At 42.3% G+C, this 242,796-nt stretch overlaps 6 protein-coding genes, 1 long non-coding RNA gene and 52 other non-coding genes across 61 annotated transcripts; 6 read left to right on the plus strand and 53 right to left on the minus strand.

The window, feature by feature from the left end:
* Window positions 1–32,530: 32,530 nt before the first annotated feature.
* Window positions 32,531–56,445, minus strand: vax2 (ventral anterior homeobox 2). The gene is made up of 3 exons (XM_084923947.1): window positions 55,374–56,445; window positions 51,004–51,191; window positions 32,531–36,831 (listed from the first exon to the last, which is right to left on the minus strand). Exons 1-3 carry the CDS (start codon window positions 55,606–55,608, stop codon window positions 36,331–36,333), a joined length of 924 nt encoding a protein of 307 aa, XP_084780073.1. The 5' UTR covers window positions 55,609–56,445; the 3' UTR covers window positions 32,531–36,330.
* Window positions 56,446–62,150: 5,705 nt separating this feature from the next.
* adisspb (adipose secreted signaling protein b) lies at window positions 62,151–103,498 on the minus strand. 2 transcript variants are annotated; one of them, XM_084923949.1, is made up of 6 exons: window positions 103,296–103,498; window positions 97,669–97,772; window positions 85,979–86,112; window positions 72,392–72,530; window positions 69,294–69,419; window positions 62,151–64,382 (listed from the first exon to the last, which is right to left on the minus strand). In XM_084923949.1, exons 2-6 carry the CDS (start codon window positions 97,685–97,687, stop codon window positions 64,282–64,284), a joined length of 519 nt encoding a protein of 172 aa, XP_084780075.1. In that variant the 5' UTR covers window positions 97,688–97,772; window positions 103,296–103,498; the 3' UTR covers window positions 62,151–64,281. The 2 variants fall into 2 exon arrangements, with proteins under 2 accessions (XP_084780075.1, XP_084780074.1); XM_084923948.1 differs by having other exon boundaries at window positions 103,165–103,497.
* Window positions 66,769–66,839, plus strand: trnag-gcc (transfer RNA glycine (anticodon GCC)). The gene has a single exon. It is a non-coding gene; the product is annotated as a tRNA-Gly (tRNA).
* A 1,965-nt stretch (window positions 103,499–105,463) lies between the features above and the next one.
* trnak-cuu (transfer RNA lysine (anticodon CUU)) lies at window positions 105,464–105,536 on the plus strand. The gene has a single exon. It is a non-coding gene; the product is annotated as a tRNA-Lys (tRNA).
* Window positions 105,537–105,691: 155 nt separating this feature from the next.
* trnan-guu (transfer RNA asparagine (anticodon GUU)) lies at window positions 105,692–105,765 on the plus strand. The gene has a single exon. It is a non-coding gene; the product is annotated as a tRNA-Asn (tRNA).
* Window positions 105,766–106,284: 519 nt separating this feature from the next.
* On the plus strand, window positions 106,285–106,358 carry trnan-guu (transfer RNA asparagine (anticodon GUU)). Its single transcript has one exon. It is a non-coding gene; the product is annotated as a tRNA-Asn (tRNA).
* A 1,369-nt stretch (window positions 106,359–107,727) lies between these two features.
* Window positions 107,728–107,801, minus strand: trnan-guu (transfer RNA asparagine (anticodon GUU)). The gene has a single exon. It is a non-coding gene; the product is annotated as a tRNA-Asn (tRNA).
* Window positions 107,802–109,016: 1,215 nt separating this feature from the next.
* Window positions 109,017–109,090, minus strand: trnan-guu (transfer RNA asparagine (anticodon GUU)). Its single transcript has one exon. It is a non-coding gene; the product is annotated as a tRNA-Asn (tRNA).
* Window positions 109,091–110,027: 937 nt separating this feature from the next.
* trnan-guu (transfer RNA asparagine (anticodon GUU)) lies at window positions 110,028–110,101 on the minus strand. The gene has a single exon. It is a non-coding gene; the product is annotated as a tRNA-Asn (tRNA).
* Window positions 110,102–111,316: 1,215 nt separating this feature from the next.
* On the minus strand, window positions 111,317–111,390 carry trnan-guu (transfer RNA asparagine (anticodon GUU)). Its single transcript has one exon. It is a non-coding gene; the product is annotated as a tRNA-Asn (tRNA).
* A 5,869-nt stretch (window positions 111,391–117,259) lies between these two features.
* On the minus strand, window positions 117,260–117,333 carry trnan-guu (transfer RNA asparagine (anticodon GUU)). Its single transcript has one exon. It is a non-coding gene; the product is annotated as a tRNA-Asn (tRNA).
* A 1,846-nt stretch (window positions 117,334–119,179) lies between these two features.
* trnan-guu (transfer RNA asparagine (anticodon GUU)) lies at window positions 119,180–119,253 on the minus strand. Its single transcript has one exon. It is a non-coding gene; the product is annotated as a tRNA-Asn (tRNA).
* A 1,362-nt stretch (window positions 119,254–120,615) lies between these two features.
* trnan-guu (transfer RNA asparagine (anticodon GUU)) lies at window positions 120,616–120,689 on the minus strand. The gene has a single exon. It is a non-coding gene; the product is annotated as a tRNA-Asn (tRNA).
* A 1,362-nt stretch (window positions 120,690–122,051) lies between these two features.
* trnan-guu (transfer RNA asparagine (anticodon GUU)) lies at window positions 122,052–122,125 on the minus strand. The gene has a single exon. It is a non-coding gene; the product is annotated as a tRNA-Asn (tRNA).
* A 1,362-nt stretch (window positions 122,126–123,487) lies between these two features.
* On the minus strand, window positions 123,488–123,561 carry trnan-guu (transfer RNA asparagine (anticodon GUU)). The gene has a single exon. It is a non-coding gene; the product is annotated as a tRNA-Asn (tRNA).
* A 1,362-nt stretch (window positions 123,562–124,923) lies between these two features.
* Window positions 124,924–124,997, minus strand: trnan-guu (transfer RNA asparagine (anticodon GUU)). Its single transcript has one exon. It is a non-coding gene; the product is annotated as a tRNA-Asn (tRNA).
* A 1,362-nt stretch (window positions 124,998–126,359) lies between these two features.
* trnan-guu (transfer RNA asparagine (anticodon GUU)) lies at window positions 126,360–126,433 on the minus strand. Its single transcript has one exon. It is a non-coding gene; the product is annotated as a tRNA-Asn (tRNA).
* A 1,362-nt stretch (window positions 126,434–127,795) lies between these two features.
* Window positions 127,796–127,869, minus strand: trnan-guu (transfer RNA asparagine (anticodon GUU)). Its single transcript has one exon. It is a non-coding gene; the product is annotated as a tRNA-Asn (tRNA).
* Window positions 127,870–129,231: 1,362 nt separating this feature from the next.
* trnan-guu (transfer RNA asparagine (anticodon GUU)) lies at window positions 129,232–129,305 on the minus strand. Its single transcript has one exon. It is a non-coding gene; the product is annotated as a tRNA-Asn (tRNA).
* A 1,362-nt stretch (window positions 129,306–130,667) lies between these two features.
* Window positions 130,668–130,741, minus strand: trnan-guu (transfer RNA asparagine (anticodon GUU)). Its single transcript has one exon. It is a non-coding gene; the product is annotated as a tRNA-Asn (tRNA).
* Window positions 130,742–132,103: 1,362 nt separating this feature from the next.
* trnan-guu (transfer RNA asparagine (anticodon GUU)) lies at window positions 132,104–132,177 on the minus strand. The gene has a single exon. It is a non-coding gene; the product is annotated as a tRNA-Asn (tRNA).
* A 1,251-nt stretch (window positions 132,178–133,428) lies between these two features.
* On the minus strand, window positions 133,429–133,502 carry trnan-guu (transfer RNA asparagine (anticodon GUU)). Its single transcript has one exon. It is a non-coding gene; the product is annotated as a tRNA-Asn (tRNA).
* Window positions 133,503–134,864: 1,362 nt separating this feature from the next.
* On the minus strand, window positions 134,865–134,938 carry trnan-guu (transfer RNA asparagine (anticodon GUU)). The gene has a single exon. It is a non-coding gene; the product is annotated as a tRNA-Asn (tRNA).
* A 1,362-nt stretch (window positions 134,939–136,300) lies between these two features.
* On the minus strand, window positions 136,301–136,374 carry trnan-guu (transfer RNA asparagine (anticodon GUU)). Its single transcript has one exon. It is a non-coding gene; the product is annotated as a tRNA-Asn (tRNA).
* Window positions 136,375–137,625: 1,251 nt separating this feature from the next.
* Window positions 137,626–137,699, minus strand: trnan-guu (transfer RNA asparagine (anticodon GUU)). Its single transcript has one exon. It is a non-coding gene; the product is annotated as a tRNA-Asn (tRNA).
* A 1,362-nt stretch (window positions 137,700–139,061) lies between these two features.
* Window positions 139,062–139,135, minus strand: trnan-guu (transfer RNA asparagine (anticodon GUU)). Its single transcript has one exon. It is a non-coding gene; the product is annotated as a tRNA-Asn (tRNA).
* A 1,362-nt stretch (window positions 139,136–140,497) lies between these two features.
* trnan-guu (transfer RNA asparagine (anticodon GUU)) lies at window positions 140,498–140,571 on the minus strand. The gene has a single exon. It is a non-coding gene; the product is annotated as a tRNA-Asn (tRNA).
* Window positions 140,572–141,933: 1,362 nt separating this feature from the next.
* On the minus strand, window positions 141,934–142,007 carry trnan-guu (transfer RNA asparagine (anticodon GUU)). Its single transcript has one exon. It is a non-coding gene; the product is annotated as a tRNA-Asn (tRNA).
* A 1,362-nt stretch (window positions 142,008–143,369) lies between these two features.
* Window positions 143,370–143,443, minus strand: trnan-guu (transfer RNA asparagine (anticodon GUU)). Its single transcript has one exon. It is a non-coding gene; the product is annotated as a tRNA-Asn (tRNA).
* A 3,640-nt stretch (window positions 143,444–147,083) lies between these two features.
* On the minus strand, window positions 147,084–148,660 carry LOC146391083 (uncharacterized). The gene is made up of 2 exons (XR_014799878.1): window positions 147,601–148,660; window positions 147,084–147,520 (listed from the first exon to the last, which is right to left on the minus strand). It is a non-coding gene; the product is annotated as an uncharacterized LOC146391083 (long non-coding RNA).
* Window positions 148,661–149,054: 394 nt separating this feature from the next.
* trnan-guu (transfer RNA asparagine (anticodon GUU)) lies at window positions 149,055–149,128 on the minus strand. The gene has a single exon. It is a non-coding gene; the product is annotated as a tRNA-Asn (tRNA).
* A 4,705-nt stretch (window positions 149,129–153,833) lies between these two features.
* On the minus strand, window positions 153,834–153,907 carry trnan-guu (transfer RNA asparagine (anticodon GUU)). The gene has a single exon. It is a non-coding gene; the product is annotated as a tRNA-Asn (tRNA).
* Window positions 153,908–155,703: 1,796 nt separating this feature from the next.
* On the minus strand, window positions 155,704–155,777 carry trnan-guu (transfer RNA asparagine (anticodon GUU)). The gene has a single exon. It is a non-coding gene; the product is annotated as a tRNA-Asn (tRNA).
* Window positions 155,778–159,723: 3,946 nt separating this feature from the next.
* trnan-guu (transfer RNA asparagine (anticodon GUU)) lies at window positions 159,724–159,797 on the minus strand. Its single transcript has one exon. It is a non-coding gene; the product is annotated as a tRNA-Asn (tRNA).
* A 416-nt stretch (window positions 159,798–160,213) lies between these two features.
* Window positions 160,214–160,287, minus strand: trnan-guu (transfer RNA asparagine (anticodon GUU)). Its single transcript has one exon. It is a non-coding gene; the product is annotated as a tRNA-Asn (tRNA).
* Window positions 160,288–161,901: 1,614 nt separating this feature from the next.
* On the minus strand, window positions 161,902–161,975 carry trnan-guu (transfer RNA asparagine (anticodon GUU)). Its single transcript has one exon. It is a non-coding gene; the product is annotated as a tRNA-Asn (tRNA).
* A 539-nt stretch (window positions 161,976–162,514) lies between these two features.
* Window positions 162,515–162,588, minus strand: trnan-guu (transfer RNA asparagine (anticodon GUU)). The gene has a single exon. It is a non-coding gene; the product is annotated as a tRNA-Asn (tRNA).
* Window positions 162,589–166,525: 3,937 nt separating this feature from the next.
* On the minus strand, window positions 166,526–166,599 carry trnan-guu (transfer RNA asparagine (anticodon GUU)). Its single transcript has one exon. It is a non-coding gene; the product is annotated as a tRNA-Asn (tRNA).
* Window positions 166,600–167,126: 527 nt separating this feature from the next.
* On the minus strand, window positions 167,127–167,200 carry trnan-guu (transfer RNA asparagine (anticodon GUU)). The gene has a single exon. It is a non-coding gene; the product is annotated as a tRNA-Asn (tRNA).
* A 967-nt stretch (window positions 167,201–168,167) lies between these two features.
* Window positions 168,168–168,241, minus strand: trnan-guu (transfer RNA asparagine (anticodon GUU)). Its single transcript has one exon. It is a non-coding gene; the product is annotated as a tRNA-Asn (tRNA).
* Window positions 168,242–168,724: 483 nt separating this feature from the next.
* On the minus strand, window positions 168,725–168,798 carry trnan-guu (transfer RNA asparagine (anticodon GUU)). Its single transcript has one exon. It is a non-coding gene; the product is annotated as a tRNA-Asn (tRNA).
* A 3,947-nt stretch (window positions 168,799–172,745) lies between these two features.
* trnan-guu (transfer RNA asparagine (anticodon GUU)) lies at window positions 172,746–172,819 on the minus strand. Its single transcript has one exon. It is a non-coding gene; the product is annotated as a tRNA-Asn (tRNA).
* Window positions 172,820–173,346: 527 nt separating this feature from the next.
* trnan-guu (transfer RNA asparagine (anticodon GUU)) lies at window positions 173,347–173,420 on the minus strand. Its single transcript has one exon. It is a non-coding gene; the product is annotated as a tRNA-Asn (tRNA).
* A 967-nt stretch (window positions 173,421–174,387) lies between these two features.
* On the minus strand, window positions 174,388–174,461 carry trnan-guu (transfer RNA asparagine (anticodon GUU)). Its single transcript has one exon. It is a non-coding gene; the product is annotated as a tRNA-Asn (tRNA).
* Window positions 174,462–174,970: 509 nt separating this feature from the next.
* trnan-guu (transfer RNA asparagine (anticodon GUU)) lies at window positions 174,971–175,044 on the minus strand. Its single transcript has one exon. It is a non-coding gene; the product is annotated as a tRNA-Asn (tRNA).
* Window positions 175,045–178,991: 3,947 nt separating this feature from the next.
* trnan-guu (transfer RNA asparagine (anticodon GUU)) lies at window positions 178,992–179,065 on the minus strand. Its single transcript has one exon. It is a non-coding gene; the product is annotated as a tRNA-Asn (tRNA).
* Window positions 179,066–179,592: 527 nt separating this feature from the next.
* On the minus strand, window positions 179,593–179,666 carry trnan-guu (transfer RNA asparagine (anticodon GUU)). Its single transcript has one exon. It is a non-coding gene; the product is annotated as a tRNA-Asn (tRNA).
* Window positions 179,667–180,633: 967 nt separating this feature from the next.
* Window positions 180,634–180,707, minus strand: trnan-guu (transfer RNA asparagine (anticodon GUU)). The gene has a single exon. It is a non-coding gene; the product is annotated as a tRNA-Asn (tRNA).
* Window positions 180,708–181,216: 509 nt separating this feature from the next.
* trnan-guu (transfer RNA asparagine (anticodon GUU)) lies at window positions 181,217–181,290 on the minus strand. The gene has a single exon. It is a non-coding gene; the product is annotated as a tRNA-Asn (tRNA).
* A 3,947-nt stretch (window positions 181,291–185,237) lies between these two features.
* On the minus strand, window positions 185,238–185,311 carry trnan-guu (transfer RNA asparagine (anticodon GUU)). The gene has a single exon. It is a non-coding gene; the product is annotated as a tRNA-Asn (tRNA).
* A 527-nt stretch (window positions 185,312–185,838) lies between these two features.
* On the minus strand, window positions 185,839–185,912 carry trnan-guu (transfer RNA asparagine (anticodon GUU)). Its single transcript has one exon. It is a non-coding gene; the product is annotated as a tRNA-Asn (tRNA).
* Window positions 185,913–186,894: 982 nt separating this feature from the next.
* On the minus strand, window positions 186,895–186,968 carry trnan-guu (transfer RNA asparagine (anticodon GUU)). Its single transcript has one exon. It is a non-coding gene; the product is annotated as a tRNA-Asn (tRNA).
* Window positions 186,969–187,477: 509 nt separating this feature from the next.
* Window positions 187,478–187,551, minus strand: trnan-guu (transfer RNA asparagine (anticodon GUU)). The gene has a single exon. It is a non-coding gene; the product is annotated as a tRNA-Asn (tRNA).
* Window positions 187,552–191,507: 3,956 nt separating this feature from the next.
* trnan-guu (transfer RNA asparagine (anticodon GUU)) lies at window positions 191,508–191,581 on the minus strand. Its single transcript has one exon. It is a non-coding gene; the product is annotated as a tRNA-Asn (tRNA).
* A 527-nt stretch (window positions 191,582–192,108) lies between these two features.
* trnan-guu (transfer RNA asparagine (anticodon GUU)) lies at window positions 192,109–192,182 on the minus strand. The gene has a single exon. It is a non-coding gene; the product is annotated as a tRNA-Asn (tRNA).
* Window positions 192,183–193,062: 880 nt separating this feature from the next.
* gba2 (glucosidase, beta (bile acid) 2) lies at window positions 193,063–211,706 on the minus strand. The gene is made up of 18 exons (XM_084923950.1): window positions 211,438–211,706; window positions 210,538–211,205; window positions 207,877–207,968; window positions 207,495–207,610; window positions 206,562–206,780; window positions 204,060–204,299; window positions 203,764–203,866; window positions 202,235–202,388; window positions 200,728–200,853; window positions 200,205–200,389; window positions 199,815–199,919; window positions 199,610–199,717; window positions 199,075–199,226; window positions 198,861–198,967; window positions 196,626–196,768; window positions 196,277–196,392; window positions 195,188–195,379; window positions 193,063–193,962 (listed from the first exon to the last, which is right to left on the minus strand). The coding sequence occupies exons 2-18, from the start codon at window positions 210,729–210,731 to the stop codon at window positions 193,762–193,764; spliced, it is 2,553 nt and encodes an 850-aa protein (XP_084780076.1). The 5' UTR covers window positions 210,732–211,205; window positions 211,438–211,706; the 3' UTR covers window positions 193,063–193,761.
* A 491-nt stretch (window positions 211,707–212,197) lies between these two features.
* On the plus strand, window positions 212,198–217,796 carry rgp1 (GP1 homolog, RAB6A GEF complex partner 1). The gene is made up of 9 exons (XM_084923951.1): window positions 212,198–212,385; window positions 212,578–212,693; window positions 213,598–213,731; window positions 214,293–214,376; window positions 214,554–214,703; window positions 215,047–215,193; window positions 215,468–215,595; window positions 215,798–215,975; window positions 217,284–217,796. The coding sequence occupies exons 2-9, from the start codon at window positions 212,578–212,580 to the stop codon at window positions 217,505–217,507; spliced, it is 1,161 nt and encodes a 386-aa protein (XP_084780077.1). The 5' UTR covers window positions 212,198–212,385; the 3' UTR covers window positions 217,508–217,796.
* Window positions 217,797–218,302: 506 nt separating this feature from the next.
* On the minus strand, window positions 218,303–219,616 carry msmp1 (microseminoprotein, prostate associated 1). The gene is made up of 3 exons (XM_084922674.1): window positions 219,514–219,616; window positions 219,276–219,384; window positions 218,303–218,495 (listed from the first exon to the last, which is right to left on the minus strand). The coding sequence occupies exons 1-3, from the start codon at window positions 219,614–219,616 to the stop codon at window positions 218,303–218,305; spliced, it is 405 nt and encodes a 134-aa protein (XP_084778800.1).
* Window positions 219,617–224,090: 4,474 nt separating this feature from the next.
* On the plus strand, window positions 224,091–238,537 carry pik3c3 (phosphatidylinositol 3-kinase, catalytic subunit type 3). 2 transcript variants are annotated; one of them, XM_084923952.1, is made up of 26 exons: window positions 224,091–224,488; window positions 225,924–226,112; window positions 226,287–226,430; window positions 227,481–227,610; window positions 227,789–227,815; window positions 229,298–229,384; window positions 229,592–229,687; window positions 229,785–229,856; window positions 229,973–230,077; window positions 230,679–230,771; window positions 230,905–231,090; window positions 231,412–231,542; window positions 231,976–232,057; window positions 232,165–232,232; window positions 232,325–232,430; window positions 232,907–233,023; window positions 233,321–233,452; window positions 234,822–234,950; window positions 235,121–235,190; window positions 235,292–235,356; window positions 235,436–235,520; window positions 235,609–235,683; window positions 236,156–236,324; window positions 236,798–236,888; window positions 237,969–238,094; window positions 238,245–238,537. In XM_084923952.1, the coding sequence occupies exons 1-26, from the start codon at window positions 224,424–224,426 to the stop codon at window positions 238,257–238,259; spliced, it is 2,655 nt and encodes an 884-aa protein (XP_084780078.1). In that variant the 5' UTR covers window positions 224,091–224,423; the 3' UTR covers window positions 238,260–238,537. The 2 variants fall into 2 exon arrangements, with proteins under 2 accessions (XP_084780078.1, XP_084780079.1); XM_084923953.1 differs by lacking the exon at window positions 227,789–227,815.
* The last annotated feature ends 4,259 nt before the right edge of the window (window positions 238,538–242,796 follow it).

A 242,796-nucleotide genomic window follows, 5' to 3' on the forward strand; every position in this document is an offset into this window, starting at 1 on the left:
GACCTTGGATGGTAATTCACATAGAATACCACTTGCAGTGGGCTGGTCAGGTCTTTTAGAAGCAAGGCAATAAAGTATTATATCTTGCATGAGACACTAAAAGGATTGAAAAAAAGACTGCATAAAGAGTATCTAAAGAACAAAGCAAGGAGTTGAACAGAGTGTCTACACAGTAAAAATAGTATGCCCAATTTTAATGTAATTAAAGTGCTCGGTTTAATTAAAGAATGTGTCATATGCAGGTTGCACTCGGGTTAAAGAGGGCTATGCTCATTATTGCTTTATTCATAATTAATCAGGTAGGTTCCACTGAGCTCGAAAGGGAGACACTGCCATGGTGAAAGGCATGAAACAATAATAGAGATCCAATTAAAAAAGCAGCGTCTTACTAAAAATTTTAATTGCTCTTTACAGCCGTTACGAGTCACCGGCTCTCTCTCTCACTCAGGGGATTAAAGTTTTTCTTCACGGAGGCAGAGATCATGGTGATTTTGCGAGTCTTTGTGAGCATCCTCTCCGTGATTGGCTGGGGCGCCACACATGCCTGCCATCCTGAAAATCTCAGGCCTGGCAACACCGCCCTCATCTGCATCCGCTCCCATCGACTGTGCTGTTTGAAAAAGCAGTGGGTCCACGACGTTCACGTGGGTTAGGATACAACACCACACTGAGGTGATCACTGGGGGTTTAAACACCACTGATCTGATATAGGTGGGGGTGTGGAGGCTGTGATTATCTGCTGGTTTACATACATCATGTTTGTGCTTGAAAATGAGCTGAATCTGAGCAAAAGGGAAAGATTAAAAAAAAAGGAAAGGGACACACACATTTACACAAATGCTCCCACTCACCTGCTCCGGCTCCAGGGCCCGCTCAGTACTAATGACAGCGTGATTGGATTATCCTGGCTTTTAGCAGTACCACGGCTGGAGCTAAGAGGGAGAGATGCTAACCCACAAAAGGTCAGGCTGGGGTCAGCAAGAGGCCAGCTGGGTTGTGACCTGTTGCGTTAGGACAAGGCTTTCGGCAGGAAAGCAGCAGAGGGAGGGAATGAAACATTTTAAGAGACACATAGTGAGAAGGAAATGGTTTTTTGGGTTGCTTTTTTTTTTAGCAGAACGATGACAGATTAGATTTCTGGGAATTCAGAGAGGAGGATGCTCCGACCGGCGAAAGGGGAGAGGGAGCAAAGATGGAGTGTGTTTGCAGATGGGAGACGGGATGCGTTGTGACAGAATAGCCTCACAGACACTGCTGGCCTCCTGGTGACTCCACTGTACTTGGAAAACACAAACAAACAGGGAAGCAGCCACCAGCTCCACCGACTCTTTCTGATGTGAGACTTCCCTTTTTTTCTTCTTCTTCTTCATCCTCGCTCACATTTTCGCCCATCCCTTTCATAAAAATCCGCGTGCGAACCATTACATGTGTGTCCAAACACACACACACACCATCAGCTTCAGCAGAAGAACATAATTTTCTATGACCCTAAACTACCCTTTGACCATCTGGTAGGAGCCAGAAGGGATTAATGGGATATTAGGATTTGGGCCACGTGTACCACTTGATGTTATCATGGATTTGTGTGCATTCATGGAACTGTGCTTTATAATCCGCTACTACACTACTGTTGTTGGACACAAATGTTTGCAGCTGCAGGTGTGAGTGAATGAGTCCAGTTGGCTCTGACTAAGAATAGCTGCCTGTGAGTCAGCTCCCAGCGGGGCGATTCGTTTCTGCATTAGTTCAGACCAGAGGATGTCGACCGAGTCTATTAGAGTGAGTAAATGACAACATTCTCCTGTGATTAGGCCCCTGCACGCATTACACACAAACACAGACACATACTGAGAGAAAATACTCAAAATGTGAGTGCAATATATATGCGTGAACTATATTGCTCATGCTGACCACTTTAAAGACGATGCGGGTTCAAAAGTTCAAAAACGGGCAAATCCAGCTCTCAAAAGGGAGCCGACTATTACACTAATGTCGGTTTCCTGGCTCTCGTTTTCTATTCCATTTTATCATCTGTTATATTAGTTATCCCTATTTTGTGTTTTTCATCTTTTCATGTTCGCAGACACACAGATTGCTTCTTAAGATGTCTGTAATGTATTTTAGATTCAGTTCAATTAGACAGTTTTAAAATATATTTTATTTTGGAAAATGTGATTACGAGTTGCATTTTTTTTGTTTTGTCAGAAATATATAATAGTAGCATTTTTGAAAATAGGAAAAAAATCCTTTTCACAATACAAAAAAATAATTTTTTTAACAAAAAAAAAAAAAATTTTGTAAAATATTTCATCACTACTGAAACTTACATATAATTTCATACATGATACCAAAGTTGTTCCGCCTTACTAGATAACATATGATGTTAAAAAAGGGACAATGAAATTTAAAAAGTGATTAAAAATTTGTTTCCCACAGTGTAAATCACTTTTAGTTGAATTAAACTACGTTATATGTTTGTCCAGCCTTGGGACAAAGAAATATAGTCTTAGTATATAATTAAGAAATGCATTTACATGATACCTTCCTTCAAAATATAACATCAAAAAATATTTAGATTTTTTTTAAGTAGATAATTTGTGTGTTTTTCTCCAAAATGAATTTGTAACAAGTGTGTATATATATATATATATATATATATATATATATATATACGTGCATGTGTGTATGTGTGTCTTTTAGCTGCGTCTTGAGGTTTTTCCCCCTGTGCTCTGTAGGTGTCGCTCTAACTCTGTGATCTGCCACCTGTTGCTCTGCTTTTTCTTCCTCAACAGGTTCCCCTCTGCTGATTCTCTGCTGAGCCCCAAATCTCAAAAAAAAAAAAATTAAAACATGAAAGTCACAGATTTAATCTTCAAAATACAAACGCGTTTGGAATCTAACATTTTGACTCTGCTTCCACAGTCGCTTTTGCTTCGCTGTGAGGCCACAGTGTGTGAATTCTTCCTTGATATTAAGTTGAAGACTGAGGAAGAAACAACGCGTCAGTCACTGTACGCCCAACAACCTTCCAGACACGGTGTCAGAGTCCTCCATTGTTGGCTTTTACCCTGTCTCCTGTAACAGCAGCTACATCACCGTCTTACAGTGATGATGTCAGAGGGGAAGCGGCCTGCTGAACCCGGCACAAAGTGGCACAGACGGCCGATCAGCGTCCCCGGGTCATGTCAGCAGAGGAAGCAGGCTGTCTGGTCATGATGGGCACACAGTGGCACTGTCTGCAGCTGAACACACACTTATACTGTGTGGGGGAGAATTATTTTTGAATGTGGTGCACAGCATAAATTAGCATAGATTTAATAGACTTAAATTTTTTTATAAAAAGCTTTTAAAACGTCTTCATCATGATCTCATCTTCTGCTTATTTTCTTGATTTCTCAAAATCCCTGAGCTGATTTGTTCGCACCTTTGCTGATGATCATTTCATGACAATTAGCAGAAATAACACTCATTTTTCTGTAAAAAATTGCTTCCTGCTGACTCATCAGGGTCAAGGGTCAAGGCTGGACATAATTAGCCTTATTTAGTGTTATTTACATGCACATGGGGATCCTGGCTTTTAGACTGAAGGGCTCCAGGATTTCTGCATTTCAGCTGACACACGGATGCAGTGATGAAGCAAAATATTTTTAATCAACGTATCTTTCTTTTGCTCAGTGTGTAGCTGTTAAACCTCTAATTCAAATTAATTAGAGATCCAAAGCACGTTTTTTGTTTTTCCCACCTAATTTTAGTTGATTAGGATTTTTTGTTCAGTGTGCAGTATTTTCCAAACATCCCACCTGGCCATTTTTTTTGACATCACCTATGCTGTATAAAAATCATACAGAGTGACAGATTTGAAGCTGATAAGACTTTGAATTTTAGTGTTAAGGGGAGGACTCAAGGCAGGAAAAAAATCTGTGTTCACCAACGAGACCACACCCTTTATCTCCTAGAGCGTCCATCATACCATCACTCATCCAGTTTGTTCCTTATTAGCCAGACATTTCTTTACACACCTGATTTTTCTCCCTCCTCTTATTTCTTTTGTCAGCTGAGCAAATTTTAACCTTACCTTGCATTCCCCATTTCTCATTTCCTTTCTTTTCTTCTTCATGTCCACGTGTCAGGTATTCCTTTTTCTTCTTCTCTCTCTATCCAACTTTTCTCTTCCATAAGATAAAAGTATTTAAAGTTCTTCCTCAAACTTCCCCAGTGCTTCCGTCCTCCGCCTCCCACCCGTTCCAGCCCCCTCCTCAGATTTCTTCTCCTCTCCATTCTCTTCCCACCGTCTCTCTCCAACTCCCAAATCTTCCCGTCCTCTCCCCCATTTCCCTCCTCCAACACAGTGTTGTTTATTCACTTTTCATCTTTTTTCTCAACTCTCCCCGTTTTCCTCTCGCTCCTCTCCCTTCATCCCCCTCCTCCTCCTCCTCCTCCTCTTCCTCCACTTCTCTGTGCAGCTGGTGAGGCCCTTCCATTAGTCCTGACATGCAGAGGCACTGATTCTGTAAAGGTTGTGACCCCTCGCAGCGGGCTTCACCAGGGCTTAGTCCTACACGCTCACACATCTGCGAGCCCCGGGACGTCCACAGCGTGCACAGCTCTCCCTTTACACTACACACTCGTGCACACGGAGCCGCACAGGTAGACACCCGCATCCAGAGAGGATGTGGTATGTGCATAGTGATGCAAGGGGAAAAAATGCACAAATATGGAAGTGCACACTCTCACACACACACAAAACTCTGCTTTCATTGTACTGCCCCTCCCTCAGCAGCACCAACTGACTGCACAGCTGCTGTGTGTGTGTGTGTGTGTGTGTGTGTGTGTGTGTGTGTGTGTGTGTGTGTGTGTGTGTGTGTGAGAGAGAGAGAGAGAATCAGATGTGCAATGAGAGAAATCCTGCTTAATTGGACTGCTGCAGGCTTGGGAAAGACCCACGGCCACTCTCTGCTTCTCTCTCTCTTTCTCACGCCTCTCTCTCCCTCCTTCTCTCTCTCTCTCTCTCTCTTTGTGTCAGCAGCTGTAGTCCAATTGTCCTTCTATTATCTTCCTTTTCTATGATCAACATCAGGTGTTTATGTTCAGCCTTCAGGTTTGCCTTGGAGTTTTGTGTCCTTTCACAAACACAGAATCCGATGAAAATAATCAGAGAAGCTCTGGTATGCTGCTTCAGTGCTGTTACACTGCTGCATGGAGTGAAACCAACTTTGGAAAATGGAATAAATACAAGAAACTTTTATGTACAAGCTCGATAGTGGTGGTGGCGATCCACCATGCTGCATTGTTTCCCAAGTGAAGAAAAGAGACAGTGTTTGTAGACTTACATTAGGCCTACAGAGAAGCACATCATAGTAATTATAGCTCTTTAGTCACACTTTTGATTTCACAGCTGCTTTAATTCTTCATGGTACAGACTCAACAAGGTGCTGGAAACACTTCACAGATATTTTGGTCCATATTGACATGAGAGCATCACACAGTTGCTGCTGATGTGAACCTGCTCTTCCACCACATCCCAAAGCTGTTCTGTTATATTGAGATCTGGTGACTGTGGAGGCCATTTGAGAACAGTGAATTCAATGTCATGTTTAAGAAACCGGTTTGTGACATGGTGTGTTGTCCTGCTAAAACACAGTGCACAGTGGTCATTAAGGGATGGACATGGTCAGCAACAATACTCAGGTAGGCCAGTGTGTGCCAAGAAAATATCCCTCACATCATCACACCACCACCAGTCTGAACCAGCTGATATGAGGCAGGATGGATCCATATTCTCACCCTGCCATCTAAATCTTCCAAAAGGAATTGAGACTAATCAGACCAGGTGACGTCTTTCCAATCTTTCAAAACAACCCTAGAGATGCTGGTCTGGGAAAATTCCAGTAGAAGTTTGAACTTCTGCAGGTGGTCTTTGCTGTGTTTAAATGCATTTTTGGCCAATGAGATGTTTGCAGTAATCCTCTGAACAGGTGCACCTAACATGCTTGAGATAGATAGATTGTTGACAAAACTCATATATTAATAATCTCATAACATAAAAGGAGTATTCCTGCAATTTAAGTGTGTGGAAACATATGAAAATGGTTCTGCAAAGGAGATTATTCTAGAAATACAGAGGTGATGTGATATGGCTCTAGGTCAGTTTACTCCAATTCAGTTTTATTTATCCACCGATTTACAACAAACAGTCACCCCAGGACAAAGAAAACCGTACATAAACAATCAATTGGCAAATGTGGGAAAGAAAAACTCCTATTTAACAGGAAGAAACCAGTTCCAAGGGTGCAGGCAAAGAGACAGAAAAATGAGCGCACTGAGAGACAAGGACGAGGACTTGCTACATCACTGTTTGTGTGATATGGACAGACATTAGTTTTCCTGGAAACAAGTCTCACTGCTCCTCAGTTTTCTTGATAACTCCTTTGGTAGTTAATTCATCCTATGGAGGCATTAAGAAAGATACAACTAAAACTCACTCTCATATATTTACTGTCACATCAAAAAGATATGCTGAAAACACAGCTCAGACTGCATTGCTCTTACTGAATAGATTAGATCAATATAATAGATTTATAGATTGGAGTTCCAGGTTCATGGAGTGTATGTCTCCCTCTTACAAACCCTCAGTCTGTGCTGGCTGTGCACCCTGACATCCCATCACCTTTGCTCACCATCATTGTTAATGTGCATGTTGTTACAAATGACAGTATTTAAAGAAATGTGCTTTTTTAAAACAATTTCATATAACTAGTAAGGGATATTAAGGAAAACTTAAAATAAAATACTAAGGAACCTCATTAAGGAAAACTGCTTCCATTAAAAAATCTGAAAATATATCAGTGGTTAGCTTGAAAGCAGTCGCTGTTCATGTCTATATGAAGAGTAAATTAAAGTGATGCAACTGTAGCTCAGGAGGTAAAGCGTGCTCTCTGCTAATTGGACGGTTGGTGGTTTGATTCTTGGCTGCTCCAATCTGCCTGCAGAAGATAAGATGCGCAACACCAAGTTGCTGTCAATGCATTCATCGGAGTATCAGTGTTAGATAGAAAAAATGAATAGGAATGCAATATAAGAATCAGCCTTTCAACCATAAATAAAGTTTTTAACAGCAGTTTAATTAATTTAAAAGTTGTTCTTTCATCAAGTTAAAGTTTCTGTTTATGTGTTCTTAATCTTAAAAACACAGTAAGAAAAAAAGATACCAGAGTCAGAAGAGCAGATAAAAATCAAATGCATGTTCCAATGTTGACATTTAATATAAAAATAAATGGATAGAAATAGTCACTTGACAATTTCCTGTAGCCGAAACCTTTGCTGATGTTTTGTGTTTTTTACTGATGTTGTAAATTGCTTGTAAGTTCCATCAGTATAAAGACAGCAGAAATTACTTTTGAATTTTGTTGCCCACAACCATCACAAATTTAATTTTGTTTTTATCCTTAATAATTACACAGAAAATGACTTTTGGGGTCCATTTTAGCAAAGTCTTTATGTTATTTGTTGCTTTTTCTGAATGAAACCTGCTGATTTTGCCAGGAAACATCTCATTTCCCTTCAGTCTTACCGCCGACCTCCTACCTTGTTTTTCTCTACCAGGTTCTTTCTCCATTCCACCATTTTCTCTCCTCCTCCTCCCTCCTCTGTTCCTCCCTCCTGTTCCGAGCCTGTTGCTGCTCACTGTAACTGGCAACTTTGCTTCTCTCCCCTTTTGTGGCGATGACAAAGGGGGCCAGTGCCCTCTCGCAGGCTATGTTACAGACTGTCACATGAGGCGGACACTCTGGGACGGCCCGGCGTTATCTACTGTGACAACTCCGATTACTTCCACAGCCTCCCATCTGATCAGCACATCCAATTCAATTAGTGGCAATTAGTCCTGGTCCTCCCTCCTCTTCCTTCTCCTCCCTCCACTGCCACCTACCTCCTCACTCACCCGCTGTGACTCTTCAAAAAAGCTGCCAGGCTTTGAACAACTCGCTGAACCGGACTGGCTGGTGAACAGCTTTGGATTTTGGATTTCAACTTGTAGCCCCCCGATCCTCTCAAGCACCTCCCGCCACCCTCGTCCTCATCCTCCAATTATCCAACACACACACACAATGACTCATTCACACATTCATACTCGTACGCACCACCAGAGCACATATTCAAAGTGACACATCACCTAGAAACCGCAGTTTTCCGAACATGAACTCCCACAGATCCGATTCAGCAGCACTGAGGAATGTGCATGAATGAAAGGGATAATTTACACGTACATAACCAGGCAAACGTGAAAGCTCCAGCAAAACTCAAATCACAACTTTTCAAATGATGCGGTGCAGATATTTTTACACTTTTTGAATAGTTCACGGCTTTTTTTGCTATTTTGGAATTTATATAAAACCACATTTCCAAAAAAGTCTATTTAAAAGTTAAATAGAAACAGAATGCATGATTTACAAATCTCATAAACCCATACTGTATTCACATTACAACACAGAAAACAATCAAATGTTTTAAACTGAGAAAATGTACTCTTATAATAAAAATATGAGCTCATTTTGAATTTCATGGATCTTAAACCTGTATATACCTTTCAGCATTGATGGCGCCTTTCCAGATGTGCAAGCTGCTGATTCTATGGGCACTGATGCACCCCCATACCATCAGGGATACAGGCAGAACTGAGCACTGAGGGGATATGGTGTCCATTTTTTCCAAAAATAATTTCATGTCTTGATTCATCTGACTACAGAACAGTGGACAGTGTTTCTGGATCATGTTCACGTAAGGCTTCTTCTTTGCTTTAACCTACATTTGTGGATTGCACAGTGATCTGTGTTCGCGGACAGTGATTTCTGGAAGTGGCAGTGATTTCCATGACAAAGTGTGTTCTTTTAACACAGCATAGCCTGAGAGCCTGGAGATCACAAACATCTGATACCGATTTTCAGCCTGGTTGATCATGCAGAGAGATTTCTTCATTTTCTGACTCTGTTAATGACATTAGGTACAGAACTGTAGATGATGAAATATTCAGTGTTTGTTTGTTTTTTAGTATCATTTACTTTTCCAGCCGTCTGTTGCCCCAACGTCTTTGGGATGTTTTGTCATGAAATAGTCAAATCTTCCAGTTTAAACAAATTGACAAGTTTTATGTTTTATTTTGAATGAAACTGACAGCATCCCAACAATTTTACAATAGGGGTTATACTTGCAACACTGCGAACAGATGAGCACCTTTAGCAGCTTTATTACCATATGGAGATGGTGGAGACCAAAAAAAACACAAAACTGCTTGGTTCACAGAAAATAACTGAGTTAAATGTTAAACATAAAAAGTTATCGGATTTACAGTTTAGTGCAGTGTTGTGCTATATTTTCAGTTGTCAGAGAACATATTTCTATCTGTGCAATATAATATTTCTGTATTATCTTTATTATTAACCTCAGGTTTGTCTTGTGATCTCTTGTGGAGGCCCCAGCCCCTGGTTTACACCTGCTAAACTAAGTTATGAATTAACACATTAACAGTGTAATTATGTACAAACAGTGCTTCAGAGAATGTACCGGAAAATAGTCTGCACCAGTGCTCCCTCATTCCCACCCTCCCACCCCCTCTTTACTGTGGGGTTGCACACACCTGGCCTTCACAAATTAGGGCCCTGGAAAACCAGCGAGTGGAGAGAAAAGCGGGATGCGTGGGGGAGCGAGGGGTGGGGAGAGGGGGCGTTCGGTCGTCGGGGTCTTTCAGCATTCCGATGGAGCAAAAAGTTAATGACGGGCCTATTGTGTTGTGAGAAAGCTGGCCGGAGGAGAAGTGTTACTGGGAATCACCGCTTGTGCCAGTGAGCAGCGACAAAAGGGGGCTGGCCATAGGCTGCACTGAGTTTTTGCCTTATTTGTATCACTTACATGTTTGCACTGTGTCAAAAACAAAAAATGCACTCAGTCATCCTCGCTTCTGCATGCAAACATACATCTTTGGAGTAGAATGCCATCAAATAATGAGCAGACTTATTTGCAAGAAATAAAAAACCTGGATAATTAAGAAGGGCCTGAATGGGTTTGGTTTTGGCTCAAAAATAAATGTAAATGTTTGAATTTTTAAATCATATCCTATCCCCTTCTCACTCCTTAATCCCTCCCTTTCCTCCCTCTTCATAAAAGCCGCCCTAACACGCCCGCCTTCCCTGCAGGCCTTAATGCATGCTGACAGTTTCCCTCCGTAATTGGTGATCACACCCAGATGGATGGTTCCTTAATTTGCTGTTCCCAATAAAGCCAGGCAGCTCAAGGGGAAAGGGGCAGCAGGGGGAGTTGAGCTGTGAGGTTGTAGCGATGGTGGTGGTGGGGCGATGCTTGATTTTGTTGGTTATAGATACAAGAGCAGTAAACACCCTAGGCTGTGGGCCCGACAGTTTGACCAGGCCTTTGTTCACACATCCGCTGAATAGCAGAAAAGAACCCACCTCCTCTTCCTCAGCCCACTCCTCCTCCTCTTCCTTTATTTTTTCCTCTTTCCCATTAATCCCAGTCTGCTCCCTCTCTCTTTGGGTTCTTCTGTTTTCAGTCCGACCCGGAAGAGAGCACTGCGTGAGCGCTGGAGGATGTGTGCATGTGTGTCCTGAGTTTGAGCCAAGGGTGTTATACGCAAATGATCTCTTGTGTCTGTGTCTCCATTCCCTTTTCAGCGACTAAACGGATTGCTGAAGTCAGAGTGAATGAAGTATGAATGGAGGCAAAGAACTAAATGAAGTTTCCAGGGTTATAGGTTATTGTCTGGGCAGGAACCTCAGATCATGTGTGGTCGTTTTTGGCTCTACTAGGGAAGACACAAATAGAGTGACGGACGGAGGCGAAGCAGAAACCCCCACTACTAATGAGGGCAACCTGCAGTGACCCCAGCGACGCAGAGTGTCACATCCAAACTGTCGGGATGATCTATGTGAACTACAATAATACAAACGCGAGACATTTGGCCAGTCAGAGATGATATAAGGGAGACACAAACCACTGGAAGAAAGCTGAAAAGAAATCAAAGGTTAGTTCTGTAAAACTAAAGAATCCTGTTACATGACACAGCATGACAAACTGCTGTAATTCATATTTATGCAAAACATTTTTTTATATTCATTAGCAGCAACTTTAAGCTTCTCTGCTGAATTTTTTGAAGACTCCAGTTTGTTCGTGTGAACAGGAAGTGTACTTCATACGCTAAGGTTAACAATTGTACTTTGACTAATTACATTTTCAAATCAAACTCATTACTTTTAGTTGCATAGTCAGTGCAAGCCTACAAATATCAAAGTTTGAGCCTGAACTGTAGTTTTGTTTTTTAGCACAACATGGACAGGAGTGCAGATGTCCCTGAGTTGTGCTCTCGGTACTTCAGCATCTACCTCGCGCTACAGAAGAGGAGCGAGGATAACGGGAGTAACGTTTTTTTAAGTAGCAGGTAATTTGAAATGTGACGTTTCTATAAGCTCAACAAACATCAGCAAACACAGAAACTGTTCGTGTGCAATTTGTTGTACAGTGTGTTGCTAGCTAAAGGTCCAGCTGCGGTATTTGACAGGGAGAGAAAAGAAAGGAGCTAACTTCAATCAGAGATGGAGAAAGATAAAACCAGGACAGGAGGAGAGGCTATATTTAAAGGTGAGGACTGCTCAGTGACACTGATAAACTTAAATCGGATTTTTTTTTTTTTTTTTTTTTTTTTGTGAAGTCCTGAAATTATAACTGAGGTATGGACCTCAGTTATTATTTTGTGTTATTTCAATGATGAATGGAAATACTCTGCGTTTAGTGGAGGATAAAACTTGTCACACTGTGATGGATTTAAGCACTGTGGTGGACTGATGCACAGAGGCTGTGGTTTCAAGGTCAGAGTTAGATTAGATCAAGTGCTGCACTGAACTCCACCTTCATACCAACTTTATACAGTCTAGTATGAAGACAGTGTAAACTGTGTACTGTCAGTGTAGATGATGGAAATCAACCAAGATAGCTGCAAAACATCTGTTGACATCCTGAATTCAGTTGTGTAAATCCACAGAGCAGTAAGCCTCAGACCAGCAGCAGCAGGTAAACTGATCACAGCCTGCACACAAAGAAAACCTACTGGAGCTCCTCGATATAAATTATTGTGAGTTGTGATTATTTTCCCCATGCTGAGCCACTACAACCAATTTTAGGTTTACACACCAGCTGAATCCCATTTTTATTCCCTGACTGCACTCATTTTCCTGTTTAGGTGTGGAAGCAGAGTCACCTACAATGCAGGCAACACAGAATAGAGCTATTTTTAATTACATAGAAACATCTGCTTTGAAGCAGCACTTAATAAAGACATGATACATTAACATGCCTTGGATACAGAAAAAACACATAATTAAAAGAACCTCATTAGACAAAGAACAATGAAACAAACATGACATTCCTGATAATCATGAAATAAGCCGGAAACACAATCAATATCTGATCAAGAGACAGTGAAGACAGTGAAAGCTGTTATCTTCACAAAACTTCATTTATATGAGGCGAATGTGCTTAAGTGCTGAATGAGATACTCAAGATTCCAGCGTAGATACACAAGCGAGGACATACAGACACTCTATTAAGATGGTCTTATACAAATTCTTAAGTACTTTTTCACCACTAACTGCATTCTGCTCATCATCACCTCACCTGTTATTTCCAAAAGCACTCTTCAGTCACGTTGAATTGTAAATAACATATTCCTCCTCAGTGTTGCTGAATCTGTAACAAGTTATTGTCGATTCCCCTTGAATGCCAGCCTGATGACCCTGAATGTATGTAAAGTAAAAGAAGCTTTCTGCACAAAACCTTGTATTTATTGGATGAGGAAAGGTCTCTGCCATGCATTAGCACCATGCATTACTCTCGTTGGGCACAAAGTGAAGTCGGAGAAGGAAAGTGAACAATACAGTGGATTTAAAAGCAGCGTTGATCGAGTTTCCTCCAAGGTTTTAAGACTGCTGGCCACAGCTAATGGGAAAAAGATTGCTTCAGAGGACAGATGTGATGTGCTGTGGGAGACAAACGAAGGTGCTACTTTGTGTCCTTGAGGTGTGATCACTTTCTGAAAAATCCACTGACCTAATCAAGCAAGATAAGCACAGGAATGGCTTCTCCACAAAAGCACCTTTACACACAGCCAAAGCAATCAAGTCAATCTAGAGCTCTGTCCATTGATTCTCAGCATGATCGTCACAACACTGGAATATTCTCAATGCACTCGCTGCTTGTTTCCCATGAAATCACAGCCAGGTTATCTGTCTGCAAGTTAAATGGTCAGAAATGTAAAAGAGGAGATGAGGAGATGATACAAATATGTGGCCTGCTCTGGCAAAACAAAACAAAACTGTGAGGGAGGTCGTCCTTGAATCCTGTGAAAGTGTAAACCAGTGGCCTCTGCTCCTCTTACACCAACTGTCCAATTTGTTGTGCAGAAGGGTAACTTCTGCACAATAAATTGTGTTCTCAACTTTTTAAGTCTTCAGCTGTGCTTCTTTGTATGCAGCGGGCAGATTCATTCAGCTCTGTGAAAGGCTGAGAAATTGAAATGTTACAGAGCAATCATAGAGGGTGCGTGCAACCACAATGCCACAAAATTACAACTATTACAGGTCACCAACAAATCTTTGGCTTAAATGCCTGTGTGTCCACATTGTGACCTGCATTAGGCCTTGATGCTAGTGTTTGCAGATGGGACCGAAAATGAAATACTTTTATCCTGTGAAAATGCAGGCATGTTTGCTGTTTGCACCACAATGCATCGGCAAACCTTCAAAAGGTAACCATGAGAAAATGTGGTAAAATTAAAATGTTTTTAGCGACACGGTTTTGTATCCTGCTCGAGGATGTACTCATTTGATTTGATTTTCTAATATCTAAATTTGACACATTTTTTTGGGCACTGTAGTTGTTCGGATTCATCATGCAATACCATCAGGGAGGCATCTGATAGATCCCAAATTCATTCTGTGTACCACAGAGGCAAAAAAATAAAATAAAATAAAATAAAAATCCAGTATTCAAATTTGTAATTCAAGGCTAGGTTCATACACGAGAAGGAAGTTAGCGTGGTGAACAAAAGTGGCAAGGTGCAGACACAAAACCAAGGTCCAAAAACAGGCTGAGTCTTTACATGAGAAACAAAAAACAGGCCGGAACAGGACAGAAAAACTTTGAACGGGAGGTTTTACAGATCTTACAGAAAGAACTCTCAAGGAGAATATTACAGAAAGCCTGTAAATAGTTTTCTGGGAGCTGAAAAACTTTCTGGGAACAAACAAAGGAAGACATGGGGTTATGGTAGAAAAAAAAGTACATTTTCTACAAAATTCTAAGGTTTTACATATCAGGATATAAATATATTAATCTGGTCTTTAACTACAATCTATGATGAACACCAATGCATGACGTGTTACACTGTGTCTTTTAACAAAAACTAAACCAAAATGCAGAAGCAGTGTGTGAAAACTGAAAACACGCCGTGACTCAGTAGCTTGTAGAAACACCTTTAGGGGCAATAAATTGAAGAAATAATTTCCTGTCTCACATCATCCTCCGCATTAATGTGGAGGAGTTTTGGTCCACTCTTCTTTACAATGTTGCATCAGTATACCTCTGTATCCCTCTGGTGTACAGAGGTGTTCATGGTCAACTCTGTGGCTGCAGAACATGTTAATATCACGAAACTTCACCAAATGCGGTGCTGTGCATTATGACCAGACATCTCCACCTTGGTATCACCTCTTCAAAGGACATTGTTCCAGAAGTCTTGTGATTTTCAGATCCAACTTTGCAAATCTAATCTGTACTGCCATGTCCTTTTTAGAGAGAGGAGACTTGCTCCTGAAAACTCTTCCAAACAAGCCATACTAGTTCCATCTTTTTTTCTAATTGTAGGTCTGACTGTGGCGTGATTTTGTTGGGATGTCCAGTCCTGGGAAGATTGTGACATCATATTAGCACATACCTGAATGCTCCAGACAAGCAGACTGCTAAAACTTAATCACTCACGTGCAAGTGATTAGTAGCACCTGGCTGCTACTTAGAGTCCTGGAGAAAAGAGAATCTTCTTGGTGTAGAGGTTTGCATGTGAGCAAATGGTCCAGCTGAAGGCAAAAAACAGGAAAGGCAGGAGTTCACAACCACAGCATTATGGGCCATTTCTTTTAGCAAAAAGAAGAACAACTATTCCTGCAACAGCAGGTTAGGTTCTATTACCTTTGTGAATGGGGATGAACACAGAATGCATCCTCAACACCCAGTCACTGGTTTTTTTTTTTGGTTTTTTTGTTTTTTTTTTTCTTTGTTTTTTTTTTCTTTTTTGTGTCCCGTTTGGATCTTTAGCCATCAGAATTGTTGTCTTAAGGCCAAGAAAGATGCCAAGCGGATTTATTTTACCAAGTGGATCATCATGGCCTTGCCATATTGGTCCATTTGATTGACCTTTATTATAATTATGTATTTATTTTATTTTCGGTTGCTACAAACGGGACAGACGTGACTGGGGGATAGGACAGGGAGAAAGAATGAAAGAAAGAGAGGGAGAGAAAGAAAACCAAAGGGGAGAAGAGACGGTGAGAAGGGGGGGAAGAAAGGAAAAAACAAACAAACAAAACGCCTGGATCACCTGTATGGAGAAAAAAAACAGAAGAGAAAGCAAACAACAAAGAGCAACATAATAAAAACAGCACCATCACAATAAACTAGCTAGCAGTAGATAACAGTAGATACTAAATAATAAATGATATTGTGCAGCACGCAAGATAGACAGCGCACAATGTGCTTTGAGGCAGCAGCCAAGAAAGGTGTAGTCCGCGTCTGTGAACACCCGTGTGTACACCTGTGTGCATACCTGTGTGGATCAGCATGCTTGTATTCCAAAGGTTTCTCCATGTAACGATCTGCTAGGGAGTGTGGGGAGCCATAGCCCCGTCCACCAGGGTATGAAGCAGGTATGGAGGAGATCCAGGCCCCAGATATCCAGAGGCCCCAGAGTACAAGGACCCGAGGAGGACCACCAAAGGGGGGGAGAACCGTGCCACCCTCCTGGGAAGAGCTGAATAGAGCCCCAAACGAGGGGTCACCCCGCAGCTACGGAGCAGAGGCCAGAGGGGGTTGCAGTGGCGTGCCCGCGGGCTCCGCCGGCAGCCAGCTGTGCCAGAGAGGACCGAGCTTCAGGCCCAGAGGCCAGAGGCCTGAGGGCATCCCACCCCCCGGAAGGAGCCCAGCCGGGCCACAGGCGCCCGGCCCCGCCAATCGGCCACCAGGAGTGAGCCGGTACATGCATGAGCGCCCAGCCCCAGATGACAAGGACCACCAACACACCAACGTCTAAGGGCAACAGCCACCGGCAGGGAGTGTGGTGAGGGGAGATAGGCCTCCGTACTTTAGAGGGCCTGAGATGTACCCAGAGAGGTTGAGTCTAAGACCCAACCTGACATATAGACACAGACAAACAGGCACACGCGGACACAGACGTGCATTCCCACCCCCATATGCACAACCAAATATTCGGCACTCACCCAATGTGTAGACAGACACAAATAGACACTGCACAGACAGTCGCACTCCCCAAACATACTCTATATCCCAGGTCCAGGTACCCCCGCCCCCAGAGGGGCAAGCCGCACCTAGACCCAGGAGATGTAACCCTTCTCTCTGGGGTGGAGGCAAGCGGACCACCTCCTTATCTGCAGTAGCAGGGAGGCCCCGCATCCCAGACCCCAGTCTGACGGCCAGCACCTCCTCCCAGCCCCCCAGCCCTGACGGCTAACAGAACCGGGGTGAGTGAAGACCTCAAACCTCCCTACGCCCGCTCATATGTAATGTTGTTGTGTGCTGTTCTAAAGTGCATTTAAAACTCAGGAGAGCATGGTACTAGCTTCCTCTCAGAGAGCAGCACGGCTCCTCCCGAAAACCCTCAGTGTCTAAATGCATTTAAAATTGAGGGTAGGGCACCAGCGCCAGAGGTGGGTTGGAGTACAACGACCATCCTCTGGATGCTGTAAAACGTGCCCACCCCCAAGGCCCTATATGTATGTGTTATGTGAGAGTGTGAGTAATGTGGATGTCTAGGTTGCAGAATAAAATTGAGGCACAGGCGGCCAGAAGGGGACAGAGGGGGAGTGCCTCCCCTGCACCCTGGTGACATACCTGCACCCCAAGCCCTGCGTGTGTGGGTGGGTGTGGTAGAGCGGGAATAGGGAGGCAGCTGAGGATGGGGAGGGAAGAAAGGGAGGGGCAAGCGGCCCCTCCCTGGGGCCAGCTCCCCCGCTGACCCCAGTAGGCACCCCCACGCTCTGGAACCCACCAGGGCAAGGAGGCCCAGGCCCAGCCGGACCGGGGCCCGCAGCAGCAGCACTGCCCAGCCCCACAGAGTCCGGGGCAGCCCACCCGACTCCACCCCAGAGAAAACTGCACCCACCCCATCATCCAATCATCTCCCAAACTACACAAGACAATAGACACCCAGGTTGAGTTCATTCTCCCCCTCTCCTATATCTCTCCCCCCACCTGCAGAGTGAGCTCCTGTAGTGAGGAGACCACCTGCAAAGATGTAACAACCTCCCCACCAGTTAGAGAGCCCCCTAGTTGGGCCGATGCACCAGAGGTCCCCTGCACTGGGGCTGAGCCCCCCCGCACCCACCCGCCCACTGCTCCGGCGACACAACAGCCAGGACCCAAGCCCCCAAGGCCCGGCCAGCACCCCAGACCGGGGGGCGGAGCACCCCCAGACCCCCAAGCCTCCACGCCCGTCCCGGACCCTCCCAGGGGCAGCCAGGCTACCAGGCCAGTAACCAACGTCCGCCAGCACAGACCCTCCCCCATCTCCGCTGTACGCAGCCACAAGGAAAACACCATCCAAGAGCCCCAGAGCTTCTAACCAGGTCATGGCCACAGCTCCCAGGTTAGGCCCTCCAGGGAAACGTCCCTAGGGATTCCCCAGACGCCCTAAGGCCGTCCCTACCCCCACATAAACCACAATAGCGAAGGCAGGACCAAACCATGACCCCCCACTCCCACTAGGTGATGAAGCCGATCAAAGGAGCCCAAAGGGATTGATCAAATGTGATGGCAGAGGTTGTATCAAGACTAATGTGATCTATTAGATGGTTTTTATATTGGTTAGAATTAAGATTATTTTTATTTTTCCAGTTAATGAGGACCATTTTCTTGGCAATGCATAGGGCCGTAAAAACAACGTGGGCTGTGTTTATTTCTGCAGTGACCTCATCCAAGTTGCCCAGCAAGCATACTAAAGGGGAGGCTGGAATGTTACATTTCAGACACTTTGATAAGTCTTCACATATCTCACGCCAAAATTTCTGAACTGGTGGACAGAACCAAAGAGCGTGGATGTAATTGTCCGGTGTATTTGCTGTGCAGTGTGAGCAGTTGTTGGAAGGCGTATAGCCCATCTTGAACATCCTATGACCAGTATAGTGCACTCTGTGTAATATTTTGTATTGTATTAATTGCAAACTGGGATTTCTGATCCATTGAAAGGTTTTTAAGCATATCTGAGACCAAAGGTTTGGGTCTAAGTTGATTGATAAATCTGCTTCCCATTTTGCAATAGGAAGGGATATTGATTCATCTATTTTAGAAAGTGTTCTGTATATTTTAGACAATAATTTGGGGGGTTTTAGACTAAGAAATTGTACCACACTTGGTGGTGTTTGTAATTCAGCTTCACTGGGATTACATTTCTTTTTTACTATGGATTTAATTTGTTGATATTCCAAAAATCGTTTCTTGTTGATCCCATATTGTATAACTAGTCTGTCAAACGAAATAAAGTCTGTTCCTTCCAATATATGTTCCAAGTATTTAATTCCTTTGCAACTCCAATCTGAAAAGTTTATCATATTATTGTTTTGTAATATGTCCGGGTTGTTCCAGATAGGTGTACGTTTGCATGGAATTAATGAAGACTCTGTCATTTTTAGAAACTCCCACCATGCTGTCAGAGAAGAGCTAATATTGATGCTTTTAAAGCATTCATGTCGTTTGATGTTTGAGCTGATAAATGGTAGGTCTGAAATTTCTAGGTTATTACATAGTGCCTGTTCTACATCTATCCAAGGTTCATCTAAGAAGGTGTGTTTAAACCATCTAGAGATGAACTGAAGCCTGTTGGCTAAAAAATAGTGATTAAAGTTAGGCAGATCTAATCCTCCTTTATCCTTGGTCCTTTGTAGTGTTTTTAAGCTGATACGTGGGGGTTTATCTTTCCAAAGGAATTTAGAAATGTACGAGTCTAGCGATCTGAACCAATCTTGTGATGGCTTATTTGGGATCATTGAAAATAAATAGTTTATTTTTGGCAAGATCATCATTTTTATAGCGGCGACCCTTCCCATGAGTGATATGGGTAAAGATTTCCATCTAGCCAGGTCGCCTTCTACTGTCTTTAAAAGTGGGGTGTGGTTTAATTTAGTTAATTCTGAAAGTTTAGGAGAGACATTAATACCTAAATATTTTATATTTCCACATTGCAGTGGGGAAGGAGAAGAATTATGGAAGGAGCAATTAATCGGAAGAACTGTTGATTTCGACCAGTTAATTGAATAATCTGAGACACTTGAGAAGGAATTTATCAATGCAATTACCCCAGAGATATTGGTTTGTGAGTTTTGGAGAAAAAGTAACACATCATCTGCATAAAGGCTGATTTTATGTTCTATATTCTTACATTTTATGCCCTTAATTTTTGTAGCCTGTCTAATTGCTGCTGCTAATGGCTCAATAAAAATTGCAAACAGTGAAGGGGAGAGTGGGCATCCCTGTCTGGTGCCCCTCAGAAGAGAGAAGTGGGAGGATGTTTGGTCATTTGTTCTGACACAAGCTGTTGGGGAGTTATATAATATTTTTAACCAGTTTATGAAACAGGGTCCAAAACCAAATTTATGTAAAGTTGCAAATAGAAATTTCCAGTTAACTCTGTCAAATGCTTTTTCTGCATCTAAAGAAAATATTATGGTTTCAGTGTTTTTACTGCATGAGTAGTCTATTAAATTAAGTAATCTACGTGTATTTGTTGATGAGTGCCTACCTTTTATAAAACCAGTTTGGTCAGGATGAATTAAAAGGGGGGTTATTTTCTCTAATCTCTTTGAGAGAGCTTTGCAGATTATTTTAAGGTCTACATTAATAAGGGATATTGGACGATAGCTTGAGGGATATACAGGGTCTTTGCCTGGTTTTTGTAAGAGACTGATATTTGCAGAGTTCATATTTGGTGGTAGTCTACCATTTTCTTTGATTTCCTGCAACATCCTGTGAAAAACTGGTGCCAGAATTGTCCAGAATTCTTTGTAAAAATCTGTTGGAAAACCATCTGGACCTGGAGCCTTATTATTGGGCATACTTATCAGAGCTTCCTGGAGTTCACCTGGCGTCAGTGGCGAATCCAGTGCCATTGCTTGGGTGTCTAATAATTTTGGAAGAGTTATGTTGTCGAGAAATTGATCAATTTCGTTTTTAGATGGGTTTATTTGTGGTGTATATAAAGTTTCATAGAAATCCCTAAAAATGTTATTTATTTTTTTAGGATCATATATTGTATTCCCAGATAAATCTTTAACAGCACATATAGTTGTTTTTTCTTTATTGATTTTTAACTGGTTAGCAAGAAATTGTCCGGATTTGTTACCGTGTTCATAATTTTGCAGGCGAAGTCTTTGTACTAAGAATTTAGTCTTTTTATTAATAATTTCATTTAATTCTAGTTTTGTCTTGCGTATTTTGTTTAATATTTCTTGATCTTGGTGTGACACATAGGCTTTTTCTAAGGATTTGATGTTTTTCTCTAGTTCCTGAATTTTTTTGTTTTCTTCTTTCTTCTTATGTGATGAGAAAGAGATTATTTTACCTCTCATCACGGCTTTCCCTGCTTCCCAGAGGACAGATGCTGATGTTCCAGGAATGTCATTAAACCTAAATATAGAGTCCATTCTTTTTTAAAGTATTTGATAAACTCTTCGTCTTTGAGCAGTGATGTATTAAATCTCCAGTTTTTTCTTGGTGTAGTATTATTCATCTGTATTAGTGTTAAAGATACAGGAGCATGATCGCTGACAGCTATAGGATGAATCTCAGTGTCTGTAATGTTACTCAGCAGTGAGCTGCTGACCAGAAAATAATCCAGACGAGAGTAGGAGTGATGGACATGTGAGAAGAAAGTATATTCCTTACTATTGGGGTGAAGGGAGCGCCATGCATCGCAAAGACCAAAGTCGCTCATATACTGTTTGATTATATTTGTGGACTGCCAGTTACGCTGAGTTCCTGCTGTATTGAGCCTATCCATTTCTTCATTTAGTCCCAGGTTGAGGTCTCCCCCCAGAACAATTGTGCAGTCTAGGTGTTCAGAGAGTGTACTAAAAAAACCGTGGAAGAATGAGGGGTCATCAACATTTGGACCATATATACTTACAATACCTAGCTTTTGGTTAAGTATAGATAGTTTGACGATTAGGAATCTGCCCTCTGGATCTATAACTGTATCGAGTACTGTGAAATTAATATTTTTATGTATTAGAATTGCTACTCCTCTTTGTCTAGAATTATAACAGGCTGAGAACACATTAGGAAACTCAGGTGTTTTAAGTTTATTCAAACCTGTGACAGGCATGTGGGTTTCTTGTAATAAAACAACGTCTGCCTGTAATTTTTTAAGTTGGTTAAGTATTTTTAACCTTTTTTCCCTAGAGCCAGCTCCATGCACATTCCATGTGACAAATCTTAGCATGCCCATAGTTGTGTGTTTGTGGCTAATGATGTACGCTGTGTGTCTCGCTTAGACGGGTGAGGAAAATGGAAACACATCATTTTTTTTTTTTTTTTTTTGGTAAGTAAAGAGAAGAAAATGCGCGGCAAGAAGCTCCAACACCCAGTCACTGTTTAATGGGACCCAGCAGGTCTTGTTGGACATCTTCAGTTTCATCTCACCATAATGATTTGGCCCCTGTCAGAGTAGCTCAGGTCTTTTCAACTGCCCTTTTTATCCCTTCTGACATGATGGAAAGGAGAACTATGTACTTGTAGTAAACAAAAATAAAAATACAAAACTTTCTTTCTTTTGAAGTCAGAAGTCTCACTGTTTTGATTTTTTGGGGGGGGGGGTTGTTTAAGTTACATTTGTTTTAGTTACATTTCCTGGATTGACCCCTTACATTTCTAATTGCTTACTCAGTTCTCATCTGTGGCCCCCAAAAAGCTTGTTGCTTTTAGTGGCTCAGCATTTGGAGTGCACCCGTATGTTGTCCTCAGTCAAGATACTGAACCACATGTAAACTGTCCAAAGACCTGCTCGTCAGGTTAACTGGTGATACTAAAGTGTCTGTTGGTGTAATGGTAAATACTCTGTGTTGGTCTGTTAAAAAACAAAGTGGTTAAAAAAAACGATCATAGGGTGTACAAGCATGAAGGAATCTTTATACAGTGAATACATTAAATTCATTCAATTGCACAGAAAAAAAATTGCAACTCAGTGTTAGTAGTAATACAAGTTGTATGTGTTCTAGTGCTAACAAAGAGGTGAATGGGTAATCCCTTGGCCTGGGCAGTGCTGTGCAACTGCAATTGTTGTTGGCCCATTGAAGTGGCATGCTAAAATTTGTTTTAATTGTTTTAATTGTAACACTTCTTAATGTGTTCATGTTATAAATTTGACTTACTTACAGTCAAAATGTTACCAATCAAGAATAAAACCTCTGAAATGTATCCAGAAGTGGACATTCTATAGTAAAACTCCTGCCTCCTGAAATGGAAATGATGCCCAGGTTGTACTTTTTTTTTTTATTCTAAAATTTAAAAAAAACAGCCAACAGGGATTTTTTTTTTAAATCAATAGCACCACACATGCAAATTTTGGTGCTTGAATCCACTTTTGAAAGATTGTTTGAGGAGCTTCGCAGTTAAGATATTTCAATTTGTTGGAGACACAAATCTGTTGTAGGGTTGCACTATGAAGGGCAGCTGGTGGCCCCTTATAATGAGGGAGGAGGTGAAAGTGGCCTACTTTAATTTAAAATTGAAACCAGTACTGTGTTCTTTTAAGTGACCAGCAGGAGGCGACTCTTCTGGTTACAAAACCGGCAACCATAGTCAATTGTCTTCCAGGAGCCAGAGCAGGCGACATTGAAGGAAATTTAAAACTGCTGGCTAAGGGTAAACGTAAATTCAGTAAAATCATAATTCACGTCGGCAGTAATGACACCCGGTTACGCCAATCGGAGGTCACTAAAATCAATATTGAATCGATGTGCAACTTTGCTAAAACAATGTCGGACTCTGTAGTTTTCTCTGGTCCCCTCCCCAATCAGACCAGGAGTGACATGTTTAGCCGCATGTTCTCCTTAAATTGCTGGCTGTCTGAGTGGTGTCTCAGAAACGATGTGGGCTTCATAGATAATTGGCAAACATTCTGGAGGAAACCTGGTCTTGTTAGGAGAGACGGCATCCATCCCACTTTGGATGGAGCAGCTCTCATTTCTAGAAATATGGACAAATTTATTAAACCCCCCCAAAATATGACTATCCAGAGTTGGGACCAGGAAGCAGAGTTGCAGTCTTACACGCCTCTCTGCAGCTTCTCTCCTCCTGCTACCCCCCCAAAAACCCATCTCCATAGAGACTGTGTCAGCTTCCAAAAAGACAAAAAACAAACTAAAAACCAGCAACAAACAACTTAAACATAAACAATTACAAAGAAAGAACAGTACAGTATCCACATCTGAACCAAAGAGTAAAACAGTGAAATGTGGATTATTAAATATTAGGTCTCTCTCCTCCAAGTCTCTGTTAGTACATGACTTAATAATTGATCAACAAATTGATTTACTCTGCCTTACAGAAACCTGGTTGCAGCAGGATGATTATGTTAGTTTAAATGAATCAACACCCCCGAGTCATTCTAACTACCAGAAACCTCGAAGCACAGGCCGAGGGGGCGGTGTGGCAGCAATTTTTCACACCAGCCTATTAATTAATGAAAGACCAAGACAGACTTTTAATTCATTTGAAAGCCTGATGCTTAACATTGTCCACCCCAGCTGTGAAACTCAGAAAACAGTCTTACTTGTTATCATCTATCGTCCACCTGGGCCTTACACAGAGTTTCTGTCTGATTTCTCAGACTTTATATCTAATTTAGTTCTGAGCTCAAATAAAATAATTATTGTGGGTGATTTTAACATCCATGTAGATGCTAAAAATGACAGCCTCAACATGGCATTTAGTCTGTTATTAGACTCAATTGGCTTCTCTCAAAATGTAAAAGAACCCACCCACCACTTTAATCACACTCTAGATCTTGTTTTAACATATGGCATAGAAACTGAACATTTAACAGTGTTTCCTGAAAACCCTCTCCTGTCTGATCATTTCCTGATAACATTTACATTTACAATAATTGATTACACAGCGGTGGAGAGTAGATTTTATCAAAGTAGATGTCTTTCTGAAAGCGCTGTAACTAAGTTTAAGAATATAATCCACCCACTGTTATCATCTTCAATGCTCTGTACCAACACAGCGCAGAGCAGCTATCTGAACGCTACCCCAACAGAGGTCGATTATCTTGTTAATAATTTCACCTCCTCACTACGTACGACTCTGGATACTGTAGCTCCAGTGAAAACTAAGGTCTCTAATCAGAAGTACCTGACTCCGTGGTATAATTCTCAAACACGTACCCTAAAGCAGATGACTCGTAATCTGGAGAGGAAATGGCGTGTCACAAATTTAGAGGATCATCATTTAGCCTGGAGAAATAGTTTGCTGCTTTATAAGAAAGCCCTCCGCAAAGCCAGAACATCTTACTATTCATCACTGATTGAAGAAAATAAGAACAACCCCAGGTTTCTCTTCAGCACTGTAGCCAGGCTGACAACCAGTCAGAGCTCTGTTGAGCCAACCATCCCTTTAACGTTAACTAGTAATGACTTCATGAACTTCTTCACAAATAAAATTTTTATCATTAGAGAAAAAATTACCAGTAATCATCCCACAGATGTAATATTATCTACAGCTACTCTTAGTACCATTGATGTTAAGTTAGACTCTTTTTCTCCAATTGAGCTTTCTGAGTTAACTTCAATAATTACTTCCTCCAAACCATCAACGTGTCTTTTAGACCCCATTCCTACAAAACTGCTCAAAGAAGTCCTGCCATTAATTAATTCTTCGATCTTAAATATGATCAACCTATCTCTAATAATCGGCTATGTACCACAGGCCTTCAAGCTGGCTGTAGTTAAACCTTTACTCAAAAAGCCATCTCTAGACCCAGCAGTCTTAGCTAATTATAGGCCAATCTCCAACCTTCCTTTCATATCAAAAATCCTTGAAAGAGTAGTTGTCAAACAGCTAACAGATCATCTGCAGAGGAATGGTTTATTTGAAGAGTTTCAGTCAGGTTTCAGAGCTCATCACAGCACAGAAACAGCTTTAGTGAAGGTTACAAATGATCTTCTTATGGCCTCTGACAGTGGACTCATCTCTGTGCTTGTCCTGCTAGACCTCAGTGCAGCGTTCGATACTGTTGACCATAATATCCTATTAGAGCGATTAGAACATGCTGTAGGTATTACAGGTACTGCACTGCAGTGGTTTGTATCATATCTATCTAATAGACTCCAATTTGTGCATGTAAATGGAGAGTCCTCTTCACACACTGAGGTTAATTATGGAGTTCCACAGGGTTCAGTGCTAGGACCAATTCTGTTTACATTATACATGCTTCCCTTAGGCAGCATCATTAGAAGACATAGCATACATTTTCACTGCTATGCCGATGACACCCAGCTCTATCTGTCCATGAAGCCAGATAACACACACCAATTAGTTAAACTGCAGGAATGTCTTAAAGACATAAAGACCTGGGTGGCCGCTAACTTTCTGCTTCTTAATTCAGATAAAACTCAGGTTATTGTACTCGGCCCTGAAAATCTTAGAAATATGGTATCTAACCAGATTCATACTCTGGATGGCATTACCTTGGCCTCCAGTAACGCTGTGAGGAACCTTGGAGTCATTTTTGACCAGGACATGTCCTTCAACGCACATATTAAACAAATATGTAAGACTGCTTTCTTCCATTTGCGCAACATCTCTAAAATTAGAAATATCCTGTCTCAGAGTGACGCTGAAAAACTAGTTCATGCATTTATTACTTCCAGGCTGGACTACTGTAATTCATTATTATCAGGATGTCCAAAAAACTCACTGAAAAGCCTTCAGCTAATCCAAAATGCTGCAGCAAGAGTACTGACAGGGACTAGAAAGAGAGAGCATATTTCTCCTGTTTTGGCTTCCCTTCATTGGCTTCCTGTTAAGTCCAGAATTGAATTCAAAATCCTGCTCCTCACATACAAGGTCTTAAATAATCAGGCCCCATCTTATCTTAATGACCTTGTAGTACCATATCACCCTATTAGAGCACTTCGCTCTCGCTCTGCAGGCCTACTTGTTGTTCCTAGAGTATTTAAAAGTAGAATGGGAGGGAGAGCCTTCAGTTTTCAGGCCCCTCTTCTGTGGAACCAGCTTCCAGTTTGGATTCGGGAGACAGACACTATCTCTACTTTTAAGATTAGGCTTAAAACTTTCCTTTTTGCTAAAGCATATAGTTAGGGCTGGACCAGGTGACCCTGAATCCTCCCTTAGTTATGCTGCAATAGACGTAGGCTGCCGGGGGATTCCCATGATGCATTGAGTTTTTCCTTTCCAGTCACCTTTCTCACTCACTATGTATTAATAGACCTCTCTGCATTGAATCATATCTGTTATTAACCTCTGTCTCTCTTCCACAGCATGTCTTTTATCCTGTCTTCCTTCTCTCACCCCAACCAGTCGCAGCAGATGGCCGCCCCTCCCTGAGCCTGGTTCTGCCGGAGGTTTCTTCCTGTTAAAAGGGAGTTTTTCCTTCCCACTGTCGCCAAAGTGCTTGCTCATAGGGGGTCATATGATTGTTGGGTTTTTCTCTGTATCTATGAAGCGTCTTGAGGCGACTTTTGTTGTGATTTGGCGCTATATAAATAAAATTGAATTGAATTGAATTGAAAAATGCCTCCACCTATGGAAAATACCTACACTTCCTCCTTCTGTGAACTCAGTGAACTTTTGTCCTGATGATTTTGTGGCCTCGACAACTAGTTTCAGCTCATTCTGAATAAAACATGAAGTTCATTTTGTAAAGCTACTTTATAGCTACAGCGGGTAGCTCTGCATATTTGATTAGGCAGATTTTTACACTGGATGCCTTTACTGACACAAAACCCCCAGGGATTTGTGCCTCTTACTGGGATCGAACCAGCGATTTTTTTTTTTTGAAATACGTAAACAACATTTTTTAAATTATGGTAATTATTACAGTGAGAAAGGAGGATTATCCGGAGCACACTTATTGGCTCACAGCTTGTCAATCACAGTTTGTTAACCAATAAGTATTCAATCACACAGACAGATCAAACACCTCACCGTCACTTCTGGTTTAAAATACTAAGATGATAACAGTGAAAATGCTCGACTGGACGCTTAAAATCAATATATATTTTTATATTGCACTTTCTCTGGTCATAAGATTCTCAGGAACTAAATCCCATTAGATTTAGATTAGTTTAAAAACAGTTCAAAGCACTAATTTCTAATAAACAGTCATTTCTTCTTCATCTTAGCAATCCCATCAGACATTATGACTTCACCTAGCAGGAATCACACAGGTGCTACTAATTACATCAATATGGCAGCTCAGTTCTGGTCACTTATATCTACACCAGCATGAAAGTGAGACATTGAATCTAAAGCAGCTAAATGAAATTCAGCTGGGAAATAAATCTATAACATCTATGACCCAACAGTGTTGCATCTCATCCCCTTTTCTTTGCGTGATTTTAAAAAATTCCCTCGTGTCCTGTTGTTTCCCCTCTCTCCCTCTGGTCAGTGGGCTTCTTAGGAATGCAGCTCTGAATATTTTGGACGAGCTTAAGCACGACACTTGTGTGAATCTTGTCAAAACAAGGAGACATCACTTAGTCCATGAGAGCTTTGAGAGCCAGGTGGGCTTGGGGCCTCCACTGAGGTCTCTGCCCTGAAGATTACCTACCAATTAACCTCTGACCAGACAATGATGTCCCAACACTTATTTCTTAACCTGTTTTCCTCTGCATTAATTTAATGCACGGATCAGTTTAATTTTGGTAATTTTGCTGTAACAGCTTTGGCGACTGTTCTGAGAGGATCTCATAACCAAGTGAGACACATCTGTTTGGAAGGCTATATTTTTGTTTTGAGGGTGGATTACCACGGGTCTTCAGCAGTTGGAGCTAGCTGAGGAGATTGATACATAAAGTCCTTCTGCGAGGCTGTTTTCTATCTATGTGTTGCTATCACCCCGCTCTTCATCTGCTCAGTCAAATTAATCCAACCACAACCCCAACTGCACAACCCCTGACCCTGCGCACCTCTTTGAAAGTCACATGACCATGCAGGTGTGGAGGGGTCCCTGGCCTGGCCGACCCCCAATTAGTGACCCTAATTAGTGGAGAGGCCCCCTGATGGGCTGCTGAGCTGCTTTATCAGAGGAGGAAGGAAGAGGGAGAAAGGATGGAGGGATGGAGAAAGGCGAGCGGGGGCAAAAAGGCGGGGGTGGCAGGACAGTGAAGCATTCCTGAAGATCTGTGGACCAAACGCACACCCTCTCACACTCTCACATTCTCACACACACACAAACACAAACACACACTGTGCATATTAAAAGAAAAACAGAGCCAATGTGGAGCTGATGGTTCATTTGTTGATGCACAACAAACAGCTTCTGAGTGGTGATGTGGAATTGATCTGATGCTCACTTACATGAGCGTGACTGCAGACTTTGTAGCCGTTTTTCCTTCTTATTCATTTAATCTCTCGCTCAGACGTCTTTGTAAGACAGGCTGCTATAGAATCAAATCAAGTAAAAGAAATTCATCAAGATCACACAGTTTAGATTTAGAGGGTTTTTGTTGTTGAAGGTTTTCATTTGTCTGCTGAACTGTTGTTCCTCCGTCACTGGTGGAGACGATGGTATCATCTGTATGTAAACACACATTCTGGTGTTTGAAAAAAAAGGTCATCACTCCACCAAACTCTAGTTTTCATTAGAAACTTACCTCAGTGTTTGTTTGTCTATGAACTCCTCCTACATCACCAGGAGCTGAGAAACTAAAATTATTACACAGCTACAACTCACACTCCTAGAAGTACTTATGTTTGTCATATATAATGAAGTTGGGCTAAAATAAACTATTTATAACCTTTATGCCTCTTTAGTTTATTATTATAAAAGCTATGTATGACAAATTTAATGACAGCAACATCAACAAAACTTTCATTATGTCTTTTATATTCAGATGTCATCAGTGGGCCATAGTCAGACAGAGTGTCTAGATTATAGAATCAATAGATTCTATAATCTAGAATGGGCATGCACAAGAAGTCTAAATATACAACTATATTTCCTACACATAGATAAACCAGTGTAGTTGATAACAGATATTGCTTTAAGCCTATAAGAGTACTTAGGCTGTATAATGCAGCACATTAAATATTGATTTGAATTGATATGTTATGTTTTGTTTGTGTTTGTGATGCTAAGGTTATTCATTTAACTGAAAAATGTGAAATTACTCTGTGAAGCACTTTTTTAAACATCAATCTGTGCTGAAAGATAGAAAAGCAGAGCTTCAGTATCACAGCCAAGGTTTGACTGCAGCTAAATTAAAAAGTAAAACAAGATGTGGAGGAAAAAAAAACATTTTAGTTGACAGAAAAAAAAAAAAAAGAATAAACTTAAAAAGTAAGAAAGAAAAGAAAACCAACTGAACTTTGTGAACTTACAAAACAAAACAAACCAAAAAAAGCAAAATTACAAATGAAATCTTCTCAGTTTTAATTATCTTTATTGGTTTGGTAAAATTTGTCGGTGTAACCAGCCTTTACTGAGGCCGGCATGTTTACATAACTATGAGCCAGCTGCCTTTGTAAAGAGCTGTGTTTGTATTGTAACATCCATTCTGCTTTGCCTAAATATTTCCACTGATAAAGTCTCTCCATATAATCATAATTAGACAGACTAAACTGTAAGCTAACAAAAATAAATCTGAAACAAGCAAATTCACTCTGAAAACTGAGTGAAAATCAACTGCACTGAAAACAAAAACTCACAAAACAAATAAAATAAAAACTTATTAAAAAATGAAAATAAAACTACAAAACACAGAACTAAAACCAAAATAAACACACTCATCGTGTTAAGTGACTTTATGAAGTGTTTGAAGTGAAAATTCAGTGAAACAATAAGCGCACTCCTCAAACACCACGGTGAATTAAAGTTTAAAAGTAACCAAATAAAACATTATCTGGTTTTTAAAAATGTAAAAATTCACTACTGTTTAAAAACATGTAATTTACACACCTCATCTACCTTACAAAGCTTTTGTACTACTTTGCCTTTGATGTTTAAATATTTTTTTAATGTTATTTTCTTAAAATTTTCACATTTTTTAAATGTATTATTTAAAAATAAAGTATGAAAAGTATGAAAAAAATTACAATGTTTGTTCACTGATTCTTTTTACTATAATTCTGTCACTGTTTAGTGATTATTCGTTTGAACTAGTGCATTTTAATTACTAATTATTGATTACTATTACGGGCATTATTGGCTCAGTTAAGTTGCCACTGCACAAACTAAAATAAGCCGCTTATTAATTGTTATGAGTCAAACTGACAGTTTGATAATAGTTTTTGTTCTATTTATTTTTAGTAAAATACTGATTTTTATTTTTCCAACCATGTGGGGGTTTTTTTTCAGGCAAATAAAGTTAAATGCAGCAATAATTATCCTTTAAATAGTTGTTGATAAAATTGCACCAATTAAAAACCATTAAAAACCAACAAGTTCAGCCTTGTTGCTCCTCCCTGGAAGCTGTTTACCACCAAAGTTTCTTCCCCCGCAGTTACTCTCCATCCCAGCCCAGCTCTGCCCTCCCCTCCTCCCAGCCCCTCTCTAAAACAGCCCACCCATCTGGTCTTCTTTCTGCTGGCCCTCTCGCTTCTTCCTCGGTCAAATAAAGGTGCCAATCACTATAATTGGCACCCTGCAGATCGATTGTCCCTGTTTGGAAAGGTGCCCCTCACCAAAGTCTGGGCTTACAGGGGGATATATGTGGTATTTTACCTTCACGGCTTTGAAAGAGTTACAACTTGTTCTTTCTTTGCACATAATTCTTCACACTGACATGTAATTTGGGGGACTTTTGGTAAGAAATAATAAAAATGTGATTCATGTGACATGTCTGCGTCCACGTGACCCAGCGGTAGGTGCTGCATCACAAAGGGTTCATAACAATCTTGGTGAATCTCAGACTGCCCTCTGTGAGGACCAAACATGTTCAGTGTCTTTAAACTGGAAAAGCTAATCACAGCTATTTGTCATGATTAAAAGATCTTCTTTTTTCATTAGGGAATAAAAACGGGTTACAGGTGGGTGAAAAAGTAGCTGTAAGTCCAGTTTTTGTGGGTAGAAAAGGGGATAAAATAACCCTTACACATTTATTGAATTATTCTATGATTAGATAGTTTTCCTATTTATTTCTTGCCTTTTCCTTTATTAATATATGCTGGTTGTTAGGGCTTACCATTAGAACATGTTTACACTGGCTTTAATAACAAGAGCAATAATAATAATGCCAAAATTGACCCTCACTGTACAGAATCTTTTAAAGCGCTCCTCTTTGCATTTAAATCCGAGGTTTGTTTAGGGAAAACAGACCAATGAGTTTATAAGGTGTCAGCAGCGCTCTTCCAATTCTTCCTCTAATTTGACCTTCTCCACTATAATAAATATTTTTGCAATTAAAAACATCAGATTATTATTTCATACAGGCAGAATCACATGAGTCATTTCACATTTCGTGAAGTATATTCTCATCCAATTAATGTCCCAAGGACGTGCCAATTCAGGCTTTGTGCGCCACCATGCAAACCAAAACATAATTAAAGTGTGAGGAATTTAAAAGGCAGCACCTCCACAGAAAGGCCTGGAAAAAAAAGAAGAAGAAATGAGCCGTCCACTGCTTTGATTTGCAAAGCGGATAGGGAGAGGCCAAGGTTTTTAATAAAGCTGTAAGCAAGCTAAGGCACTTTCGAAATGCTCGGAGTGGATGGAGGAAGCTCAAGCACGCAGATGTTGGTCATGTTTGTTGACTGACAAAGACAAACAAAATAAGCCTCTGCAAGGACTGTGGATTACAAATATTATCACTCACAACAAACTGTAAAATAACTTATTTTTGGGGGGTGGGGGGGCATTTATTAATTATTATTTTCTTTATATTCAATCTTTAAAGTTGCATTTTTGGCCCTGAGGCAGGCCAGAGAATGAGAAATAAAACAGAACACAGGAGGCAAATTACATAGACATATATTTATATGCATATGAATAAAAATACATATACATATTGTACAATATCTTGGCAGAGCGTGAAAACTGCTCTGTCAGCCCAGAAACAGAAAGTAAGCCTCTTTAAATAAGTGCAAAATGTTAATGAGACAAAGAATTGTAAAGCATATATAAAGTCTTTTTTTTCCGAACTTTCTTTCACATTTTGTTTTTCCTGTTAAAATCACACGGAGCAGACATGGAGATAACTTGTGCAAAGACCCATTTATATATATTTATATATAAATTTATATCTATGTACATACAGTTTGTTCATCATAAGAAGTAGCTGGTGCCATTAGCTTGACATTAAAGTACTGCTCAAAGAAAAGAAGTTAGGGCCTCTGCAGGACCTAGGCTGTGCATAAACCAAAGAGTAAACCAAGCAGAATCAGTTTGTTGTCTTCAAAATAAACGGAACATTTTTCTCACAATCTCAAAGGACGAGAGCCGCGAGGAGGCCCGCAATGTTCCTGAAATGGTGGTCTCGCTTAAACAAGTGCAAGATGTCACACACGCAACAAAAGCAACACTTCCACGCTTCAGCTGGAACGAGAAAAAGAAACTAAGACGAAGGCTTTGTTGAACTGATGTAAAGCTTTACCCCATTTCCTTCTGTCAGGGAGAAGAAGGCCCGTCTCACTTCTCCGGCTGTCCCCCCTCAACCTGAAGCCTGCATCTAATGAGCTGAGGACGTATTACAGTAAGTCCAGAAAGCATTCAGTGGCTGAAAGTTGAGGGAAAATATGGAGTTTGAGATTTCTTTTGCAACCACTGAACATTTTCTGTCATCTCACATTGGATGGGAAATGAGCTAAGAAGTTCAGTGTCTTCTGTCTTGTGCAGCTTAATGCAAAACAGTAGAAACACTTTTTTTAATATCCAGCAAAAAAAAAAAAAACAAACAAGAGAGAGAGAGAGACAGCAGAGGAATGAAACAACCTGGCTGTCAGAAAAAGACAAATAAACGAAAAGACTACATTGGCCCTACACGAGAAGCAAGCCTCCTGACCTCTCAGCTCCATCTCTCTGCTCAATATTTGATGCCAGAGCATGTGAATTATGGATGGTGCTTATAGAAAATAATACAGTGTTCAACAACATCACAGGTGCACTGCTACAGAGACCTACAAGTAGATAACAGGGATTTTTTTCTTTTTTTTTTATTGCATCGCTGCTGGGCTCTAAACACAGCAGCAACAACAAATCACCAGCTACTGGCTGCTGGTACACGGGTGCAAAAAGGCCCGGTGAGCTGAAGGTCAGAATCTTTCCTGCACTCTGCAAGAAATGTATGTGCAGCCAGAAACATGCCCGGCTGTTTTAAACGTAGCCCCGGCCTTTACTTACAGGCACTCTTTTTTTCTTTTTTTTTTAAATTGATGTCATGGCAGTGTCCTTTTTCTTTTTTTTAGCACATGTCAGGCCATCTTCAGTGAGTGTAAGAGAAAGAGAGCAGGAAATAAAACTCACAGTGAGGTGAAATTTAGAAATGAATAGATACATGGGAAAACAGACGAGAGACGGGAGTGAAAAGGGGGCAATAACTCATCTGACACGCACAAATTGAGGGCAAACTGTTTCGAATAGCAGGCTCTCGCGGTTGATTCTGATTTGCTTTGGACAACAAGGAAACCTGGACAAATGGCATCTCATTGGGAAGAGAAAAATGAAAAATACAGGTCATTCAGCCACTTCCTTCCTTCTCATTCAGCCCTGAATGAATCAGACAAATGCTCTGTCAGTTCTAACACACAGAGGTCAATTTAGCTTCAAATCAATCAATTAAAGAATGCAGCTGAAAGAAAGCTGCAGATTATTTCAGGAGGGGAAATAACTTAGGATGTATTTTTCCTGGCTTTAATTCTGAAAATCACCTTCCTAAGAAAATAAACTTCTCAGGAAGGGTGAGGGGGTGAAAGTGGAGGACATACAGGATGATGTAGAAACGCCATAAAAACATAAAGTGCTTTCAATGAGGGGTGAACGCAGACAGGCTGAGGTAAAGTAACAGGAGGGCAAAGCAGGGCGGCTAAAGGAAAATCAACAGCCTGAGATTTTCTCATGTAACGCTGCGGCTTACTGTATCCTGAAAATGTTCAAAGAAATTAAGATTAGGGTGATGACCCGGTAAAAAAGTACTTAGGTAGCTTTCGTGTTGTTGTAACATTTCAAAAATAATAATTAAATAAACAAACCTGAAAAAATAGAAAAATTACACTATGGGTTATGAAACAGCAAATCCTACAGCTGTCAGGAAATCCAGCTGTAGGAACCTCTCAGAGCAACGGCCAGGTGTTTGGGGTGTTTCGAGCGGATATCCGGGTTAAGACTTCCTCTTTCATCCATTCATCATAGCAGATAAATTAAAAGAAGCTAATAAAAGCTAAGGAATCATCACTACATAGCCAATGGTTCTGCAAACAAAGACCTTCTTTTATCCTCTAAATGGACCGTTTACCTCGGTGCGACCAAAGCAGACCTTGAGCAAAAACCAGAAAGTTTCCGGTAAGAAAAATCTGCATATTCATCAGTTTTTTAATCCAAACTGCAGCTGCAGCTAACTTTTTTCATCATCAGTTAATCTGACAAATGTTTTCTCAGTTCTTCTTTTAGTATATGAAAGGTTAGCGCTGTGGTCGCTGTACCATCATAAATCATCTCGTTTGAAAAGCTGAAACCAGAAAAAGTTACAGGTTTGTTTTTTGTTTGTTTTCTTTTCTTTTGCTTGAAAAGCGATGATGAACAAGTTATTATCAAAACTGTTGATTCATTTTAATATGTGATGACTTAACGATGGAGATGCAGCTTACGCACAGAGATCTCTGCACTGAGAGTCGGTGCTTATTCTTTATGCCTCTGAAAACTTTCTCGGTCTCAGCGTCTTGAAGAAGGTCAAACTGAGACCGCTGGCCCAGGTTCAAAGGTCATCTCTCTCAGCCCGACCTCCACTTACTTCACTGACCAGAGAACGCACGTGAGACGCTTCTCGAGGCTTTATCTGTAAACACTTTGGCAGACACTAACCAGCCTTCTTTTCAGCTTTCTTTTCATGTTAAACTGTTAGATCTAGATATGTGATTTTTGCACCATTTGTCCAGATCCTACCACATTATGTTTCATACACAAACACAACCAAAGAAACTTTTACAAAAACTACAGCTGGACACCAAACAGACTGATATTAAAATGCTACAGTTCTTTTTTTTTTTCTTATTCTTATTAATATCGTGAAAACACATCAACTAAAATCAAACATGGCCACGTGTACAGGAATAGAAATGTGTACATAAAGCTCTCTTTGAAATACCGCTCTTCTCATTTTTTGTTTTGTTTTTCTTTTTTTAATCCTGAACAGTAAATGAAGGCCTGTATAGAGAGAAAAATCACACACACACACACACACTGGACAAAAAGTGAAGAGTCGCTTAAAACCACTGCAAAGAGAGTGGTGATAAAAACATCTGCCTGTCGGAGATCACGCAACATACATACATGGCATTTTTTTTTTCAAAAATCCACAAGTTTGTTTTTTTTATGTGGGAGGGTGAAATCATCACTTCCTACCACATCAAGTCCTTTTCACCATTTTGTGTCAGTGTGCCAAACAGTGCAGTGGCACAAAATGGTGCTGTAAGAAAGCGGCTTCCTCTCTTTTCTTTTCTTTTTTTCGCACTTCTATGAACCGGGCTGCTTTCTTTGCCTCACTGCAGCCACTCAAGAGTCAAACAGGTGGCGGGGAGAGAGACTGAGGAGAAAAACTCTTCCAAAGACGAGCCCTGCTCCCCCAGTCGCCCCCTGAAAGAGGGACATTACACTTAAGAAACTGTCTTCTTCCCACCCAGGTCTGCCTCCTTCCTGTCCAGCCGCATGTACGGCTCAAATGCTGAAGAGCCGCAGCCGTAGGAGGACGACAGTTCGTGGTGAGCGCTCCCCAGGAGCGGCATGGAGAAGCAGAGGGGGTGAGGTGGCGGGACACCCAGCCGCGGGGAGGGCGGGGTGCCCCCCAGCGAGGGCAGAGAAAGCCCGAACGTCCCTCCTGGTAGGGAGCTGGGAGGAGTGCTGCTGCTGATCCCTGGAGAGGTGGAAGAGCCTCCACCCGGGCTGCTCAGCAGGGAGCCATTTGCTGGATGAGACGGAGGCCCCAGGAGAGAGTTAGGTGGTGGGGGGGCAGGGCCCGACAGGAGGCGCCCCTGCTCTAGGAGGCGCAGGATGTTGCAGGTGGCCAAAGACTCAGACGTGGAGGAGGAGCGCTTGTCTGAATCCTTGGTGGTGTCCTTCTTCTGTTTGGTTCTGCGGTTTTGGAACCACACCTTCACCTGCGAAGGCAAACACACTCTGTCAGCGGTGGAGTCGGCAAAAATGTTACGAGAAGAACTGAGAGATGATTTTGCCAAGACTCAAAGAATAGGACCAAATAAATTTTCAATCACAGTCGTGAAAACCCTGATTTTATTGCACCTTTTCTTCATTTCAGCACTGGAACGTCTCCAGAATCATCACACTGATTCACTTCATGCCAAAAGCTATACAGCTCCCAAAGACTGAGGACACTTTGTGACCTCAAGTGCGCTGCAACAATAAACCAGTCATAGAATCAGAACTCCATGAAGAACGAACAGAGACAGTTTAAAATCAAGGCAACAGCAAATGGATCAAATCTGTTGTCTCTGTCTGCAGCTTTGACCACGATTTTGCCCACTTTGTGGCCCTAAGAGGTTTGAAACGCAGAGTCTCAACTGAAACACTGGAAACTAGAATGCAAAGGGAAAAATAAAGTGAACATTTGAAGCTTAAAGAACAAAAACGCTCTCGAAATCGTTCAGTTTCATCGTTCACAAGACATCGTGTTAACTGCAGCCAAACAGCAAAAGCTTGGTGAACTCGGTTTGTCCTTGTCTGCCATATTTAATTAATGAAGTGCAGCTTTAATGTACAGTATGCTTAAAACTTAGGAATGGCTACGGGGAGGCTGATTGAAGGGAACATAGGGGTCACGGGGTCACAGCTCATAGAGAGACACCTCTGTAAGGAGTCACCCATGAAAAATGTATAACATCCTGACCGAGATACAGCTAACTCCGTGTTTCGCTGCAGGTTCACTGTATCGCAGAGTGGGGCGCTAAAACGAGCAGCGTAATAATTCAGCATTTCCAACAAGCTCTCGGCTTGGTCTAATCAAAAATGAATCAAAATCATCAGCAAAAGGAGTCTGAAACAAGTTCAGGAAATTAGGAAAGCTTCTGTGGAACGAGACGTTGTTACTTACAAGTATTCTCGTTTGATCTTTACTTAAGAACTACAATTCAAATTAAGATTATTTCACTTTAAATAAAAAATAATCAAAATGTTATTTTATTTTTAAAAATTTTAGCAATTAAATTTATTCTAGTTCATTAAAAATAAAAGTTAGGAAGCTGTATGAAAATAATTTTAAAAAGAAGAACTGGAGCAAAAAACAACTGAAATAAAATAAAAGAGACTCGGAGTATGTGGTTAAAAAAACTGTTTGACTGATTTTCACCCCTGAGACATGTCACTCTCATTATACGTAAAAAGAAAACTTTAAAAAAGTTAACTAAAACTAAATAGAAACTAGGAAATCCCTCCTGGAAACTGAATCAAAAACAAAATAAGTAAATACATTAAAAGCAAAAATAACTCTGTGGTGTCAGATGTGATTTAGCTTAACAGCCTAAATACTAAAGCTGCTACGCAATGCTCCGTTTGTGCTATAAAAAGCAGTAACTAGAAGCAACTGTTTTTAATTCTCGCTTCAGACTTTAAAGCTGTTTTGAAAGATTTCAAAGTACATCGACATATAATGTTCATTTACATGTTTTCAGTTTCAATTCGTCAGCAATTTATAGAATAATTAATCTGCAGATTTATTTCTGAACTAAATGATAATCAGGAAGAAAAAGATGCAAATGCAAATCTGAGCAGTTTTTCTTTCAGCTAACTTCTTACAAGCAGCTTATTTTCTACAGGTGGTGTTTCCTTACATGTCATCCTACCTTCTGATTACTTCATTTTGTTGCTGAGGTTGGAAACCAAGCAAAACTAAACCAAAGAGATCTCCCGGGGGATTTACAGTATTAAATAATATTTGTTAATCATGCCTCGTTTATCGCCCCACTTCTTCTCCACTCACATCTATACGGTGTATATTTATCCAACATTACGCAACAGACTTTCCTAGAAATCCAGTAATCTAATCCCTGGTAAGAGGGGATTCCTGTTACAGGAGGAACACATAAACCTGTGAAGGATCTGCAGCTCATGGTAAAAATTAAAAGAAAAAAATACTTTCATATGACTGTGTTGATTGCACAACAGCCAAATGACACATACGAAGGAACACGGTAAAGCTACGTGAGCGTACATCCACAGAGAAGTTATGTGTAAACTGGACCCACACAGAAAGCGGTCACATGACCCATCGCTCTGACAGAGGGTCTCATAGGAACCTACAGGCTTAAAACACCATTTCAACTTCATTTCATCAGGCTCACTGAACATGTTTGGCCTGATCTTAAAGCACAAGTGTTTGGATTTTTAACAGGAATGACAAACCTGTGATGCTGATAGTGCCATAGAAGTTTTTGGGGGTTTTTTATAGCTCAAAGATGTCTCATACACATAAATATCATCCTGATTATGGGCTTTATTTTGCTCACAGATGACTTATTTTGTGATTGAAGCACACAGCTGTTTATACACTTTTTATTTTGTGCACTTCTAATAGCTTTGTACAATTATTAAATATAAATGTGCAGATATTTGCAGCTTAAAACCACTAAAAGGGAAACTGTCATTAAATTTTACTTGAATTAAATTTCCTTGTGACTCGGGTTTCCCACGTTTGAACCTGGAGGGGGGTGTTTGGCCTCCTTGTTGTGGCCTCCTAGCTCTCTATTGCATTTCGCCCAGTAAGGGCAACAATGACTTAAACATAATGTTTCCAGGTCAGTGAGTGGTTGGCCTCATTGCTGCTGAAAATCACTGCAGTCCACTGGTAGATTTCCAGCTGCAAGTAAGAAAAAAAGGGAGTCGTCGTGACCTGGGGTTTGTGTTGTGTTTGAGCAGAAACAAATTAAGAAAAGAAAAGAAAGCACAGCAGCTGTGTGCTGAGATGGACTCGATCTGGATGTCTTCTGATGCCTCAGGGGCAACTGACAATGTTTCTGTGGTTGCTAGAAAAGCTATTAATGACTAAGCCTGTGACTGTAAATGCAGAGAAGTTTTTAAAAAGATCACATAAAAAATTAAACTGACTCCACGCGATGGCCGCTGGTGCAGACATGACTGGTATTGGCCTGTTGCTTTAGTACTAAGAAGGTAAATAGTCATTGTGGAGAGCAAAAGAGGAAATGTGTTTGCTATAAAGCGTTGGATAACCCTCCTGTGACTTAGCTATTAATTTGGCCTTTTAAATCAATCTGCATTTTTTACTTGTTAATTAACCTTCGAGGACCTGGCGATCATATATGTGGACATCACATTTTGGGTTATTTAGACTAAAATACTCAATTTTGCTCTACTGATATCCACTTACGAGGACATTATACTGCCACTGTTCTATAAAACTTTTAAACGAATATCCTCATATGTGGCTCGTATTTTTCTTAGAAACAAAAATAAGGTTAAAAAAAATCTGGTAATTCTTTGTTTTTACATTCATTGGGCCCCAATGACCCCAAATATCAAAGAGAAATTAAAAATGCGTGCCATGGAAGAGTTCGGGTCTTAGGAGGTTAAGAATAACCAGACATTTTTGGCAAGTGTTGCACTTCCATGACAAGCAGATATCCCGGGTAAGATTTCAGTTTCCATCTGCTGATCATAAAAAATGCAGATCTGACCAAATCAAATCCCCAGAAATGTGTCCCATGCCACTGGAGGCTTCCATACATGCTCATCTAATCCCGACTTCTGTGAGATTATGGGACATTTAGGGGTCTAAGTAAGAACTCGAGGGCACTTTGATGGATCCTATGTACACATTTCGATCCTTCCCAAGGACCCTGCGGTCCTTCTAGACTCTTGCTGAGAGCCGCTTTTGTTCAACTGGTATCAGCTAACTCTTATCTTCCAAAACATCTGAGCAATCCAGTAAGGCAATAATCTAAAGCTGTTCATTTTTATTCAGATAGTCAGTCTGGCTGGTGTTAACTACAATGTCACTGTAACAGCTACTAGTTCAAGTGAGATCATAGTTCCAGCTACTGACCGTGACACAAATAATGAGATCAGAGAGGATCCAAAGAATCCCACAGCTCAGAGAGAAATACTGATGCAAGCACATCTTACTGCAAAGACCCAAACGAGGCACGGAGATAAGAGGGGAGAGGAGGGGAGGGACAACAGGAGGGTGGGAAAAGCATCAGAAATGATGTGTGCAGCATCGTGTCCTTCCTTATAGTCCAGATTTTGTCCTCGTTAGCTCACACACGACCCTCTAAGACCTCTCTCTGTATCTTCACGTGCCTGCCAAATATCCAGTTAAAGGCTTTCACTATGGAGCAAAATCCTTACCAATCCCTTTCCTCTACCCTCATTGACGTGGGCGTGGCTTCCTCTCCTGCTCACATCAGTATCCTCCTATCCACTACTCCAAACTAAAAAATATATATAAGGGGGAGGGAGGGGTGGAAAAAAAGCTTTCCGATGTTTTACAGAGGGAAAATGATGAGAGGAGAAGAAAGCAAAGCTGCTTTTGGTACATCTACACTATTGGATGTAAATCCTTTTTTAATGGGATCCAGGGTTCAGCGTGGAAGCAGAGATTACCGAGGGAGATCTGGATTGGGTGTGACCTGCATTTGCCCTAGGCAGGCAGGCAGGCTCACCCTCTGCACCACGCCCTGATGCACTACAGGGGGCATGGTCAGGGCGAGGGTGAAGAGGTTAGGACTGAGTCCTCCATGAGGTTATATTTAAAATAATCCAGCTTACTAACCAATATTCATCTCATTGTGTTTTCAGCTCAGACGTCCTTATCACTACATCATGGAATAACAAGAGCTTCATAAATAACTCCTCCTCAAATGCCATTAATGATGACGAAGAGCTGCTATTAAAGGATCAAATGTTTCTTACATTGGTTGAGCACTCGCACTGAAGCCTTTGCATTAAAACCTCACAAACACATGCTTTCATGCTTTGAAGAGACAGTAATTTACTATATATTATTGCTTTTATAATTATTATTAATAATTACAACTCTGTGGAGCTGTGGTACGCTCTAAAACAGTCTTTTATTAAACATTAAGAAGTTGGTTTATCTATTAAATGATATTTACAGGTGCAGGCAGGCTTTTTGTGAATGTTCTTGTGTGGAAACATGTCATTATGTTTATGGCTATGTTGAAAAAAAATCACATATGCATGTCTGTCTTGACCAGTGGATCTCTAGCTTAGTTTCCAGCGTGCATGTCACTTCTTCTCCCTGAAACCAGCCAATGCTGAGCAACAAAACACAATGTAAACAGTGATGGGGTAAATTCAGCCAGGTTGGGGTACGTTCAACAAAATGGAGAGATGATGAGGCCGCCGGGCACAGGTCAGAGGCCTTCACCGTGGTTACAGCCAGCTGCAAACAGCAAGGCGGGCAAACTGGGTTAGAGGTAGAAAGGTTAAGCCAGATCAAGACCCAATGTACAGATCAAGTGGGCATATGTGCGTGCACCTAAGCTTTGCTGTATCTTATTTGTGTTTAGATGCATTTATAATTCTCAATTTTTTTATGTATTTTTTTTTTTTTGCACTTTGACCCTTTTGTTGTATGCACTTGACCCCCCCGTGTCACCACAGTAGGCTGAACTGTCTGAGCCAGCACGATTGAAATCATTAACTACAACATCGCAGCAGCACTCTCTGACTGTATAATGGTTGTGTAATGCAAAGTGAAATGCGGCGCACTTTCTACGACTCCTCCATCCGCTTGTTGCTCCCACTGTGACCCTGTTGAGATCCCCTGATCTCAGGCATGTGACGAACACACAATGAAAACACTTTTCCATGGAGATTGTACCAGGCGCACCAGGGGCCACTGAACCATATATAATGCAATGATGGATGCTCAACTGTATGTAGCGCAATGGGCCACTGGCGACTCAGCTGTACTGTATGCGATGGGTTGGTAGCGGCTAGCTAATAGGCCGGACCAACTATCTATTATAAACTAACTGTCCTTTTAGTTTGGGGAAACTTACACTAATGTCTATAAAACTGTTTCACAAAGATGATCAGTCGTATTTATGTCTCTGCACCTAAACTTAAAACTCACCTGTCCGTTTCAAAATAACCATCGTTATATTTGCTCACTTCTTAACCACTACCCTGACATTTGAATCATTTACATGCTTTTATTGTGAAGCCCCGTGGAGCGTTTGTTCTCAAATGCCCGCGTAACCATGTTGTTTTAGCAGATGGCATCACGTCACACCTGGCCTCTCTCCATTGGCTCCCTGCATGTTTTACTTTAACGCACAGCAGAAATGCTCCTCCATCAGGGCCCCTCAGCTCTGCACAACCTGCCTGAGGAGAGGCGCTTTAAACTGTTGAGGACTTCCTTAAATCACTTCTGAAAGCGTATTGTGATAAACTCATTAACGCAGTGCTGTTGTTTATTTTCCACTGTCTTGTTTGTTGTCTCCACTGTTGCTGTAGCTTTTATAGCTTTCATTCCTTAAATGGTATTTATTAATATTATTGACATTTTGCTTTATGCCCCTTTTTTCCCCCGTTAATGTTTGGCTTTCTGTTTTAATTGACCTTCTGTGTCCTGATTTTGCTCGTTTTTCAAAGCACTTAATAATAAGTCTTTTTTAAATGTGCTCTATAAATGAAGTCATTATAATAAAATGAAGTTTTTCTGTACACACAGCAGAGGATGTGACCTCCTTATTGTTTCTGGGTATTTCAATATCACTTCTGTCGAGTATCAAAATGTGTCGGTGCAAAGAATCCCAGAATCTGCCCGTTTGAGGTTAAATGTACCAGATTTGATCATTTAAACACGTTCGTGCATGAAAAAAATAGTAGTAATATTGTATTAAAAGTAAAATAACCTCAGTTTAGGACTAGAAATCATTTTCACCTGCCTGATATTCACACCTCCCCTCCAACTGTTGTCAGCAACACATTTCACCTGACCTCTAAACCTCCGAGCAGCTCCAGGTTCACTCAGAGGTTAACCTCATTTTATAGAATCGCTGGTAGACATGGCTGCCTAATCCTCCTTAGCACAAAAGCACTCGGGACTGTTATGAGGCCCACCTCTCTCTCTCTCTCTCTGCCCCTCCTTCCTGTCCTCTGTCCAATGACTGCTCTCCGTTTAAGCCATTACCTCCTCCCCGCGCACACTGCAACGTTAGCGATACACCGCACGCATTCAGCAAAAAAAAAACTCAGCAGGTGTTTGGATGTGGTCCATGACTTTTTGTGCATGTCACCCCGCAGTCACTTGAATTTCCCACCGCCTTCGGCACATGGTCTCGTCTTGGCCGCGCAGCCTCGTGATGCCCAAATCTGTGACAGTTGTTATTTTTTTTCCACCTTTCTGGGGAATCACAGCTGGTAAAAGCAAGCTACAATAAAGCGCGACTCTACCTTATTCTTAGATTTCATGTCTGTGCATGCATCACCTATAGCACAGGGGGTCCGAGTTCTGCTCAGCGGCTTTCCTGTTAAAGACTTTAGAGTGTTTTAAATGAGCCAAAATGAAAGCATGTAAAGCCATCTATGCTACTAAAACACTGTCGTTAAGGTCACATTTTAGATACTTGTACTCATCAGTATTTGACTGGATTCATTACCTTCTAATTTATTTAATTTGCTCCTCCTCCGCATTTGCTGCGTTTATCTGACTGCTTCCCAGCATTCCCATTTTCAACCACAGGAGTCATTGCAATTGTGAAACTGGAAATCTTACCCAAAGAATAAGGGCCACATGGGAGACCTTTGACCCCTCTAATTGTCTGGCAACTTGGGGTCAGCTTTGTGTGTGTCTGTGTTTGTGTGAGTGTTTGTGCACATGAAGTGAAAACCTCTTGTATCCAGTTCTGCTGATTTCCTATTTCCCCATAAGCTGAAGGATTACAGGTTGCTCCATATGTTTGTAAAATTACCCTCTGCTTAGCTTCACACACTCTTCACTCTGCCAGAAACTGATGAAGCAAGTCAAATCAATCTATGAGAGTGATTAGGGACAAAGGCGGCGAAGAATTAATTGCTGTTATGTTCTGATTACCTAATCAGTTGATTAGATAATCAGAACTTCACAGGTTTCTTCCTGACCATCGCTAAGTTGGACAAAGTTCCCATTTTGAAGACGACGCTCGAGTTTTAGGTCACTGCGGAGCGAAGAGGAAAGAGTTTGTTTCTTTTCAGCACCAAGTCCAAACATTTAATCTGAAAGCACAAAGGCAGCAAGTGTCCGTCTTTCTGTCTGTCTGTCTGTCTGACAGCCTCCCTTCCTATCTCTTTCTCCATTCTGAGTGTTTGGACAATCGCCGTACTGTGCGGCCGCCTCTCTGCTACATCTGCAAAACTATACGTAATGGCCAGGCCCTCTACGCTCCAGACGATCGGCCAGACAACGTCTGTCTGGGCCGTCATGGAGAACAATGCGCACAACGAGCACATTCACTGTAAGCAGACACCCGCAGGAGCACAGCTCGTCGTCTTGTCTCAGAGGAACATAGCTGTCTTTCAGGGATCCATCGGCATGTACGTAAAATCACTTTCTGCTTGTGTTATCAAAAAAGGAATCTTGTATGTCTAAAGGAGGAAAATCGGATTTCCCTTCAGACCATAGGGCTTAATCAGGTCCATAATACACCTCTCTTGCTATTTTCCACTAAAACATTGACCGTTAAATAATATTATGCAAAAGATTTTGCACAGTTGCACAAGCAAACGGTAACTTCAGTTTCATAAGAGGTCAGAAAGGTTCATCGAGAGCCACGTTTCTCTCCTTTTACCCTCACATAGTGCTCAACATAACAATTATTAATTCATTAATACATTTTATTTATGAACCACTTTGCAAGCTGCTAAGAGAAGCCTTACACAACCGGTTACAAAGCCAAAATTACAGGTATAGGGATCCACATTAGATCATCTGTGACCTCTGACCCCTCTGCAGTACAGTAGGCCACAAGACAAAAAGCAACAAAAAGCATTTGAAGTTTTTACAGCTATTAAACTGCTCTCCGGGCTGTTTCGCATCAAGAGACAGTCCATCTGAGAGAAAAGACATCAGACAGGGCAACAAACAAAGCATGACACTCATTTTGGGTGACTTATACACCTGCAGCTACATCTGAGAGGTTCACTCTAACACTGGCTGTACACTTCCTTCCATCTATCCAACCATCCACCCATCTTCTACCACTTATCCAGGGCTTCAGGTCACTGGGACAACATGATCCAGTCCCTGGCTACCGCCTCCAGCTCTGCCAGGGGAATACAGAGGCATTCCCAAACCAGGTGGATTGCAGGTTGGACATACCCAAAACACATACACACTAAAATGTGCTTCTTTTACAGAGTGTTTGGAGGCCAGCAGGGACAGAAAACACATGCAAATCATTCGTGTGCACACTCACCTGAGAGCTCAGTGAGGAAAACAAACTAAAGCAGACTGAATGATTTGTTTGGGATAAAAACAAGAGAAATTTAAGAGCCGATCTGCATTTTAAAGCTCTGTGAACGAGCTCCACCTGCTATGATCCAACACTTTTTACATGAAGCCAACTTTGTTTCCCACATACTAAACAATTTAACGGACAGCACACTGCACTGCACAAAACATAACTTTTTTAAAATATATTATCACAATATTCTTTTTTAATTCTCTTGACACTGAAATACCTTAATTTACACAAAAAATCTTCTCATACTCCCTTCTTCAAATTTTAAAATAAGTAGGCAGTGGAGGCTGATAAAGAGAAGATATAGGAGACACTTTAGACTTAGATTTTACTTTCTGTACATGGAGAAAAAAAAATCTAATGGTTTGTAGTCACAGTCCTAGATCCCGGAAGAGATTTAATTTGGAGATTTTTTACGTTTCTAACAGCTGAATGTTAAAAGATGTCTAACAGAAATCTAAAATCAGTGTTTATTTGCGGTGCATTCAAACAAATATGATAAAAAAAAAAAAGGTGTGCATTTGTGCTAGCATATGCCCAAATGTGCTCTGTTCAGTCAGCTATAAATTATCTATAAAACACGATCTCATCCCTGAACTCTCTTCCATTTGAGGCAGGATTACACCACAGCACAGAAACCATTAAATCCACAGCTTTCTGTGGAAGGGCTGCAGACAACAAAAGGCTGATACAAAGGCAACCTGTACTTCATCTGGAGGGCAAACACACCACTCGAGCTAGTGGAGAGATTTAAAGAACACACAAGTTTGTTTTTCTTTGTTTTTTTGTTTTTTCCTGGCTGAAAATGTTGTACATGCTTTTATATTTTTTTTTATATTTTTCTAATGCTGACAGGCCATGTGTTTAGTCTGGAAGTGTGAGGTAGAATACACACGATAACACACACACATAATGTGTCCTAAAATACAGACGGTTATATAGACTTTCACTGAATCAACTGATTTCTCTGACTGCCATCCTAAAGCAACTCCACATGCAGGAACACACCTCCATAAACATCCATCAGTCCTCTGTTATCCAACCAAAACTGACCATGAAGGTAACTGAAATGGAGGCTTCATGTACAGTTCAGGCTTTGTGTGTGTGTGTGTGTGTGTGTGTGTGTGTGTGTGTGTGTGTGTGTGTGTGTGTGTGTGTGTGTGTGTGTGTGCTCCAGCCCTTCCTGCTGTGTTGTCCAGTAGCGGGGAGCCACCTGCCGGGATGAAGGGGGAGCTCTGAGCTGGTAACAGATTACAGAGTAACGCGTTACAACAGAGTGAGGGCCACAAGTGACCCTCTTTACACCTGCTTTGTTCATACGTGGACTCAAATGTTTCGATGAGGCTGAAGTCTTCGGTTTCTCTGAATTGTTTCAGTCAGAATAACTTAAAAAAAATAACTGTAACTGTAACTCTCATAAATAATACCTGTTCTCTCTCCCCCTGCTCTTTGTACTCTTTCAGCTCAATGCAGAAAAAGAATATATATATATATATATATATATATATATACGAATAAACTCATTTAAAATTAACTTCTTCCACACTAACAGAGCTCCACCCATTTTTATGGATAAATGATTGCATATGAGAAGAAAATTTATGCAGCTGTATGCTTTCAAACTCGGGCCAAAATCACCAGAATCAGATTTGAAAGAAAGTGCAAAGAGCTTGGAACACGTGAGAATAATAGTTTTGATAATCAGATGCTGATCAACTGCTGGAAATGACTTTTACTTCTTATTTATGTGTTTTCTATATTTTTATATTATGTGAATCAATTATGGAAATTTGTGTGTTTGTGAGCTGCTTCAGGGTCAGCTTGAATACAAGCAATACCTGGAGTTAGGGATTTTTTTTTTGATTTTTTTTTTTTTTTTAATTTAATTTACTGTATTTATGAATTGATTATAATTTTTTTTATTTAGTCTTTTTCATTTCAGTGATCACTTGATACAAAAGAGTTTGGCATAAAAAATAACTATGAAAGATTTACAGAAAAATACGCACATTTTCACCATATTTTAATTGGAATTACTGAAGTTAATCATCATCTAAAAGTCGATCATATTCCCACCGAGTAAACAAAATCGAAACTACCCCAAAACATGGACTGAACTTGTTCACGATAGATAGATAGATAGATAGATAGATAGATAGATAGATAGATAGATAGATAGATAGATAGATGTAATTGAGTTCCTTTTAAACGTAACGCTCTTTAATTGTAGCATGAAAATCAGATTACTGCTCGAAAATCTTTAGAAGCGAACTCAAAACATCAACAAACACCATAAGTCACCAGAAAGCCAGAAAAACATCTCCAAACATCTTCCTTAAAGGGGGTCTGAAACTTTTAAGAGCTCCTATCTTTCCTTTTCCTTTGTGATTGGTCGCGATTAGCCTTGAATGGCGCATTTGCCTAAAAACATGGAACCGCCACCGATAGAAAGAGGATAATAATGAGGAAGAAAACGCCTCTAATGCCAACTAAAAGCCTTTCGATCACGCTTAAAAGCTGCTCCCATAGCATTAAGAAATTTCGACTCCGTGGGTTTAATATTTTACATCAAAGAGATTTTTTTTTGTCATTTTTGTCATCATTTGAAGGCCAGACAGTTTTTCATTCAGCCAATCCTCAGCAGCAGGAAGCTGAGGCCCTCCCATTAACACCCCTATATGCAGCGCTAATGAGGGAGACAGTGGCTGCTCTGTGTTTCACACACGTCCATCAGACCACCTTTATTTGTGAGGGCATGCTTTGAGGTACTTCACAATTGGTTTGCTTCGCGCAGTGACGAAGATGCGCAAAAGTGCTGCGTGTTTTTTCTTGCAACTAGTGCTTTCACGCAGGCGACGCGTCTCGGTACACAGCAAAATCTCCAGTGTTAAATCGACACTAGAGAGTGTCTATTTGGGTCCACTCCTCTGAGTGTTAACACTGTTGAGTGTTAAATGAACACTTTTGACAGTGTTATATTTTTAAAAGTAACCTAGTCAGTTTTGAAGATTAACAATGACTAACACTGAGCAGTGCTGATTTTCTAACACTGGAAAATAACTCATAGAGTTATATATATATATATATATATACACATATATATATATACATATATATATATACATATACATATATATATATATATATATATATATATGTATATATATACACATATATATATATACATATATATATATACATATACATATATATATATACATATATATATATATATGTATATATATATATATATATATATATATATATATATATATATATACACATATACATATATATATATATATATATACATATATATATATATATATATATATATATACATATACATATATATATATATATATATATATATATATATATATATATATATATATATATACACACATACATACATACATGTATATATATATATATATATGTATATATATATATATATATATATATATATATATACACATATATATATGAAAAAACATGAATATTGAAAAGCACACATTTGGACAGCAGAAGTCCAACTCACCTGTTTTAATCTTTAACATAAAGTGCATAAAGTGAAGTTACAGAGGATACAAGTTAATGCTGATTTACATCTGCGCCAAGCTTTTTATTGTTCTACATATGTCAGCTTGTCCTTCAGCCAACAGTTTAGACAGTTGTAATTTGTCATTTAGGGACAATTCTCTGAAACCAGCTCATTTTTAGAAGAAAAGAAAGAAACATAAAGCCTGCTGTGCTGCCGCTGCTGCTAATGCATAACTCCATACAGCTATGACCTCTGTGGTTGGGCAGGAATGAATGACGGGAGGTGGGTTCAGGAATGAGTGCCATGAAATGTCACGATCTATTTTTTTGTGTTACAAAAACACCAACCCCCACCACCGCCACCAATCATTTTTTGTAGTTTTTTGTTCACTGTGTGCTCAGCCTTGATTCTGTGTGGTTTCTTATCAACGTACAACCAAATAAACTGAATTAATAACTATGTATTTACATTTTAATTATATTTCTCTGCGTTTGCTGACAATTAAAACTTTTGAAAAGACATAAGTGCACTTTGATCGTAACACACAAGCAGATAATGTGCGTCCACATGTGTCACGGAGATGTTGACTCACCAAATGTGAGGCTGTGGTTTGAAATTCATCAAAAAAATGCATATATACCTAAATGTAGGCAGATGTATTTTAAAAGCTCCAAAAATGGACTTGTGGTAGATACTTATTGATCCTATCACTGTGAAAACATGTGTTCAGACTTGGCCTTGTTAGGCCTGCGGGCTTTAGGCTCATTCCAGGCCTGTATCAGGTTCAGTCAAACCCATGGGGTCTATTTGTGGATCATTCTGCTTCATTTTATGCACAGGACGTTTAAACAAATGAATGAATGAACATCCCTGTGCTATAAACTTGATTTATTATCTTGAAAATGGACATAAATAAACCATTTTCTGTGGAAAATTATTCTGTGCTTGGCGACTCCTCGTTTCCGATTGGTTGAGGAGCCAATTAAAGATTCTGCGCACACCTGTGCCCACAATTAAGAAAACATCTGTCTGTCGCTAATCGAACCCCCGCTTTAGCTAGCCAAGTGTAGCAGAGGGCTGTGATATTATTAAAGTAGCCTTGTTATGAGATAAATGTATTGACTAGGAACCGGCTACCTAACTTAGTAGCTAAGTGCATAGTTGGAGAAAATTTCGTCACGGCTAATTATTTTTAAATATTTAGAAATCGTTTTGTTTTGTGTTGTTTTGCATCATTTTTTAAAAGTATTTTTGGTCCAGAGCAGCTAGCTCCGTTTTGGCCTTACCTGAGTTTCCGACAGATTCAGCTGTCTCGCGAGCTCCGTGCGCTCGCGCCCCACTACGTACTGGCACCGCTGGAACTCGAGCTCGAGCCGGTACAGCTGTTCGGCCGTGAAGGAGGTCCGCGTGCGTTTGGGCCGGTCCAAGTCGAGGCCCTTGGGCAGGACGATCTCTCGGATGGTGCCTTTGGCGTCTGTCCAGAAAACGAAACGTGGATTCGGTTAAAGTAAGTGTTAACGTGAGGCTGTGGTGGTTATAACATAGCAACAGATAGCTGCTGAAAACGAAACAGAGAAAAACAACTAAAAACTAGATTAATCGACTTTACAGCAGGTGCAGACTTCAGAAACAGAACTTTAAAGATACTAAACCGGCCAATATGCGACTTCAGGGAGAAAACACGGAGGCAAACAGACTCTGTTATCAGTAATGAGCCTGGGTGTTAAGTGTTGTAAATGATGGCACATACTTTTAATGGTATGTTAGTTGGCTCTTCATAACAAGTAACCGAGCCACTGCCTTTAATCCACTCCCTGACGTTTCTTTATTGAACCAACGTGCCACGTTATCATTAAAACTGAATTAGTTGGGTTTAAACTTGCCCTGCGCCCAAAACGCAGCGACATACATGAAGCTTGTAGAGCTGAGGGCCATGTTGGGTTAACGTGCGTAAAAGATAAATAAATAAATAAAATTAAAAAAAAAAAAAAAAATTGTGTGACGCATTGTCAAATTTTTGGTACTGCGAGTATTTGGCTGTTGGTCAGTTCCTTTAAAAAAATTAAGTGTTGTAGCACTTAATTTCTGCCCTGGGTCTTAAACAGAGCTACTAATGTGTTTTGTAACACTGCGACTCAGCTGCACAGAAGCTCGTTGGAGATCTGAGCCGCTCTCTGAGCATCGCTTCGACTCCAAGCACCAGGACTGCGCGCCGTCATCTGCCCCGAACATTAGTTAGCGCGCACGGTTTCTATGGGTGGCAGCTTTCCTGCTTTTTCCTTGTGTTGACTTTTAAGTATTATTGTTTCATGTTTGCCATGACTTTTTTCCCTCCCAGAATAATGAAAATACCGGGAAAAAAAAAAATTTCATACATTGAATCAGACCTAGTGGAGAGCCGAAAATTAAGAAGTCCTGGATAAAAACCGCCCGTATTTCTTAAAAAAATAAAAATTAAAAAGTTTGTTTCTTAAAAAAGAAAAAATTAAAAAGTTTGTTTGTTTTGTTTGTTTGTTTTTAAACCACGTGTTCAGCCCGTGTATTTGTGGTCTCACTGTAGCTACGAATATTTGTTCGTATTTATCACAACGAATGGACGCACCGGCCAGACATGATCCACTCGTTGTCCACGGTTTTTTCAGGTCATAAAATATGTACTCCCAATAAAATATGAAGAGCTTTGAATTAAATATGAAACAAAACCGATTGAACTGGAGGCACATGGTGTTTTCTCCGGGCAGGACATTGCTAACGGTAAGAGAAACGCATAGTGTGCGTAAAAACAAAACTCGGTTTTTTTTTGTTTTTTGGGGGGTTTTTTTGTTGTTGTTAAGCTGTGCAGTTACATGGACTTGTTCGGCTCCTATAAATGTCAAACACCCTCTTTTTTGTAACGTGGAGTTGAAAATGTAAATAAAACATTGTGGCTCGTAAAACACAGCAGGTAAGTTAAAATGAGGATTGTTGCGTAAAAGACAAAAGGCGGGTTGTTTTTGCGTTTTGGTGACAATTAGAAGCGTCTGTGAAACGCCGTGAATTCATCAGTTATGGTCCCTGCACGCCATGAGCTGTACTGAAAACGCATTTCAATCCCAGCCCAACCAACAGCTCAAACACAAGTGTTTGGTTACCCCCAGGTCCCTGATGCATAATGAGCTCTCCGTCTTTACGCACACATAGTTTATTTGCCTAAAGTGTACCCAGGCAAGAGAAAGGAAGGGGGAAAATCTTCTCTTCAGAGAGGCTAAATCTGCTTAAATACAATCATACAGTACATACAGTTTAGATATGTCCTTGCTCGAGCAGCTCGAACTGAGCAAATATTTGCAAGCAGAGGAGGAAGCCAGCGGCTGCTTGCAGACCTGCTGACCTCTCGATGACCTCGGTGGCTCCGCGGAAAAGCCGGCCTCAGCTCGAAAAACAAATCCTACCGACGTTTAACCGCACACTATCCCCACCTAAATGGCCTCACAGATCTGTCCTCCAGGCCTCTTTTTCTTCTCAGATGATCAAACTGAGGCAGCACAATAAGGACCGTATGTTCCAGCACTGGGGAGTGACGAGTGCTGATGATTCACAATGAACACCTGACTGCCAGATCTCTTAATACAGAACTACGTTTGATTCAGTATGTCCAGAAATAATCACAAACAGTATTTTACATACAGATAAAACGCTCGAATAGAATCACCCAACAATGTTTAATTATCTGCAACAAAGAGTCAGAAATAAAGAATGACTCTGTTATTAATAAGCCGTGTAGGTGCATTTCTACAGGAGCACAGACGGTTTTTAGACCTCTTACATGGACATTTCTCTCCCTCTTCCTGCGATAGCCCTCCTACTGAACTGTAGTAATTTTAATATTCTCTAAAGCTAAATATGCTTTTTTTCCCGCTTAGTGTGAGCCATGACAGCGCACGACTAAACGTTCGATGAAAGCTAAAACTAAACCAGCCAGCAGCCATAACATCCTCAGCTTTCTACAACCTGAAAACTGATAGGCCGACATACCGAGTCTGCCCGCAGCGGTTACACACTCCTGCGAAATAGATCCCCATCGAAATAACACTCAGATTTGATTTGATTTTTATTGTCCTCTCTCAATGCAGAGAAGCTGACGTTTATGTTTTTGTTTTTGTTTTTTCATAAATGAAATGCATTCTGGGGAAAAAAATCCATGCAGGAAACTCTTACAATGGCTCACAGTTTTCAAATATTCTAAGTATAAATCAATATTTTAAACGAGGTTAAGACAGTTATTTCATAATTCAAATTATATAATTTTTATTTAATTTGCAGCTGGCCTAAAATATGTCTAACTGCTGTTTTACGTATGTTTGTGTATTTTACATACATTTAAAAAAGTACATCATGTACTTTAATATTTTTTTAGCTGTCATCGGAACACATGATTTAAGTTCTCTTTTTATGTTTTCCATGACTCTGAAAGAACTACCAGCAATCATTTACGAACTTTAAGGATTAGAAACGGATGTATTTTATTTTATTATAATTTTTATTTTCTTCTTGGCTTCATATTTTATCGGAACTTATTTTCTCACGGTCTTACCCAGATTTCTGACCACCTGCAGGAGAGTGTGGACTTTAACACTTAATGAAATATTATGTATTAATATTTGTAATAATATAATGTTACTGACAGAAAAAGCAATAAACACACAAAATCTGTTTTTTGGAGGGTTTTAGTGGCGCACCAGTAAAAACAGAGAGGGCAAAACATTGGAGACAACGAGGAAGAAGAAGGTGTGTGTGTGTGTGTGTGTGTGTGTGTGTGTGTGTGTGTGTGTGTGTGTGTGTGTGTGTGTGTGTGTGTGTGTGTTTTAAAATATATATCAGTTCTTTTGCACAAACAACGCGACTTCTCCCTGATTTTAAGTTTACCTCCAGCCTTTCTTTTGCTTCCTGCACCTTTCAGCTGTGATTTGAAGCATCTGCACTCACTAACGTTTAAAGACAAAATATCCCTGCTGTTGGGAAATATAAGGCATCATCTCACTGAAGCAAAATGTCCCTGTTTTCATTATTGATTGGACTAATTAAATTTTTATGTTTTCACACGAACAAAGGTGCGGCCACAATTGATGCAGCCAGTGTTAGTCGATGATTTGTCTCAGAGGTTTAAGTTTAACTAAAAAATGACTTAGAAAGCGAAGGTGTGTTTACTCCCCTACTGTTGCTGTTTAAAACTGTTATAGTTAAAGTGCACGCCGCCTGTTGTTACTACAATAGATACTTTCTTTTCTTTTCTTTTTTTTCTTTTTTTCTGGGTCTCTCTTCACCAGATGTGTCATGCTCACATCATACGCTTTGTTTAGAAGTTCAAGTGTGCGTTTGATAAACTTTCACAGTTTTGACTCCATATAAACACATATGTTTCTTCTTTTTATTTAATAGTTTGATATGATATTTAAAAATTTTCCAGGAAAATTCCTACCACTGTCTAAAGTGTGTATATTTTATTTTAAATACATTGCCTGGCTGCACTGTGTATCTGAAGTTAGTCTATAATCTAAACTGTTTTTGTTGTACATCCACTTAATTTATTTATGATACTCGTGCGTAAAATTTGACAGATCTCTGTCTGATCAGCAGTTTTAAGCACAGGACTAATCTCTTCGTTTGGTCCACTCACCTCTTACTAAAATTCTCCGGCAGTAGTCAGGGTCCACTCCCAAAAGTTTGTCATGCCCGTCTTCGCTGGAGGAAGTCGGCGTGGATGCTGATGTTCCCGGGGTGTCGGTGGAGCTCTGAACCGGAGACCGGTTCCCTATCTCGGAGCGACACTTTGTTTCCATCCTGTCCGGACACAGTGGGTTGGGACCACAGCGGTGGTTCCCATCGCCCATAGTCGTGGCCTGGTCAAACATCTACAAGTAAGTTACAATCTATAAGATTAGCTTTATCTCTCCCTCCTTACGTCGCTGCCACTCAGTCCTCTCTTTCTACTTTCTTCACCTCTTTGAAAATGTTCTCCAGAGACGAGGAGAGCATGCCCCCCCTCTCCCTCCAAAATAAAGTAGATCCAGTTACAAAGGAACCATGTGGTCCTGCAAAGGGACCGTGGTGAGCTTCAGGTGCTGCTGCATGACGCACGGTCCGGAGTCCAAAACCGAAGCAAGAGTTAGCCGGGCCTAGGGGGGGTGAGTGCGAGAAAGAGACCTCGGGATCTTTTCTCTAACTATACGAGGTGCAGGAGGAATGCATGGTGCGGGCTGCAAGGGGGGCAACAAGATCTACGGAGGAGCGGGGAGGTGCCACTCACACACTGCTCACCCACATAGAAATAAAGTGAAAGGAGGCGCTGAAAAAAAACCCACAGCGGCCACAGTTCACCGTGCAGAAGTCAGGAAGGAAAGTTTCTCCTGGTTTGTCCAGCGCAGCAGCCTGTTACTTCATTCCCGGTCAGATCGGCTGCCTTTGCAGATCCGTGACTGCATGTTGATGATGATGGTGAGATGGTCACATAAGGGGGTCGTCCTTCTCCTGCTTTTGAAAGGCGCACAAACAAAAAAAATGTCTGTGTTGAGACCCTTCTAGAGGGGAGTGTCGGGTAATGGGGTCACATTTGCTCGCAGAGTCTCGAGCACTCTTGTTGGTTTGTTGACAATTTGCTTTACAGCTGAAACATCACGTCTGAGCGGGACGGCTCGAGCACCCTGCCTACACCAGAGCAGGAGAGACGGTGCTGTGTGGATAGCATTTGTGGTGACACGGTGCACTTTACAGAGGCAGGAACCAGACGTCATTTCCTGCCCGCACAGAGTCGCTCTCCCATTGGTCCACCGGCAGGGCACGTTTTCACTAGAGGATAAGCGGCGCAGTGGACAGCGATCAGGCACAGAGACATGAGACGATTATTTTTTTCCTGCAGTATTTCTCTGGAAACAGCCCGAAGAAGCAATGCACGGGTTTCCCCACAGCATCAGCACCAGCTCTGACTTTTTATGTGTGTTTTTGTGTTGTTGTACGGCTGAACTCTGAGCTCCTCACTGCGGTCCAGAAAAACAATGAGTGCAGATGCACAATGAACAGTTATGACCCAGTAAGGTAAAGCCTGAATTATTCTCAATATGTCTCAGTTTAGCTCGATTTTTTCCCTCACTCGATCAGAGGCACTTGCAATTCTCAATGGAAGCCTCTTAACACCAGGAAGAAAAAAAATATATATATTTGAGCTGTGCAGTAAAATATATGCTTAATTTCCTGCTTATTAAATCCTGGATGTTCTTATCGGTCTTTGCCACATATTGGGGGTAAACAGAAAGCCCCCTGCCCTGCTCGCATGCTGTGAGCGTTTCTAAATCTATTCTTCATTCACATGAACCTTCGAGTTCCCCTTTTCTTATTGAAATCAAAATATTACGATACTAGTCGTTTTTTAAAACCGAAATCATGATTTGGGGCCATTAAATAAATTTCTATATTACTAGACTGTGCTGTGCGTTAAGGACAGAGTCGCTTCAATACGCAGAACCTCAAAAACTGAGTTGGATTTTTTTCTGAGAAAGTTGTTGTGCCCCTGAATGTTGTTGTGATGAGGCCATAATTTTGTAAAAAAAAAAAAAAAAAAAAAAAAAGCTCATAGCTAAATAAATAAATAAAATACATGTATTTTTTAAATGTGTGGTATCTACAAAATATTTTATCTGCATAGCTTTAGTTCAGAGATTTTTAGCTTCCAGCCAAAAGCAGCTGTATCCTGAGGATGGATGCAACAGCAGCAAAACACGTGTTTTGAAAATTTAATCCGGTGCCATAGTGTCACAATCTCCACTCTGAAAATGACCAAAGAGTTAAACCGACTGTCTGAATAGGCGTTCCGGTTATTTTGTCCACCCCCTCAGCCTGCACAGAATTGTCTGGTCTTTTGTTTATGATATGGATGGTAAGCACACTGCACGCTGATAACACACAAATCTGTCACAAGCACTGAGATGAAGCAGCACAAAGTGAGGTTACAATTTGTTTTCCATTGGCGATAAAGCGGCTCATTGCCAGCGCCCACTGTATATGCGCGGAGCCATCTTTTCACCGGTCTATTTTCTTCTGCCAGCTTGATGTTGATGGTGCAGCCTGTAGTTTGTTGTGATTGTGAGATAATTTCAGTCGCGGGCGCAACTGAAACACTGGATGGAATTTCCTCTTTACAGGTGAAACGTGTCTGAAAACAGCGCGGAAAAAGGGGGGCATTTTGAATGGGATTATATAATTATAGTTTTGCCGTGTGTGTTTTTTCTTATTTTTCTTATCCGAAGCCGTAATTACTGCGCACAGCCATGGGTCGTTACTCCTTTCAGCTGGCCTAATCTCACACAGTATGAATAGAAACTGTCAATCAGACGCTGCACTCAGCGGAGAGACAAGAGGGGACTGATTGCTGCTGCTGCACAGCAACACACACACACACACACATACACACACACACACACACACACACACACACACACACACACACCTTCTTCTTCCTCGTTGTCTCCAATGTTTTGCCCTCTCTGTTTTTACTGGTGCGCCACTAAAACCCTCCAAAAAACAGATTTTTCCCTCCATATTCAATTTTCTGAAGACTCCTCATAGCTTGATTTCTTTGGGTGTTTTTACGAAACATTTTCATGTTTCTAATATGTTAACAAGTACAGATTATTTATTTATTTATTGGCTGCTACATTTGATGCCTAATTGTACCCCAGTACTTCCATTCAGGCCTGGCTGCCGACTGACACACCTGCTTGTTTAGACTTTTTAGAGAGCGTTAGATGGATGGACACATGCATGATAGAGAGATCAAGACGGGGACAACCCTGTGTTGTTAATAAACAGTGAATGTGCACAAACAGTGGTTGCATGAAATTAAAAGACACGGCTGAATTTGTGCAATAGTAAACAGACCGGTCCTCTTCAAAAGATGCCCCAAAACAAACAGGAGATACAGTGTTTTGTTTCACCTTAAATGCTTCATATCAGAAACATTTACTGTGGAGATATAGGGAAGCACTTAAATGCTCCTGTACATTTAAGAACCATTTGGATGCTTTTTATATGTTGATACAGCATCAATTTACACGCGTTTAATACTGAAGTGGTTCTGTGTAATGTTTTTATTCTAAGTGCCCTCATTCGTAATTTCAGTTAAGATGGATTTTTTTTTTTTTTTGCAATGTACTGACTTTCTTAAACTTTCCTTTTGCGCTTCATTTTATAGTCTGCACTCGTCACTATTCATTAAATGTCGCTATCGCATTGGAAGTATAAACTAATGCATTATAAAAACAATAATCTTTTTTTAGAAAGTTTTTTTCCTTACGCAGTGCTGATCTGAGTTCAGGTTTATCCTGAAAAAACAACAACAACAACAACAACAAAATTCCCCGACTTTTGTTTTTTTAGTATCATCATAGTGAGATCCAGATTTAATCTCCTGAAATCTCACTTACATTAAATCAAAGCGCATATTCTGCGTCACATGATACCGGTGTTTACAGCCACCCAGACCTGCGCACTGTTTGGAAAAGCTCGTGCCCAAAGGCCAAAAGAAAAAAACGCTTTATTTGCACTATTCACCCACTGCCTCATCTGCGTCCCCACCACCACCACCGCCACCCCGTGTGCGGATTGCGGCCTCGTGGAGATGAATCTGATCAATCAGATCAATCAACAGAGATTACTGTAATCCCGGAGGTCAGTGGGAGGGCACACATCTCACACAAGCTCTGCGTAAACATGTCCACGTGTAAGAATCCATGTAACGATTTTTATTAGAATTGTTAGAGTTTTCACTTTAACTTCATTTAATGAGCAAACCTGAGTGTTGCCTCTGTGGAGCCATGCCAAATACAGCTATGTGAATATAAAAAACGAGTGAAGCTTTTATCACAGTTTAAAGGGGAAAAATCTCCCACTGGAGGATTTCAAACGAGGACATAAAAGGCTGCACGAGCCTCTTAGAAACTCTTTTAAAACAAACAAAAAAAAAAAACAAAGTGCGTTAGATGTCACAGACGAGCCTCCACGGAGTTCCCGTTTGTTCGGTAAATGTGCGCGTGCAGTGTGTGTGAACGCTGCTGCTCGTTAAAAACGGAGGCAGAGGAGCTCTGGCCCGTCGAAGGTTTCTCTACAAAGTTTTTACGTACAAAGTGGAGGAAACTAACTTTAACAAGTGGCCCACAGTGTAGTGGTTTACACAAAAAAATCCCTGGTTCAGTCCCGGGAGGAAAAGACCCGCCAAATAAAACCTGTGGAGTGACGCTCTGTAGACAAAGTAGCCTTCTGCGTGGCTCTAAGGTCAAACTGTTTGAACGAAATGTACCTTTTTATAAATATGAGTTCGTGTCGGTATTGAAATGCGAGCTTACTGCTCTAAAATCTTCTTATTTTATTTATTTTTTTGCCCGTGGACTACTGAATATAATAATAAGCATGAGAAATACACAAAGTTTAATTTTAGATCCAGTTTCCCCCGTTTAAAATCTGCAACAACAAAAAGAAAAGAAAGAAAAAAAAATCAATATTTTTTTAAACGGACGGAAAACTTTTGAATATAACGCCACACTTCAAAGTTACACAAACTACACTATCGTTGTGGTAATGTTTTAAATTAGAATTTCACTTGAAATTAAATGAGTTTAACTAATAATGAAATTAAATTATTATTATTAGAGTTTTACAGCATTTATTAGAAACACACAGAAGATTATCAATGTGATCATTCAGAGCGCTTGTCTGGTGTCCTCATAGTTTCTACATGTTGCCTTTTGGTTTCCTCCACGGGATCCAAACACCGCTGCTGCTTACACTGGTCCAAACGTGACCACATATGAAAACAACTAAAGTTATGTTAGTTGTGCTTCTGTCTCATCACCGAGTATTTAAAGAACTACTGACTCCTGCTTTTGTGCACGTCATTATTCAAAGACATGAGTTCACTTTAACAACAGGAGTCTCAAATGACAAAGAAAACAAGAAAGTAGAAAATCACAAGGTTATTAGTTTAAATGCAGATCCGTGCAGCTCTGCATTTTTTTCCCCAGACTACTTTTTTTTTTTTCAGAGAAAGAAAAAGTTAAAAGCGAGCTGTGATCTCAGTCTTAGGTCTAAAGGCTGTTAGTCCTTCTTTTTTTTTTCTTTTTTTTTAATGATTTTTAGTTTGATGCGGCAGCATCGGGGCTGGCGAATCCGGGTTTAGTTCACGACTACAGAGGGTCCCAGGAGCGCAGGGACCTCTGTGATCTGAACACTGCGGACTTTCTTCAAACTTTTTTTTCTTTGTTTTTGTCCCCAAAGCAGCCCATCAACTGATGAGAAGAAAAAAACTATGAAGGTCAAACGTAAACAAATTAGAAATGCGTCAGTTTGGTGTTGTGTGGACGTTTGTGGGAGGGTTGCGACCTTTGAAACTGCGACTTTACGCAGTTGCAAGAGCGGCGGTTATTTAAGATTGGTTATATAATGTTTGGAAACGAGCCGGAGAGGAATAAAGGAGAGAATCCACAAAATCCTCTCCTGCTTTCTCACGGTGCTGCGTCCGCGTTTATTTATGGATTTATTTATAGGAGAAATTCCAGTGTGGAAGTTTTAAAGCGGAGCGTAAACTCAAGAATCGGGAGTAATGGCACATCGTCCCGGTTATAATTTTGACGCAGGCCTGCAGGTTGTTAAACAACTAAACCTGAACACGATGAGAACTTTTGTTGTTGTTGTGTGTGCACAGCCTGCCTGTAGATGTTGAGATAAAGTCTCTCTCTAAAAATATATATATTTATATTATTTATATTTCTACTTCTACACTTCATTTAATAGGATTGCTGTGTTGTCTGTTGTGTGGATGCATGCTGCTCTGGGATTAATAAAGTTTCTCTGAGTCTGAGTCCTGACAGACATATATGGAAATATGAGGTGGATGAGACTTTTTCTTCAACCTTTGTAATCCCATGTATTCAATTAAAATTATAACTGAACACAGACAAAAGTATTATTATAATTCTAGATCATGATCCAAGAAAAAGAAAAGGAGTGTAGTCTGTACTATTTGGGACATTTACAGTAAAGCACTAAATCTGACTAAGAGGAGGATGTCATGAGGTTTGTGTTGGACAGAAACATGAACTGAAAGCTTCCATGAACCGGTTACAAGTACATTTTGTGTTCAGTCTCATGCGAAACTTCTCCACAAAGATCCTGTAATGTCGAGAACATAAAGTAACCCTAAATCATGAGAAGATTTCAAAAATCATCTAAATTTTTTTTAGAAGGTAAAAAACTTTTTTTTTCCTACCCACTGAAGTCAAATAAAGAAATACTTTGTGTAAAAGACTGAATAGACTTTCTGTAGGATATCTGTTTGTGCAGTGACAGTGGACACTGCCACCAAGCATTCTTGAAATGCACTGACAGCGGACACAAAGAGCAGCCAGACTCAAACATGTACATTTTTTTTTTATTCATTTTCAACATTAAAAATACAAATCAAACATACCGGGAGCAACAAATAAACTGCTACATTCCTGAAACCTATCGAGCACTTCAGCTTTACACTAAGATGGATCTCTGACCTATCGTGCACAAACAAACATCAAAATAATCTATCCAATCTTTACTATACCCACAGCGCGTGGTCTAATAATAAGAAAAAAAATTACACGCTAAATTGAATTCTTTAAGGCTGAATGCAACCAACAACAGAACAAGTAACAACAAAAACATGAACATTAACCAGCAGGAAGGAGATGTTAGGACTTCTTTCAGAGGAGATTATAAAGAGACGGCAGTGCAGCCAGATCATGGCACTTGATCTTTTAAGCACAAATGTAAGTTAGCAGAGCTCCCTCTGATCTGCAGCTGCACTGTGAAGATGGCGCTGGGACAGAGAGGTGGTGGAAGTAGTGGTTTGAAACCTGCAAACTTCCAAAGTTTACGTGCTTCCAGTTTATGACCCCAGATGTTTGAGTCCTGGGTGGCTCGGACTAACACTGGCTAAACCTGAAAACTGCTCGGGTGACAGGATGCAGACGGATGAACAACGGGGAGTTAAGAGACAAACGGGATGTGGCGATGAAAGGCACTTTTCTGAAGGCTTCATGAATTAAAGCAAGAGATTGGAGCTTGAATAGCTGAAAGGAAAAAGCCCCTCAGAGACTTAAATACCAAAGGATGGTGGTCAGTGTGTGTTAAAGCACTGCTTTAAGGGTTGATAAATGGGTAAACTGTTAAGTCTACACATGGGCAGGAGATGGTCCATGTGTAGGGAAAAGTTTGGGATAAAATAATGAAAATGTTTTTAAAATGATTATTCGATAATAATATAACAACAATATTTAAACAAATTCATCAGCCAATTCTTTCACCCCAGTTTAACGCCCTTAAAACAACTACAGGCTATGCACACGTACACCGAATATTTGATTCGATCTTGTTTTGGTTACACATTTGTTTTTAATTTGGGGAAAACTGGCGAGTCAACAACATCTGTAGCTCAGCAACAACAACAAAAAGAAGAAGAAGAAGAAAGAAAGACGAGACTTAAAACACGAGAGGTAAACGTCAGATTTTGATGTCAGCTCCTCTTAAAGAACGAGAAGGAGCTTTTAAAGTACACACACCTATCACACAGAGTGAAAACCAGCTTAGAAAATCCTGACATATGTCAGCAGATCAGTGCCAGATAGCAGGAGAGCAGGTACTAAAGCATCACTTTCCCCTCCCTCCAGTGTGGCGGCTGTACATTCATTCCTCACCTCCTGAAACAAGCCTATGTTTTATTTTGAAAGGCAGACTGGGGAAAGTGAAATGTTGGGGCAGGTTGATTCAAATACAACCGAAATATTAGGTATACCTGCTGAGATGGGTTTAACATGAACACTGAAGATGCAGACACATTTTATATTTAGGTCTTCCTTTAAATAGAGAACACTGCAGCACAACTGGTAAAAGATGGCCTTCAGATTGGAGCAGTAACGCATGCAGAGCTCTTTAGCACCCCCGATAGTCACACAGAGATATTGCATGTTAAACAATGTTCCTAATTTGCTCTTGTCCTCCCTGAATTGCGCAGATTAGAGCCTTAATTTAGGGTCAAGCTTTTGAAGTCGTAAATGAGCCCTTGTTTACTCCTAACTCTATGAATCCAGGTGGGCTTCGCACATCAGAAAAAGACTAAAACTGAACCACAAGTAGTTGTGAGGCTGTGCTGATTTACAGGCAGACGCTGCCCTCTAACGGATGAACAAGGAAAGCACAACAGTTGAAGACAGAAATGCAAGAGGACTTAATTACATGTTCCTTCAGAGTGAAGGTCAGAGCTGAGGAATGTTTTTCACGTCTCAGGATGAAAACCATTTCTGAGGTCCAGTGAACAGTGAATCACACCACAGGTGGAAAAGCTGCACAGCCCGTGGCACTAATAGTGTGTGTGTGTGTGTGCGTGTGTGTGTATTGACGGGCAGCTCAGGAGGTTTCTGTTTCTTTCTCTATCTGTGAAAATGGCAGGTGTGTGAACTTCTGTAGGCGTTTGTGGATGTGTGAAACAACTGGGAACAGAAGGCTGACATTTAGTCAAATCCCTGCCAGTCACTCTGCTCAGAGTCGTACTCGAGCTCCGGACCGATGCAGCGAACGCCTTCTAGCAGCATGGGGGTACCATGGTGACGATCTGGACAAGAGGCAGAGAGACAAAAAGAAATCGTTACTCTAATCAGAGCGATTCTTACATTACAATATGAACTGTAATGAGAGATTAATCAAGGCTGTCGACCGCTAAGGGCATGCTGGGAAATGACCTGCTTCACTAGCCTGAATTTACTGTAAGAGGCATTGAATGAAAATAAATAATCTATATGTTAATTTAAAACAAAATAAATACAGATTCTGATCCTGCACATATTCAAGACTCTTGTAGCTTTATTTACAAACCTAAATGTGATAAGTCAATAGTTATGAGGGAAATTTACACTTGAAAAAAGTAAAAAGACCTTTGATCATGTAGTATGGCCCAGTGTTCAGGCTAGGGCTGCCACGATTAGTCGACTAGTCACGATTACGTCGACTATCAAAATCGTCGACGACTGATTTAATAGTCGATGCGTCGTTTGAAGCTTTGTAAGATCCCAAAAGACGCAAGAATTAGTAGGATTTAAGAGTGTAATAACGGACTGAAACAGAAGATGGCAGCACTGCATGTACAAGGATGCCAGCTGCCGTTAAACCCCGAAGAAGAAGTATCTCTGTCCCAGAATTCATAGCACAGCCCAGCTCAGTTTCCAACAATGGCGGCAGCTAGTTAGTTTTAATATTACTCTTTCTGGGTCACAAAATAAACGTTTAACATATTTTCAGGCAAGAATGTAGCTGTGTAAACCTCAAATATCTGCTCAGCTTATCAAGACACCACATATTTTCAAAAGCACTCCGACGTTTTCGGAGCTCGATAGCTAGCCAGGGACAAGGCTCACTAGAGCGGTGAGAACACCGGACTCCTGGCAAATCGTTTTCAAACCCACCACCGTCTTTCGCTACTCAGGTTAAACATATATAAGTCACTGAGATAACTTAAAAATGTTATTGTTTGGCTTTTTTTTTAGTATTTTATTTGTTCCTGAGTAAATCGGTTTGGCTGAGATTAAAGTTATAGTTTTTACACAGCTGAATAAACGTCAAGCAGACAGCTGATCATCAGAAGTGTGAGATGCTCCAGAATTTACTCCAGTGTCCTGTTATATTTTAGATAGCAAGGAGTTTATTAAACTTCACCGAGACAATCTGCAAATTTCATTAAAATTTAATAAACTATCATCTTGTCTTTATTTTTAGTTAGCACATACCTTAAACACTTAAAGCTGTAAGCTAATGATAGTTATATAAGAGCAGATGCTGCTGGTGCAAAAAGCTGTACGTTTTAAGTCCAATGGATGATGATCTGATTAGTCGACTAATCACAAAAATAATCGGTGACTAGTTGACTATCAAAATAATCGTTTGTGGCAGCCCTAGTTCAGGCATGAAACTGGTCTGCACATAAAAACTACAAATTTTAAATATTAACTTTAAGGCTTTTAGACGTGGAGGCGGCTCTTTGTGATTGAGCATAAGAGTCGATATCCGGCCACTAGATGGCTGCAGAGTGTAAAATCTGCAGAGAAACAGGTCCGAATTTCTGGACGTTCTAGTACCAGGAAGCCTTGTGCTGTTAGTTTAGAGTGGATGGCGTTATGAGAGTGGCTGTCCCAGCACGAAGCCTGAATGACCTAAAAGTAACAAATTTTATTTCTCGCTCAAATTAAAGAAACATTGGATATCTATAACTTTTTCTTTCTGATATCTCTTCCTGTTTAAAGGGAGTTCTCCCTTCCCACTACTGCCAAGTGCTCCCTCATACAGGACTGTGTGATTGCTGGGGTTTCCTCTCTAATACTGTAGTGTCTGTACCTTAAAATATAAAGTGCCTTGAGGTGATTGTCACTGTGAATTGGTGCTGTTTGAATAAAACAGAACTGAATCGAATGTGGTCCATGAACTAAATCAATTTGAAACCCTTCAGCCACTGAAAGTCAGGCACTGGAAATGTCTGACAGGAGTCAGTTATTTGGAGCTACATTACAATCTGACAATAACCTTTGATGGCATGCTCTGGTGCAATAACAATAAAACATCGTCAGCCTATTCCAGCCACACCTTTGCACATTATGAACAGTGTTTCACAACATCAAAGTATTTGAGCAAACAGAGGTAAAAAAGAGAGTGACATATTTTCCTTCCTTTAACTCTTGTTGTAGAGCATTTAGAAGTGGAAACATGACCTGTGAGCACTTGGCTTTAAAAAGCTCAGGCATTGGTCTCAAACTCGTGTATATAATCCACGATGTGCACACGGTGTGAGAGAAACAGACTGAGCGGCTCCTTTAAGGGAGGCAGCCCCCTCCTTCACCCCCCTCCTCCTTCTCCCCTGAGGCATCTACTCTACTTCTCCACAGTCCCTCCCCCCACCCTGCAGCAGCAGGCGCATGCTTTTTTTTGTGACTGCAGGATACACATGCAGCAACGCATTGGTGGTTCAGTGGTAGAATTCTCGCCTGCCACGCGGGAGGCCCGGGTTCGATTCCCGGCCAATGCAATTCCTTTAATTTTTTTTCCCCAGCCCTAATACTGCCAAAATTACTGCCAGAAGTCTGTCGTAAACTTTAAAATACACAGCTGAATGTACAGTTACAAAGCTTAAAATTTTCACAAGTAACACATGCCCCTCCACTCTGGACACACGATATATGTCCATGAAATAACTAAACTACTCATCCAGGTCATCATAGTCTAAGGAGCTTGGAAAGAAAAGCGACTGGACTTCTTTAAGTTGCTTGAAGACGTTTCTCATTCGAGAAGCTTCTTCAGTTCAAAGGGTCAAATGGTGGAGAGTCCCAGATCAAACTACTCCCACACGTTTGCGAGCTTTTCTGCAGCCACTCCTATTGTTATCTTACCTACTTGCAACATGTGAAACTCACTAATCTGCTTTCTAACAGTACATGTTTTGATCGTCACCGGTGAGTGGCTAAAGACTTAAAGCACTTTGACATCAGGTGATTCTTTTTACCATACTGTTTTGGATACACCGTTTTTTTAAGGTATTAAGAAATAACTTATATGGGCTCCAACAAACGACCACCTTAAGAATAGATGAACATAAAAATAACTAGCAGTTCAAGCTTTCATCATATTAGAGTAAAATATTGGGAATGTCTATTACAGTTTCCCTACAAGATAAAATCACTTTTTACATTTTAATAACTAACTAAAAACTACCATTAGGATGCTTCCTATCAGCCTCACTGGATATATAATAATTAACTATACATCAGATAACAACCATGTGTATTTATACAAGACTAAAGGCTCAGCCTGCAGCTGAGTTGTATTATACTCCGTCACTGATCTGATGTGAGCGGTACAGCTGACGTAGCGTTTAATCCATTGATCTGGTTTTCATCCAGGACTCAGTTACACACAAACATCTGAACAGATGTTCAGGCCACATTATGAGGATAAAAATAAACACTAAACAACACAGCCATCATTCATCCTCAACTACGCAAGTACCACACACACACACACATGCGCACACACACACCACGTTCTGCTATATTTACACAGACACTGATGGAAAAAACACACTGCGCACCCCCTTTAACTAATTCTCCATCTGCTGAGAGAAACGCCACAGACTAATTCAGTCTCACTGACATGGATTGAAGAGGAGGATGCAAATTTATTATTACAGCCTCCGCGCAGCAGGACAGAGCAGAACAAAAGATTTATGGATTACAAGAGCCATATTGTTTCTGTCGTATCCCTCACCACAGAAAAGGGGACTTTTTAAAATGATTTTGAAAGTTTTTGTTTTTATTATTTTAAAAAATTTGTCCACAAAAAAATTTAGCCTTTCTTTTTTAGTGGTTCATTGTGACTTACTTTGGTTGTTGTTTTTAAAAGTTATTCAGACCCAAAAATTCAAAGTAACCAGCAGGTGGCAGCAGCACACCAGAAACAAGCGACCTTTGGGCTTATCTGTTAGTTCTCCCTTTAAAACCAAAGAAGAAATGACTGATCATTTATAAATTAAAAAGTAAAATATAATGAAAATACACTCACAGGACACTTTATTAGGTACACCTTACTAGAACCGCGTTGGCCCTCTTTTTACCTTCAACATTGCTTTAATTCTTCATGATTCAACAAAGTGCCGGAAACATTCCTCCGAGATTTTGGTCCACGTTGACATGACAGCGTCACACAGCTGCCGCACATCCATGATGTGAATCTCCTGTTCCACCACATCCCAAAGGTCATGTCTACATGGATAAAAGCATCGAGCTGCTACAATGTGACTCGCTGAGTAGGCGCTTTCATTAATGCGTCCTTGAACAGGTGTACCCAATGAAGCGGTCAGTGAGGGCAAATTCTGATATTATGTAGTTTGATCATTTAACTTTACAGGTCATTTAACAGTCTGGGAGAACTACCAATTATATATTAATTATCAAATAAATCATTTATCAATAAGTTAATCAGGTATTTATGTATTTTACCTCATGTAAGAAGACATGGAAGAACAAACAAAAAAAAAAAAACACTTTTAAGAACCACTTCAGATTTTAGAAAACCTGTGGAAAATGTATGATTTGTTTCCGCAGGTTTATGAAATTTTATTAATCAAATTAAGTGATAAAACTAAACCAAATGGCTCCTGGTCAGTTTGTCCTCTACACTTAATGAGGTAAATCGTCTTTGGCCTTCCTTCAAGGTTTTATGAGCCTTAGCAACTAATCTATGGAAGCCTTCCAGTCATTTCAGTTTAATAAGTTCCCAAATGATTAATGGTTTTATAATAGAAAGTCTCACGGGCATAGGTAGTCGTATGGTAATGTCTGAAAAATTAATCAACTACACAATGCCTCAGCTATAAAAAAAGAAAAAGGTCTTTTATAGGATACAATGTGGTGTATTTGTAACTATTTATACAGAAGAAGCAGACAAGATTATATTATCACATATATGTTGTTAAACACAACCTTACCCATGACTCTGGCGTGAACTTTAACTCTGACGCAGACGTCATCGTTGGTCTCGCTCAGCAGCATCACCTCCTCACACAGAACTCCCTCGTGCTGGGTTATGTACTCGCACGTTATCTTCAGACCTCCTGGAGAGACATGCAGGACAAAAAATAGCAACAAAGACAGAAAAGAGAGTAAGTGTCCTCTTTATTGGCACGTTTTACTAACGCACGCACATCTCTACTTTATCTTCTCTGCGTGAGATGTTTTTCATAAGGATAATTCGAGTGTCAGACAATCCAGAACAAAATGTCAACGGGATGGAAAAAAAACAAACACAGCTGACTGATAAGCACATGAATACACACACACACACACACACACACACACACACACACACACACACACACACACACGCATACACACGCACACACACACACACGAGACAAACATAGTAGCACACCTGTTAACATAATCAGAGAGGCTGAGAGTAATATAAAGGGTGTGACGATTAACTGAAAGTAAAGGTCAGTAACCTGCTTCAATTACAGGCATGCAGTCGGCATGACTCCCAGAAACCTCTGACCCATTTCAGCTGTTTTATTGGCCAGGAGAAGCTCACGTTCATGCTAGCAGTTAAAAACTGTCTTTTTTTAGCCCACACAGGTGGCAGATGTTTAGGGTTTACCGACTATTGCGGCATGACGGGCGGCAGGAACACAGAGAAACACAGGAAAGCGTCTGAAAGTCAGATCTGTTCCTATGATTTTTTTTTTTTCAAAGAAGGATCTCTGTGCTGACATGAGCTGAACTGTCTGCTGCTGTAATCCTCAGCCATCTGGAACTCTGCAGCCTGTGACTGTGCTGCCGAGTTACTTACTTTTTAGCTTAGCTATGCTTTCGAAAAATATGACTGCCACTATCCTTCAACACAGTCTGAACTCTCTGAGGCAGTTTTCTTGTAATGTCTTCAAGTTGGAATAGTTCTTGAGGGTTCTTGAAGGACAGTCAAAACCCTTTTTTGGATGTTTCTGCCTTTTATTATGTTCTCTGTCAACACACTGCGTCAATAATGTTGAGTTACGATGAATTATAATCTGTTTTTTAATGCTGTTGCCAATCAGTCCATTTCCAGTTGGAACTGCACAGTGGATCATTTTGCAGATCAAAATTAGCCGAGGTGGAGGTGGCAGAAAGCAGATGTAAGAATTTCACTGGGAGTGACAAGAATGGACAAGATTAGAAATGAGTGCATCAGAGGGATGGCTCAGGCAGTTTGGTGGCAAAGTTAGAGAGACAAGACTGAGATGTTTGCACATGTGCAGAGCAGAGACAGAGGATATATCGGACAAAGGGTGTTGAAGATGGAGCAGGCAGGCAGGAAGAAAGGAAGACAACAGTTGAGGTTCCTGGATGTAGTGAAGGACATGCAGAGGGTTGGTGTTGACAAGGTGAGGTGGAGGAAGATGATCCACTGTGGCAATTCCCTAAAAGGAATCGGCCGAAGAAGAAGAAGCATGGTGTTAATAGCAATTTAATGTCTATGACAACAAAGAGTATAAAACCTCAGCATTGGTGCCCTGGATGGTTTACCTGTCTTGTGATCATTCACTGGAGATAGGTGAGATAGTTGGTCAGTGAAAACGTGTTACAGAATATGAAATGTCTCATTTTTCCCTACATTTTGATATCAGGTCATCTTCTAGCCATGATTCCTTCTGGGTCAAAGCAGTTTTCTAATATGATCATAGTCTGAGGTGTTCAGTTGGGAACTTTTTTTTTTATGAGATTTTGATATAAAATGACTCAAATGTATTGTAAACACAGTACCAATGACCTTTATACCACAAAAGGTCTGCCTGACTCACAGTTTAAACAGGAAACTAATGACTGTAAACTGTGCAAATGCAGCTTGTTTTACATATACTGACTGGGAAAGAACAGGGCTTCGTGTCACTGAAAGTGAGGGCTGAAGGATGGCAGCTGATTAGTTTAACAAAATAACTATCAAAATGTACCAGCTTATCTCACAGCTTTAGATAAGCATTTAATTGAGTTTTTACCCTGTATTTCACCTCTCAGGCAACATACATGTGAGCTGTTAGTGGAAGACATTTCCTCCATTTAATTGAGATTATTGTAACTGTAGTAACTGCTCTGCTCCCAAATTACAGAACGTATGATAAATCATCTAATCTACAAACATTTCTTCTGTAGCCAAGCCTCTGCTTTTGGTGCAACACATTTTGTAGTTAGAATAATGATAAAGGTACAACTAACGTCAATAGCAGCCTGCATGCAGATCATTCTAGTAACGCTACTCTGTGTTGTTATTATGGTTTTTTCTTCTTAGCATCAGCTTGTTAAACGCCGGTAAGTCTGACAATATTACAGAGTCTGGTCACTGACTAAAGCCGGATTTATGCTCCTGCTTTTGTCTCTGTTAGCTCTCAGAGAGAGGGATCATGGGAGTTCAACCAATGCAGAGGCTACAGAGGTACACTCGACTGCAGTCCTCCAAAACCAGACAACACAATGTAAACCTTGTGCGATGTACTCTGGAGAGGCTACAAAGCTTTGTATAGCAGCGCACAGGCTAACAGGGCAGCACCATGGTGAGACCTTAACAAAGTAATATAGTACAATATAGTCATACGACTCCTAAAGGGATCAGCCAAACAAAGAAAAAGAAGATGATATTATGGTTTTAAAACCAATAGGAGTATAAACCCACAGCATTGGTACTAACATATTAGACTTTAGGCCAGCCTGTTGTGCAGTCCTTATGCTATATTCACTAATCTGTTACTACTGATTTGGTTTTATTACCTAAAGCGAATCTAAAATAAACACATCTGACATAAAGACTGCACTACATGAAAAATGATTTTCCCATTTTTGACTTTTTCAGTAATCATTAAGCTAATGTGTTACATAACACTGATCATGATGGACAAATCCCAAACCAGTGACCTAGTTTAGCTCAAAGTCATCAGTCAAAAGATGCAACACAGACAGGCATTGATCATTTGAACGTAATTACAAATTTACATTATTATTACTTTTCACAATTTTAATGGAAAACTGTTTTTTGTTTTTCCATCGCTCGTGACCTCACCCTCTTGTGCCGGTGTGATATCAGTGATCCGGAGGTGTGGACCGGGTAGCGGCGCTGGACACACATTTTTACCCAGAGCTGGGATCTCAGGCAGGGTGAACACTATTTCATACCGGTGCTGTGTCTTCAAGAAGCCGACCTGTAGAGAGGGAGAAGAGGTTTTAAACAAGAGTCCAGCACAGATTTAGAGATGAAGGCAAATCATTTTGTTTTCTTTCTCCTTCCTTTATTCAGCCGCATCAAAGGGAAAGAAAGGTTAGCTGAGCAGAGATGGTCTATATAGAGAAGAAAGTGGTTGAGCCGTGCTCTCACATTTCATAGTGTAAGCCTATTACGGGTACATAAAAATGATTTATTTTATGGATACATATAAGCGCTCCACTACCGGGCTGAGTTTTCCTTGAGAGAGTCCTCTAATTGAAATGATTATCTATGGCTTCAGTGATTGTAATCCCATCACCTCTGCCAGATTTTCATTGTAGCCTGATGGGGAAAGAAAACCAAATTACCCTCTGAATTTCACTCAACTCCAAAATCATTTTAGTGATGCTAATCGCGCGTGTGTGAAGCCTTCAGCACTTATTCTTCTACTCAAGTATGAAAGCCATCAGCTCCAGCACCCAAACAACTTTAGCACCCAATGATGGTGGACATTTAGTATAGCCAGGATCAAGTGCAAGAATTGCAACAAAAGAAAATTAACACATTTGTTTGATTTCAGTACTTTTGAAACAAAAACAGGCAAACAGAGAATAATTTTATGTTTTCAAATGTGAGAAATTTAGGCTTTTCCAAGTTCTAATACAAACAAGTTCCACATATAAACAACGTACATAGCATCCAGCAACGTGTAACTGCCTGAAACTTGCATTCCTTCCAGTGGCCAGGGGAGACTTTTCTAACTAAAGTCTATGGGAAAATTATTCTCTTCTAAAGTGATTTATGATCTTAGTAAAAACACTTCAATGACGACTTTATGCTCTTTCAAAGTTGAGCTAATTTCAAATCTTAGGTAAAACAGTATAATACTCATTTTTGCAAATGAAGGTCCCATTCAGTGTAAAATAGACAATAATCCTACCATCAGTATACATATAGCATTAGTTCACAACAATAGTCATCTCAAGGTGCTTTATACTGCAGCATAAAGAGGTTAAAATATTACACAACATTATTTTTTACGCAAGTCACTACAGCATGAGCATACAGTATCAACTGGTTTCTAAGTCAGATCCAATAGTGACTCATTACGTATAATTTAACCCTATAAACCAGATGCTACATCCATCTTCTTCATATATTTATTCTTAGGTTTTATTATATTAAAATAAGAATGTATTTATGATTTAGACAGCTGCTCAGGTACGTACGTAGCATTTTCAGTGAGCAAAACGTTTCGGCACTCATCCAAGTGGCCTCTTCAGACTGTAGTGACTTACTTAAAAAAAGGATGTTGTGTAATATTTTAACCTCTTTCAGACTGAAGAAGTTGCTGAAGAAATTATTAGCTCTGGCTTTGGTGATTGTAATCCCATCACCTCTGCCAGATTTTCATTGTAGCCTGATGGGGAAAGAAAACCAAACTACCCTTTGAATTACCTCATCCAAGTGACTTCTTCAGATGGAAGAAGTCACTTGGATGACAAAATGTGTCTCCCACTAAAAACGCTACGTCCAGATCAACAGACTCCACTTTTGGGGATTTATTTAACTGGATGATTGACCATGCATCAAGAAGCTGCTCAGATAGTTTAGGAAGTTTAAGAAATTTGAAATTTTGTCAAACGTTTTCATTCTCTGACAGTTTGTGCACTTAGCATGAGGCCACAATCACCATCATCAAATGCACTGATGGGAGTGGAAAGTTCTGCAAAAAATCTACTAACCACTGTGACCAGATTTCTACAAAGAGCAGCACAAATCAGCAGGTCAAAAACAAGCGGAACCAATGTGGGAGTGAGTACTGTACTCGCCAAATTGTTACAGGGTAAGCACAGGTTTTACACCTTAGGCCTAGATTATACTTTGCAGGATATGAATACAGTTAGCTGGAGACCCGACGGTGGAGTAGTCTTTTCTGTTATACATGTTTGATTTCTGCTATGTTGGGACTCTCTTCCTCCCACCACACTCCACATTAGGTTCAGTTCAGTCTGCCATTCTGATAACCCTCTGCAATAAACTAACACCCAGTTACAACTATCACAACCACAAAAGCTGTAAAATAAGACATGCATTTTTTCAGTGATAAATTCAGTGTTATTTGCAATAACTAGCCTACCGCTATCCTCATGTTTGTGTGATTCATTTGAATACCCTCCTCCCAAAATTGTTGTGCACTGAAAGGGAAACCTCCACCCAGTTTAGTTTGAAAAATATTCATTGTGCCTCTTTATAAAATCTGAGCAGCAGATCTTCAACACCAAAAGAACATTTTGCACTGATGCTGCCCCCAAATCTGGTCCATAGCGACCAACTGAAAACATAAAACTTGGTAAAAGATCTGTGCATATGACAGTGTAGAGTCAGTCAATTATCCTGCATTTTATGCTCAAACCTGAGATAAAGAGTATTATAGTTGGCATAGTAAGTGCAAGACAAAGCTGCAAAAAGTTAGTGTGGGATGATATAGTAGTAGAGATATAGAAATAGCAGTCTCATATTAAGCAAAGAGAAAAATTCATGAGGGGGAGTCATCACAGCAAGTGGTGAAGAAAGCCATGCAGAGGAGACGAGACATACAGAGATACATCGAGAGTGAGCGAGAGAATGAGACAGCAGGGCCATGCAGGCACGGAGAGATAAGCGTAAAGACCCTCCAGCTAAAGCTGCAAACGACATTTCCAGCCCCACGCGACCCCTGGTTAAAGCAACGGGCAGAGCAGAGGCTCCAAACAGCGCTACAGAGACAAGAGGGAATGCTGAAGGAGCGCTGCATAGAAGAACAATCGTTCTGTGAGCGTAGTCCCACGCACGTCCACACACTGTGAAATTCAAATTTCAGGCTCCACATTAAAACAACAAAATACAGAGTTTAGGCAGGAAAAAGCCCAACCAAACAGTTGGAAGTGAAAAACTCAGCGTGAACCATTTCAGTTCATAAGAAAAAGAAAGCATTCCTGTTTTTGGTATTACAATATATCATGTGTAACACTGGGAGCGTTCACCCAAAAACAATGGTGCGATTCAGCTGGCTGACAAATACCACACATTTCAAGAACTCGTCACCCCACTTCACCAAGACAGTTCAGTCAGTACTTATGAACACACAACACTGACTGCTGACTACATGTAGAAGCAGGAAACGCTTACTTGGAAGACATCACTTATGAGAAGAAAAAAAAATTCTCCGTAGACTGAGTGAGCCACTGACTTGCAAAGATTGAGCTGTAAGCTATTTGTCTGGTTTACATTTGCTTTATAGCTGCTGGCAATACTTACATAACACATAAGAAATACATTTTTGCTGGACTTCAAAGGGCAACTCCATAGAGTCAGCTTCATTTATTCAGAGTGCCGACATGCAGCTTAAGCAGATTATACTAGGCGCACTCAATAACTCAATCAGTTACCAGAGTAACCAAGGTTACTGAACAACATATAAATTTACACTGCTATGTAACCATTTCAGTCAGTGCTCTGACTATATAGAGCTTAATATAACTGGAAGTAAAAGTGTTATATACACAAATCTCCTATGTTTCTGTGGATTTGTTTGCACTTGGATGCACAGGGGTTCTGGTTGTAAGCAAGAATTGCTCATTTACATGTCCAAAACTACTAGAGCAACCTTTGCAATCACTTCAGTTGTATCTTGGTTCAGAAAGGGCCTTTTAAGGAGTAAAATGGGTGAGTATGATCAGCCCATGCAGTAAAGTTAAATGGGTTCCTTTAAGCTATGAAAACAGCTGGCAAAAAGTTGAAAATACATTAATGTAACTTACTGTAGGAAAGGGGTATTTTTTAGCTCCCGTTTTAAACCACCTCTTGTGATTTAGTCCAATATCAAAGATCAGGTCATTTTATGTTGCAGAAAAATGCTGTTAGGTACTATAATCGTTCTGAACCTTTGCAATCTACATTACAAACGTTGTCGCTTAGAAGTTGAGGGTGTAGCACACTTCTGATTACAAGGTGTTTGCACAGGTCGCCTAGTGCAACTCAGATTGGTGCAATCATTCAGTTTGGCAAAGGGCTGCAATCAATCTGAATCAGTCTGCGCCAATGAGCCAATCTCCTCTGTGACACTTATTTACATTAGGAAACTCGAGTTGGTTGTTGAGCACCGATTTCAATTTGCAGTTAAATCACCATCCTGCAGCAACTACGTCATTATTGGTTGATTCTGGTTGGACTGTAAATGTAGTTAATGTAAATTTCTCTTCATGTAGTTGAAAAGGGATTTGTAATTCACCCGATTATGACAAATAGATTGCACATATTTGCCAACTTGACTCCATTCAATCTCAAAGTGATAGCAGACTGACCATTAACTCACCAAAGTCAATGTGAAGCTGGCAACTTTTTGCGTGTGGTCACAAACCAGATCCCTGGCTTCAAAGCAAACATTTAAAAGGCAAGGAGACGGCAATTTGCACAAAGTCATGAAAATCAAAATACTATTTTCCATGCTGGGAATGTACCATTACAGTGTACAAAGAATAAATATGTCAATTGCACCAAAACTGGTTAAATAATGTCCATTTACACTCCAGTACTCTCCCATAATTTGTGTTCTGCCCTCTTTATTCCCTACCTCATCCTCTTCTTTTCATCCTCCAACACATCAGAGTCAATGGTGTTCCCTCTCTAATGGTTAAAAAGTTGAAAAGGAGTTTGTCCTTCCCATCTTGTTCATGCTCATCTTGTCCTAATATTGTAGGGCCTTTATGTGGTCAGCTGTGTGGTTTGGTGGTGGTGATTAAAACTGTGCAAAAGATCCCCAGATGGAGACAAGGAGAGACAAACGCAAGGGTCGCAAGTTAGTCTAAATAAATGGGAGGAAGGTCATCCGGTGCAGAAAGGGCAGATAAAGCTGCTGTGGAAAATGAAGCCTTCATTATACTCTGCTGTGGACACAGACAACTGCAGACCCAACCGCTGAGTAGTCTTTCCTGTTAGATTTCTTTGAAGTTTGCCACCTGGGGCGCTTGCACAGTTGGTGCATTGTAATGTAAATTCTAACGAGTCCGTGCGGTCACACAAAACAGGAAGGCGCACGTTCTCTCCCACTCACCGTCTGATGGGGAAAATGACGTTTGGTTAAAGCTGAAAGTATAAACAAGGCTTAAGAGAGGAGCTAACACTACCGCTTTCATTGTTCATTCATTGTTCATTTCATTGTTTCATTTTCCTTACACAAAAAAGTCTGTATGTAGGCAAAATCCTTGTGTTCACCTAATTACTGGAAGGCCCATCTCTTTTAACTCTATTTTGGTCTCCATCAGCTCCTGAGTGGAATAAATGGCTCTTTTGTAGGTAAATTCCCCCTGTGTATTAAACAACTGCCACTGCTGCAGTGTTTATCTTGAAGAAGAAATCTTTAAGCGTCAAGAGTCAGCTTTTGTTTGCAGATGTGTTACTACAAGAACAACCTCTAACAACAAATCACTTTTTAATATACTAAATGTATTAGTTCCACTTGAAGCTAAAAACAGCTTTTCCTATTTTCATCTTCTTATTTTGTGTTAATCTTTCCAGCAGACAACCACACACTCTTCACTAATTAGCCTTTAATCTGGTTACTTAGTAATGAGATTACTGGTAATCTGCATGTAGAACCACTAATGTTATGCAGAACAACACCTCACCTTATGCACTACAGAAACTAAACTTCATAAACACTTTAAATTTAAAAACGTGTGGCTTCTTCAGCCGGTCTTTGCAGCACTGACAGCTGCTCATTTGCATCACCGCGGCTAAAATTTCTGTGCAGAAACACTGAATAGAAAATCTGCCCGACCCGCACCTGACACATGGACATACACAATTTGTGAAATGTAAATTACCTTCATCAGGGCTGCATTCATACAGCTGTTGGATGCAAAGCACTTCCATCCCACGCACGCCCACTTCTTCAGTGGTCTGTCTGCAGGGATTGGCACCTTCCTTCTCACCCCCTAACCAGTTCATTAGCGATGCCCCCTCCACGAAGAGCCACGAAACCAAGCTCACAATATTCTGGGCCTGCACTTACAGAGCTTTTAGAAACACAAGTGCACAAACGGGCCGATCTGTGACTGAGAACTAAGTGTCTGCAGTCCATCCACCCGCTCACACACAACTTTTAATCACAATGATCTGGCTGTGAGTGAGAGTTAACACTTCAAGAGCCTTAGTAACATGAACTGAACTTTAAGAAAGACATTTCAACTTGGTTTCTGGTAGGGCAGTTATCATCTGAGGAAAGCATAGCATAGTCACACGCACATTAACAAACACACTTTTGTTACTGCAAAATTAAACGTATGCGCAAGTTAAAAAAGAGATCTGTAATCACTCATCTTCCTGCTTTCCTGGGTGCTCGGCTGTTAGTCTGTTCTTTACATTGCTTCCTCTTTCCCACGTTGTCAAACTCGATGCTGACATCATTACTCTAGTCCAATCATCTTCTTACCAGCCTTCTTTTAGCCAATCAGCCTCCACTCTCTGCTCTGTCATTCTCCCCTTCAGACTTCAGACAACCCAAGCCTCCATCCTTACCACAATCAGTGTCTAGACTACGGGGGTCCTGTCTAATAGCCAAATACATTAATTTTTCCATCTCAATAAATTTATAACTTTTTTTTAAATTATTATTTTTTTAAACACACCTAGAGGAGGAGTTGGAGTTGGAGTCCTGCAGGTACTGACTCATCAAAGCGTCAGTGACTTTTACACACCAGGAATCAGCAACCTCGCTCTGTAAATGGTCTTCCACTTTGTGCCCCAGTTGTTGTGGTTTTTAAACACTTCAACTTTGCAATAATACCAGGAAGGAAATCTCATAAACTGACTTGTTGCAATGGTCACATCCTATTACAGTACCATGGGCTTTAGAATGGCCCATTCTTTCACAAATGTTTGTAAAGGCAGACTGCATAGCTAGCTGATGGGTTTTATACACCAGTTACACTTGTACGGTGGCCCTGAGAGGTCAAATGCACTGCAGCTAAAGTAAACAACAGTCAAAAGAAGAACACTGAATAAGGCAGACAAAACAGTGCTACTCCCAGCCTACCAACAGCTGCATCTATGAGGTGGCTGTACCTCAGGTGGTAGAGGTCACCTATTAATGGGAACGTTGGTGCTTCGATTCCCATCTACTCCAGTCTGCACACTACTTCAAGATACTAACCCCAAGTTGCTTGCTGATACATCAGAGCAAGAATGCATGTGAATGTTAGATAGAAAGCACATACAGAGAAGCTTTGAGTGCTAAGATGGAGTAGAAAAGAGCTATATAAGAACCATTCCATTTACCATCTATGGAATCAATTCAGAAATCCTAGGTGACTTTGCTTTCTTAAAGTCACAAGTTTTTCAGAAAACTTGACCTCTGGCCCCTGAGGTCAGATTCTCGTAGATGCACATGTGGTATCAATTGAAATTCCTACGTTGCTTTGATCTTGAGTTACCGATTTCACGACTTGGTTGTTGTGTTGCCCACCTGCTCGCCCATCCATCAGGGTTACAACCCCATCTGACTTTTACGGCTGAGGGGTAACACGTAAAACCACAAAAAAGTGCAAAGTTTCAGATAGTAATTAAGAGAATTACCAAAATTATTACAATTCATCTGTAAGGGAAACATGATGGCTCTAAATTTCATCTACATGAACTGCTCATGGTTAACTAGTGAAGGCTGAAACCTGAGATGCAGGCTCTTTTTACCAGAAAAGTTTTTCCCTTTAATAAACCTTGTTGGTAACCTCTGTGTTTTATAGCTCTAATGTTGTGGGAACTAAGTAATTATTTCTCTGTTGTCACCATCACGTTGCTGCAGCCGCTGTATGTTGACAGGGGTGGTTAGGTTACTATAAGAAGCCAGAAAGTGTCTAAATAAGCCCAAGTTTAAGTGTAAAAGGCAAGGACAAACTTGCCTATTCAATATAACCCAATGTACTCCTTACTACACATTCAATATTTTATATATACATTAAGATAATAGCTGCTGGCTAGCTGGCTAGTAAGTTGTTACCCAGGTGGCTCACAGTTAAGCTAACACAACGAGAGCAGGAAATAAGACTTTAATTTAATTATTTGAGTCATGAGTGGTAGGCACACAACAGTAGCATACATGCTGTTTTTACTCCTCCTGTTTTCATCCTGTATGTGCTTGCTGTTGGTTGAGCTTGAAGTTCCTGCTGTGCCTTTGAGAAGATACAGCGGATGGTCAGCTTCACACATGGATAAGGGTGTGGGGGGAAAAAAGTCCATCTTTGCTTGCCAATTACACTGAATTGAGAAAGTCGACCACTTTATCGTGTTTTATAACACACAACAGTTTTCATTCAACATCATAATATGACTTTGTGACTTTGGGTTTGATTATTTTGGGACACATTTTATGAACCTGCCCTAACACCAAGAAAATAAGAATCAAATTTATGCAGCGCTTTCTCACTGCATCCACCTCTTTGTTTCAGAGTTGACCACAGACACTTAGCCCAAAACAAGAATCTTCATACTGAAGTTTGCAGTTATGAATCTGGAAAGTTACACTCTGAAGACTTTAAAGGCACCGTTAAAAAAAACAACAACAACATGAGAAAAAAAGATAAACAACAACAAATCTGTGACACTACTTCAAAGTGAGATGTTATTTCAAGTTGCTGTTTATGTTATTTTAAACTTATTTACCAAAGAAAAAAGAATGTTGTAATAACAAAGATACATTGATTAGTGAACAAACTGAGGCATTCTCATAGACTTAAAAATTAATCCATTAAAATTACATTGGGGAGGGCACTTGTTTGTGGAAGCCGCCAAATTGCCCTACAATCTTGATTACAGTGTCCCAGATGGACATCACTCTTCTGCCTAATCACGTTTCATTTATGTGACTAAAGACCGGCTACATACATAGTACGCCTTATAAGTCACTTTGAATTTAAAGATCACCCCTGACCTTAGGTCAAAGGTGATCTTTAAATACTCGTCCACAAGTTTGAGGTGCTTGTTACACTGAAACTTGGGCTTTCTGGCTTATTATAGTAACTTAACCCCACACTCCCCCATCAACAGTGACTGCAGCAACATGCTGGAGACAACAGAGAATGAATTACTCACTTTCCACCATAATAGAACTACAACACACAGAGGTTACCAGCAAGGTTATCGATGAGAAAATCTTTTCTAGTAAAAAGAGTATCACTGCATCTCATATTTCAGCCTTCACCAGTTAACCATGAGCACATTTATGTAAATGAAACAACGCTTGACTCAAACACGAGTTTCTGGAGCCAACTTCAATGATCAATTTTGCTTTAGTGGCATGATGAACCTGATGTTTACGATGAATGAACATCGGATGGATTGCCATTGAAAGCTCTACAATATTTTTAGTAGATCAATTTGAATATCCTATCTCCCATCGTTCTCAAGTTATACTGTTCACGACGATAACACCCCACTCGACTTTTTACAGCTGAGCAGTGAAAAGCTGTGGGAAGACTTGTAATCTTCAAAGATTCATGGCAATCCATCAGACAGTTATAAACACATTCCTCAAATTCATGACGTTGGCAGAGGAAAAACAAAAAATTTTCTGGCAAGTATTTTTAAAAGATGTTACTGCTATTCAAAAATAAGTTGTTGAGACACTTCAGTTTGGGTCTAAAACGGTGCAATATGTCGAAACAACTGAACATTGTAACAACATTATGAATTCGAATCTAGCAATGCATCTCTACTGACAGATATCCCACACATTACATTCACAGATAATAATGTTGAAAAGAAAAATAAAGAAAAAAAAACAATGAAATGAATAAAAGTTGATGAACAACCACCTCTATAACAAAGCAGCTGTAAAGAACTGTAAAAAGAAAGTAAAAAATAAATTAATTGTGCAGTTAGCAACATGGTTCATTATCATTATTATCATCTAAAGATCAAGCCTGTATGACAAGTTAAGTCACAGGGTGATTTATCATTAATATTACAACAATGTTGGGCCTTAGGCACCTTCCTTTGTTGTTGGTTCCTCCAGGGTTTAAGAGCCGAGAGCAGAAAGATGCGCCGTCCGATATCATTGTTCTCTAAACTTTAAAGCTGACAGAGAAGATTAGCAGGAATGAAAGGACTTTAATCTTGGACTCGATGTTTCACAGATACAACCTATCAATTCTGACAGAAAGCGAGGGGACGGGTACACCAGATCAAAGACCTACCTCTCTCTGTTATATCTGCCACTTGAAAACATGCCATCCAAAGAAATTAAGCCCTTATGTACTATTTCTGAATTTTTAAGCTGATACGCCACAAGAGATACAATCTGTGAAAAGTAGGTTTGTTTTTTGAAAAAGAAAACAAAACTTAAAAATATTTTTAATCACTACTTTTATAAATGTAGCCAGTTGGAGGCTTCTTGCTAGAAAGACATGTGCCAGAGAAGTAAGATCTTGTGTTGGCAAACCTTTAATCAACCTTTTTACAGCCTTTGTTGACATCCACTCTGAAACTACACCTGCACCCCATGACAATAAAACTGGAATTGAATTTGGTTCTCTGGTGTACGTGACACGCATGATGCAAACTGAATAACAGGCTGGAAGCAAACTGGTGCAGAGTGTTTCTTATCCAAGAGAGCGTGTGATGCTGCCAGACAGCTGAGCTTAGGGTGATCATTTTAAGTAAGTGCCTCCGAACATTTCCAACGCGTCATCAGCGAAGCACCTCATCACTACATTAATTCATAACAGACAGACATATAAACAAAACACACATAATCACCAGACTAAAAATAGTCTTCAGTCTTCCTATCCTTCACAGATGGACGTTTAGCATCTTTATTGCTCTTGATAATTTCCCCTTGTCAAATAATTGCACAGTATAAAAGAAAGAAGTAACACGTGTGCTTTTAGTGTCCCTCAAACCATCAGTACTCTTAAAAGGGAAAATGAAAACCTAGGAGCAAAATGGAAAAATATGATCAAAAAGAAACTGCCTGTGAGTGCAATCGCTGATGAAACTTGGTTCAGTATTTTGTTTGTATATCATCAAATTATCAAGATCAAAAATTTCTGTTGAAATACGGCGATATCTTTTTGAGACTCTAGCCTACCCCTATTACTTACATATATAAACTTTTACAAATGCTAAAATTTGAGAATTACATCAGGAAAAAAAACTACAAAATAAAATAAGTACTGACTTTTCATAGCATGATGATGTAATTTTTGACTCTACTTGTTACAAAAGCTTTATTTTATTTATTTTTTAATGCCACCTAATCTAACACTTCCTCTTATTAGCTCTCCATATCCACTTCTAGTAACATCCTCTAACTAAAATATTCACACAACTTAGACATTGTTTTGTGTCTACACTAATCACACTGCCTTTTATTTTGTAGACTGAGAAGATAGATTGATCGATCTAATGTGTCATGTGAAAACTGAAAACAGTCTCAATCATCCCGAAGACTGAAGAAATCACTTAGATGAGTGATGAAATGTTTCTCCCTCTCAACGTCCAGATGAACAGAAGGGGTTTTATTCATTATTTTAGCGCTCAGTACTGTCATCTATAGCACCAAACAACAACAGCATGGCACTTACATTGAAGGTGAGACAACGTAAGACATTTTTTCTTCCATTTATATAATACATGTAGCAGCCAGAGGTCAGTCAATAATTGTCCTGCCTGAAGATTTTGATAATTACTGACTTTTATTGTGAATCCCTAGAGAATTTTATTCATATTAATCCTCCTTCAACACTAACAACAATCTGAAGCAATTAAGTGGAAGTGGTGGTCAACCACAGATACCTCTTCCAGTCCAAGTAAGGCGGTATGCAGTAAAGGACAAAGGTGAATTTATTTTCTACAGAGGCTAAGGTCACTGAACATCTGCCATCCCTTGGTGTGCAGTGTGTCTACAATATGGTGGTGGCCAGTTCTTTTTGTTGGGGCCTGCTGAGGAGAAGCTGTCCGCACAGCAGAAAGGAACAGTAGACAAACCTATAGACTCTATAGGTTTGTCTACTGTTCCTCTCTGCTGCTATAGTATAGAGGAACAGCCCAGCAGTCGGGTCTGAACTTGAAAAAGCCCAGCAGGCAGTCGAGAGAAGAATGCACTTAAAGCTGAAATCAGCTATAATCAACCCTGCACACCCTCTCTGTGGCCTCAAGGTTATCAACAGCAGCACCTTCAGTCAAAGACTGACTGCACCAAAGTGCACGTCTGATCACCTCAGGAGGTCCTTTATATCAGCTGCCATAAGACTGTTCAGTGCACAGTGATATGATTTTATCCACATGTTTGCACATTTGCATGTTAATCACTGACTGTTTTATATATATTGAAGTACTATTAACTTTTTTGAAAGAATTATTATAAATGAGTAAAGGCTATCTTTCTTACCACCATTCGTGGGTTCAATGATATAGAACTGATGAGAAACACAGAGTAAAGTGAATTACCTCAACTGCCGTCTGACAGTCAGAAATAGCATCTTATATTAGACTTCCTGTAAGGCGAGACTGTGGTCTGACTGCAACTAATACAGACAATACAAGAGAGGAGAGTGGTCTTCAGACTCTTTAGCAGGACACAGGAAGTGAGATAAAACTGTTCTACAACTGCACCGATAAAAACGCTAAAGAAAAACTTTACTTGATTTAAATTCAGCCGTCATTGCCTTCAAAGCTCCTTGTGCAACTCTGACCTTCTTTTCTACATCTGGATATACTCTAGAGTCCATTCCCATGTTCACGTATCTTCTCCTCTGTGTCTAATCAGCAACTTGAAATTCATCTTAGGAAAAATAAGGTTGCAGAGAGCCAAATTTGGCAATAGGGCACAGTGATGAGCTAAGATCATGGCCATATTTCAAGTCATTTGGATCAAATGTGACATGTCAGGATGTTAGAGCAGAAACCTGAACTTCTGCAGGAGGAAATTTCGGTGCACAACCCAGGAATGTTTAAAAATAAACAACAACCATACTTCTCTGACTCCTGACCTGATGTAGGCTCTTCCACTAAAACCTGCACCACAGTCGGACAGGGACTCTGCTCTCATCATTAGCGATCGTCCTTGGTATAAAAGTCAAGTTGGTTTGAAGAATAAGTTCACGTTTGTGCTCAGCTGGTGGTCTGAACAAGACGTCAAGGAAACAATCTGTCAAGTCCTTAAAGCCTCACAGTGCTTCACAAGCAGAAGACATTGAAGAGGAATTTAGCTGTGGTGGGTTTTGTTTGGGTTGTTTTTTTTTTCAAGGAACAAGTTGTGAAACTTTTTGACTGCACTTGTTATAACAACAGTTAAGGTAAAAAAAAAAAAAGGTTAAAAAAATTAAAATCAAACTGAGCTGCATTAAAAGACATCTCTTTAATCTTCAGTAACTATTAAGTGTCAAACTATTACAAGGTTAAACTAACCTTGACCGAGAAGTTGCCATCATCTTCTGGAGTCACCATGACAACGGAGTCATGTAGCTTTTCATCGAAATGAACGTGTGAAGATGCAGCGTGGGGTTCCTCTGAGAAGCGAACGCCTCCCGCCTTAGCACAACCTGAGGAAGAGGAAAGACGGAAGAGCAGCTGAAGGGCTGCTATGTACAAATATTCACACTGCATCCCTTTAAAGGGAGAAAACACACATTAAGCAGCCGGTTGTTTCCTTTAAGTGATGTAATGGAGAGTTGCTGGAGAGCACTTCACAATCACTAATGCGCATGCTTTGCTAGTATGCACCCTCTGGGTGCTTTAAAGCCTTGAAAATGCACACACAAACACACATCAGGCACAAAGATTTTATCCCCTTCAGATATTTACTTTTTTTTTCTATTTATTTTTATTTTTTTTAAGTGACCATCTGACTGGGCCAACGCTCATTTCGCAGCATGAGACAAAGACACCAAACACATACCCAGAGTCTTAAAGCTATCTTTACCCACAGGATAAACAGGGTGATATCACATTACAGACACCTATATGTGAATCTCACTGTTACCTCAGTGTCAAAATAAAAGAGTTAAAGGTTTGCAATCTAAACTTCTGATTTGGCCTTAGATTTTAGTGTTATCATAGGATACACTGACACATTTTTATTTATTTTTCCTCTGCCCAGGCATTCATTCCCAGTGTGAGAGAATGGAAAATCCTTCTCCAAATAAACCGCCCTCCACAAAAAATAATAATTCCCTGAAAAAACAAACAATTTGTTCAAAGGTCTCCTCCATAAATTTGAGCCCCTTTCAAAGCATCTCCTTCCCAGAGCCTTTCAACACCGGCTAAACAGCAAGACAGGGAGAAATAGTACAAAGAATATACCTAAGCAACTTTTTAAAATATTTATGAAATACTCCATTAATAGGACGATATCCTTTAAGCCACCGTGAATGCTACTGCCCATAAAAACACTTTAAGTAAGTGATGCTGCAGTGTGTGAGTGCACGTCTGAACCCTCAGTTGTTATCACACATGAGCTTCCAGAGAGTGAGTCACAATGTCAGAGATATCAAGTCAAGAAATTGTCCTAAGATGCCCTATTTTAACATGTAGACAAAAATCAGGAGATAGTCCCCTCAAGAAGCTGGAAATACTCAGTTTGGTTTCGGGTGCTGCCTTAATAGAGTATGAGAGAGTCAGCATACATCACGCCCACTCCATCAATTCACTAGATAATCACCAGTATTTATCTCACATGGGCACAGTTCAGCATCACTGGGGAGCTTGCAGGTTAAAGACCGTTAACTGTTGTTTGTCCTTGTAGCTATGCTGTGATCCTCTAACACTGTGCAAGGCCATGCGAGTTTGGTTAATAGAGAACTCTGAGGTGGTCATAAACAGACGAAACGATGCAGTAAAGAAAGAGGGTGGAGTTTGCTTTTTTTTGTTTCTTTTCGATATAGTACGATTATAAGAATGTCTGTATGTTTTGTAACGTTCACACGAGATCTGCAGCATTAAGACGAATCATAGCGGTGGAGCAGCAGTGCTATGATTGGTGCTAGCAGACTGGAGGCGCCCTCTGACATCTCCTGTGGAGTTAAACGATAGTTAATTACGGTTTACATCTTTAAATATTCCTAATGTATGTTGGGCTCTAATGAGCGTAAGATCCCCAGCTCGGTCCCAGGAGGAGACACAATTCCCTTCAAGGTCGAATCAGGAAGGAGACCTGGCATGAAAAAATAAAAATCTGCAACTCAAACATGTGGAGCTACCTGCTGTGAATAAGGAAGCAGCCCAAACTAGCTTTATATGCAGTGAAGACGATCTGCTGCTTCCTGTCAGTGCTTTGCAAGGATAACGGTCCTTTGTGTTAATATTCAAGATGTTAGTTTCTAAAGATAACAAGGAGGCGCACTCACAGCCGGTCACTTATAGCCACTAAATCTGAAGAGTTTGAGGAGTTGAACTTGAACTACTTGATCGATAGCTTTTCTCCAAAGAATTCCAGGAGGTGGTCAGTGCTTTAGCTGAAGTAGGACATTTTTTAACCACTTTTATTTCGATTAAACAGTTTCTGACACCCTAAGATGGATATACTGTGCTTCAGATGGCATGTAAAGAGCTTTACTTTCTCTATTTATCATTCAACATGTCATAATATTAAATACAACTTCAAAGTAATACAATCTGCAATAGTGTCATTGTTTAACCAACCTCTGTCTGCACAGTTGTATGGTAATGGTAAATGAACTGGTTCTTGTTAAGCACTTTTTTAGCTGTACTTGAGCACTCAAAGCCGTCTATACAATCTCATTCACAAATTCATACAAGCTCTTCTACTTCTGCTGCAGCATTTACACATATTCTCAAGGAAGTTGTTGTTGTTGTTTTTAAAACTGTGTTTTATCTCTGTTTAATCTCTAACAAAGACTGTTTGACAACAAGGCCCACATGTCTAACTTGGATTTCATAAAGCATTACTTCACCATGGAACAAACTTTGCTGGGTTACTTCTTTGGATTAGGTGTGTTTATGTTCGGAGTCACAGTGTAACAGGCCCATGCACCACCACACTGAAAAGCTATCTGGAATCAGCATTATTAATTCAGTGAGCTAAATGTCACCAAAGTCACACTCACTCCAATCAAGGCTCATTGACAGCAGTCAGAATATTAATGTCTTTTTTAATACATTTTCTCATTCGTGGTGTGCAAGAGAGTAATTTAAACCACATTTTGTTTCTTGCCAAACTGACAGTTGGGGAGATTTATTTCTTTTTCTGAAGTCAAGTCTGAAGTTAAACTATCCTCACATTTACTGGCAGAGGGTTTTCCTGCCCTTCAGCTCTGGACCAGAAATGTTACTTTAATTCAAGCACAGGGTTTTTGTCAAACATCCTCTGCCAAATTATAATAAGCCAACAGTTGGTGAAGCTGATACCATCTGAATTAATTACCAATCTAAGACAGTGAAGCTAGGCAATATCCTAGCATTTATCTTGAAGAGCAGATTAAATCAAAATAATGAATCTCTTATCTCACAGAAACAGGAAACCAATAGTAATCTGAAAATAAAGACATATCAGCTTAATATAAGCTAAATTTATATAAAGGCCAGTTTCCTGACAAGTGAGCATATTAATATGCACAGGTTCAATTTGTGTAAGGTATAACTGATCCAGCTCATTTAATTATGTAGCACAACCTAAACCTACTTTTTTTTTTTTGTTAAAGTAATCAAATAGAATTTTTGTTTAAGGCTAGCTCCTGTAAAAATAACCAAAGCCCAGCATGTGCAGCAGAGCCAGTAAAAAGAAATGAAATAAAGTAAAAACTTGGATATTCTACATCCATTAGGTAATATCAAAGAAAACATCACGTGCAATGAACTTGCAATCGTGTTGCGTTTGAAAGGTACAGGAACTAGAACTGCAACAATTTGGATGGTTGGATGGCAAAATGAAATGGCAATAACAAGGAGACAGTCTACAGTTTGTGACTGTATGGGGTCAAATTGGTAATTTCATGTTTGCAATAATCTGTCAATTAACTCTAACAACAGGGCAAAAATATCAAAGTTGTTGCTGTGTACAATGAAATCATTCATATTCAATTCATATTAAATCCTTTAGATATATTCAGATACTCGGTAAAACCTCATAGATCTGAAACTAAAATTCCTCTATAAATAGTGATGTAGTCACTGCAGGATGGCAAATTAACTACAGGAGTTTAAGCACTTAAAGAAACACATAAAGAAATATAACCATAATACAGCCACTCGAGAACCAATTTAGTCAAGTGCCCTATTGTAAGACATCGCAGACCAGTCGCACTCATCAGCACAGACTCACTCCAGTTAATCGCACTGTGTTGTGATCTGTTTGTGAGTGACTGCACTAAGTTAGGTCTCCATTGTTTGGAAGCAGCCTGGCTCCCAACAGGCAACCGGTGCAATCACCTTGTTATTGAACGCGATCATCCAGAGTTTGAGGGTGTTGCACACCAGCTGGTTGCCACAACAACTTGTTAACTAATTTGCCTCAGACAGCAAAAGAGTTCAATGCAATCACCGAGCAAACATAAATTTTTCCTTGGGGCAAGGAGGTTAATGTCAATAAAGGTTGCAGGCAGCTGCTACTTCCCTTTCAGTGGCAACGGTGAATTCATTTTAAAACGTCTTGCCTTAACAAGTAAAGAAGTCAAAAGATATGAAAATGTTCTTTCATCTTTTTCCAGTAGTTCTTCAACTGATTGGCCTCTACTAATGCTAACCAAAACTGGTATTGATAACTTATCTTTACACCAAAGTGTTGCACTTTCTCAGAAAGTGACTAATGTTCATTTTCTAAACAGAAGCCATCTAGTGTTTCAGGAGACCAAATCCACAATGTTCAACATGGGAGTGTTGGCCTTCTCTTTAATAAATAAACAGGTTTTGGCATGATTGGTGCATAACGTGTTCGTAGAGTCAGCCTAACATTTTACTGCTGGGAAAGTTAGCTGATTTATGTGGAACTAGTCTCTAGTAGAGTAGTTTTGCATGATTTACAGTTTAAAATAATCCACATTTATCTATTAGTGGGACTTGGTGGAGCCCCTCAATTCATCTTGTGTCTGACACAAGTTCTTTTAGCTCCTCTCCGTTTGAGCAAACCTTCCTCTAATTGGCTGTCTTTAACAAACAGCAGGTTTTAAGAAGGTGGGTGGAACTTCTGTGGTCATATTAAGCGCTATACGACTGACATAGCCATGTAAGGATACCCCCTCTCTATGACATCATTCAAAGCCAACAACAGAAAAAAACTGTCTGCAGACAAGCATTTTCAGACATTTTAGGCCTAAACTTTGGTCTCACAGGGAATACATATACACACAGACATCATTATGCAAAATGCTGGCTATGTTGGCCCTAACAGCAGAGATCACTGTAACATCCATCCATCCATTCTCTTCCACTTATCCTTGTCAGGGTCATGGGGGGCCTGAAGTCTATCCCAGCTGTAGCAGTATAACTGAAAATATTAATAAAGCAATAAGTTATTTTTATAGATACAAACGTCTGCTGTAAGAACGATGAGTACAAATTTTTAGAAACAAGCCCCGACGTGACCGTGCATACCGTAAGTGGCTCTCCCGTGCAATCCAGTATTCAAACTCATAGCACAAGACTGATGCATTTACCTTTAGTACTCACACAAGCAGCTACATTACACGAAGCACAGGCATTACTGTCGCTCTAGTTCCATTTAACTTTTATTCAGACTCATATTAGAGATTAGAAGTGCTTGCTATCAGCAATCTGGGTCACAGTAATGAGTTCGTGGAGTTACATCATGTTCCATATGTGCAGGATCACTGTGTAGAAATAGAACTGGAAACTGAGGAATGATGTTTCATGTCCAAAGCTCTTTATATCAAAGAAAACAACAAGAAGGCTTTTAATATTAACAATATCCCATACTCGAAGTTCTAAAACAAGATAAGCAAAACGTAAACTAACTTTAAACTGAATTTATTAGCCTTGTTATCCTAGACAACGCTACCTTATAAGCCTCCAGATAAAGGATGAGAAGAGTCAGGGTATGTCAATATTATCCGTAAAATGAGTTTTCTTATCTGATCTGTGCCTTTTTATGAATTCAACACATACCACAGTATTAATAATGAGTCTTTCCCAAGTCACGATATTCACCCTGATACTTCCATATTTGATTTTAGGAGCACAGTGTTTGGCATCGGGTATTTGACTTTCAAACGTAAATGTGCTCATTCAGTTCTCAATGTTACTATAAAAATACACTAATGATAAAAGGAATACTACTTGTTTCATGTTTAGGGTAATTAGTTTAGGCAAAGAAAAAAAATAGACTAAATCTGTGACAAAAAATCCTCAATTTTAAATCCTGTTCAAATAAAAGAAATTATTGATGTATGCTACATTTTAAATACGTCAACACTTCAAAGTCACATTATAACATCACAATTAAAAGGTGTATCTTTACATTTGGAGCAGTTCATATAGGACTGGGGAGTGTGCAGCTACTGGGATTGTCTCAATTGACAATGAAGATCAAATTGAGATAAACCATCATTTATAACCAATAACAATACACACATGAAACCTATACCTACAAAAAAGAAATAAATAAACAAAAAAATGCTGTAGCAGGTCCAAATGCAAGAAACTGAATAACCTCTGAGTGATGGACCTGAAGTTTTTGGATTCAGGTGAGTCACCATTATTAAACCTGTTTTTTTGAACTTATGTGATGTTTTTGTTTGTTTTTTACAAAAACCTTTTAATAATTTAATTAGTTCATAATTTATCTGCACATTTTCTTTTTACCTTTATTGAAGACACCCAGAAGTCAGAGAGGTTTTATCTGATATCATCATTTGTTTTATAGAACCATTACAAATGCATTTCTGAATCAGCTATAAGCTTAAATTCATCAGCTCCTGTAGGAGTAATGCTTTATACTGATCAAGAGCAAATCTTTTAACATCTACTAGACATTTCTTGTATCTTATTTTGGAGTATAGAGTATCAATACACATGGGAAACTCAATAACATTTGAAAAATAGAGCCTAGGGCTCTCTTTTTCCTTTTTTATTCAAATAGAAGGTGAGTGGATACAATGATATAATGATCACCACACATAAATTAAACTTCAGCAATAATATGTATGCATTTTTTCTTTCTTTCTGAGAAGACGTAGCTCTCTATCAAATATTAAGCTTTACTATAATCATCTAAATCACATGAGAGCACTTAAAGTTTTTCACCCTGCTATAAGGCTTTTTGAGTGAAGCCTTGAAGTTCATACAATAGGGCTTCATGGGAGAGTAATTATTCATGTAAAGGCAGACTTTTTGCAGTAAAGCAGCCTTTCACAGTCAAAACGATATGCTATAGCTTGAAAAGTCCGATTAAGAAATGTGCTTTTATCTACAGCGAGTCTACCTGAACTTTGACTCCATGTGAAAAAATTAGCAGTTTAAGAAAAAAAAATAATGGCATGAGTTGTAAATCTAAGAGCTGTAATGTTTTGCTCAGAAACTAACAAATGACTATGACGCTACATGTGTATTTACAGATCCACTCGCTGGCCACTTTATAAGGTACATTTGTTCAACTGCTCAGTATTGTAAATATGTAATCAGCCAATTATCTTGCAGCAACTCAATGCATTTAGGCATACATACTAATAATGACTTGTTGAAGTTCAAATTGAGCTTCACAATAAGGAATAAAAGTGACTTTAAACATGCTGCTAGTGTTTGCTGTTTTTATAGCCTGGTTTCACTCAGCGGTGTGGTAAAATAAGTGTGCTGCTTCCATATTTGGTGGGGTTGGTTTTCTCATCTATTTTGAAGGACTCTGCTTTGTTGGAGGTTTCTAGAGTACCTTCATTTTTAGATACTAAATGTTTGGAGCCTGGCACAGTGTTTTCAGACACGCCCGGGCTTGTATAGCATCGCTATAGCAATGATATGACATTTTTTATATTATATTTATAATATTATTATCACTGACCATATGATATGGCCCAGCCCTGGTTGTTACTACAGTTAAGATTTACCACTGATATTTTTATGTCCCTACTAATATTTTGGGGGTGTGAAACATGGTCTCACAAATGCAAAATGTAAAGAACAATAATTAGAAATACAATTCAATGAAAGAGCAGATCGGCTGAGTTCAAAGGACACAAGGGGATGATTGAAGAAGACTTTTAAAGGGCAATGACTGCTCAGCAAATTAAGCATAATCATCTTAAAGAAACTGAAAGCTGCAATAAATAGAATTAGTAATAAATAAGTCATAGGTCATTTTATTTTTTTTATTTGTTAAAGGAGGATGGATAAAGATGAGTGTTTGCCAGTTCAAAGAAAGAACGAGAGGTTTTTATACAAACAAATCACAGATGATACTGTTCTCACAGATGGAAAAAAAATGAGTCATTGAAATTTGACTAGCTGTTAGTACACTTGGACACCGCACCTAAGTACAGGCTATGTGGGGTAAACATTATACATGAAGCCTGTTAAAGTTTTTTTTTTTATTTGCAGTAGTAACCATGCTCACTGTTTGGTTAGGTCAGGGTTTTCACTCATTCGTTTGAATTTAAGCTGATGTTCTTCACTATCTGTTGCCAAATTCCAATTTCATACTACAGCTAGGCAGATATCACTCAAGCTAGTGTCCCAGCCTGAGTAATATCTGCTGATATATTATACAATGCAGCTGCCTAAATCCACAAAGATCCATAAACCTCAGAGCCACAGCAGCAAAAAAAAAGGTCAGCAGATCACACAGCCTCTACACAAACAAAACAAAGCTAACAAAGCCACTAAGACAAACAAATATATATCTATGGTTGTTATCTGAGCTGCTGTTAGAGCTGTCCAAATCCCGCTTTAACCCCTGGATCGTACCAAAAATGCATCTGTAGCTCACAGCTAACGTGTTTACTTGCGTTTTTATGTAAACAGGCTTCTAGATTTTTATCAAAAAAGATTTTATAACCCTCTAAAATGCTAATCTTCTTCAAAAGGGTGATCCACTCATGCCAAAAGAAATGCTGCAGCCATCCATCACCTCCATTGCTGATTTAAAACTGTAACTTCCAGAGGCCTGTACATCTAAAATAGCTCATTCATAAACACTTTTCAGTTTTATCATTCATCTGGTGTCATGTTCCTATGAATGCTAAAGATCTACTCATCCAGACAGACTTGGCGGTAATTTCTTTCACTAATGAATCCACTCACAAAGACCAACAAAGGCAATTCTTTCTTAAAGACACTCAAAAAAATATATTTGCCCAGATTGCCGACTTTAAGTTATTCCCCATATAATTTTTGTTACATAAGTACAATGTACTTACATTTAATTTAATCTGGTCAAATGAAATTTACTAGACCAAGCACATTTTTCTTAATGATGAATTATTTTAATAAATTAACCTTTGATTTTATATATTTAAGTTGCATTAGACTGAAAACCTATTTACGGATAACCTCTTTAACACAAGCATTTCGTGTGTATTTGAGGTACTTTCACATACAAGAACTGCATCAAAAGCCTAACCCTATCATTATCACAATACTGAGAGCTGGCACTGTTTAGACTGGTCTCATATCCCCGAGTTAGCACAAAAAAAGAATGTGTACACACAAATTAACACACAGCCCTGCTCAACTGGCTTATTTCAGATTAATATACATCTACTTATGTCCTTCCACTAATCTGCCTGTCAGCATGTCCCTTTCTGCTTTGCTGAATATTACTGTAGTCTGTTAGCCTATCAGTCTAATCCTGGTGGGTTTAGGAATCAAGTGCAGTGTTTGCAGACTGGACATAAAATATCATTACCTCCAAAAATTGCAAAAAACAAAAAAAAACCAAAAAAAACCCAATCAGCTGTTATTAATGAAAAAAAAACTGCAGTTAATAAAAAGATAAAAAATATTACCAGTGTCTACTGTTAACATCACACCAACAAACTGCAAGCTTCAATATTTGGTAACAACTCTGAAAAGACCCACCTGAGACTCTCACATTTGGTTATATTACCACATTTAGTAGCACTCTTTGTGGGGAGAAGAGAAAAAAAAACCTTCAATTTTGCTTTCAGCACACTGCTGGGCATGGTTAAAGTGAGATCACACACGCTCATCTATGTCTTCCTGTCTTCTTTTAGCCTCTTTTCTGTCGCCTTTACATCCACTGACCTTGGCCCTAAGTAACACAGACGTGTCCAAGCCCATAAAGTGGTCCAAGCTACAACAAATATAAAATTTCATAAGAAGACAACTGAGGGAGACTGATCCCGTTGATATGCAGCAGATGAAAGCGCACAGTAATTTACAAAATCCTCCTGGGAAAAGACTTTTAAAAACAAACAACAACAATAACATTTTGTGTGTTACAGATTACCACAGATACTCGCACACGGCAATGTTCAAAGGACAAAAGAAAATGATTGAAATCTCCACAGTAAAATTTTTACTGCTTATTATAAAATACTTCTATTGTACTGAAGGTAACAACTTCTAAGAGACACTCTTCCTGTGATATCTGAGCCAATCCAAACCCCGTAAAACCAGCCATCAGTGAACCTAACAAAGGTCTGCAAAGTGGTCTGTGAAGGCAACAAGTATCCATAACTACTGGGAAGGAGATTAAGTTTTCATAGAGATAAACACATAGTCATTGTTCCCTGGCATGCCTCACTGTACCATTTCTGCTTTTCAATCAAAAAAATAATTTAAGTCAGGCTGTGTCATGGCTGAAATGGTTAATCTGTGGTTATGCGTCATCATGAATTCTAACAGGGAATTAGTTACTCTATTTTTTCCTTTCGTTTACCTTCTAATAAACAATGAATGCAGAAGAAGTGCTACGTCAGTTAGCCAAATATGAAGCATCTAAAACTGTAGCTCATGTCCCAGATGAGTAAAACTGTTTTTTTTTGTTTGTTTGTTTTTTTTACGCATCTATATATAGTAATGTGAAAATGAAAGTTTCACACGACTACTCATCATTTCCTTTCCTATCCTTTCCTGTGAAAAACAAACCCTTGCTTACCCCTTACTTACTTAAGAGGGCAAGTAGCAGTTTAGATATTCCTAATCAAATCTGTTTGATTAACTGATCATCAGCAACTGTGAGCACCTCTATAAAAGCAGAAGTTTTGGCAGTCTGCTGGTCTGGAGCACTCAGGTGTATGTTAACACAAAGCCACAATGTAAGCAAATTAGCCTCATGGTCAGACCATGTAACGCTCAGAGAACCTGCTCAGAAAAAACAACAAGTGCGACATCTCAAACATTACAGGCCTCAGTGGCATGTTAAATGTTAAAGTGCATGAAAAAGTTAAAGTTCATCATATTAGACAAAGACTTAACAAGTATGGCTTGGTTGGAGGGGTTAGCAAGAAAAAGCATCTTCTCTCTAAAAAGAATAAGCCAACTCGGCTGTAGCATCTGAACAGGAATTACAGAAAAATGTGTTTTGGACAGATATGACAAAGTGGAAGTGTTTGGCCATAATACACAGCACCACGTTAGGAGAAAACCAAACATACACAACACAAACACCGCATACCAAATGTCAGCATGGTGGTGGAGGCATGATGATTTGGGCTTGATTTTCAGTCACAGGACCTGGACACCTTGCAATCACCGAGTCGACCATGCACTTCTCTATATACCAGCGTATTCTAGAACAAAATGTGAGGCCGTCTGTGTGACAGCTAACGCTTAGCCCAAAGTGAGTCACACAACACGTACAGCAGCAAATCTACAACTTACAACTTGTGTGTACTCAGTTTTTCACATGACTGTGCGTGATTTCCTGTACCAAATGTATCAGCAAACTGGTTTCCTCTTTCAGTACCTCCCCCCTTCCCAAATAACTTTATGCAAATTATTTTTGCAGTCTGTTGCCACACGACTGAGTTATTCAGTAGAACTTAAAAAAACAAAAACATTCGAATCTCGGGTTAGTGTGGGCTGCCTATATGTTGAATATTACAGCCGTTGCTGTTTGTCTGTCTGTCTCACCAGTTTAAAGTGGGCATTTCCTGTTTCTAAAAATTGCACATTACTACAGAATGACTTAGAAGTACTTTTAAAGAATGCATACAACAGTATACACTCACTTTTCTTTGCAGTAGCCATCTCACAGGAATGAGTCCAATACAGACACACTTAGTCACACACGGTCACAGCCTTGTCATCTCAGCAGTCCGACCTCAAAACAACTCTGCAAAAAAAAAAAAGGGAAAAAAAGAAAAGTTAAGAAGTTAGGAGGCAATCACACAAGGGGGTGACAACAGAAAACAAGAGGACGATTTACAAAGATTTACATGAGCGAAAAGTAATAACAGTGAAATAATGGCTGGACTCCCTGTGCTTGTTCCTAAATCCTCAACCCCCTGTTAGCGTATATTTCAGCTGAGAGCACAGCTGTCCTGTACTAGTCAAGCCAGGAGAACCAGAGACTCCCGACAGAGACTTCAATTAAAGGAAAACAACAAAACAGTCTAAGAGGATTAGCTAGGGGCTGAGGCTGCTGCTGTCAGTGGGCTTTGCACAGATGGAAAATCTTCATCACTACTCTTCTTATAAGCACGGAGAAACTTTAACTATATTTATGCAAAGTACAGTGCAGCACAAGGTAGTCATAGCCAGTACATGAAAGACATAGCATGCAGGTCTATTTAATATACTACTACGATAACACTCAAAGATAGCAGTCTTATTTTCAGGCAGTACTGCTGTTATACAACAATAACCAGCAGGCCTGACAGAGTTCAACAAGCAGCAGCTTTAAATAATTTTAACCAACAGGTGCAAGAACTTGTGACATTACTATAGAAAGTTTTTAGAAGTGGCATTTGTAGTGCATCCAATTATTTGATCTGGTGACAAAATTTTTAAGTTAAGTCAGGTCTTAAGATTTGGAGCAGCAAATGCTATTATTAGTACAAAAGGATGTTTTATGAAAAGTATGGAAGCACGTGAGTGCCACTTTAAAAAAAAAAAATAACAATGCTAAAAAAAGTTCCCTCATTGCTTTAACACTTTGTCTTTTTAGGCCTACGTTACAGAAAAAAATTGAATTGAAATTGAATTGAAAGCCTTTATTCTCATTATACAATAATATTCTCTCTCACACCCACGCACATCTTCATACATCATTTTGAAACTTTTTTCTCTTTATATTTCAAGAGAGGACGTGGAAGAGGTTTTTTCCCCCTGTGAGCACAAAACTTGATGAGTTTTCTCACTGAGGAAACACTAAATGGTGACAGTGAACATGTTTTATTTTTACTGTAGTAAGTTCAGAGCAGGGTAGGGCAACACTGACTTTGGTACAGTAAACAGTAAAACAACCAAAAAGAAAGAAATGTTGAAATCCATAAATTGGAGTAGATAGGACCGATTACTTTAAAATAAGCCTGATCCGTTGATCTAAAAAACAAAAACTCTGGTAGAAAATGTTGCTTTTTCTGTGTCAGTCTGACAATAATAAACCTAAATGCTTGATACAGTACATTCATATATTATAGCACATGAATGGATTGAAAACAAGCAGTCACAGATACAAACCATCAATATGAAACCATTTTCCTCTTACCAGATAGCACTGGCTCTTCCTGTCTCTCGACAAGAAGCCTCATCGGAAAAGTGTTCCAAGGCTCACCCCACAGCTCGAAAATATATCCAATTTTGTGCAGCTGGTGATAGTAGGTGTACTGACTCGTGTTGGTGTTGTTCCTGGATCATCATAATTAATGTTGGTCCAGGCTAACACAGCCAGAAATCAATCACATTGTTGTGATTTCACAGTATTGTGACATGGAAAGAAACCTGCCAATGTCTACTCAGGAAAAACCAAACACCAACAGGGTCAAGGTTAGTGTTTGCTGTGATGGTGTTTCCACATTCAACAACTATGACATCACAGCAATGCGACTGGTCACTTGCAATGTTGAACCTGGAGCAGATTAATTATGATAATCGAAACACCAAGATATCAGATTGTGCAGTGAATTGTACTTGCCAATCTGCTCTGAAAACCTTCTGTGAGCTGGAGGGTCACTCGAGCCCGAAGCTGGTTGAAAACTGGATCTTGTGCTGCTACACTGTTAACTTCTTAAAGCTCCAGAACAGAATTAGTGCAGTAACGGGTGACATTTAGCATGATTTGTTTACAGATTTAAGAAAAAACGTGTGTGTCTCCTTTCGCATCACAAGCGCCCTGCTGAAGCTACAGCTTTTATTCATTTTTTAAAAGTTTTACTTCTAAGACATCAGGGGTCAGTTGAGATGGTCCACAGGTTTGTTCCACCAGGCTGCAAGAAAATTTAAGCTCATTAATTTGAGACTCTTTATGTCATGATAATAACTAATCTCAGCTCAGACAGAAAAATGACTCACGTGCATGCAGCTCACATGCAAGTTAAATGCTTTTTTTTGCCCATTTTTAACAGAAAAAAAATCGTATTCCAGTTTGGAATTGTCAAAAAACAAATGCTGCTGACATTTAATCAGCCCTAGTAAAGGTTCCTGTCCAAAATAAAAGATTTGCCAAGTCTGACCTTGTTCTTAGAAGTCGCTAAGTCCCTTTAAATAATTTCTAAAGGAACTGATGAGGTCTGTGAGACGAATGACCCCAAGAATCCCACTTGCTTTGCACTTCCTGCTTTTTTAGCCAAAGGGAGAAATAAAAGTGGACCAAGTGAGGACCAATGCCAGACTCGACACTTTTCTTGCTGCAAATGGTGAGGTAAGGGTGTAACAGCCTGGAACAGAAATTTTACAGTGTCACATCCACTGAGAGTGCTGCAGAAATCAGACAATGATCCACTTTTAGTGGGGCAAAATACCAGTCCTGTTTCAAGCACCTAAATGGGTCGCTAAGATTAGAAAGCCACTGATGGGATTCATATGTGCACACTTTGAGCTGTAGAATCAAGGTGGTGACACATTAGGTATATATGATTGGATAGATACACAAAATTTTACAAGGTTAAAAAGTGTTTACATGGATGTGTCGGGTGATCTGTGTCACGTAAACATATAGCTTATTCTAGGTTTATACTTGTGTTTTTGTCGTGGTGGAACACAACTGGGAAGGTTTTAAACAAAGCACAGGGAAAAAAATGTGAATGGTCAGATTATTCTTTAACCTGCTGTAAGACTGTTGTTAATATCTGTAAGCGTTCAGAGCATCTTCTTTACTCCAGTTTGACCTACTGTACTCAAACCGTGCATAGTTTTCCTGCCTAATGACTAATTATTAAGGACATCCTGCTGTGACAAGTTTCAGATATGTGACTAAACTGTTGGCTTGGTCGCAACCTGTCAGACCATATGACTAACACTGCATTCCTTGCACTGTTTCACTTCACTGTTATGCAATCACAAAGTTCACAAGTTTTAATTTGGCTAGTATATAATTTTGTTATGCTCACAGTCATTTTGTTAAAACCTGCAAAAACAGATGCCAGGTTGCAATAAATTACATGATCTTTTTCTTCTGCAATACGCTGGGATTTCAAAGAGAGCTACTAAAGAGTTACTGCTATTCGCTTAAAACTTGGGGGTACTGGATTCTTTATAAATGTGTTTCTAAGCAAGGCAAGTAGGACAATGCAATGCTATACAATGTCACGCATTCATGGCAGGTGGGGCTAAGAAAACAAATGTCACTGTTAATTGCACAAAGTTACTAAATACTGACAATATTCGCAGCAGTAAACATGTGGGTGGTCTACAGCAATGTTTAGGTAGGTGTTAGGGCTGTTCGATATAACAATATATATCGGATGACGATATAGAAACGTCTATCGTTTCATTTTACGCTATCGTTTGTTTCGTGGTGTCGCAAAATAAACTGTTTACGGCAATATTTTTTCATTATTTTGATGGTCACTGTAGTGGCTATATTAATTTCTTAAAGTTCCCTCTTTCTCTTACATTTAATATAACCACACTACAGACAGACAAGCGTTTGTTTTTATGCGTTGTCATTAGCAACAACGACGGTAAAACCACCGCGTGTCCGCTTGTTCCACATAAACCTTTCACAATAAAGCTCAAGATCCTGTTGAGACTTTTCAAAATAAACTGAATCATGTGAAAGATGCAGTGTTTACGGATGAGAAGCAAAAAAGATCCGTCAGGTGCTAAAAAATAAACCTTAGACTCAAACGTTAGAACAGGCTTTTCCCCGCAGCACGCCGTGTAATAAATACTCACAAAGAAAACGGCAGCCATTATTACTTATGTCTAAAAATGTATAGTTTCATGCATCAGTTAAAACAATCGACTCCAGGTACGCGACGCGCAGCTGGAAACACTTCACGCAAGTCCAGCTGCCCGAGATTCACAGAATTTACAGAAAATGTTACATTTTTGTGATTTATATCGTTATCGGACCATATATGTCTTAATATCGGGATATGAGATTTTGGTCATATCGCACAGCCCTAGTAGGTGTTAAGTAACATCCATATGAACCCCAGACCCCAGGCTTTCCCTGCAAAAGACTGTCTTGCAAAAACATAAATCAATGCCATTTGCTTCAGCAGTTTTAATTTTGTGGCTCATCACCTGTTGCTGTATTTCCACACTGACTCAACCTGTGAAATTGCAAGGCCTTGTTTCTTCAAAGGGCAAACCTCATTTATATGCATGACCCCTCATTTAAACCACTAAGCCCAGCCAGGCTTTGTCACCGTCAATGCTGTCACAGCTCTGCACCACGGCCCATAAATTAAAACTGCAGATGCCACAGAGAGCAGCAACAGGTACTTGTTATTTTAAGGAGGTGATTTGCTCCCTGTAAAACAGGCACAAACTGGCAGCAACGGGAACCATAACATATTTATAGTTAGCATGTCCTGACTACACTATTACGTGACCGAAGTTGTGGACCTCGCTCACACTTTTTGCTGCACGTGGAAGCCACCACAGCACAAAATCACACTGATGCATGAATTATGAAGTGAATGTACACTTGATTTAGGGAACATCTAGGTACTGGTTTTGGTTTTGTTTTTGCCAAATCCACATTGGTATTTGAAATATGAGACAGCTTAGCTGGCAGTGAGTGATATTTTCTTAAGCTTTTATGTGTTTGTACGAGTTATTCAAAGGACTACTCTTTTTTTTAAACCACTCAGAAGCTTTCAAAGACTCTGTCAAGTCTCATTTAATCGCTTTTAAAGGCACCATTTGCATCTAAATTTGTGCTGATGGATTTTATGTTGCTTTATGAATACAGCTTTAAATGCAGACCATTAAAACTCTTACACCCAAACTCAGCCACAGCCATGCTGGTTTTTCCCCGAGCTTTACCTGCAGAGCAACAAAGAAAGTACAAGTGGAAGAAGAAGCAAGAATGACTTTTACACAAAACATGAAGCATTAGGAGCTAAATGTGCAGGGGTGAGGTCACAAATAAAGGGCTCTGTTCTTTTCTCTGGTCTACTTCTTTGTAGTTACTATAACTGCACGTCTGTCTACACAAAGACTCCCTCCTCATCCAGCCAACCAGCCAGGTGGTTTGTTGCTTTCCTCTTAAAAAGTTACCGCGTTTCACAAACGGTCGGGGCTTTCTTTTGTTTTGCTTCCTTGTTGCTTACCTTTACTCACACCATACGGAAATCGTACATTTAACCGTGGGGTTAAGTGGAAACCTTCTCCGAAACACGTAGCAGCAGCAGCAGCAGCAGCAACAGCCTCTCTGAAAATCAGGCGGGCACCAAACCCTCACCTCTCGCCTCCGGTTCTACTTTCCTCAGTCGGATGATTTCCGCATTTGGTCACGTGGTGCGGCTGCGGGTGTTGCGCTCCAAGTCTATATTTTACAAAAGCGAAAAAGGCGGTGGTGCAAAAGCAGAAACGGTCCTCTCTACTCTATGTGCTGCAAAAGAGTGACAGTCAAAGCTGGCTGTAAAACACTCCCAGTCTCCTCTTTCACCCTCGGGGTTTACTGTAGCGGATAGCGCCATCTGGCAGTGCTTTCTGCGCATGGGCAAACTCTAAATGAAGTTCTGTCCCTGACTCTGAAGATAATGTGTTTTTATTGCAGATACACATTACATCGCTTGATTTATATTAGTTTTATTAAAAGATATGTCTTCAAACATCACAGCTGCCGGATAAACTTAAACCAAACAAACAAATGTTAGTTAGTAGTACTGACCCACTGTCCTAAAACCCCAGTTTATTAGCACTACTACTTCATTTCACTGCATTGCATTGGTCCTGTATGCTTCATGTGGAGCATCAGAGACGGTCATCTTCCCAATACCATTTAGTCACTGGACTGATGTTAAAAGGTGCAGACAGGATTACAGATAATTAAAATGCACACCATAAAGAAAACATGCTTAGCTGATGCACAGAGGAATCGTGACATGTTGCACGCTTTCTGTGGTAAACAAGTTAAACCTTGGTGCGCACGTGCAGTCATTTGCTTTGTCATTCAATAACATTATGCTGCTTTTATTTATGACATGGCCGGGCGGATCCAAAGTGGCCCTCTGGCCGGTGGTGGTCCCCGGACAATATTTCGCAAAAGACGTGGTTTAGGACTCTTTACCATGCTGCACCCTTGCATTAATCCTCCTCCGCGAACAGAGGAAAACGTGCTTGACGAGAAGGTGTCAGCCTGTTCTTAAGTGTCGGTAAACCTTGTTAAACGACGTTAAATTATTAATCAAGGTGAAGTTGTTCCCCCTACCTTTCTTTTATTATTATTTTTGTATTTGTTGTTTATTTCCTGTATGGCAAATAAACACCCGCACCGAGCGCGTGAAAGTCGGTAAGCTCAAGTTTGAGTTTTCAGCCAGCTAGCGGAGTTAACTTGTAACATCAAGCCAAACCTTAAGGTAAGATTATGGAGAACATAGAAGAATTTAGTGATGTGTTTCAGTTGAACTGTTTAGAGTTTGTTGGAAAACAATGCTAATGTTAATGTCAGGTTAATAACTGGTGACTGAAGGCTGCCACGTAGATGCGACACCGTAAACTTGCAGTTTTAGCTAGCTTTTACAGTCACGTTAAATTGGCGTGATACACTAAAATTTGACCTTTCACACGTGTAAATTTTAAAATTGAGAACAGATTAGTGTAAAACGTCAAAAACTAATAACAAAGGCATTTGAACGCATTTATCATATTCTTTAATAAACAATCATGGCTTAAGGCACTTTGCATCTTACATAACATTACACGTTATATCAAAACAGACAAGGAAGAAGAAAAACACTGATAACAACAATGATAAATATGATTTGAAAACATGTCAATTCAATTAAATTTTATTTATATAGCGTTAAATCACAACAACAGTCACCTCAAGGAGCTTTATATTGTACAGTAGATCCTACAATAATAGATACAGAGAAAAACCCAGCAATAATTTCACCCCCTATGAGCAGGCACTTTGGCGACAGTGGGAAGGAAAAACTCCCTTTTAACGGGAAGAAACCTCCGGCAGAAGCAGGCTCAGGGAGGGGCAGCCGGTCCTGCACATGGCAGAAGGCAAACAGGATAAAGACACGCTGTGGAAGAGAGACAGAGATTAATAGCAGGTACAATTCAATGCAGAGAGGTCTATTAACACATAGTGAGTGAGAAAGGTAACTGGAAAGGAAAAACTCAATGCATCATGGGAATCCTCCGGCAGCCTACGTCTATTGCAGCATAACTAAGGGAGGATTCAGGATCACCTGATCCAGCCCTAACTATATGCTTTAGCAAAAAAGGAAAGTTTTAAGCCTAATCTTAAAAGCAGAGATGCCACTGCAAAAGATGTTAACGGATCACAGTGGTCCCTTTTTTTTAACAGCGCATTTCAAAAGTGGACAAGAGGGTCACTTACCATGTGTTAATTAATAATACTTAGTCTGCTTATTACTCTGTAACTAGCCATCAGCCCGGCTAGCTCAGTCGGTAGAGCATGAGACTCTTAATCTCAGGGTCGTGGGTTCGAGCCCCACGTTGGGCGCAACATTTTTAATCCCAGGTGTCATAATGTGAAATTTTTTTTTCAGTGACCACATGATCTGCCTTCCATGTTTGAAAAAAAAAAACTATTAATAAAAGCTATATACTACCCCTTGTAACTTTCAAAATTAGTACCTCCCTCTTCTCTTCCATCTGGTCTCTGTGGCGCAATCGGTTAGCGCGTTCGGCTGTTAACCGAAAGGTTGGTGGTTCGAGCCCACCCAGGGACGTCGATTTTTTGTTGTTGTTTTTTCTTTCTTTTTCTTAATGTCTTTGGGTTAATGCAACTTTAAAAAGCTTTGTAGTAATTTCTGGACCCCCACCCTTTCCCCCCCTTGTAAAACATTATTCACAATATGGAAAATTACTCTACAAATACAAAAATACTGTATTTCTGCTTTTACTATCCAGTGTGAGTTGCCAGTTTTAAATTTGAAAGGTAAGTACAGAGAAACTGCAGTCTCCTGCGTTCCCTTTCTGCTGCTGCCCATCCCCCTCACTTGAGCGCTTGTGGCGTTCCTCCATTTTTATTGTCCCTTGTTTGCTTGTCTTGTCACAAAAACATCAAATAAAAGGAGCAGCCATGGTCTCTGAGTGGGCTCGAACCACCAACCTTTCGTTTAGCAGCCAAACGCATAAAGCGATTGCGCCATAGAGACAATAGGTCACCCTTCACTGGCTTTGCCACAGTATTGCTGTGTGTGCACTCAACAACGGGGGAAGGGAAACAATCAAGAATGTGCCATGTCGTCTCTGTGGCGCAATCGGTTAGCGCGTTCGGCTGTTAACCGAAAGGTTGGTGGTTCGAGCCCACCCAGGGACGTCTCTTTTTATTCCAGCCTCACTGTAAAAGATTATAGATGTTTGTAATGCAACGGGGGAGAGCTGGAATCAGAAACACTGAGACAAGGAAAGGTATCCTGCATGTAACTGCTTGAGATGTATTTTGAATTCAAACGTCTTGATCCATACTCAATCGTTCAGGTAAATAAATCACAAAAGATTCATGTTGTTCATCTGCATATAGCGTTTTCAGTGGGAGAAACAGATGAACAGAATCAACCTTTGGAATCCATATCTAAACCACGTGTGAAGAACAGCTTAAAGACATAGTAAGAATTTACTTTTACTATACCACTACACGGTTTGGTATTTCACAAACACATATTGAAATGTTTCTGTTTTAATAAATTCAAACTAATGGATTTATTTCTTTTAAATTAAGTAACACTTATGAACTACTTCTCCGAATATGGTAGGAAAAGAAAAAAGAAAATTTCTAAGCGCCCATCGTGGGGCTCGAACCCACGACCCTGAAATTAAGAGTCTCATGCTCTACGGACTGAGCTAGCCGGGCTACAGAGACAGATAACGCGCAACCCACAGGTGTCGAGACTGGACGGGTGACTGGGGGAGGGTGTTCCGGTCTTTTTGGTTGTGGGGTAAACGATTGTGCAACAGAGACTGAGTAAAGCAAAGCAGGGGCGTCGAGAGAGGACCGGGTGGCTGGATGGAGGTGCTCTGGTACTTCCTCTCCATACCGCCTTGATTGTTTAAAATATGTGACTGGTGGGTAATGAACTTGGCAGTAAGTATGCAGTTGCGGACGAACAACACCACCCCAAAGATGCATATCACCCTCGATAAAACGGTCGACTGCGTTCATCAAAAGACCGTCCTGGTTATAACATGATTGGTTATAACATGATTGGTTATAACATGGTTGGTTATAACATGGTTATAACATGATTGGTTAAAACATGGTTATAACATGATTGGTTAAAACATGGTTATAACATGATTGGTTAAAACATGGTTGGTTAAAATATGCTTGGTTAAAACATGGTTATAACATGGTTGTTTAAAACATGGTTATAACATGCTTGGTTAAAACATCGTTGGTTATAACATGGTATAGCCAACATAACAGTTGCACTGCAAGTTTGTGCAGCGTTCTGCATTACCTGGCAGTGATAGTTATATGGTCCTTTGGTGGCAGTCAGTATGCAGTTGCGGATGGACAACACCACCCCAAAGAAGCATATCACCATTGATAAAATGGTTGACTGGATTCATCAAACGACCAAGTATAGCATGGACAATATTGTGAAAAAACACAATTGCTTTCTGAGGTAGCAATTTGACTGCATGCTTGTGCAGCGTTTTGCATTACATGGCAATAACATTGATATCGTCCCTGGGTGGGCTTGAACTACCAACCTTTCGGTTAACAGCCGAACGCGCTAACCGATTGCGCCACAGAGACTGACAACGCGCAACCCACAGGTGTCGAGACTGGACGGGGGACTGCGGGAGGGTGTTCTGGCCTTTTTGGTTGTGGGGTAAACGATTGTGCAACAGAGACTGAGTAAAGCCAAGCAGGGGCGTCTAGAGAGGACGGGGTGGCTGGATGGAGGTGCTCTGGTACTTCCTCTCCATACCGCCTTGATTGTTTAAAATATGTGACTGGTAGGTAATGAACTTGGCAGTAAGTATGCAGTTGCTGAAGAAAAACACCACCCCAAAGATGCATATCACCCTTGATAAAACGGTTGACTGCGTTCATCAAACAACCGAGTCTAGCATGGACGCTATTGTGAAGCAAAACCAGTGCTTTCTGAGGAAGCAGGTGCACTGCACATTTGGACAGCGTTTTGCATTACCTGGGAACAACAGTGATATTGTCCCTTGGTGGGCTTGAACCACCAACCTTTCGGTTAACAGCCGAACGCGCTAACCTATTGCTCCACAGAGTGTGACAACGCACAACCCACAGGTGTCGAGACTGGACGGGGGACTGGGGGAGGGTGTTCCGGTCTTTTTGGTTGTTAACAGTCGAACGCGCTAACCGATTGCGCCACAGAGACAGACAACGCGCAACCCACAGGTGTCGAGACAGGACGGCGGATGCGGAAGGGTGTTTTTGGTTGTGTGGGAATGATTGTGCCACAGACACTGAGCAAAGCCAAGCAGGGGGGTCGAGAGAGGACCGGGTGGCTGTCTGGAGGTGCTCTGGTACTTCCTCTCCATACGGTAGCCCTTATTGTTTAAAATATGTGACTGGTAGGTTATGAACTTGGAAATCAGTATTAAGTTGCGGACGAACAACCACCACCCCAAAGAAGCATATTACCCTCGATAAAACGGTTGACTGGGTTCGTCAAATGACCAAATCTAGAATTCAGACTATTGTGAAACCATCGCATTCTGAGGCAGCAGTTGCACTGCACGTTTGTTCAGCGTTCTGCATTACCTGGCAGTAATAGTTATATGGTCCTTTGGTGGCAGTCAGTATGCAGTTGCGGATGGACAACACCACCCCAAAGAAGCATATCACCATTGATAAAATGGTTGACTGGATTCATCAAACGACCAAGTATAGCATGGACAATATTGTGAAAAAACACAATTGCCTTCTGAGGTAGCAGTTTGACTGCACGCTTGTGCAGCATTCTGCATTACCTGGCAATAACAGTGAGATCATCCCTTGGTGGGCTTGAACCACCAACCTTTCGGTTAACAGCCGAACGCGCTAACCGATTGCGCCACAGAGACTGACAACGTGCAACCCACAGGTGTCGAGACTGGACGGGGGACTGGGGGAGGGTGTTCCGGTCTTTTTGGTTGTTAACAGCCGAACGCGCTAACCGATTGCGCCACAGAGACTGACAACGCGCAACCCACAGGTGTCGAGACTGGACGGGGGACTGCGGGAGGGTGTTCCGGCCTTTTTGGTTGTGGGGTAAACGATTGTGCAACAGAGACTGAGTAAAGCCAAGCAGGGGCGTCGAGAGAGGACCGGGTGGCTGGATGGAGGTGCTCTGGTACTTCCTCTCCATACCGCCTTGATTGTTTAAAATATGTGACTGGTGGGTAATGAACTTGGCAGTAAGTATGCAGTTGCGGACGAACAACACCACCCCAAAGATGCATATCACCCTCGATAAAACGGTCGACTGCGTTCATCAAAAGACCGTCCTGGTTATAACATGATTGGTTATAACATGATTGGTTATAACATGGTTGGTTATAACATGGTTATAACATGATTGGTTAAAACATGGTTATAACATGATTGGTTAAAACATGGTTATAACATGATTGGTTAAAACATGGTTGGTTAAAATATGCTTGGTTAAAACATGGTTATAACATGGTTGTTTAAAACATGGTTATAACATGCTTGGTTAAAACATCGTTGGTTATAACATGGTATAGCCAACATAACAGTTGCACTGCAAGTTTGTGCAGCGTTCTGCATTACCTGGCAGTGATAGTTATATGGTCCTTTGGTGGCAGTCAGTATGCAGTTGCGGATGGACAACACCACCCCAAAGAAGCATATCACCATTGATAAAATGGTTGACTGGATTCATCAAACGACCAAGTATAGCATGGACAATATTGTGAAAAAACACAATTGCTTTCTGAGGTAGCAATTTGACTGCATGCTTGTGCAGCGTTTTGCATTACATGGCAATAACATTGATATCGTCCCTGGGTGGGCTTGAACCACCAACCTTTCGGTTAACAGCCGAACGCGCTAACCGATTGCGCCACAGAGACTGACAACGCGCAACCCACAGGTGTCGAGACTGGACGGGGGACTGCGGGAGGGTGTTCTGGCCTTTTTGGTTGTGGGGTAAACGATTGTGCAACAGAGACTGAGTAAAGCCAAGCAGGGGCGTCTAGAGAGGACGGGGTGGCTGGATGGAGGTGCTCTGGTACTTCCTCTCCATACCGCCTTGATTGTTTAAAATATGTGACTGGTAGGTAATGAACTTGGCAGTAAGTATGCAGTTGCTGAAGAAAAACACCACCCCAAAGATGCATATCACCCTTGATAAAACGGTTGACTGCGTTCATCAAACAACCGAGTCTAGCATGGACGCTATTGTGAAGCAAAACCAGTGCTTTCTGAGGAAGCAGGTGCACTGCACATTTGGGCAGCGTTTTGCATTACCTGGGAACAACAGTGATATTGTCCCTTGGTGGGCTTGAACCACCAACCTTTCGGTTAACAGCCGAACGCGCTAACCTATTGCTCCACAGAGTCTGACAACGCACAACCCACAGGTGTCGAGACTGGACGGGGGACTGGGGGAGGGTGTTCCGGTCTTTTTGGTTGTTAACAGTCGAACGCGCTAACCGATTGCGCCACAGAGACAGACAACGCGCAACCCACAGGTGTCGAGACAGGACGGCGGATGCGGAAGGGTGTTTTTGGTTGTGTGGGAATGATTGTGCCACAGACACTGAGCAAAGCCAAGCAGGGGGGTCGAGAGAGGACCGGGTGGCTGTCTGGAGGTGCTCTGGTACTTCCTCTCCATACGGTAGCCCTTATTGTTTAAAATATGTGACTGGTAGGTTATGAACTTGGAAATCAGTATTAAGTTGCGGACGAACAACCACCACCCCAAAGAAGCATATTACCCTCGATAAAACGGTTGACTGGGTTCGTCAAATGACCAAATCTAGAATTCAGACTATTGTGAAACCATCGCATTCTGAGGCAGCAGTTGCACTGCACGTTTGTTCAGCGTTCTGCATTACCTGGCAGTAATAGTTATATGGTCCTTTGGTGGCAGTCAGTATGCAGTTGCGGATGGACAACACCACCCCAAAGAAGCATATCACCATTGATAAAATGGTTGACTGGATTCATCAAACGACCAAGTATAGCATGGACAATATTGTGAAAAAAAACAATTGCTTTCTGAGGTAGCAGTTTGACTGCACGCTTGTGCAGCGTTTTGCATTACCTGGCAATAACATTGATATCGTCCCTGGGTGGGCTTGAACCCCCAACCTTTCAGTTAACAGCCGAATGCGCTAACCGATTGCGCCACAGAGACTGACAACGCGCAATCCACAGGTGTCAAGACTGGACGGGGGACTGGGGGAGGGTGTTCCGGTCTTTTTGGTTGTTAACAGCCGAACGCGCTAACCGATTGCGCCACAGAGACTGACAACGCGCAACCCACAGGTGTCGAGACTGGACGGGGGACTGCGGGAGGGTGTTCCGGCCTTTTTGGTTGTGGGGTAAACGATTGTGCAACAGAGACTGAGTAAAGCCAAGCAGGGGCGTCGAGAGAGGACGGGGTGGCTGGATGGAGGTGCTCTGGTACTTCCTCTCCATACCGCCTTACTTGGCAGTAAGTATGCAGTTGCGGACGAACAACACCACCCCAAAGATGCATATCACCCTCGATAAAACGGTCGACTGCGTTCATCAAACGACCGTCCTGGTTATAACATGGTTGGTTATAACATGATTGGTTATAACATGGTTGGTTATAACATGGTTATAACATGATTGGTTATGACATGGTTATAACATGATTGGTTATACGATGGTTGGTTATAAGATGGTTGGTTATAACATGGTTGGTTATAACATGGATCGTTATAACATGGTTATAACATGATTGGTTAAAACATGGTTGGTTAAAACATGCTTGGTTAAAACATGGTTGATTATAACATGGTTATAACATTGTTGGTTATAACATGGTTATAACATGATTGGTTTTAACATGGTTATAACATAATTGGTTATACGATGTTTGGTTATAAGATGGTTGGTTATAACATGGTTGGTTATAACATGGATATAACATGGATCGTTATAACATGGTTATAACATGATTGGTTAAAACATGGTTGGTTAAAACATGCTTGGTTAAAACATGGTTGATTATAACAAGGTTATAACATGGCTGGTTAAAACATGGTTATAACATGCTTGGTTAATAATGGTTGGTTATAACATGGTATAACTAACATCACAGTTGCACTGCACGTTTGTGCAGCGTTCTGCATTCCCTGGCAACAACAGTGATATCGGCCCTGGGTGGGCTTGAATCACCAACCTTTGGGTTAACAGCCGAACGCGCTAACCGATTGCGCCACAGAGACTGACAACGCGCCACCCACAGGTGTCAAGACTGGACGGGGGACTGGAGGAGGGTGTTCCGGTCTTTTTGGTTGTTAACAGCCGAACGCGCTAACCGATTGCGCCACAGAGACTGACAACGCGCAACCCACAGGTGTCGAGACTGGACGGGGGACTGCGGGAGGGTGTTCCGGCCTTTTTGGTTGTGGGGTAAACGATTGTGCAACAGAGACTGAGTAAAGCCAAGCAGGGGCGTCGAGAGAGGACGGGATGCCTGGATGGAGGTGCTCTGGTACTTCCTCTCCATACCGCCTTACTTGGCAGTAAGTATGCAGTTGCGGACGAACAACACCACCCCAAAGATGCATATCACCCTCGATAAAACGGTCGACTGCGTTCATCAAACGACCGTCCTGGTTATAACATGGTTGGTTATAACATGATTGGTTATAACATGGTTGGTTATAACATGGTTATAACATGATTGGTTATAACATGGTTATAACATGATTGGTTATACGATGGTTGGTTATAACATGGTTATAACATGATTGGTTAAAACATGGTTGGTTAAAACATGCTTGGTTAAAAAATGGTTGATTATAACATGGTTATAACATTGTTGGTTATAACATGGTTATAACATGATTGGTTTTAACATGGTTATAACATAATTGGTTATACGATGTTTGGTTATAAGATGTTTGGTTATAAGATGGTTGGTTATAACATGGATATAACATGGATCATTATAACATGGTTATAACATGATTGGTTAAAACATGCTTGGTTAAAACATGGTTGGTTATAACATGGTATAACTAACATCACAGTTGCACCTTCACGTTTGTGCAGCGTTCTGCATTCCCTGGCAACAACAGTGATATCGGCCCTGGGTGGGCTTGAATCACCAACCTTTGGGTTAACAGCCGAACGCGCTAACCGATTGCGCCACAGAGACTGACAACGGGCAACCCACAGGTGTCAAGACTGGACGGGGGACTGGGGGAGGGTGTTCCGGTCTTTTTGGTTGTTAACAGCCGAACGCGCTAACCGATTGCGCCACAGAGACTGACAACGCGCAACCCACAGGTGTCGAGACTGGACGGGGGACTGCGGGAGGGTGTTCCGGCCTTTTTGGTTGTGGGGTAAACGATTGTGCAACAGAGACTGAGTAAAGCCAAGCAGGGGCGTCGAGAGAGGACGGGGTGGCTGGCTGGATGGAGGTGCTCTGGTACTTCCTCTCCATACCGCCTTGATTGTTTAAAATATGTGACTGGTAGGTAATGAACTTGGCAGTAAGTATGCAGTTGCTGAAGAAAAACACCACCCCAAAGATGCATATCACCCTTGATAAAACGGTTGACTGCGTTCATCAAACAACCGAGTCTAGCATGGACGCTATTGTGAAGCAAAACCAGTGCTTTCTGAGGAAGCAGGTGGACTGCACGTTTGTGCAGCGTTTTGCATTACCTGGGAACAACAGTGATATTGTCCCTGGGTCGGCTTGAACCACCAACCTTTCAGTTAACAGGCGAACGCGCTAACCTATTGCGCCACAGAGTCTGACAACGCGCAAGCCACAGGTGTCGAGACTGGACGGGGGACTGGGGGAGGGTGTTCCGGTCTTTTTGGTTGTTAACAGCAAAACGCGCTAACCGATTGCGCCACAGAGACTGACAACGGGCAACCCACAGGTGTCAAGACTGGACGGGGGACTGGGGGAGGGTGTTCCGGTCTTTTTGGTTGTTAACAGCCGAACGCGCTAACCGATTGCGCCACAGAGACTGACAACGCGCAACCCACAGGTGTCGAGACTGGACGGGGGACTGCGGGAGGGTGTTCCGGCCTTTTTGGTTGTGGGGTAAACGATTGTGCAACAGAGACTGAGTAAAGCCAAGCAGGGGCGTCGAGAGAGGACCGGGTGCCTGGATGGAGGTGCTCTGGTACTTCCTCTCCATACCGCCTTGATTGTTTAAAATATGTGACTGGTAGGTAATGAACTTGGCAGTAAGTATGCAGTTGCGGACGAACAACACCACCCCAAAGATGCATATCACCCTCGATAAAACGGTGGACTGCGTTCATCAAACGACCGTCCTGGTTATAACATGGTTGGTTATAACATGATTGGTTATAACATAATTGGTTATAACATGGTTGGTTATAACATGGTTATAACATGATTGGTTATAACATTGTTATAACATGATTGGTTATACGATGGTTGGTTATAAGATGGTTGGTTATAACATGATTGGTTAAAACATGCTTGGTTAAAACATGCTTGGTTAAACCATGGTTGATTATAACATGGTTATAACATTGTTGGTTATAACATGGTTATAACATGATTGGTTATAACATGGTTATAACATGATTGGTTATAACATGGTTATAACATGATTGGTTATACGATGGTTGGTTATAAGATGGTTGGTTATAACATGGTTGGTTATAACATGGATCGTTATAACATGGTTATAACATGATTGGTTAAAACATGCTTGGTTAAAACATGCTTGGTTAAACCATGGTTGATTATAACATGGTTATAACATTGTTGGTTATAACATGGTTATAACATGATTGGTTTTAACATGGTTATAACATAATTGGTTATACGATGTTTGGTTATAAGATTATTGGTTATAACATGGTTGGTTATAATATGGATATAACATGGATCGTTATAACATGGTTATAACATGATTGGTTAAAACATGGTTGGTTAAAACATGCTTGGTTAAAACATGGTTGATTATAACAAGGTTATAACATGGCTGGTTAAAACATGGTTATAACATGCTTGGTTAAAACATGGTTGGTTATAACATGGTATAACTAACATCACAGTTGCACTGCACGTTTGTGCAGCGTTCTGCATTCCCTGGCAACAACAGTGATATCGGCCCTGGGTGGGCTTGAATCACCAACCTTTGGGTTAACAGCCGTACGCGCTAACCGATTGCGCCACAGAGACTGACAACGCGCAACCCACAGGTGTCAAGACTGGACGGGGGACTGGGGGAGGGTGTTCCGGTCTTTTTGGTTGTTAACAGCCGAACGCGCTAACCGATTGCGCCACAGAGACTGACAACGCGCAACCCACAGGTGTCGAGACTGGACGGGGGACTGCGGGAGGGTGTTCCGGCCTTTTTGGTTGTGGGGTAAACGATTGTGCAACAGAGACTGAGTAAAGCCAAGCAGGGGCGTCGAGAGAGGACGGGGTGGCTGGCTGGATGGAGGTGCTCTGGTACTTCCTCTCCATACCGCCTTGATTGTTTAAAATATGTGACTGGTAGGTAATGAACTTGGCAGTAAGTATGCAGTTGCTGAAGAAAAACACCACCCCAAAGATGCATATCACCCTTGATAAAACGGTTGACTGCGTTCATCAAACAACCGAGTCTAGCATGGACGCTATTGTGAAGCAAAACCAGTGCTTTCTGAGGAAGCAGGTGGACTGCACGTTTGTGCAGCGTTTTGCATTACCTGGGAACAACAGTGATATTGTCCCTGGGTGGGCTTGAACCACCAACCTTTCAGTTAACAGGCGAACGCGCTAACCTATTGCGCCACAGAGTCTGACAACGCACAAGCCACAGGTGTCGAGACTGGACGGGGGACTGGGGGAGGGTGTTCCGGTCTTTTTGGTTGTTAACAGTCGAACGCGCTAACCGATTGCGCCACAGAGACAGACAACGCGCAACCCACGGGTGTCGAGACTGGACGGCGGATGCGGGAGGGTGTTTTTGGTTGTGTGGTGAACGATTGTGCAACAGACACTGAGCAAAGCCAAGCAGGGGGGTCGAGAGAGGACCGGGTGTCTGTCCGGAGGTGCTCTGGTACTTCCTTTCCATACTGCCTTGATTGTTTAAAATATGTGACTGGTAGGTAATGAGCTTGGCAGTAAGTATGCAGTTGCGGACAACAACACCACCACAAAGATGCATATCACCCTCGATAAAACGGTCGACTGCGTTCATCAAACGACCGTCCTGGTTATAACATGGTTGGTTATAACATGTTTAGTTATAAGATTCTTGGTTATAACATGGTATAACCAACATAACTGTTATAACAGTTGCACTACACGTTTGTGCAGCGTTCTGCATTACTTGGCAATAACAGTGATATCGCCCCTGGGTGGGCTTGAACCACCAACCTTTCGGTTAACAGGCGAACGCGCTAACCTATTGCTCCACAGAGTCTGACAACGCGCAACCCACAGGTGTCGAGACTGGACGGCGGCTGCGGGAGGGTGTTTTTGGTTGTGTGGTGAACGATTGTGCCACAGACACTGAGCAAAGCCAAGCAGGGGGGTCGAGAGAGGACCGGGTGGCTGTCTGGAGGTGCTCTGGTACTTCCTCTCCATACGGTAGCCCTAATTGTTTAAAATATGTGACTGGTAGGTTATGAACTTGGAAATCAGTATTAAGTTGCGGACGAACAACCACCACCCCAAAGAAGCATATTACCCTCGATAAAACGGTTGACTGGGTTCGTCAAATGACCAAATCTAGAATTCAGACTATTGTGAAACCATCGCATTCTGAGGCAGCAGTTGCACTGCACGTTTCTTCAGCGTTCTGCATTACCTGGCAGTAATAGTTATATGGTCCTTTGGTGGCAGTCAGTATGCAGTTGCGGATGGACAACACCACCCCAAAGAAGCATATCACCATTGATAAAATGGTTGACTGGATTCATCAAACGACCAAGTATAGCATGGACAATATTGTGAAAAAAAACAATTGCTTTCTGAGGTAGCAGTTTGACTGCACGCTTGTGCAGCGTTTTGCATTACCTGGCAATAACATTGATATCGTCCCTGGGTGGGCTTGAACCACCAACCTTTCGGTTAACAGCCGAACACGCTAACCGATTGCGCCACAGAGACTGACAACGCGCAACCCACAGGTGTCAAGACTGGACGGGGGACTGGGGGAGGGTGTTCCGGTCTTTTTGGTTGTTAACAGCCGAACGCGCTAACCGATTGCGCCACAGAGACTGACAACGCGCAACCCACAGGTGTCGAGACTGGACGGGGGACTGCGGGAGGGTGTTCCGGCCTTTTTGGTTGTGGGGTAAACGATTGTGCAACAGAGACTGAGTAAAGCCAAGCAGGGGCGTCGAGAGAGGACGGGGTGGCTGGCTGGATGGAGGTGCTCTGGTACTTCCTCTCCATACCGCCTTGATTGTTTAAAATATGTGACTGGTAGGTAATGAACTTGGCAGTAAGTATGCAGTTGCTGAAGAAAAACACCACCCCAAAGATGCATATCACCCTTGATAAAACGGTTGACTGCGTTCATCAAACAACCGAGTCTAGCATGGACGCTATTGTGAAGCAAAACCAGTGCTTTCTGAGGAAGCAGGTGGACTGCACGTTTGTGCAGCGTTTTGCATTACCTGGGAACAACAGTGATATTGTCCCTGGGTGGGCTTGAACCACCAACCTTTCAGTTAACAGGCGAACGCGCTAACCTATTGCGCCACAGAGTCTGACAACACACAAGCCACAGGTGTCGAGACTGGACGGGGGACTGGGGGAGGGTGTTCCGGTCTTTTTGGTTGTTAACAGTCGAACGCGCTAACCGATTGCGCCACAGAGACAGACAACGCGCAACCCACGGGTGTCGAGACTGGACGGCGGATGCGGGAGGGTGTTTTTGGTTGTGTGGTGAACGATTGTGCAACAGACACTGAGCAAAGCCAAGCAGGGGGGTCGAGAGAGGACCGGGTGTCTGTCCGGAGGTGCTCTGGTACTTCCTTTCCATACTGCCTTGATTGTTTAAAATATGTGACTGGTAGGTAATGAGCTTGGCAGTAAGTATGCAGTTGCGGACAACAACACCACCACAAAGATGCATATCACCCTCGATAAAACGGTCGACTGCGTTCATCAAACGACCGTCCTGGTTATAACATGGTTGGTTATAACATGTTTAGTTATAAGATTCTTGGTTATAACATGGTATAACCAACATAACTGTTATAACAGTTGCACTACACGTTTGTGCAGCGTTCTGCATTACTTGGCAATAACAGTGATATCGCCCCTGGGTGGGCTTGAACCACCAACCTTTCGGTTAACAGGCGAACGCGCTAACCTATTGCTCCACAGAGTCTGACAACGCGCAACCCACAGGTGTCGAGACTGGACGGCGGCTGCGGGAGGGTGTTTTTGGTTGTGTGGTGAACGATTGTGCCACAGACACTGAGCAAAGCCAAGCAGGGGGGTCGAGAGAGGACCGGGTGGCTGTCTGGAGGTGCTCTGGTACTTCCTCTCCATACGGTAGCCCTTATTGTTTAAAATATGTGACTGGTAGGTTATGAACTTGGAAATCAGTATTAAGTTGCGGACGAACAACCACCACCCCAAAGAAGCATATTACCCTCGATAAAACGGTTGACTGGGTTCGTCAAATGACCAAATCTAGAATTCAGACTATTGTGAAACCATCGCATTCTGAGGCAGCAGTTGCACTGCACGTTTCTTCAGCGTTCTGCATTACCTGGCAGTAATAGTTATATGGTCCTTTGGTGGCAGTCAGTATGCAGTTGCGGATGGACAACACCACCCCAAAGAAGCATATCACCATTGATAAAATGGTTGACTGGATTCATCAAACGACCAAGTATAGCATGGACAATATTGTGAAAAAAAACAATTGCTTTCTGAGGTAGCAGTTTGACTGCACGCTTGTGCAGCGTTTTGCATTACCTGGCAATAACATTGATATCATCCCTGGGTGGGCTTGAACCACCAACCTTTCGGTTAACAGCCGAACGCGCTAACCGATTGCGCCACAGAGACTGACAACGGGCAACCCACAGGTGTCAAGACTGGACGGGGGACTGGGGGAGGGTGTTCCGGTCTTTTTGGTTGTTAACAGCCGAACGCGCTAACCGATTGCGCCACAGAGACTGACAACGCGCAACCCACAGGTGTCGAGACTGGACGGGGGACTGCGGGAGGGTGTTCCGGCCTTTTTGGTTGTGGGGTAAACGATTGTGCAACAGAGACTGAGTAAAGCCAAGCAGGGGCGTCGAGAGAGGACGGGGTGGCTGGATGGAGGTGCTCTGGTACTTCCTCTCCATACCGCCTTGATTGTTTAAAATATGTGACTGGTAGGTAATGAACTTGGCTGTAAGTATGCAGTTGCGGACGAACAACACCACCCCAAAGATGCATATCACCCTCGATAAAACGGTCGACTGCGTTCATCAAACGACCGTCCTGGTTATAACATGGTTGGTGATAACATGGTTAGTTATAAGATTCTTGGTTATAACATGGTATAACCAACATAACTGTTATAACAGTTGCACTACACGTTTGTGCAGCGTTCTGCATTACTTGGCAATAACAGTGATATCGTCCCTGGGTGGGCTTGAACCACCAACCTTTCGGTTAACAGGCGAACACGCTAACCTATTGCTCCACAGAGTCTGACAACGCGCAAGCCACAGGTGTCGAGACTGGACGGGGGACTGGGGGAGGGTGTTCCGGTCTTTTTGGTTGTTAACAGGCGAACGCGCTAACCTATTGCTCCACAGAGTCTGACAACGCGCAACCCACAGGTGTCGAGACTGGACGGCGGCTGCGGGAGGGTGTTTTTGGTTGTGTGGTGAACGATTGTGCCACAGACACTGAGCAAAGCCAAGCAGGGGGGTCGAGAGAGGACCGGGTGGCTGTCTGGAGGTGCTCTGGTACTTCCTCTCCATACGGTAGCCCTTATTGTTTAAAATATGTGACTGGTAGGTTATGAACTTGGAAATCAGTATTAAGTTGCGGACGAACAACCACCACCCCAAAGAAGCATATTACCCTCTATAAAACGGTTGACTGGGTTCGTCAAATGACCAAATCTAGAATTCAGACTATTGTGAAACCATCGCATTCTGAGGCAGCAGTTGCACTGCACGTTTCTTCAGCGTTCTGCATTACCTGGCAGTAATAGTTATATGGTCCTTTGGTGGCAGTCAGTATGCAGTTGCGGATGGACAACACCACCCCAAAGAAGCATATCACCATTGATAAAATGGTTGACTGGATTCATCAAACGACCAAGTATAGCATGGACAATATTGTGAAAAAAAACAATTGCTTTCTGAGGTAGCAGTTTGACTGCACGCTTGTGCAGCGTTTTGCATTACCTGGCAATAACATTGATATCGTCCCTGGGTGGGCTTGAACCACCAACCTTTCGGTTAACAGCCGAACACGCTAACCGATTGCGCCACAGAGACTGACAACGGGCAACCCACAGGTGTCAAGACTGGACGGGGGACTGGGGGAGGGTGTTCCGGTCTTTTTGGTTGTTAACAGCCGAACGCGCTAACCGATTGCGCCACAGAGACTGACAACGCGCAACCCACAGGTGTCGAGACTGGACGGGGGACTGCGGGAGGGTGTTCCGGCCTTTTTGGTTGTGGGGTAAACGATTGTGCAACAGAGACTGAGTAAAGCCAAGCAGGGGCGTCGAGAGAGGACGGGGTGGCTGGATGGAGGTGCTCTGGTACTTCCTCTCCATACCGCCTTGATTGTTTAAAATATGTGACTGGTAGGTAATGAACTTGGCTGTAAGTATGCAGTTGCGGACGAACAACACCACCCCAAAGATGCATATCACCCTCGATAAAACGGTCGACTGCGTTCATCAAACGACCGTCCTGGTTATAACATGGTTGGTGATAACATGGTTAGTTATAAGATTCTTGGTTATAACATGGTATAACCAACATAACTGTTATAACAGTTGCACTACACGTTTGTGCAGCGTTCTGCATTACTTGGCAATAACAGTGATATCGTCCCTGGGTGGGCTTGAACCACCAACCTTTCGGTTAACAGGCGAACACGCTAACCTATTGCTCCACAGAGTCTGACAACGCGCAAGCCACAGGTGTCGAGACTGGACGGGGGACTGGGGGAGGGTGTTCCGGTCTTTTTGGTTGTTAACAGGCGAACGCGCTAACCTATTGCTCCACAGAGTCTGACAACGCGCAACCCACAGGTGTCGAGACTGGACGGCGGCTGCGGGAGGGTGTTTTTGGTTGTGTGGTGAACGATTGTGCCACAGACACTGAGCAAAGCCAAGCAGGGGGGTCGAGAGAGGACCGGGTGGCTGTCTGGAGGTGCTCTGGTACTTCCTCTCCATACGGTAGCCCTTATTGTTTAAAATATGTGACTGGTAGGTTATGAACTTGGAAATCAGTATTAAGTTGCGGACGAACAACCACCACCCCAAAGAAGCATATTACCCTCGATAAAACGGTTGACTGGGTTCGTCAAATGACCAAATCTAGAATTCAGACTATTGTGAAACCATCGCATTCTGAGGCAGCAGTTGCACTGCACGTTTCTTCAGCGTTCTGCATTACCTGGCAGTAATAGTTATATGGTCCTTTGGTGGCAGTCAGTATGCAGTTGCGGATGGACAACACCACCCCAAAGAAGCATATCACCATTGATAAAATGGTTGACTGGATTCATCAAACGACCAAGTATAGCATGGACAATATTGTGAAAAAAAACAATTGCTTTCTGAGGTAGCAGTTTGACTGCACGCTTGTGCAGCGTTTTGCATTACCTGGCAATAACATTGATATCGTCCCTGGGTGGGCTTGAACCACCAACCTTTCGGTTAACAGCCGAACGCGCTAACCGATTGCGCCACAGAGACTGACAACGGGCAACCCACAGGTGTCAAGACTGGACGGGGGACTGGGGGAGGGTGTTCCGGTCTTTTTGGTTGTTAACAGCCGAACGCGCTAACCGATTGCGCCACAGAGACTGACAACGCGCAACCCACAGGTGTCGAGACTGGACGGGGGACTGCGGGAGGGTGTTCCGGCCTTTTTGGTTGTGGGGTAAACGATTGTGCAACAGAGACTGAGTAAAGCCAAGCAGGGGCGTCGAGAGAGGACGGGGTGGCTGGATGGAGGTGCTCTGGTACTTCCTCTCCATACCGCCTTGATTGTTTAAAATATGTGACTGGTAGGTAATGAACTTGGCTGTAAGTATGCAGTTGCGGACGAACAACACCACCCCAAAGATGCATATCACCCTCGATAAAACGGTCGACTGCGTTCATCAAACGACCGTCCTGGTTATAACATGGTTGGTGATAACATGGTTAGTTATAAGATTCTTGGTTATAACATGGTATAACCAACATAACTGTTATAACAGTTGCACTACACGTTTGTGCAGCGTTCTGCATTACTTGGCAATAACAGTGATATCGTCCCTGGGTGGGCTTGAACCACCAACCTTTCGGTTAACAGGCGAACACGCTAACCTATTGCTCCACAGAGTCTGACAACGCGCAAGCCACAGGTGTCGAGACTGGACGGGGGACTGGGGGAGGGTGTTCCGGTCTTTTTGGTTGTTAACAGGCGAACGCGCTAACCTATTGCTCCACAGAGTCTGACAACGCGCAACCCACAGGTGTCGAGACTGGACGGCGGCTGCGGGAGGGTGTTTTTGGTTGTGTGGTGAACGATTGTGCCACAGACACTGAGCAAAGCCAAGCAGGGGGGTCGAGAGAGGACCGGGTGGCTGTCTGGAGGTGCTCTGGTACTTCCTCTCCATACGGTAGCCCTTATTGTTTAAAATATGTGACTGGTAGGTTATGAACTTGGAAATCAGTATTAAGTTGCGGACGAACAACCACCACCCCAAAGAAGCATATTACCCTCGATAAAACGGTTGACTGGGTTCGTCAAATGACCAAATCTAGAATTCAGACTATTGTGAAACCATCGCATTCTGAGGCAGCAGTTGCACTGCACGTTTCTTCAGCGTTCTGCATTACCTGGCAGTAATAGTTATATGGTCCTTTGGTGGCAGTCAGTATGCAGTTGCGGATGGACAACACCACCCCAAAGAAGCATATCACCATTGATAAAATGGTTGACTGGATTCATCAAACGACCAAGTATAGCATGGACAATATTGTGAAAAAAAACAATTGCTTTCTGAGGTAGCAGTTTGACTGCACGCTTGTGCAGCGTTTTGCATTACCTGGCAATAACATTGATATCGTCCCTGGGTGGGCTTGAACCACCAACCTTTCGGTTAACAGCCGAACGCGCTAACCGATTGCGCCACAGAGACTGACAACGGGCAACCCACAGGTGTCAAGACTGGACGGGGGACTGGGGGAGGGTGTTCCGGTCTTTTTGGTTGTTAACAGCCGAACGCGCTAACCGATTGCGCCACAGAGACTGACAACGCGCAACCCACAGGTGTCGAGACTGGACGGGGGACTGCGGGAGGGTGTTCCGGCCTTTTTGGTTGTGGGGTAAACGATTGTGCAACAGAGACTGAGTAAAGCCAAGCAGGGGCGTCGAGAGAGGACGGGGTGGCTGGATGGAGGTGCTCTGGTACTTCCTCTCCATACCGCCTTGATTGTTTAAAATATGTGACTGGTAGGTAATGAACTTGGCTGTAAGTATGCAGTTGCGGACGAACAACACCACCCCAAAGAAGCATATCACCCTCGATAAAACGGTCGACTGCGTTCATCAAACGACCGTCCTGGTTATAACATGGTTGGTGATAACATGGTTAGTTATAAGATTCTTGGTTATAACATGGTATAACCAACATAACTGTTATAACAGTTGCACTACACGTTTGTGCAGCGTTCTGCATTACTTGGCAATAACAGTGATATCGTCCCTGGGTGGGCTTGAACCACCAACCTTTCGGTTAACAGGCGAACACGCTAACCTATTGCTCCACAGAGTCTGACAACGCGCAAGCCACAGGTGTCGAGACTGGACGGGGGACTGGGGGAGGGTGTTCCGGTCTTTTTGGTTGTTAACAGGCGAACGCGCTAACCTATTGCTCCACAGAGTCTGACAACGCGCAACCCACAGGTGTCGAGACTGGACGGCGGCTGCGGGAGGGTGTTTTTGGTTGTGTGGTGAACGATTGTGCCACAGACACTGAGCAAAGCCAAGCAGGGGGGTCGAGAGAGGACCGGGTGGCTGTCTGGAGGTGCTCTGGTACTTCCTCTCCATACGGTAGCCCTTATTGTTTAAAATATGTGACTGGTAGGTTATGAACTTGGAAATCAGTATTAAGTTGCGGACGAACAACCACCACCCCAAAGAAGCATATTACCCTCGATAAAACGGTTGACTGGGTTCGTCAAATGACCAAATCTAGAATTCAGACTATTGTGAAACCATCGCATTCTGAGGCAGCAGTTGCACTGCACGTTTCTTCAGCGTTCTGCATTACCTGGCAGTAATAGTTATATGGTCCTTTGGTGGCAGTCAGTATGCAGTTGCGGATGGACAACACCACCCCAAAGAAGCATATCACCATTGATAAAATGGTTGACTGGATTCATCAAACGACCAAGTATAGCATGGACAATATTGTGAAAAAAAACAATTGCTTTCTGAGGTAGCAGTTTGACTGCACGCTTGTGCAGCGTTTTGCATTACCTGGCAATAACATTGATATCGTCCCTGGGTGGGCTTGAACCACCAACCTTTCGGTTAACAGCCGAACGCGCTAACCGATTGCGCCACAGAGACTGACAACGGGCAACCCACAGGTGTCAAGACTGGACGGGGGACTGGGGGAGGGTGTTCCGGTCTTTTTGGTTGTTAACAGCCGAACGCGCTAACCGATTGCGCCACAGAGACTGACAACGCGCAACCCACAGGTGTCGAGACTGGACGGGGGACTGCGGGAGGGTGTTCCGGCCTTTTTGGTTGTGGGGTAAACGATTGTGCAACAGAGACTGAGTAAAGCCAAGCAGGGGCGTCGAGAGAGGACGGGGTGGCTGGATGGAGGTGCTCTGGTACTTCCTCTCCATACCGCCTTGATTGTTTAAAATATGTGACTGGTAGGTAATGAACTTGGCTGTAAGTATGCAGTTGCGGACGAACAACACCACCCCAAAGATGCATATCACCCTCGATAAAACGGTCGACTGCGTTCATCAAACGACCGTCCTGGTTATAACATGGTTGGTGATAACATGGTTAGTTATAAGATTCTTGGTTATAACATGGTATAACCAACATAACTGTTATAACAGTTGCACTACACGTTTGTGCAGCGTTCTGCATTACTTGGCAATAACAGTGATATCGTCCCTGGGTGGGCTTGAACCACCAACCTTTCGGTTAACAGGCGAACACGCTAACCTATTGCTCCACAGAGTCTGACAACGCGCAAGCCACAGGTGTCGAGACTGGACGGGGGACTGGGGGAGGGTGTTCCGGTCTTTTTGGTTGTTAACAGGCGAACGCGCTAACCTATTGCTCCACAGAGTCTGACAACGCGCAACCCACAGGTGTCGAGACTGGACGGCGGCTGCGGGAGGGTGTTTTTGGTTGTGTGGTGAACGATTGTGCCACAGACACTGAGCAAAGCCAAGCAGGGGGGTCGAGAGAGGACCGGGTGGCTGTCTGGAGGTGCTCTGGTACTTCCTCTCCATACGGTAGCCCTTATTGTTTAAAATATGTGACTGGTAGGTTATGAACTTGGAAATCAGTATTAAGTTGCGGACGAACAACCACCACCCCAAAGAAGCATATTACCCTCGATAAAACGGTTGACTGGGTTCGTCAAATGACCAAATCTAGAATTCAGACTATTGTGAAACCATCGCATTCTGAGGCAGCAGTTGCACTGCACGTTTCTTCAGCGTTCTGCATTACCTGGCAGTAATAGTTATATGGTCCTTTGGTGGCAGTCAGTATGCAGTTGCGGATGGACAACACCACCCCAAAGAAGCATATCACCATTGATAAAATGGTTGACTGGATTCATCAAACGACCAAGTATAGCATGGACAATATTGTGAAAAAAAACAATTGCTTTCTGAGGTAGCAGTTTGACTGCACGCTTGTGCAGCGTTTTGCATTACCTGGCAATAACATTGATATCGTCCCTGGGTGGGCTTGAACCACCAACCTTTCGGTTAACAGCCGAACGCGCTAACCGATTGCGCCACAGAGACTGACAACGGGCAACCCACAGGTGTCAAGACTGGACGGGGGACTGGGGGAGGGTGTTCCGGTCTTTTTGGTTGTTAACAGCCGAACGCGCTAACCGATTGCGCCACAGAGACTGACAACGCGCAACCCACAGGTGTCGAGACTGGACGGGGGACTGCGGGAGGGTGTTCCGGCCTTTTTGGTTGTGGGGTAAACGATTGTGCAACAGAGACTGAGTAAAGCCAAGCAGGGGCGTCGAGAGAGGACGGGGTGGCTGGATGGAGGTGCTCTGGTACTTCCTCTCCATACCGCCTTGATTGTTTAAAATATGTGACTGGTAGGTAATGAACTTGGCTGTAAGTATGCAGTTGCGGACGAACAACACCACCCCAAAGAAGCATATCACCCTCGATAAAACGGTCGACTGCGTTCATCAAACGACCGTCCTGGTTATAACATGGTTGGTGATAACATGGTTAGTTATAAGATTCTTGGTTATAACATGGTATAACCAACATAACTGTTATAACAGTTGCACTACACGTTTGTGCAGCGTTCTGCATTACTTGGCAATAACAGTGATATCGTCCCTGGGTGGGCTTGAACCACCAACCTTTCGGTTAACAGGCGAACACGCTAACCTATTGCTCCACAGAGTCTGACAACGCGCAAGCCACAGGTGTCGAGACTGGACGGGGGACTGGGGGAGGGTGTTCCGGTCTTTTTGGTTGTTAACAGGCGAACGCGCTAACCTATTGCTCCACAGAGTCTGACAACGCGCAACCCACAGGTGTCGAGACTGGACGGCGGCTGCGGGAGGGTGTTTTTGGTTGTGTGGTGAACGATTGTGCCACAGACACTGAGCAAAGCCAAGCAGGGGGGTCGAGAGAGGACCGGGTGGCTGTCTGGAGGTGCTCTGGTACTTCCTCTCCATACGGTAGCCCTTATTGTTTAAAATATGTGACTGGTAGGTTATGAACTTGGAAATCAGTATTAAGTTGCGGACGAACAACCACCACCCCAAAGAAGCATATTACCCTCGATAAAACGGTTGACTGGGTTCGTCAAATGACCAAATCTAGAATTCAGACTATTGTGAAACCATCGCATTCTGAGGCAGCAGTTGCACTGCACGTTTCTTCAGCGTTCTGCATTACCTGGCAGTAATAGTTATATGGTCCTTTGGTGGCAGTCAGTATGCAGTTGCGGATGGACAACACCACCCCAAAGAAGCATATCACCATTGATAAAATGGTTGACTGGATTCATCAAACGACCAAGTATAGCATGGACAATATTGTGAAAAAAAACAATTGCTTTCTGAGGTAGCAGTTTGACTGCACGCTTGTGCAGCGTTTTGCATTACCTGGCAATAACATTGATATCGTCCCTGGGTGGGCTTGAACCACCAACCTTTCGGTTAACAGCCGAACGCGCTAACCGATTGCGCCACAGAGACTGACAACGGGCAACCCACAGGTGTCAAGACTGGACGGGGGACTGGGGGAGGGTGTTCCGGTCTTTTTGGTTGTTAACAGCCGAACGCGCTAACCGATTGCGCCACAGAGACTGACAACGCGCAACCCACAGGTGTCGAGACTGGACGGGGGACTGCGGGAGGGTGTTCCGGCCTTTTTGGTTGTGGGGTAAACGATTGTGCAACAGAGACTGAGTAAAGCCAAGCAGGGGCGTCGAGAGAGGACGGGGTGGCTGGATGGAGGTGCTCTGGTACTTCCTCTCCATACCGCCTTGATTGTTTAAAATATGTGACTGGTAGGTAATGAACTTGGCTGTAAGTATGCAGTTGCGGACGAACAACACCACCCCAAAGATGCATATCACCCTCGATAAAACGGTCGACTGCGTTCATCAAACGACCGTCCTGGTTATAACATGGTTGGTGATAACATGGTTAGTTATAAGATTCTTGGTTATAACATGGTATAACCAACATAACTGTTATAACAGTTGCACTACACGTTTGTGCAGCGTTCTGCATTACTTGGCAATAACAGTGATATCGTCCCTGGGTGGGCTTGAACCACCAACCTTTCGGTTAACAGGCGAACACGCTAACCTATTGCTCCACAGAGTCTGACAACGCGCAAGCCACAGGTGTCGAGACTGGACGGGGGACTGGGGGAGGGTGTTCCGGTCTTTTTGGTTGTTAACAGGCGAACGCGCTAACCTATTGCTCCACAGAGTCTGACAACGCGCAACCCACAGGTGTCGAGACTGGACGGCGGCTGCGGGAGGGTGTTTTTGGTTGTGTGGTGAACGATTGTGCCACAGACACTGAGCAAAGCCAAGCAGGGGGGTCGAGAGAGGACCGGGTGGCTGTCTGGAGGTGCTCTGGTACTTCCTCTCCATACGGTAGCCCTTATTGTTTAAAATATGTGACTGGTAGGTTATGAACTTGGAAATCAGTATTAAGTTGCGGACGAACAACCACCACCCCAAAGAAGCATATTACCCTCGATAAAACGGTTGACTGGGTTCGTCAAATGACCAAATCTAGAATTCAGACTATTGTGAAACCATCGCATTCTGAGGCAGCAGTTGCACTGCACGTTTCTTCAGCGTTCTGCATTACCTGGCAGTAATAGTTATATGGTCCTTTGGTGGCAGTCAGTATGCAGTTGCGGATGGACAACACCACCCCAAAGAAGCATATCACCATTGATAAAATGGTTGACTGGATTCATCAAACGACCAAGTATAGCATGGACAATATTGTGAAAAAAAACAATTGCTTTCTGAGGTAGCAGTTTGACTGCACGCTTGTGCAGCGTTTTGCATTACCTGGCAATAACATTGATATCGTCCCTGGGTGGGCTTGAACCACCAACCTTTCGGTTAACAGCCGAACGTACTAACCGATTGCGCCACAGAGACTGACAACGGGCAACCCACAGGTGTCAAGACTGGACGGGGGACTGGGGGAGGGTGTTCCGGTCTTTTTGGTTGTTAACAGCCGAACGCGCTAACCGATTGCGCCACAGAGACTGACAACGCGCAACCCACAGGTGTCGAGACTGGACGGGGGACTGCGGGAGGGTGTTCCGGCCTTTTTGGTTGTGGGGTAAACGATTGTGCAACAGAGACTGAGTAAAGCCAAGCAGGGGCGTCGAGAGAGGACGGGGTGGCTGGATGGAGGTGCTCTGGTACTTCCTCTCCATACCGCCTTGATTGTTTAAAATATGTGACTGGTAGGTAATGAACTTGGCTGTAAGTATGCAGTTGCGGACGAACAACACCACCCCAAAGATGCATATCACCCTCGATAAAACGGTCGACTGCGTTCATCAAACGACCGTCCTGGTTATAACATGGTTGGTGATAACATGGTTAGTTATAAGATTCTTGGTTATAACATGGTATAACCAACATAACTGTTATAACAGTTGCACTACACGTTTGTGCAGCGTTCTGCATTACTTGGCAATAACAGTGATATCGTCCCTGGGTGGGCTTGAACCACCAACCTTTCGGTTAACAGGCGAACACGCCAACCTATTGCTCCACAGAGTCTGACAACGCGCAAGCCACAGGTGTCGAGACTGGACGGGGGACTGGGGGAGGGTGTTCCGGTCTTTTTGGTTGTTAACAGGCGAACGCGCTAACCTATTGCTCCACAGAGTCTGACAACGCGCAACCCACAGGTGTCGAGACTGGACGGCGGCTGCGGGAGGGTGTTTTTGGTTGTGTGGTGAACGATTGTGCCACAGACACTGAGCAAAGCCAAGCAGGGGGGTCGAGAGAGGACCGGGTGGCTGTCTGGAGGTGCTCTGGTACTTCCTCTCCATACGGTAGCCCTTATTGTTTAAAATATGTGACTGGTAGGTTATGAACTTGGAAATCAGTATTAAGTTGCGGACGAACAACCACCACCCCAAAGAAGCATATTACCCTCGATAAAACGGTTGACTGGGTTCGTCAAATGACCAAATCTAGAATTCAGACTATTGTGAAACCATCGCATTCTGAGGCAGCAGTTGCACTGCACGTTTCTTCAGCGTTCTGCATTACCTGGCAGTAATAGTTATATGGTCCTTTGGTGGCAGTCAGTATGCAGTTGCGGATGGACAACACCACCCCAAAGAAGCATATCACCATTGATAAAATGGTTGACTGGATTCATCAAACGACCAAGTATAGCATGGACAATATTGTGAAAAAAAACAATTGCTTTCTGAGGTAGCAGTTTGACTGCACGCTTGTGCAGCGTTTTGCATTACCTGGCAATAACATTGATATCGTCCCTGGGTGGGCTTGAACCACCAACCTTTCGGTTAACAGCCGAACGCGCTAACCGATTGCGCCACAGAGACTGACAACGGGCAACCCACAGGTGTCAAGACTGGACGGGGGACTGGGGGAGGGTGTTCCGGTCTTTTTGGTTGTTAACAGCCGAACGCGCTAACCGATTGCGCCACAGAGACTGACAACGCGCAACCCACAGGTGTCGAGACTGGACGGGGGACTGCGGGAGGGTGTTCCGGCCTTTTTGGTTGTGGGGTAAACGATTGTGCAACAGAGACTGAGTAAAGCCAAGCAGGGGCGTCGAGAGAGGACGGGGTGGCTGGATGGAGGTGCTCTGGTACTTCCTCTCCATACCGCCTTGATTGTTTAAAATATGTGACTGGTAGGTAATGAACTTGGCTGTAAGTATGCAGTTGCGGACGAACAACACCACCCCAAAGAAGCATATCACCCTCGATAAAACGGTCGACTGCGTTCATCAAACGACCGTCCTGGTTATAACATGGTTGGTGATAACATGGTTAGTTATAAGATTCTTGGTTATAACATGGTATAACCAACATAACTGTTATAACAGTTGCACTACACGTTTGTGCAGCGTTCTGCATTACTTGGCAATAACAGTGATATCGTCCCTGGGTGGGCTTGAACCACCAACCTTTCGGTTAACAGGCGAACACGCTAACCTATTGCTCCACAGAGTCTGACAACGCGCAAGCCACAGGTGTCGAGACTGGACGGGGGACTGGGGGAGGGTGTTCCGGTCTTTTTGGTTGTTAACAGGCGAACGCGCTAACCTATTGCTCCACAGAGTCTGACAACGCGCAACCCACAGGTGTCGAGACTGGACGGCGGCTGCGGGAGGGTGTTTTTGGTTGTGTGGTGAACGATTGTGCCACAGACACTGAGCAAAGCCAAGCAGGGGGGTCGAGAGAGGACCGGGTGGCTGTCTGGAGGTGCTCTGGTACTTCCTCTCCATACGGTAGCCCTTATTGTTTAAAATATGTGACTGGTAGGTTATGAACTTGGAAATCAGTATTAAGTTGCGGACGAACAACCACCACCCCAAAGAAGCATATTACCCTCGATAAAACGGTTGACTGGGTTCGTCAAATGACCAAATCTAGAATTCAGACTATTGTGAAACCATCGCATTCTGAGGCAGCAGTTGCACTGCACGTTTCTTCAGCGTTCTGCATTACCTGGCAGTAATAGTTATATGGTCCTTTGGTGGCAGTCAGTATGCAGTTGCGGATGGACAACACCACCCCAAAGAAGCATATCACCATTGATAAAATGGTTGACTGGATTCATCAAACGACCAAGTATAGCATGGACAATATTGTGAAAAAAAACAATTGCTTTCTGAGGTAGCAGTTTGACTGCACGCTTGTGCAGCGTTTTGCATTACCTGGCAATAACATTGATATCGTCCCTGGGTGGGCTTGAACCACCAACCTTTCGGTTAACAGCCGAACGCGCTAACCGATTGCGCCACAGAGACTGACAACGCGCAACCCACAGGTGTCGAGACTGGACGGGGGACTGCGGGAGGGTGTTCCGGCCTTTTTGGTTGTGGGGTAAACGATTGTGCAACAGAGACTGAGTAAAGCCAAGCAGGGGCGTCGAGAGAGGACGGGGTGGCTGGATGGAGGTGCTCTGGTACTTCCTCTCCATACCGCCTTGATTGTTTAAAATATGTGACTGGTAGGTAATGAACTTGGCTGTAAGTATGCAGTTGCGGACGAACAACACCACCCCAAAGATGCATATCACCCTCGATAAAACGGTCGACTGCGTTCATCAAACGACCGTCCTGGTTATAACATGGTTGGTGATAACATGGTTAGTTATAAGATTCTTGGTTATAACATGGTATAACCAACATAACTGTTATAACAGTTGCACTACACGTTTGTGCAGCGTTCTGCATTACTTGGCAATAACAGTGATATCGTCCCTGGGTGGGCTTGAACCACCAACCTTTCGGTTAACAGGCGAACACGCTAACCTATTGCTCCACAGAGTCTGACAACGCGCAAGCCACAGGTGTCGAGACTGGACGGGGGACTGGGGGAGGGTGTTCCGGTCTTTTTGGTTGTTAACAGGCGAACGCGCTAACCTATTGCTCCACAGAGTCTGACAACGCGCAACCCACAGGTGTCGAGACTGGACGGCGGCTGCGGGAGGGTGTTTTTGGTTGTGTGGTGAACGATTGTGCCACAGACACTGAGCAAAGCCAAGCAGGGGGGTCGAGAGAGGACCGGGTGGCTGTCTGGAGGTGCTCTGGTACTTCCTCTCCATACGGTAGCCCTTATTGTTTAAAATATGTGACTGGTAGGTTATGAACTTGGAAATCAGTATTAAGTTGCGGACGAACAACCACCACCCCAAAGAAGCATATTACCCTCGATAAAACGGTTGACTGGGTTCGTCAAATGACCAAATCTAGAATTCAGACTATTGTGAAACCATCGCATTCTGAGGCAGCAGTTGCACTGCACGTTTCTTCAGCGTTCTGCATTACCTGGCAGTAATAGTTATATGGTCCTTTGGTGGCAGTCAGTATGCAGTTGCGGATGGACAACACCACCCCAAAGAAGCATATCACCATTGATAAAATGGTTGACTGGATTCATCAAACGACCAAGTATAGCATGGACAATATTGTGAAAAAAAACAATTGCTTTCTGAGGTAGCAGTTTGACTGCACGCTTGTGCAGCGTTTTGCATTACCTGGCAATAACATTGATATCGTCCCTGGGTGGGCTTGAACCACCAACCTTTCGGTTAACAGCCGAACGCACTAACCGATTGCGCCACAGAGACTGACAACGGGCAACCCACAGGTGTCAAGACTGGACGGGGGACTGGGGGAGGGTGTTCCGGTCTTTTTGGTTGTTAACAGCCGAACGCGCTAACCGATTGCGCCACAGAGACTGACAACGCGCAACCCACAGGTGTCGAGACTGGACGGGGGACTGCGGGAGGGTGTTCCGGCCTTTTTGGTTGTGGGGTAAACGATTGTGCAACAGAGACTGAGTAAAGCCAAGCAGGGGCGTCGAGAGAGGACGGGGTGGCTGGATGGAGGTGCTCTGGTACTTCCTCTCCATACCGCCTTGATTGTTTAAAATATGTGACTGGTAGGTAATGAACTTGGCTGTAAGTATGCAGTTGCGGACGAACAACACCACCCCAAAGATGCATATCACCCTCGATAAAACGGTCGACTGCGTTCATCAAACGACCGTCCTGGTTATAACATGGTTGGTGATAACATGGTTAGTTATAAGATTCTTGGTTATAACATGGTATAACCAACATAACTGTTATAACAGTTGCACTACACGTTTGTGCAGCGTTCTGCATTACTTGGCAATAACAGTGATATCGTCCCTGGGTGGGCTTGAACCACCAACCTTTCGGTTAACAGGCGAACACGCTAACCTATTGCTCCACAGAGTCTGACAACGCGCAAGCCACAGGTGTCGAGACTGGACGGGGGACTGGGGGAGGGTGTTCCGGTCTTTTTGGTTGTTAACAGGCGAACGCGCTAACCTATTGCTCCACAGAGTCTGACAACGCGCAACCCACAGGTGTCGAGACTGGACGGCGGCTGCGGGAGGGTGTTTTTGGTTGTGTGGTGAACGATTGTGCCACAGACACTGAGCAAAGCCAAGCAGGGGGGTCGAGAGAGGACCGGGTGGCTGTCTGGAGGTGCTCTGGTACTTCCTCTCCATACGGTAGCCCTTATTGTTTAAAATATGTGACTGGTAGGTTATGAACTTGGAAATCAGTATTAAGTTGCGGACGAACAACCACCACCCCAAAGAAGCATATTACCCTCGATAAAACGGTTGACTGGGTTCGTCAAATGACCAAATCTAGAATTCAGACTATTGTGAAACCATCGCATTCTGAGGCAGCAGTTGCACTGCACGTTTCTTCAGCGTTCTGCATTACCTGGCAGTAATAGTTATATGGTCCTTTGGTGGCAGTCAGTATGCAGTTGCGGATGGACAACACCACCCCAAAGAAGCATATCACCATTGATAAAATGGTTGACTGGATTCATCAAACGACCAAGTATAGCATGGACAATATTGTGAAAAAAAACAATTGCTTTCTGAGGTAGCAGTTTGACTGCACGCTTGTGCAGCGTTTTGCATTACCTGGCAATAACATTGATATCGTCCCTGGGTGGGCTTGAACCACCAACCTTTCGGTTAACAGCCGAACGCGCTAACCGATTGCGCCACAGAGACTGACAACGGGCAACCCACAGGTGTCAAGACTGGACGGGGGACTGGGGGAGGGTGTTCCGGTCTTTTTGGTTGTTAACAGCCGAACGCGCTAACCGATTGCGCCACAGAGACTGACAACGCGCAACCCACAGGTGTCGAGACTGGACGGGGGACTGCGGGAGGGTGTTCCGGCCTTTTTGGTTGTGGGGTAAACGATTGTGCAACAGAGACTGAGTAAAGCCAAGCAGGGGCGTCGAGAGAGGACGGGGTGGCTGGATGGAGGTGCTCTGGTACTTCCTCTCCATACCGCCTTGATTGTTTAAAATATGTGACTGGTAGGTAATGAACTTGGCTGTAAGTATGCAGTTGCGGACGAACAACACCACCCCAAAGATGCATATCACCCTCGATAAAACGGTCGACTGCGTTCATCAAACGACCGTCCTGGTTATAACATGGTTGGTGATAACATGGTTAGTTATAAGATTCTTGGTTATAACATGGTATAACCAACATAACTGTTATAACAGTTGCACTACACGTTTGTGCAGCGTTCTGCATTACTTGGCAATAACAGTGATATCGTCCCTGGGTGGGCTTGAACCACCAACCTTTCGGTTAACAGGCGAACACGCTAACCTATTGCTCCACAGAGTCTGACAACGCGCAAGCCACAGGTGTCGAGACTGGACGGGGGACTGGGGGAGGGTGTTCCGGTCTTTTTGGTTGTTAACAGGCGAACGTGCTAACCTATTGCTCCACAGAGTCTGACAACGCGCAACCCACAGGTGTCGAGACTGGACGGCGGCTGCGGGAGGGTGTTTTTGGTTGTGTGGTGAACGATTGTGCCACAGACACTGAGCAAAGCCAAGCAGGGGGGTCGAGAGAGGACCGGGTGGCTGTCTGGAGGTGCTCTGGTACTTCCTCTCCATACGGTAGCCCTTATTGTTTAAAATATGTGACTGGTAGGTTATGAACTTGGAAATCAGTATTAAGTTGCGGACGAACAACCACCACCCCAAAGAAGCATATTACCCTCGATAAAACGGTTGACTGGGTTCGTCAAATGACCAAATCTAGAATTCAGACTATTGTGAAACCATCGCATTCTGAGGCAGCAGTTGCACTGCACGTTTCTTCAGCGTTCTGCATTACCTGGCAGTAATAGTTATATGGTCCTTTGGTGGCAGTCAGTATGCAGTTGCGGATGGACAACACCACCCCAAAGAAGCATATCACCATTGATAAAATGGTTGACTGGATTCATCAAACGACCAAGTATAGCATGGACAATATTGTGAAAAAAAACAATTGCTTTCTGAGGTAGCAGTTTGACTGCACGCTTGTGCAGCGTTTTGCATTACCTGGCAATAACATTGATATCGTCCCTGGGTGGGCTTGAACCACCAACCTTTCGGTTAACAGCCGAACGCGCTAACCGATTGCGCCACAGAGACTGACAACGCGCAACCCACAGGTGTCGAGACTGGACGGGGGACTGCGGGAGGGTGTTCCGGCCTTTTTGGTTGTGGGGTAAACGATTGTGCAACAGAGACTGAGTAAAGCCAAGCAGGGGCGTCGAGAGAGGACGGGGTGGCTGGATGGAGGTGCTCTGGTACTTCCTCTCCATACCGCCTTGATTGTTTAAAATATGTGACTGGTAGGTAATGAACTTGGCTGTAAGTATGCAGTTGCGGACGAACAACACCACCCCAAAGATGCATATCACCCTCGATAAAACGGTCGACTGCGTTCATCAAACGACCGTCCTGGTTATAACATGGTTGGTGATAACATGGTTAGTTATAAGATTCTTGGTTATAACATGGTATAACCAACATAACTGTTATAACAGTTGCACTACACGTTTGTGCAGCGTTCTGCATTACTTGGCAATAACAGTGATATCGTCCCTGGGTGGGCTTGAACCACCAACCTTTCGGTTAACAGGCGAACACGCTAACCTATTGCTCCACAGAGTCTGACAACGCGCAAGCCACAGGTGTCGAGACTGGACGGGGGACTGGGGGAGGGTGTTCCGGTCTTTTTGGTTGTTAACAGGCGAACGCGCTAACCTATTGCTCCACAGAGTCTGACAACGCGCAACCCACAGGTGTCGAGACTGGACGGCGGCTGCGGGAGGGTGTTTTTGGTTGTGTGGTGAACGATTGTGCCACAGACACTGAGCAAAGCCAAGCAGGGGGGTCGAGAGAGGACCGGGTGGCTGTCTGGAGGTGCTCTGGTACTTCCTCTCCATACGGTAGCCCTTATTGTTTAAAATATGTGACTGGTAGGTTATGAACTTGGAAATCAGTATTAAGTTGCGGACGAACAACCACCACCCCAAAGAAGCATATTACCCTCGATAAAACGGTTGACTGGGTTCGTCAAATGACCAAATCTAGAATTCAGACTATTGTGAAACCATCGCATTCTGAGGCAGCAGTTGCACTGCACGTTTCTTCAGCGTTCTGCATTACCTGGCAGTAATAGTTATATGGTCCTTTGGTGGCAGTCAGTATGCAGTTGCGGATGGACAACACCACCCCAAAGAAGCATATCACCATTGATAAAATGGTTGACTGGATTCATCAAACGACCAAGTATAGCATGGACAATATTGTGAAAAAAAACAATTGCTTTCTGAGGTAGCAGTTTGACTGCACGCTTGTGCAGCGTTTTGCATTACCTGGCAATAACATTGATATCGTCCCTGGGTGGGCTTGAACCACCAACCTTTCGGTTAACAGCCGAACGCACTAACCGATTGCGCCACAGAGACTGACAACGGGCAACCCACAGGTGTCAAGACTGGACGGGGGACTGGGGGAGGGTGTTCCGGTCTTTTTGGTTGTTAACAGCCGAACGCGCTAACCGATTGCGCCACAGAGACTGACAACGCGCAACCCACAGGTGTCGAGACTGGACGGGGGACTGCGGGAGGGTGTTCCGGCCTTTTTGGTTGTGGGGTAAACGATTGTGCAACAGAGACTGAGTAAAGCCAAGCAGGGGCGTCGAGAGAGGACGGGGTGGCTGGATGGAGGTGCTCTGGTACTTCCTCTCCATACCGCCTTGATTGTTTAAAATATGTGACTGGTAGGTAATGAACTTGGCTGTAAGTATGCAGTTGCGGACGAACAACACCACCCCAAAGATGCATATCACCCTCGATAAAACGGTCGACTGCGTTCATCAAACGACCGTCCTGGTTATAACATGGTTGGTGATAACATGGTTAGTTATAAGATTCTTGGTTATAACATGGTATAACCAACATAACTGTTATAACAGTTGCACTACACGTTTGTGCAGCGTTCTGCATTACTTGGCAATAACAGTGATATCGTCCCTGGGTGGGCTTGAACCACCAACCTTTCGGTTAACAGGCGAACACGCTAACCTATTGCTCCACAGAGTCTGACAACGCGCAAGCCACAGGTGTCGAGACTGGACGGGGGACTGGGGGAGGGTGTTCCGGTCTTTTTGGTTGTTAACAGGCGAACGCGCTAACCTATTGCTCCACAGAGTCTGACAACGCGCAACCCACAGGTGTCGAGACTGGACGGCGGCTGCGGGAGGGTGTTTTTGGTTGTGTGGTGAACGATTGTGCCACAGACACTGAGCAAAGCCAAGCAGGGGGGTCGAGAGAGGACCGGGTGGCTGTCTGGAGGTGCTCTGGTACTTCCTCTCCATACGGTAGCCCTTATTGTTTAAAATATGTGACTGGTAGGTTATGAACTTGGAAATCAGTATTAAGTTGCGGACGAACAACCACCACCCCAAAGAAGCATATTACCCTCGATCAAACGGTTGACTGGGTTCGTCAAATGACCAAATCTAGAATTCAGACTATTGTGAAACCATCGCATTCTGAGGCAGCAGTTGCACTGCACGTTTCTTCAGCGTTCTGCATTACCTGGCAGTAATAGTTATATGGTCCTTTGGTGGCAGTCAGTATGCAGTTGCGGATGGACAACACCACCCCAAAGAAGCATATCACCATTGATAAAATGGTTGACTGGATTCATCAAACGACCAAGTATAGCATGGACAATATTGTGAAAAAAAACAATTGCTTTCTGAGGTAGCAGTTTGACTGCACGCTTGTGCAGCGTTTTGCATTACCTGGCAATAACATTGATATCGTCCCTGGGTGGGCTTGAACCACCAACCTTTCGGTTAACAGCCGAACGCGCTAACCGATTGCGCCACAGAGACTGACAACGGGCAACCCACAGGTGTCAAGACTGGACGGGGGACTGGGGGAGGGTGTTCCGGTCTTTTTGGTTGTTAACAGCCGAACGCGCTAACCGATTGCGCCACAGAGACTGACAACGCGCAACCCACAGGTGTCGAGACTGGACGGGGGACTGCGGGAGGGTGTTCCGGCCTTTTTGGTTGTGGGGTAAACGATTGTGCAACAGAGACTGAGTAAAGCCAAGCAGGGGCGTCGAGAGAGGACGGGGTGGCTGGATGGAGGTGCTCTGGTACTTCCTCTCCATACCGCCTTGATTGTTTAAAATATGTGACTGGTAGGTAATGAACTTGGCTGTAAGTATGCAGTTGCGGACGAACAACACCACCCCAAAGATGCATATCACCCTCGATAAAACGGTCGACTGCGTTCATCAAACGACCGTCCTGGTTATAACATGGTTGGTGATAACATGGTTAGTTATAAGATTCTTGGTTATAACATGGTATAACCAACATAACTGTTATAACAGTTGCACTACACGTTTGTGCAGCGTTCTGCATTACTTGGCAATAACAGTGATATCGTCCCTGGGTGGGCTTGAACCACCAACCTTTCGGTTAACAGGCGAACACGCTAACCTATTGCTCCACAGAGTCTGACAACGCGCAAGCCACAGGTGTCGAGACTGGACGGGGGACTGGGGGAGGGTGTTCCGGTCTTTTTGGTTGTTAACAGGCGAACGTGCTAACCTATTGCTCCACAGAGTCTGACAACGCGCAACCCACAGGTGTCGAGACTGGACGGCGGCTGCGGGAGGGTGTTTTTGGTTGTGTGGTGAACGATTGTGCCACAGACACTGAGCAAAGCCAAGCAGGGGGGTCGAGAGAGGACCGGGTGGCTGTCTGGAGGTGCTCTGGTACTTCCTCTCCATACGGTAGCCCTTATTGTTTAAAATATGTGACTGGTAGGTTATGAACTTGGAAATCAGTATTAAGTTGCGGACGAACAACCACCACCCCAAAGAAGCATATTACCCTCGATAAAACGGTTGACTGGGTTCGTCAAATGACCAAATCTAGAATTCAGACTATTGTGAAACCATCGCATTCTGAGGCAGCAGTTGCACTGCACGTTTGTTCAGCGTTCTGCATTACCTGGCAGTAATAGTTATATGGTCCTTTGGTGGCAGTCAGTATGCAGTTGCGGATGGACAACACCACCCCAAAGAAGCATATCACCATTGATAAAATGGTTGACTGGATTCATCAAACGACCAAGTATAGCATGGACAATATTGTGAAAAAAAACAATTGCTTTCTGAGGTAGCAGTTTGACTGCACGCTTGTGCAGCGTTTTGCATTACCTGGCAATAACATTGATATCGTCCCTGGGTGGGCTTGAACCACCAACCTTTCGGTTAACAGCCGAACGCGCTAACCGATTGCGCCACAGAGACTGACAACGGGCAACCCACAGGTGTCAAGACTGGACGGGGGACTGGGGGAGGGTGTTCCGGTCTTTTTGGTTGTTAACAGCCGAACGCGCTAACCGATTGCGCCACAGAGACTGACAACGCGCAACCCACAGGTGTCGAGACTGGACGGGGGACTGCGGGAGGGTGTTCCGGCCTTTTTGGTTGTGGGGTAAACGATTGTGCAACAGAGACTGAGTAAAGCCAAGCAGGGGCGTCGAGAGAGGACGGGGTGGCTGGATGGAGGTGCTCTGGTACTTCCTCTCCATACCGCCTTGATTGTTTAAAATATGTGACTGGTAGGTAATGAACTTGGCTGTAAGTATGCAGTTGCGGACGAACAACACCACCCCAAAGATGCATATCACCCTCGATAAAACGGTCGACTGCGTTCATCAAACGACCGTCCTGGTTATAACATGGTTGGTGATAACATGGTTAGTTATAAGATTCTTGGTTATAACATGGTATAACCAACATAACTGTTATAACAGTTGCACTACACGTTTGTGCAGCGTTCTGCATTACTTGGCAATAACAGTGATATCGTCCCTGGGTGGGCTTGAACCACCAACCTTTCGGTTAACAGGCGAACACGCTAACCTATTGCTCCACAGAGTCTGACAACGCGCAAGCCACAGGTGTCGAGACTGGACGGGGGACTGGGGGAGGGTGTTCCGGTCTTTTTGGTTGTTAACAGGCGAACGTGCTAACCTATTGCTCCACAGAGTCTGACAACGCGCAACCCACAGGTGTCGAGACTGGACGGCGGCTGCGGGAGGGTGTTTTTGGTTGTGTGGTGAACGATTGTGCCACAGACACTGAGCAAAGCCAAGCAGGGGGGTCGAGAGAGGACCGGGTGGCTGTCTGGAGGTGCTCTGGTACTTCCTCTCCATACGGTAGCCCTTATTGTTTAAAATATGTGACTGGTAGGTTATGAACTTGGAAATCAGTATTAAGTTGCGGACGAACAACCACCACCCCAAAGAAGCATATTACCCTCGATAAAACGGTTGACTGGGTTCGTCAAATGACCAAATCTAGAATTCAGACTATTGTGAAACCATCGCATTCTGAGGCAGCAGTTGCACTGCACGTTTGTTCAGCGTTCTGCATTACCTGGCAGTAATAGTTATATGGTCCTTTGGTGGCAGTCAGTATGCAGTTGCGGATGGACAACACCACCCCAAAGAAGCATATCACCATTGATAAAATGGTTGACTGGATTCATCAAACGACCAAGTATAGCATGGACAATATTGTGAAAAAAAACAATTGCTTTCTGAGGTAGCAGTTTGACTGCACGCTTGTGCAGCGTTTTGCATTACCTGGCAATAACATTGATATCGTCCCTGGGTGGGCTTGAACCACCAACCTTTCGGTTAACAGTCGAACGCGCTAACCGATTGCGCCACAGAGACTGACAACGGGCAACCCACAGGTGTTAAGACTGGACGGGGGACTGTGGGAGGGTGTTCCGGTGTTTTTGGTTGTTAACAGCCGAACGCGCTAACCGATTGCGCCACAGAGACTGACAACGCGCAACCCACAGGTGTCGAGACTGGACGGGGGACTGCGGGAGGGTGTTCCGGCCTTTTTGGTTGTGGGGTAAACGATTGTGCAACCGAGACTGAGTAAAGCCAAGCAGGGGCGTCGAGAGAGGACGGGGTGGCTGGATGGAGGTGCTCTGGTACTTCCTCTCCATACCGCCTTGATTGTTTAAAATATGTGACTGGTAGGTAATGAACTTGGCTGTAAGTATGCAGTTGCGGACGAACAACACCACCACAAAGATGCATATCACCCTCGATAAAACGGTCGACTGCGTTCATCAAACGACCGTCCTGGTTATAACATGGTTGGTGATAACATGGTTAGTTATAAGATTCTTGGTTATAACATGGTATAACCAACATAACTGTTATAACAGTTGCACTACACGTTTGTGCAGCGTTCTGCATTACTTGGCAATAACAGTGATATCGTCCCTGGGTGGGCTTGAACCACCAACCTTTCGGTTAACAGGCGAACACGCTAACCTATTGCTCCACAGAGTCTGACAACGCGCAAGCCACAGGTGTCGAGACTGGACGGGGGACTGGGGGAGGGTGTTCCGGTCTTTTTGGTTGTTAACAGGTGAACGCGCTAACCTATTGCTCCACAGAGTCTGACAACGCGCAACCCACAGGTGTCGAGACTGGACGGCGGCTGCGGGAGGGTGTTTTTGGTTGTGTGGTGAACGATTGTGCCACAGACACTGAGCAAAGCCAAGCAGGGGGGTCGAGAGAGGACCGGGTGGCTGTCTGGAGGTGCTCTGGTACTTCCTCTCCATACGGTAGCCCTTATTGTTTAAAATATGTGACTGGTAGGTTATGAACTTGGAAATCAGTATTAAGTTGCGGACGAACAACCACCACCCCAAAGAAGCATATTACCCTCGATAAAACGGTTGACTGGGTTCGTCAAATGACCAAATCTAGAATTCAGACTATTGTGAAACCATCGCATTCTGAGGCAGCAGTTGCACTGCACGTTTCTTCAGCGTTCTGCATTACCTGGCAGTAATAGTTATATGGTCCTTTGGTGGCAGTCAGTATGCAGTTGCGGATGGACAACACCACCCGAAAGAAGCATATCACCATTGATAAAATGGTTGACTGGATTCATCAAACGACCAAGTATAGCATGGACAATATTGTGAAAAAAAACAATTGCCTTTTGAGGTAGCAGTTTGACTGCACGCTTGTGCAGCGTTTTGCATTACCTGGCAATAACATTGATATCGTGCCTGGGTGGGCTTGAACCACCAACCTTTCGGTTAACAGTCGAACGCGCTAACCGATTGCGCCACAGAGACTGACAACGGGCAATCCACAGGTGTCAAGACTGGACGGGGGACTGGGGGAGGGTGTTCCGGTCTTTTTGGTTGTTAACAGCAAAACGCGCTAACCGATTGCGCCACAGAGACTGACAACGGGCAACCCACAGGTGTCAAGACTGGACGGGGGACTGGGGGAGGGTGTTCCGGTCTTTTTGGTTGTTAACAGCCGAACGCGCTAACCGATTGCGCCACAGAGACTGACAACGCGCAACCCACAGGTGTCGAGACTGGACGGGGGACTGCGGGAGGGTGTTCCGGCCTTTTTGGTTGTGGGGTAAACGATTGTGCAACAGAGACTGAGTAAAGCCAAGCAGGGGCGTCGAGAGAGGACCGGGTGCCTGGATGGAGGTGCTCTGGTACTTCCTCTCCATACCGCCTTGATTGTTTAAAATATGTGACTGGTAGGTAATGAACTTGGCAGTAAGTATGCAGTTGCGGACGAACAACACCACCCCAAAGATGCATATCACCCTCGATAAAACGGTCGACTGCGTTCATCAAACGACCGTCCTGGTTATAACATGGTTGGTTATAACATGATTGGTTATAACATGATTGGTTATAACATGGTTATAACATGATTGGTTATAACATGGTTATAACATGATTGGTTATACGATGGTTGGTTATAAGATGGTTGGGTATAACATGATTGGTTAAAACATGCTTGGTTAAAACATGCTTGGTTAAACCATGGTTGATTATAACATGGTTATAACATTGTTGGTTATAACATGGTTATAACATGATTGGTTATAACATGGTTATAACATGATTGGTTATACGATGGTTGGTTATAAGATGGTTGGTTATAACATGGTTGGTTATAACATGGATCGTTATAACATGGTTATAACATGCTTGGTTAAACCATGGTTGATTATAACATGGTTATAACATTGTTGGTTATAACATGGTTATAACATGATTGGTTTTAACATGGTTATAACATAATTGGTTATACGATGTTTGGTTATGAGATGGTTGGTTATAACATGGTTGGTTATAACATGGATATAACATGGATCGTTATAACATGGTTATAACATGATTGGTTAAAACATGGTTGGTTATAACATGGATATAACATGGATCGTTATAACATGGTTATAACATGCTTGGTTAAAACATGGTTGGTTATAACATGGTATAACTAACATCACAGTTGCACTGCACGTTTGTGCAGCGTTCTGCATTCCCTGGCAACAACAGTGATATCGGCCCTGGGTGGGCTTGAATCACCAACCTTTGGGTTAACAGCCGTACGCGCTAACCGATTGCGCCACAGAGACTGACAACGCGCAACCCACAGGTGTCAAGACTGGACGGGGGACTGGGGGAGGGTGTTCCGGTCTTTTTGGTTGTTAACAGCCGAACGCGCTAACCGATTGCGCCACAGAGACTGACAACGCGCAACCCACAGGTGTCGAGACTGGACGGGGGACTGCGGGAGGGTGTTCCGGCCTTTTTGGTTGTGGGGTAAACGATTGTGCAACAGAGACTGAGTAAAGCCAAGCAGGGGCGTCGAGAGAGGACGGGGTGGCTGGCTGGATGGAGGTGCTCTGGTACTTCCTCTCCATACCGCCTTGATTGTTTAAAATATGTGACTGGTAGGTAATGAACTTGGCAGTAAGTATGCAGTTGCTGAAGAAAAACACCACCCCAAAGATGCATATCACCCTTGATAAAACGGTTGACTGCGTTCATCAAACAACCGAGTCTAGCATGGACGCTATTGTGAAGCAAAACTAGTGCTTTCTGAGGAAGAAGGTGGACTGCACGTTTGTGCAGCATTTTGCATTACCTGGGAACAACAGTGATATTGTCCCTGGGTGGGCTTGAACCACCAACCTTTCAGTTAACAGGCGAACGCGCTAACCTATTGCGCCACAGAGTCTGACAACGCACAAGCCACAGGTGTCGAGACTGGACGGGGGACTGGGGGAGGGTGTTCCGGTCTTTTTGGTTGGTTGTATAAAACGGTCGACTGCGTTCATCAAACGACCGTCCTGGGCCCTATTTCAGGAAGCCGGTTTAGAAAACTCAGAGTGAAAAACGATACTCAGGGTTGAGTAACCCCGAACTGTCCAACTCGGAATATTCGGTTTCAGAAAGGCTGATAACAATTACTTCAATCAACGCGGAGTTGCTTTAACCCCAAGTTAAGCGCGCGCACGAGGATACATAAAGCCCTGATTAGTGGAGCACAGATTAAGCGAGTCACCATGGAGACGGAGGGAAAGAATGCGCGGTCAATGTATTTTACAGCGCTTGAGGCCGAAATTCTGATGGCAGCATATGCCGATAACATGCAAATTTTGCGGAAAAAAAGTAACACAGCCTCAGCTGCAAAAGAAAGGGAGCATGCATGGCAAAACATAGCCGACAGAGTCAATGCGTGAGTGTTAATTTAAACATTGATCTATGGATTTCCACCCATTTAACACGTTATTTTATTATATTTTATTTTTTATTTTATACATTTTATTTTGTGATGTGATGTGAGCGCAGGTGCAACCCAACAGGCCCCAAACGTTCCTGGCAGCAAGTAAAAATGAAATATAAAAATATAGTCCAAACAGGTAAGGTGTAATTGTATTATGAGCCATAGTGCTTGGTCTGTTTGTCCTATGTAAATCAATTGCAGTTAGAGGCTACATTAATTTTCTTCCTCTAAGCACTTATTGAAATTATCTGAGCACATTACAAGTACATATTTGCTTACTCTGTATGCTCAAATGTGACCCGTTATAGCCAACAGAAAAAAAGCGGAGGCCCGAAAAACAGGTGGGGGTCCTCCACCACCACCACTCACAGAGTGAGCCTTCCCTCAGTCTTGGTTGTCTTTGAGAGCATAATGACAATGAAGTGTAAGGTGATTGGTATATGTTTGTTAATTGCCATCTGGTCCCTTGTAAGTTATAAGTGACCTGTATAAACCTCATATTCTATCAGTTGATGGTGATGGTGTACTGCATCTGGTGCAGCCTCCTGTTGAGCCAGACCAACATGCAGTTGTGAGTACTCTTAATACTCCACAGATTATATGAGTTTACAGTAGAACAGCAATGTTGTTAATTTCTTTACTACAGGAAAATAATGAAGAAACATTGACAGCTGTTACAGAGGAGGAAGCAACAGAGACACTTTATGAGGTTTACATCTTACAATGGAAAATATAACAATTGAATAAAATGTGGTACTATAATAAAACCATGGACTTTCTATGTCTCTAACAGAGTGATGATGGAAATGAAGAGGAAGAGGGTCCAGCCACTTCTCCAACAAACCTTTCCTCAGTAAGATGTTCAGCACTGATTTACAACCAACCTAAGTAGGCATGTACTATGAATGTCAATGCTATTTTCTGTGTTTCAATAGCTCCCTGTAAAGCAGCTGTACAAGACCTATTTGATCAAGAAAATAAAAAAATGCGACTTGGAAATGGAACACTTCAAGCAGCAGATCCAAAAGACCAAGATTGAGATTTTACTGCTGGAACATCAGTTAAGGGTGGGTGAAGTGGTCAGAGATGGACGAATTATTTCAGTGTTTGAACAACATAATAATATACTTATTAATACTTTGTGTACAGGAAATACAGGCGACCAATAAAGCCAGTTGAACAAACAATCTGTTTATTTTCTTTCAACATGTTGAGGTGATGGGTCAAAGGAAATGATTGTGACATATGGTGTCGACTGACTGCTCTTCCATCTTGTATGTCCGTGGGAGGGTCAGGATGTTCATGGTTTGGATCACTGCTGATGTTTGGTTCAGAAGGACAGTGTTCTCCTCTAATTGTGGCAATGTTGTGAAGAATCACACATGCCACAATAATGTCACATGCCCTTTCTGGGGTGACCCTGAGTCTTTGAAGGCACTGGAACCGGGCCTTAAGCATTCCGATAGTCATTTCAACTCTGGCTCTTGTCCTGCAATGAGCCAGATTATATCGCTGCTGTGGGCCCGGTTCAGGGTCAGGGTAAGGGGTAAGCAAATAGGGTAAACATGGATACCCCCTATCACCAAGCAAGTAGCCAGTGAACTCTCCTAAGACAGAAGGATACACTTCAGTTCAAATGTCCCTGTAGCAATTGGTCTTTATATATTTTAAAGTATTTTCAACTCACCATGTCCAAATTTTGTGCTCAGTGTACATTCACGAAAAATTCGTGAGTCATGAACAGAGCCTGGCCACTTGGCTTCCACATTTGTGATAATGTTGGCAGCATCACATATGATCTTCACAGTGCAGAGAACACAAATTAGCATCCATTACTATAATGAAATAATTTGTTAGTTTGAAATGCTACAGGGAACTATGTACCTGTACATTAATGCTGTGGAAAGACTTCCTGTTCACATAGTCTCCGTCATTTACTGAAGGAGCAATGATTGGAATGTGAGTGCCATCTATACAGCCAATCACGCCTGGGAACCCTGAAAATAAATGTAAAATTTAAGTAGTAGTTCAAGTATCACCACATCATGAATTAAGTTTTGTTCATCCTGATACCTGCAATTTTGTGGAATCCCTCTTTGATAAATCTTGTGGGTCTGTGACCGGGGAACACCACAAACGAGTACAGGAGACGTTTCAGTGCAACTGTAACATTCCTGACTGCCCGACAGACGGTAGCCTTGGAAACGTGCTCAGCGTCACCAATATTATACAGAAAGCTCCCGTTTGCAAAAAAACGAAGTGCAATACAAATAATATGTACAGAACTGAGAGAATGTCCGCGATGTGTCACATGAGCAATATTAGGCCTGAGGATGTTATTCAAATGAATTATAGATTGTGCTGAAAAACGGTAACGTTCACACAGAAAATCATCAGGAAATGATAAAATGTCCAAACGCGCTCTAATCACTCTATCCCGGCGGAGAGCTCTGCGGAGAATTTGGGCTTCAACATCTACTGGCTCTTCAAGGAAGGGGCACGCCATGTCTGACACTTCCTACAGTCAGGTTTCCGACAAAGAGGCGGGGACAGTCAGGGTTAGTTGCAGTAAACCTGCTAGGGGGCAGTTTAGCTTCACGGAGTGTGTCGTCATGGTGACTCACTCAGGCTTCATCTGAACTCGCTTTGTGAAACCGAAGACCCAGAGTTTTCGTTCACTCAGGGTATACTTACTCAGAGTTTGCACTAAACCGGCTTCCCGAAATAGGGCCCTGGTTATAACATGGTTGGTGATAACATGGTTAGTTATAAGATTCTTGGTTATAACATGGTATAACCAACATAACTGTTATAACAGTTGCACTACACCAAATCTAGAATTCAGACTATTGTGAAACCATCGCATTCTGAGGCAGCAGTGGCACTGCACGTTTGTTCAGCGTTCTGCATTACCTGGCAGTAATAGTTATATGGTCCTTTGGTGGCAGTCAGTATGCAGTTGCGGATGGACAACACCACCCCAAAGAAGCATATCACCATTGATAAAATGGTTGACTGGATTCATCAAACGACCAAGTATAGCATGGACAATATTGTGAAAAAAAACAATTGCTTTCTGAGGTAGCAGTTTGACTGCACGCTTGTGCAGCGTTTTGCATTACCTGGCAATAACATTGATATCGTCCCTGGGTGGGCTTGAACCACCAACCTTTCGGTTAACAGCCGAACGCGCTAACCGATTGCGCCACAGAGACTGACAACGCGCAACCCACAGGTGTCGAGACTGGACGGGGGACTGCGGGAGGGTGTTCCGGCCTTTTTGGTTGTGGGGTAAACGATTGTGCAACAGAGACTGAGTAAAGCCAAGCAGGGGCGTCGAGAGAGGACGGGGTGCCTGGATGGAGGTGCTCTGGTACTTCCTCTCCATACTGCCTTGATTGTTTAAAATATGTGACTGGTAGGTAATGAACTTGGCAGTAAGTATGCAGTTGCGGACGAACAACACCACCCCAAAGATGCATATCACCCTCGATAAAACGGTCGACTGCGTTCATCAAACGACCGTCCTGGTTATAACATGGTTGGTTATAACATGATTGGTTATAACATGGTTGGTTATAACATGGTTATAACATGATTGTTTATAACATGGTTATAACATGATTGGTTATACGATGGTTGGTTATAAGATGGTTGGTTATAACATGGTTGGTTATAACATGGATCGTTATAACATGGTTATAACATGATTGGTTAAAACATGGTTGGTTAAAACATGCTTGGTTAAAACATGGTTGATTATAACATGGTTATAACATTGTTGGTTATAACATGGTTATAACATGATTGGTTTTAACATGGTTATAACATAATTGGTTATACGATGTTTGGTTATAAGATGGTTGGTTATAACATGGTTGGTTATAACATGGATATAACATGGTTATAACATGATTGGTTAAAACATGGTTGGTTAAAACATGCTTGGTTAAAACATGGTTGATTATAACAAGGTTATAACATGGCTGGTTAAAACATGGTATAACTAACATCACAGTTGCACTGCACGTTTGTGCAGCGTTCTGCATTCACTGGCAACAACAGTGATATCGGCCCTGGGTGGGCTTGAATCACCAACCTTTGGGTTAACAGCCGAACGCGCTAACCGATTGCGCCACAGAGACTGACGACGCGCAACCCACAGGTGTCAAGACTGGACGGGGGACTGGGGGAGGGTGTTCCGGTCTTTTTGGTTGTTAACAGCCAAACGCGCTAACCGATTGCGCCACAGAGACTGACAACGCGCAACCCACAGGTGTCGAGACTGGACAGGGGACTGCGGGAGGGTGTTCCGGCCTTTTTGGTTGTGGGGTAAACGATTGTGCAACAGAGACTGAGTAAAGCCAAGCAGGGGCGTCGAGAGAGGACGGGGTGGCTGGATGGAGGTGCTCTGGTACTTCCTCTCCATACCGCCTTGATTGTTTAAAATATGTGACTGGTAGGTAATGAACTTGGCAGTAAGTATGCAGTTGCTGAAGAAAAACACCACCCCAAAGATGCATATCACCCTTGATAAAACGGTTGACTGCGTTCATCAAACAACCGAGTCTAGCATGGACGCTATTGTGAAGCAAAACCAGTGCTTTCTGAGGAAGCAGGTGCACTGCACATTTGTGCAGCGTTTTGCATTACCTGGGAACAACAGTGATATTGTCCCTGGGTGGGCTTGAACCACCAACCTTTCAGTTAACAGGCGAACGCGCTAACCTATTGCGCCACAGAGTCTGACAACGCGCAACCCACAGGTGTCGAGACTGGACGGGGGACTGGGGGAGGGTGTTCCGGTCTTTTTGGTTGTTAACAGTCGAACGCGCTAACCGATTGCGCCACAGAGACTGACAACGCGCAACCCACAGGTGTCGAGACAGGACGGCGGATGCGGGAGGGTGTTTTTGGTTGTGTGGTGAACGATTGTGCCACAGACACTGAGCAAAGCCAAGCAGGGGGGTCGAGAGAGGACCGGGTGGCTGTCTGGAGGTGCTCTGGTACTTCCTCTCCATACAGCCTTGATTGTTTAAAATATGTGACTGGTAGGTAATGAGCTTGGCAGTAAGTATGCAGTTGCGGACAACAACACCACCACAAAGATGCATATCACCCTCGATAAAACGGTCGACTGCGTTCATCAAACGAACGTCCTGGTTATAACATGGTTGGTGATAACATGGTTGGTTGTAACATGGTTAGTTATAAGATTCTTGGTTATAACATGGTATAACCAACATAACTGTCAAAGGAGCTTGCAAAGAAAAGCGTCTGGACTTCTTTAAGTTTACTTGAAGACGTTTCACCTCTCATCCGAGAAGCTTCTTCAGTTCTAAGGTCAAATGGTGGAGAGTCCCAGATATAAACCTAGTGGGAGTATCCCCCCACAGAGGGACAAAAGGACCCCCTGATGATCTTCTAATCGCCTGAGCCAAGGTGTGAAACTGGGTGTGGGTCCCAATCAGCCAGAGTTTCGGGTGTGTTCATTGTGAAACCTGGCCCCACCTTATCATGCGAATTCCTGAGGTCAGATGACCCAGGGTGTGAGTGGGCGTTAAGGCGTCTGGGGAGGGAACTCAAAACTGGATTATAGATGGCAGATAGTTGGTGTCGTAAACCCCCGCCTCTGTTCAAAGATGGTCGCTCACAGTGGACATAGATGGCTTCTTTCACTCCTCTTTCAAACCATCTGTCCTCTCTGTCCAAAATGTGAACATTGGCATCCTCGAAAGAGTGTCCTTTATCCTTAAGATGCAGATGGACTGCTGAGTCTTGTCCTGTGGAGGTGGCTCTTCTGTGTTGTGCCATGCGCTTGTGAAGTGGCTGTTTGGTCTCTCCAATGTAGAGGTCTGGGCATTCCTCGCTGCACTGTACAGCATACACCACATTGTTAAGTCTGTGTTTTGGCGTTTTGTCTTTCGGGTGAACCAGTTTTTGTCTGAGCGTGTTGCTGGGTCTGAAATGCACCGGGATGTCATGCTTGGAGAAAACTCTCCTAAGTTTTTCTGATACACCGGCTACATAGGGGATGACAATGTTGTTGCGTCTCTCCTTCTTATCCTCCCTCGTTGGTGTCTGGTCTTCTTTTCTGTGCCTCTTTGCTGACTTTAAGAACGCCCATTTAGGATAGCCGCACGTTTTGAGTGCTTCCTTTACATGTGTGTGTTCCTTCTTTTTTCCTTCAGGCTTAGAGGGAACATGTTCTGCCCGGTGGTGTAGGGTCCTAATTACTCCAAGTTTGTGTTCCAAAGGGTGATGGGAGTCAAAGAGGAGGTACTGGTCCGTGTGTGTGGGCTTCCGGTAAACTTCGATGTTGAGTTTGCCGTTCTCTTCAATGTGCACAGCGCAGTCCAGGAAAGGCAAACAGTTGTCCTTTGTGTCTTCCCTGGTGAACTTGATGTTTTTATCCACAGCGTTAATGTGCGCAGTGAAGGATTCCACTTCTTGTGTCTTGATTTTGACCCAGGTGTCGTCCACATATCGGTACCAGTGGCTGGGTACTCTTCCTTTGAAAGAGCCAAGAGCCTTCCTTTCCACTTCCTCCATGTAAAGGTTGGCTACAATAGGTGACACGGGGGAGCCCATGGCACAGCCATGTTTTTGTCTGTAAAAGCCTTCGTTGTATTTGAAATATGTAGTGGTGAGGCAGAGGTCTAACAGTGTGCAAATCTGATCGGGTGTGAAGTTGGTCCTGTCCTCCAAGGAGCTGTCTTCTTGTAGTCGTTTTCTGACAGTCTCCACAGCCTCCGTGGTGGGTATGCAAGTGAAGAGAGAGACTACATCAAAGGACACCATGGTTTCATCTGGATCCAGGGTAAGTTTCTGGACCTTGTCGGTGAAGTCGGTGGAGTTCTTGATGTGGTGTGGGGTGTTCCCCACAAGAGGAGCAAGGATGGTAGCAACCTTAGACCTTCGAACTGAAGAAGCTTCTCGGATGAGAGGTGAAACGTCTTCAAGTAAACTTAAAGAAGTCCAGACGCTTTTCTTTGCAAGCTCCTTTGACTACGATGACCTGGATGACTGAGAACCTTCACAGACAACCAACATAACTGTTATAACAGTTGCACTACACGTTTGTGCAGCGTTCTGCATTACTTCGCAATAACAGTGATATCGTCCCTGGGTGGGCTTGAACCACCAACCTTTCGGTTAACAGGCGAACGCGCTAACCTATTGCTCCACAGAGTCTGACAACGCGCAAGCCACAGGTGTCGAGACTGGACGGTGGACTGGGGGAGGGTGTTACGGTCTTTTTGGTTGTTAACAGTCGAACGCGCTAACCGATTGCGCCACAGAGACAGACAACGCGCAACCCACAGGTGTCGAGACAGGACAGTGGCTGCGGGAGGGTGTTTTTGGTTGTGTGGTGAACGATTGTGCCACAGACACTGAGCAAAGCCAAGCAGGGGGGTCGAGAGAGGACCGGGTGCCTGGATGGAGGTGCTCTGGTACTTCCTCTCCATACGGTAGCCCTTATTGTTTAAAATATGTGACTGGTAGGTTATGAACTTGGAAATCAGTATTAAGTTGCGGACGAACAACCACCACCCCAAAGAAGCATATTACCCTCAATAAAACGGTTGACTGGGTTCGTCAAATGACCAAATCTAGAATTGAGACTATTGTGAAACCAACGCATTCTGAGGCAGCAGTTGCACTGCACGTTTGTTCAGCGTTCTGCATTACCTGGCAGTAATAGTTATATGGTCCTTTGGTGGCAATCAGTATGCAGTTGCGGATGGACAACACCACCCCAAAGAAGCATATCACCATTGATAAAATGGTTGACTGGATTCATCAAACGACCAAGTATAGCATGGACAATATTGTGAAAAAAAACAACAGCTTTCTGAGGTAGCAGTTTGACTGCAAGCTTGTGCAGCGTTTTGCATTACCTGGCAATAACATTGATATCGTCCCTGGGTGGGCTTGAACCACCAACCTTTCGGTTAACAGCCGAACGCGCTAACCGATTGCGCCACAGAGACTGACAACGGGCAATCCACAGGTGTCAAGACTGGACGGGGGACTGGGGGAGGGTGTTCCGGTCTTTTTGGTTGTTAACAGCCGAACGCGCTAACCGATTGCGCCACAGAGACTGACAACGCGCAACCCACAGGTGTCGAGACTGGACGGGGGACTGCGGGAGGTTGTTCCGGCCTTTTTGGTTGTGGGGTAAACGATTGTGCAACAGAGACTGAGTAAAGCCAAGCAGGGGCGTCGAGAGAGGACGGGTTGGCTGGATGGAGGTGCTCTGGTACTTCCTCTCCATACCGCCTTGATTGTTTAAAATATGTGACTGGTAGGTAATGAACTTGGCAGTAAGTATGCAGTTGTGGACGAACAACACCACCCCAAAGATGCATATCACCCTCGATAAAACGGTCGACTGCGTTCATCAAACGACCGTCCTGGTTATAACATGGTTGGTTATAACATGGTTAGTTATAAGATTCTTGGTTATAACATGGTATAACCAACATAACTGTTATAACAGTTGCACTACACGTTTGTGCAGCGTTCTGCATTACTTGGCAATAACAGTGATATCGTCCCTGGGTGGGCTTGAACCACCAACCTTTCGGTTAACAGGCGAACGCGCTAACCTATTGCTCCACAGAGTCTGACAACGCGCAAGCCACAGGTGTCGAGACTGGACGGGGGACTGGGGGAGGGTGTTCCGGTCTTTTTGGTTGTTAACAGCCGAACGCGCTAACCGATTGCGCCACAACGACTGACAACGGGCAATCCACAGGTGTTGAGACTGGACGGGGGACTGCGGGAGGGTGTTCCGGCCTTTTTGGTTGTGGGGTAAACGATTGTGCAACAGAGACTGAGTAAAGCCAAGCAGGGGCGTCGAGAGAGGACGGGGTGGCTGGATGGAGGTGCTCTGGTACTTCCTCTCCATACCGCCTTGATTGTTTAAAATATGTGACTGGTAGGTAATGAACTTGGCAGTAAGTATGCAGTTGCGGATGAACAACACCACCCCAAAGATGCATATCACCCTCGATAAAACGGTCGACTGCGTTCATCAAACGACCGTCCTGGTTATAACATAGTTGGTTATAACATGATTGGTTATAACATGGTTGGTTATAAGATGGTTATAACATGATTGGTTATAACATGGTTATAACATGATTGGTTATACGATGGTTGGTTATAAGATGGTTGGTTTTAACATGGTTGGTTATAACATGGATCGTTATAACATGGTTATAACATGATTAGTTAAAACATGGTTGGTTAAAACATGCTTGGTTAAAACATGGTTGATTATAACATGGTTATAACATTGTTGGTTATAACATGGTTATAACATGATTGGTTTTAACATGGTTATAACATAATTGGTTATACGATGTTTGGTTATAAGATGGTTGGTTATAACATGGTTGGTTATAACATGGATATAACATGGATCGTTATAACATGGTTATAACATGATTGGTTAAAACATGGTTGGTTAAAACATGCTTGGTTAAAACATAGTTGATTATAACAAGGTTATAACATGGCTGGTTAAAACATGGTTATCACCCTCGATAAAACGGTCGACTGCATTCATCAAACGACCGTCCTGGTTATAACATGGTTGGTTATAACATGATTGGTTATAACATGGTTATAACATGATTGGTTATAACATGCTTGGTTATAACATGCTTGGTTATAACATGCTTGGTTAAAACATGGTTAGTTATAACATGGTATAATCAACATCACAGTTGCACTGCACGTTTGTGCAGCGTTCTAAATTCCCTGGCAATAACACTGACATCGTCCTTGGGTGGGCTTGAACCACCAACCTTTCGGTTAACAGCCGAACGCGCTAACCGATTGCGCCACAGAGACAGACAACGCGCAACCCACAGGTGTCGAGACAGGACGGCGGATGCGGGAGGGTGTTTTTGGTTGTGTGGTGAACGATTGTGCCACAGACACTGAGTAAAGCCAAGCAGGGGGGTCGAGAGAGGACCGGGTGGCTGTCTGGAGGTGCTCTGGTACTTCCTCTCCATACAGCCTTGATTGTTTAAAATATGTGACTGGTAGGTAATGAGCTTGGCAGTAAGTATGCAGTTGCGGACAACAACACCACCACCCTGATGCATATCAGGTTTGGCGACCTCCTGCTCCAGCAAGCTCCAGCCTGATTTCAAGTCCTGTGTCTGGGACTCTAAGCCTGACTGATAGGTTCGATTAGCAGCCAGCTCCTCCTGAGCCATGCTCAGTTTTTGCTCTGATGCCTTGAGCTCTTACTGAGGGCAGAAACCTCAGAGTCTTTTCCGTACACGTCAGATTGAAGTCCATTGATGTTTTCCTTGCTTTGCTCCACGGCCTTCTGCAGCTCTGCTGTCCGGCTCTTCTCAGAGGTCAGCTCCTGGCCGAGCCCCGACACCTGTGCCTTCAGCTTATTTTCTTCTGGTGCTTTTGTCCATTCTGAGGTGCCTCCTGACCTCAGTTACTCCTCCTGTCTCTGGCACGCCCTTTTTGCTGCCCGATCATCCGTGTTGGTCAGTCACTGTCCTGCACAGTTTTAATGCAGAGTTGTTAAGGTCAGCATTCTTTTGCTCGGCCTCACTTTTCATCTGGGCTTAATGGGCGTCTCGTCAGAGCTCTGTTAGCTGAAGCTGTCTGGAAATCTCCCCCGTGTAGTGAAACGGGCCTTGGATTTAACGCTCTCCGTCTCCGCTGCATGAGATCGTTTTCCTGCAGCTCTGTTGACATTTTCAGGTTGTTGTTGTGGGTCCAGCTGCTGTAGCATTTGGTCAGGGTCACATCAAAGATGGTAGAGGAGTGAGCAAAGATGGTAGAGGGGAGAGCAGGAGTCCAGGTCAGCCTCGGCAAAGCAGCCTGTAATCAAGCATAAAGAGAAAAAACAAAACAAAAACAAAACAAAAACAAAACAAAAACAAAACAAAAACAAAACAAAAACAGACGAACAGGAAAATGATGTTGTGTTGGCTGTGTTATTCGGAGAGGGGAGAAACACCGGGCCAGGCCCTGTGTCAGCCTTCTCTCCCCCTTTTTTTTGTTTTTTCTCAGTATATAATCAACTCATAACCCACCAAGCTGACAGGACAACACAGGTACATGTTAAAATTGTTAAGATCATGTTTAAAAGCCCATAAAAGGAATTTTCTTTCATTCAGTAATCACTTGTATTAATCAATCAGCAGAAAACATGTCACAATTTGAATCTTTTAACCACTAAATTTGTCGTGTCATCACTGGTTGGTCAGACCAGTGTCTCTTTTTTTTTTTTTTTTGAAGTTAAGTTGTTGTCCTGCAACCCAGAGAGTTTATTTGTTAGTAGTGGATAAACTTTATCATTCAGCAACAGGTGTATGTTAAGTTTCGCTGCTTTAACCTTGCTGAAAAATCTTCACGTGTTCATGAATGTAAGCTGTTTCTTCATTGCGTGTGTGTGCGTTTGTAGGTGGGTTATTTTAACTTTTTTCTCAAACGAGGCATTTCTCTAACACGTGCCTTTCTCATACATTTTTCTGGTTGTGTGTGTGTTTTTATTTTGTTTCCCAAATTTTGATTCCCCACCTTAAATAACAGCATTCCATGTCTACAGCCAGGAGTTAGAGCTTGCTTGTGAGATTCAGGGACACATGGTGCCAATAACAATTCAGTCAAAAACTTGCCTGCAAATTTCCAGTGATGGTAACCGATAACTGGAGGAGAAGATGTCCTTTAAGCTTATTTTCCGGGTGGGGACAAAGTGAGGTCAAGCTGTAAACTTTTGAGCCAAAGCTTGGCCTGTCTGTTGTCCCAATTCTGTTTATGCTTTTGCCGCTGTACTCAGGTTTCCAGGTTGAGAGAAATCCACCTGTATTAACACACTAAAACATTCACTTAGTATTTCTTTTCTGAAAACATCCACTTACTATTTCTTTTCTGAAGACCTTCACTTACTATTTCTTTTCTGAAAACATCCACTTACTATTTCTTTTCTGAAAACCTTCACTTACTATTTCTTTTCTGAAAACATCCACTTACTATTTCTTTTCTGAAGACCTTCACTTACTATTTCTTTTCTGAAAACATCCACTTACTATTTCTTTTCTGAAAACCTTCACTTACTATTTCTTTTCTGAAAACATCCACTTACTTCATCTGACTAGATTTTACTCTCTCTCTCTCGGTGCATACTTCTCACAGTCAGGCAGTTTGCCTTTTATGGGCATGCAGAGTTCCTGTCACACACACACAGCTGAAATTCGTGCTTGATCACACCCTACATTATGATCAAACCAACAGTAAATCAGATGTAACCGCTTATATTATTGAACTGAACCAAGAGTCACTTAAAAATCTTATAAATCCTGCTTCACACCACAAAACTGAAACAAATCACAGCTGTATTTCTCACACAATCTTACTCTGCCGACTGAAGTCTCGGTCTAAATCATGCACGATTTGTCTGTTCTATTTCAAAACCCAGCCAAACATCAAACATTCACCCTAGTCATTCAAAACCTTATTTGTAATATTATAATCACCAAAATCAGCGTCTTATTTACAGGTTTTTAACAGTATTTGCAAATCACAATTATAAAACTCAAAAAACACGCTAAACCGGAAGCAAAAGTCCTCTGTGCGCTTCACAGCAGCCACCTCATTTGCATGTTCACACACCGTCTAAAAATAGCTCGCAGCGCTGCAGCGCACTCTCGTCACACACAGTCTCACACACAGTCTCACACACAGCTCTATTATTTTATATTACAAAGACGTCTTATATTTACAACCACTGTCAGGCCTGACAGCTTTAGCGCCTACACAATTTTGACAAATTTAAGTTAACAGTCCAACCGAAAAAGTCCAACTTTTTTGTGATCAATTAACCAGTATCTGTCCAACAGTTTCTGGCCTCATCTCTAAAGTCCCTAACTCAATTTAAAAGTGTCCAACACCCAAGGTCCAACCTTTGCTGCCCAAAAAAGCGCAGATACCGTTCCAAACGGTAAGGAGACTCTAACTCCTAGCTTATTCCAGGATGCCCTGTACCCCACAGTTAAGCCAAACTGAACTAACCCTGTTCGCCGACAGGTCAAGGTCGCGCGTCCACGGCCAGGAGGGAGCGTAACCTCCGGGCTATGCGCTTCTTAGCAGTCCAACTGCCGTTCTTGAAAAATTTATAATACTTTGAAACAACAGTCAACACCCCAAAACAAGTGTATGACTGACGCAGGTCCAACCTGTCTGACCAATGGGGACTCTAACCCACAAAATGACCAATTCCCTATCCAACTAAATTCACTCAGCAGTCCAACTGCTTTAACTTCAATCAGCAGTCCAACTGCTTTAACTTCAATCAGCAGTCCAACTGCTCTAACTTAAATCAGCAGTCCACCATCTTTAATTAAGGGTCTAACATGACATAAAATAATATTATAATCTGACAGTAATGAACTTGGCAGTAAGTATGCAGTTGCGGACGAACAACACCACCCCAAAGATGCATATCACCCTCGATAAAACGGTCGACTGCGTTCATCAAACGACGGTCCTGGTTATAACATGGTTGGTTATAACATGATTGGTTATAACATGGTTGGTTATAACATGGTTATAACATGATTGGTTATAAGATGGTTATAACATGATTGGTTATAACATGGATCGTTATAACATGGATGGTTATAACATGGTTATAACATGCTTGGTTAAAACATGGTTGATTATAACATGGTTATAACATGCTTGGTTATAACATGGTATAACCAACATAACAGTTGCACTGCACGTTTGTGCAGCGTTCTGCATTACCTGGCAATAACAGCGATATCGTCCCTAGGTGGGCTTGAACCACCAACCTTTCGGTTAACAGCCGAACGTGCTAACCGATTGCGCCACAGAGACTGACAACGCGCAACCCACAGGTGTCGAGACTGGACGGGGGACTGCGGGAGGGTGTTCCAGCCTTTTTGGTTGTGGGGTGAACGATTGTGCAACAGAGACTGAGTAAAGCCAAGCAGGGGCGTCGAGAGAGGACGGGGTGGCTGGATTGAGGTGCTCTGGTACTTCCTCTCCATACCGCCTTGATTGTCTAAAATATGTGACTGGTAGGTAATGAACTTGGCAGTAAGTATGCAGTTGCTGAAGAAAAACACCACCCCAAAGAAGCATATCACCCTTGATAAAACGGTTGACTGCAATCATCAAACAACCGAGTCTAGCATGGATGCTATTGTGAAACAACACCAGTGCTTTCTGAGGAAGCAGTTGCACTGCACGTTTGTGCAGCATTCTGCATTACCTGGCAATAACATTGATATCGTCCCTGGGTGGGCTTGAACCACCAACCTTTCGGTTAACAGCCGAACGCGCTAACCGATTGCTCCACAGAGACTGACAACGGGCAATCCACAGGTGTCAAGACTGGACGGGGGACTGGGGGAGGGTGTTCCGGTCTTTTTGGTTGTTAACAGCCGAACGCGCTAACCGATTGCGCCACAGAGACTGACAACGCGCAACCCACAGGTGTCGAGACTGGACGGGGGACTGCGGGAGGTTATTCCGGCCTTTTTGGTTGTGGGGTAAATGATTGTGCAACAGAGACTGAGTAAAGCCAAGCAGGGGCGTCGAGAGAGGACGGGGTGGCTGGATGGAGGTGCTCTGGTACTTCCTCTCCATACCACCTTGATTGTTTAAAATATGTGACTGGTAGGTAATGAACTTGGCAGTAAGTATGCAGTTGCGGACGAACAACACCACCCCAAAGATGCATATCACCCTCGATAAAACGGTCGACTGCGTTCATCAAACGACCGTCCTGGTTATAACATGGTTGGTGATAACATGGTTGGTTATAACATGGTATAACCAACATAACTGTTATAACAGTTGCACTACACGTTTGTGCAGCGTTCTGCATTACTTGGCAATAACAGTGATATCGTCCCTGGGTGGGCTTGAACCACCAACCTTTCGGTTAACAGGCGAAAGCGCTAACCTATTGCTCCACAGAGTCTGACAACGCGCAAGCCACAGGTGTCGAGACTGGACGGGGGACTGGGGGAGGGTGTTCCGGTCTTTTTGGTTGTTAACAGCCGAACGCGCTAACCGATTGCGCCACAACGACTGACAACGGGCAATCCACAGGTGTCGAGACTGGACGGGGGACTGCGGGAGGGTGTTCCGGCCTTTTTGGTTGTGGGGTAAACGATTGTGCAACAGAGACTGAGTAAAGCCAAGCAGGGGCGTCGAGAGAGGACGGGGTGGCTGGATGGAGGTGCTCTGGTACTTCCTCTCCATACCGCCTTGATTGTTTAAAATATGTGACTGGTAGGTAATGAACTTGGCAGTAAGTATGCAGTTGCGGACGAACAACACCACCCCAAAGATGCATATCACCCTCGATAAAACGGTCGACTGCGTTCATCAAACGACCGTCCTGGTTATAACATAGTTGGTTATAACATGATTGGTTATAACATGGTTGGTTATAACATGGTTATAACATGATTGGTTATAACATGGTTATAACATGATTGGTTATACGATGGTTGGTTATAAGATGGTTGGTTATAACATGGTTGGTTATAACATGGATCGTTATAACATGGTTATAACATGATTGGTTAAAACATGGTTGGTTAAAACATGCTTGGTTAAAACATGGTTGATTATAACATGGTTATAACATTGTTGGTTATAACATGGTTATAACATGATTGGTTTTAACATGGTTATAACATAATTGGTTATACGATGTTTGGTTATAAGATGGTTGGTTATAACATGGTTGGTTATAACATGGATATAACATGGTTATAACATGATTGGTTAAAACATGGTTGGTTAAAACATGCTTGGTTAAAACATGGTTGATTATAACAAGGTTATAACATGGCTGGTTAAAACATGGTTATAACATGGTTGGTTATAACATGGTATAACTAACATCACAGTTGCACTGCACGTTTGTGCAGCGTTCTGCATTACCTGGCAATAACATTGATATCGTCCCTGGGTGGGCTTGAACCACCAACCTTTCGGTTAACAGCCGAACGCGCTAACCGATTGCGCCACAGAGACTGACAACGCGCAACCCACAGGTGTCGAGACTGGACGGGGGACTGGGGGAGGGTGTTCCGGTCTTTTTGGTTGTGGGGTAAACGATTGTGCAACAGAGACTGAGTAAAGCCAAGCAGGGGCGTCGAGAAAGGACCCGGTGCCTGGATGGAGGTGCTCTGGTACTTCCTCTCCATACCGCCTTGATTGTTTAAAATATGTGACTAGTAGGTAATGAACTTGGCAGTAAGTATGCAGTTGCGGACGAACAACACCACCCCAAAGATGCATATCACCCTCGATAAAATGGTCGAATGCATTCATCAAACGACCATCCTGGTTATAACATGGTTGGTTATAACATGATTGGTTATAACATGGTTGGTTATAACATGGTTATAAGATCGTTGGTTATAAGATGGTTGGTTATAACATGGTTATAACATGGTTGGTTATAACATGGTTGGTTAAAACATGGTTAGTTATAACATGGTATAATCAACATCACAGTTGCACTGCACGTTTGTGCAGCGTTCTAAATTCCCTGGCAATAACACTGACATCGTCCTTGGGTGGGCTTGAACCACCAACCTTTCGGTTAACAGCCGAACGCGCTAACCGATTGCGCCACAGAGACAGACAACGCGCAACCCACAGGTGTCGAGACAGGACGGCGGATTCGGGAGGGTGTTTTTGGTTGTGTGGTGAACGATTGTGCCACAGACACTGAGCAAAGCCAAGCAGGGGGGTCGAGAGAGGACCGGGTGGCTGTCTGGAGGTGCTCTGGTACTTCCTCTCCATACAGCCTTGATTGTTTAAAATATGTGACTGGTAGGTAATGAGCTTGGCAGTAAGTATGCAGTTGCGGACAACAACACCACCACCCTGATGCATATCAGGTTTGGCGACCTCCTGCTCCAGCAAGCTCCAGCCTGATTTCAAGTCCTGTGTCTGGGACTCTAAGCCTGACTGATAGGTTCGATTAGCAGCCAGCTCCTCCTGAGCCATGCTCAGTTTTTGCTCTGATGCCTTGAGCTCTTACTGAGGGCAGAAACCTCAGAGTCTTTTCCGTACACGTCAGATTGAAGTCCATTGATGTTTTCCTTGCTTTGCTCCACGGCCTTCTGCAGCTCTGCTGTCCGGCTCTTCTCAGAGGTCAGCTCCTGGCCGAGCCCCGACACCTGTGCCTTCAGCTTATTTTCTTCTGGTGCTTTTGTCCATTCTGAGGTGCCTCCTGACCTCAGTTACTCCTCCTGTCTCTGGCACGCCCTTTTTGCTGCCCGATCATCCGTGTTGGTCAGTCACTGTCCTGCACAGTTTTAATGCAGAGTTGTTAAGGTCAGCATTCTTTTGCTCGGCCTCACTTTTCATCTGGGCTTAATGGGCGTCTCGTCAGAGCTCTGTTAGCTGAAGCTGTCTGGAAATCTCCCCCGTGTAGTGAAACGGGCCTTGGATTTAACGCTCTCCGTCTCCGCTGCATGAGATCGTTTTCCTGCAGCTCTGTTGACATTTTCAGGTTGTTGTTGTGGGTCCAGCTGCTGTAGCATTTGGTCAGGGTCACATCAAAGATGGTAGAGGAGTGAGCAAAGATGGTAGAGGGGAGAGCAGGAGTCCAGGTCAGCCTCGGCAAAGCAGCCTGTAATCAAGCATAAAGAGAAAAAACAAAACAAAAACAAAACAAAAACAAAACAAAAACAGACGAACAGGAAAATGATGTTGTGTTGGCTGTGTTATTCGGAGAGGGGAGAAACACCGGGCCAGGCCCTGTGTCAGCCTTCTCTCCCCCTTTTTTTTGTTTTTTCTCAGTATATAATCAACTCATAACCCACCAAGCTGACAGGACAACACAGGTACATGTTAAAATTGTTAAGATCATGTTTAAAAGCCCATAAAAGGAATTTTCTTTCATTCAGTAATCACTTGTATTAATCAATCAGCAGAAAACATGTCACAATTTGAATCTTTTAACCACTAAATTTGTCGTGTCATCACTGGTTGGTCAGACCAGTGTCTCTTTTTTTTTTTTTTTTGAAGTTAAGTTGTTGTCCTGCAACCCAGAGAGTTTATTTGTTAGTAGTGGATAAACTTTATCATTCAGCAACAGGTGTATGTTAAGTTTCGCTGCTTTAACCTTGCTGAAAAATCTTCACGTGTTCATGAATGTAAGCTGTTTCTTCATTGCGTGTGTGTGCGTTTGTAGGTGGGTTATTTTAACTTTTTTCTCAAACGAGGCATTTCTCTAACACGTGCCTTTCTCATACATTTCTCTGGTTGTGTGTGTGTTTTTATTTTGTTTCCCAAATTTTGATTCCCCACCTTAAATAACAGCATTCCATGTCTACAGCCAGGAGTTAGAGCTTGCTTGTGAGATTCAGGGACACATGGTGCCAATAACAATTCAGTCAAAAACTTGCCTGCAAATTTCCAGTGATGGTAACCGATAACTGGAGGAGAAGATGTCCTTTAAGCTTATTTTCCGGGTGGGGACAAAGTGAGGTCAAGCTGTAAACTTTTGAGCCAAAGCTTGGCCTGTCTGTTGTCCCAATTCTGTTTATGCTTTTGCCGCTGTACTCAGGTTTCCAGGTTGAGAGAAATCCACCTGTATTAACACACTAAAACATTCACTTAGTATTTCTTTTCTGAAAACATCCACTTACTATTTCTTTTCTGAAGACCTTCACTTACTATTTCTTTTCTGAAAACATCCACTTACTATTTCTTTTCTGAAAACATCCACTTACTATTTCTTTTCTGAAAACCTTCACTTACTATTTCTTTTCTGAAAACATCCACTTACTATTTCTTTTCTGAAGACCTTCACTTACTATTTCTTTTCTGAAAACATCCACTTACTATTTCTTTTCTGAAAACCTTCACTTACTATTTCTTTTCTGAAAACATCCACTTACTTCATCTGACTAGATTTTACTCTCTCTCTCTCGGTGCATACTTCTCACAGTCAGGCAGTTTGCCTTTTATGGGCATGCAGAGTTCCTGTCACACACACACAGCTGAAATTCGTGCTTGATCACACCCTATATTATGATCAAACCAACAGTAAATCAGATGTAACCGCTTATATTATTGAACTGAACCAAGAGTCACTTAAAAATCTTATAAATCCTGCTTCACACCACAAAACTGAAACAAATCACAGCTGTATTTCTCACACAATCTTACTCTGCCGACTGAAGTCTCGGTCTAAATCATGCACGATTTGTCTGTTCTATTTCAAAACCCAGCCAAACATCAAACATTCACCCTAGTCATTCAAAACCTTATTTGTAATATTATAATCACCAAAATCAGCGTCTTATTTACAGGTTTTTAACAGTATTTGCAAATCACAATTATAAAACTCAAAAAACACGCTAAACCGGAAGCAAAAGTCCTCTGTGCGCTTCACAGCAGCCACCTCATTTGCATGTTCACACACCGTCTAAAAATAGCTCGCAGCGCTGCAGCGCACTCTCGTCACACACAGTCTCACACACAGTCTCACACACAGCTCTATTATTTTATATTACAAAGACGTCTTATATTTACAACCACTGTCAGGCCTGACAGCTTTAGCGCCTACACAATTTTGACAAATTTAAGTTAACAGTCCAACCGAAAAAGTCCAACTTTTTTGTGATCAATTAACCAGTATCTGTCCAACAGTTTCTGGCCTCATCTCTAAAGTCCCTAACTCAATTTAAAAGTGTCCAACACCCAAGGTCCAACCTTTGCTGCCCAAAAAAGCGCAGATACCGTTCCAAACGGTAAGGAGACTCTAACTCCTAGCTTATTCCAGGATGCCCTGTACCCCACAGTTAAGCCAAACTGAACTAACCCTGTTCGCCGACAGGTCAAGGTCGCGCGTCCACGGCCAGGAGGGAGCGTAACCTCCGGGCTATGCGCTTCTTAGCAGTCCAACTGCCGTTCTTGAAAAATTTATAATACTTTGAAACAACAGTCAACACCCCAAAACAAGTGTATGACTGACGCAGGTCCAACCTGTCTGACCAATGGGGACTCTAACCCACAAAATGACCAATTCCCTATCCAACTAAATTCACTCAGCAGTCCAACTGCTTTAACTTCAATCAGCAGTCCAACTGCTTTAACTTCAATCAGCAGTCCAACTGCTCTAACTTCAATCAGCAGTCCACCATCTTTAATTAAGGGTCTAACATGACATAAAATAATATTATAATCTGACAGTAATGAACTTGGCAGTAAGTATGCAGTTGCGGACGAACAACACCACCCCAAAGATGCATATCACCCTCGATAAAACGGTCGACTGCGTTCATCAAACGACGGTCCTGGTTATAACATGGTTGGTTATAACATGATTGGTTATAACATGGTTGGTTATAACATGGTTATAACATGATTGGTTATAAGATGGTTATAACATGATTGGTTATAACATGGATCGTTATAACATGGATGGTTATAACATGGTTATAACATGCTTGGTTAAAACATGGTTGATTATAACATGGTTATAACATGGTATAACCAACATAACAGTTGCACTGCACGTTTGTGCAGCGTTCTGCATTACCTGGCAATAACAGCGGTATCGTCCCTAGGTGGGCTTGAACCACCAACCTTTCGGTTAACAGCCGAACGCGCTAACCGATTGCGCCACAGAGACTGACAACGCGCAACCCACAGGTGTCGAGACTGGACGGGGGACTGGGGGAGGGTGTTCCGGTCTTTTTGGTTGTTAACAGCCGAACGCGCTAACCGATTGCGCCACAGAGACTGACAACGCGCAACCCACAGGTGTCGAGACTGGACGGGGGACTGCGGGAGGGTGTTCCGGTCTTTTTGGTTGTGGGGTAAACGATTGTGCAACAGAGACTGAGTAAAGCCAAGCAGGGGCGTCGAGAGAGGACGGGGTGGCTGGATTGAGGTGCTCTGGTACTTCCTCTCCATACCGCCTTGATTGTTTAAAATATGTGACTGGTAGGTAATGAACTTGGCAGTAAGTATGCAGTTGCTGAAGAAAAACACCACCCCAAAGAAGCATATCACCCTTGATAAAACGGTTGACTGCAATCATCAAACAACCGAGTCTAGCATGGATGCTATTGTGAAACAACACCAGTGCTTTCTGAGGAAGCAGTTGCACTGCACGTTTGTGCAGCATTCTGCATTACCTGGCAATAACATTGATATCGTCCCTGGGTGGGCTTGAACCACCAACCTTTCGGTTAACAGCCGAACGCGCTAACCGATTGCGCCACAGAGACTGACAACGGGCAATCCACAGGTGTCAAGACTGGACGGGGGACTGGGGGAGGGTGTTCCGGTCTTTTTGGTTGTTAACAGCCGAACGCGCTAACCGATTGCGCCACAGAGACTGACAACGCGCAACCCACAGGTGTCGAGACTGGACGGGGGACTGCGGGAGGTTATTCCGGCCTTTTTGGTTGTGGGGTAAACGATTGTGCAACAGAGACTGAGTAAAGCCAAGCAGGGGCGTCGAGAGAGGACGGGGTGGCTGGATGGAGGTGCTCTGGTACTTCCTCTCCATACCGCCTTGATTGTTTAAAATATGTGACTGGTAGGTAATGAACTTGGCAGTAAGTATGCAGTTGCGGACGAACAACACCACCCCAAAGATGCATATCACCCTCGATAAAACGGTCGACTGCGTTCATCAAACGACGGTCCTGGTTATAACATGGTTGGTTATAACATGATTGGTTATAACATGGTTGGTTATAACATGGTTATAACATGATTGGTTATAACATGGTTATAACATGATTGGTTATACGATGGTTGGTTATAAGATGGTTGGTTATAACATGGTTGGTTATAACATGGATCGTTATAACATGGTTATAACATGATTGGTTAAAACATGCTTGGTTAAAACATGCTTGGTTAAAACATGGTTATAACATTGTTGGTTATAACATGGTTATAACATGATTGGTTTTAACATGGTTATAACATAATTGGTTATACGATGTTTGGTTATAAGATGGTTGGTTATAACATGGTTGGTTATAACATGGATATAACATGGATCGTTATAACATGGTTATAACATGATTGGTTAAAACATGGTTGGTTAAAACATGCTTGGTTAAAACATGGTTGATTATAACAAGGTTATAACATGGCTGGTTAAAACATGGTATTACTAACATCACAGTTGCACTGCACGTTTGTGCAGCGTTCTGCATTACCTGGCAATAACATTGATATCTTCCCTGGGTGGGCTTGAACCACCAACCTTTCGGTTAACAGCCGAACGCGCTAACCGATTGCGCCACAGAGACTGACAACGCGCAACCCACAGGTGTCGAGACTGGACGGGGGACTGGGGGAGGGTGTTCCGGTCTTTTTGGTTGTGGGGTAAACGATTGTGCAACAGAGACTGAGTAAAGCCAAGCAGGGGCGTCGAGAAAGGACCCGGTGCCTGGATGGAGGTGCTCTGGTACTTCCTCTCCATACCGCCTTGATTGTTTAAAATATGTGACTAGTAGGTAATGAACTTGGCAGTAAGTATGCAGTTGCGGACGAACAACACCACCCCAAAGATGCATATCACCCTCGATAAAATGGTCGACTGCATTCATCAAACGACCATCCTGGTTATAACATGGTTGGTTATAACATGGTTGGTTATAACATGGTTATAACATGATTGGTTATAAGATGGTTGGTTAAAACATGGTTAGTTATAACATGGTATAATCAACATCACAGTTGCACTGCACGTTTGTGCAGCGTTCTAAATTCCCTGGCAATAACACTGACATCGTCCTTGGGTGGGCTTGAACCACCAACCTTTCGGTTAACAGCCGAACGCGCTAACCGATTGCGCCACAGAGACAGACAACGCGCAACCCACAGGTGTCGAGACAGGACGGCGGATTCGGGAGGGTGTTTTTGGTTGTGTGGTGAACGATTGTGCCACAGACACTGAGCAAAGCCAAGCAGGGGGGTCGAGAGAGGACCGGGTGGCTGTCTGGAGGTGCTCTGGTACTTCCTCTCCATACAGCCTTGATTGTTTAAAATATGTGACTGGTAGGTAATGAGCTTGGCAGTAAGTATGCAGTTGCGGACAACAACACCACCACCCTGATGCATATCAGGTTTGGCGACCTCCTGCTCCAGCAAGCTCCAGCCTGATTTCAAGTCCTGTGTCTGGGACTCTAAGCCTGACTGATAGGTTCGATTAGCAGCCAGCTCCTCCTGAGCCATGCTCAGTTTTTGCTCTGATGCCTTGAGCTCTTACTGAGGGCAGAAACCTCAGAGTCTTTTCCGTACACGTCAGATTGAAGTCCATTGATGTTTTCCTTGCTTTGCTCCACGGCCTTCTGCAGCTCTGCTGTCCGGCTCTTCTCAGAGGTCAGCTCCTGGCCGAGCCCCGACACCTGTGCCTTCAGCTTATTTTCTTCTGGTGCTTTTGTCCATTCTGAGGTGCCTCCTGACCTCAGTTACTCCTCCTGTCTCTGGCACGCCCTTTTTGCTGCCCGATCATCCGTGTTGGTCAGTCACTGTCCTGCACAGTTTTAATGCAGAGTTGTTAAGGTCAGCATTCTTTTGCTCGGCCTCACTTTTCATCTGGGCTTAATGGGCGTCTCGTCAGAGCTCTGTTAGCTGAAGCTGTCTGGAAATCTCCCCCGTGTAGTGAAACGGGCCTTGGATTTAACGCTCTCCGTCTCCGCTGCATGAGATCGTTTTCCTGCAGCTCTGTTGACATTTTCAGGTTGTTGTTGTGGGTCCAGCTGCTGTAGCATTTGGTCAGGGTCACATCAAAGATGGTAGAGGAGTGAGCAAAGATGGTAGAGGGGAGAGCAGGAGTCCAGGTCAGCCTCGGCAAAGCAGCCTGTAATCAAGCATAAAGAGAAAAAACAAAAACAAAACAAAAACAAAACAAAAACAGACGAACAGGAAAATGATGTTGTGTTGGCTGTGTTATTCGGAGAGGGGAGAAACACCGGGCCAGGCCCTGTGTCAGCCTTCTCTCCCTCTTTTTTTTGTTTTTTCTCAGTATATAATCAACTCATAACCCACCAAGCTGACAGGACAACACAGGTACATGTTAAAATTGTTAAGATCATGTTTAAAAGCCCATAAAAGGAATTTTCTTTCATTCAGTAATCACTTGTATTAATCAATCAGCAGAAAACATGTCACAATTTGAATCTTTTAACCACTAAATTTGTCGTGTCATCACTGGTTGGTCAGACCAGTGTCTCTTTTTTTTTTTTTTTTGAAGTTAAGTTGTTGTCCTGCAACCCAGAGAGTTTATTTGTTAGTAGTGGATAAACTTTATCATTCAGCAACAGGTGTATGTTAAGTTTCGCTGCTTTAACCTTGCTGAAAAATCTTCACGTGTTCATGAATGTAAGCTGTTTCTTCATTGCGTGTGTGTGCGTTTGTAGGTGGGTTATTTTAACTTTTTTCTCAAACGAGGCATTTCTCTAACACGTGCCTTTCTCATACATTTCTCTGGTTGTGTGTGTGTTTTTATTTTGTTTCCCAAATTTTGATTCCCCACCTTAAATAACAGCATTCCATGTCTACAGCCAGGAGTTAGAGCTTGCTTGTGAGATTCAGGGACACATGGTGCCAATAACAATTCAGTCAAAAACTTGCCTGCAAATTTCCAGTGATGGTAACCGATAACTGGAGGAGAAGATGTCCTTTAAGCTTATTTTCCGGGTGGGGACAAAGTGAGGTCAAGCTGTAAACTTTTGAGCCAAAGCTTGGCCTGTCTGTTGTCCCAATTCTGTTTATGCTTTTGCCGCTGTACTCAGGTTTCCAGGTTGAGAGAAATCCACCTGTATTAACACACTAAAACATTCACTTAGTATTTCTTTTCTGAAAACATCCACTTACTATTTCTTTTCTGAAGACCTTCACTTACTATTTCTTTTCTGAAAACATCCACTTACTATTTCTTTTCTGAAAACATCCACTTACTATTTCTTTTCTGAAAACCTTCACTTACTATTTCTTTTCTGAAAACATCCACTTACTATTTCTTTTCTGAAGACCTTCACTTACTATTTCTTTTCTGAAAACATCCACTTACTATTTCTTTTCTGAAAACCTTCACTTACTATTTCTTTTCTGAAAACATCCACTTACTTCATCTGACTAGATTTTACTCTCTCTCTCTCGGTGCATACTTCTCACAGTCAGGCAGTTTGCCTTTTATGGGCATGCAGAGTTCCTGTCACACACACACAGCTGAAATTCGTGCTTGATCACACCCTATATTATGATCAAACCAACAGTAAATCAGATGTAACCGCTTATATTATTGAACTGAACCAAGAGTCACTTAAAAATCTTATAAATCCTGCTTCACACCACAAAACTGAAACAAATCACAGCTGTATTTCTCACACAATCTTACTCTGCCGACTGAAGTCTCGGTCTAAATCATGCACGATTTGTCTGTTCTATTTCAAAACCCAGCCAAACATCAAACATTCACCCTAGTCATTCAAAACCTTATTTGTAATATTATAATCACCAAAATCAGCGTCTTATTTACAGGTTTTTAACAGTATTTGCAAATCACAATTATAAAACTCAAAAAACACGCTAAACCGGAAGCAAAAGTCCTCTGTGCGCTTCACAGCAGCCACCTCATTTGCATGTTCACACACCGTCTAAAAATAGCTCGCAGCGCTGCAGCGCACTCTCGTCACACACAGTCTCACACACAGTCTCACACACAGCTCTATTATTTTATATTACAAAGACGTCTTATATTTACAACCACTGTCAGGCCTGACAGCTTTAGCGCCTACACAATTTTGACAAATTTAAGTTAACAGTCCAACCGAAAAAGTCCAACTTTTTTGTGATCAATTAACCAGTATCTGTCCAACAGTTTCTGGCCTCATCTCTAAAGTCCCTAACTCAATTTAAAAGTGTCCAACACCCAAGGTCCAACCTTTGCTGCCCAAAAAAGCGCAGATACCGTTCCAAACGGTAAGGAGACTCTAACTCCTAGCTTATTCCAGGATGCCCTGTACCCCACAGTTAAGCCAAACTGAACTAACCCTGTTCGCCGACAGGTCAAGGTCGCGCGTCCACGGCCAGGAGGGAGCGTAACCTCCGGGCTATGCGCTTCTTAGCAGTCCAACTGCCGTTCTTGAAAAATTTATAATACTTTGAAACAACAGTCAACACCCCAAAACAAGTGTATGACTGACGCAGGTCCAACCTGTCTGACCAATGGGGACTCTAACCCACAAAATGACCAATTCCCTATCCAACTAAATTCACTCAGCAGTCCAACTGCTTTAACTTCAATCAGCAGTCCAACTGCTTTAACTTCAATCAGCAGTCCAACTGCTCTAACTTCAATCAGCAGTCCACCATCTTTAATTAAGGGTCTAACATGACATAAAATAATATTATAATCTGACAGTAATGAACTTGGCAGTAAGTATGCAGTTGCGGACGAACAACACCACCCCAAAGATGCATATCACCCTCGATAAAACGGTCGACTGCGTTCATCAAACGACGGTCCTGGTTATAACATGGTTGGTTATAACATGATTGGTTATAACATGGTTGGTTATAACATGGTTATAACATGATTGGTTATAAGATGGTTATAACATGATTGGTTATAACATGGATCGTTATAACATGGATGGTTATAACATGGTTATAACATGCTTGGTTAAAACATGGTTGATTATAACATGGTTATAACATGCTTGGTTATAACATGGTATAACCAACATAACAGTTGCACTGCACGTTTGTGCAGCGTTCTGCATTACCTGGCAATAACAGCGGTATCGTCCCTAGGTGGGCTTGAACCACCAACCTTTCGGTTAACAGCCGAACGCGCTAACCGATTGCGCCACAGAGACTGACAACGCGCAACCCACAGGTGTCGAGACTGGACGGGGGACTGGGGGAGGGTGTTCCGGTCTTTTTGGTTGTTAACAGCCGAACGCGCTAACCGATTGCGCCACAGAGACTGACAACGCGCAACCCACAGGTGTCGAGACTGGACGGGGGACTGCGGGAGGGTGTTCCGGTCTTTTTGGTTGTGGGGTAAACGATTGTGCAACAGAGACTGAGTAAAGCCAAGCAGGGGCGTCGAGAGAGGACGGGGTGGCTGGATTGAGGTGCTCTGGTACTTCCTCTCCATACCGCCTTGATTGTTTAAAATATGTGACTGGTAGGTAATGAACTTGGCAGTAAGTATGCAGTTGCTGAAGAAAAACACCACCCCAAAGAAGCATATCACCCTTGATAAAACGGTTGACTGCAATCATCAAACAACCGAGTCTAGCATGGATGCTATTGTGAAACAACACCAGTGCTTTCTGAGGAAGCAGTTGCACTGCACGTTTGTGCAGCATTCTGCATTACCTGGCAATAACATTGATATCGTCCCTGGGTGGGCTTGAACCACCAACCTTTCGGTTAACAGCCGAACGCGCTAACCGATTGCGCCACAGAGACTGACAACGGGCAATCCACAGGTGTCAAGACTGGACGGGGGACTGGGGGAGGGTGTTCCGGTCTTTTTGGTTGTTAACAGCCGAACGCGCTAACCGATTGCGCCACAGAGACTGACAACGCGCAACCCACAGGTGTCGAGACTGGACGGGGGACTGCGGGAGGTTATTCCGGCCTTTTTGGTTGTGGGGTAAACGATTGTGCAACAGAGACTGAGTAAAGCCAAGCAGGGGCGTCGAGAGAGGACGGGGTGGCTGGATGGAGGTGCTCTGGTACTTCCTCTCCATACCGCCTTGATTGTTTAAAATATGTGACTGGTAGGTAATGAACTTGGCAGTAAGTATGCAGTTGCGGACGAACAACACCACCCCAAAGATGCATATCACCCTCGATAAAACGGTCGACTGCGTTCATCAAACGACGGTCCTGGTTATAACATGGTTGGTTATAACATGATTGGTTATAACATGGTTGGTTATAACATGGTTATAACATGATTGGTTATAACATGGTTATAACATGATTGGTTATACGATGGTTGGTTATAAGATGGTTGGTTATAACATGGTTGGTTATAACATGGATCGTTATAACATGGTTATAACATGATTGGTTAAAACATGCTTGGTTAAAACATGCTTGGTTAAAACATGGTTATAACATTGTTGGTTATAACATGGTTATAACATGATTGGTTTTAACATGGTTATAACATAATTGGTTATACGATGTTTGGTTATAAGATGGTTGGTTATAACATGGTTGGTTATAACATGGATATAACATGGATCGTTATAACATGGTTATAACATGATTGGTTAAAACATGGTTGGTTAAAACATGCTTGGTTAAAACATGGTTGATTATAACAAGGTTATAACATGGCTGGTTAAAACATGGTATTACTAACATCACAGTTGCACTGCACGTTTGTGCAGCGTTCTGCATTACCTGGCAATAACATTGATATCTTCCCTGGGTGGGCTTGAACCACCAACCTTTCGGTTAACAGCCGAACGCGCTAACCGATTGCGCCACAGAGACTGACAACGCGCAACCCACAGGTGTCGAGACTGGACGGGGGACTGGGGGAGGGTGTTCCGGTCTTTTTGGTTGTGGGGTAAACGATTGTGCAACAGAGACTGAGTAAAGCCAAGCAGGGGCGTCGAGAAAGGACCCGGTGCCTGGATGGAGGTGCTCTGGTACTTCCTCTCCATACCGCCTTGATTGTTTAAAATATGTGACTAGTAGGTAATGAACTTGGCAGTAAGTATGCAGTTGCGGACGAACAACACCACCCCAAAGATGCATATCACCCTCGATAAAATGGTCGACTGCATTCATCAAACGACCATCCTGGTTATAACATGGTTGGTTATAACATGGTTGGTTATAACATGGTTATAACATGATTGGTTATAAGATGGTTGGTTATAACATGGTTATAACATGGTTGGTTAAAACATGGTTAGTTATAACATGGTATAATCAACATCACAGTTGCACTGCACGTTTGTGCAGCGTTCTAAATTCCCTGGCAATAACACTGACATCGTCCTTGGGTGGGCTTGAACCACCAACCTTTCGGTTAACAGCCGAACGCGCTAACCGATTGCGCCACAGAGACAGACAACGCGCAACCCACAGGTGTCGAGACAGGACGGCGGATTCGGGAGGGTGTTTTTGGTTGTGTGGTGAACGATTGTGCCACAGACACTGAGCAAAGCCAAGCAGGGGGGTCGAGAGAGGACCGGGTGGCTGTCTGGAGGTGCTCTGGTACTTCCTCTCCATACAGCCTTGATTGTTTAAAATATGTGACTGGTAGGTAATGAGCTTGGCAGTAAGTATGCAGTTGCGGACAACAACACCACCACCCTGATGCATATCAGGTTTGGCGACCTCCTGCTCCAGCAAGCTCCAGCCTGATTTCAAGTCCTGTGTCTGGGACTCTAAGCCTGACTGATAGGTTCGATTAGCAGCCAGCTCCTCCTGAGCCATGCTCAGTTTTTGCTCTGATGCCTTGAGCTCTTACTGAGGGCAGAAACCTCAGAGTCTTTTCCGTACACGTCAGATTGAAGTCCATTGATGTTTTCCTTGCTTTGCTCCACGGCCTTCTGCAGCTCTGCTGTCCGGCTCTTCTCAGAGGTCAGCTCCTGGCCGAGCCCCGACACCTGTGCCTTCAGCTTATTTTCTTCTGGTGCTTTTGTCCATTCTGAGGTGCCTCCTGACCTCAGTTACTCCTCCTGTCTCTGGCACGCCCTTTTTGCTGCCCGATCATCCGTGTTGGTCAGTCACTGTCCTGCACAGTTTTAATGCAGAGTTGTTAAGGTCAGCATTCTTTTGCTCGGCCTCACTTTTCATCTGGGCTTAATGGGCGTCTCGTCAGAGCTCTGTTAGCTGAAGCTGTCTGGAAATCTCCCCCGTGTAGTGAAACGGGCCTTGGATTTAACGCTCTCCGTCTCCGCTGCATGAGATCGTTTTCCTGCAGCTCTGTTGACATTTTCAGGTTGTTGTTGTGGGTCCAGCTGCTGTAGCATTTGGTCAGGGTCACATCAAAGATGGTAGAGGAGTGAGCAAAGATGGTAGAGGGGAGAGCAGGAGTCCAGGTCAGCCTCGGCAAAGCAGCCTGTAATCAAGCATAAAAAGAAAAAACAAAACAAAAACAAAAACAAAACTAAAACAGACGAACAGGAAAATGATGTTGTGTTGGCTGTGTTATTCGGAGAGGGGAGAAACACCGGGCCAGGCCCTGTGTCAGCCTTCTCTCCCTCTTTTTTTTGTTTTTTCTCAGTATATAATCAACTCATAACCCACCAAGCTGACAGGACAACACAGGTACATGTTAAAATTGTTAAGATCATGTTTAAAAGCCCATAAAAGGAATTTTCTTTCATTCAGTAATCACTTGTATTAATCAATCAGCAGAAAACATGTCACAATTTGAATCTTTTAACCACTAAATTTGTCGTGTCATCACTGGTTGGTCAGACCAGTGTCTCTTTTTTTTTTTTTTTTGAAGTTAAGTTGTTGTCCTGCAACCCAGAGAGTTTATTTGTTAGTAGTGGATAAACTTTATCATTCAGCAACAGGTGTATGTTAAGTTTCGCTGCTTTAACCTTGCTGAAAAATCTTCACGTGTTCATGAATGTAAGCTGTTTCTTCATTGCGTGTGTGTGCGTTTGTAGGTGGGTTATTTTAACTTTTTTCTCAAACGAGGCATTTCTCTAACACGTGCCTTTCTCATACATTTCTCTGGTTGTGTGTGTGTTTTTATTTTGTTTCCCAAATTTTGATTCCCCACCTTAAATAACAGCATTCCATGTCTACAGCCAGGAGTTAGAGCTTGCTTGTGAGATTCAGGGACACATGGTGCCAATAACAATTCAGTCAAAAACTTGCCTGCAAATTTCCAGTGATGGTAACCGATAACTGGAGGAGAAGATGTCCTTTAAGCTTATTTTCCGGGTGGGGACAAAGTGAGGTCAAGCTGTAAACTTTTGAGCCAAAGCTTGGCCTGTCTGTTGTCCCAATTCTGTTTATGCTTTTGCCGCTGTACTCAGGTTTCCAGGTTGAGAGAAATCCACCTGTATTAACACACTAAAACATTCACTTAGTATTTCTTTTCTGAAAACATCCACTTACTATTTCTTTTCTGAAGACCTTCACTTACTATTTCTTTTCTGAAAACATCCACTTACTATTTCTTTTCTGAAAACATCCACTTACTATTTCTTTTCTGAAAACCTTCACTTACTATTTCTTTTCTGAAAACATCCACTTACTATTTCTTTTCTGAAGACCTTCACTTACTATTTCTTTTCTGAAAACATCCACTTACTATTTCTTTTCTGAAAACCTTCACTTACTATTTCTTTTCTGAAAACATCCACTTACTTCATCTGACTAGATTTTACTCTCTCTCTCTCGGTGCATACTTCTCACAGTCAGGCAGTTTGCCTTTTATGGGCATGCAGAGTTCCTGTCACACACACACAGCTGAAATTCGTGCTTGATCACACCCTATATTATGATCAAACCAACAGTAAATCAGATGTAACCGCTTATATTATTGAACTGAACCAAGAGTCACTTAAAAATCTTATAAATCCTGCTTCACACCACAAAACTGAAACAAATCACAGCTGTATTTCTCACACAATCTTACTCTGCCGACTGAAGTCTCGGTCTAAATCATGCACGATTTGTCTGTTCTATTTCAAAACCCAGCCAAACATCAAACATTCACCCTAGTCATTCAAAACCTTATTTGTAATATTATAATCACCAAAATCAGCGTCTTATTTACAGGTTTTTAACAGTATTTGCAAATCACAATTATAAAACTCAAAAAACACGCTAAACCGGAAGCAAAAGTCCTCTGTGCGCTTCACAGCAGCCACCTCATTTGCATGTTCACACACCGTCTAAAAATAGCTCGCAGCGCTGCAGCGCACTCTCGTCACACACAGTCTCACACACAGTCTCACACACAGCTCTATTATTTTATATTACAAAGACGTCTTATATTTACAACCACTGTCAGGCCTGACAGCTTTAGCGCCTACACAATTTTGACAAATTTAAGTTAACAGTCCAACCGAAAAAGTCCAACTTTTTTGTGATCAATTAACCAGTATCTGTCCAACAGTTTCTGGCCTCATCTCTAAAGTCCCTAACTCAATTTAAAAGTGTCCAACACCCAAGGTCCAACCTTTGCTGCCCAAAAAAGCGCAGATACCGTTCCAAACGGTAAGGAGACTCTAACTCCTAGCTTATTCCAGGATGCCCTGTACCCCACAGTTAAGCCAAACTGAACTAACCCTGTTCGCCGACAGGTCAAGGTCGCGCGTCCACGGCCAGGAGGGAGCGTAACCTCCGGGCTATGCGCTTCTTAGCAGTCCAACTGCCGTTCTTGAAAAATTTATAATACTTTGAAACAACAGTCAACACCCCAAAACAAGTGTATGACTGACGCAGGTCCAACCTGTCTGACCAATGGGGACTCTAACCCACAAAATGACCAATTCCCTATCCAACTAAATTCACTCAGCAGTCCAACTGCTTTAACTTCAATCAGCAGTCCAACTGCTTTAACTTCAATCAGCAGTCCAACTGCTCTAACTTCAATCAGCAGTCCACCATCTTTAATTAAGGGTCTAACATGACATAAAATAATATTATAATCTGACAGTAATGAACTTGGCAGTAAGTATGCAGTTGCGGACGAACAACACCACCCCAAAGATGCATATCACCCTCGATAAAACGGTCGACTGCGTTCATCAAACGACGGTCCTGGTTATAACATGGTTGGTTATAACATGATTGGTTATAACATGGTTGGTTATAACATGGTTATAACATGATTGGTTATAAGATGGTTATAACATGATTGGTTATAACATGGATCGTTATAACATGGATGGTTATAACATGGTTATAACATGCTTGGTTAAAACATGGTTGATTATAACATGGTTATAACATGCTTGGTTATAACATGGTATAACCAACATAACAGTTGCACTGCACGTTTGTGCAGCGTTCTGCATTACCTGGCAATAACAGCGGTATCGTCCCTAGGTGGGCTTGAACCACCAACCTTTCGGTTAACAGCCGAACGCGCTAACCGATTGCGCCACAGAGACTGACAACGCGCAACCCACAGGTGTCGAGACTGGACGGGGGACTGGGGGAGGGTGTTCCGGTCTTTTTGGTTGTTAACAGCCGAACGCGCTAACCGATTGCGCCACAGAGACTGACAACGCGCAACCCACAGGTGTCGAGACTGGACGGGGGACTGCGGGAGGGTGTTCCGGTCTTTTTGGTTGTGGGGTAAACGATTGTGCAACAGAGACTGAGTAAAGCCAAGCAGGGGCGTCGAGAGAGGACGGGGTGGCTGGATTGAGGTGCTCTGGTACTTCCTCTCCATACCGCCTTGATTGTTTAAAATATGTGACTGGTAGGTAATGAACTTGGCAGTAAGTATGCAGTTGCTGAAGAAAAACACCACCCCAAAGAAGCATATCACCCTTGATAAAACGGTTGACTGCAATCATCAAACAACCGAGTCTAGCATGGATGCTATTGTGAAACAACACCAGTGCTTTCTGAGGAAGCAGTTGCACTGCACGTTTGTGCAGCATTCTGCATTACCTGGCAATAACATTGATATCGTCCCTGGGTGGGCTTGAACCACCAACCTTTCGGTTAACAGCCGAACGCGCTAACCGATTGCGCCACAGAGACTGACAACGGGCAATCCACAGGTGTCAAGACTGGACGGGGGACTGGGGGAGGGTGTTCCGGTCTTTTTGGTTGTTAACAGCCGAACGCGCTAACCGATTGCGCCACAGAGACTGACAACGCGCAACCCACAGGTGTCGAGACTGGACGGGGGACTGCGGGAGGTTATTCCGGCCTTTTTGGTTGTGGGGTAAACGATTGTGCAACAGAGACTGAGTAAAGCCAAGCAGGGGCGTCGAGAGAGGACGGGGTGGCTGGATGGAGGTGCTCTGGTACTTCCTCTCCATACCGCCTTGATTGTTTAAAATATGTGACTGGTAGGTAATGAACTTGGCAGTAAGTATGCAGTTGCGGACGAACAACACCACCCCAAAGATGCATATCACCCTCGATAAAACGGTCGACTGCGTTCATCAAACGACGGTCCTGGTTATAACATGGTTGGTTATAACATGATTGGTTATAACATGGTTGGTTATAACATGGTTATAACATGATTGGTTATAACATGGTTATAACATGATTGGTTATACGATGGTTGGTTATAAGATGGTTGGTTATAACATGGTTGGTTATAACATGGATCGTTATAACATGGTTATAACATGATTGGTTAAAACATGCTTGGTTAAAACATGCTTGGTTAAAACATGGTTATAACATTGTTGGTTATAACATGGTTATAACATGATTGGTTTTAACATGGTTATAACATAATTGGTTATACGATGTTTGGTTATAAGATGGTTGGTTATAACATGGTTGGTTATAACATGGATATAACATGGATCGTTATAACATGGTTATAACATGATTGGTTAAAACATGGTTGGTTAAAACATGCTTGGTTAAAACATGGTTGATTATAACAAGGTTATAACATGGCTGGTTAAAACATGGTATTACTAACATCACAGTTGCACTGCACGTTTGTGCAGCGTTCTGCATTACCTGGCAATAACATTGATATCTTCCCTGGGTGGGCTTGAACCACCAACCTTTCGGTTAACAGCCGAACGCGCTAACCGATTGCGCCACAGAGACTGACAACGCGCAACCCACAGGTGTCGAGACTGGACGGGGGACTGGGGGAGGGTGTTCCGGTCTTTTTGGTTGTGGGGTAAACGATTGTGCAACAGAGACTGAGTAAAGCCAAGCAGGGGCGTCGAGAAAGGACCCGGTGCCTGGATGGAGGTGCTCTGGTACTTCCTCTCCATACCGCCTTGATTGTTTAAAATATGTGACTAGTAGGTAATGAACTTGGCAGTAAGTATGCAGTTGCGGACGAACAACACCACCCCAAAGATGCATATCACCCTCGATAAAATGGTCGACTGCATTCATCAAACGACCATCCTGGTTATAACATGGTTGGTTATAACATGGTTGGTTATAACATGGTTATAACATGATTGGTTATAAGATGGTTGGTTATAACATGGTTATAACATGGTTGGTTAAAACATGGTTAGTTATAACATGGTATAATCAACATCACAGTTGCACTGCACGTTTGTGCAGCGTTCTAAATTCCCTGGCAATAACACTGACATCGTCCTTGGGTGGGCTTGAACCACCAACCTTTCGGTTAACAGCCGAACGCGCTAACCGATTGCGCCACAGAGACAGACAACGCGCAACCCACAGGTGTCGAGACAGGACGGCGGATTCGGGAGGGTGTTTTTGGTTGTGTGGTGAACGATTGTGCCACAGACACTGAGCAAAGCCAAGCAGGGGGGTCGAGAGAGGACCGGGTGGCTGTCTGGAGGTGCTCTGGTACTTCCTCTCCATACAGCCTTGATTGTTTAAAATATGTGACTGGTAGGTAATGAGCTTGGCAGTAAGTATGCAGTTGCGGACAACAACACCACCACCCTGATGCATATCAGGTTTGGCGACCTCCTGCTCCAGCAAGCTCCAGCCTGATTTCAAGTCCTGTGTCTGGGACTCTAAGCCTGACTGATAGGTTCGATTAGCAGCCAGCTCCTCCTGAGCCATGCTCAGTTTTTGCTCTGATGCCTTGAGCTCTTACTGAGGGCAGAAACCTCAGAGTCTTTTCCGTACACGTCAGATTGAAGTCCATTGATGTTTTCCTTGCTTTGCTCCACGGCCTTCTGCAGCTCTGCTGTCCGGCTCTTCTCAGAGGTCAGCTCCTGGCCGAGCCCCGACACCTGTGCCTTCAGCTTATTTTCTTCTGGTGCTTTTGTCCATTCTGAGGTGCCTCCTGACCTCAGTTACTCCTCCTGTCTCTGGCACGCCCTTTTTGCTGCCCGATCATCCGTGTTGGTCAGTCACTGTCCTGCACAGTTTTAATGCAGAGTTGTTAAGGTCAGCATTCTTTTGCTCGGCCTCACTTTTCATCTGGGCTTAATGGGCGTCTCGTCAGAGCTCTGTTAGCTGAAGCTGTCTGGAAATCTCCCCCGTGTAGTGAAACGGGCCTTGGATTTAACGCTCTCCGTCTCCGCTGCATGAGATCGTTTTCCTGCAGCTCTGTTGACATTTTCAGGTTGTTGTTGTGGGTCCAGCTGCTGTAGCATTTGGTCAGGGTCACATCAAAGATGGTAGAGGAGTGAGCAAAGATGGTAGAGGGGAGAGCAGGAGTCCAGGTCAGCCTCGGCAAAGCAGCCTGTAATCAAGCATAAAGAGAAAAAACAAAAACAAAACAAAAACAAAACAAAAACAGACGAACAGGAAAATGATGTTGTGTTGGCTGTGTTATTCGGAGAGGGGAGAAACACCGGGCCAGGCCCTGTGTCAGCCTTCTCTCCCTCTTTTTTTTGTTTTTTCTCAGTATATAATCAACTCATAACCCACCAAGCTGACAGGACAACACAGGTACATGTTAAAATTGTTAAGATCATGTTTAAAAGCCCATAAAAGGAATTTTCTTTCATTCAGTAATCACTTGTATTAATCAATCAGCAGAAAACATGTCACAATTTGAATCTTTTAACCACTAAATTTGTCGTGTCATCACTGGTTGGTCAGACCAGTGTCTCTTTTTTTTTTTTTTTTGAAGTTAAGTTGTTGTCCTGCAACCCAGAGAGTTTATTTGTTAGTAGTGGATAAACTTTATCATTCAGCAACAGGTGTATGTTAAGTTTCGCTGCTTTAACCTTGCTGAAAAATCTTCACGTGTTCATGAATGTAAGCTGTTTCTTCATTGCGTGTGTGTGCGTTTGTAGGTGGGTTATTTTAACTTTTTTCTCAAACGAGGCATTTCTCTAACACGTGCCTTTCTCATACATTTCTCTGGTTGTGTGTGTGTTTTTATTTTGTTTCCCAAATTTTGATTCCCCACCTTAAATAACAGCATTCCATGTCTACAGCCAGGAGTTAGAGCTTGCTTGTGAGATTCAGGGACACATGGTGCCAATAACAATTCAGTCAAAAACTTGCCTGCAAATTTCCAGTGATGGTAACCGATAACTGGAGGAGAAGATGTCCTTTAAGCTTATTTTCCGGGTGGGGACAAAGTGAGGTCAAGCTGTAAACTTTTGAGCCAAAGCTTGGCCTGTCTGTTGTCCCAATTCTGTTTATGCTTTTGCCGCTGTACTCAGGTTTCCAGGTTGAGAGAAATCCACCTGTATTAACACACTAAAACATTCACTTAGTATTTCTTTTCTGAAAACATCCACTTACTATTTCTTTTCTGAAGACCTTCACTTACTATTTCTTTTCTGAAAACATCCACTTACTATTTCTTTTCTGAAAACATCCACTTACTATTTCTTTTCTGAAAACCTTCACTTACTATTTCTTTTCTGAAAACATCCACTTACTATTTCTTTTCTGAAGACCTTCACTTACTATTTCTTTTCTGAAAACATCCACTTACTATTTCTTTTCTGAAAACCTTCACTTACTATTTCTTTTCTGAAAACATCCACTTACTTCATCTGACTAGATTTTACTCTCTCTCTCTCGGTGCATACTTCTCACAGTCAGGCAGTTTGCCTTTTATGGGCATGCAGAGTTCCTGTCACACACACACAGCTGAAATTCGTGCTTGATCACACCCTATATTATGATCAAACCAACAGTAAATCAGATGTAACCGCTTATATTATTGAACTGAACCAAGAGTCACTTAAAAATCTTATAAATCCTGCTTCACACCACAAAACTGAAACAAATCACAGCTGTATTTCTCACACAATCTTACTCTGCCGACTGAAGTCTCGGTCTAAATCATGCACGATTTGTCTGTTCTATTTCAAAACCCAGCCAAACATCAAACATTCACCCTAGTCATTCAAAACCTTATTTGTAATATTATAATCACCAAAATCAGCGTCTTATTTACAGGTTTTTAACAGTATTTGCAAATCACAATTATAAAACTCAAAAAACACGCTAAACCGGAAGCAAAAGTCCTCTGTGCGCTTCACAGCAGCCACCTCATTTGCATGTTCACACACCGTCTAAAAATAGCTCGCAGCGCTGCAGCGCACTCTCGTCACACACAGTCTCACACACAGTCTCACACACAGCTCTATTATTTTATATTACAAAGACGTCTTATATTTACAACCACTGTCAGGCCTGACAGCTTTAGCGCCTACACAATTTTGACAAATTTAAGTTAACAGTCCAACCGAAAAAGTCCAACTTTTTTGTGATCAATTAACCAGTATCTGTCCAACAGTTTCTGGCCTCATCTCTAAAGTCCCTAACTCAATTTAAAAGTGTCCAACACCCAAGGTCCAACCTTTGCTGCCCAAAAAAGCGCAGATACCGTTCCAAACGGTAAGGAGACTCTAACTCCTAGCTTATTCCAGGATGCCCTGTACCCCACAGTTAAGCCAAACTGAACTAACCCTGTTCGCCGACAGGTCAAGGTCGCGCGTCCACGGCCAGGAGGGAGCGTAACCTCCGGGCTATGCGCTTCTTAGCAGTCCAACTGCCGTTCTTGAAAAATTTATAATACTTTGAAACAACAGTCAACACCCCAAAACAAGTGTATGACTGACGCAGGTCCAACCTGTCTGACCAATGGGGACTCTAACCCACAAAATGACCAATTCCCTATCCAACTAAATTCACTCAGCAGTCCAACTGCTTTAACTTCAATCAGCAGTCCAACTGCTTTAACTTCAATCAGCAGTCCAACTGCTCTAACTTCAATCAGCAGTCCACCATCTTTAATTAAGGGTCTAACATGACATAAAATAATATTATAATCTGACAGTAATGAACTTGGCAGTAAGTATGCAGTTGCGGACGAACAACACCACCCCAAAGATGCATATCACCCTCGATAAAACGGTCGACTGCGTTCATCAAACGACGGTCCTGGTTATAACATGGTTGGTTATAACATGATTGGTTATAACATGGTTGGTTATAACATGGTTATAACATGATTGGTTATAAGATGGTTATAACATGATTGGTTATAACATGGATCGTTATAACATGGATGGTTATAACATGGTTATAACATGCTTGGTTAAAACATGGTTGATTATAACATGGTTATAACATGCTTGGTTATAACATGGTATAACCAACATAACAGTTGCACTGCACGTTTGTGCAGCGTTCTGCATTACCTGGCAATAACAGCGGTATCGTCCCTAGGTGGGCTTGAACCACCAACCTTTCGGTTAACAGCCGAACGCGCTAACCGATTGCGCCACAGAGACTGACAACGCGCAACCCACAGGTGTCGAGACTGGACGGGGGACTGGGGGAGGGTGTTCCGGTCTTTTTGGTTGTTAACAGCCGAACGCGCTAACCGATTGCGCCACAGAGACTGACAACGCGCAACCCACAGGTGTCGAGACTGGACGGGGGACTGCGGGAGGGTGTTCCGGTCTTTTTGGTTGTGGGGTAAACGATTGTGCAACAGAGACTGAGTAAAGCCAAGCAGGGGCGTCGAGAGAGGACGGGGTGGCTGGATTGAGGTGCTCTGGTACTTCCTCTCCATACCGCCTTGATTGTTTAAAATATGTGACTGGTAGGTAATGAACTTGGCAGTAAGTATGCAGTTGCTGAAGAAAAACACCACCCCAAAGAAGCATATCACCCTTGATAAAACGGTTGACTGCAATCATCAAACAACCGAGTCTAGCATGGATGCTATTGTGAAACAACACCAGTGCTTTCTGAGGAAGCAGTTGCACTGCACGTTTGTGCAGCATTCTGCATTACCTGGCAATAACATTGATATCGTCCCTGGGTGGGCTTGAACCACCAACCTTTCGGTTAACAGCCGAACGCGCTAACCGATTGCGCCACAGAGACTGACAACGGGCAATCCACAGGTGTCAAGACTGGACGGGGGACTGGGGGAGGGTGTTCCGGTCTTTTTGGTTGTTAACAGCCGAACGCGCTAACCGATTGCGCCACAGAGACTGACAACGCGCAACCCACAGGTGTCGAGACTGGACGGGGGACTGCGGGAGGTTATTCCGGCCTTTTTGGTTGTGGGGTAAACGATTGTGCAACAGAGACTGAGTAAAGCCAAGCAGGGGCGTCGAGAGAGGACGGGGTGGCTGGATGGAGGTGCTCTGGTACTTCCTCTCCATACCGCCTTGATTGTTTAAAATATGTGACTGGTAGGTAATGAACTTGGCAGTAAGTATGCAGTTGCGGACGAACAACACCACCCCAAAGATGCATATCACCCTCGATAAAACGGTCGACTGCGTTCATCAAACGACCGTCCTGGTTATAACATAGTTGGTTATAACATGATTGGTTATAACATGGTTGGTTATAACATGGTTATAACATGATTGGTTATAACATGGTTATAACATGATTGGTTATACGATGGTTGGTTATAAGATGGTTGGTTATAACATGGTTGGTTATAACATGGATCGTTATAACATGGTTATAACATGATTGGTTAAAACATGCTTGGTTAAAACATGCTTGGTTAAAACATGGTTGATTATAACATGGTTATAACATTGTTGGTTATAACATGGTTATAACATGATTGGTTTTAACATGGTTATAACATAATTGGTTATACGATGTTTGGTTATAAGATGGTTGGTTATAACATGGTTGGTTATAACATGGATATAACATGGATCGTTATAACATGGTTATAACATGATTGGTTAAAACATGGTTGGTTAAAACATGCTTGGTTAAAACATGGTTGATTATAACAAGGTTATAACATGGCTGGTTAAAACATGGTATAACTAACATCACAGTTGCACTGCACGTTTGTGCAGCGTTCTGCATTACCTGGCAATAACATTGATATCGTCCCTGGGTGGGCTTGAACCACCAACCTTTCGGTTAACAGCCGAACGCGCTAACCGATTGCGCCACAGAGACTGACAACGCGCAACCCACAGGTGTCGAGACTGGACGGGGGACTGGGGGAGGGTGTTCCGGTCTTTTTGGTTGTGGGGTAAACGATTGTGCAACAGAGACTGAGTAAAGCCAAGCAGGGGCGTCGAGAAAGGACCCGGTGCCTGGATGGAGGTGCTCTGGTACTTCCTCTCCATACCGCCTTGATTGTTTAAAATATGTGACTAGTAGGTAATGAACTTGGCAGTAAGTATGCAGTTGCGGACGAACAACACCACCCCAAAGATGCATATCACCCTCGATAAAATGGTCGACTGCATTCATCAAACGACCATCCTGGTTATAACATGGTTGGTTATAACATGGTTGGTTATAACATGGTTATAACATGATTGGTTATAAGATGGTTGGTTATAACATGGTTATAACATGGTTGGTTAAAACATGGTTAGTTATAACATGGTATAATCAACATCACAGTTGCACTGCACGTTTGTGCAGCGTTCTAAATTCCCTGGCAATAACACTGACATCGTCCTTGGGTGGGCTTGAACCACCAACCTTTCGGTTAACAGCCGAACGCGCTAACCGATTGCGCCACAGAGACAGACAACGCGCAACCCACAGGTGTCGAGACAGGACGGCGGATTCGGGAGGGTGTTTTTGGTTGTGTGGTGAACGATTGTGCCACAGACACTGAGCAAAGCCAAGCAGGGGGGTCGAGAGAGGACCGGGTGGCTGTCTGGAGGTGCTCTGGTACTTCCTCTCCATACAGCCTTGATTGTTTAAAATATGTGACTGGTAGGTAATGAGCTTGGCAGTAAGTATGCAGTTGCGGACAACAACACCACCACCCTGATGCATATCAGGTTTGGCGACCTCCTGCTCCAGCAAGCTCCAGCCTGATTTCAAGTCCTGTGTCTGGGACTCTAAGCCTGACTGATAGGTTCGATTAGCAGCCAGCTCCTCCTGAGCCATGCTCAGTTTTTGCTCTGATGCCTTGAGCTCTTACTGAGGGCAGAAACCTCAGAGTCTTTTCCGTACACGTCAGATTGAAGTCCATTGATGTTTTCCTTGCTTTGCTCCACGGCCTTCTGCAGCTCTGCTGTCCGGCTCTTCTCAGAGGTCAGCTCCTGGCCGAGCCCCGACACCTGTGCCTTCAGCTTATTTTCTTCTGGTGCTTTTGTCCATTCTGAGGTGCCTCCTGACCTCAGTTACTCCTCCTGTCTCTGGCACGCCCTTTTTGCTGCCCGATCATCCGTGTTGGTCAGTCACTGTCCTGCACAGTTTTAATGCAGAGTTGTTAAGGTCAGCATTCTTTTGCTCGGCCTCACTTTTCATCTGGGCTTAATGGGCGTCTCGTCAGAGCTCTGTTAGCTGAAGCTGTCTGGAAATCTCCCCCGTGTAGTGAAACGGGCCTTGGATTTAACGCTCTCCGTCTCCGCTGCATGAGATCGTTTTCCTGCAGCTCTGTTGACATTTTCAGGTTGTTGTTGTGGGTCCAGCTGCTGTAGCATTTGGTCAGGGTCACATCAAAGATGGTAGAGGAGTGAGCAAAGATGGTAGAGGGGAGAGCAGGAGTCCAGGTCAGCCTCGGCAAAGCAGCCTGTAATCAAGCATAAAAAGAAAAAACAAAACAAAAACAAAAACAAAACTAAAACAGACGAACAGGAAAATGATGTTGTGTTGGCTGTGTTATTCGGAGAGGGGAGAAACACCGGGCCAGGCCCTGTGTCAGCCTTCTCTCCCTCTTTTTTTTGTTTTTTCTCAGTATATAATCAACTCATAACCCACCAAGCTGACAGGACAACACAGGTACATGTTAAAATTGTTAAGATCATGTTTAAAAGCCCATAAAAGGAATTTTCTTTCATTCAGTAATCACTTGTATTAATCAATCAGCAGAAAACATGTCACAATTTGAATCTTTTAACCACTAAATTTGTCGTGTCATCACTGGTTGGTCAGACCAGTGTCTCTTTTTTTTTTTTTTTTGAAGTTAAGTTGTTGTCCTGCAACCCAGAGAGTTTATTTGTTAGTAGTGGATAAACTTTATCATTCAGCAACAGGTGTATGTTAAGTTTCGCTGCTTTAACCTTGCTGAAAAATCTTCACGTGTTCATGAATGTAAGCTGTTTCTTCATTGCGTGTGTGTGCGTTTGTAGGTGGGTTATTTTAACTTTTTTCTCAAACGAGGCATTTCTCTAACACGTGCCTTTCTCATACATTTCTCTGGTTGTGTGTGTGTTTTTATTTTGTTTCCCAAATTTTGATTCCCCACCTTAAATAACAGCATTCCATGTCTACAGCCAGGAGTTAGAGCTTGCTTGTGAGATTCAGGGACACATGGTGCCAATAACAATTCAGTCAAAAACTTGCCTGCAAATTTCCAGTGATGGTAACCGATAACTGGAGGAGAAGATGTCCTTTAAGCTTATTTTCCGGGTGGGGACAAAGTGAGGTCAAGCTGTAAACTTTTGAGCCAAAGCTTGGCCTGTCTGTTGTCCCAATTCTGTTTATGCTTTTGCCGCTGTACTCAGGTTTCCAGGTTGAGAGAAATCCACCTGTATTAACACACTAAAACATTCACTTAGTATTTCTTTTCTGAAAACATCCACTTACTATTTCTTTTCTGAAGACCTTCACTTACTATTTCTTTTCTGAAAACATCCACTTACTATTTCTTTTCTGAAAACATCCACTTACTATTTCTTTTCTGAAAACCTTCACTTACTATTTCTTTTCTGAAAACATCCACTTACTATTTCTTTTCTGAAGACCTTCACTTACTATTTCTTTTCTGAAAACATCCACTTACTATTTCTTTTCTGAAAACCTTCACTTACTATTTCTTTTCTGAAAACATCCACTTACTTCATCTGACTAGATTTTACTCTCTCTCTCTCGGTGCATACTTCTCACAGTCAGGCAGTTTGCCTTTTATGGGCATGCAGAGTTCCTGTCACACACACACAGCTGAAATTCGTGCTTGATCACACCCTATATTATGATCAAACCAACAGTAAATCAGATGTAACCGCTTATATTATTGAACTGAACCAAGAGTCACTTAAAAATCTTATAAATCCTGCTTCACACCACAAAACTGAAACAAATCACAGCTGTATTTCTCACACAATCTTACTCTGCCGACTGAAGTGTCGGTCTAAATCATGCACGATTTGTCTGTTCTATTTCAAAACCCAGCCAAACATCAAACATTCACCCTAGTCATTCAAAACCTTATTTGTAATATTATAATCACCAAAATCAGCGTCTTATTTACAGGTTTTTAACAGTATTTGCAAATCACAATTATAAAACTCAAAAAACACGCTAAACCGGAAGCAAAAGTCCTCTGTGCGCTTCACAGCAGCCACCTCATTTGCATGTTCACACACCGTCTAAAAATAGCTCGCAGCGCTGCAGCGCACTCTCGTCACACACAGTCTCACACACAGTCTCACACACAGCTCTATTATTTTATATTACAAAGACGTCTTATATTTACAACCACTGTCAGGCCTGACAGCTTTAGCGCCTACACAATTTTGACAAATTTAAGTTAACAGTCCAACTGAAAAAGTCCAACTTTTTTGTGATCAATTAACCAGTATCTGTCCAACAGTTTCTGGCCTCATCTCTAAAGTCCCTAACTCAATTTAAAAGTGTCCAACACCCAAGGTCCAACCTTTGCTGCCCAAAAAAGCGCAGATACCGTTCCAAACGGTAAGGAGACTAACTCCTAGCTTATTCCAGGATGCCCTGTACCCCACAGTTAAGCCAAACTGAACTAACCCTGTTCGCCGACAGGTCAAGGTCGCGCGTCCACGGCCAGGAGGGAGCGTAACCTCCGGGCTATGCGCTTCTTAGCAGTCCAACTGCCGTTCTTGAAAAATTTATAATACTTTGAAACAACAGTCAACACCCCAAAACAAGTGTATGACTGACGCAGGTCCAACCTGTCTGACCAATGGGGACTCTAACCCACAAAATGACCAATTCCCTATCCAACTAAATTCACTCAGCAGTCCAACTGCTTTAACTTCAATCAGCAGTCCAACTGCTCTAACTTCAATCAGCAGTCCACCATCTTTAATTAAGGGTCTAACATGACATAAAATAATATTATAATCTGACAGTAATGAACTTGGCAGTAAGTATGCAGTTGCGGACGAACAACACCACCCCAAAGATGCATATCACCCTCGATAAAACGGTCGACTGCGTTCATCAAACGACGGTCCTGGTTATAACATGGTTGGTTATAACATGATTGGTTATAACATGGTTGGTTATAACATGGTTATAACATGATTGGTTATAAGATGGTTATAACATGATTGGTTATAACATGGATCGTTATAACATGGATGGTTAAAACATGGTTATAACCATCGATGGTTATAACATGGTTATAACATCGTTATAACATGCTTGGTTAAAACATGGTTGATTATAACATGGTTATAACATGCTTGGTTATAACATGGTATAACCAACATAACAGTTGCACTGCACGTTTGTGCAGCGTTCTGCATTACCTGGCAATAACAGCGATATCGTCCCTAGGTGGGCTTGAACCACCAACCTTTCGGTTAACAGCCGAACGCGCTAACCGATTGCGCCACAGAGACTGACAACGCGCAACCCACAGGTGTCGAGACTGGACGGGGGACTGGGGGAGGGTGTTCCGGTCTTTTTGGTTGTTAACAGCCGAACGTGCTAACCGATTGCGCCACAGAGACTGACAACGCGCAACCCACAGGTGTCGAGACTGGACGGGGGACTGCAGGAGGTTGTTCCGGCCTTTTTGGTTGTGGGGTAAACGATTGTGCAACAGAGACTGAGTAAAGCCAAGCAGGGGCGTCGAGAGAGGACGGGGTGGCTGGATTGAGGTGCTCTGGTACTTCCTCTCCATACCGCCTTGATTGTTTAAAATATGTGACTGGTAGGTAATGAACTTGGCAGTAAGTATGCAGTTGCTGAAGAAAAACACCACCCCAAAGAAGCATATCACCCTTGATAAAACGGTTGACTGCAATCATCAAACAACCGAGTCTAGCATGGATGCTATTGTGAAACAACACCAGTGCTTTCTGAGGAAGCAGTTGCACTGCACGTTTGTGCAGCATTCTGCATTACCTGGCAATAACATTGATATCGTCCCTGGGTGGGCTTGAACCACCAACCTTTCGGTTAACAGCCGAACGCGCTAACCGATTGCGCCACAGAGACTGACAACGCGCAACCCACAGGTGTCGAGACTGGACGGGGGACTGCAGGAGGTTGTTCCGGCCTTTTTGGTTGTGGGGTAAACGATTGTGCAACAGAGACTGAGTAAAGCCAAGCAGGGGCGTCGAGAGAGGACCGGGTGCCTAGATGGAGGTGCTCTGGTACTTCCTCTCCATACTGCCTTGATTGTTTAAAATATGTGACTGGTAGGTTATTTACTTGGAAATCAGTATTAAGTTGCGGACGAACAACCACCACCCCAAAGAAGCATATTACCCTCGATAAAACGGTTGACTGGGTTCGTCAAATGGCCAAATCTAGAATTGAGACTATTGTGAAACCATCGCATTCTGAGGCAGCAGTTGCACTGCACGTTTGTTCAGCGTTCTGCATTACCTGGCAGTAATAGTTATATGGTCCTTTGGTGGCAGTCAGTATGCAGTTGCAGATGGACAACACCACCCCAAAGAAGCATATCACCCTTGATAAAACGGTTGACTGCAATCATCAAACAACCGAGTCTAGCGTGGACGCTATTGTGAAACAACACCAGTGCTTTCTGAGGAAGCAGTTGCACTGCACGTTTGTGCAGCGTTCTGCATTACCTGGCAATAATAGCGATATCGTCCCTGGGTGGGCTTGAACCGCCAACCTTTCGGTTAACAGGTGAACGCGGTAACCAATTGCGCCACAACATTCAAATGTTAAGGAGCTGAACAACCTAAACCCTTCATCCAATTTGAATGTGCATACTTTGAAGCAAAAGGTGAGAGGCTTTAATTAAAAGATCTTTCAGTAAACATGTAAATAAAATTTAAAAAAAAAAAATCTGTTTTAAAGATATACCCAACTATACTTCTTTAAAAGGAAAACAAATATCTCCTTGTATGTTATTCAGTCATTTATTCAGCATGATTGTCATGAATATTCTATTTCTACAAAACGGAAAATTTTGCTGCCACATTTATATACTGTAGATATAGTTGGTCAACATACAAGAATGCACCAAATTCTATTTAAAAAAAGATATATATATATTTTTTTTTTTCACTACAGGCTTAATCTCCAAAACCACTCATCAAAAATTACACCACTTAGTACAGCAATCAAATTTAAAGAGGGGATGAAGAAAATCATATAATAAACATGTTGCAGGTATTATAGCCATGACTGTGAACAGCGAAGTGTAGTGTTTGCTTGTTTATGTGTATGCAAACAGTATTTTGATGTTCTGTAACAAAGTAATTTGTTTAATAGACACAGGCTATGATTTATTTATTTATTTTTTGCTATTACCTGGCTAACACTTCATACACAGAAAGAAAATCAAATGTGCTTGCCTAAAAATATGATCACTATTTCACACCTACTGTCTTTGTAGAGGAAAATGTACAATCCTGTACCATAGCCTCAAACATTTACAGTGAAACAAACTTGGGAAAATTTAATTCCGGGTCTGTAAACAGTTAAACAGCACCTCAAAGTGTCAGTCCAGATCAAAGTGGTGGCTACAGCGGAGTTTCTAGGAACTCCTGTTCCCTCCTGTAATGACTCGGGTCTTAGTTCAGTATGTGACTCCAGTCTAAGCTGTTGTGGTCTGATCCTTCTGTGAAGTGTTCAGGGCGAGCTGCATGGCCCAAATGCTCAGAGGCCTCATGTAGGCTAGAGAACGATAGATATTCTTCTCACAGTAGGCTTCTGGGGTCTGAAAGGCCATGCCCAGCTTCTCCCACACCGTCCGGTAGCAGCCCTCCGCTGTACGCATACCTTCCTCCTGCATTCCCTGAGGAAAAGGCAAATAGTTGCAGGCTTGAGGTAGTGTTTAATTCAGGATCACAATATCTCCACAACTTTAGAAACACCCACACTGTCAAGTATTATCAAGTCACTTTTAGGGTAGTAAATGTTAATTGTGCAGCTTGTACCTCAGTCACACATGGCTAGAAACTGATGGGCAACCTCTTGTCACTATGTACGTCACCATCTCCTGAGTGGATGGCTATTGGTTGCTGGGTATGGTCACAAAAAGGGCTCTGCACCAAAAACCTAATGATTGCTCTGGCCTCTAGCAGATTTTCACGGTTGCCTGAGAAAGGCACCAACATATCTGAAAACACACACTGAGCAGGAGTGAAACTAAAGCCCCTTTTTCATTAGTACTTACTTGGATCGACTTGGCACGGTTTGCCACAGTTTTAAGGGTTTTCCATTAGGTGATAGTACCTGGTACCAGGTACTAAAATAGAACCTGCTCAGACAGGATTCCAAGCAATCCGAGCAGGTAGAAAAATGTGATGTTGTCAGACTCCATTCCACAAAAATCAAAACCACAATTTTTTTAAATGGCTACAAAAAACAAAAACAACAACAACAACAACAACACCACCACCACTTTCACGGTCCCTCCAGCGATCGCTCTAGTGACTAGCGGTTGCCAGGGGGTTGCCGACCAGTCTTTAGGCCTGTGTAACTGAGACATTTTCATAGAAGACGCTTAATTGCCTCTTTGCTGAGATTTAAGTAAAAAGACTGCATTAGAAATCAGGAAACAATCACATGAATCAAAAAGTATTCCATAACATAAACAGGTTTCTGCTTTAACAGAAACCCATTTATCAATTCCAGTAACTCCTTAGCTTCTTATAAAAGCAAGAAAAAAGCACTTCACGTGTTTTGTTGGGGAAAAAAAAGAAAAAGAAACAAAAAAAAGCATTTATGTATTTTGTGATCTTCACTATATGATTATTTTATTTTATTAGTTATTTTGAGCAAAAGATCAAAAGATCCCAGGTTTGATCCCAGGAGGAGACAAATCCCTTTGGGGGTTGCATCAGGAAGGGCATCCAGCATAAAAATCCAACAAATCAAACGTGTAGGTACATATGATCCCTGCTGACTGAACAACTGTCCAGTGTATCCATGACCCAAAGTGACATTTTGAAAATGCTGCTTTAAAAAAAATGATATAAGAAAAAGAGAAAAGATGACGATCAATAGATCGATCATACCTCATGGATCATTGTGGCTGCCAGCCCGTATACAACTCCAATCCACACTTCATCAGACTGGACACTGGAGCGATCAGGGACTCCTTCAGGGCGCATGCCATTGACTGCCCCCATCTGGCCTCCAGCAAAGCTCATTACATTCAAGTCAAACACAGATTTTAGTGCACTTTGGATCTTTTCTTTTGGAAAGGCCTAAAAGAAGAGAAGAAGCAATGATTAACCCATATAACTTCCTTCAGAAACATTCCTCGAGTAACATACATGTATTCTGGAGTCCCGCAGACAGAAAAGACATGATATTATGTTTTATTTATTTGCAATTGTACTTATTTTTAATTCGTTTTTAGGGAGTTAGTACAGTGCAGGCATTACAATTAAAAAAAGAAACCATTAAAAAAAAAAACAAAAAAAAAAACATCTTTTGATAGTTTAAATCAATAATGTAAAGTCCGAGCTGTCGTGGCTTTTCAGCTACAAAATGTGTCAAACTTAGGCCTAGTCATTTAATGTCAAAAACCAAGCGTTCCCTTCAATCTTCCGGACATAAAAAGACATTCCTCCCATAATAGCTTCTCTTCATGGCATCCTGTTAAATTCAGAATGGAATTTAAAATATTAAGATTAAAAAAAAAAAAATCTTGAATAGAAAACTGAAAGTTGATTCTATTCATCTAAATGTAGCGTTTTTAGTGGGAGAAATCACTAGGAAGAGTGATGAAATATTTCATCCTGAGCCTGGTTCTGTTGGAGGTTTCGTCCAGTTAAATGGGAGTTTTTCCTTCCCACTGTTACCACAGAGATTCGTTTGATTGTTGGGGGTTTCTCCAGTATAAAGTGGCTTGGAAATGAAGTTTGAACATTTTTAAACTCTGAATGAGCTTTACTTTAACAACAGTTTCCAGCAAGGTGTGATTTTTCCAGAAGGATTAGGAAAGATTTCCTCCACTCTGGTGTACATGTTTCAATTTAGCTCCTCCCACATTAAGCTTGCAAAAGTCTAGAGCACAAAACAACAATAAAATAATAAACACATTTTTACAAGCACCGCTCTTGAACTGAACACTAATGCTAGCTCAATAAAAGACTTGCCTGAAATTCTCCGTCTCCCAGCCCAGATGCTCTCAGGAACCAGTGGCCAGCACACTGGTCCGACATGACACTGTTAGAAAGATCTCTCCCACTGCTGTCATAGTTGTAGTATTTGCCTGTGTTTGATGGGATGAGAAACAAAAAGGAAGTCACTTTAGGTCTTCAAGCAGTCCACTGTCAAACATTATTTAAAAATAGCTAAAGACAGATGTGACATCTTTGAATACCAGCCACACATTACTTTTTATTACCAGCCTAAGAATAAGCATTTGTTTGTGCATTTTATCATCATCACTGACCAAAACATAAGAATTACGTTTTAAGTCAGGACTACATTGTTTGGACTCACCGTTCCACAGTAGTTTCTCAAAAGCAGCACTGCCTCTGTCCAACAGGTCTTTGTAGTGACGGTACAACTCCTCGCTGTCCAACAGTCTGGCCATTTTACACATCACACAGAGCGATGCCACCCACATACCACCACAGTAGGCACTAAAAATACAAATTAAAAAAAATTATACTAGAGTCAATATTTTTTTACTAATATTACTTCTTTGTTAGATGCAAACTACTTTGGACCACGTGAAAGAAAAATCTGGTTATCAAGTCTGATTCAGTACTTAGATTTACCCAAAACCTTTGCATGTAAAGCCAAAATATGTCTCTCTAAATTTTATTCTCACTATATTTGATTAAAAGGCAAATTATTACGAATATGCTTAAATTACTGATGGTATACAAGAGAAACCTGGTCTGAGGAGTCTCAATTTCTGTTGCAACATTCAGATGGCAGGCTCTGAATTTGGTGTGAAAAGCATGGAAGGCAGGCATCCTCTATGTATCACATTTATTTTATTGCAGAACAAACCATTTCCTGGGCTTCAATCAGATTGTTGAGCTATATAATTTGGAGCACAATTGATTCTGGAGATATGTCCAAATGCGCAGTTCTTTATTGAAATAGCTGGGAAGTCCCAGGAGTTGCCCTGCGGGATGCCCTGTGGAAGCACTGCTTTCGAGATCACCCTTTGGTAAAGGTATTACCCCTAAGATCTACCATTTACTGCAAGATCAGATAGCTGACCCTCTTTCCAAAGTTAAAGGTTGCTGGGCCCAAGATCTGTCAGTGGACATTTCTCCAGCTGAATGGGAGTCATGTCTTCATAATATTATTACCATGTATAAGGAGATAGGCAGCAGATTCATCCAGTTAAAGATAATCCACAGGTGGTATTGAACACTGCAACAGTTGCACAAATGAACCTTGATTCCTATGGACAATTGCTGGAGATGTGATGGCCAGAGTACCTTGACTCTACATATTCTATGGAGCTATCCAGCACTTTGGGACTGGTGGGAAAATATCCTGGAGGTCATTTTCAGTGTTCTGAAAAGAACATTTCACGTCTCACCAAAACTTTCCATGGTTTAGTATAACCATAGAACATTCTGACTGCGACTTCTCCCCCCATATAAAAAAAAGCATCATCCTGCCTCTTACCAAGGCTAAACGGGTCTTGCTAAGACACCGGCAGGAAAAGTGCCCCCTTCCTTTGAAGAATGGTTAATGACGTTGGTTAAACATCCTACGAAAAAGTGACTCATGGTCTGTTAGACAAACTTTATCAGTATAACTGTATTTGGTCTCCTTTCACCAGCTGGCTTTCTGAAACTTGAGGTGCAGAATGAAATACAAGTTTGATAAATGTTGATTTTCTTGTTTTGTTTACATCTAAAGTTTAAAATAAAAATGTTGAAACAAACAAACAAACACAAAAAAACAGCATGGAAGGATAGCTCCATCCTGCCTTGTATCAACAGTTCAGGTTGCGGGTGGTGTACCTAATTAAGTGTTTGGCCTGTATAAATTTCAAAATTACTACTCCTGAACTCATCTTGCAAAACAAAACAAAAATCAACAACTTTCAAGATTTAAAAAAAATGGACTAGTACATCTGATGTGTGTTTAGTACTTTGCCTACTTTCTTTCAGTGTCATCTTGAAGCACAAAATTAGTAAGTGAAAAATAAAAACAACCTTATTCTCCAGCTCAAATGAAGTCAGTTCAGGTCTGTGAGGAACTTCTGCATCGCAGGTCATCCCTGACCCTCAGTTTTCAAGTACAAAGACACATCATTGATGTGATACACATGTGCAATAATGTTATTATGCAGCAATAGGCCTGGGCTGCTGTGTTCTTACCTGTGTATAAAGACATTCTGTCTGTTTATACATCATTCAGCATTTAATCATTAGTTATTATTAATCTCTGACTGTCTTCCACAGTGTGTCTTTTGTCTCGTCTCCCTCCTCTCATTGCTAACTGCTTACAGCAGATGGCTGCCCTCCCTGAGCCTGGTTCTAATGGAGATTTCTTCCTGTTAAAAGATTTTTTGCCTCCCGTTTTCATTTGTCACCAAGTAGTTGCTCAAAGTGGGTCATCTGCTCATTGGTGGTTTCTCTCTATTACTGCATGGTCTTTACCTTAAAATATTCAACATTTTGAGGTGCCTGTTTTTGTGATTTGGCATTATGTAATAAAAATAAAACTGAATTGACATGACTTTAACTGTCCAACTCTCACCTTGGTCCAGTCACTATCCAGCCATCATAGGTCTGGTCAGCATATCCAGAGTTCTCTATTAGGCCATCTCCATCCAGGTCAAATTTCAACTCTGACTCCATCACTGCCTAATAGATAAACACAAAATTTAAATATACATCCACCTTTGTATGTGATGTCTAAAATGATTTATCCTTCGCAGTCAGTGTAATTAAGAATGTGTCATCAGTTATACCTGGCAGATGGGCCACATGTCCTGGAGGTATTGCCTGTCCTGGGTAAGATGAAAGTCCCTGTATACCTGCAGGACAAACTTCAGGTTCAGGTCCTTCCAGTGTGCGGTGTCATGAATGAGGTAGGCATTCACCCTCACCCAGGGCTCGTCATCTAAAGAAAAAAAGTTTCGAGAAACGATAATAGAAAGTGTCAGGAAGATGATTTTAATTCTGCTAAGGGCTGAACTGAAAAATAACTGCCTAAAAGGTACTCCAGCCATCAATCTTTTATTTATTTTTTCAACAAGAGCGCGCAAAGACTGCAACTCCCCGCAAAGGGCAAGGAAGGGGTATACTAAAACTCTGGTATTTAAGATGATTTTAATACAATACAACAACAACATCCGGTTACGACATGATTGTGACATCGTCGGGTGTCATATTTAAAAATAAAGTGTGTTGCACAGCTCTCTACATTCCATTTCATAGACATGCTGCTTCCAACAGGCTTTTGTTGGAAATAAAATGTAAGTAAGGTTTTTGCCTTTGTCATACCTGGGTCTCCGATGTCATGAGGCACCACATTTTTGGTTTTGATGGGAGAATACTGTCCGCTCATTAGGTGGAGTCTCTCCGTGAGGTCTTGCTGAACCACACTGCCAGCTGAGAAAAGGGTAATGCTGTAAAACTAGGTCTTACGATGGCTCTTTATGAAACACACAAGCTTAAGACCACAGATAAAAATGCACACTACACTCACCAATGTCGTACTGCAAACTCAAGGCAAGTTTGGGCCACAGCATGATAAGTGCAAAAGAGGCGTAGAAGTGCACATCATATGTGTTGTACATTCTGTACTCCTGACCTGGAAAACAGGTAATGTGTGGTCAAAGCACAAGCATATAATATATATATATATATATATATATATATATATATATATATATATATATATATATATATATATATATATATATATATATATATATATATATATATATATATGAGAGCAACATAAAACTGGAAATGTTTTGTTTAACAAAAAAACAAATGCTAAACTGTAACACTTTTATGTTACCATCTACATGTCACAGTTGAAGGATATGAGTTTCATTTTTCATAACTTCCCTGCACCCCTTTTCTTGCCTACCTTCTAGGTAAGCGAAACGTCCATACTCCTTGATGACAGTGGGTTGAGCTGGCAGACCTCCGTCCTCACTACGTATGCCGCCACTGATGTCAACATCCTCCATTATGTCCGTCCACACGGTCCCACCATCCGCCACAAAGTATAACTCGTTAAACAGTGCTGACTTATACCAGGAAGGTAGAGAACTGCAGCGCATGAGAGAAATAGAAAGTAAAAAAGTGCTTAGCTACTGAGGTTACGAACTAATATACCACATTTATTTAATATTAGCTGTAGAGGTTTGTGACCTGCAAAGCTTTCAGTGCTATAAAAACTAATTATAGATAAAGCTAGTTAAATATAGAGCTCAACAAAATAAAATACACTATGACAAAACAAAGAGCCCAATAAGGAAGAAATTGTACTCAATAAATTCAATGAAGCAAATTAAAACACCACAAATGGCTTTCTAAATATACTACAAGAAGCAAACTCTGCCATTAAACTGTATCTGTCCACAGTGCAATAACGGGCAATAAAGCACCTGTCCTGCAGTATGGGTCTCTGCCACTCCTCAATGCTTTTCTCCCACTGCTTGTAGTGTGTTAGGGCATAATGGCTGAGTGAGGGGGATGCATCTCCTTTGGTCCCAAAGTAACGAGTGTATCTCCTGCAAACAATAAAAAACAAAACAACCCAAGTTTCAAAATCCTACACACTCATCAAGACAATCAGTGTGTGTGTGTATATATATATATATATATATATATATATATATATATATATATATATATATATATATATATATATATATATATATATATATATATATATATATATATATATATTAGGGCTGGGCCATATCATACCGTTCACGGTAATACCGGTGTAATGTTGGGCAACGATAAGAAAATGAAATATCGCGATAGAATATGGGTAAAACGCACATACGCAGTGCCTTTGTTTTCATACGCACATGGCGGAAAAAGCGTGCCGGCGACGCAGAATGAGAAGAGCGAAAGCGGATCGTTAAATGAAACAGATGAACCAGAATTGGTTTGTAAAAATGCTGCAACTTCAGTGGTGTGGAACTGGTTTGGCTTTCGTCCGTCAGATACACAACAAAGCACTATTTTTGGTAGAGCATGCTAGCAGGCCATCATTATTACCGTGTTTTTTGGAAAATTACGGCACACTTACAATCAATCCTTTGATTTTTCTGAAAATCGACAGTGCCCCTTATAATCCCGTGTGCCTTATGTATGAATTCTGGTTGTGTTTACTGACCTCGAAACGATTTTATGTCGTACACGGCGCTCGAAAATCTGTCAAATGTTTTAGTACGACTTTGCTAAGCTACGAACCTGCACCGCTTGATGGATTGTCGGAGCGTTACGGCCATCGTAGGCAGGAGCCTCGCGGAGTGATACGTACTGTGCTTCAACATAATATTACCGTATTTGAAGTTTTGTGGATATTATACATGGTTATGCTGAGGACATGTTGGCCAATTCCCACTGGAAATGCCTTTTGGTTAAACTGTCAGTAAGGAATTTGCATATGCATTTTTAAATTTTTATATAACTTTAATGCACATAAAAAACAGCTGCTTGTTTAAGTGAAAATACGTTGATTTTTTTTTTTTTTGCACAAATAAAAGTTGTGGAATTGTAAAGTATCTTGTCTAGTGTCAATTATATCGTCAGTTATATCGTTATTGCAAATTTTCAAATGTATATCGTGATAAATATTTTTGGTCATATCGCCCTGCTCTAATATATATGAATGTATATTTTGTTGCCCATCACCTTCAGAGATGCTTTTTTGCTGTAGTTATAATAAATAAGCAAAATTCAAACAAGCTGTTTTACATTTAGCAACAGCAAAGACTCACAACACAGGAAACACGCTAAACAGATAAAGTGCTTCTTTACAAAGTAGCCCATAGTTGAAAAATGCAGTATTAAGCCTTCCAGCACATTTTGGTGACATTTTTGTCTTTTATAAAAGCAACATACTGTCTGTGTATGTCCTTTTTGTGTTTGAGCTACCTCATGTGCTCCTTCTCCCGAGACCCAAAGGTAATTTTGGGCATGTCCCAGGCCAAGCAGAACTCCAGTGAGTTATGGCCCTGAGCCGGCACCGAGCAGCCCACAGCTACTGCCGCAGCTACCTTTTCTCCTTTGACTGTTGGTGGACTGGATCCTGCAGAGGGAAGACAGACAAGAGGTTACTGACTTGTTGTAAACTCTAATATTTCAGAGATTTTTTTAAAGAGAGAAAAGTAAAGAAATGACAGCAAGTGTGAGAAAAGATATGCAACTAATCCAGGGTTGTACTTGGAGGACTGGGATGTGGCTTTAGGAGACCATTTGTCCTGCAACCATACATGCCAACCCTCCCGATTTTTCCGGGAGAATCACGAATTTCAGTACCCCTCCCGAAAATCTCCCGGAGCCACCGTTCTCCCAAATTTCTCCTGATTTTCCACCCGGACAACAAAAATGAAAAAAATGAAAAACCATATCCCAGAATTCATTCATTCATTCATTCATCCCAGCCAATTCCAGTTTCCAACAATGGCAGAAGCTACTTAGTTTTAATATTACTCTTATTTGTTCCTGAGTAAATCGGTTTGGCTGAGATTAAAGTTATTAGATTAGATTAAATCAGTGGTTCTTAACCTGAGTTCAATCGAACCCTAGGGGTTCGGTGAGTCGGTCTCAGGGGTTTGGCAGAGCCTCCGCCGTGACATGCACGGCTCATTTTGTGCACCAGTAAAAAACATATGAATGTCTTGAATTTGAAAAAAATCATATTTTATTTTTCACTAAAGAGGGGTTCAGTGACTGCACATATGAAACTGGTGGGGTTCGGTACCTCCAACAAGGTTAAGAACCCCTGGATTAAATAAATCTTTATTAATCCCTCGGGAGGGTTCCTCTGGGTTTTCACACAGCTGAATAAACGTCAAACAGAAAACTGATTAAACAGAAGTGTAAGATGGTCGAGAATTTACGCCAGCGTCCGGTTATATTTAGATAGCAAGGAGCAGACAGCAGAGTTTCACTCCACCGAGAGAGCTCATGACGTAATTCTAAAGGCAAGACCGTCACAGTCGCTCACTACTGGCCTACCCGGCTTTCGGAGGACCCGGCCCACTTAGACCACAAAGGCCGGGTCCTCAGGTGGATGCAGCCTCTGAATTTGGACAGCCCCAGCTGGGGGACAGTAGGCTAATAACGGTGACATTTAGCTTACTTTAAAAAAAATTTTGTATATGTGTATGCATGTGCAATTCTGAGGTCTCAAGGTTGGCAAGTATGCCTGCAACGATGACTCACAATTTAATAAATAACTTTAATGAAATAAAATTTGATTCACACACTACTGTTTTCTTTCATTCCACATCTTTTTAAGCTACTTTAAATATGGTTACACTAAAATCTATAAAACATTTTGTGTTCTCTTCTACTAATTTTAATGCCACAGTGGGGATTTATTTAGCATTAATCTTGTTTCATTCTACTTTTTAGACATCTGTCTCCTCTCTGGACAGTATATTTTTGTAAGTGTTGACCTGTAGGAGAGTCCAGCCGTCCATCATCGATGAGGTCGTTCCACAGACTGAAGCAGGGTCCCTTTGGACTGAACGCTGTCTGGTGGCTGATCTCCCTGTCAGACTGGTAACGTGCACACAAACACACTCTTGTTGGCAAATCTAAAGATTAATACTCATTAATACCAACAGATTACATTTACAAATCCATTTCCAAACAACAGAGACTATTGTTAAAAGTCCAGAGTTCATTCCCAGGGAAATACTTGTACGCCTAGTTAACACAAAAACCTTCTTACAGCTGCTAAAAATCATACCTGCTCTCGGGCTGCGATGCACAGAGTGTAAGGGTTCACTGCAGTACAGTGATGAAGTAGGACCCCAGACACCGCCTCCCCCTCCTTCTCCAGGTGAAATGGTTCATTCCAGTGTCCGCCACACTTGTCGTCCTTTTGTCCTGATCCGTTGACCATGGTAAACATAATCGAGACATCAAGATCGTACTCGTTCTTGTTCTCTATGTCCCACACCAATACTGCAACTGGGAGACTTGAGTCCTGAGAGGATGTAGATGATGAGTTAACCTTCATAAAACTAACATGTAAATGTCCTCTAAAATGAATGATAGGGTAAACATTTGTAATTACAGGAGCTAAAAACGAATAAGATAAAGTACAGAAACTACAGAAAATCTACTACTAAGAAGTTCTTGGGAAACACATCAGTATTATTCCTTATTAGAACATATAATCTGCTAATGAACATCCTGTTCATCCATCTTTTTATGTGTGGTTTCACTGTGCAGCACCTGTGATCATCCCTGTTTTTTTTTTTATAAATACCGTGGTGTGGTATGGTGTAGAGATGGACCGATCCGATATTACGTATCGGTATCGGTCCGATACTGACCCAAATTACTGGATCGGATATCGGCGAGAAATAAAAAATGTAATCCGATCCATTAAATATCAAAAAAGCACCTCACAAAACTTGCTACACGGCGTAACTCGGCTCATAACCTAGCACGTCGCAGCAGTATGCATCACGTGATAGAGCGGCTGTGTGTATTTGTAGCCTCGCTACCAAACCAGCATTTCATCTCCGAGGAAGTTTTCCCAGAGAGAAGTAAAGCAAGTGTGCAAGTTCATCTCTGAATGTTTGTAAAGCATTCCCACGTTAAGCTTAACAACCGATATATGGAGCGACTGCCTCTCTCTCTCTCTCTCTCTCTCTCCTGCTGCTACTTCAATCGTGAAACTGATTAATGATCAGCTGATCGGCTTTTCTGTCGCGAGTCCGTCTCTCTTCTTAGTTTTTGGCCCACTTCTCACCAGAAAGAGGAAACCAGCGGTTGAACAACAGCAGCACTATTAAGCTTGATAAGCTGTTGTTAGAATTTATTTAATATTACTTTCTACACCAGGATCTTTTTCTACGCAGCTGACGGCTGGTAACTGTGCAGGGGCGGATCTAGCAAAGTTTAGCCAGGGGGGCCGATAGGGCATGAACAGGGAAAAGGGGGCACAAAGACATACTTTTCTTTCTTATTCTCATTTAAAATGTCTAGCTTTTAATAAATAATTATCTGAATCTTACACCCAAAGTTTTAATCTGATGTAAAATATATAGTAGTACATTACTGTATATAGTAACTGTTAAGTCTAATATAGCCTAGTAAGCTATAGTACTTTTTCCTTTGGGAAGGTACCATCTGTGCAGTCTGCAATTCTGTTGAAGAAAGATGTTGAATCTATTTAATTATTCTTGAAAAATAATTTATTTCTGTGCATTTTTCCCCCTGCATTAAATTAAATTTGATTACATCGATTAAGCATCATGAGGTGGAGGGTGGGGGGTGGTTCCCTATTTTTTTTTGCTGGGAGTTTGCAACCCTATTAGTTAGGTTGCTTAATATTTCTGCTAAGTACTCTTTAAAATACCAGAATAGGGAGGATGGAGTAGGTTTAAGTTTATTAGATTGATCAGTGTTGCTGAACTATGAAATATTTTGGGCGCAGTGTATTTTTTACATACAGGTATAACAGAATAGCTTTAGTGTTGTTATTTATTTAAACTTGAGTATAAACTTATACAAAATGCAGCAAAATATTAAAAAAAACGTTTTATTGATTAAAAAATACACTATATCGGATTCATATCGGTATCGGCAGATATCCAAATTTATGATATCGGTATCGGACATAAAAAAGTGGTATCGTGCCATCTCTCGTATGGTGTAGTTCAGCAGTCACCAAGCTTTTTTGCGCCACGGACCGTTTTAATGTCAGACAATATTTTCACGGACGGGCCTTTAAGGTGTCGCGGATAAATACAACAAAATAAAATGATACGACCAAGATAAAAACTGTATTTTGTAAATATAATAATAAGCACAAATTCACTGTGTAATTGTGTAACTTTATTAGCAGCGTCCTCCTGAAACACGCCAACAACACTGAGAGTAACATCCTCTTCTCTGAGCCTTAATGCTCTCTGGTCGCTATGGTATCGTTTAAATATTTATTTCAAAATAAGACACACAACTACAACACAGGAAAGACCGAGGGAAACAGAGTTAACGGTAAAAACTCTGAAAACCATAAATTTCCCACCCGAGCCTCAAGTCTCGCGGCCCAGTACCAAACAACTCACGGACCGGTACCGGCCCGTGGCCCGGGGGTTGGGGACCGCTGGTGTACTTGATTTGTTGGGTAATAGTGGACCTTTTTTTAAGCACTTTAACTGCAGTTTACCAGCTTTTTACCTTGTAAAAATTACAAATTGAGTACAATAAAGGAGGGAGTTCAACTGTAGGTTACCTGATAATCATGAGGGATGACTGGGGAAATCTGTCTGCAGGTCAGGGTGACGTTCTGTCCTGGCAGGTCGTAAACCGTCCAGGCGCGAGGATACAAGGCGTGATAGAAGGCGTACTCCCCGCAGTAGCCCCAGTTCCAGCCTTGTAATGTAGGTGGACGCTCTACAGATAACACCTGCTGGTAAACAGTTTTTCCTTCACGACGCAAACACACAGTGAACTGTGAACACAGAAAAATGAGAAGAGGGACATGTTGACAGATAATCGTTTTATGATATGTCTTTGGAGACAAAACATTTGCACAGTCATTACAAAAAAAAAAACTCAGTTTGTTCAGTGTTGTAGGCATTAGCCAGAGATGCCCAAATGTGAGCTATTAGTAAAGCCATAAAGTCTTGATGAGAAGCTTTTAAAACCTGGAGCAAATACACCAAACCTTTTAAGCATTTTTAAAGTCAGGTTTGACTGATTCTACGAGTGCAGTTTCTGTTTCCCAGTGACCACTGAAGTTACAGCTCAAATATTTTTCTCATGTCAGCTAAGCAAGGAAGTGCTTACTTTGTCTGCCTTGTCATTCTACATTGTGATATTTCTCAAGGCGAAAGTGCTCCCAGCTGCCATTTGCACAATAGTGCTCATGACAATAAAAACACGTGTGCGGGTTGTTCCAGTACCGTGGAGTCACACCCTCTCTCAAAACATTCTAGCTCAATGTAGTTACTGCATGAGAAAATGGATTGTACAGCTTTTCATGTTTTTATGATATCTACACCAGCTGATAAGTAGGTACTTATTTGTAAACTGAGACTCTGCCAGCAATAGGAGGAAATTATTTTCTGACTTCCAAAGAAACAAAATGCATTGTAATCCAATTTGTTTTTGTTTTTTCAGTTCATTACAGAATTCATCCTGTCATGTCAGCCACTGTAATCACCTGATTGGGTATGACTGTTTTGTAGTGGTACATCCCAGGATTAAGTTGCCATCTGCAGAACTCCCCCCTCCAACCTCTTGTGATGGTACCTCCTCCAATGCCGCCAAGTGGAGCACCTGTGAATCAGAGAACAGAGTCAACATTGCAAAAACTGGATAATCCTAAGCAGCATGACTGGAAAGTCTACAAACACACTGGTCGCTCTCCATGAGGTTGCAAAGTATTTCCTACTGTGAGACTTCAACAGGTTCTCAATGATCCCAATTTGTTTGCACACTATTGATCATGATTATATTTAAAGTAAACAGAACTGTGTTTTATGTTAAGATTTATCATAAAAAAGTTGCAAAAAAATTGAGCATCAGTCTGTAAAAACACTCACCGTAGATTTGGCGTAAGGGTTGGGCACCAAACATATCAATGAACGGAGCCTTCTTTTCCACCTGCGTCTTCTTGTACCAAAACTTTAGATACCTGGATGAACACAAGCAACAGGAATATCTAGAAATACTGAGACACTGATCTGGTTTTGTTGAAGAGCATTGATTGGGAATGCTTTAACAATCAGAGATTTAGAAAATTACCAGGTCAGTCACATGAGCACGCATTTTCTCCTTGCTCGTTTGTTTTTGTGTTAAAGGCACCTTTTCAGGCAAAGCTGAATCAAACAATTTGCACACACCAGCAGGCTGTGAGAAAAAAGAGAGTTGTGCAACTGCTTAACGGAAGTGCCTGCAAAAGTAGTCGAAGTGACAGGTCTGCTTTGATCTTGGTCACGTTAACAGTTGGATTCTAGCATGTGTAAATGTGTGGGTGGGCCCTGCACTTCCTTTCAAGCAAGAATACATTGTCAAATAATTAGGCCAAGTTACAAAAGAATTCAAACTGCTTTCAGAGCCTGAGAGTTGAGTCATTAATCTGTTTGCACTCCGATCTAAGATCTATAGCACAAGGCTGTTGTTTAGCACGAGCCTTCGTTACATTTAACATACATTTACAGCTAAGACATCTTTATTTACCGTCTCTGGCTTTTAGCTCATTTTCTTAATGCACAGTGGGTTTTTATGCTTTTATTTTAAAAGTCAAGACTTTTGAACCTCGAGTGTTCTTGAAGGGTCTTTGAAGAGTTTTGGGAAAATGACCATGATAAATCTGTAGCAAGCTGACAGGTTGCTGAACAAAACCAGTGACTCTGCGATCAACTCTGTACACGCTGCAATTTGTTACATTTTATTGGCTTCTCTATTTGGATGCCTGAGCACAGAATCCTCTCTGAGGGCAAGACAGCAATCAGCAAAGCAGCACCCTGGCTGAGTCTTTTATGTTGTTTGAGATATAGGCATCTGCAGTGGCAGTCATCAAAGAATACCTTTTTTTTTTAGCCAAGGTGGTGAGCCGCAGAGACCCCGATGATGGGATGTCACACAGGTTGCAAATATGAGTTTTTTAGCACAAAAGACCACCTCAGTTCTTTGTCATAAAGGTTAATGTTTTACATTGTTATGATGTCAGTTTAGGTGGTCTTTAATATAGGAAGTTGTTCATTTAAAACCATTTTCCACAGTGTGTGTCTTTTCTTCTGTCTCCCTCCCCTCAGCCCAAATGGTCGCAGCAAATGACTGCCCCGCTGAGCCCATTCCATTTCAATTCCATTTTATTTATATAAAGCTAAATCACAGCAACAGTTGCCTCAACAGGCGAGTTATACTTTAAGGTAAAGACTACGATAACAAACAAAAAAAAAAACCCAAAATCATATGAACTCCTATGAGCAAGTACTTTGGCAACAGTGGGAAGAAAAACCTCTTTTTTTAAATCAGGAAGAAACCTCGGGCAGAGCCAGGCTCAGGGAGGGGCAACCATCTGCGGTTATTGTTTGCAGTCAGGTGAGCTATATGAATACATTTTTAATTGAATTACAAACAACACTTGTGCAGCATTAAAATAGGAAACAGACCAGAATTCTTGTTAAGGTTTCAGCCACAGAGAGCTTTCTACTTGCTGTGAGGAAGATCCTGTGCAACAGCAGAACCGCTGTGCATGACAGTGTAGTTCCAAACAATAACTTCAGAGCAGAGTTCAAACCAGAGGTAGAACAATGGTCTATCAATACAGCTCCAGTCAGGGTGAAAAGGATTCGTTAAACCATGTTATTTGAAGCTACAGCAGGGTAGGCCATTGTCAGGATTTTGTTATTCTGTACAAAAGCAAACAATGGCCAGACTCTGGTGCAGATCTATGAATGCAGACCAGTCTGTGAACCTCAACCTAAGCTGTGTGAGCTCAAACGGGCATCTTTTCCACAGTGAGTCTGAAAAACAGTCCACTGTGTCACACAGTGTGCCAATTAAGTTGTAGGGAAACTAGCTAGCTTTTCTTTTCTTTCCCAAGTCAAGGAGCAGTCCTAATGACTGGTGAGCCTCGCAGAGTCACTCTGACAGACACATACTCCTCCGTCAAGGCACATTGTCAGGATTTAAACAGTACCACAGCTGGCTGTACAGTCCACTAAAGCTGCAGAATGTATCAGATAAAGTCAAAGAGCAGTAAATGACATGCACTTTGAACTTGGCACTGACCTGGAACCAGAGTTGACAGACCATAGGAAAAGAAGTTTAACTACTATATTTATTAACACAGGAAACCCTCAGAACATTTTGCATTACTGCTTATCTTGTATGTATTGCAACAAAAAAGTTCAACTTATGTAAATAAGATTTTTGTGAGCATCATTTGGGATTTTGCTCCAGAGTAAACTAAACTGATGCGCTGAGAGCACTGCAGAAGAAACTAAAAAAATGGACTCCTGCAGCTGGCCGTCTTGATGCTTAATTTTCAGAGAAGCACCAGTAACATTTTCAGGTCAACACTGCACTTGCAGGCTTGCGCTGAGGTGTGATCTGAGAAACGTGACACTATAGTCTGATGCCTCCCATGGCTCTCCACCATGTTAACATGAATATTGTAAAGTGAATAGTAAAAAGGCTGGCTGCATTGAGGTGTAACATGAAGCAGGCAGGGTGTGCTGAGAAAAAGATCTAACCTGACTCCAAGGCCGATATGCCCCCAGATGTTGGCCAGAGAGACGTCTTTTGCTTGAAAGGGCTTTCTCTTCTCCTTGAACTCGTGCGCCAGACAGATACGCCAACCTTCCTTGGGCACATTGTATCCCATTTCCTTGGAGACATACCTGCTCATGAGGTCTGCTGTGGATTTCTCACTCCACTCTGAAGTCATTTTGCAGACTTTTAAACAATGACAATGAAACTTCAGGTCTTGAAACACTTACAAGCAGGGAGTTGCCAACAACTATTGTAGCCAAAGCCAGCTTACAGTGCCCTCACCACGGACCAAAACCACTAATGTGGTAGTCAGTCACAGGTTTCAGGAGTAATAAAAGCGCTGGTGTCATTCCAGTGGGTTAAACCTGTTCCCCACTGATAAGCTCTTAAGGCTTGGGCAATGAATGAATCCAAATTTAAGTTGGAAGTTCCTGTGCCATTCTTTAGTTGTAGCATTCATCCAGTGTTTTCATATCCTCATGGGCGTCTTGATGCAACCCCCCACCCTTTGATTTCTGTTTTGGTCGACCCCCTCCCCACCCACTCCTCAGCACTGAGTCCGGATGTGGATATGCAGCTGTCAGCACCGACGGATGGGTGGATGGATAGCTGACGGCGAAATACCAGCAGAAATTTTTAGCCGGAACACCTAAGAACAGAACAAAAAGCAATGGTTAAAATGCGGCAATCACATTTACACCGTGCACATTCAGGGGGGGGGCAACATTAAGTAACAGCCGGTTAGCTGCAAAGCCGAAAAAACACAATATAATCGCACCTTAAACGGTGACCACGGAACGCCTAACAAGTAACAGAATGCGACTTTACAAGTTAGCCCGCTTCTAAGAGCAAGAGATGCATAAAAATGAGTTTGAAAATACCAGAGGGAGAGCGTTATCCATATCCAGACTCGAGCGGACCTCAGTGAAGTGCCTGTAGCTTCTGCTAGCTCGGCGCCCAGTATGCAAAACCCTTTTGCCTGTCATCGATACCGAGAAACTTTTGCCCCTTTCGTTGTCTATCAGGCATCAATATTCTCAAGCCACGTTCTGATAGCGCCCCTTTTTATAAACTCGATAGCGCCAAGCTTCAATCAGAGCACTAACTTTTTATTAGATCTAACAGAGGAAGCGTTAACTGTTACGATTACACGGAGTAATAAATAGCAGTTAATGATGCCTGACAAAGCTGACTCTGGGTATAGTAGGGGAACGAGAGTGCAAGCAAAAAAAAAAGCCTCCGGTGGAGACCATACCATTTAGACGGAAAAGGGGAGGTGGAGTCATTCTGGTCTTCAACTATTCATTTAAGTTCTACTTGACACTGTATGCATGGTATAATATGAATATGAAATTCAACAGAATATTCAAAATTTTTGTCTGTCTTAATTTAAAACTTTCAACATAAATTCTACAAATCAAAGATTCTTTGTAATCACTGAGTTTACCTCTTCCGTATATGTTACCATAGCAACATCACACACTCGCTTACTATATTTTTTAATATATCCAAAATTTAAATAACGTATTGTTTTAAAGGTAATCTTAAAATATCGTCTGAAAGGAAAAATATATGAATATATATTCTTATTTGTTATTAATCTTATTTCCATTTCCCGTTGTTCGTGATTGGTAAAACAGCACCGGAAACAGAATGTCTACGTATTTTTTTTTTGTTTACTGTAGCCAGCTGGAATGCTAGCTAAGTAAGCTATGCTCGGATTGGCATGAATTGAGAAATTTGGTATACTTTTATTCAAGAAGTGTATTTAGGTTTCTTCGGGGGTAACATTGCGTATTTGCTTTGCCGCAGTATCGCTTGAAGTGAAGGTATGTGATAAACTTGTCCTTAAAACTACAGTCATTAGCAAAGAGGGCCAACAAGTGAAATTCATACTGGCTGTATGTTGGTCAAACTGTAACGACAAAAAAGTACATCAGATAGGACTGCAATGTGCTCACGATATTATCGTTTAAGTTTTTCATTTTCTAACGTAGCGTTGTCGGTTTGTAACGTTATAGATGATCGAGGTTGTGGCCTCTATGGCCCGAGGCTCAGTGTTTCTGGCCGGGGAGCTCATGGAGTGTCTTGTAACTTTCACCAACCCGATGTCTCATCTTTCCACCTCGGCGAGCAGGTAGGGTTTTACAAGTTTGCTCCTTGTTCAATGAGATTAAAAATAAGGGAATATCAGCCATGTGTTATTCTTTGTTTTGACTGTCGTATATTAATATGCGGGCTTTTAATATCGGGTAGGTTTTGTTTTGGCAAGATATACAGAAAAGGATTCTTAATAATAACACGTTTCTGATATCCTGCTGCTAGAATATTTTGTAATCTAAATGATTTCTTTATTTCCTTGGGAAGTATAGAGAAGGTTAGAAGGATTTACACGTCTTCTAGAAGGATCTAGAAAAAGCGTGTGATGGTGGTGAAATATATGAGGACAGCAAAACAGTGGTGAGGTGTGCAGTAGGAGAGACAGATGGATTCAAGGTAGGGGTAGGATTACAACAGGGATCTTCTCTGTGCCCCTTCTTGTTTGCAGTGGTGTTGGTCAGGCAAGAGTCCCTGAGTACTGAGGTGGTGGTATGCACTCGAGGGAAGAGGAATGAAAGTCAGTAGAAGCAAGACAAAATGCATGTGTGTGAATGAGAGGGAGACAGATGGAAACGTGAACATTTAAGGAGACAGGTGAGTGAAGAAGCTTAAATTCCTGGGATCAACTATCCACCCAGGCAGGTGGAAAAGAGGAAGACCTTAGAGGAGATTCATGGATGTAGTGAAGGAAGAGGGTTGGGTTAACAGAGGATGTTGGAGATGGGGTGAGGTGGCGGCGGGTGATCCACTGTGGTAACCTGTAAACGGAGCAGCTAAAACAGGAAGGAGTTGTTTTTTTTATTTCACTTCTATTAACACAGTTATTAGGATTTATATGGTGTCTTGTGACCTGGTGTTGTTGGTAGACTGTAACACAGAGGACACTGAAATAATTGTACCCTTGTGTAAGCCTTGTTGTCTGATTCTGATTTTTGTTCCAGTGAGATGCTGGCATGGGCCAGCGCCCAGATCCACTGTCAGTTTCATGCAAGTGAGAACAGAGTAGCCTTGCCGGCTCAGGGCAACAAACAGGATGTTCAGGCTGAGAGCGAGACTGTGCTCATCCCAAGCAGAGGTAAGAAATAAAATATGAAATCTAAGACTAGCAGAAATAGCATAAACTTATCTTTTAGCATAGGTTCAAGATAAATAATATTTATATTCTAAACTACTTCAAAACATTTAGTGTAAACGCAATGACAAACAGACGTCTTACGTTATATAAACTATATGTCAGTGGACTACAGACAGAAGAGTTAAACTACACCACTATAACATCCAAAAGTTGATTCTGTTCATCTGGACGTAGCGTTTTCAGTGGGAGAAACGTTTCGTCACTCATCCAAGTGACTTCTTCAGTCTCAGCTGACTGCAGGTTTCCCCAATCTTATAAACAGTACATTTGCATAATGACACCACTTTAGTGGATGTATGGGTCATACATCCAACTGCCTTACAGCCATGCAAGGTTCACAAGGTGAATTTAAAAAAGAAAATCCCCAATACTGGATAAATTTGCTGCTGTGTCTGCCAACAAGTCTTCACACACAATGAAAAGTAGCAACATATTAGTAGCCTTTTTTTCATAGCTTTCTTAGTGTGTAATACATTTAACATCTCCTGCTTTGTTCTCCAGGAGAACGAGGGCAGTGTGTGCTGGACACTCCTCCTAAGATATTATTCTGTGACCTGCGCCTGGACCCTGGAGAGAGTAAAACATGTACATGTCTTTACATTTGTGGAAAAAAGTTGAAGTGAAATATCTACACTGCTGTTAAAGAATAAAAAACTTAACACAATAATGATGAGGTTTCTCGATGGTTTCCCATATATAGCATTATCTCATTTGTGTGTGTGAGACTCAGACAGTCTGGCAAACATTGTCATTCTTTCACAGACTCATACAGTGAGGTTGTTCCCATTGATGGGCCTCCCAGTTTCCGTGGTCAGGCGGTGAAGTACGTCTACAAACTGACCATTGGCTGTCAAAGGGTCAACTCGCCCATCAAGCTACTACGTGTTCCCTTTAGAGTGTTGGTTCTGCAAGGTGAATGGACTTTTGACCGACTCTGGATTTCATTTTACAGTTGTAGCCACAGAGAAACAGGGGTTGAAAGATCTTTGCTTCAGCTGTAGTATAATATTAGAACGACAGCAAAACCAGAGAAGTATTGGCAAAAAAATACTGTGGATATAAACTTTTGTTGTGGTCTCTTAACCAGGCATGTAGATTTTCATTTTTCTCTGGACAGCAAAAAGAGTCTGATTATGTCACAGTTACCAGAGCTCTTTGCTTTATAGAAAGTACTTAATACGTTGCCAAGAAAATTGACTTTAAAAAATAAGAATCTTTTATCTGATGTTGGTGTTTTTTGCATGTACCCACATAGGCATGCCAGAGCCTCCATTTCCCCAGGATGAAGAGGTTTGCCCCTCCAACCCTTTCCTGGAGGAAGAGGAAGTGAGCCGCAGGGACTCTCGGCCTTTGGAGAGAGCACTGGACATGTTAATGGTCACCACCTCAAGGCGCTACCCCCGTGAGTCGGATTCTCTGCCCTTCTGCTCTTTGCTGGAGTTTAAACTGTAGTTTGTGCTTTCATGCAAATTGTTTTTAACGTAAGTGTAACCCCTTTTTTCTTTGGGGATATTTTGACAAATTAAACTGTTTTCTCACTATTTTAGTTGTTACATTCACATAAGCGTGTACATCTATAAAATGCTGGCTTCATTCTGTACCTGAAAGGCAAAAATAAAAGCAGCAGATTCTTTTTGTGTCTCCACATCTGATGTGTGTGTCTTTGTTTTTTCCAGATATGTTTAATATCACCAACATGCGTGGGAAAGTAGCAAAGTTCTGCATCTTTAAGACTGTTTACAGACTCGGGGAGGACATCATCGGCACGTTTAACTTCTCAGAGGGAGACATTCCCTGCCTGCAGGTGTGTTTGCTCTACAATTTTCATACGATGCACTCTCCAATTCAGTCACCCTTTGAATTTTCTCTAAAGCTGTGTGTGTGTGTGTGTGTGTGTGTGTGTGTGTGTGTGTGTGTGCGTGTGTGTGTGTGTGTGCGTGTGTGTGTGTGTGTGTGTGTGTGTGTGTGTGTGTGTGTGTGTGTGTGTGTGTGTGTGTGTGTTTCAGTATTCAGTGAGCCTTCAGAGTGAGGAGGAGATCCAGCAGCAGTACCAGCGTAGACCAGGACAAACTCCCAGTGTGACTGGACATGGGCGACATCTGGAGTCTTGCCTCCACACGGCCTTCAGCCACTTCTCTCTTCCCATACCCCTGAATGTCACGCCGGGTTTCAGCAGAGACATTGGTAAGTCACTCAAGTTGAATTATGTCTGACTCACGGCTCAATCATATCTCAACAATTACTTGTAGATCAGTGTCATACAAACTAAGTAGGCATAGTTCATCAATTGCCTATATGAGCTAAGCACAATTCCAGGTTCCTACTATCATTAGTTTTCTGAAAAAAATTTCAAGCGATGAATGTCAGGATGTTTTTGGATGTTTTCCTTGCATACATTTTCAGAAGGCATCTAAAAATGACATAATCTTGAAAAGTCCTTCAAACTTTTCTGAGTGTCTGTACTATGGCTCCATATAGACTCTCAGTAGTGTGGATGAAGTTCAGATAGAATGGATGTCCTATTGCTGACAGCAGATTCTGCAGCACAGGCCTGTAGAAACACAGTTTTGCAGGTAGAGGACTTAGATTTTGTAGCTTCTCACATACAAGGCACAAAATATGGTTCAAAATAAGTAAAGGATTTCATAAATATTAAAGTTTGAATAAGAAAGTTTCATCTAAATCGAATACGATATTCCCCTGGTATGACACCACATCCTAAACCCATATTAACCTCTTTCAGAAAGTGTGAGTTTGTGTTAGCCATATCAAATAGATGTTCTCCATCATTTTCGTATGTCGTTTTCAAAATATTCATATTTATGTATGACAGCCAAAGATTATAATAAATTCTAATACTTGTAAAATTAAATGTTTTTAAGATAAAGGGGCTAAACTTCACCCAATGCTTCTTACTTACTTCTCACTCATAATTTGTAGCAGATGTTCCAAGGCAGTATTTTAACGTTTTTATTAAAGTACCGGCCAGGCTTCCCAGATGAAGTGTGAGTTTTCATCCATTATTTGATGGAGTGCAGGATAAAATGATCAGCTGTTATGCACGATGCACATTTTGTTTCTGAACCAAAACAACACTCTGTGTAAGCTGGGCTGAGTCATAATCGGGCTGATGCTGTGTAGTCTGAACCTGGATAATGACAATATCAATTACACGTAAACTCAATGTGCTAACCACAGAAGAGAAGGACACAAAAACCAGTGTGGGTTTACAGTGCCTTAAGGCAGTGACTAAATTTTAATAAAAATGATTCACACCTATTAATATGGAAAGTTTTACAAGCATGTGGGTGACGAGCATTCCTTATTTTTCCTTGTGGCTGCACACTAAGAAATGTAGGAATGTGCCGGCAAAAGAGTAAAAAAGGACACGACCGGTAACATCTACACATAAACCTAGGTACTTTTCATAGAATGTATATGAAAATGTATATGAAAAGAAAATTACTTACTCCGGCTCTTTTGTTTATTTAGTGACCCTGAGGTGGCGCCTGCACTTTGAATTCGTTACTGCCCGGGAGCCCATGGAACCGCCCACTGTCCTGCAGAACCAATCAGAGGTCACAGTGTGGGCTGGGGCGGAGCATGTGGATGTGGACACCTTCAGTTGGAATCTACCGATCAAAGTCCTGCCCACCAACCCGGCTTTGGCTTCCTACGTGTCCCAGTTTACAGGGACCAACACCATTACCATTTAACGTGTGTGTGTGTGTGTGTGTGTGTGTGTGTGTGTGTGTGTGTGTGTGTGTGTGTGTGTGTGTGAGCTATTCAAGAATTAATTTTGTGTTTCAGAGAGGATCGACAGGTGTGTGTGTGTGTGTGTGTGTGTGTGTGTGTGTGTGTGTGTGTGTGTGTGTGTGTGTGTGAGAGATGTAGATGCACATTTCAAGAACAAAGACTCCTCCGATGGTTAATCAGAGCTTTTTCTTTCATCTGGAGCAAAACGCTCAACCAAGATGTAAGAGAAAATTAAAAGCGTGACTTAAATCTCTGTCATTTCTTCATGTAAACAACACTTTTATTTGGAGGTTAAATGAGTTACAGCAGCAAACAGGTCCAACTGAACATACATTTATATTAAAGTACATTTATATATTTACAGAATGTCATCAGTGGGTTAATTAAAGATAGCAGTTGGATTAATATCAGGATCTTTGAACAAAGAAACACTTAACGGTTTGATGTTATTTAGCATTTTAAAATCCTGTAAACTTAAAAGGAGTTTCATAAGAAGCTCAGCTGGGAATAGACAAGTTGCTAACTGATATAAGCGTAAACAGAAATTGAAATGCTTCTAAAGCAGGCAGGGACCTATATTTTCTACATCTGTTAAGACTTCAAATTATTTTGTGTAAATTGCTGCACATTTGCTTAAAAATTGCTAAGCATCATATTCCCTACATGAATAATTCATATACTGAAGATGAGTAATGGTTATGGATATCTAACTGTAATGAGTATCGGCTCCATGGGCAGGCAGAGTGGCGGCAGAGTTACTCAGTGCTAGTTGCGTTCCAGCCTTCGAGATGCTGCTGCAGCTGAAGCGATCCATGGCTCGGGTCCTTGTTCGCTTCACCCGGGGAGCAGGGCAGGCGGGGGTCAGCTGACTGGACTAGAGACACTTTGCAGGTCACTGGCTCCACCTGCACTTCACACCATGCGGGGAAATCCACCGGCCGATGCACTCTGGGCAGTAATTAAGAGGAAGGTAAAGCATGTCAAACCTTCTTTTCCTTGCACTTCTCACTTCACGCTTTAAAATGTAAACTTTTTCAGAATCAGAATCTCATTTTTAGTGTTATTTTTGCCAAAAGCACAACGATATTATATGCAGCCCCATTCAGTACAAAGAAAGCAATCTAAGTACTCATAAAATACAAAAATAAAGAGTTTCTAGCAAATAAAGTATAGAGTAAAAATAGAATCTAAAAACATAGATATGTACATATCTATGTGTGTTTGAGTCAGAGATTGCACAGGTTAGTGACATTCTTGCTACAGCCCTGGGATATTTTTTGGGTACCCACAGAAAACTCGAAACACTTTGTCAAATCTGAATATTTTTATGTGCCCAAATGAAAACATGTAATTTTTTTTATTGAAGAAAAAAAAAAACAGAGAAGCTTATAAAAGTTGTGATAAAATGTAATTAGAAACATTAAATATTACCATATTTGGGTTCTAAAGCATTACCTAAAATATTTAAAACTATCTGCAAAGTAAGGTGCAGCCACCTGTGATTTACAATAGTAACACTAGAATAATATCAGTAAAAAAAAAAAAAAACACAGAAAAGATTCCTGCAGACTAACAACATTTGTGGCCACTTTCTTTAATCTTAAGCAAAACATCTGGTGAAACTGCTGTTCCACCATGAAAACAAAGTCACTCAGTCTCTTTAAACCATGCGGTTTAGAAACTGTTGGCATCTGGACACCAAATCACACCGTCTGTTTGTGTACTCACGTCTCACAGCAACCGACCCCAACAGGGTGCAGACAGGTGCATTGCATGCAAGCGTTGTCCATCCAGGTTTCACCCAGTGAGTAGTGCCTCCCCTCGTACACACACAGAGCTGGATGAACACATGGTGGGGGGAAGAGCTCAAAATAATACATTTTTTTTATAAACTGATGGGGGTTTTTTTAAGGTAAATGTTTGGGGTTTTTTTTAAAAAAAAGGGTTATAAAGAATTGGATCTCACCTCTGGAGCTGAAGTGGCACTCCATGGGTGCAGCAGAGCCACCGCTGGTCCACAGAAGTAACCCTACGGCTCCAAGCAACAAGTGAACCCTGGAGAGCTCCATCTTTATCATGTCTGGTCAGCTTGTGATTCCTCTTCTCCTTTTCTTCCCTCATTTATATGCTTTGAGGGTTCATGACCATGGCGTGGAGGTGTGGCTTGCACCGTCATGTGGCCCACAGACTTGGCTGTGGAGAGTGTCAGCGGTGCCATCCGTTGGGAATGAGGAGGTGGAGGTGTTGTGTAGAGGGGAGGGTAAAGTTGTATCTTGGCACGCTTTTGGCACTCTGGAGATCTCCTCGATGCGCTTCAGCAGGCATAAACCTCCGAAGTGTTAGAAACAATGACACATCCACGCAGTGACTAAGAGAGGGAAGGGTAGCAGAGAGGTGAGATGGAGGGCAGAGAGAGAGAAAGAGAGGTTACGTCCAAGGAGAGAAGGAGGTGGAGAGAGAGGGCGATGGAAATGTAAAACATGATTCATCATCATTCAGCCTCCCTCTTGGTTTTTGTGAGGATCACCGCACAGCCCCAGAAAATGTGCCGAATATAAATTTAAAATATATAATCATGATTCTGCGAGGTGCTTTCATATGAGGTGCTTGGCAGCTACATATGTCCATAGTGTCCATATGCCACAACTGTGTGTCGTTAAATGCGGCCTTCTCTCTCCATGGTTGTTCTGCTTTTGAATGGTTCTTCCTGTTATAAGGCAGTTTTTCCTTCCCACTTTCACCAAACTGCTTGCTTCTCAGGAATTCTTTGATTCTTGGGGTTTTCTCTCTCATGTGGTGAGGTGTTTACACTCCAATCTAAAAAGCGCTTTCAGGTGACTGTTTTGTGAACTGCTACCATACAAATGAAATTCAATACTACTGAAAGGAGTCTAAATGTAATTAAATGAAAAGGGAAGGAATGAATTGGCAGATGTGGGAACAACATATGTGAATGTAGATCAAGGGCTTTTGTAGATTTAGATTTCTTTTAACCTGATCTAAACACTTACATGGGATTTTGGATGATAACATATTTCCAGCTCTATGAAGGAAGTATGTTTGGGGAGTGTTTAATGAGCCTAAGGCATAATTCCAGCTTCAGTATCAATAAATGATGGATACTGAAAGCTAAATAAGAAAGACGTACACATTTCTTTTGGAGGGATTTTTTTTATTGGATTTAGTTGATATTTTGGGAGAATTAATTAAGTAACAGTTTGTGGAAAGTGGAGGGACAGTATGAGACTGGCCATCCTAACTGTATCATAATGAAAACCTTAGTTACAGCTGCTTACAATTTTTAATTATTTGTCATTTAAACCTAAATTCTGTGTTGCAGAGTTTATTAAAAGAGTGTGTGTTAATGTAGATGTTGGCTGTTCTCACTTTTTCCTGATTGCTTCCTTAGCAGATAGTGGAGCAACATAGGGAACAGAGCTTAGTCACCTTGATTAAGAACCCCCCAAGGGGAAATGGGTAATGATGATGATGGATTTTATTATTTCAGCCTCCTGCTCTTTTGCACAAACCTCAATCTACCACTGACCAAGCTGACGCTAACATCAAGTTTGTTTCAAATTCTTTTATATACATGACATGTAAATCAGTTTATAACTTTTATGGAGTGTGTCTCTTCTGGAATTTTTGTTGATATTCTGTCTCTCTCCAGTAAAATGAAACTACCATAAAAATATGAAACTGTTCAGCAGGGGATCAAATAATTATTTCCCCACTGTAATTAACCTAACATTTAAGAAAAAGATTTGACTTTTTCCAAATGGTCCATGCCAAATCATCTAAACAACAATCAAAGATAAAGTTTGAACTGCTCCTCTTATCACAGTTGGTCACTGGAAACATATGTCTTCATATTCATAACATCTGTAATGCAGACAGGTGTATTTCTTTGTTGCCCGGTTCTTTTGCAATTTTTCATGGATTGTTCATCCAAGGAAAGTGGCGTTAAGTCAGAAGTTAAATATGTCATCTGAGCGTATGTTGCAGTGTGATATCAATCCACACGCCAACAAAACATTAGCTCATCTTCTTCCACTTGTTTACTATCTGCAGGCTGAGCTCGAGATCATAGGAAAAATCCTCTCATGCCTCTCACAGGAGCCCCCGGGGCCCTGTAACATGGCGCTTTACATGCCTTCTCTCTGTAGTTCAAGAGTGTTGATAGGTCTCCCTGATCGACCAAGGGTGCTTCTTCTTTCACTCAGTCCGACTCACAGTTGCCTCTGTCGGGCAGCGCAGAAGACTAACGGCACGTTAAGGTGTCAGTCAGGCTACGTAAAGGCCTGATTGAGGTCAGTATTTAGATGCAGATGTTTTTCCATAGTTCAGCCTGGGTGGCGGAGACCTCCTCAGAGCCTATGGGGTCCCATATGCTGACAAAGAGTTCACACCCTGATCTGACAAATATGTTGTCGTCAGTGCTGATGAAAAGGGAGGACCTCTGAAAACAAAAGATTTTCCTGTCACACACCTCTCGTCCTTCATGGATATGCACTTAATTGGGTACAAGTGTTTTTTAATTGGGTTGGGAAAAGTTCACAGAGCATGAAATCCTTGTCTTAAGCATCTTCAGTGTTTCACAAGTGGATTGTTTGTATTGATTAAATGGAAAAAAGCTAAAAAAAAAAAAAAAAAAAAAAAAAAAAATCAAAGGTGCATCAGTCTCTTTTTTCTCATTTTTAAACTAAAATTTACACTAAATACTTAAAATTTTAGTGAATATCAGATTAGAAATAGACAAAAGTAGTAGCAGACAAAAATGGCCACAATAGATGGGAATAAAGTAGTAGCCCTTCCTCAACGGTTTTCAGATGAAAACTGTAATCAATCAGGTAAACATAAAGGTGCTGGGTCGCCTGCACATTACACCTACAGGAGCTGCTCAGGCACAGAAGAGGAAGGAGTTTTGGAGCTCTGCAGTTATAAAGTCAGCAAAACTTTTACCCACTATGCACCTCAGCACTCAGTCACCTGCTCTGTAGTGGTCAAACACTTCATGGCTCAGTTATTGTGGTTTCCTGAACACTTCCACTTCTGCTTATGATATGTTTTGTGTGCAGCATTTTTATATTTGGTGGTGTGCTCTTTAGTTAGAGTGCATTTGACCCCTTAGCGAGACTTGTTAAAAAAAGCTTTAAAACCAGCTCATCTTGTATGTTACGTTTAAATGGATTTGCAGCTTCACTGTTGATTTTTTTAAAACTGTATTTTGTTTTTCTTTAAAGTTCTGCTTTTATTTTAAATACTTTGGAATTATATTTCTGCTGTTTTGCCTTTCTTTCTGTGCCATATGCAACATTTCTGTATATATTTTGCCAAAAGCGTTTGCGTGTCTACCTTCAAACGCATATGAACTTGAGTGGCATCCGTTTTGTAATCCACTGGGTTTAATATAGTGTCAGTCAAATCTTTGTAGCTATATCACCTTCAAGTCTTCTGGGAAGGCTTTCCACAAGGTTTGGGAGTGTTTATTGGAATTTTTGATCATTCTTCCAGAAGCACATTTGTGAGGTCAGACATTGATGTTGGACAAGAAGGCCTGGCTCACAGTCTCTGCTCTAATTCATCCCAAAGGTTTTCTGCTGGGTTGAGGTAAGGACTCTGTGCAGGCCAGTCAAGTTCATCCACACCAAACTCGCTCATCCATGTCTTTATGGACCTTGCTTTGTGCACCGGTGTGCAGTCATATTGGAACAGGAAGGGGACATCCCCAAACTATTCACACAAAGTTGGGAGCGTGAAATTGTCCAAAATTTCAACGGCCAAACCCAGACTCGTCTATCAGATTGCCATCCGGCAAAGCGTGATTAGTTACTCCAGAGAGCACATTTCCACTGCTCTAGAGTCCAGTGGTGGCGTGCTTTACACCACTTTGCATTGCGCTTGGTGATGTAAGGCTTTGATGCAGCTGCTCGGCCATGGAAACTCATTCCATGAAGCTCTCTATGGTTGTTCCTGAGCTAATCTGAAGGCCACATGAAGTTTGGAGGTCTGTAAGACTGACTCTGCAGAAAGTTGGAAACCTCTGTGCACCATGTGTCCACTGACCATGCTCTGTGATTTTACGTGGCCTACCAGTTCGTGCCTGAGTTGCTGTTTTTCCCAATCGTTTTCACTTTGTTATAATACCACTAACAGTTGACTGTGGAATATTTAACAGTGAGGCAATATCCCGATTGTACTTGTTGTATAGGTGGCATCCTGTCACGGTACCATGCTGGAATTCAGCATCCCTTTGAGCGACCCATTCTTTCACAAATTTCTGTAAAAGCAGTCTGCATGCCTAGTAGCTTGATTTTATACACCTGTGGCCATGGAAGTGGTTAGAACACCTGTATTCAGTGAATTGGATGAGTGAGTGAATATTTTCCCCAGTGTATTTGTGTAGTTCTATTAATGTAGTTCGTGTGCACTGCTCCTTTAATATAAACGTTCCGCCTCTTTTTTTACTTCCTTCTTTTCCGCATCAGACTCGGTTAATCAACCCCACGATATGACGAGCCCACGTTCAGTCGTCTCAGTCACTATATCGCAATTTGACTGCTCTCGCCTGACTGTAGGTTTCGGTTGCTGCTGTGTTGTGTAGGTAGCTAACAAAAACACCAAATCATGCCCGGCGAGACAGCCGTTAGAATTATGTCTTTATCGTGAATGTAGGCAGTTAACATCTTTTTAAACTCGTGTCTGGACCTACAGCGTCTCCAGCCGTGTGGCGGGACCTTTAGCTGAGCTCTGCGGGGTGCTGATCCGAGGCCTGGTCGCAAACACAACCGCTCGCAAAGTCTCCTATAACCGTCCGGGATTTCATGTTGAAGTCATCCGGTTTCTGGTTGGAATTCAGAGTTTCCCCGTCGGAAGATGGACACTGATAAATTCAACTATGTTTACAGCTGTGATATGGACATCAATGTTCAACTTAAGATGTGAGTTTTTCACTGAGTCTCTTTGGGTCAAAGCGGCGTAAACTCCTGTATCTTGTGACCTCACGCGATGCTTTCCTTTGTGTGTGTGTGCGCGCGTTGTGTCTCGTTAACACGTTTTTCTGACTTTGAAGTTTGTCCAACACATTGTTTGTCGCTCACACATAAACCAAACAGGATACAGCAGACTGCCATCACAAGCCCCAGAGTTATGTGAACGCGTTCATCACAGCAAACCGAAACGATTTGCTGTTCTTCTCTTACTTTGTGTGCAAATGTAAGATTATCATGCATTTGCAGTACTTTTAGGTTATATGAAAGCGTAATTACATTATATTTGTACCTACAGAAAAGGAAGAGACAAGCCTTCTTCTGTTCATCAAGACTCAGTCCACATGTATTAGAAACACCGGTTCTGCTTTATGTCGTTCTGATGAATTACAGTGTTGTATTGTGTTTATTGTCCTTTTTGGGGTGGGAGGAGAGACAGAAGCGCTGTTGCTTAATGTTACCATCATGACTCAGGTAGCATATGCCCCCCTGAGCTAAACTCTTATTATCTGAGCTCAGTGTGTCCTATATTTAAATCCTGTGTGCAGCTCATGAGTTTTATTATTGCATTATCATCGTATTATTATTAAATAGCGCCACAATTTGGTCAGATTTTCACTGGAGTTGCCTCCAAATGGGGTGACTACACCTGCAAGATAAACAGATCATTTATTGTTTATCCCCAACAAGGGGATTTATTGTGTAGCAGCAGCAGGATAATGAATAAAAATAGTACAGTCGACTGTACTACTAGTAAGACTGAGATAATGCAAGATTATTGCAATGCATTCATAAATAATATGCCCCTTGCGAGTCTAAGAAACAGCTGCAATAAGCTAGAATGCAGAAATATGTGTGTGGACTCTTATACCTGACAGGTAAGAGTTATTGTAGAGCTTTATAGAATGGTAGGAGTGTGTGTTACCTTATTTAACAGCAGTCTGTGTGTCTTCCTGTCTTTTCTGGCCATTTGTTTAAACACAAATGTACTTTGAGCGTGTTATAAATCATGGCCGGGGTATATTCCCTTTTATTGAAGGCCAGAAATCTCTTTGCTGGTGGGGGAGCTAGTGCTGCAGTATTGAAATTCTCAGTAATAGCAAATATCTTTTTTTTTTCTTTTCATGGTATCTTGACTAAATACAGTATTTGCACTCCATACTTGGAGGGTTTTCTTTACACGAAGAGCAAAAAAGGTGAGTTTGCAGCATTGTTGGGGGATATTTTGACTTGGCAGGCTTTGAAAATCTGTTTTGTTGGAAACACAAAAGAAATAGTGACTTACTTGTGAGAAGAGAAGCTAGACAAGTTGGAGCACTCTTGATAACATCAGCAAACAATCAGACTGCAGCTCCACACTCTGACCTTCTCTTCTCCCCTCTTTCAGAGGCAGTTTAGAAGGAAAGCGAGAGCAGAAGAGCTACAAAGCGCTGCTCGAAGACCCGATGCTGCGCTTCTCTGGGCTCTACCAGGAGAACTGCTCGGACCTCTATGTAACCTGTCAGGTGTTTGCTGAAGGAAAGCCTCTGGCCCTTCCTGTTCGCACCTCGTACAAAGCATTCAGCACACGCTGGAAGTAAGAACCATGCTGGTTTTTAGTGTTATTATAATATGATGTAATGCACTGATTATGAGGTTGTAAAAGTCAAGCAAAGGAATTTTTTTCAATGTTCTGTAGCAAAATGGCCATCAGCTACTCACTTCTACATGTGCATTTTATTTTCTCTGTTTATCCTGTTTTCCGGTGCAGCTGGAACGAGTGGCTGCGGTTGCCAGTCAAGTACCCCGACCTTCCCCAAAGTGCCCAGGTTGCTCTCACAGTGTGGGACATTTATGGGCCCGGCAGAGCCGTTCCAGTCGGTGGAACCACTGTGACTCTGTTTGGCAAATATGGGTAAGTGTGTCCTTGCTCTGTTACTTTTGGCAGTGGTTTCCAGGTGATGTGTCAAGGCACGCTGGTGAGAGAAAAGTCTAGGTTTGCCTTGCAATTTTTTAATGACATTTCCCTATTATTACAACACACAGATAGGTCCACATGTTTTATGTAATTTTACTAATGTACTCCCCTGCAGGGAATTTTAAATCAAACACGGTAAGAAGTGATTGAAGTGCAGACTTTCAGCTTTTATTTCAAGAGACAGCATGGACACTCAAGTTTATGAATGTGATAACTTGAGAACGAGGCCATGTAGGATTTTGAAGTTGATACCTGAGGTGCATCTACCAAAAATCTCGAATGACTTTGAATGTCAAGTTCAGAGGTCAAGTTTTCTGAAAGTCTTGTGAATGCGATACTTCAAGGAGGAGTTTTAATCTGATACCATAGGTGCACGTCAAAGTCAGAGGTCAACTTTTATGACAATCAGAATTTTAAATGTATACCATAGGTGTGTCTACTAGGAGGCTGAGGCGTAGCACAGGCGGTCGTCAGCCAGTGTCAAAGTCTACAATCAAGAGACGCCTTCATGAATCTAAATATAGAGTTTAGAACAAGGTGCAAACCACTGGTTACGCAAGGAGGTCAGATTACACTTTACCAGAAAACGTTTAAGAGAGCCGACGCAGTTCTGAGAAAAACAGAACTTCGGTGCATCTACCTTTGATGAAGTGAAGATTAACTTGTAACAGGATGATAGAAGAGAAAAGTATGGAGAAGGAAAGACAGAGGAGAAACATCAATGGAAGCAAAATCTAGTGTCATGCTAGGCCCTTGTATTGGACTTTTGGGCCACCAAAAGCTCAGTCTGAAAAGAAGAAGTGATAACATGGCAGGTGACAGTGAGGCTATGTTGTGTAGTTGTGAATACAGGTGAACCTTGACATTTTGCCTTGTCCTTTGGTCTGCTGTGGTCTCCAAAAGCTGCCGTACTGAAATCAGTGTTTAAAGGTCTGAGTATGTAGTAGTGTGCGTGAGTTTAAATCCCCTCCTCCCGTCCTGCTCTAGCATGTTCCGGCAAGGGATGCATGACCTGAAGGTTTGGCCAGGCGTGGAAGGGGATGGAGGAGAGCCCACAACCACACCGGGACGCACCAGCAGCAGCCTGGCAGAGGACCAGATGGGCAGGCTCGCCAAGGTATAATATTGTATACATGTGTGTGGATAGGAAAGAGGAGGAGGATGATGAGGATGAGTGATTAAAGGACTGAAAGGAAAGGATTGGGCAATGAAGTAGAGTCAAAGGTGAACAGGAAACGTTGGATAAAAAGAAACCATCCAATGCAAAGCACTGTCTAAACCATCATCTGTTCCAGGGCCCTGACCTGGAGGTACTCAGTGATGTGAGTACCACTGCAGGAGTTAGTGTTGGCAATGCAGATTATGTGTGTGTACTGTATATGTATGAACAAGGCCATGGCCAAAATGTATCTGCAAATAGATTTCCATTTGTATAACACAGTATGAAAATGATGGTTACCACATCAGGACAATTCAAACTGTGGCAGGGACATTAAGTACTCACTTCCTCCTCGTGTCAGACCTCTGTTCACTTTGCACTGTTCTATGTGGGAAACCTGTAAACAGCATAAATCTGTTCAGTGTGTTTACAAATACATTTTGATCCAGGTTTTGGTGTGAAAACTTTTTTTTTTTGTCTGTGAAGATGTATGGCTGTGTTTTTTAAAGCATTACACACATCAGTTTTCTGCTTGTTATGGAGGATTAAAACTGCTAAAATTAAGAAATGAATGACTTGAGATACATTAATAAACACATAATTCAAATATCGTTCAAATATGAATGTTGTTTACTAAATATTTAAAGAAATGCTTAGGCAAAATAATAAATATATAAAATAATATAATAGTCAAGTATGTCAGTATTTTGTGAAAACCTTCTTTTTGACATAACTGTATTGCAGAGTCACCATACCGGACTGGAGGCTAACCTTTCTATCATGAGCCAACTACACACTTAAAATGACAATAATAAAGCCTATTTATGTGCATAATGAAGTATAAAGAAATGCCAAAATAAAAGAAATATGTATGGGAAACACATTAAGGACATATAATACCTAAATAATATAATACAGTACTTTTTTTAAAATAAATTAGAAAATTATGTGAAAGTAAATAAACAAGTGAATTGTTACAAAGGTAAGAAATAGGAAATAGAGTACATATTGATTTGTTTATCAGTTTTTTATTTTACTCTATTTTTGATTTTGGCACTTTCAGTCCTCCATATTTCACATGTTGGTGTGTTTTCATGTGTGTGCATGGATTTCATATTTATGTGGACACACAATTATGTTCATTGACTCGTTGTAGCTTTATGGGATACTTAGAAGTGGTTATCAGGGAGTACACTTTATTTCCACGTTAGCTAATTTTATTTTTAAATTTTGTTTCCTAAAACAACCACACTGATTCCCCATGTTTTTTTATTATTATTATTCATCATAAATGCAGCTGGCTTAAGTATATTAGAGGTTGTGTTCAGGCTGCTACCAGTTCATATGTTGTTTTAAAGAGTGAGTATTTATTCTACGCAGCTGAGTTGTGGGCTTCCTGTTCGTGGCCAAGTGTGTGCTTACATTCCCAACACCCACACTCACTAACTGATGAGTGGACTGGCTGCTGAGTGTGCGGAGATGCTGGATTGGCCGCTGGCACTGTGCATGATCGGTCGGGCTGTTTGCACACCAGCCGCCATGCTGTGATCAGTTCAACAGAACGGCCGTTTCTGTATTTTTCTCTTTTGATTTTGCTAAAATTATGTGCTCATTTCTCTGCAAACCTTCCCATCTCTCCATCCAGCTGACAAAGGCTCATCGGCAGGGCCACATGGTGAAGGTGGACTGGCTGGACCGGCTGACCTTCAGAGAGATTGAGATGATCAATGAAGTGAGTTTGTTAAGCTCGATTCTGGTTGCACAGGCCGACTCTGCAGTCGAGTCGAGAAAGCATCAATAAGATGTACTATGTGAAGATCAGTCTCAGAAGGATATGAAGGCTTATTTAGGAGGAATTGAATCATCAACTGTACTTGCGGTTCAATTTACGCTTATTTACATTTTTCAAATTAAAAAATGTGAAATTGTCTTTCTGCAGAGTGAGAAGCGCAGCTCCAACTTTATGTACCTCATGGTGGAGTTTCCTCGTGTCAAATCAAATGACAAGGAGTACAGCATCGTCTATTATGAAAAGGTAATTTCCTGATTATTAGTGGCAGCACACAGCAGGTAGATACCACGTGTTGGAACGGTGTCGGCTGATTGGTCTGTTCTCCTTTGTCGCCATTAAGGATGGAGACGACGCATCACCAGTTCTTACCAGCTGCGACATTGTCAAAGTTCCCGACCCACAGATGGGGATGGTGAGAAAATGATTTCATGATGTTGAAGAAATATAAATGTTGTGTGCTAGTTTGCTCACACATCTTGTATTTCATTCACATGCTGTAACTTTGGCTTTTCTTTTCCTTCTTCACAGGAAAACCTGGTAGAGAGCAAGCATCACAAACTGGCTCGTAGCCTTCGCAGTGGGCCCTCAGATCATGACCTGAAGCCTAATGCTGCCACACGTGACCAGCTCAATGTGAGTAGCTAGCAGCTACTCAAGTTTTAGAACTAGAAAAAAAGCTATGACGCTGTGTAAAACATATATAAAAATAAGATGCAATGATTGGTAAATCGCACAAACCTATAGTTTATTTACTATAGAACAAAGAAAGCATTCAATCTTATCATTTACAGCACATGATATCAAAAGATTCAGAGTATATGGAGAAATCTCTGTGTGCAAGGGACAAAAATCAGTATTGTATGACTGTGATCTTATAGCCTTCATGGAAAAAACACGATTCTGTCATGGAAATCAATGCATGGGCTCATGAACACTTCCATAAATCACTGTCTGTGAACACAGTTCTCTGTCAGCATCCACAAATGCAGGATAAAGCTCTATCATGAGAAAAAGAATCCATATGTGAACACGATCCAGAAACCCATTTAAAATGTACTGAACTGGAAACTGTTCTGTGTTATGTTTATAGACTGTTGCTAAAAGAAGACGGATGCTTTTGAGTGTAGACATCACAAAAGATCAGTGAAAAAAAAATGAAAGAATCATTAGAACAATTATGTTTCTATAATAACTTTGCTTGCTTTAATCTAAAATTGTTTGTTTGCTTGAACAGATCATCGTTAGTTACCCTCCAACCAAGCAGCTGAGCTCTGAAGAGCAGGACCTGGTGTGGAAGTTCAGATACTACCTCACCACACAGGAAAAGGTGTGCTGCTGGTGTCTTCCCCGTTACAACCAAGTGTACATTACTATGTGTAACTTCCGACTATTCCTCCCCCAGCGACTGCTGCTGCTACGTCTGTATACATGTTCAATGATTCCTCCTCCTCTGACTGCAGGCCCTGACAAAGTTCCTCAAGTGTGTGAACTGGGATCTGCCCCAGGAAGCCAAGCAGGCTCTGGAGTTGCTGGGAAAGTGGAAGCCCATGGATGTGGAGGACTCTCTGGAGCTGCTGTCATCCCATTTCACCAACCCCACAGTGAGACGCTATGCGGTGGCTCGGCTGCAGCAGGCTGATGATGAGGTAGGAGGACAGGTCGTGTGTGGGTGGAAAAACCTTTAAAAGACTTGAATACAAATATGTTTTTCCATTTTATTCTTTCTTTCAATTACTTGAAGTCTGACTGTTATTTGTTCATGTGTTGTATGAAACTTTCCAACACGATCAGCTCCACTTCCTCTGTAATGGCAGAGCAATGCAACCAGAAGTATAAAAGCCACCAACAACCCCTATCACTACACTATAGGCTCGACGGGGAATGCAGGACTCTAAATCAAGCTTAACCAGGAGCATTAAATCAATTACATTGAAATCATAATGATAATTCCCGTCTCTCCTCTCTAGGACCTGCTGATGTACCTGCTTCAGCTGGTGCAGGCGCTCAAGTATGAGAACTTCAGTGATATTCAGGGTGGTTTAGATCCAGGCAGCAAGAGAGATAGCCAGGGACTTTCAGATGACGCTGCATTGGACAGGTCAGTACTTTAAAGCCACTCTGGTTAATAAATGAGTCAACACCGCTGATCGCATTTGCTTCTCTTCTGGCTCTGAAACTGAAAATGTCTAAAAGTGGCTTTGAGATGACTCAAGTATGTGTGTGGTTTTTTTTGTTCACTTTCTGGGTCTAAATTTACCCCCAAATGTTCCCCAGCTGAGAGAGCATCAGCCGATCTGCAGGATCTGATTATTTCTCTTTCAGAAACCGCGATGAACTCATTGAATGTTATGATTTTACTGGCAGATCTGCAGCTGGATCCAGACAGCTGCAGATCTGCCACAATGCTGACTTACACGTGGAATGAAATAAGAATGAACAATGCACACATTTTAAAAAGAATATCTTCAGCTGTCAGTAACATATACACGATCCTTTTAAGTAGATGTGTAAAACTGTCACATGCTTTGCAGTTCCCAAATTCTTTCTGGCTCATCTGGATCATCCACTACGCCACAGAAGGGAAAGGAGGGAGCTGACAGTGAGAATCTAGAGGTGAGCAAATAAAAATCCCCATAAAGGACCTGTGGACAGTGCGTTGCTCTGTCATGTTGTCCTATCAGTTGTTCGTAACACAGCATTGTGTCCTCGCGTCTTTGCAGCAAGACCTTTGCACATTCCTGATCTCTCGTGCTTGCAAGAACTCTACGCTTGCCAACTATTTGTACTGGTGAGTCCTCTTTACAGTGCTTTTTGTTTTCTGCCTGGACAAAAAGAAGTTAGTCATAAAAATGTGTGTATAAATCCACGTTTCTTCCTCAGGTATGTGATTGTGGAGTGTGAAGATCAGGACACACAGCAGAGAGATCCAAAGACCCACGAGATGTACCTGAACGTCATGAGGAGGTTCAGTCAGGCTTTGCTTAAGGTTAGGTTTTTAACTTACTTTGGCAAAGTTAGCTGATGTCTCATCGAGTGTGAGTTAGTGTTATATATCATGTCACCCTGCTACTTTGTAAAAATCTATTTGCATCCCAATGCTTTTACCAATAAGGTGTCTTGTTTTAATCACTTCTGCCTTCATTTATCAAAGAGCATACCCAAAATAACGCTGCCAGCTGTGTCGTAGTTGGATCATAATTATATAAAAATAAGTCTCAGTGTATTTTCCTTTGTTGGACTTATATTATTATATGAGATTTAAGTATATTGTCAAGAAAAAGAGTTTGGAGTTGAGTGTAAATGGGTCATTTTTAAAATTCTGGATAGTTCCAAATTTGACCCGGTCTGATAAGCCTGTACAATAAAAGCGGCTGACTGATGTAATATGTAGCAAAGCTTTATAGAACTGACTGTGCGTGTGTGTCTCCACTGCTGTGTGCTCACACTTTTTCTTTTCTCCAGGGTGATAAGACCGTGAGGGTGATGCGGTCGCTCTTGGCTGCCCAGCAGACGTTTGTAGACAGACTGGTGCAGCTGATGAAGGCTGTCCAACGGGAGAGCGGAAACCGCAAGAAGAAGGTAGCAAAAATATTCAAAACAGCTTCGGTGTTAAATGTGCTTTTAAAAAACCCACCTGTGTAGGCTCCCATGTTTTTTATATCTGAGTAAATCAACAAATATTTCCAGAACATGGTTTATTTATGAGAAGTGTTTGTATTTATTTCCTGTTTTAATACGCAGTAGTACGCTGTCCTTTTAATAAAAGCACTCCTTATTCACACATATAAACACTTAATTGACTTCGGTGTGTGCCCCTGGTGACACTGATCCTGCTTACTTGTGTAAATGTCAGCAAACCTTCATGTGTGTCTGCAGACAGAGCGACTTCAGGCCCTGCTGGCTGACAACGAGAAGGTGAACCTGTCAGAGATCGAGGCGATTCCGCTTCCTCTGGAGCCTCAAATCAGGATCAAAGGCATCATCCCAGAGACAGCCACACTCTTCAAGGTACAGAAGCCTTTACCTCATCCTTTCGCTGTCACGACCAATTAAAAGGCATTTTTTTGTCGTGGCATGGGACGCTCTTGTTTTGCCTTAACTTTACACTATCTGTGTATGTAGCTGGAAGCCTTATTATGATACAGAAAATCAAATATAAGTGTAAAGTAGGATTTCTCAAATTTAATCATTCAAAGTCAAAAAATAGAAATGACTTTCTTCTTCTTCTTTTAGCTGCTCCCTTTAGGGGTGTCCACAGTGGCAAATCCGCCGTATCTCTAGCATCCTTCTCTATCACATCAACTCTTTCCATTTCCTTGTCTTGCCTCTCTAACTTTGTCTCCAAACTACTCAGCCTGAGCTGTCCTGTTTTCCAGTCAGTGCCACCATCTCCAAACCATACATCACAGCAGGTCTCACCACCACCCAGTTAACCTCATTAACTCTTGCTACTGTCTCATTTTCACCTCTCTCATGCGCTTTTCATTACTTTGAATGGTTATTTTAAAAGAAATTTCTTACTAAATGTAGTTAAAACAAACACATTTATCAGATTAAAGTAGCTCAGCTCAACAAAGTGCTCCCCAGTCTCTCCGTTGTGAGACTGGGGGTGTAGCTCAGAAGGTCATCTACTAATCTGAAGGCTGGTTGTTTGAACCCTGGCTGCTGCAGTCTGCATGTTGAAGTATCCTTGGGCCAGATGCTAACCCCAAGTTGATCTCTGTGTTCATCAGAGTGTGAGTGTTAGATAGAAAGAAAACAGTGCTTGTATGAATGTGTGTGAACGGGCGAATGTGATATGTTGTTTGAGTGCTCAGTTAAAGTAGAAAAGCTCTATATAAGAATCGGTCCATTTACCATTTAAATAAACTGCTAACATGAGAGAATAAATGGTGATTTGTGGCACTGTAAATTCAATGATCAGGCAGGTGGAGTAGCTAAACAGCAGCTCAGCTACAGCCTTCAGACAGTTTGTAAATGTAACCGCGGGTGTGGTCATTACTCATCAAAAGTGCAAATTTGCTCACTTCATCGTTCATTTCCTCCATAGCATCAGATCTCACACACAGAGCCTCTGCAGGCACTTAAGAGGAAATAGACTGTCTTTTCTCTTACTAACAGTGTGTTTGATGCACATTAGAAAAACAGGGGTGCTTTCATGTTTAATTTCACTATCAGGTACTAATTTACTTGTACTTGATGTGATCCCCTGACCACTGTGTTATATCCCTTCAGTCGTCAGTGGTGCTGTTAGAAAGGCAGAGGCTTGAATGTCCGCCTTTGATTTCAGTGCAGTTTGCTTTGGTGCAGATTGTCCTGATTACGAGCAGTATCTATGCAAAAATAAAAGGCTTTTCTCTGTGCGTTTGTGTGTCAGAGTGCTCTGATGCCCGCCAAACTGATCTTCAAGGCTGAGGATGGAGCCACATATCCAGTCATCTTCAAACACGGAGACGACCTGAGACAAGATCAGCTCATCCTGCAGATCATCTCGCTCATGGACAAAGTAAGAAGTGCTCGTTAACAGACGGGAATGCCCCCAGGAAGTTGAAGACGATGTTTTTTGCTTAAAAAAAAATATTTTAGCTCATCACTGACGAGAGACAAAGTCCAAGATTATCTTCATAAGTCAGGAGTCTGTGTCAGTGTGTATCATCATTTTTTTCTGTCTTAAAGCTGTTAAGAAAAGAGAATTTGGACCTGAAGTTGACACCCTATAAAGTTCTGGCCACAAGCACCAAGCACGGTAAGAAGAATGAAGTAACTCAGCAGCAGCGTTTTAAGCTGTTATGATTTCAAAGTATTAAAGATGTTCAGCCTAATGCAGAAAACGTGTTGCGTGCTTAGGTTTTATGCAGTTTGTCCAGTCGGTTCCTGTCGCTGAAGTTCTGGCTACTGAAGGCAACATCCAGGTGAGCAGAGTTTGTCAGAGACACGGCGCGTCAGGGCGCTGCTTCGATTTAAGTGCTCATTTTAATCCTGTGTTGACAGAGCTTCTTTAGGAAGCACGCACCAAGTGAAAAAGGGCCGTACGGCATCAGCTCAGAGGTGATGGATACCTACGTCAAGAGCTGCGGTGAGACGCTTGTAACAGATCGGTGCTCATTTAGTTGCTGGAGGAGCTGATTGAATATCTGATCAATGTGCCTCTCGTTATTTCCCAGCTGGTTACTGTGTCATCACGTACATCCTGGGAGTGGGAGACAGACACCTGGACAACCTGCTGCTGACAAAGACTGGTGAGGCAAACACACTCGTATTCAGACACACTAACTTACTAACATCGAGCCTGTGTGTCATCTCTAATGTAGCTTTAGGTAGCTGTGTGACTTCCATATGTTTACAGGGCTTATTTGTTAGATTATTATCCAGTGGCACTGTATCAAAGCTTAAAACGACTGGACTTAAAGGACAACCTTGCAAGCGCCCCAGTAGATGTATCTGTTTTTCTTAGAAATCAGAGGCGAAGGAAAGCTCGTTTCTGTCAATTGGGAAAAAACATTTCTTAGAAACAGTTGACCAATGTCAACTGTTTCTAAGTTGACATTGGTTAGTTAATATCTCAAATTTATGACTTGAAAATTCACGTTATTTTCTCAGAAATTTGAGTTAAGAAGCTTCCGTAGTTCCACGCTGGAGGATTTCATGATCTCAGAAATCAAAACCTCCTACTTTCTAAGTTTTTTTTAATTCTTACCTTTCTCCATCCAGGGAAGCTCTTCCACATCGACTTCGGCTACATCCTTGGCCGAGACCCCAAACCGCTGCCTCCGCCCATGAAGCTGAGCAAAGAGATGGTGGAGGGTATGGGAGGCATGCAGAGCGAACAGTACCAGGAGTTCAGGAAGCAGTGCTACACCGCCTTTCTTCATCTTAGGAGGTACACGCAAACACATAAAAGCAAAACGATGATTCTGAGCCAAGCAAACTGTGAATATGGAAAGTAACAACACAAACATACCAACATGGTTTTAAGTGAGTTTATTTAATCAGTGGATTAAAGGGATATTAAACAGGACTAATCCATCATCAGACTGGTTTTAACTTTTAAAAAGCAAAAAATCTAAACTGTATTGCAGCTTGAAAAGTCTTTAAATTTGTCTGAGAAAGACGTTTAATGACGATGATCATTGCTGTGATTGGAAAAAAACACTTTGATGTGAAGTTTACCAAATATTGTCTTTGATTAATCATCCTTGGGAGTTATATTTTACTTTTACTTGCACCCTTAAAGCTTGAACAGCTACTTTCAAGTAAAACTGCAAACATGTAATACAAGGAAAGCATTGTCAGTTTTTAATGGACACCACTGTAGCTAATGTGCAATATGCTCCTCGTCTTCCACTTCCTCAGGTACTCCAACCTGATCCTGAACCTGTTCTCTCTCATGGTGGATGCCAATATTCCTGACATCGCTCTTGAGCCTGACAAAACTGTTAAGAAGGTAAGGTGGTTGGTAGCTTTAGCTCTTTACCCTTTGAAAGTCTGCTAGGAGTCACCCTTAAAGCTCTTTTCAGGGCTGAGATCATTAAGGGTACTGGGGAGATCAGATCGGTTGTCTTTGTAGCCTCCTACAGAAAGTCTTTTGTTTTCCTGAGGGGGATTAAGAAGACACTAGCTGTCATGAAACAAATCATGCTTTATTTATAATGAATATTGTTCAGTAAAGTTTAAGTAAATTTGAGACAAACTGAGTCAAAGAGCTGTTACTGCACTGCCATGATCCTGTGGCGCATCCCATTATCTGTAACCAAGAAATGTCTGGTTAACCCTTAAAGTTCACATTACTTAAACCTTTGGGACCCAAATATCACACAGGATGCAGTCATTTTGTAATTTTGGTTTTAACCTCCTAAGACCCGAACTCCTCCACATCATGCGTTTTTAATTTCTCTTTGATATTTGTTCTGATTGGGACCTGATGAATGTAAAGCAAAGATTTTTTTTTTTTTGCCTAATTTTTGTTTCTAAGACAAATAAGAGCCACATATGAGGATATTCGTTTAAAATTTCAGTAGCATAGTAGCAGTATAATGTCCTCGTAAGTAGATATCAGGCCCTTGTAGAGCAAAATTGAGTATTTTGGTCTAAATAACCCAAAATGTCCACATATGTGGACGCCAGGTCCTAGGAGGTTAAAATGATAAAATAACTATCTTCGTTCAGGAACCATTTGAATTTTCCCTCTAGCTCAAAATGGTTGGGGAGTTAAAGTAATGTGAAGAGCACCTGGTAAAATCCAGGTGGAGGTGAATGCTTTGTGCTACAGTGATATAATATGAATATACCTGTAAAGCTTGTCTTCTGTTCTCCGCATTTGAATTTTGTCTCTACTACAAACAGAGTTAAGGTCTTTTAAAGCGCACTTGTAAAATGGTCCTGTGGTAATTCAGTTCAGTTTTATTTCTATAACAACAAATCACCACAACAGCTGCCTCAAGGCACTTTACATATTATTTTAAAGACCCTAAAATAATACAATGATGAATAAAGGGTTAATGCGTGGATATTTATGTGGCTCCAGGTGCAGGATAAGTTCAGACTGGACCTGTCGGACGAGGAGGCGGTTCACTACATGCAGAGTCTGATTGATGAGAGCGTCGGAGCTTTGTTCGCTGCTGTCGTCGAGCAGATACACAAATTTGCACAGGTAGGTGTAAATAATTCAAAACGCAGAAGCTAAATAGCTGATAGCATAAGTTTACCTTTCTTCCAATACCTCCACCAAGATGAGACCCACCTTTTCTGTTGTTCAGCGTTCAAACTGCTGACTTTAAGCTCACTTTCTTTCCCTTTTCAGTATTGGCGCAGATGAACAGAGGAGAGAGGCTGAACTGGACTGAACTTGAGCAGCAGGATCAAACGGCTCCGAGCCGACCGACACCGTCTGCGTGGGTGCACGTGTGAGTGGGAGAAGATGAAAGGAACCCAGTGACACTGTTAAAAAGGCCAAGATTGCACTGCCAACCTTTACTGCAAGACGAGGACGCTGACGTCTTTTATTTGCTTATGTATATATCGTGTATATTAAATCCTGAACGAATGATTGAAATCTAATGTATGGCCAAATAAAAGACTGTTGTTACAACTAAACGACTATTTGGATGTTCTGTGTATTTTTTTTTTTTTTAGCGTTTGAGTCCAAAAAGGGTGCTGACATGCAGCATGTTTCTTAATTGAGCATTGCTGCCCATCTGCAGACGGCCATACTGTCGACACTGGGGGTGGAAACAAGTCGAAGCCCAAGAGGGCAGATGAGTCACTCAACGAGTGACTAAGTATTTCCTGCCAGGCACAGAGACATGAAACATAAGCCAGTGTGTGTGATTCAAGCAGAAGATATACATTTATTAGTATCCATTTCTGATAAGTTGGTTATTTGTTTTAAAAGTGTGTAACAACAAGTTAAAATATGTTAAATGACCCAGAGTGTTTGTTCTGTTAGTTATCAAGTTCAGCCTTACTCTAAATGAAATAATTATTTCATCACCTGCTCGATTTGTAAGTTTACTCATTTACAAAGAAATGAACAGTCTCAAACTTTTATGGTAGCTCTTATTAAAATCTGTAACTATTAATTCGGTCTCTTAAATGTTAATATGAGAATTAAAGGTGAATATTAATGTCATTTATCAGCAAGGTGATGTGTACACTTTAATACTTAAACTGAACCAATGTTTTCTGAGTGTAAGCACATCTGGGTTTTTTTTGGTTTGTTTTGGTTTTTCCTGACATTATGCAACTTTTGGACTGCAGCTGTTGAATGGCTCTCAAAAACAGTCCAAATACATCAGGTTCAACCACAAACTGGCAGTTTTCATTCTCCATGCGATTGCTCTGTACCCAGGAACGGTGACCACAAACAGAATCGTTCTTTTGACCTGGAAGATTTACACATTGGCTCAAGAAGATGCTCTTTGGTATAAAACAAATCTATCAAAACCAAATATCCTGATCAGATGACAGAGAATAAATAAAGAGGCCTTCCTGGAAATTCTGGACCTACCTCACCTCAACTAAGGTCAGGTCCTCTGTCCCTCCAGTATGATTCAAATCTTCACTGAAAACAAACCTCATCTAGTTCAGTATTAGCTGAACTTTTAACCCACAGGGGTTACTTCACAATGGTTAATCATCCAACAGCATCTTTATTATATTAAAGAGAAAACGTATTTGCCCCTTTTACTGATTTCTGAGTTTATGATTCAACAATATGAGAGAGACTGGGCAAAAATGACATCCATGGGAGAGTTCAAGGAAAAAACTACCACTGACCTAACTTTTTGAAGGGTTGGAGTCCTGTTTGAGCAGACGTAAACTAACACAGCATTTCATACCAGCAGTCAAACATGGTGATGGTAGTGTGATGGTCTGAGGCTGCTTTGCTGTAATTGTTGGAACTATGAGTTCTTCTCTCTACCAAACAACCTTGAAGGAGAGTATTGGACCATCACTTCATGCCCTGTAGCTCAAGAGCACTCAGGTTATAGAGGAGGACAATGGTCAGAAACACAACAGGGACTCCAATTCAAGATGGCTAAACAAACAAAATGAAGGTTTTGGAGTGGCCTAGTCAAAGTCCAGACTTAAATCCAATTAAAATATTTTGGCATGACCTTTAAAAGGACCTTCAAAAGGTCGCTCATGCTGGGAAAGTGACTACTGTTGTGCAAAGAGGAGTGGCTAAAGTATCTCCATAGTGATGTGAGAGACTCACTGCCAGTAATCACAAATGCCTGATTGCAGTTCTTAGTGGGAAGGACAGCAAAACCAGTTATTAGGTTTAGGAGGCAATTTGTTTTTCACACAATACCAGGTAGGAGTTACTCTTCATTTCGCTCATGAAGAGATTCGCTACACTGTAAGCAGTGTTTTAGTACCAGTTCTATTTTTATCAAACTCTTTTGTAGCTGAGCTGCATTCAAGGATTAGAAATCACAAATATATTATTTTCTTTCTTCACATTGCTTGTTGCTTTATACAATGAAGCAATGACTTTTTAAATTAGGAGTCTCTCAAGGGCCAGCACACATCCAAACCAGAAAAACATAAAAACCTCACTGCTGCGAAATGGTCAAGAGGCGCTCTAAACATTATTGTGTAAAGTTGTGCTAAACTACATGTAGATTAGGTATTAGGCATGAGATTAAAAAGCCATCACTTTCAACACAATTAACTAAGCCTTAAGAGGAAAACGTGATTACCTTTAAGATTACGACAGTTTTTGCTACAAGGATAATTTATCAGTTTGTAAACAAGCGTTATAGGTAAACTCCATGTCATTATCAGGAAGCAGAGAGCTGTCACAGACTGGAGGCTGATAAAAAATACCCTGTCCAAGAAAACTTCTTGAATAATACAAATGGCAGATAATGCGCTGTAGTTATTAACAAAGCCAAACCAAAGGCTTGTATGTGGAGCTTTGGTAACCCCCCAGGTCTCTGTGGACTCTGGAAAAGTCAGATGGGGAAACAAACAATATCGGATGGCCAAACCCGCAGGACTTCCCAATGTTGCGGAAAGAATGCAACACCAGCAAAACAGAAGGCAAAAAAGTGAGATGTCAAGATGTTTCTTGTCTTCATGCAGGATGAGGTGCGAGTCACGGGTTAGAGGCAGCAAAGCTCTGATGGGGCAACTGTGAGTCAGAAACATTTTACAGCAATGAATGACAGAAAAATAACACACTATGTTATCGGCAGAGCTGCCGGCAGTATGTGGGGGGTCTAAAGTTTTCCTAGCTCTTGTTTATGAAGCTATGGTTTGGAGTGGAATTCAGCACAAAAAGCAGGGGGGACAAGAACCACTCTCCGAGTAAGTTGACGTTTACACACGCACACAAAACGGCTTCTTTTGGACCTCCCAGATAAACAATTTTTGCTTGACTGATAATTTTCACTCACCATCTAGTTCTCTGACCCTCTTCCTGAAACACTGACTCATATCTGACAGGAATCTGCTTGTAGGTTTCAGATTAGGAGCCACATTTCTATTACTTCATAGCGGACAACAAAACACAATCATAGTGTGAGCAGTAAACCGGTGGCCTCTGTTTATCGCTCTCTCTGCAATGTGATGCCTAATCTGAGAAGGAAAGTTCAGAGGTCCGAGTTAAGCACAGACGGCACCCAAACAAACCTAAGGGAGCCATTATCCACGTCAAAGACGCTCCTTGCAGGGTGTTAACTCATGAAAACTCATTGGACAACCCTGGTGCCCCCTGACCAACCAACACAGCAGCCAGTCTGTTAATTAGAACCACAATAGAAGACAAGTATTGGGTGCTGAGGACCCATTATAAGCCTCACAGTAACTCCCAATTAGGATGTAGCCTGTTTCTACAGCAGCTGGGGGTTTACAGAACTGGGTGGACTTGAACAAGCATGACAGCGCCCCGCTCAAAAAAAATAAGAAGCAGAATTAAAAAACTAAGTAACAGCAATATGCATAAATTATTTTAAAAAATATTGGTCAAAATGATAGAAAAGGGTAATTAAGAGCAGTCTGGCTATCATATTTCAAACGATATTGCATCGAATATAATGGATAAACAGTTAAAATACAGTAGTACAGTGGCTTGCATGTGAATTGTAAGATAAAAAGGATAACAGCTGAAATAGCTAATAGCACAACTGTGCGTTAATGTGTTGCTACAATCTTCCCAGGAGGTCAGCCCATGTAATAACTTAACTATACACATCCAAAATGTGAACAAATGATAGAAATTGATCATTAAAAAGCAATATGGCTAACAGTTAGAGACATTTGAGAAGCTAATGATACCACTGAATATCATGGATAGACAATAGAAACACAATACTGCAATGGCTAGCATTTCAGTTGCAAGCTAACAGCATGGATAACAATCGAAATAGCTAATAGCACAACTGAAATTATTTGCTGATAACGGATAACTGGGGGGAAATGGTCACTGGTGAACACAACGTATCACTGCTATTTTGTACTAGAAGTAGTTGAATAAAGGTTAAAATATTAAGCTAACAGATCTTAATGGTTCAAACTGTTGTCTTTGTAGTTGCAGTGCTGAGCCGTCTGCAGTCATGTGAAAAAGTAAGCGATCGCAGGTTCGGTGTAATCCTATGAAAAACTAAATACATCTTTTACTGCTTCGACAGAAATGAAGAGGGTGGTGATAATCAAATGCACTTGATTACCTGTTCATCAGCAAGTCTGACAGCCTCTATGCAAGCAGACGTTTTGGCAGTTATCTGATTTGTGTTTTAACGCATTGCTAAATCTTCCCAGGAGTTTCCATCCCAGCAAATTCACCTCAAGGTAGACATAGCTTATGGTTTTTTTGCTGTTTCTCAGACACTACAGGGCTCAGTTAG

The sequence above is a fragment of the Perissodus microlepis genome, chromosome 3, assembly GCF_051167445.1.
Source record: "Perissodus microlepis isolate ML-2025 ecotype Zambia chromosome 3, ASM5116744v1, whole genome shotgun sequence".
NCBI lineage: Eukaryota > Metazoa > Chordata > Actinopteri > Cichliformes > Cichlidae > Perissodus > Perissodus microlepis.

What these genes read in the sequence shown, in the direction of transcription:
- vax2 (XM_084923947.1), bottom strand. Translation starts at nt 55,608, where the DNA reads ATGTTTGACCAGGCCACGACTATGGGCGATGGGAACCACCGCTGTGGT. An exon ending in CCGGAGAATTTTAGTAAGAG is followed by an intron (nt 51,192 to 55,373) that starts GTGAGTGGACCA and finishes TTTTCTGGACAG; the next exon opens with ACGCCAAAGGCACCATCCGA. An exon ending in TGAATCTGTCGGAAACTCAG is followed by an intron (nt 36,832 to 51,003) that starts GTAAGGCCAAAA and finishes TTGCCTTCGCAG; the next exon opens with GTGAAGGTGTGGTTCCAAAA.
- adisspb (XM_084923949.1), bottom strand. An exon ending in ATGGCAACTTCTCGGTCAAG is followed by an intron (nt 72,531 to 85,978) that starts GTTAGTTTAACC and finishes CCCTCTCTACAG; the next exon opens with GTCGGCTTCTTGAAGACACA. An exon ending in TATCACACCGGCACAAGAGG is followed by an intron (nt 69,420 to 72,391) that starts GTGAGGTCACGA and finishes ATGTCTCTCCAG; the next exon opens with GAGGTCTGAAGATAACGTGC.
- gba2 (XM_084923950.1), bottom strand. Translation starts at nt 210,731, where the DNA reads ATGACTTCAGAGTGGAGTGAGAAATCCACAGCAGACCTCATGAGCAGG. An exon ending in ACGGCTGGACTCTCCTACAG is followed by an intron (nt 202,389 to 203,763) that starts GTCAACACTTAC and finishes TTCCCTCTGCAG; the next exon opens with GATCCAGTCCACCAACAGTC. An exon ending in ACGTTTCGCTTACCTAGAAG is followed by an intron (nt 199,920 to 200,204) that starts GTAGGCAAGAAA and finishes CCTGTTTTCCAG; the next exon opens with GTCAGGAGTACAGAATGTAC.
- rgp1 (XM_084923951.1), top strand. Translation starts at nt 212,578, where the DNA reads ATGATCGAGGTTGTGGCCTCTATGGCCCGAGGCTCAGTGTTTCTGGCC. An exon ending in CTTTCCACCTCGGCGAGCAG is followed by an intron (nt 212,694 to 213,597) that starts GTAGGGTTTTAC and finishes TTTTTGTTCCAG; the next exon opens with TGAGATGCTGGCATGGGCCA. An exon ending in GGGTTTCAGCAGAGACATTG is followed by an intron (nt 215,976 to 217,283) that starts GTAAGTCACTCA and finishes TTGTTTATTTAG; the next exon opens with TGACCCTGAGGTGGCGCCTG.
- msmp1 (XM_084922674.1), bottom strand. Translation starts at nt 219,616, where the DNA reads ATGGAGCTCTCCAGGGTTCACTTGTTGCTTGGAGCCGTAGGGTTACTT. An exon ending in GTGCCACTTCAGCTCCAGAG is followed by an intron (nt 219,385 to 219,513) that starts GTGAGATCCAAT and finishes GTGTTCATCCAG; the next exon opens with CTCTGTGTGTGTACGAGGGG. An exon ending in GGGGTCGGTTGCTGTGAGAC is followed by an intron (nt 218,496 to 219,275) that starts GTGAGTACACAA and finishes ATTACTGCCCAG; the next exon opens with AGTGCATCGGCCGGTGGATT.
- pik3c3 (XM_084923952.1), top strand. Translation starts at nt 224,424, where the DNA reads ATGGACACTGATAAATTCAACTATGTTTACAGCTGTGATATGGACATC. An exon ending in ACCTGGAGGTACTCAGTGAT is followed by an intron (nt 227,816 to 229,297) that starts GTGAGTACCACT and finishes CTCTCCATCCAG; the next exon opens with CTGACAAAGGCTCATCGGCA. An exon ending in GCCTTTCTTCATCTTAGGAG is followed by an intron (nt 236,325 to 236,797) that starts GTACACGCAAAC and finishes CCACTTCCTCAG; the next exon opens with GTACTCCAACCTGATCCTGA.